At 39.7% G+C, this 288,358-nt stretch overlaps 1 protein-coding gene, 3 long non-coding RNA genes, 2 other non-coding genes and 4 pseudogenes across 7 annotated transcripts; 5 read left to right on the forward strand and 5 right to left on the reverse strand.

Moving 5' to 3' along the window:
• Nucleotides 1-97,398: 97,398 nt before the first annotated feature.
• On the reverse strand, nt 97,399-106,778 carry LOC119528612. 2 transcript variants are annotated; one of them, XR_005215758.1, is made up of 4 exons: nt 106,693-106,778; nt 99,138-99,244; nt 98,317-98,466; nt 97,399-97,451 (listed from the first exon to the last, which is right to left on the reverse strand). It is a non-coding gene; the product is annotated as an uncharacterized LOC119528612 (long non-coding RNA). The 2 variants fall into 2 exon arrangements; XR_005215757.1 differs by having other exon boundaries at nt 97,429-97,451; nt 97,842-98,466.
• Nucleotides 106,779-118,908: 12,130 nt separating this feature from the next.
• On the reverse strand, nt 118,909-204,367 carry USP46 (ubiquitin specific peptidase 46). Its single transcript, XM_037829791.1, has 9 exons — nt 204,159-204,367; nt 167,397-167,477; nt 165,306-165,519; nt 163,658-163,887; nt 149,113-149,189; nt 135,337-135,420; nt 131,477-131,674; nt 123,740-123,818; nt 118,909-122,187 (listed from the first exon to the last, which is right to left on the reverse strand). Exons 1-9 carry the CDS (start codon nt 204,192-204,194, stop codon nt 122,086-122,088), a joined length of 1,101 nt encoding a protein of 366 aa, XP_037685719.1. The 5' UTR covers nt 204,195-204,367; the 3' UTR covers nt 118,909-122,085.
• On the forward strand, nt 132,312-133,801 carry LOC119529042 (annotated as a pseudogene).
• Nucleotides 178,793-179,364, forward strand: LOC119529404 (annotated as a pseudogene).
• On the reverse strand, nt 192,102-193,278 carry LOC119529403 (annotated as a pseudogene).
• A 59-nt stretch (nt 204,368-204,426) lies between the features above and the next one.
• Nucleotides 204,427-217,314, forward strand: LOC119529405 (annotated as a pseudogene).
• A 16,201-nt stretch (nt 217,315-233,515) lies between these two features.
• Nucleotides 233,516-236,561, forward strand: LOC119529406. The gene is made up of 3 exons (XR_005215860.1): nt 233,516-233,695; nt 233,995-234,131; nt 234,908-236,561. It is a non-coding gene; the product is annotated as an uncharacterized LOC119529406 (long non-coding RNA).
• LOC119530714 lies at nt 234,424-234,545 on the forward strand. Its single transcript, XR_005216103.1, has one exon. It is a non-coding gene; the product is annotated as a small nucleolar RNA SNORA26 (small nucleolar RNA).
• Nucleotides 236,562-262,046: 25,485 nt separating the features above from the next.
• Nucleotides 262,047-266,858, reverse strand: LOC119529408. The gene is made up of 3 exons (XR_005215861.1): nt 266,758-266,858; nt 266,322-266,458; nt 262,047-265,754 (listed from the first exon to the last, which is right to left on the reverse strand). It is a non-coding gene; the product is annotated as an uncharacterized LOC119529408 (long non-coding RNA).
• Nucleotides 265,905-266,026, reverse strand: LOC119530715. Its single transcript, XR_005216104.1, has one exon. It is a non-coding gene; the product is annotated as a small nucleolar RNA SNORA26 (small nucleolar RNA).
• Nucleotides 266,859-288,358: the final 21,500 nt, after the last annotated feature.

Here is a 288,358-nt window from a genome sequence, read left to right on the forward strand (position 1 = left end):
CACTGGATGATTCAACATAAGAAAATTGATTTATGTAATACACTACATCAACAGAATGAAGGAAAAACAAAATGATCACCTCAATTGATGCAGAAAAGGCATTTGACAAAATCCAGAGCCCCTTCTTGACAAAACACTTGGAAAACTAGGAATAGAAGAAACTTCCTCATATTGAGAAAGGGCACATTTGAAAACCCCACAGCTAACATCCTATTTATTAATGAAAGACTGAAAGTTTTCCCTCTAAGTTCAGGAACAAAACAAGGATGCCCACAGTCACCACTATTACTCAACATTGTACTGTAATTTCTAGCCAGAGCAACTAGGCAAGAAATAAACAAATAAAAGGCATCTAGATTGGAAAGGAAGAAGTAATACTTTCCCAATTTGCAGATGGCATGATCCTATATACAGAAAATCCTGAAAAATCCATAACAAAGCTCCTAGAGCTAATAAATGTACTCAGCAAAGTGGCAGGATACAAGATCAGCACCCCAAAAAGGTAGTGTTTCTATATACTAGTAATGAACAATCTGAATAAGAAAGCAAGAAAAAAATTCCATATATAATAGCAACTAAAAGAATCAAGTATTGAGAATTAAATCTAAACATGGTTTAAAGAACTTATACACAGAAAATCATAAAACATTGTTAAGAGAAATCAAAGAGACCTAAATAAATGGAAAGACATTCTGTGTTAATGGAATCAAAGACTAAATATTGCTGAGATGTCAATTCTTTCTATCAATTTACAGATACAATGCAATCCCAATCAAATTTCCAACAGCCTTCTTTGCAGAAATGGAAAAGCCATTCATCAAATATATATGGAAGGTTAAAGAGCCCCAAATATCCAAAACCATCTTGAAAAACAGAACAAAGTTGGAGGACTCATACTTCCCTATCTTAAAACTTATTACAGAGCCACCGTACTCAGAACAGCATGGTACTGCCACAAGGACAGTTATATAAACCAATGGAATCAAATTGCGGCCCTTACTTTTGTGGCCAACTGATTTTTTACAAGGGGGCAAAGACCACTTAATGGGGAAAGAATAATTTCTTCAAGAAATGGTGCTGGACCCTTCTTAAGGCATCATCTGGCACCACCATTGAACACCCTCTTTGAATTTCTATAGAATCCATTATGGCCCTTCCTTCATCCAGGGTTTCCCCACCCCACACACTTTGCTCACTTAAGCTCATAAGGATCTTTTTGGCTTAGGTTCTCGTTTTTATCACCCTCTGATAATGTGACATTAGAACACCTTAACTTTCACCTCCGATGGACTTTGTTTTTTACTCTAGCCTCTAAGTTCTATTAGAACTTGGACCACATTGTCCCTCAGAATTTCTCCTTCTTTAAGATCTTGAATCCTAACACTCTCTTCTAAATTCACCTTCACTGTTACTGACACTGCCCTTTATTCTCAGACTTCAGTCCACTTCCTCCTTGCCTCACTTGTGTCGCTACCCAGGCTGGACCATAGAACAAGCATGTTAAAACAGTTTTCTTACTATCATTATAAGATCCTCATTTTCTGTTCTACTCATTTTGCCAATCCCCCAAACCCACTTTCTCTTCTCTCTTCCCCAAAGGTAGAGCATTTCTTGGAAAAAAAAAAACAACAAAAACTTGTAGTTTTCCTATTTGTCCCTGATATAAATTTGTGCAACCTGATGACATTTGGGCCCCCAGGGTGGCTCAGTTGTCTGAGGATCTCTGCTTCACTTCCTTGTGAGGGGTCCACAAAAAATATTTCAAACATTTTCCTCATTTATCAAGCTCACAATCACAACCTGGAATTCCTCAATCTTAGGAAGTGATTTATCACTGTAATTAAGGAAGTTTGAGTCATGAAAGACTGTGACCATCTGAAATCAATTCCCACAGCTTTCCTCCTCATTTCTTAAAAATGATTTGGGGAGGACTCGGGCAAGATGGCAGCATAGAGAGGAGTGGAAGCTAAGTAGTACCCCTGGAACAACTACAAAAAACCAGAAACAACTAATAAATAATCCAGAATAACTGCGGGGGGGACAAACAAGACCATCCATTCATCATACACCAACCTGAATTGGGAGGAATGCCTGAGAACACAGCATAAAATCTGTAAGTAAAACCTGCGGAACCAGGTCGGGAGACCCCCTCCCCCATAGCCCGAGCTGCGGAGCCGCGTGGTGCCACAGAGAAGCTCTCTCCCAGCAAGCGAATACAGCTCAGCTGAGCTCCAACTGGGGTTTTAAGTAGCGAGTGTGAACTGCTCACTACAGGTACGCAGCCCCAAAAAACAGACAGAGGCTTTGGGTGACGACTGACCTGGGAGAGCCGGAGGGTTGCCTTGGACTGGGTCTGAAGGGGACTATCTGTTTCTTTTTTGGCTCAGTGGAGAAAGCCCCAGTCATTTTCCGTTTCCAGGGCTGTGACTCTGGGAAGGGTGGAGACACCACAAGCAGAGAGCAAGACCATTGAAATGCTAATGACCTCCACCTGGGGGGTCTGTCTTCTCTAGGAGGAAAGGGGTGGGGCCCTTTCCATTCAGAACCAGACCCCAGAGCCTGGGTGAACACGGCCATACCTCCTCACACCAGTCGAGAATTATAGGCTAACAGGCATCACCTGCTGGGCAGAAAAGCGCAGTGACCCAAGGCATCAGATGGTGGAGCAATTTTCTAAGACACACCCGCAGGGAAACCAGATACTGAATATTTCTTCCCTCTGGGACCTGAGCCTGTTCTGGTCTGGGAAAACCTGATTTGGATAACCAAGGAAACCATGCCTAGACAACAGAAAATTACAACCTACACTAAGAAAAACAAAGTTATGGCCCAGTCAAAGGAACAAACGTACACTTCAACTGAGATACAGGAATTTAAACAACTAATGCTAAATCAAATCAAAAAGTTTAGAGAAGATATTGCAAAAGAGATAGAGGCTGTAAAGGAAGCACTGGATATGTATACGGCAGAAATCAAAAGTTCAAAAAAACAACTAGAAGAATCTATGGAAATGAAAAGCACAACACAAGAGATGAAAGACACAATGGAAACATACAACAGCAGATCTCAAGAGGCAGAAGAAAACACTCAGGAACTGGAGAACAAAACACCTGAAAGCCTACACACAAAGGAGCAGATGGAGAAAAGAATGAAAAAATATGAGCAACGTCTCCGGGAACTCAAGGATGAAACAAAGTACAATAATGTACGTATCATTGGTGTCCCAGAAGAAGAGAAGGGAAAGGGGGCAGAAGCAATAATAGAGGAAATAATTAATGAAAATTTCCCATCTCTTATGAAAAACATAAAATTACAGATCCAAGAAGCGCAGCATACTCCAAACAGAAGAGATCTGAATAGGCCTACGCCAAGACACTTAATAATCAGATTATCAAATGTCAAAGACAAAGAGAGAATCCTGAAAGCAGCAAGAGAAAAGCAATCCATTACATACAAAGGAAGCTTAATAAGACTATGTGTGGATCTCTCAGCAGAAACCATGGAGGCAAGAAGGAAGTGGTATGATATATTTAAGATACTGAAAGAGAAAAACCACCAACCAAGAATCCTGTATCCAGCAAAGCTGTCCTTCAAATATCAGGGAGAGCTCAAAATATTTTCTGACAAACAGATAATGAGAGACTTTGTGAACAAGACACCTGCCCTACAGGAAATACTAAAGGAAGCACTACAGGGTGATAGAAGACAGGAGTGTGTGGTTTGGAACACAATTTTGGGTGATGGTAGCACAACAATGTAAGTACACTGAACAAAGGTAACTATGACTACAGTTGAGAGAGGAAGATGGGGAGCATGTGAGACACCACAAGAAAGGAGGAAAGATAAGGACTGGGACTGTGTAACTTGGTGAAATCTAGAATATTCAACAATTGTGATAAAATGTACAAATATGTTCTTTTACGAGGGAGAACAAGCAAATGTCAACCTTGCAAGGTGTTAAAAATGGGGAGGCATTGGGGGAGGGATGCAATCAGCATAAACTAGAGACTGTAACTAATAGAATCACTGTATTATGCTTCCTTTAATGTAACAAAGGTGATATACCAAGGTGAATGCAGATAAGAGGGGGGGATAAGGGAGGCATGTTAGACACTTGACATTGGTGTTATTGTCTGATTCTTTATTCTACTTTGATTTACGGTTATTTTTCCTTTTGCTGCTTCCTAGCTGTCATTTTTTTTTTTCCTCTTTCTTTTGCCTCTCTACCGTCTTTGACTCTCCCTCCTGCCTTGTGGAAGAAATGTAGATGCTCTTATATAGATAGTGGTGAAGGTGGTGAACACATAAATGTATGACCATGCAGAAAACCATCTATTATTTACTTGGGATGGAATGTATGGTGAGTGAACAAAACCATATTAAAAAAAAAATGGGTTGATGACAAAACCTTGAGGGCAATATACTGAGTGAAATAAACCAGACACATTAGGACAATTATTGCAGGGTCTCACTGATAGGAACTAATTACAATATGTAAACTCATAGACATGAAATATAAGGTACCAAGATATAGGACGAGGCTTAAGAATGGGGAGTGGTTGCTTAGCATGAGCAGAATGTTCAAGTAGGATGAACTTAAATGTTTGGAAATGAACATGGGTGTTGGTAGCAAGATGTGAGAATAACTAACAGCGCCAGATGGTGTGTGAATGAGGTGGAAAGGGGAAGCTCAGAGTCATATATGTCACCAGAAGGAAAGTTGGAGGTCAAAAGATGGAAACGTATAAAACTGAATCCTATGGTGGGCAATGTCCATGATCAACTGTACAAATACTAGAAATCACTTCATGAACCAGAACAAATGTATGACAATACAATTAGAAGTTAATAATAGAGGGGCATATAGGGAAGAACTATATACCTATTACAAACTATATACTACAGTTAGTAGTATTTCAACATTTTTTCATAAACAGTAACAAACGTACTGTATCAATACTAGGAGTCAACAATTGAGGGGGGTTGGTTAGGGATAGGGGAGGATTAGAGTTTCCTTTTCTTTTTTTCTTTTTTCATCTTTCACTTTATTTCTTGTCTGGAGTAATGAAAAGTTTCTAAAAATTGAACAAACATTAAGTGTGATGGATGCACAGCTGTATGAGGGTACCCAGGGGCAAGTGATTGTACACTTTGGATCTTTGGATAATTGTATGGTATCTGAACAGTCTCAATAAAAATGAAAAAAAAATGATTTGAGCTCTTATCTTTCTTATTGAGTTACACAGTGTCCTCCTCTCTTTCTAATACAAGTGCCTCCTCTTTGAGCATAAGCCTTTCTCTCCCATTTTCTCCTTGACTTAATAATTTTTCTGCCCACTTCTGAACTCTCTGCCTCTCCCTCTCTGTTGCCTCATTTGTTTTCTGCCAAACTTTAATATGAGTAATCTCTTCTCATTACTCACTTATTATCTGGTATTTACTGAATGGAATCTGGTTTCTGTTCCTACAACTTGACTAAAAATATTTTCACAAATAATGTTCTAATCATCCATGTATAAGGCTCATAGTCTGTTGATAGACATGTTTCCTAAGCTTTCTGCCACTAAACTCTTTTAATCATCTCATGTAAAAAGATATTTTTAGTCTCTAGGGATACACTAATCTCCTCATTCTTTTAGCATTTGGATCTTCATTCACGCTTCTCTTTTGCAGTCTTTTCTCTTTCCTTCCAGCCTCTAAATCAGTGGTCTCTAAACTATTCTGATTGCATGTCCGTAAACAAGAAATTGAATCATAAAAAAAGAAATGGTTCTGGGAAAACTAGATCTGCATTTGCAAAAGAATGAAAATCTCCTACCTCATAACATATACATAAAATCAAACTAAAATAGATCAAAAAACTAACTATAAGAACTAAAATTACAAAAGTCCAAGAAAAAAACATAGGGAAACATCTTTATGACCTTGAATTAAGCAATAGTTTCTCAGATATTATACCCAAAGCACAAGCAGTGAAAGAAAAAATAGATAAATGGACATCATCAAATTAAAAAATTTTGTGCACCACAGGATTTTATCATGAAAGTGAAATGACACCCTACACAATGGAAGAAAATATTTGGGAACCACATATTTGGTAAAGTTTTAATATCCAGGATATATAAAGAAATCCTTCAACTCCACAATAAAGAGACAAAGAACCCAATTAAAAATGGGCAAAAGACTTGAATAGGCATTTATACAAAGAAGACAAATGGAAAAAAAAAAAAACACACATGAAAAGATGTTCAACACTATTAGCCATTAGGGAAATGCAAGCCATAACCACAATGAAATATCATTTCGCACCCACTAGAATGGCTACTATTTAAAAAAAAGAATTACAAGTGTTGGAGAGCATATGGAGAAACAGGAACACTCATTCATTGCTGGTGAGAGTGTAAAATAGTGCAGCTGCTGTGGAGATGGTTTGACAGTTCCTCATAAAGTTAAGTATAGAGAATGATTATAAGTCCAGGCACTCTTACTACTATGTACCCCAAAGAATCATAAGCAGGGACTTTTACAGATATTTGTACACCAATGTTCATAGCAGCATTATACACAATTGTCAAAAGAAGGAAGCAACCCAAATGCCCATAAACTGATGAATGGATAAGCAAAATATGATATATACACACAATAGAATTTACTCATCCCTAAAAAAGAATGAAGTTCTGCTACATGTGACAATATGGCTGACTCTTGAAGACATATCATGTTGAGTGAAATAAACTAGACACAAAAGGACAAAAATTGCATGATCTCTGTGATATGACATGTTAGAATATGTAAATTTATAGAGTCAGAAACTAGAACATAAGTTACCAGGGGATGGGGTATGGGTAAGGAATAGGGAATTACATTTTTAAATGTACAGAGTTTCTATATGGGACATGGAAAAATTTTCATAATGAATGGTGTGTGAGGTTGCTAAACATTGTGAATGTATTTAACAGGAATGAATTACAATATTTGATTGTGGTTAAAAGGGGAAATTTTTGTTCATATATATGTTACTAGGATAAAATGTTTTTAAAAATTCATGGAACTGGACAACCCAAACAGTGAACCCTAAGTTAAACCAAAAACACTTGTTAAGAGAACAATTATAAAATTGTGCTTTCATCAATTGTAACAAATCCACTGCACCAATGCAAGGCGTTTTTAATAGGGTGATATATGGGAACCCTGCATTTTTTTAAATTCAGTTTTATTGAGATACATTCACATATCATACAATCATCCATGGTGAACAATCAACAGTTCAGAGTACCATCATATAGTTGTGCATTCATCACCCCAATCTGTTTTTTTTTTTTTGAACATTTTCCTTATACCACAAAAAATAAAAGTAAAAAAGAACACCCAAATCATCACCCCCTCCCACACTATTTTTCATTTAGTTTTTGTCCCCATTTTCTATTCATCCATCCATACACTGGATAAAGGGAGTGTGATCCACAAGGTTTTCACAATCACACTGTCACCCCTTTAAGCTACATTGTTATACAATTGTCTTCAAGAGTCAAGGCTACTGGGTTGGAGTTTGATAGCTTCAGGTGTTTTCTTCTAGCTATTCCAATACATTAAAACCTAAAATGATTATCTATATAATGCATAAGAGTGCCCACCAGAGTGAGCTCTTGACTCCATTTGAAATCTCTCAGTTACTGAAATTTTATCTTGTTTCATTTCACATCCCCCTTTTGGTCAAGAAGATGTTCTCAACCCAATGATGCCAGATCCGGATTCATCCTCGGGAGTCATATCCTGCATTGCCAGGGAGATTTATACCCCTGGGAGTCAGATTCCACATGGGGGGAGGGCACTGAGTTCACCTGCTGAGTTGGCTTAGCTAGAGAGAGAGGCCACATCTGAGCAACAAAGAGGTGCTCAGGGGGAAACTCTTAGGCACAGTTATAAGCAGGTTTAGCCTCTCCTTTGCAGTAATGAGTTCCATAAGGGCAAGCACCATGATAGAGGGCTCGGCATACCAAACCACCAGTCCTCCATGTTTGTGAGAACATCAGCAACAATCCAGGTGGGGAAGTCCAACACTTCCACATTTTCCCCAGCTCCTCAGAGGGACCCTGAAAATATATTTTTATTCTCTGCCCAAATTACTTTGGGAAGTGTCACTATTTCACACTAACCTATACAAGCCTACCAGGTCTCACTTCCTATTCAAAGTTCCATGTAATTAAGATATTTGAACAAACTGTAAGAGGTAAATTGTTTGGGAAATATAGATCCTGCCCCAAACAAACATCTTTTCCCTTGGTCTCACTTGGAAGTTGAAGTTTTAAAACACAGTCAGTATCGTCCTTTACCCTTTGGCCAGATTTGCCCTAGCCCTAACCAGATCTGCTTCATTCATTTCTCTAATTGAAGTCTGGACTCTTTCAGCTTTTTTAACAGCTGTTGTATGTACTAATACTGATATTCATATCTGCTGAGCTCTAGCTCTGAGTTTCAGGTGTCACACAGGAATCCTGTAAGTTTGAATGAGTTTTTTAAAAGTCAACCCACAACTTCTCTAATAAAAAAGAAAAGAAGCACAAAAGAAAAAAGCAGGTAAATAGGACTTCATCAAAATTAAAAACTTCCATGCATGAAAGGATATTATCAAGAAAGTAAAAAGGCAACCAACAGAATGGGGGAAAATATTTGGAAACCATCTATTAAGAATATATAAAGAATTCCTACAACTCAACAACAAAAAGACAAACAACCCAGTTTTAAAATGGACAAAGGACTTAAATAGACATGTCTCCCAAAAGATATATAAATGACCAAAAGCTCATGAAAAGATGCTCAACAGCATTAGTCATTAGGGAAACACAAATGAAAACCACACTGAAATCTCCTTTCATACCCACTAGAATGTCTAAAAAAAATCATAGAAATTAGGATACAAGTTACCAAGATGAGGGTAGTGAGTAAGCCTTTAATTGGTACAGAGATTCTGTTTGGAGTGCTGGAAAAGTTTTGGTAATAGACAGTGGTGATGGTAACACAATATTGGGGATACAATTAATACTACTGAATTGCATACTCAAAAGGGAGTAAAATGGGAAATTTTAAGTTATATGTTACAAGAATAAATTTTTTAAAAACCATGGAACTGTACAACACAAAGAGGGAACCCTTCATGTAATCTATGGACTATAATTAATAATATAAATACAGTAATATTGTTTTATCAATTGTAGCAAAGTTATCACACTAATGCAAAATGTTAACTGTAGGGAAACTGTATGTGAGGTGGGGGTGTATATGGTAACTCTGTACTTTCTGGATGATTTTTCTGTAAGCCTACAAATACTCTAATAAGAAAAAAATTATCAGATTAAAACAAAGAATTAACAAAAGATGCTGAAAGTAACCTAATTATTCCTCAGAAAAGAATAGTTTGCAGTCATTAAAAAGTTAGATAGATTCAATGCGACCCCTATCAAAATCTCAACTCCCTTTTTTCAGAATGTAGCAAGTTGATCCTCAAATGCTTATAGAAATGTGAAGGATTCAGATTAGCCAAAATACTCTTGGAAAAAACAGAACAAAGTTGGAGGAGTAACATTTCAAACTTTCCTACTAAGTTATAGTAATCAAGACATTGTAGTACTGGTATAAGGAGAGAATTATATAGGTCAATGGTATAAAACTGAAAGACCAGAAATAAACCCTTGCCCTTATGGTCAACTGATTTTCTACAAGGTTGTCAAGATAATTCAATGGGGACAGAACAGTCTTTCTAATAAATGGTGCTGTGACAACTAGATATCCACACGGAAAATAGTGAAGTTGGACCTTTCTCTCGCGCCATTGCAAAAATTAACTCAAAATGCATTAGAGACCTAAACATAAGAGCTAAGATTATAAAACTCTTACAAGAAAACACAGGAGTAAATTTTCATGACCTTGGATTTGGAAGAGAAGGGTGACTGCTACACAATTTTTTGAATGTATTTTAAAACATTGAATTGTATACTTTAAATGAGTGAACTTTATTGCATGTTCTGATAAAAATCTGTTTTTTAAGGATAGTATAGTAATATAATAATTGCCACAAATTCTCAGAATGCATGTCATAATCAAGCCAGTTCCTTCTCAAAGCTATTCCTGACGTGACCTAATTTTTGGTACAGAAAATATTTTCATTGGATGCAAAAGAGCTATAATCCCTCCCAATATCTTTCCAGTGAGTCTAATAAATTCTCCTCTTCCACTGACACACAGGATGAATGGGACATGGTGGTACTTATATAAACTTTGCCACAGTAAGAGATTAATTTATTTTTGAGCTTTGAATAATCAAAAATGGATTCTAGGCTGCTTAATGCCAAGTACTTAACAATGTTTCTCTGTTCTAACACTTGCACTTTTACTTTGGTGATGTTGGCATTTGACTGTGGAATTCAATCACCAATTCAACTACCAGCCAGATTTTAAAGGATGTTCTATTCCAGTGCTGACCATTAAAATAACAAATGGTGTTTGTTTTCCACAACTTCCCATCATTTCAGCCTAGAAAAAAAACTTCATACAAAAGTGAACTTTTATTTGACTGTTTCTATGGAGACTGTATAAATAATAGGAAGTCTAAGATCAACTGTGCTTGAGAAGCAGTACACAAGTATGATTTTTGGTAAAACACAGTGTATTTTCATCTGTAATGAGAACTGAAAGACAAGGAAACATTCTGTGAAGAAAAGAACCTTCAGCTCATTCTTAGGAAACCTAGATTGGGTCCTGGATTTGGGGCTACGTAATCTGTGGGAGCCACTTACTGGCTCTTGCCCCAGTTTCCCCATCTGTTACATATAAGGAGTAAGTAAATGGCTTCCTACATATTTTTTCTAACTGTGGAACACTTTCTTCAAACAGTCTCTTTCAGAAGTCAAGTATGTGAAACAAATGAAGGAGACACTGCTCTTGATGACTGATTACGGGGCAAAAACATTCTGCCTGTCCCTCATGCCTGTGGTGAGACCAAGGTGAATGCGAAGTAAGGACACACCAACCTCTTGCCCTAGTGCCAGTCTCTAAGGGAACACTGAAAACATCATAGGAAAATACACAGTTGTAGCAGAGAATGCTAATTTTGCCCCAGTATCCATCTTCCCATCTTCCACAGTGATTTTTTTTATATTGAGCATGAGACCACTCTGAAAAAAGACTCTATTCCTTAGGCACCTTACAACTGGGTATGGCCAAGTGTCACCTAAAGGATAAGAATAAAGTGAGGTGTGTAACTCTAGGTTCTGCACTTAAAGGGAAAGGACACACCCACTCTTTCCTCTTTCCCCATTCCCAGTAGATGGAATTCAAACAAGGTGGTCTTGGAATTGTCTTGGACCATATGGATGAGAACAACACTGCACAGTTGTGGGAACATCAGGAGAGAAGGAGCTTAGGCCACCAGTGAACTTGTGGAACAAAGCTGTTATAACAACACAGACTTTAATGTGAGCAATACATTTATATTTCATTTATGCCATTGTTATTTTGTGTCTCCATTATGTGGAATTGAACTTACATCCTAACAGAAAATATTAATCCACTAGAATTTGTCTAAGGAAGAACAATCTGTATGTTTAGAAGGAATACTTCAGTAAGCCACTTGAAGGAGAGAAGTAAGGCTTTTAATAAAGGACATACTTAACAGAGAGATATTTGACATCCTGAGTGAGGTAGGCACATAGGGCCGGTGCTAGATTGTTTGATTCAAAAGAGAGAAGGCAGAAAATCATCATCAGTGGTTTTTCTTATTCACCCTCCAGCACACAGGTCAGGGCTCAGTCTCTTCTCCATATAAATTTGAAAAATGTTTTTAAAAATATCTGTTTGAAAAGGGACTGAAGAATTAGCATGCCCAGAGTGACCACATGTCCCCATCCAAACCTATCTTGAGGGGCACTTCTACAGACTTTTTTAGAGCCCCTGTCAAAAATCACTGAAGCATATAATTCTTAAGTCCCCTTTCAGCCTCATCATTTTCTTATCTGTTCTACCTAAATAACATTGTCCAAGACACACAAGCATTGGCAAACATAGGAAGCAGTTATGTCACTTCATCTAGTAACATAGAAACACAGCACCTGGAAAGAATTTTCTATATTCTTTGTTTCCACTTCCTTACCACATATATTCTCCTTAACCTACTCCAACTGGGCTTGCATTTTACCATTCTTGTGAATCTTTTCTTTTCAAAGTCACCAATGATTTTCTTCTTGGAAAAACTGATAGTTATTTGGCCTCATCTTATTTTATCTCTCAGCAGAATCTGGCATGATCATTCTGTCCTTTTTGAAACACTTTCTTAATTTGACTTTATACTCTCCTGGCTTTCCTCTATTCTTACTATTTATTATACTTAGTGTCCTTTGTTGTCTCCCCATTATTGTCCCAAATTCTAAGGGTTGAATGCCTCTTCAAGCCTTGGTCCTCAGATGTCATTTCTACTTTCAATACCCAAGTGATCTCATTCAGTTCTGTGGCTTTGTATACCACCGATATATTAAAAACTCTCAGATTTATAACTCCAGTCCCAACTTCTCCCTTAAGCTCCAGATTCACATATCCAACTTACATATCAGTTTGAAAGTCCACCCTGTTGTCTAATAGTGATCTCAGCAAAAACATGCTAAAACTAAATTTTTAAAATTTATGCTCAATTTCAATACTGAGTGAGTATATTTTATCTACAATAAAATACATAGATTTTAAGTGCAAACTTTTGATAGATATATATGTGTGTCTATCAAAAATAACAAGATATAAAATGTTTTCATCATTCCAGAAAGTTCTTTCATGCCTTTTTTCAGTCAACTTCCCTACCTCTGCACCTACAGAGGCAACCATTATTTTGATTACTATTATGAAAACTGGTATTTCCTGTTCTGGCAATATCTGAAAGACAAGTATTTAAAACTTCAGTTATAGTGTATGCATTTCTTCCTTTAATTCTGTCAGTTTGTGCTTCATGTATTTTGAGACATTATTGCTAAGACCATAAGACTTTTAGAAGAAAATGTAGGACAATATCTTAAAGATCTTGTGATAGGAGGTGGTTTCCTAGATTTTGCACCCAAAGTGTGAGCAATTAAGGAAGAAATAGATAAATGGGATTTCCTCAAAATTAAACACTTTAGTATATCAAAGGACTTTGTCAGAAAAATAAAAAGGCAGCCTATGCAATGGGATAAAATATTTGGAAACCACCTATCAGATAAGGGTTTAATATCCAGAATGTGTGTGTGTGTATAAAGAGATCCTACAACTCAACAACAGAAAGACAAACAGCCCAATTAAAAAATAGGCAAAAGCCATAAATACACATTTTTCTGAAGAAGAAATACAAATGGCTCAAAAACATATGAAAAGATGCTCAATTTCATTGGCTATCAGGGAAATGCAAATCAAAACCACACTGAGATATCATCTCACACTTACTAAAATGGTCATTATCAATACAACAGAAAATTACAAGTACTGGAGAGGATGTGGAGGAAGAGGCATACTTATTTTCTGTTCGTGGGAATGTAGAATGGTGCAGTCACTCTGGAAGGTAGTGTGGCAGTTCCTTAGGAAGCTACGTATAGAATTGCCATATGATCCAGCAATTCCAGTACTAGATATATACTCAGAGGCACTGAATGCTGACACTAACAGACATTTGTAAACCAATGTTTATAGCAGCATTATTCATGATTGCCAAGAGATGGAAACAGCCCAAATGTCCATCAATGGACAAGTGTATAAGCAAACTGTGGTATATACATACTATGGGATATTATGCAGCTGTAAGACAGAACAAAATCACAGCTCTGTGATTTAATGTGGATAAACCTTGAGGACGTTATATTGAATGAAGTTAGCCAGAAACAAAAAGACAAATACTGTATGGTCTCACTAATATGAACTAACATTAATGAGCAAACTTTAAGAGTCAAAAGCTGAGAACACAGGTTATCAGGAGATAGAAAGAGGGTAGAGATCGGGAGTTTGATGCTGAAGAAGTATAGAGTGTTCAACAGGATTGATTGCATGGATCCAGAAATCGATTGCATAATACTGTGTGATGGTGGCACAATATTGTAAGTACATTGAACAAAGATGTCTGTGAGTAAAGCTGAAAGAGGTGGGATAGCATGACACCCGAAGTAAAGATAGATGATGAAGACTGGGAGTGCATAACTTAGTGAAACCTAGAGTGGTCAATGATGGTGACTAAATGAACAAATACAAAAATGTTGTTACATGTGGAAGAACAAATGAATATCAGCCTTGCAAGGTGTTGAAAAAGGGATGGTATTTGGGAAAAATACAATCAAAGCAAACTGGAGTCTATGGTTAACAATAACATTGTAATATGCATCCATTAAATGTAACAAAGGCAATATACCAAAGCTAAATGTCTATTAAAGGGGGATTTAAGGGAGGTGTATGGGATTCTTGGTAGTGGTGTTGTTGTCTGACATTATTATATTGTATTGTATGGTATTTTAATTTTTTTATCTTTTTTATTATTCTTTTAAAAATTTTTTTGAAGTAACAAATATATTCAAGTACTCATTGTGGTGATGAAAGCACAACTATATGTTGATACTGTGAACAACTGATTGTACACTGTGGGTAATAGTATGGTATGTGAATATATCTCTATAAAATTGCAGGGGAAAATATAAACAGAGGGATACAAGTGCTGGAGAAAACATGGAGAGAGGGATGTGCCTATTTACTGTTGGTGGGGAAGTAGAATGGTGCAGTCTTTCTGGAGGATAGTGTAGTGGTTCCACAAGAAGCTAAGTATATGGTGCCATAAGGTCCAGCAACCTCATTATAGGGTATATACTTAGAATAATTGAGAGCAGGTACACGAATTGACATTTGCACACTGGTGTTTATGCTGGCAGTATTCACGATTTGCAAAGGATGGCGATGGCTTAAGGGTACATTGACTGATGAATGGAATGGTGAACTGTGGTCTAAACATTCAATGGAATATTGAGCAGCTGCAAGAAGAAATGAAACTGTGAGACACACGACTAGGTGAATAGATCTTGAAGACAGCATTTTGAGTGAAGTATGCCAGAAACAAAAAGACAAACATTATAATGCCTCACTAATATGGACTAACTATAATGTGTAAACTCTGAGAATTGAATCTCAGAGCACACCTTATCAGGGGAACGCTTATTATAAAGGTCCCTAGATTGTAAGCTCTTACAGCAGTCACATCTATTCCTGAATTGTAATGGTTATCTCTAAATTCTGAGATGCTGAGCTCTTTGTGTATAACCTGGTCAGTCTCTGGAACTTTGGGTATCTGTGTGACACCTGAAATTCAGAGCTAGAGCTTTGCAGCTATGAATGTCAGTGTTACCTCATACAGCAACTGTTAAAAAAGCTGAAAAAGAGTTCAGACCTCAATTAGAGATGTGAATGAAGCAGATCTGGTTAGAACTAAGGCAAATCAGGCCAAAGGTAAAGGACAATTTAACCGCGTCTTAAAACTTCAACTTCTGTATGAGACCAAGAGAAGAGATGTTTATTTGGTGCAGGAGCTATATTTTCTGCAGCACACTAAATTTAAGCTGTATGGTCAGTTTATTCAAAAACCATAATTACATGGAACTTTGAATAGAAAGTGAGATCTGGTAGGTTTGTACAGGTTCGTGTGAAATTCTGATACATCCCAAAGTAATTTGGACAGAGAATAAAACTACATTTTAGGCCCCCCTGAGGAACTAGGGGGAAATGCGGAAATGTTGGACTTCCCCACCTGGGTTATTACTGATAGTCTCACAAACATTGAGAACTAACAATTTAGTAGGCCAAGCCCTTGATCCTGGGGCTTCCCCTTATGAAGCTTGTTACTGCAAAGAAGAGCCTACTTATAATTGTGCCTAAGAGTCCCCCAGAGAACCTATTATTGCTCAGACATGGCCTCTCTCTCTATGCTCACTTGGCATGTAATCTTATTGCCCTCCTCCTTACACGGACATGATTCCCAGGGATGATGCTGAACCCAGCATCATGGAATTGAGAAAATCTTCTTGACCAAAAGGGGGAAGCAAAATAAAACAAAATAAAGTTTCATGGCTGAGAGATTTCAAATGGAGTCAAGAGGTCAAGAATGCCTGGAGGGCATTCTTATGCACTATACAGATATCCTTTTTAGTTTTTAGTGTATTGGAATAGCTAGAAGGAAATACCTGAAACTGTTGGACTGCAACCCAGTAGCCTTGATTCTTGAAGACAATTGCATAACTATGTAGCTTACATGGTGTGACTGTGTGATTGTGAAAACCTCATGGCTCATACTCCCTTTATCTAGTGTATGGACAGATAAGTTGAAAAACGGGGACAAAAACTAAATGAAAAATAGGGTGGGATGGAGGGATGGAATGTTTCAGATGTTCTTTTTTACTTTTTTTATTTTTTATTTTTTGGAGTAAGGAACACGTTGAAAAAATGATTCTGGTCGATGAATGCACAACTATATGATGGTACTGTGAATAAGTGATTGTACACTGTGGATGATTGTAGGATATGTGAATATATCACAATAAAACTGTATTTTAAAGAAAAGTAATATACAAAAAAAAAAAAAAGAACATGATCCTTTCTGGGGTATGTACAGCCTCCAAACTACCACACCTGCCTCCCTGATTCATCCATGAGACATGAATCTGCCACCATTCAGAGAGAGAGAGAGTAGGCTTTTCCAGGAGCTCCTGTAATCATGTCCAGAAGACTGGCCAGTTTGTAACTGCTGCCCTGATGCAGAGGGACAGCCTAAACAAAATGGGCTTCAAGATCAAATATGTCACTCAGTGAGAAACCCTGGTATAAATTCTCCATTCTCTTCCCTACTAAAAGAAAGAACTTTCGGATAACTGAAACTGGCTCAACTCAATACAACCTGAGAAACACATCTTGAGCAGCCACTATGTGGACTATGTCATAGAAGAGGAGGGAACAAATACGAATATGGTTCACATATAGATGGGTTAAAGTTGTAGGAGCAAGCCTAGCCAAGTTGAAATTTCTTTTAGATTATACCTCATGTTTCATTATTTTGGATAGGGAGTAGATGCCTCAATTTGGTGAAGTTTTACTACATTTCAAAACAAGCCTAAGTAAAATGCATCCCTTTTCGTATTGGCTTAATACTTCACAATAGCTTTCTTGGAGTTATAATGGTCTATTATCATCCTTTGCTTGCTTGTGAAAACCTATTATACTTTCAATGGGGCCATGCAGGAAAAGCCTACAGAAATTCAGCTGCACAGTTCTAATGTGGCTGCCAACTTCAATAGAGTTTGTTTGTTGTCCTAGTCACAGTAATTACAGAACAAAAGCTTTTACCATTCTCAGTGGAGGAGACCTCTTGCTTTGACCTTCTTGTAACTGCCTGTTTCTTTACTGACAAGAGAAAAGAATTAAGTTCATAGTTAAGCTGAAGCTCTGCTTCCTTTGGAAAGGTCACACATCTCAGCCAAACCAAGGCCTTGGTGTTTAATTACAGAGTTAAGAAGCCAAAGGACTAGCCATTATAGCTTATATCTCTGCAGTTTACAGGTAACCCTGGTGCAGTGCCAAAGTGAGCCTAACTCTAGAAATATGTTTTATTTTGTTGGGGCATTAACCCCTTTCCTGTTTATATTCTCCATTGTGTTTAAACCACAAATACATATAACATTTACTTATTTTGGTGGGTCAGTGAGTCAATGACTGAAATTAAATTTCCCAGCTGGAAACGGCTCAGCTTATGATCGGATTGGTTCCAGCTTCTTCCTCCTACTCTCACCCGGCTGCCACTCTTCCACTCCCAAAAATAAACCAAGTGTCATCAAAACGCTGAAACTTTGACCCTTCTCAAAACAGGGTCAGCTTACCAAGCAAGCACAGGCCTTCTCCTCTGGAAATTTACACAGTTGTTTGGAAACATCCTACGCACAGAAGCTCTAGTATTTGCTCTTCCAACCAAGTAAAGTTTCAACATTTATTTCAAATTAATAAATATCAAAGGAGGAGGAGGAAGGGAAGTAGGATGGAAATGGAAGAAGAGTAGGAAGGGAATGAGGGGAAATAGGAAAAGAGGAGGAAAGGGACAAAAAAGACCAAAAAGTCAGCCTCTGAGAGGCCAAATGGAGTCATGAAAACAGCCTATCAATAACTCCTTTTCTTCCCAGCTTCCCCAAGTCAAGGCCACCTCACCACCTCTCAGGTCTCAGTTTAATTCGTCTCTTCCACAGGGAGGCCTTCCCTGACTTCCCTGCTCAGTCAAACCTCCATTATAGGTTCTCCCTTTCCTTGAACCTGGCCCAGTTACAATTTTACCTTTTTTATGAATATTTGATTAATGTTTGCCTCTTCTGATAAACTGTAACTTCCTCCAGGGCAGAGACCATTCCCGGTTTTTTTCTCTGTTGAATCCCCTGTGCATAGCACAGCAAATGCCATAAGAAGAAATCAACTGCTATTTATTAAATAAATCTGTTAAATAATCAAAGAAGTTGTAAATGGGATTGGAGCAAAAGAAATTTCTTTGCTCTTCTCATCAGAAGTACTGGCCCTAGCTTAGTGGTTCTCCAATATTTTGATTGCAGGACCAGTTTGTTTTCCTAAAAACTATTGAAGATCTCCAAAGACATTTTGTTTACATAGGTTATTACTATCAATGTTTACTAAATTATAAAGTACAATGAGAAATTTTTAAATATTTATTTATTAATTCATCTTAAAATAGCAACAATAAATGCATTGCATGCTAACATAAATTAATGCTTTATTAAGTAGAGCTATATTATAGACTTTCACTTACAGCCAAGAGAGAATACAAAGATCAGATTTACCCTCCCACCTGGAACAACTGAAAAACAAGATAAAATGTTATGAAATAACAGCTCTAAAGACATTGAACATCAGGCAACAAAGAATAGTAATCCCTAGACATGGGAAACAAATGAGATGAACCCCACAATTGCATCATCTTACTGTCAGTGTCAGCTAACTTTCTTTTATAAAGAGCCAGATGATATATATTTGATCTTTTGGGGCAACATGCTGTCTCTATCATATATTCTTTTTGTTGCTTTTAAAAAAACCCTTTAGAAATGTAAAGGGAAAATCAAGAAATAGGCCAGATTTGACCAGGGCCCTGTAGTTTGTCAACTGCTAGTCTATAGAAAGTTTCTAGGCCACGGCACGAGAAGAAAGCTAAGTATAGGCTGGCAGTCTCTCTGAGTTGAGGAGGGGAACACAACAGCAGTAGGGGATAAAGACAGATGGCCATAAGACAGCAAGCTACCATCAGAACACTACAGACCTCAGAGAAAGCACAGCTTGCTGACACCTAGATTTGGGGGTTTGAGCCTCCAAAACTGTGAAATAATAAATTCCTGTTGTTTAAGCCAACTGGTCTGTGGAACTTTGTGACTTTGGAGTAGGCAAAGATTTCTTAGATATGGCAACAAAGCATGATCCATAAAGAAATAATGGATGAATCGGTTTTCTCCAAACTTAAGAACTTCTGTGTTTTCAAAGATACTATTAAAAGAATGAAAACACAAGCCACAGACTGGGAGAAAATATTTGCAAATCACATATCTGATAAAGGACTTTTACCTACAATATATTTTTTTAACTTTGAAATCTCAATAATAGAAAAACAACCCTGTTAGAAATAGGCAAAGGATCTGAATAAACATTTCTACAAAGAAGATATGCATAGGATCAATAAGCACATGAAAAAGTGCTCATTATTAGTTATTAGGGAAATGCAAATTAAAATATGAGATGTCAATACACACCTGTTAAAATGGTCGTATATTAAAAGCCTGACCATACCAAGTGTTGGTGAGGATATGGAAGAACTAGAACTCTCATTCACTGCTCGTGGGAATGTAAAATGGAACAACCAGTTTGGCAGTTTCTTAAAATGTTAGACATACACCTACCATACAATCCAGCTATTTCTGTCAAAGGTATTTTTTGAAGAGAAATGAAAGCATATGTCCATACAAAGACTTGTGCATGAATGTCCATAGTGAATTTATTTATAATAGCCAAAAATGAAAGTAATCCAAATGTCCATCAAGAGGTGAATGGATACATAAATTATACTATATCCATGCAATGAAGAGTACTCAGCAATAAAAATGAATAAACTATTGAAATAAAAACATGGGTAGATCTCAAAATAATTATGCTGAGATAATTTGTTCAAAATAAGCCAGAAAAAGGGGTATATATCCTATGATTCCATTTATATAAAATTCTAAAACACGCAAACTAAAAGAATATGAAAGAAAGAAGATCAGAAGTTGCCTGGAGATGGGGGAGGCATGAAGGAGAGAGAGATTAGGGATTATAAAGGAATATTAAGAAACTTTGGGCTGTGGGCTGTGAATAGTTTCATTATCTTGATAATACGATGGCTTCAAGATGTATTCATAAGTCAAAATTCATTAACTTGTACACTTTAAGCATGTGCAGTTTGTGTAAGTCAATTATACCTTAATAATGCAGTTTTTTAAAAGAACTATATTTTCCAAAACAAATTAGTGAGAAAAGCAGCATTGCTTGACATTTTACACATCTGTTTTATGTCATGTTTAATTAAAAACAGCTGGATTCTCATATCTGCTTGCTGCATTCAATATGTTGTATTATGTTTTGGTTTAAGGATATGAAGAAAATCCATTTTCACACAAACATGTAGTTGGAAAAGGAAGGTATATTTTAATAACCTTTTGAGATTATTGTGAATATTATTCTTTGATACCACATCAAAACTTGACAAATGATAGTTTCTGAAAGATTAGTTGCAGTGTGAAATCTGAAACCATATTAATGAATTTTTCATATTCTGTTATATTAAAATTCATTGGTCCATACATTGAATGGATCATTTATCCATATATAGTTCTATAACAGCATGCATTGATCATTTGGAAAACATTGATTCACCGAGTTATGCAAACCTTCCAAATGTTGGCACATTTCTTTATATTACATATATAAAATATTCAGTAATATCACCACTGACACTATCTAAAACAGTCTTCAAGTATTGAGAAGCTGTCAAGTTCACTGTGGTGGATGTAAGTTTTCCAAAATTCTAATTTTCACTTGAAAGCACAAATTTTATAATTGGCAACAAATGCTGTCAATTAATGAAGACAATTTTAAAATTAATTTTCCCTGTAATTACAAATACAGCAATAGAATGCATAAACAGGTATTTTGAATTATATACATATCATGAGATCACTTTCAGTTCCTTGTACCACCTCCACAAAGTACAAGAACTGTCAGAGAAAACATTAAAACGTCATTGTACAAATTTACATTTAAAATTAAAATCAGACTGACACAAAATGAATTGTATGAAGAGTTAGGTCTTTTTAATCAAATTGTTATATGAGAATCATCAGCTCTAAGTGTACTAAAATTTATATTTTGAAATAATTTATCAGAAATATATCCCAATGTTGTCACAACCAATAAAATATTAAAACCCCTGTAACAGTAGTATCAGCAGAAAGATCCTTCTCAAAATTAAAATTCATCAAAAACTATTTGCAATATTGCATTTGCCAAGAGCAACTAAGATCGCTTTCAATTAAAATTGAAAAGAGTTCCAAAAGCTTAAATTTTGATGACCTATTAAATGAATTTGCAGAAAAGTTTTGCAGAAAAGTTAGCCAGAAAAAATCTTATGATCAATCAAGACACAACATTAATAAAGCATTATATATTGTATCATTATGACAAATTTTGACACCAAATTTTTGCAATTGTATGTTGCTACTCATGTATCTCTATTACTCCTATTATACTTTATAAGTAATAAAATGTTTCCACTGAAAAAATTTTATATTTTAGTACCTTTAATGGCATGGTTTTTTCCTGCTTTTGGAACAAAGGGCCTCTGTCTGCCACTGTAGTAAAAAAAAAAAAAAAAAAACTGACAAAGATTTTGCTGGGTCTCAGAGAACTCGAACCAGGAGCATACATTAGACTTTTTGTATTTTCCACAAACCAACAGGGCAGTGACTGGATCAGGACTTTATCGTCAGGTTCCTGCCCAAACTAACAAGTGATGCACATTCACAGGGGTATCCTGGCTCCTTTTGCTAACTATGCCAAGACATTTAGCAACTCTTTCTTTAGTATTGATTTGAGTTGGAGACTAAAAGAAACAAACCAATTATCACATATAGTTTAGTTAACTATGATCATGACCATGTCAGGCTATGGTTCTCTTTTCCTTGCAAAAGTAGTTTTATTCAAGAGCAGTATTAAATGTCATTGACTGGGGGCAAGGTATAATGAAGAGACTCTTTCTTAAGACCTATAGGCTATAGCTGGAGTCTATATGAGAATCAGACCTGTCTGGGGGCACATCTGGAAAATTGGGGGATGGGTCTGCCAAAGCTGACCGACAGGGGGTCTGAGTGCCTCCTGGGGAATGCATCCTGGCAGAAGAATATACCAGATAAAATGAGGTGGGCTTGATAAAACATCTTTAGCAACTGGAGAGGAGGGGTGGTTCTGTTAAGAGCATGGTGAATGTAATTCAGTTCCCTCCCTTGTCCAGCTCAATAGCTGGGTTCCAAGGTTAAAGAGGGCTAAAAGGAAAAACTATAATACCTACTTGGCTAAAGTGTAATTGGAGCACAAACAGTGTGATTACATGGTGCCTCTAACAGTGTGACACAACAAAATGCAGACAACCATGCAATGAGATAGTGGAGGAGCATGGGTCTCCATGCACTTTCACCTACTTCAGTCCGTTTTCAGCCAATAGCCGGAGGAAGCTTAAAACAACATGAAACTCTAAGGACATTACTTCTCTGACTAAGATCTTGGGGTGGAAGATAAAACTTCAAGACCAAGCTTGAGTCAAAACCTTGCACACTAAATTACTATGGAGAAGACCTGGAGCAATTATTTTTACTCCTAGAAAAGAAGAAGAAGAGTAAAGAAACAGGTGCCCCATCCCAAATTGTTGAAAGGGTCCCTGATACCCATGGATGCTTGTTGTGAGGGCACAACCAGAGGAGCATGGGTGGCAGCTGTTGTCCAGGATGCAGAGGAGGCCAGTAGAGCCTGAATCCCCTGGCCTTTGGTGGAAGTCCTTTGGGAGAGTTTTGGACTTTCACACACCATGGAGTGGAAGAGTTCAAATAAATCTCATCTAGATCTTAAGGAACAAGAAGTTCCTAGCTGATGTTTGAGATATAGTTGAAGAATGGAAAGGATGAGGGAATGAATGAATGAATTGAAAGTTGAGGCATCAGGTTGTGTGAAGCTAGACTGGAGGATTTTAGCAATTTATACTTTAAGGACTCACAGAGTAGCCTAGGAGAATGACTGAGTATCAGATACTCTAAACTCTATCCATTTAACTGAAAATACTTTCTACTAACACATCTACTCACTTTAGCACTGGATTTCTAGTAATTATGGGCCTAAAATCTTCAGGTCAACCTTGTCTCCTCTCTTCCTCTCATACCCCACAAACAAGCTGTCAGCAGATCTTAATGATTCTGCCTTCAAAACGTATCAGGATCCAACCACTTCTCAGCACGTCCACTGCTACCATGTTGGTTCAAGCCACCAGCATCTCTTGTCTGGATTGTTGCAGTAACTGCCTACTGATCTCCCTGCTTCCACTCTTGTTCCCCCTTCAAAATACTCTCACCCCTTTTAAAAGTTATTAGATCATGTCACTCTTCTGCTCAAAACCCCCAACGGCTTCTCATTTCACTCTAAGTAAAAGCCAATCCTTACAATGACCTACAAAGCCTTATATAACTTGCCCACCCTTGTCCACTCACTTCTCTCACCTCATCTCACTGTTTTCCCATTGCTCTCTCCACTTCAGCCACATTGACTTCCTTGCTTCTCTTGCAATTACTTTTCTTCCACTTATCTTAGGGCATTTGCACTAGGTATTCCCTATGTCTGGAATACTCCAACCACAAATACATGCATAGTTTGATCTCTGAATCCTTTGCTCAAATGTCACTTTCTCAATGAAGCCTTCCTTGATAACCTTTTACAAATGCAATGCTGCCAACCACCTGGGACACTTTCTATTCCCATTTCCCTTCCCTGACTTATTTTTCTCCACAATATGCATCAGCATCTGACATAGATGTATTTCACGTAATCATTTTGTTTATTGTCTCTCTCTGCCCAACAGAGTGAAAGCCCCATGAGAGCAGGGATTATTGTCCATTTTAGCAGAAGCATATCTCTAGCTCCTTTAACAGGCCTGACTCCTATAGTGGGTGCTCAATAAATAAATCAGTAAATAAATTGTTCAATTTAATTCTAATTTGAGGCCATTGCTCCTTGCAAACTTCAATTTCTTACTATAATGTTTGCACAACCCTCTGAACATCAACCATGTCCTGGCAGCTGACAGTGGCATATGAACCAAACAGCAGCTGGAAAAATATAGTTAATCACCAGAAGCCCTAGAGGCATTGCTAGGGCAACAGAGATTCTGTTTCAGTCAATTCAAACTTGACTATTTCCTCTCATCATTCAAAAATTTGGAGCAGAGAGTGTCAGAGGACAAGTTGATTCTGGCTGCACAGCAGTTGGAAGGGGACCTGTGATATACCCTTCTGAAAGGTCCAGTGACCCTGTCTGAGAACCAACTGGACTATGGCTAAATCCCCAGAATTCTGGAAAGCTATGCATCAGCACAAGAAGCATCTCCTCTTCTGAGCATGCTGACTGGCCCTTATCCTCAGAAAAACCCATCTCCATCAACAACAGCCATTATGCCAACACCAAACTATATTTATGGCACAGGCCCTCATTGTTTGGGGTACTTACGTTTATCATCTATCCATTAATTTTGAGAATAAAACAATGACATCTTGGATTCTGCTGTCTCTTCTGTACATAGAACACAATAAGTATAAGTTGCATTTTCATAATACTTTCTGGGGTCATTCTGCAATAGGTAAGTTACCTTACTGTCCAGTCTGGGTGCTGAACATTGGGTGAGTCCACCCAACCCCCGGCAACTCTAGATAATTCTTTACCTCACCAAAACAATAAAACTATTGGTCTAGAAGATTTGCTACCTTGACAGTACAGATTGCATCAACTTTTTCTAGTGCTTTATTTCTATTCCTATTTTTTCTGTCACAAATGATAAATAGCAGACAATTCTGAAAATGAGTGCCTTACAATGCAAATGAATTTCTTAAGTCCCTGCTGCAAAGTTCTTATAAATACCTTTATAAATTACAGCCCACAGGATGATTCCTATGGCAATGATGAGAGGGTTTTAAAAATAAATTTTGCCAGTCCACCAAGATAGTAGCATAAGACTCTTGGGAGCTCCACTCCCTCACAGAAACTTAGAAAAACAAGCCAAAACAGGCAGGAAGAGCTTCCTCAAAATTTTGGAAACAGTTAAAGTGCAGTAACCTGGTGAGTGTCAAATCAAGGAAATGCAGGTTAAAACTCGTAGGTAAAGCTTGTGGCACTTTGTGGTGTCTACCCCACCCCCTTCATGGCTCAGTGTGGTGCCAGCATGCATTCTCATTGTGGGTCACTGCCCCTGTTCTACAGGAAGCAGAGTAAGCCCTATATGCCTACTGCAGTACCTGTACATTAGTGTCAATCTATCAGGTGGAAGCCTGAAAGACTGAACCAGGACACATATTTCTGGCTTGCCCTCCCAAAACTTGCCATGCAGACAGAAGCACCTCATACACACCTAAAGCAGTGAAAGAAAAAAATCAAACCAAAGCAGCCTGGGGCAGAGGATTATGATTACTAACTTTAAAATGCACAAATAGAACCTGGGAAGGGGAGAATATCTCATAGTGTATAGAGGGGGCATTCAGATTCTTGTAACCAGAGCAATATCTAAGGTCTCAAGCCAAGCCCATCACAAGATACAAGTCCAGAAAAGATGAAGAGGATCCTGCATTTTTGACTTAGGCTAATCTTGATAGGTGGGCTAAACTCTTAAGGAGCGTACCAGCCAACACAGAGGCAGTTTTAAAAGACTGTGTGCGATGGTTAGGTTCATGTGTCAACTTGGCCAGGTGATGGTACCCAGTTGTCTGGTCAAGCAAGCACTGGCCTATCTGTTGCTGTGAGGACACTTTGTGGACTTAAATCATTAGTATCTTGATTGTATCTATGGCTGATTACATCTGCAGTCAGCTAAGGGGAGTGTCTTCCACAATGAGAGATGTTTAATCTAATCAGTTGAAGGCTTTTAAGGGGGAGGTGATGACTTCAGCAGTAAAAAGAGAGAACTTTCATCTCTACTTCGGCCAGCCGGCCTCTCCTGGGGAATTCATTGAAGGTATTCATTGGAGTGCTAGCTTGCAGTTTGCCCTATGGAATTTGGACTCATCCATCCCCACAGTTGTGTAAGATACTTTTATAAAATCCCATACTATTTGCAGATATCTCCTGTAGATTCTGTTTTCCTAGAGAACACTGACTAATACACTATGAAAGGAGGTTTTTGCATTGACTTGTTTGATTTTGTTAGCTCCTGGCATTCAAGAAGATCTCTGTCATATCACTAGCTGAATACAAATTTAAGGAAGACACAGCCCAGGGACTAACTCCCAGGTTAATGCATTAAAATATTAAAATGAACAATGTGCAAGAAAAGATTACAAGACAAATAAACAGGAGATTATGACCCATCCACAGGAGCAAGATAAAAATCAGAAACCATCAAAGAAGAAAACTAGACTTTGGATATAGCATACAAAGACTTTTTTTTTTTTTTAAATGATCTTAAATATGCTCAAAGAGATCAAGGAAAACATGCAGAAAGAACCAAACAATATCAAGAAAATGATGAATGGATAATATGAGAATGTCAATAAAGAGAAATTTTAAAAAGAAAACAAACAGAAATACTGGAGTTGAAGTCCACAACAATTAAAATTAAAAAAAAAAAAATCCATAGAGAGTTTCAACAGCCGATGAGAGCTGATAGAAGAAAGAAACAGTGAAAACAAAGATAACACAATTTATATGATTCAGGGTGAGGAGCAAAAATTTTTTAAAAGATGAGAAGGGGGGGAGATACAAAGAGACCTATGGGACATAATCAAGCATACCAATATACAAATTGTTCTAGTTTGCTAATGCTGCTGGAATGCAAAACACCAGAGATGGATTGGCTTTTATAAAGGAGGTTTATTTGGTTATACAGTTACAGTCTTAAGGCCATAAAGTGTCCAAGGTAACACATCAGCAATTGGGTACCTTCACTGGAGGATGGCCAATGGTGTCCGGAAGACCTCTGTTAGATGGGAAGGCATGTGGCTGGCGTCTGCTCCAAAGTTCTGGTTTCAAAAGGCTTTCTCCCAGAATGTTCCTCTCTAGGCCACAGCTCCTCTTCAAAATGTCACTCTCAGTTGCTCTTGGGGCATTTGTCCTCTCTTAGCTTCTCTGGAGCAAGAGTCTGTTTTCAATGGCAGCCTTCAAACTGTCTCTCATCTGCAGTTCCTGTGCTTTCTTCAAAGTGTCCCTCTCAGCTGTAGCTCCTCTTCAAAAGTTCACTCTCAGCTGCAATGAGTTCCTTCTGTTATGTCAGCTCATTTACATGGCTCCACTGATCAACTTAGACCCACCCCGAATGGGCGGAGCAACACCTCCATGGAAATTGTCCAATCAGAGCCATCACCCACAGCTGGGTGGGATGCATTCCAAAGAAACACTCAAAGAATTACAATCTAATCAACACTGATAACGTCTGCCCACACAAGATTACATCAAAGATAATGGCGTTTGGGGGACATAAAACATTCAAACTGGTACACAAATTATGGGATACCCAGAAGGAGAAGAAAGAGAGAAAAAGACAGAAGGAAAATTCAAGCAAATAATGACAAAAATAACCCACATTTAATGAAAGACATGAATATGCACATTCAAGAAGCTCAATGAACCTCAGAGAGGACAAAGTCAAAGAGAGCCATATTCAGACATATTGCAGTCAAACTGGCTAGCGCCAAGGACAAGGAGAGAGTTTGGAAAGCTGCAAGAAAAAGGCAACATGTTATGTACAAGTAAACCCCAATTAGATTAAGTGTCAATTACTCATCAGAAAATAAAGAGACAGGAAAGAATTGGGCAACACCATCCTGAAAAAGAACAACATATTCAGAGGACTCACACTTGTAGATTTAAAAACTTATTACAAAGCCATAGCAATCAAAATAGCATCATGCTGGCACAAGGACAGACTTACACAACAATGGAATAGAACTGCAAGTTTGGAAGTAAACCTTCACATCTATGGCCAATTGATTTTTGACAAAGGGGCCAAGTCCACTCACTGGGGAAAGAAATGGTGCTAGGAAAACTGGATCTCCATTTGCAAAAAATGAAGGTGGACCTGTTCTGGTTTGCTAATGCTGTCATTATGCAAAATACCAGAAATGGATTGGCTTTTATATAGGGGGCTTATCTGGTTACAAAGTTACAGTCTTAAGGCCATAAAGTGTCTCAGGTAAGACATCAACAATAGGGTACCTTCACTGAAGTATGGCCGTTGGCATCCAGAAAACCTCTGTTAGCTCAGAAGGCTTCCGCTTGCTCCCAGGTTGTGTTTCAAAATGGATTCTCCAAAAATGTTGCTCTTGGAGTGTTTTGTCCTCTCTTAGCTGCAGCTGCTCTAAAATGTCACTCTCAGTTGCTCTCCAAAATGTCACTTTTAGCTGCTCCAAGTTCCTTCTGTTTGTCAGCTCTTATATATGGCTCCAGTGATGTAATTCAGCCCACCCTAAATGGGTGGGGTAACACCTCCATGGAAATTATCCAATCAAAGGTCTTGCTCACAGTTGACTGAGTCACATCTCCATGGAAACAATCAATAGGTTCCAACCTAATCAACACTAATACGTCTGTACCCACAAGATTGTATCAAAGAACACGGCATTTGGGGGACATAATACATCCAAACTGGCACAGACCCTCTACCTCACACCTATACAAAAATCAACTCAAAATGGATCAAAGACTAACTATAAGAACCCAAACTATAAAACTCCTAGAAGAAAACATAGCAGGATTTTATATTAGGTTTCTTATATTTTACACTAAAACACAAGAAACAAAAGAAAAAAATAGAGAAATAGGACCTCATCAAAAGTAAAACTTTTGTGTATCAATGGACTTAATCATGAAAGAAAACCTACAGAATGGGAAAAAATATTTGGAAACCACATATATGATAAAGGTTTAATATCCAGAATAAAAAAAAAAAGCCTTCAACTCAACAACAAAAAAGGCAAACAACCCAAATTCTAAAAAATGGGCAAAAGACTTGAGTAGACATTCTCCAAAGGAAATATAGAAATGGTCAAAAAGCATGTGAAAAGTTGCTCAACATCATTAGCTATAAGGGAAATGCAAATCAAAACCACAATGAGATACCCACTAGAGTGGCTACTATTTAAAAACAGAAAATAACAAGTCTTGGAGAGGATGTGGAGAAATAGGAATACTCATTCATTGTTGGTGGGTTATAAAATGGTGCAGCCACCATAGAAGCAGTTTGGCAGTCCCTCAGAAGGTTAAATGTAGAATGACCATATGACCTGTCAATCCACTTCTAGGTACACACTCAAAAGAACTGAAAGCAGGAAGTTGAACGGACATTTGTACACTGATGTTCATAGCAGCATTATTCACAATTGCCAAAAGATGAAGCAACCCAAGTGTCCATCAACTGATGAATAGATAAATAAAATGTGGTATATACATATTTATATTTAGCTGAAAAAAAGAATGAAGTTGTGATACAGGCTACAACATGGATGAACCTTGATGACATCATGTTGAGTGAAATAAGTTAGACACAGACAATTCTGCATGATCTCACTTATGTGAAATAATTAAAAGTAAATTCATAGGGTCAGAAATTAAAACACAGGTTACCAGGGACTGGGGTTGGGGTAGTGAATAGGAAGTTAATGCTTAATTGGTACAGAATTTCTATGTGGGTAATGGAAAAGTTTTGATAATGGATGGTGGTGATGGTAAAGCAACATTGTGAACATAATTAACAAGACTGAATTATATATTTGAATTTGGTTAAAAGGGGATACTTTAGATCTTATGTATGCTACTAGAATAAATTTTTGAAAAAACCATAGGACTTTACAACACAAAGATGAATCCTAATGTAAACTATGGACCATAGTTAATAGTATAATTATAATAATTTTATTCTATCTATTGTAACAAAGTACCACACTAATGCAAATTGTCAGTAATAGGGGGGATATGTGGTAGCTGTATTTTCTGCATGATTTTTCTGTAAACCTACAACTTCTCTAAAAAATAAATTTATCTTAAAAATAAATAAATTAATTAAAAGTTTAATCTAAATGCTAAAAAGAAAAAGGCACTGAGATGAAATGTTTAAAGTGCTGAAGGAAAATGGATATAAAGAATTTTATATCTGGTGAGACCATCTTTCAAAAATGAGGCAAAGATGGAGACATTCCCAGATAAACAAAAGCTGTTGGATTTCATCAAATATAGACCTGCCCTAAAGCAATGCTAAAGAGAGTTCTTTAGACTGAAAGGAAAGGACAACTAGATGGTGTATCAAAGCAACATAAAGAAATAAAGATCACCAGTAAAGGAAACCACAAGGTAACACCCGTATCATTGCATTGTACCTTTTGGTATGTAACTCCATTTTCTACTTCTTACTGGTTCTAAATTCAAAATGCATAAAAAAGTAATGCTAAATCTATTGTTTCTGACACACAATGTATAAAAATATCATTTGTAACAGTAAAAGGGCACTATGAGCAATTGTACACCCAGAAATTAGGTAACTGAGATGAAATGGACAAATTCCTAAAAACACACTAACTATATTCAGTGACTCAAAAGGAAATAGAAGATTTCAACAGACCAATAATGAGAAAAGCTAAGGATCAGATGGCTTCACGGGTAAATTTTAACAAATATTCCAAGAAGAATGAACACAAATCATGTTCAAACTCTTCCAAAATTTGGAAGAGAAGGGACCAATTTTAACACATTCTATGAGGCCAACATCTTTCTAACACTAAAGCCAAATAAAGACAACACAAGAAAAGAAAATTACAGATCAATATACCTTATAAAAATAGATGCAAAAATTCTTACCAAATATATAGCAAACTGAATCCAAAATCACATTATAAGAATTACAAACCAAGAGAAAGTGGGATTTATCCCAGGTATGGAAGGGTGGTAGAACAAAAGAAAATCAATTAATATCATTTTCCACATTAATAGAATGAAGGGAAACAAAAACACATGATCATCTCAATTGACACAGAAGAGGCATTTAACAAAATCCAGCACCTTTCCTGATTAAAAACACTAAGAAAACTAGGAATAGGAAGAAACTTCCTCAACATGATAAAGAACGCTTATGAAAACCCCACAGTTAACATCAAACTTGATGATGAAAGACGAAAATCATCCCCCTAAGATCAGGAACAAGAGAAAGATGCCCACCGTTACCACTGTTACTCAACGTTGTACTGGAAATTCTAGACAGAATAATTAAGCAAGAAAAAGAAATAAATTATATCCAAATTGGAAAGGGAGAAGTAAAACTTTCCCAATTTGCTGATGACATTATCCTATATGTAGAGAATGCTGAAAAATTCATTAAAAAAGCTACTAGAACTAATAAATGAATTCAGCAAAGAGGTGGGTATCAGATCAACATTTAAAAATCAGTAGGAAGGAACAATCTGATGAGGAAATCAAGAAAAATGTTCTATTTACAATAGCATCTAAAACTATTGGATGTCTAGGAATAAATTAACCCAAGGATGTATAGAATTTGCACATGGAAAACTGATAAACATTGCTTAAAGAAGTCAAAGAGGTAAATAAGTGGAAGTATATTCTGTTCATGGATTGGAAGACTAAATATTGTTGAGATGTCAATTCTATCTGAATCAATTTTCAGATTTAACACAATCCCTATCAAATTCCTAAAGCTTTCTTTGTAAAAATGGAAAGGACAATACTCAAATTTATGTGGAAAGGTAAGGGAACCCAAATAGCCATAACTTCTTGAAAAAAGAGGTTTTGAAAAAAAAGTACAAAGTTGTTGGACTCACACCTCCTGATTCTAAAACTTATTACAAAACTACAATAATCCAAACAGTGTGTTACTGACACAAGGACAGACATGATGCTAGAACAACTGGAGAGAAAATAAACCTTGACCCCCTCACCTCACATCACATCACACTCAAAAGCTAATTTGAAATATATCATCCATATAAATTGGAAAGATAAAATGATAAACCTTCTAGAAGACACATAGAAGAATATTTTCTTGAACTAGAGGTAGGCAAAGATTTCTTAAATAGTAGACAAAAAAGCACCAATCATAAGAGCAAAAAGGCAATTTTTTTCATAAATTGGATTTCAATAATTTTAAGAACTTCTGTTCTTCACAATCAAAATAATAGAAAAACCACAGAACTGGAGAAACTATTGGTGAAATATAATGTAACAAAAGATTTATTGAGATGTATTAAGAACTCCTACAAATCAATAAGAAAAGTAATTTAATTTGAAAATGGGAAAAGATAGAAACTTCACTCAAAAAAGTATCCACTTGCTCTATAAGCATATGAAAAGGTGGTCAATATCATTACTTCTCAAGGAAATGCAAATAAAAAACACAAAGCGATAAAACAACACACACACCAGAATGGCTAAAATTTAAAAGACTGAGACACCAAGCATTGTTAAGGATATGGGGCAGCTGAAACAGACATTGCTGGTGGCAATTTAGCCATTTTGGAAAACTGTTCAGTAATAGCCACTAAAGTTAAATACACACCTACCCTATGACCCAGGAGTTCCACTCCTGGGTAGATATCAAGAGAAATGAGTACTTATGCCAACGAAAAGACATGCCAGCGTGTTTTGGCGGCTTTGTTTATAAGAACCTAATATTGAAAACAACTCAGATATCCATCAACTGGAAAGTGGATATATTCAAATAAAGGAATTCCATACACCAATAAAATAGAAAAATCTGCTGACACAAGCAACAACATGAACAAGTCTCACATACATTATGTGGAGCAAAAGAAGCCATATGCAAAAGGGAAATACTGTCTGATTCCATTGCTATGAAATCCAAGGAAAGGGAAAACTAATGGAATGTGATTTTAAAAATCTGTTAGCTCTGGTGGAGACTGGGGAGTATTGACAGGGAAGGAGCATGGGGGAAATTTCTAAGGTGCTATAAATTTTTATATCAAGATCTGAGTGGTAGTTACATGAGTAAATAAATAGGTAACATTTCATTGACCTCCACACTTAAGATTATGCACTCTGTGAACTTCAGTGTGAACCTCAAGTTTGTACCTCAATAGAAAAGTAATAAAAAAATTCTTTCTAAGACACTAAATGGTGGAAGCATTTTTGTGCCTTTTCTGGACTGTATTTGAAACCATAATGAAATAAGGGAGTAGAAATTAATAGCACTGGCACAGTAGTGAATCATGAATAGTGTTCCAACCCAGTTCTTGAAGGACTTGGGTCAGCACAGCCCCAAGACCAAAGAACACACTCGGCACAGAGTCAGACATAAGTTGTATTAGGACTTACAAACAGGAGAGGATTTTCCCCGGTGGCAGCCATTTGGGAAGTCAGCACTCTGCAAAGGCGGGAGTGCAAGGGGCAGCTTATAAGGGTTTAGGACAAAACATTCCATAGGGTATGAGAACGGAGTTTCAGCAGGGTCTCATGACACAGGGGTCTGGAGATTTGTTACCAACAGTGATCAGAGGAGGGGAGTTTCAATGCTTTACAAGACAAGTAGTTTACAATACCATTTCTACATTCTTTCCTCCTTGAGGAGGTCTGTTGACCTTTATCTTCTGTCCCAGTCATGTAGGTAGCTACATGTAATGACTTACTCTCAATATGGAGGGGAAGCCCAGGCCCTAGGTCTCCACAAATAGCCTCTAACATAAACATAGCATAATAATATTGGGGTTCTTTAAAATCATTTTTAAAGAAATCCATGTATTCACTCATAGTATACATAGGTGATATGGAAAAAAAACATTAGTAGGTGTAGTATACTTTAGGAAGAAAGTCTTACATGCTACAATAATCTTATTAACAGATGGGAGGCTACTGGGAGAATTTTTTTAATTGAAAATATGATTCAAGTTTAAATGCTCTGGAGATCTTGAGTTTTCTCACAATCTACAACTTAGCTTTAACAATTAAACACACAACACAATCTCTACCCTTAAACCCTGCTTCAAATCTCTGTTAAGAAAAGTGAAGCAGGTAAACAGTTTGTATCTTCTCAAATCTGAATGAGAAAGACTGAATGGATTTCTGTAAAAATAGAACAGAAAGCACTTGATAATGCTGTCTAGCAATGTTTTTCTCTGGGTGGGCAATGCAGTCAATATAAGTGCTTCCCACACTTGGTCTCTTGCTTGTTAGTAAAACGAGAAACAAGATGATGGTTTGGGGAAGATAAATACTGAGCAGAACTCTGCTCCAGGCAAAAGAGGCCATAGAAGCAGCCACCTCACACAGGACTGAAAAGGAGGGGAGCCTATGTTGTATAAACTGAGTTAAAGTCTAGGAGATGTGGGGTTTTATCTGAAAGCAATGTCCAAAAAAGCAGAAATAAACATGAGCAGAGGGAAACAGCAGGATATGATATGACAGTTCACCTTCATCCTTAGTGCCCTTCATTCTGACCTCCTAGGAAATTAGATTTGCACTCAAGGGGAAAAGTATGAGTTTCCTTAGCCACATATATGTGTATGTATGTATGCATATATGTCTGTGTGTATGTATATGTATATGTATAAATAGAATTAGACAAGAAAATGAGATGTCAAGTATAGATTGGCATGATGTAGGAGAAAGAACTATCCAAATATTCCTTTGAGGACCTGGTTCAGTCATGAACATGTTATGTGGCCTGGTGGAAACCCCTCAATTTGGGGTGCCTCAGTTGCCTCCTTTGCAAAATGGAGGGATTGAATTAGATGATCTCTCTCTCTCTGCCCTCCCTGGTCTAACATTATATTGTATACCATATTATCTATTTAAAGAATTTGAAAAATACGTGGTAAAATTTTAGAAAGATTTTCATCAAATATTCTTTATAAAGAAAAGCTGAGGCTTAAAGGGGTGAGCTTCAGATAGTGAGACATTTCATTCACCCAAGCATCTTCTTGGGGCTAATTTCATTTTGGTATTTTTACCCTCTCAATAGGTATGTCTAGCTCTTCCAAATACCACTCTCTCGATTATCATCAGCCTTGACTCAGAACACTAACCATCCCTCTTCTATTTCTTTTCCTTGCCCTGTCTCAGGAACCTTAAAGAGAATAACACCAGGAGAGCACTGGGTTTTCTCTAATCACAGAAACAGTGAGAAAGGTTGTATTAGTTAGGGTCCTCTAGGGAAACAAAATCAATGAGAGATATCTATGAATATAAGATTTATTAAAGTGTCTCACACTACTGTGGGTATGCACAAGTCCAAATTCCATAGGGCAGGCAGCAAACTGGCAACTCCAATGAAGGTGTTCGATGAACTCCTCAGGAAACGAACGGGCAACTTTGATGAACTCCTCAGGAAGCGCTTTGCTGGTTAGCCAAAGAAGAACTGAAAGTCCTCCATCTGTCTCACTTGAAAGTCTTCAACTGGTTGATTGGATTACGTCCAGTCAACTGCGTTCTCTCATTGTGGAAGACACACCCTTCGTTGATATCATCAGTCACAGCTGCAGCCAATTGATGATTTAATAAACCAGCCGGTTGGTTTATCAACCAGCCACAAATGTCCTCACAGCCATGCTTAGGCCAGTGCTTGCTTGACCAGACAGCTGGGTACCATCACCTGACCAAGTTGACACATGAAGCTAACCATCACAAGGGTAAAGGCTGTAATCACAGCCCACTACCTCCCTTTGAGCCCTGGAACATGTAAATGTGCCACCTCCACAGGGGAGGGGCTCTCAGCTCTGCAGCCTTACCAGGATATCGCTACTGGGCTTCAAAGGCAGACCCCTGTGAAATCTGAAAACAGGTTAACATCACACCACACACAAAAAAGGAGTGGAGGCATTTTTCCGCATCTCTGTTATGAGCAAATCTGTAAAACATCCCTGAAACAGTTCACTGTTGTTATTAATTCAACGCTGAGTTTTTTGTTTTTGTTTTTTAAACTTTGGATCAATCCAAGGTCGTGATTTAAGATTCACCTTTTTAAAAAACATGGAATTGCCTTTTGTCCTAGGTAGCATGACTGAAGATAACTGTACTTTATCATTCAAGTTGGCCAGGAAGAAATTTGACCCATGTCTACTCAGCTGAGCAAGTTAAAAAATCCTCTCTTCATCATAAAATGTTTCTTTTAGTTGGGGGCCAGCAGGAAGGGATAGGGTAAAATGCTTTGAATACAGCTGACCTTGAAGATAATTCAGTTTCTGTGGCTAATGATCACAACCTTCAACAGAGCTCATAAATATGAAGCAGAATCACAGCATTAGACACCAGCACTCTTCTCTTTTGAAACTTTTCTTGCCTCAGACACCCTGGTCTTATCTTTTAAACATTTTCCTGCCTCTGGAATTTGCATTTTAAATCTCCAACCACAGTCACAAGATATCATTTTTTTTAATGTATTCCCAAAACATGATCCATGGACAATCAGCATCAAAAATCCAAAGGGGCAAGGGGAAAGGAGGAAAGGATGGAGAATGTGGCTCTCATTAAAATGAAGATTCCTGAGCCCAACCCTAGAAGTACTGACACCAGACAGAAGCAGTGGTTCTCTGCCCGAGGCACATAATAGCTAATCCATGAAACCAGGGTTTCAAAGAGAGCAAGAGTTTATTGCTAGGCATGAAGCTGGAGATCAGATGGCCTATCAGCCTAAAATTCTGTCTGTCCCAGTCTAAGAAGTTCAAGATTTTTATGGATTCAGACAAGGGGAGATGGAGTTGTTACCATCTCTATAACAAGTATAAGCAGAAACAATTACAAATGTAAAGGATGAAGCTACACTAGAACTAAGCTAACCATTACAAGAACAAGTAAATGGTTAGTTCTGAGCTGATTCATGTTCCTCCACTAACATTAGGGGGTTGCCTTTGTGATTATGAGACTCTAAAGTTAAAAAAAAAAAAGGATAACAGGGGTACAAGTGACAAGGTTTTTTTACAACCACAAGGGCACAAGATAAAGGTATGCAACCATTATCAGAGATCAGGGCACCTGGAGTACAGTTCAGAGATTTCAGGTATTTCCCTCTGTCTACTCTAACATACTAGAAAGTAAAAAAAAGAATATCTATATAATTATTCAGTAACTGTAATCATCCCTTAAATCCTAAGTTCTCGATAACAGTACTGAAGCAGAATCTCTGGAAATGGAGCCTTACAATGTGTGCTTTCAACAAATGTACCAAGTGATTCTTAAACATGGTGAAGTTGAGAACCATTTCTATAACCTCACTGGTCTGGACAAAACTGGGGTTTTATTGTTGAGTTTTAACAGCAGCTAAAGAAAAAGAGCCCTTTAAAGCATATGTTTAAATGACTATTATACCTGCAATCCTATAATGAGAGGGATAGTTTCCTCAGATCATTTTTGAAGGTGCTTTTCATATGCATTCATCTCATCTGGAGATCTTGTTAAATTGGAGATTCTAGTTCAGCGGATCTAGGGTGGATCCTGACAAGCCACTGGGTGCTGTTGGAGCTGCTGATCCATGGAACACACTTTGAGTAAGAAGGATGTAGAGCCTTTGAGATCCATTCTGGAGTTCTGCATCTGTCTCCTAACTGAGGGATCTGGTCTCTGGCATTCTGTTAACCAGTATATCTTCTTATACACAACCCACACCTGTAATATCACAGTAATTGACTTGGGAAACTGCCCTTTCAGAGGACTGGAGTTTGGGAGTAGAAGTCTTGGCTTTATGTCCCACTTTCATCACCTATTCCTGTGTATGGCCTTGGGCAGAACACTTAATAAGCAGTGTGTCTTGGTTTGCTATGACAAATACCACACAATGGGTTGGCTTAAACGAGAAGCATTTTGAAGTTTTGAAGGGTAGAAGTCCAAGAGCAAGGCATCAGCAAGGCCGTGCTTTCTCCCGGGGTAGGCAGCATCCTAGTGACAGCAGTCCTCCGTTCCATGGCCGTGGCCTTCATCTCCTCCCGGGGCTTTCTCTGACTTCTGGCTGCTGCATCTTCTGGCTTCTCTGACTACATCTGAGTTTCCTCTCTTGATAAGACCTCCAGTAAAATGGGTTAAGACCCACCCTGATTCGATTTAGCCTTACCTAATAATAACATCTCAAAATATCCTATTTACAAATGGTTCACACCCATAGGAACAGGGATTAAGATTAAGAACATGTATTTTTATGGGGTACACGATTCAGTCCCCAACACCTGTTCCTCAGTTTCTTCATCAATAAAGTGGATATACTGACAATGCCCAACCCTCCAGATTGTTGGGAGAATCTGGTGAGGACACGAAAGGTAAAAACACCCTTTGAACTACAAAGCACAGCGTAAATATGAACAATTGGTCATTGTGCAGTGGTGAGAATGCTGGCTCCGTTGTTTGACTGAGCTGCGCTCAAATCTCAGCCATCACTTAACAGCTGTGGAATGTTGGCTGAGTCCCATAATCTATCTGGCTTCAGTTTCCTCATGCACAGTAGACCTGTTCAATTAGTTAAGAGAATTAAATGAAATAGTATGCTAGTAAGTTTATTTTTTCAGAAACTTAAGGCCTCCAGATTATTCCTATGCAAGATAAGCCCTGAAACCCAGAGGTATCAGTCTTTCCAAGAACATCAACCCGTTTCATTCCTCTACCCATAAGGCTGACACCCCTTTCCAGCATGAAGAAACTAAAATGCCCAGATATCCCTGAGGATTAAGAGAATGATCAAATGAGAGGGAGGAGATGTAACTGAGAAATTAGGATTTAACAAATGATTTTGTCTACTGACTCATTATACAGATATTTCTTTTTAGTTTCAGAATAGCCACAAGGAAACATCTGAAATTGTTGAACTGTAATCCAGTAGCCTTGATCTTTGATAATGATTGTACAACTATTTAGCTTTTCTAATGTGACCATGTGTAAAACCTGTGTGACTGACACTCCCTTTATCAAGTGTATGGGTAGATGAGTAATAAAATAAAGACATGTTCTGGTTTGCTAATGCTGCCATTATGCAAAATACTAGAAATGGATTGGCTTTTATGAAGGAGATTTATTAGCTCACAAATGTCCCTAAAAGTGTCCAAACTAAGGTATCAACAAGAGGATACTTTCACTGAAGAAAGGCTGATGGCGTCCAGAAAACCTCTGTCAGCTGGGAAGGCACATGGCCAGCATCTACTGGTTCTTTGCTCCTGGGTTGCATTTCAAACTGGCTTTCTCCAAAATGTCTCTGGGCTTCTGTCTCTCTCAGCTTCCCTCTCTCAGCTCCTGTACATCATTGCTTGTTCTCCCAGGGCATTTCTCTCTAAGTGTCTGGGGTCCTCTCTTAGCTTTTCTGGGGCAAACTCTGGACTTCATGCTGTCCTAAGAGAAGAAGCCCAGAGTTTGCCCCAAAGAAGCTAAGAGAGGACTCTCAGACACTTAGAGAGTAATGCCCCAGGAGCACCAAGCAGAGTGCTGAGAGAAGCTTAGAGAGGTGTTCCGGACACCATCAGCCTTCCTTCAGTGAAGGTATCCTTTTATTGATAGCTTTATTTGGACACTTTTATGGCCTTAGAACTGTAAATTTGTAACCCATTAAATCCCCTTTGTAAAAGCCAATCCATTTCTGGTATTTTGCATAACATCAGCTTTAGCATACTGAACAGGTGGTGTATGGGAATCCTATATTTTATGCATGATTGTTCCGTAAACCCACACCGTCTCTAATAAATATTTTTTTTAAAAAAATTAAGAAGTATGCAATGCAAGGCATATCATTGATATTTGTTAAATGTCAGCTGGGACAATTTAAGTATTTTTATTTCACTGCTGTGAGAGTTTTAGTCCTCTCCAAATTTTTAGAGAAAATACGTACTACATTCATTTATCAGATTAACAATTCCCTATTCCTGATGTGTTGTCCTTCCCTGGGTTTACCTAATGTCTAAACATTGTTAAGATATGACTCTCCTGAAGAAGACCAGTAAGAGGGATCAATGGTAGAAATTTCGGGCTAAGAGGTAGAGAGAAAGAGAGAAACACTGGGGCAAAAGAAGCTTTTGTCATTGCCCGGACCACACTCCAGGAATACACTGGAATTCCCAAGAGTGCCCCAATTCTATTTAATTTTTAATATGTTCCATAATAATACTTTAATGCAGAGCCAACATGTGTTATCACTTTCATATGAACAATTTTTTGTATGAATAACTTTATAAATGTGGTTGGGGGGAGTCTTTGTCAGACTGGTATATGAATTTTGATTCATTCTCTGGTCTTCCTTCCCAAAGCTGATGGGCTGACCTGTATGTGAGGCTCCGAGCAGCCATACGCAGGGGTCACCTTGTCAGTGGGCTGGCCTGGGGACCTGGGCAGCATTAGGAGAGTGGGAGGCACAAGAACAGCCCCCCAAGATGTTCACACCCTAATCCCTTGAGCCCATGACTATGATAAAGAGGATTTTGCAGATGTGACTAAGTGAAAGATCTTGAGATGGGGAGATTATCATGGATTACCTGGATGAGCCTGATGCAATCACATGGGTCCTTATAAGAGGAAAGCAGGAAGATCACAGTGAGTAGTAGGAGATATGAAAAGGAACAAGGGGCTGGAGTGAGGTGAGAAAGATGCCACAAGCCAAAGGATGTATGTGGCCTCTAAAGCGGAAAAGGGCAAGGAAACAGAGTCTCCAGGAGGAACACAACTCCGCAGATACCCTGATTTTAGACTTCTGATCTCCAGAACAGTATGAGAACAAATTTGTGTTGTTTGAAACCACTACATTTGTGGTAAATTTTACAGCAGCAATGGGAAACCAATACAAGTCACTGTTCTGGTTTCTAGAGCTGATGATCCTTGAGGCGTGGGCTGTAGTGGGCCTTCTGGTGCAGATGTAGGGGCTGGAGCGTGTTTTGAAAAAGGGCATTTGTCTAAACCTAACCGTAGAGAATGTAGGCTCTGGATTCAAACTGGCTGGATTAAAATCTCAACTCCACTATTTAGCTACATGCCCAGAGGAAGTCAGACAGTATCCCAGTGCCTCAGGGAGTTTTTTTGCATATAAAGGGGATAATGATAGCTAACACTATCTAACTAATACAATGCTATAGGTCAGACCCCTTTCTAGGCACTCATTCAATCCTCTCACTAACCTTATAAGTCTACAGTTGTTATCCTTATTTTACAAAGGAAAAAACTAAAGCACAGAGAGGTTAAGTAACTTGCCCAAAATCACACAGGAATTAAGTGGTGGTGCTGGCTTTAAGCCCAAGCAAGGCAGTCAGGCTGCTTCTCCAGTGAGTGCTGCCCAAGGATAAAATCCTCGGTGAGGACCAGAGGACGAGGGGGCTGTGGAAGGGAGGGAGAAGGGATGACAGCTGAAGCAGTGTTGACAGCCACCCCTGCCAGCTCACAACTGGACAGTGCCATCCCCTCTGTCGTCTCAGGGCACCACCTGATCTGTAGCCAGCCTCAGCATCACAGCCTCCCCTGCCCTCTCCATGGGCACAAGCAACCAGATCTGTCCCTGCCAGGTATGGGAGCAGGATCTTGGAGGCCCCATATTGTACCTGTACTAGCCCCTTTGGTTGCTAGATCATGGGCATTCTGAGAGAGGAGCCTGGGAAACTGGGGACAGCAGAAGGACACCTAAGGGGCCCAGGGCAGTGTCTAGTACTAACTGCAATGGAACTATTTCAGCATCATTGGCAGATTTACCTACTGATGATTCAACCTGACCACAGTCCTCAAGGGTCTGCCAGAGATAAGTGGGGTCCCAGTAGGCAGGCTGGATATGGGGGCAGGGCAGATGGGAGTGCCCAGTACACAGTCACAGTCCAGCCACTGGCCCAGGGTCAGATTCCAGGCCCTGAGAGGGGAGGAAACAGGTCAAGAGACAGGTTGTTGGGGCTGGAACTCTGGAACAGGCAAGCAAGAGAGGCCCCAGTCACTGAAGGAACTTCACTGTCACCTGCCAGCTAGTGGCAGACCTGAAAACCCACAGCTCTCAACATGATGCAATCCTGCTCTTCTGCAATACCTTATTGCTCTCAGAAACAACAGCGATTGACAACCACAAGCAGGAGATCCACGTTCGCTGGCCCAGGAGCCCGGAAGAAGCGCCTGCATCAACTACATCTGCACAGGGGCCGGCAGCCTGCCTGGAGGTGACCCTTCCTCCTGCAGACCCTGGGGAGGGTGCGCTGGGGAGACTGTGTTGGGGGAGGGGTGGAACAGGAGGAAGGCTTTTAGCTAACAGAGCATTTAAGACACCATTTCTGGTTTTCAAAAAACAAATTTTTTTGGTATCTTCAAAAACAACGCATTAGTCTGATAAATGTCATTAGGAAAACAGCATTTAACAGGTAAACAGAGGGCCACACGTGCAGCCAGCAACTTGCAGGCTCACTGTCTGCTCCTCCCACCTCTGTCTTTCTGTCTGGCTTCCTCTGTGTTCTCTGATTTCTCTCTCTCCTCCTCCCATCTCTCTCCCTCCCCCTACTCTCCTTGTCTCAGTCTCTTTCACTGCAGTTTCTCTCATAGTCTTTTCCCTGTATGTCTGTCTGTCTCGCTGATCATCTATATCTGTCGTTCCCCATCTCTCTATGTCTCTCTATGTGTAGTTTGTCTCTTTCTCTTTCTCTCTCTCTCTCTCTCCCCCTCTCCCTCTCTCTCTCTTATGCATGGTTGGAACTATGTAAATCTATGGAACTCCGTATTTTTAAAGAGTCAGAACAATAATGCCACACACACATACATACACTGGCCCCCTGTGATCCACACCACCGCTCTGCCTTCTGTGACTGAGGGACTGGAGGACCAGATCTTCCACTGACTACCAAATCAGGAAGGCGTCAGCCTGCCAGGGCACGTCCCCTTCTGAAACCTACATGTACTGATGGCTGGAGAAGATTTAATCCTTCTATCAGTGCCAGTCCAGGGGCAGCACTAAAGGAATGCATCCTTCTCATTCATACCACAAAACGAAACGTAAAGACTGCTCAGATATTTGTGATTATTTCCAGATAGAACTTGGGTCTCAGAAGCTACCTGGACAGTGCAACTCCACACAAGGGAGCTCGCCCTGTGCCTGTAACCTGGAGGTTCTGGAAGCATTTTGCGTTATCATGATTAATGTTTGTGGAGCACTTACCTTTGGAGTCTTGGGGAGTCACTGAGTGATACTCTTTCCTGCCCTCTGCAGGGTGTGGAACCAACGGAGCAGTGAGGCGGGGAGGTGGGGGAGGGTGGGGGGTGGGGGATGGGAGGGGTTGAGACCAGGGTGTCAGCTCGGTTACTGATGAAATGGCCAGAGAACAAGACTATACATTGCAGACAAACGAGCGTAAATTTCATTCCTGTACTAGGCTAGATTCAAAAGGGAGTGACTGAGGTGTTGAGCTCAGTTTCTTCTCCCAGACTGCACATCAGCTAAATCAGTTCTCCTCCCCTAGGGAGAGAGGCCAGGAGTGTTGCCCTAAGTACAGTCCCTCTACCTAATAACACAAGGAGTGGGGAATACATGTCCCTCAACCCTTACTCAGCTTGGGGCACTAAGCTAACCAGCTTCTTACCAGACATTACAGCATATCATCCTCAAAATAACTCTATGAAAAAAGCACATCATTTAATCACATTTTGCAAATGTGGGGAGTTGCTCAGAGAGGGTAAGTAACTTGCCCAAGATCACACAGCTAGTGAGTGGTAGTACCTGGATTTGAACCCAGGTAGTCTGATGGAGAGCAGGCATAATACTCTCCACCATACTGGCTTGGTTCATCAATTCTCATACCATCCCTGAAGGTGGGAAAAACACAAAGATAACAGATTGAAAAGCAGCAGAGTTCTACCCAGCCATTCCACTCCTAGAGAAACTCATGCACCTGTGCACCAGGAGCTACTTAGCAGAATGTTGAAAGCACAACTCTCAGTCAGAGCAAAACCTGGAAACAGCCCAAATGTCCATCGATATAACAATGGATAAATAAAAATAGTACCATCTAACAGTGGCGTAGTGTATGGCAGCGAAAGGCAATGAGCCATGGCCACATGCAAAGAAATGGATAAATCTCAAGAACAAAATGGTCATACAAAGAAGCAAGCAAGTATAAATACAGCATGATTCCATTGAAGCTAAGTTCATATATATAACTTCATGCGTCTTGTTCAGGAATACAATCAATTACACGTGGTGAGGTGAGGCTGTAAAGAAAAGCAAAGGCTTAATTAACACAGAATTCAAGAGAGTGGTCATGTGGGGCAGGAGGCAGGGAAATAAAATTCGGAGGCCATACAGGAGGCTCCTGGGCTGCAGGGATGTGCTATCACCTGGCCCAGGCGGTGGATACACATGCGCACCTCTGTGTTACATCATCATTCTTCATTCTGGACAAACATGTTGTACACACTCTGGTTTATAAGATATATTTTACAGTAGCATTTTTTTTCCAGACCCAATATCGTGTTTATTTTGTGGACATGAAAACATGGGAGGAACCACATCTATAATCAGTGAAATTGTTTTCCCTAGGTTATTCTCAGCTCCTTATAAAAGAATAAGTTCTAAATATGAAAATAGGGTTTAAGTTGTGATAAATCATAGGATAGCTTCTTAATTTTGACCTTAGTTTATGTTTTCTTATTATTGTTCAGTGGGAATTGCTGTTTGCTACTTAACAATAGAAGCTGACTGTCCATGAAATTTCTTTTCCTGTCTTAACCTTCATGGAATTGTCTATGCAATTCTTTCATTTTATATCTAAAGTAGAGTGGTTCTTTTTACATTTTTATTGTGAAATATAATATATATACAGAACAGCGATAACTTTCAACATACAATTTAACAAGTAGTTAGAGAGCAAATTTCAAAGAAGTTTATGGGTTATGGTTCCACAATTTCAGTTATTTCCTTATTGTGAAATATAACATATATTACAGTAGCATTTTTTAATAAAGAGAAAAGAAGTCTGTTTTGATCCAAGATTGGTGAAAGGACTATGAAGAAAACTTAATCTTCTGATATGTGTTGATTACAATTGTTAGGACAAATTTTCCCTTCAGTATAGCCTGATGGGCATTAATTCATAAGCGAGACATCCAAGAGGATCCCTGAGCTTTGCAGAGCATCCAGCTCACTGCTGGGAAGAACTGCAGGCCCAGGGAAGGGCTGCTTCCTGAGGATGGCGGCCGAGAGACAGGCTTCAGATCTAGCCTGGCATCATCTGAGATATGGCCTAAAATGACACTTACCTTTTAGGGTTGCTGTGTAGCTTAAAAAATATAATACCTATAAAATTCTTTAAGTAGTTCCTAGTACAAAGTAAGGACTCAACAATTGTTCTTTGTTATTTTTTTACCTAGAGAAGAGTTGTTACAGAAAATTTAACATTCGGGGCACTTAACAGAGTACCTGTTTTACACCTTTTCATATTTTTGCATTGAGAGCAGGGAGGGACATACAATGGTGCAGCCACTTTGGAAGTCAGTTTGGCCATTTCTTACAAAGCTACACATAGGCTTACCAGATCATCCAGCAATCGTGCTCCCAGGTATTTACCCAAAGGAGTTGAAAACTTATGTAGACACAAAAGCCTGCATGCAAATTTTATAGCAGCTGTATTCATAATTGCCAAAAAATTCGGAAGCAACCAAGATGTCCTTTGATAGATGAATGGAAAAACAAACGGTGATAATCCATACAATGGAATATTATTCGGCCATAAAAATAAATGAGCTATCAAGCCTTGAAAAGACAAGGAGGAACCTTAAATGCATATTGCTAAGTGAAAGAAGGCTGTCTGAAAAAGGCTACATACTGCACGATCCCAACTATATGACATTTGGGAAAGGCACAACTATAGAGACAGAAAAAGATCAGTGGTTGCCATGGGTTCAGGGCAATGGAGTATGAGGGATTTTTAGGGCAGTGAAACTACTTTGTATGATATTGCAATGGTAGACACATGACATTATGCATTTGCCAAAACCCATCGAACTGTGCAAGACAAAGAGTGAAACTTAATGTAAACTATGGACTTTAGTTAATATAGCACATTAATATTGATTCATCACCTGTAATAAATGTACTACAGCAATGCAGATATTAATAATAGGGGAAAATGTGTGGAATGTGAGGGTAGGAGTGAGAATATGGAAATTTCTTCATAATCTCTCTGTAAACCTAAAACTGCTCTAAAAGTTTATTATTATAATTTTTTTAAATCAGAGGTAGGAGGGGTGATAGTGGAAGGATTCAGGCTGCTAAAAGATGGGACCCAGCAGATCACATCTTATCCCTTCCTTAGAACTGGAAGAAAGTGAGTCTCACCCCCTCATGAGGAAAAAGGGGAGCCCAGCATTTGAGTGGTCAGGCCAGCCTTGCTTTGAGTCTGTCAACCAAGAAATGACAAACTGAGCAGCAAGGCAACAAAGGCTTTTATTTGGGGTCTTAGAACTGCAATTCAGGGGGCACAGATTTAGGTAGCAACCCAAATTATGTCCCAATTTGGGGCTCCCAGGTAAAGATTTTTAAAGAAAAAGAATATTACATAAGCTATTTGTGATTGGTGAGTATTCGGGATGTTCCAAATTTCTCTTAAATTCGTTTATTGATTTATCTTGGAGTTTGTTTATGGTGCCCATGGTTTTGAGAACCTTCTTGCTGGAGGCTATGCCTACCTTTGCACTTTGTGGTATCTGGCTGAGATGAGTGCAAGAGAAACTTCCTGAATGGCCTCCCAACTCCATTTAATCTCTTAGTCATAGTAACTTTATTTTGTTTTATTTCTTTTCACAAGTCGAAATGTGACAATTTTCCCTTTGCAAATTTTAAATGGAGAGACACAGAAACTGAGAGTTGAGAGCTGAGTCTCATTAATGTCACAGCAAGAACTGGCTGTCTAGCCCCTCCTTGTGTGAAATCCACTGCATGGCCCCTGACACTGCTATTTGTTGTTATTGTTGGTTAAGGGAGCTTAATTTGGTCTCTCTATACACTTCCTTTAAGTCTGGTACATTCAAATAAGTAATAGAACAACTCCCTTTTAAGATAGTCCATTGATTCTAAAAATCTTCTCCCTGTTTGCCCAATTTAATGAAACTTCCCTTTATTTAGTTCGTACATGACCTATATATACTCCAAACAGCCATGTGTCTAAAACATAGCAATTGATAGGCAGTCCAACAGCCGTGGGGGCAGCTCTTAGTAAAGAGATTCAAGCCCAAGAAAGCAACTCTCCCTCCACACACGCTGGGCTAAACCCAGGAAGCTGCCACCATCAGCATGAATTAAATCTGAGGGGCCAATGTTTCTCAGGGCTCAGTATTCAGGAGCCAGCTAAATTTTTAAACATCTGTTTCGCCCCACGGGATAATTATATCTTGCAATCAAGCTACACACAAGGTGCCTTTATACACAATAAGTACTCAAACACGTGGGGAGTGAATTAAAATGTAAATTAAAGTGTAAAAAGGGAGGAAATAAATACGTTTTAATTTCTTTAAATGAGATAGCTTCTGGAATAGCTGTTGCGGTTTAACTCAACAAGCTACTTGTAAAAATCACTCAAGTGGCTGGCTCCCAGTGCCTGCCCATCCACCTCATGACCTAAGACCTATTTTTTCTATCTGCAGTTGGGTATGTAGCACTCCTACAAGAACCAGCTACTGCAGATGTTCTACCTGCAGGTGGCAGTGTCAAAGATCTCATTTGTGGCCTTTTGGCAAAAACACAGTATAATGAAAAGCGGGGTCTGGGCAGAATTCATAGAACCTAGAAGTTGTAGCAGTATGAGGTGAATGAGACGTTGGGGATGAAAAAGAGACTATTTATCAGGGTCAGTCTTATGATAGACTTTAATTTCTTCAGGACACGCCGCACATCACCCTATGATACTACTTTGTTTTTCCCTTCCATTTTTTTATTGAGATATATTCACATACCATACAATCATCCAAAATGCACAAACATTTGTTCACAGTACTATCATATAGTTGTGTATTCATCACCACAGTCAATGTATGAACACTTTCATTACTCCAAAAACAATAAAAATAATAAAAATCAAAGTAAAAAAGAACACCCAAAACATCTCATCCCTCCATTCCCTCTATTATTCATTTAATTTTTGTCCCCATTTTTCTACTCATCTGTCCATACACTGGATAATGGGAGTGTGAGCCACAAGGTTTTCACAATCACATGGTCATACCATGTAAGCTATATAGTTATACAATAATCTTCAAGAATCAAGGCTACTGGATTGCAGTTCAAAAGTTTCAGGTATTTCCTTCTATCTGTTCTATCTATCTACACTAAAAACTACAAAGGTATAGCTATATAACGCGTAAGAATAACCTTCAGAATGAACTCTTGACTCCATTTGAAATCTCTCAGCCACTGAAACTTTGTTTTATTTCTCTTACCCCTTTTGGTCCAGAAGGCTTTTCAATTCCATGATGCCAGGACCAGGCTCATCCTTGGGAGTCATGTCCCACATTGCCAGGGAGATATATACCCCTCGGAGTCATGTCCCATGTAGTGGGGAGGGCAGTGAGTTTACCTGCAGATGGCTCAGAAAGAAGCCACATCTGAGCAACAAAAGAGGTTCTTTGAGGGTGAATCTTAGGCACAATTATAAGTAGGTTTAGCCTCTCCTTTGCAGTAACAAGCTTCATAAGAGCAAGCCCCAAGATCGAGGACTCAGCCTTCTAAATTGGTAGTCCCCAGTACTTTTGAAAATATCAATAATTCCCCAGGTGGGGAAGTTTAATATTTCCACATTTCCCCCAGTCTTTCGTAGGGGCTTTGCAAATATATTTTTATTTTCTGCCCAAGTTACTCTGGGATGTGTTGGGGCTTGATACGAACCTGTACAAACCAACCAGATCTTACTCCCTTTTCAAAATTCCATGTAATTATGGTGCTTGAATAAACTGACCATTCAAGTCAAATTATATAGTGTGCTACAAAAAATATAGATTTGCACTGAATAAACATCTCTTCCTTTGGTCTCACACAGATTTAAAATATCATCAATATCATCCTTTACCCTTTGGTCTATTTACCTTAGTACTAACAGAGTCATTTCGTTCCTATCTCTAGTTGAAATCTGATTCCTTTTTGCAGACTCCTTAACATTTGAAGTATGGGGTAATGCTAACATTCATAGCTGCTGGACTCTAGCTCTGAATCTCAGGTGTCACACATATAATCAAATTTCCAGGGAACAACCAGGTCATTCACAAAGCGTTCGGCATCTCAGAATTTAGAAATAACCACTACAACTCAGGAATAGATACAACTGCTCTCTAAGAGCTTAAAATCCAAGAATCTTTACAATAAGCTTTCCCCTGATAACCTATACTCTCAAATTCAACTCTCAGAGTTTGCACATTACAGTTATTCCATATTAGTGAGGCATTATAATGTTTGGTTTTTTATTTCTGGTTTATTTCACCCACATATTATCTTCAAGGTCCATTCACCTAGTTGCATACCTCACAAGTTCTTTCCTTCTTGTAGCAGCTCATTATTACATTGTGCGTATACACCACGGTTCACCATTCTATTAATCAGCCGATGTACCTTTAGGCCACTTTCATCCATTGTAAATCGTGAATACTGCCACCACAAACACCAGTGTGCAAATGTCCATTTGTGTCCCTGCTCTCCAAGTATATACCCAATAAGAGGGTTGCAGGACATATGGCAACCCCGTACCTCACTTCCTGTGGAACCACCACACTGCCCTCCAGATGGGCTGCACCATTCTACTTCCGCACCAATGGTGACCAAATACATTCCTCTCTCCACATGTTCTCCGGCACTTGTATCCCTGTTTATTTTTTAAACACAGTTTTATTCACACATCATACAATCCATCTTAAGTAAACAATTGATGATTCCTAGTATAATCACATAGTTATGCATTCACCACCAGAATCTATATGAGGACATTTCCATTTCTTCCACAAAGAAAGAGGAAGAGGAGAAAAAAAGAAAAAAAGAAAAAGAAAAAAGAATAAAAAAGGAGAAAAAAAGAAAAAGAAAAAAGAATAAAAAAAGAAAAAAAGAAAAAGTAGGAATAAAATAAAATAAAATGAAATAATAAAATAAACAGTTCAGACAACAATATCACCAAGAATTCCACAACCCTCTCTTATAACCCCCTTATAACTTTGGTATATTGCCTTTGTTACAGTTAATGGAAAGCATATCACAATGTTACAGTGAACTATAGACTAGTTTGCATTGATTGTATTTTTCCCAATATCATCCCATTTTCAACACCTTGCAAAGTTGTCATTCATTTGTTCTCCCTCATGTAAAAATATCCCTATTTTTACATTTAATCACAATCATTGACCACTCTAGGTTTTGTTAAGTTATACAGTCCCAGTCTTTATCTTCTATTTTTCCTTTTGTTGTCATACATGCCCCAACCTTCCTTTTTCAACCATATTCACAGTTATCTTTGTTCAGTATACTTACAATAGTATGCTACCATCACACAGTATTGTGCTATCCATTTCTGGATCTATACATTCAGTCCTGTTGAATGTTCTATACTCCTGCAGCATCAAATGCCCAATCTCTATCCTCTTTCTAACTCTGATAATCTACATACCCTTTTAATTACCATTAGCACTCATCTTTATTTCTATGCCCTTCTCCAATCCTCTCTCTCCTGTTGTTCCAGTTTGCTAATGCTGCCAGAATGCAAAACACCAGAAGTGGACTGGCTTTTATAAAGGGGATTTATCTGGTTACACAGTTACAATCTTAAGGCCATAAAGTGTCCATCAACAAAGGGTACCTTCACTGCAGAAAGGCCACTGGCATCTGGAAAACGTCTGTTAGGTGGGAAGGCATGTTGCTGGAGTCTGCTTTCTCCCAGGTTGCGTTTCAAAATGGCATTCTCCAAAATGTCTGCATCAGCTTCCAATGGCCATCTTCCAAATGTCTGTCTCAGCTGCAGCTGCTCTCTCAGCTCCTGTGCATTCTTCCAAGTGTCCCTCTTGGCTGTAGCAAGCTGGCCCCTTCTGTCTGAGCTTACATAGTGCTCTAGTAAACTAATCAAGGCCCACATTGGAGGGGCAGGGCCACACCTCCATGGAAATTATCCAGAGTTATCACTTACAGTTGGGTGGGTCATATTTCCATGGAAACACTCAATCAAAGAATTACAATTTAATCAACACCAATATGTCTGCCCACACAAGACTGCATTAAAGAATATGGCTTTTTCTGGGGGGCATAATATATACAAACCAGCACACCTGTCTTTTCCTATCTGTCTGTAGCACTCCCTTTAGTATTTCTTGTAGAGGAGGTCTCCTGTTCACAAACTCCCTCAGTGTCTATCTGCAAATATTTTAAACTCTCTCATTTTTCAAGGACAGTTTTGCCAGATACAGGATTTTTGGTTGGCAGTTTTTCTCTTTCAGCATCTTGAATATATCATACCATTGTCTTCTCACTTCCATGGTTTCTGCTAAGAGATCCATACTTAGTCTTATCGAGCTTCCCTTGTGTGTGATGGATCGCTTTTCTCTTGCTACTTTCAGACTTCCCCCTTTGTCTTTGACATTTGACAATCTGATTAGTAAGTGTCTTGTAGTAGGTATACTTGCATCAATTCTGTTTGGGGTGTGCTGCACTTCTTGGGCTTGTAATTTTATATTTTTCATAAGACTTGGGAAATTTTCATTGATTATGTCCTATATTGTTCTTTCTGCCCCCTTTCCCTTCTCTTCTCCTTCTAGGACACCTATAACACATATATTTGTGCACTTCATGTTGTCATTCAGTTCCCTGAGCTCCTGCTCATATTTTTTCATTCTTTTCCCTAGCTGTTCTTTTGTGTGTAGGATTTCAGATGTCCTATTTTATAGTTCACTAATCCTTTCCTCTGCCTCTTCAAGTCTGCTGTTGTATATCTCCATTGTGTTTTTTTTGTCTCTTCTACTGTGCCTTTCATTTCCATAAGTTCTGCCATTTGTGTTTTCAAGCTTTCAAGTTCTTCCTTATGATCACCCAATGTCTTCTTTATATCCTTCATCTCTTTTGCCATATCTTCCCTCAACTCATTGATTTGATTTTTGAATTGATTTAGCATGTTTGTTTGAACATCTTTAATTAATTGTTTCAACTCCTGAATCTCAGTTGAGGTGTTAGTTTGTTCCTTTGACTGAGCCATATTGTCATGTTTCCTGGTGCAACTCATGACTTTTTGCTGTCTAGGCATCTGATTTTCTTGATTAGTTTATTCTGGAAGTCATTTTCTCTCTTTTGCCTAGGGTTTTCTTGTTGGTTGTCTTTGATCTCTATCTTTTCTTTGTTTCTCTTACTGGTCAGTGGTCAGATTGGCTCTGCTCCCCAGTCTTCCCCCAAAAATCAGGCACCCACAGCATCCTGCCACAGGGATGGGAGGTAGGCACTGGGAACCTCAGCAAGTTCACTGTGTGTGGTAAAACAAATCTGCAGGCTTCCATTGGTGCTCTGTTTTTCACTGGGAACAAGAGCTGGGTTTGTTTTAGAGTACTGCTTTAACGGTTGGGTTGTCCATATTTCTCAGTCAAAACAGGGCTGGGTTTCTGTGCAGGGTGTGTAGACCAGCTCCTGTGGTCCTGAGCAAGGGTCTGGAGCATCTTTTTAAAAGTGATTTAATTCCCTTGCTGTCCAGCAGACGGCACTGTTCAGTATCGTGCTCATCCTCAGAGGCTGCTTTGCCTCCGAGCACAGGCTGCATCTACACAGGTGAGCTAAAACTGCGGGAATCCTATGCCCTCACTTTGCTGGTCAAAATCTGGCTTGATGTGGAGCTACACCTGTGACAGAGGACTCCCTCAGAGGACCCAGTACTTAAGCCATCCCAAAGGCAAGGAAAGGGCCAATGGCTGCTGCTTCCCTCAAGGGTGGGAGAAAGATTTTCAGACCCAGGGCTGGAAAAGCAGTCTCTCTCCACATTTTCTCAGTCTCTTTGTCCTTCACTGACCTGTGCCTTGTCCTTCACTGACCTGTGCCTTGAAATGTCCTCCCATGTCTCCCAGGTCTTCAAACAGTGGGGTTATGTCTCACTGCTATGAGAGATTTTTAAATCTCTTTCTTTGGTGGGAGGGTTCCTGTCTGCTGATTTCTGTGCTATTCCCACATGGAGACCAAGAAAGGGGGAGGGAAGAGGACCGGTTGCTCTGGGACAGAAGATTCCTACCTGGTATTTCTTCTCTGTCTTCAATTCAGCATTTGCAGGGTCCTTCTCCAGTCTATATCCTCCTCCAGAGTTTCAAACCATTCAGAATTTTTCATTGAATCTCTGGGGAGAAGTTTTCAGTCACCATTTATGCTGCCATGTTGATGATGTCACCCGCTCTGATACTATCTTGTCCATTCGTTTGTTTATTCTTCATCTTCTCCTTCTGGAATGTATGCTCACCGACATCAGGTACTTTATCTGTCATATTCCCTTATATGTCTCTAATATCTAAAATAGTTCTTGGCACATGGTAGATGCTCAATATATTATATGTTGTGTAAGTGAATAAAAAAATGAAAAAGTTGAAGGTGACTTTGGGTTTCATATCATTCCCAGGGTTTTGTAGTCATTCATTTTAAGAACCCATCTAGAAATTACCTAAGAAAGCTTTTTCTATATAAACAGGGTGGGGTGGGGGTCATTGAAGGAGGAGCTGCCATCTGGAGTTCAGCTGAAAATTTTCTCTTACAATGTAAAGCTACAGCCCAATGTCAGCGGAGCTTGACTCAAAGTGTCTCCAATACTTTTTAGGTTTTCCCTAATGCTCTTATCAAAGTCCTTCTGCCCACTATCTGGTTCTAAAACCACACCTGTACTTTCAGAGTTTTGTTTTGGCAGCACGCTTTTCCAGCCACCAACATCTGGATTAGTTATTGATTACTGAGTAAACTACCTCAGAGTATAATGGTTCATAACAATAAACATTTATCATCTCACAGTTTCTGTGAGTTAGGAAGTTGGAAGTGGCTTATCTGGAGGGTTCTGGATTGGAGTCTTTCATGAGTTTGCAGCCAAGGTGTCAGCTGAGACTGCAGTCATCCAAAGGTTTGACTGGGTCCTGAACATCCACTTCCAAAGTGGCTCACTTCCATGACTGCCAGCTTGGTGCTGGCTGTTAGCAGGAAGGCTCAGTTCCTTGCCACTTGGATATTTCCATGGGACTGCTCAGGACATACTAGGTGGCATCCTCCATAGCAAGTGATCCTAGAGAGCAGGGTGGAAGCTGTGGTTCATTTTATGAGCTAGCCTTGTAAGTCACACCCTGTCATCTCTATAACATCCTAGTCATTTTAGAAGGTAACGCACAGGAGCACGAATAAGAGGATCCAAAAATCTTTAGGGGTCATCTTGAGACTGTCTACCACAATGCTGCAACATGAATGAATGATTTAATCAACTCCAAGTCCTCCAAACTCAGTCCATTTGGATCTGTTATTATCATGAGAGATTAAATTTCTGGCACATATAACTTTGTATTGGCCTTAGTGTTTTCACTCTGTAGGAGCGTGGAAAGATGATCTACTTTCATTGTGCCTCAAATCTTAAAATGGGATTCATATCATCACCATGAAATTAAATAATTCGGCAGACATGAAGAAGGTTCATTATTAAAATGCTCCTACAGGTTCTAGCCCCAGGCAAAATTGTGAACAAGGAAAGCTTGTCTTTTCTAACCCACCTCTGCAAATCTCCATGCCTCTTCCCACTGCCACAACCACAACCACTATCACCCTCATACGAAATATTCAGTTCAACAGACAGAGACACATATTATGCAGGATTTGCTTTTACATCCTTTGAGAAAGTACCAATTGGAGATAATCATACCACACAGATGCATTTTTCAGTAAATTCAATAAAGCCAATTTTTCCTCTGGCTCTGAAACACATCGTAAAATCTTCAGTGGAATTCCTGATGGACTTGTTGGCTTACAATGAGAAGCTGAGGTGTATGAAAATCCTTAACACTGGAAATATTGATTGTGGAGACAGACTCAGGTATCTAGCTCTCACTGCAGAGCAGAAGGTTCCCAGGCTCCATCTCAAGCTTACTCTGAAGTGCACAGGAAGTGAGAGGAAGGATAGGCAGAGCTTGTTTGTTAATTTAACAAATATTTTCTGAGCACTTACTTTGTGACAGACATTGTTCTAGGTGCTAAACCCCTTCACTTTGAGTCTTTGCTCAAATATCTTTCAGTGACCTCGCCAGACTACCATATTTAAAATTGCAAGCCACCTCCACCTTTCCACCCCCCTTACTCTGCTCTTTGTTTCTTGTTTACTCCTGCTCCATGTTATCTTGTTTTCTGTTTCTTGTTTTCATGTGCTACCTATGAACTCGGTATATTTTGTGTTTTTTATGCCTTGTTTGTTGTCTCCCACCATTCTCCTTCCATATCAGAATTTCAGCTTCATGAAGATAGGGAGCTTAGCCTATTTTGCTCATCGATGGTTTCCACGCACCAAAAATAGTCCCTGGTTCATAATAGTTAACGAATAGTTAGTGAATGACTTGAATGAGTGTTGGGGATACAAGAATGAACAAAATGGAAAAAACTCTCTTCTGGAAATTTACGTTCTTCCCTTTATTGAGTTCACATGGGTTAAACCCAGATAACTTGCGATTACCCTCTCCTGAGCTTCCAGTCTTTCCCTGCAGAAGCCACAGGCAATCCGCGACTTCCTTCCAGAGCAGCCAAAGTGACCTGTTGCAAAACTTTGACCCCCAGGTCACTCCAGGCCCTTGATTTTATGAAAATAAAGTTCACCCTTCAAATGTAAATTCTTCCCAGCCCCAGTCATGCTTCCCATACTCTAAGCACAGCAGTATCTCTGGGCTTCAGAAAGAAAACCCATTTGTTTTTACCCTGAAATTGGTCAAAACAGAGTTACAAAGCTGCACACTTTTGTCAATAAAGATCAAACTCTCTCAACCCTCACTTTCCAAATGACGAGAAAGACAAAGCTTGTTAAGCCACATGAAAAGCAAGTACATTCTGCTGACAGCTTAATAAAAAACAGGACATGTCAAACAGGAAGCATACAGGTTATGACAACTGGATTTAAACAAGAGGCTCAAGAGGGCAGATTAAAGATACTTAATAAGACAATCAGCAAGAATGTTTAAATGGGGTTTAATGTGCATGAAAATGATAAACAGCTTAAAGAGCATCAACAACCTTTCAACACAGATAATTACATTAGTGTATGTGATACAGATTAGACATAAGGAAGTATTTTTCCAGGTAGAAAACAAAATGGGAACAAAATGTATTACATGACAAGATTGACTGAGAAAAAGGAGAAATGAAGAAAGAACGTGAACAGAGGACAAGCTGCTGAAATCAGCAATTAAGAGCTGTCTCAAGAATTTGAAGGAGTGTTTTGGTGGAAGGTGGGAGCGGGTGAAGACACAAAAACTTTGTAGCTTTGTTTCTTTTGCCGAAGAAGGAAAGGCCAGTAATATTTGGCCCTGCAAAGTAGGACTACCAAACTGATCCTCTGGTGCTATGCAGTCCAATAAGGTAACCACTAGCCACATATACTCTTGAAAATTTAATTTAAATTAATTGACATTAAATAAAATTCACAATTCAGTTCTTCAGTCACACTAGCCACATTTCAAGTTCTTAATAGCCACAGGTGGACATATTAGACAATGCAAATATGGGGCATCTCCGTCATTGCAGAAGGTTCTAGAGGTTAGCATTGTTAAGGAACTTGATGGGTGAAGAAGCCAAATTAGTCAATATCTATACCAACATCACACGTTCTTCACTTATCTCCCTAAAGGCAGACAGACTTGCAATTATAGAGTTGGCAAAGACCTTGTCAACTTTTGTCAAAATTCTAACTGCTTCTGATGCTTTTTTTTTTTTCACAAATGAGATCCAGAGAAGTTAGTTTAAGCCATTTATCAAACATAAGTTTGTAAGGTGAATAAAACACAGTCCAAAACCTCCAGGTGCTCATATTTTAGTCAGAAGGACAGACATGAAAGAAACCAATAAAAGCCAGGTGGAAAATATTATAACAGATGTGTGTATAAGGCACTGAAGTAGTTTGGATTTTCCAAAAGTGGCCACAGCAATATTTCTAGTTCCCACATGCTTTCCACTCCTTATCAAGAGATGGGGTCCATCTCCCCTCCCCTTAAATCTGGGTAGGCTCATGACTTCTCTGACCAACACAGTATGGCAGAAATGATGCTACTTTTGAGACTAGGTCATACAAAGAATACAGCTTCTTTCCCCTCCCCTCCCCTCCCCTCCCCTCCCCTCCCCTCTCTCTCCCTCCTCCCTCCTCCATACTACTCCTCCTACTACTCCTCCTTCCCTCCTCCTCCTCCTCCTTCTTCTTCTTCTTCTTCTTCTCTCTCTCTCTCTCTCCCTTTCTCTCCCTCTCTCTCTCTCTCTCTCTCTCTCTCTCTCTCTCTCTCTCTCTGTCTCTCTCCACAACTTTGGAGCTCTGAACCACCTTGTAAGAAAATCCAACTGCCTGAAAGCTGCAAGACTGGAGAGATCATGTGGGAAAACAACAAAGATATAGAGATAAATATACATTGATACCATCATACCAGATACCCAGTTTGCACATCAGCTAGGATTGCTTTTGGCTGCAAATAATCCCCTCCCCAAAAGTGGCTTAAACACTAAGGACATAACATTTATTTAATGCAAATTTCAAAGGTGGGCAATCCCAGGAATGGTTTGCTGTCTCCACCCATTCTCTTGCCATCCTTCTATTCACCAGCCTTGGAATGCTGGCTTTTCATCATGATGCCTCATGATCAGAAGATGGCTGTAACTGCTCCAAGCATCACATCGTCTCACACGACATCCAAAGACAGGGAACAGACAGCAGGGGTCTCCCCTTGTACAACTTTTGTTTCTCTCTCCTTTTATCAGAGAGGAAAATATTTTCCAGTCATCCAGGATAGAATGAGTGACATAACTATCCCAGCTTGAAAGGTGGGATTGCCAATGGGGACGTGAACATCTGCTTTTTCATCTTCTGTAGTGGGAGACAAACAATGGAAAGGAGGATTAGAAAAAGTTTTGGGCAAACAGCCAACAGTACATGCTACAGCTAGGCTCAGCAAAGAAGCTGAGACATAATCCTGCCTTCAGGGTGAGGGATGAGGTTGCCAGTCCAGGCACTGCCAGGTTAGGCAATAGAGAGCCATGGAAAACCATGGAAAGATTGGAGACAGCACACAGATCTGGTCAGTAACGCAGAGGAGGGGGAAAGAAGGGGACCAGGAGTGATAGTAGTTCCCACACCACACCCTCACAGCCTGATTATCCGTGTGTGTGCACACACACATCACACCATCATGTAATTCACATAATGATGACATAATGCATTGAACAAGAAGACATAATAGCAAATTCTCGTGCGATGTGGGGGATGGATTGGATGGGGTTAGGTTAGGTGATGCAGGAAGACCAGACATTCCAAAATCCACCTTAGTTTCAAAATGGAAAATGGAAGCTAAGTTTGAAGAGCCTACTTCATCATATGATCTAATGAAATATGAAAATCACCTTCGCCAGAGTTCCTTTACATTTAAATTTTTTATTTAACCAGAGAAACAGGGTCAAAGGAGAAAATCAGACTTAAACTTCCCTAGAGTCAAAGAACTTTCCAGTGCATTAAAAAGGAACAAAGGAACTTTTTAGTACAAAAAAGAGTAACTGTGCCAAAAAGAACCCCCACCCCAGTGCCTGCCCCCAGCACAAGCAGTACGCCTTGCCCTAGTGCAGTTGGGAAAAATGCTACTAATTTTTCACTGAATTGTCAAACCACATTTTCTCTTCTCCAATCCAGGCCTGGGCTTGATAGATAGGGAGTGTTCAAATAAGGAATGGCTCCAAGAAATTCTAAAATAATAACTAAGCAGCATACACAATTGCTCTCACTGAAAAGGTCTCTAAGATTTTTTTCTGTGAATAAGAAATGCACATGATTTCCCAAAGGCTTCTGAGTGTTGGCATTCAACAGGCGTATTGAGTGTGATTCAACTGGAAAGATAGACTAAACATAAAAGCAAATTGGATTATTCCACTAGGAGAAGTTACCTTTCTGTGGAAAAATGAATCTAGCAGCTAGGTCTCGCTTTCCCCCCAAAATAGGTGTTCAGTCAGGAGGTCTGAAGAATCCACAGGGGTAGAAAGGGAAATGTGTGAATGCTGTGTAGATGCATTTTGGAATGGTGTTTGGGATTAGCTCATTTGTTGCAGGCAGGGAAGGGAGGTGGAACATTATATCAAAGATGCTTAAATCAGCCTTTGGGCCGCCCTTCGTATTGACTGGTCCCGCCAGGTGGGACGGCCTCCAGTGGGGCCTAAGTGAGATGGGCCAGTGAGGTTTAGTCAATGGCCTAAAGTCAGTTAGGGCTCCTCAGAGGCCTGATGGAGCCACACTCGGCTCCCTCTGCAAACTCCCCAGTCATTTGCTTGGTTCAAGCCATGCCCCTTAGAAGGCTGCACAGTCCTGGCAGGGGCATGGCACATGTGAGAGTGACACGTTTGATCAGGAAATAAGGGGGAGAGAGAGACTCAGGGACTGTGAAACTGCTTTCCCCACTCCCTATAGTCCAAGTGCCCTCATCCCAACTCTCTGTCTGTCTCTGTGTCTGTGTCTGTGTGTCTCTCTCTTACCACCCACCCTCCCCCTCTCTCTGTCTCTCTTTCACACAGCCTCCCCTATGTCTTCCTCTCTCTCTCTGTCTCTCTTTCTCTTTCTGTCTTTTTCTCTGTCTCTCTGACTCTGTCTCTCTCCCCTGCTCTTTCCCTCTCTCTCTCTCTCTCACATACACGCACCCACACTCCAAGGCATCAAATTCTTACTATTTAATTCAACAAGAACGACTTTGGTATTCTTAGACCTTAGAGAGAAAATGCCTGGAGACATTTTGGAGACAGACATTGAAACCAGAACCAGGAGAGAAGCTAAGAGATGAAATCCAGAGTTTGCCCCAGAGAAGCTAAGAGAGGACCCCAGACACTTAGAGAGAAATGCCCTGGGAGAAACAAGCAAGGATGCACAGGAGCTGAGAGAGAGAAACTAAGACAGAAGCCCAGAGACATTTTGGAGACAGCAATGGAAACCAGAAGCTAACCCCAGGAGAGGTCCAGCAGACTCCGGCCATGTGCCTTCCCATGCAACAGAGGAACCCATGTGCCTTTCTTCAGAGAAGGTATCATCCTATTGATGCCCTAATTAGGACATTTCCATGGCCTTAGAACTGGAAATTTGTGAACTAACAAGCCCCCGTTTTAAGAGGCAACCCATTCCTGATATTCTGCATTTCAGCAGTTTTAGCAAACTGCTTCTCTCAATTTCTTGCCACACGGGCCTCCCCAAAGGGCAGCTCACAACAGGGCAGTTGGCTTCTCTCTGAGCAAGACAGAAAGAGAGAGCAAGCAAGGCAAAGCCACAGTCTTTTTGTGACCTAATCTCAAAAGTGCCATCCATGGCTTTGCTGTATTGTTTGTTAGAAGCAAGTCACTGGGTACAGTCCACACTTAAGAGGGGGGAATTACCCAAGAGCATGAATATTGGGGGACACCTTGAAGGCTGTCTGTTTTGGATGTTTCATGAAAGGTCTTTGGGTGATGAAGGGTTAATACAGATAGCCAACCAGCCAAGATTGCATGAAAGGGCAGCTTTGTTGGATCACTGACCCTGGAGGGAGAGAGGGGAGAATGAGGGTGGCAGAGGAGCCTGCTGGGCTTACCTACCCTATGCTCCTGTGAGGGCCCATGGGGCAGGGGGAGAGGGAGAAGCACGTGTGGGTCCCAGGCTCTTGCCTTTCCTGTTACCCAGGGAGGAGGATAGGGCTTTTTCACCACTACTGGGGATTGGAAGTTTCAAACTATACGGCACAAAATGCAGAAGCAGCAAGGGCCATCTGGAGACACTGAGGGCAGCTTCTCATCAACCAAGCCACGTGCAGATGTAGGCCCTGCTGGTAAATTATGCAGTGTGAAAGGGCAGAAGCAGCAATGAGCTGTTCAGAAAAGTGGCAAGGGCTGTTCAGAGAAGCAGCAGGGGCCATTTGGAGAAGCTAAGGGCAGCTCTTATCATCCAAAACATATGGAGGTACAGGCCCTGCAAGTCACAGTTATGCTGAGGGCAGGGCTAACAGGGGTTTGCTCAAAGGGAAACTTACGATTAAGCTAGGCTGGATGACGAGGCACCAAATATAATTTTTTTATGCCATTACAATCCACTCTGTGGTGCCTCAGCAACATTTTTTAAGATGGCTATGGCCTGAGTAGTCAAGATATTTAAGGATATACTTAAGTTGTTAGTTATAGTTCAAATGATCAGCTTAAATGAGGACACCATAATCATAATTAAAACCAGTCCTATTTCTAGTAATTGGAAGGCCTGATGGAGCCAGTCTCCCCAGGGAGTGGGGCTTAGCCATGCACATAGTGTGGGCCTGATGATAATGAAGGCTTGGGAGGAATTGTGCATTTTAATAAAGGTGTTGGTGATATTACTAATAATGTATTATCTGTCATTGCACCTTTGTAGATTATGTTGAACTTGCCCTAAGTTGTTGATGTATTGCAACAGCCCGTGTCGGTTATATCACAGACTCCCCCCTCCGTAGCCAGCAGATAGTCCAATGCTCGTCTACTGTCAAAGACCATTTGAGCTAGGAAGATTCGCTGTTGTTGCATGAGGTCTGGGGTACCAGTTGCACCTGCTGGGCTGTGGTGACCGACAATTGTTGATCGACCTGGAGGAAGTCTATTTATTGTGGTAGGGGCGTGGCTTACACTTTTGCAGGCTTTAAGGTACCACATGGGCCCACTGCAGGCAGTTGGCCATCACTGCGAGGTAGAATTCCAAGTCTGAGGCCCAGGGCTGCAAGCAGCTCTATGGGTCCTGTACTCCACCTCCTGTGGTGGATTTGACCGGAGGTGAAGTCCTCTTCAGCAACGGGGTCTGAGGCAAGATCATCTCCAATGGTGAACTCATGGCTGAGGTGATGTCATTTGAGGCAGTGATCACAGGATGCCAACCCAACGGTGGATCTCCCTCCCAGGTAGCAATCTATAAAAGATGGGGACTTTTGTCACGGACTTTTAAGTATACTTGAGCAGCTCTACTTATGATATCTCTGTAGGTTTTGTAAAATGGTTATTGTCACACAGCTCCATGACTTTTCGGGGTCGTCTAGGACACACCTGGCAAAGGCTTTGGTTGCATGTTTCACCACAACCTCCTGCTCTTCCCTCCACAGGATGAATATGCTTTGTCCACACTTATATGCCAAGTGGTGTTAGTTTTTTTGGAGGCTCTCTTTGCAATCTAAGCTCCTGTCTTAGAATAGCACGTACAGCAGGCTGGGGTAGAGGCCATGCTGGTTTGCTTTGATTGTATTCATGAGGCCATTGGCTCGAGAGCTGCTACTTGTATCATGTCAGCTGGTCCTGGTGTTGTTTTTTATCCTTGCTGAGAGATTGCATAATGCTTTGTCCCAAGGTTTGCACTGTATCTGCTATTTGCCAGCCTGGATGCTGTGCCTTGTATGGATAACAGGCACTCATGGCTGGGTAAATGAGGTCATTTTTTGATGCCATTAGCATCCAACAGATGCAGCTTTTCTTCATCTCTATAGGTGACCAGACCATTCCACTACTTGTTTGGGAGCTATAAATCCACTTCATGGTGGCTCCTGCAGTGATGGGAAGTGGTCCCAAGTAGATAATATGGCAATGGGAGAAGGGTTGAGCTCTACCCTATGAAACGTGATACCATCTATGGGATGCCAGTGTTTGGTTTTGGAGCACAAACCATATCCTTCAGTAACTATTCTGGCTAGTGGTGAGCCTACAGCCAATCCCTTTTTACGTACCTAGAAGCGAGGTGCTATAGGCTCAGACTGCAGTTGGTAGGGGAAGCTTGAAGGCCCTGAACCTGCTGGATGTGCTGTGTAAGAATGAATTTTAGGTAGTTTATCAGCAGCGTACTCTGATGTGGTTAGTCAAGCATATGTGGAAATGGGTGAGGCTGTGAGCTGTTTTCAAATGTGGAGCCCTCCACAAAAGCCTTTCCTGATGAGAAAATTACATTATTTCCAGTGGCTTGATACCCCTGTCAGTCCTTTGGCCAAAACCCAAAACTCAGTGACTATTTAGATATTGGGCAACTGGCAGCTCAGAGCATCCTGGGGGCTAACTGGACGACTTCCAGCCCTGCCGGCTATGCAGATTGCAAACAGCCATCTTGGGTAGGTGGGGTGTTTGAGCCCAGGTAATATGCCATAGCTCTCCAGCAAGCTGTGCTGCGTACAATAGCATTGCCATCAGTGAGTTATCCTGACTCCCTTTCCATGCCAGACAGTTAGTCCCAAGGGGGTCCACACTCAGCTAGAGAAGGAGGCAATGGGGGTGTCTCAAGACCCCTGGGCAAGGGGCTGAGCATGGGGAAAGGTGCATCCTCCTGTAATTCGGAAAGGCCTTGTTCGTCAGGGTTAGCTCTCCCCTGTAGGTAACATTTCCATTTTGCCAGTGAGGCTTCAGTGGCTGTGCTGAGCTCCTACTGGGAATTAGCTCTCACCCATGGCATTATGGGAATCTGTGTGCCCAGGCTAGCCAGTTGTGGCCTTGTAAACACCTCTGTTCTTAAGAGCCCACGATTTGACATGCTTAGTCCAAGGATTGCAAGAGGCATATTCAGGGGTAGCCAAGGCCTCTAATTTAAAATCTGTCCCCAGTGGGACAAGGGAGTGGGAAATATTGTGCCAATTCTAAGGCACATGGTTGAGGCTCTCCTGAGTGGAAAGCAGCAGATTTCCGTGTGATTTTGTATATAGGCTGTAATGAGAATGACAGATGTGGGACGTTTTATTTCCAGAACATAAAAATAATCCAAATATGCATTGTGCATGTTTCAGTATCTGAGGTGGGGTTAGGTTTGCTGGTGGTGGGAATCTGTTTGCCCTTAAGTGCCAGATGATGCCCAGGAATTTGACAGAGTTTGGTGGCCCTTGTATTTCATGGGGTGCTATTACCCAGCTTCATTTATGTAAATTATGCATGAGTATGGCTAGGTCCTCTCAGAGGCCCTCTTTAGAGTCACCCCTTAACTGGATGTCAGCTATATAGTGCCAGGATTAAGCAATTTTTAAAGACTATTTGTTAAGGTCTGGCAAGAAAATTAGGGATTTTTTTTTCCTTTAGGTATTGGCACTGAGTAAAACATGTTGGCCAAGTCAGCTACAGAAAAGCAGTTGCTCATGCTCCTGTGGATATCTTTTATTAATTAGATGACTTTACGAATTGGAGCTTTGATGGGCAGGGCTTGTGCAGTAAGATTGATATAATTAATGGTTAATCTCCCTTTATTGGTGGAGGCTATAAGAACTAACCAAACAGGGCTACAGTATGGGGAGATGGCAAATATAATGACTCCCTCTTTTAGGAGATCTTGGATTATATGCTGGGGCCCTACAGTACCTTGTTTCAGAAGATACTGCAGCATTTACTACCTTGATTGGCAGAGGCAGTTCCACGGGGGTCCCGTTGGCATGGCCTACCCAGGGAGCCAAGGATTTTATCTTAATCCAGGCAGCATGTTCAAACACCAATACTTATAGTGGGGGAAAAACTAAAGTGCCACCACTCAGGGTATCTATTTAAAAAGAATTGTTCCAACAGCCACAACTTCCAGGAGGGAATGGGGGGAGACTGGGCCTTTGATACGCCTGAGGAGGAGGTGGCGGCCCCCTGTAGTGTGACCACAGAGGCCTGATAAACCAGGACTGTGACTCTGATGTGAGTTCCCCTCACTTCCTGCCAACAGCTCCACCCCCTCTAGATAGTATGAGCCCTGAAGATAAGGCTGAGCAAGGCTGCCAGGTAATTTGGGGGGAGGGAGCGCCCGATAAAATTTTCCACTACTATAAGTAAACTTTCCATAACTCAGTGTCAAAGGGGTCTCCCCAGGACTGAATACCAACTCTGGGTCTCTTGTCTGAATGCTCAAAGAAATGCTACATCCATTGCTTCATCTTAATATTTTTAAGTAACAGTGGGGCCCCATTAATTGCTTACCAGTGGGCATCTGCCTTGGCAGGGAGTGGGGACAGAGTCTTTTTATTTAAGCCAATAGGGGAGTTCCTCAGAGTCTGCAGTGACACCAGCCAATTGTCTCATTTTTCTTCCCTCTCTGGGGATGAGAGTGGCAACTTGGACCCCGTATTAAAACTCTCAGCAATTAATCTGCCATGATCCCTTGTCCCCTTGAATAAAAGCTTTATTGGGGTGGGCATCAAAATGATATACCCCCTGTACCATTCCTATTTTATGCAGAAGGTCCCTTTACCCCAGGTACAGGGATGGCTTCTTTCCCTTTTAAATATAGCGGAACCCTGGTGGTGGTGGAAAAATTTAGCATGGAGGCCAGGAGGGTCCTGGAGTTAATTATATAATTTGGATTCCTTGGCAATGCCTGCTAATTGTCTCCTCTCCTGGGTGGGGGTTATTAATAATTCAGACCCCAGGTTGAATACCTAAACAACCCACCAGCCACCATTTCATTTCTCCCGCCTGCTGAACAAAATCCTTAAGAGTGTTTGAATTTCTAGTCTGGTAAAATGTCAGGTTTGGGTTTCATTATCTTCCCCATCTGGGGTTTGTTTGATGTTGTAGGTTCCCTCCACTCTGTCTCATATCCTGGCACCTCTTTCTCCAGGGTGTCCCAGTTGACCTCAGAGGGGTTGGGGTCCACAACCAAGGAGTGGACTCTCTATAATCTGTGGGGTCAGAGGACAAAAGGCAATAGCAGTGAAGATAGCAGCAACATAAGGGTCACAGACCCTTGCGCCCCTTTGACCAGTGGGGTGCCATGTTATCCCAGTGGGGAGTATTCCCCCATTCTATATGTTCTGATAGGGGAAATATTCTCTACACCCAGGGATGGTTTAATAGTCTTGGACAATGACTGGCAGACACAGCACAGACAAGACAATCAACAGAGGCTCCCATCTTGATAGAACGCTGTCTTCGTGCCTCCAGATGATTTGGCAAATAGAGCCAATGGCAGGCCTTTGAGTCCTTACCCCCTGGAGACCTAAAAGACTTAGACCTTTAAGTCAGCCCCTCCTGTATTCCATGTGGGCCTCCGTATCTTCACAGGATAATACCCAATTAATACTTACCAAATTTGCACTCGTCTCACCAGTGCTGTACTCCCTTTCAAGGGAGCAATAAAGACTCATTTTCTTCCCTTTTGCCCTACTAAAGCAGGTGGCTAAATTAAGCAGTCTTCAGGGAGCCATCCCATGCCTCTCTACAGGTCCCCCAGCTTTTAATGGATCTACAATTTGGGGTGGTTAACCCAGGCGACACCCAACAGACACAAAGGGAGGCAGTGCAAAGTAGCATCAGTGGGCACCAGCAAGCAGTGAAGCCTTCCCAAATGGTGCCAGCCACTTGGGACAGCAGGTTAGGAAGTCAAGAGCAGTGTAAAGGCAGTTCCACGTGGCTGCCAATGACCAGCTCAGCATCAAATCACCCTGCTCCACAGTGCTTATTGTTTTGGATGTTATGTGAAAGTTCTTTGGGTGATGAGGTGATAATGCAGATAGCCAGCCTGCTTTGTTGGATGATGGCGCTGGGGGGTGGGGGGAGAGGAGAGAATGAGGGTGGCAGAGGGGCCCACTGGGTTTCCCTAACCTAGGCTCCTGCAAGGGTCCACGGAGGAAGGGTGAAGAAGCACATGTTGGTCCCAGGCTCTTGTCTTTATTGTAACCCAAAAGGGACAGGTAGGGCTTCCCTGTGTATACCGGGGATTGGAAGTTTCAAACTGTATGGCATGAAAAGCAGAAGTGGCAAGGACCATTTGGAAGAAGCTAAGGGCAGCTAGTTATCATCCAAGACATGTGGAAAAATAGGCCTTGCTAGTAAATCATATGGCATGAAAGGGCAAGGGCCATTCAGAGAAGAATCAGCAAGGGCTATTCAGAGAAAAAGCGACAGGGGCCATTTGGAGAAGCTAAGCGTGGCTCTTTTAATCCAAAACCCCTATGGAGGTATAGGCCCTGCCGGTCACAGTTACACCCAGGGCAGGGCTAACTGTGGTGGGTGCTCAAAGGGAAACTGACGATTAAGCCAGGCAGGATGACAAGGCACCAAATATAATTTCTTTTATGCCATTACCTTGTCTACTATACCACTTCATTAAATGACATCATTTACCTTGTAATGAAGCCAGAAACATCAGTCTACTCACTTTTTCCATTTGCACTACATCATACTTGTCTGAGTCAGAAATCACTCTCATCTGACTACTGTAAATAACTCTTAACTAATCCTTCCCCTTCCACACTTGTCCTTGCCAGTCCATTCTCCATAAAATGGCAATGTAAGAGATTTTCTCAAAACATAAATCACTCCCCTCTTAAACCACCCACCCCACCACTACACCCCATGGCTTTGCTGGTAGAGGAAACAGCATATACAAAGATTTGGAGATCAGAAAACAACCAGGCGTGACAGAAGGCACTTTTCCAGATACAGAGGTAGGAAACCTCCCATTCAGCATTCAACCCATAGCCAAACCAGAAATATGGCTTCAGACACAGGAATAAAGTTTCAATAGGAAGCACTGCTTGTGTTACAGCCACCTCTCACCAGCACCTGCTCAGTTTATGTCATTAATATTTAAAAATACATTAGTTTAAGGTATTTACATCTCTCCTTCAGATGCTTCCAAGAGAACCATACCCTCTCCTACTGCCTTCCAAGTAAATCTATTCCAGGATATTGGTTATAAATTCAATTTTTGCTCTTCTGTCAACTTCTGAAGGCACTCGGAGGTTTGACGTCTAGGTGGAGGAAGAGCCAGCCATTTCTGAGAGACAGTCTTTTTGATTCAAAGATACTGTTGACCTAGAAAGTGCGTCAGCCTAGAGCTCAGAGCTTTCAGAACACATATGACTATGTGTGTGCATATCTGAATGCCTGAAGGATTGCTTTTAGACTAATAGGTTCATCTTCACTTGCTGTATTCTAAGCATGAGGGTTTTATTTTTACTTTCTACTGGATTTTGCATGCTAATCTTATAGGTTGGGCAAAAGAAAAACCCAGTGTTTTTGAGTGATTTCTGTATTGATCACTCCTCTTTACTTCATCATCATCATCATCACCATCATCAGCATCAGCATCAGCAGCATCATCATTGTCATCATCATTAATAATGGCCAACATTGATTATTTACTTTGTACAGACACTGGACTAAAATATTTTTATGTCGTTTATTCTTCCAAACAGCCTTATGAGTTAGTTAGTTACTATTTTATCTCCACATATTAGAATTAAAAACCGTAACACAGAAGGGTTAAATAACTTACCCAATGTTATACAGCTTGCAAATGGTACTCAGGGATTTGAAGCCAGGTCGGATAGACTCCCAAGCCCAAGCTCTTATTTCACACAACTGTCCTCATGCTTGACTTAGTCTCACTTCTGAGTGTGGGCCTACGTTGTCTTCTCATTTGGAATGGCCTGCTCCTGGGAACCTATCCAAATTCTTCTCATCCTGTAACATTTAAATCCCCCTTTCTCCCAGAAGACTTTTCCAATGGAGGATACTTTAATCCCTTCTTTCTCTGAATTCCTTATAGTATTTTCCATCTATGCCTTTCAACTTAGCCCTTGCCCATATACTAAGTGTCTTTGATGGGGACACTGAGTGTCCTACTCCTAATTGGTGCTTATTCAACACTTTATTGGTTGCTTGATTGATGGACTGCTATATGTATAAGGACCGAGCCTGGCTACTCTCTATCATTTGATCCCTACAGTGGCCCTACCTATTGAGTACAACTAGACTCTTAGTAAAAGCAGGATGAAGTTCAACCAGTCACTATCAACCCTCCACTGGAGAAGAAAAAAATTCTCCACCTAACATTTTACTTGCTGCCACTGGAACACTGGAGAGGATGCAAGTCAGCACGGGTCATATAACAGATCACCTTCAGACACTCATGCTTCCCCTATGCAGTGGTTTAGGGGGTTTAGGGAGTTGGAGGGAAGGTTTGTGGGAGTAGGTGGTGGGTGGTGGGTGGTGGGTGGCAGGAAGAGTGTGAGGGCACAGCTCAGGCACATCCCGATCCTCTGTCAATTTGTATTTTCCATTTGCTTTATAGCTACCAGGCAACATGATTGGACTAAACACAATTTTAAAAGAATGCCTAATAAACATGATCTTATTAATCTCATGCTCTGTCTAAAACGTAATGCACAGATTATTTTTAAGTGTATTAGTCAATAAACTTGCATGGACTATTGGGGATCTCCTGCACTCTCCCTTCCCTGCGCCCACCACGACCTTGGTCTGGCCATATTTTTCTTGTCCTTCGGATCTCGGCTTAGAGGTGAGCTCCTCTAGGAAGCCTCCCACAACCCCTCCAGCATATTAATTCTACTGCCACGCCTCATACTGTTTGTAATTGCCTGTATACCTGTCTGTTTCCCCAAGAGCAGAATCTGTGACTTAACTCAGTATTAAATGCCTAGAGCCTAGCAAATAGTAAGCATATGACAGATAATGGTTGAATGAATGAATCTAGTTCAACCCTCTACAATGCCTGAATATCTTCTTATCATCTTTGCTGTACTCAATGGGAATAAGTCACTCACCACCCTTCAAGATAGCTTATTCCAGTTTTAGAGAGTTCCAGAGTCAGAAAAAGTTTTCCCTTAAAATGGGATCACATCAACCATCTTGTAATTTCCACCTATTGCCTCTAGCTCTGCCTTCCTGAGCCACACAGAATAAGTCCAATCCTTCCTCCATCAACCCTTCCTTGAGAGTTTTGAGTCACATCTTCCCCTCCTGAACTGGGAAGATTATCTACCCCTTAGTTTTTAGACCAACCATCTGGCTACTTATCAACACATATGAAGCATGTGTTTCTCTAGCCAACACTGTTTATAGGAAACCAAATAGATTTCAGACACAAAAGAAGGTATTTCTCAAGGCCTAGAACTGCATGTTATTTCTCTTTATATCCACTGCCTATCACTCAATAGATGATTGAAGTAAATGACTTTGGCAGTTCTTTTCCTTTTATTGTGTAAGTGTGAAAAGATGAGCATGACTCCATAAAGGCTTCCTTAACATCATCCTTCTCCCAGCCCTGTGGGAGAGAATCCATTGCTCCTTCATGTGCTTCCCCAGCACTTTGTACAAACCTACTTAAAAGTACTTATCACAGTTGCGTTTTACGAAGTTGTCTTTATGTGTCTGTTTCCCCACTAGCTCCTGAACCGCTCAGAGAGGATAGGGTCTTATTTATTATTCATCACCAATACTTAGCACAGTACCTGGCACATAATGGAAGTTCAATATATGTAGTGATTAAGAACAATAGAATATCCTAACTAAAAATATCTTATTTGTACACACAAATATCTTAGTTGTCCTGTCCATTTCCAATTAAGGGATAAAGTTCTGCTTTGATGGTCCATTTGGGGGCATGGAAAGATAACTTGACCCATTCTGTACTGTTTGGCTATTTTGGGGACATCAGAAAGGAGTCTTCCCAGGTTTTCAAGGGAAAAAAAAAGGTATATGCTTTGTACTTCCACACAGTAAATTTGAAGAGCACAGAGTGTGCCCTGAATTGAGTTTAATCACAGACCTGACTGCTGCAATGGGGGCACCCTGAAGTTCCAAACACGATGCCTGGAGCGTGCAAATAACTCTTGCTCCTTCATGTCAATCTCCATGGCAAAACAGACATCTAAGCCAATAGCCCCCCCATGGCGTGAAAGCTTTAGAAGTTAATGCTACAATGCATTTTTTTAAAACATTAATCTCCATCATCAGTTTAATCTTCTTTAAGGATCTAGTGCATTGGTAGGTTAGAAGTCAAAAAGCCATGGCAGAATTTACCCAAGAAGTATCTTCATCTTACGAAAATGGAAATGTGTGTGTGTGCCAGACTTGGTATTTACAGACACATCAGGGCAACTTCAGTTCAAATAGAGCCAGAGGTTACTGTCCCCCCATGTCCCCCAAGGACAGACATTGACTCTGCAGAAATAGATTCCAGAGGAAGACTCCATGGCAACCATCACCAGGGGATATGGGCATAGTCAGCGAGAAGAGAGCTGGGGCAACTGATTAGCTTTTATCTTGTAGATATTGAAAAACATCAAGTTGCCCTTACTTCCCTTTTGAAGTCAGATGATGAAAGAGTGAGCCAAATTTGTGGCCTATCCTTAGGAAGTGGGCACCATCTCTTTGCTGACACCATTTTAAGCCTCTATCCTATCTTTATAAACCCCCATAAATTAGTTTGGGGAAAAGTGGGAAATACAGGAAGCTCTGTGTGCACAAGGCTTATTGGCTGGTGGGCTTCTCTGGTGGGATATCCAGCTAGATATCACTAATTCTTCACATGATCAGATTAGATACCACTAATGTTTTTTTGTCTTAGGCCAATCAGTTTGGCCAGAGAGGAATCCTCCCACTTCCTGCCTGGGATAGAGAGGGCTACTGTGGTAGGGAACAGTCTAGTATGACCTGCCACCTTTCCCTGGGACCCACAAATATATCCTATGCTCAGGACCAGGTGCCTCAGCTCGGTGGGATAAAACACAATACCCTAGTAGATAAGGGGACTTCTGATACATTCCTTCCCCCATTGTCCAGTGTACATGTAAACATTCACTGCAGACAGTCTGACTCTGCTGGGCATGTTTGACAACATCCAGCTCATACCCCAGTGGTTATCTGTCCCTGGTAGGGAGGGAGTTGGGTTCCTCCACTACAGCACACAAACACAATAGAGGGGTGCTGTGCACAGAACATTCCCCTCCTTTGGTCACGGATGGAGACCCTCTGACTATGGAGAACCAGCACCCACTAGTGAGGCTGGTCTTTCCCTGTCTTTTCTCTATGTGAGTAAAATATTTATTCTCATGAGAATAAAATGGAACTTAAATTTAAATTTAAAGGCAGCAAGATCTACTTTAGGAAAAACTTATCCATTCATTTAAACTTGATAAGAAGAGGGAACACAAGTGATGCTGTGTGAGTCACCTGTATTGGAGTGGGCTGACATCACTTTAGGTGTCTCTCCTCCTGACCAACAGCTATAAAGTGTATTTCCCTATCTGCCTGTGTTTTTCAGAACCTAGTGAGGAGGGAGGGAGGGACCTAGGAAAGAGGGCATTCACTGTTCAGCTGGTGTCCTCTGAGATTGCGCCTTTAGTAAAGGGACTTGTCCATTTACTCTATTAGTGGATGGGGGAAACTGAGGTAGGCATGTGTTTCAACTTGCCAGGGAGGGGTGAGCCTCCGTAAGTGATTACCTGAACGAGAACGTCAAGTGACCCTATGACCTGGAGAACACTCAACTGAGCATTCTCTATTGGAAACGAAGCTGTTAGTCTTCAGTTCAGCTACATTCCCTTGGACCATAATAACCTCATGTTTTCCTAAGGGACTTAAAGGATCTACTGCTAAGAGTTCCAGGAAAGACCTTCCACTGTGTCTGCCATCTGGGCTCTGGAGCACCCCCAATCACTGGGGACTCCACAGTCTGTAGAACCACTGTTGGTGGAGGTATGGGTCTACACCAGGACAGAATTGATCCACTTTCTCTAAAGAGCAGTTCCAGATTAGATTACAGGCTAGGGTCCTGCTAGTGGGTCCCACATTCCTTCTCTGTGATTTTCATCTGTCACAGTGTCTTCACAGAGTGACTGGTCTCCAGGTGACCCCCAAGAACTTCAAACCAAGGAGCATTTGGGAGGTTGAAAGTGTTTGGGCTGCTGCCCATTTTATGCCACACACTGTTCTACGTACGAAGAGTACAACAAGGGGAAAAATAGAAAAATTGTGGAGCTTAAATTCTCGTGAGTATTTAAATAAAATTTAAATTTAAAGGCAGCAGTATCAACTTGAGGAAAAACTTACCCATTCATTCAAACTTGATAAGAAAAGGGAACGCAAGTGATACATCTAGGATTCTAAATCTTAGGAAACACAAGATCTTTATAAACTGAAAAAGAGTGAAAGCAATAGTCACATGAGAGCAAAATGGCAAGTGAGAGAGAGCAATGAGTGAGCAAATTTCTACACCATCCAATGCAGACTTGGCCAGATGTCCCTGCCCCATCCATCAATGACCTGATGATCAAACATTCTAATCTTTAAAATGTCTGCATTTTCTCTGTTGGCCATAAAAACACATGTAAAGTGCTGAACACAGTACTCAAAGGATAAATGCTGATATTATAGCTTCTTACTTAACAATCCTCCTTTGTACCTCTTCTTGCTCAAGACTGAGAATGTATCCTCCTCTCCAAAACACACCTCTTATGTGAAGCTTTGTTCCCCCCAGAGAACCTGGATTTATATGGTAGATAAAACTTCTCATGCACCTCTGAGCAAAATTGTTGGGAAAATTGAGGCCTCCTTTCAATATTTACTGGATTAAAACCGTCTTTTGCCATCTTAGTGTAGAACAAAAGGTTAGGCAGAACTGGTAATGGACATTTGTTATTTAGAGTCATCCAGTATCCATTCACCCTCCTTCCAATTAACCAGCCCTCAATTTTCTTTTAATGATTTACCCTTCCCCTATTCTTAAATCATGTGGTTCAGATACAGAACACCCCTCACCCTCCACTCACCCCCAAAGCAGAAAAGACAAAGCATGTGACCTCAGTCAATCAGCTCATTCAAACTCCCCAGCCAGGGCCTTGTCCAGGATACAAACACAGGATCTGATCAGAACCAGTGAAACACAATGAGCCCTTCTGTGGGAATCCTAGGATAGAAGTAGGTGCTCCTTCCTGGTGAATTTGAATCTGAGACATTGGAAGACCTGGGCCTACAGCTATCTTTGAACCAGATGGGCAGTGAGTTGACAAGACAAAAGATACAAAAGGAAAGAGGAAAGAGAGATTGGGTCCTAGTGATGTTATTTAAGTCCTGGATCAAACCATGCTTGAAGCTGGAGATAGCACCCTAGACTTTTCAATTACATGAAGCAATCATCTCTCACTTTTATCTAAGCCAGTCTGCTTTAAATTTACTGTCACTTGCAAAGAAAGAAGTCTAGATGATAAGCTAGTGAGGCTATCATTACAGAGTAGTAGAGTGGGAAAGGATGCATCACTAGTTTAACTGAAGAAAAATAGGCCCAGGACCACAGATTTGGTGGGGGAGATGTGCAAGCAACAGATACTTTTAATCTCCCTCCAGGAACTGTGACTGCAGAGAGCTTGGAAAGAGGATGCCACTGTTCATATCAGGAAATACTGTGCCTGTATGTTTATAAATTGGGGGAAGATATATGAGTGGAATGATTGCAATTAGGAGAATAACCAACTGGCTAATAGGGTAGATTTCCCAGCTCTCTCAGTTTCCGGAAAGGAATGTGATCCTCATAGGATTCTAACATATGGATTCATCAAAAGAATGATGAATCAAGTGAAGAGACCCAATCTCTGCATTTTAAACCCCAGAAACTCTTTTTAAACTGAAGTAACAAGTAAACCTCCTCAATGTTGCCGATACTCAAGGGACTCCTGACATGTCATGCTATTACAAACACCTTCTGGTTTTTCAGAGGCTGCTGTGACCATTTCCATCATGGAGATTCCTGACCTAAGTATTGGCCTAGCACCCAAAACACACGTTCCTCTGTTCTAATGGAGTGGGCACATATAATCTTGTGTTTTTCTTCCATTCCAAGTTTGAGTCTGATTTCTGAACTAGATATGTTACCCTTTGCTGCCAACCATCGCCGTGACCCCCTAAAGGGGCTTAGTAGCATTGCCAAGAGAGTAATCCTCCTTCCTATGAAAGACCCCTGCTGCAAGAGCTTAACTAAAACCACATTCCACAAATCACACACCCCAGGAGGAACGCCACCCTAAGTAGATGATTGCACTTTTGTGTTTTAAATAGAACTTAAGCTCCTGCAAATTTTATCAGGGATTCTCCATGGGATAATAAGATTTGGGAATCGGATTAATTCCAGGGTATGTATGCCTAAAGTTTCAAAGAATTACTGTTCTTTAAATCATGTTTTTCATTTTGTTAGAAAATGAGGTTAAAGGGACAGCAAATTATTTGCTTGCTTGTTTGTTATTGAAAACAATACGGAGCAAAAATTCATCTTTGGTCAGGTTTAACAGGGCATTTTCTACCCAACTGATGTATCCTTGAATTCCAGGGCATGATCTCTATCAGGCCTGAGCAAAGAGTAAAATAAAAGTGAACAAAACCAGGTAAATATTGTCATCTGCTCTATTAGGATAAATTATTTTAGCAATTTAGTGACTTCATATAAGAGAATTTTATTTCTCATTTAATTGGCTGTTCAGAGGGCAGTCTAGCGGGTAAACCAGCCTCTAGATGAGCTTTGGGGTTGTCTGCTAGCTCTTTTGGGTTGTCTGCATGTGGCCGGCAGATGAGGAAAGCGGGGAGAGCAAGGAGGCTCACGCAGGAGGATTTAAAAGCAGACTGGAAGTAGTGAGCATCACTGCACAGAACTTAATCAGAAGTCCCTGCAAACTGCAAATAAGGCTAGGAAACAGTCCAGCTCTGTTCCAGGAAGAGGAGGACATGGGTTTGGTGAGCCTCTAGCTGGTCCCTGCCACCTCTGCCCTCCCCATTGCTCCGTGTCAGCCCACTGGCTTCTCTTCCTTCTCTGTCTTCTGTGTAATCCTTATTGAACTTACAGGATTTGCATAATACTTTACAATTTATAAAGCCCTTACATTTTCATTTTTTCAATTAATCCTCCCAACCACTCTGAGAGACAGAGATCATTAATCCCCACTTTAAAGATGAGCAAACTGAGATGAGAGTAAACAAGCAGCAGAGCTGGGTCTTGAACCCAGGTCTTACAACTCCAGCTCTCTACTGTCCCAGAGAGGCAGAGTAGTGAGGTGGCTAAGGGACCAGCTGAGACACAGGCTGCCTGGGCTGAAACCCGAGCTCTGCCACTAGCTGACCACACAACTGGGGCATGTTTTTGACCTCTCCAGGCCCGAGCCTATGCACAGGGGCAATTCTAAGGGTATCCCTCTCCTAGGCTGTTGTGAAAACTAAGTGTGATGATGTGCAAGGTTCCAGCAAAGCACCTGGCATCTCATAAGCATGGTCAATGAACTAAATACATGAACTTGGCACCTCCAGCCTTAGGACAGATTCTGTCTTACATTGCTGCAGTGGTACTATACTTAATTAAAAGCAGGGCTGGAAACATTGGGGACTACCATTGTAGTAGGCCAAGCCCTTGATCTTGGGGCTTGCCCTTATGAAGCTTGTTACTGCAAAGGAGAGGCTAAGCCTACTTATAATTGTGCCTAAGGGTCACCCCCAGAGAACCTCTTTCATTGCTCAGATGCGGCCCTCTCTCTCTAAGCCAACTCAGCAGGTGAACTCACTGCCCTCTCTCCTACGTGGGACATGATTCCCAGGGATATAAATCTCCCTGGTAATGCGGGACATGGCTCCCAGCCTGGACCCAGCATTGTGGGATTGAGAAAGTCTTCTTGACCAAAAGGGGGAAGAAAAATGAAACAAAATAAACTTGCAGTGGCTGAGAGATTAAACGGAGTTGAGAGGTCATTCTGGAGGTTATCTTACGTGTTACACAGATATCCCATTTTAGTTTTTAGTCTGTTAGAATAGCTAGAAGGAAATACCTGAAACTGTTGAACTGCAATCCAGTATCCTTGATCCTTAAAGGTGGTTGTATAACTATATAGTTTATATGATGTGACTGGGTGATTGTGAAAACCTTGTGCTCTTACTCCCTTAATCCAGTGTATGGACAGATGAATAGAGAAAGGGGAGACAAAAAGTAAACGAATAATAGGGGGAGAAAAGGAGTATGAGCTGTTTTGGGTGTTCTTTTGTACTTTTATTTTTATTTTTATTCTTATTTTCATTTTTATTTCTTGGAGTAATGAAAATGTTCAAAAATAGATCATGGTGATTGTGCCGGTTTGAATGTATTATGTCTGCCAGAAAAAGCCATATTCTTTGATACAATCTTGTGGGGCAGACATATTAGTGGGGATTAAGTTGGAATGTTTGGATTAGGTTGTTTGCATGGAAATGTGCCCCACCCAACTGTGGATGATGACTCTAATTGGATAATTTCCATGGAGGTGTTACCCCACTCATTAAGGGTGGGTCTAAATTAAATCACTGGAGCCATATAAATGAGCTGACAAACAGAAGGAACTCAGTGCAGCTGAGAGTGACATTTTGAAGAGGAGCTACAGCCAAGAGGGACACTCTGAAGAATGCACAGAAGCTGAGAGAGTAGCTGCAGATGAGAGACAGTTTGAAGACAGCCATTGAAAGCAGACTCTTGCTCTGGAGAAGCTGAAAGAGGACAAACACCCCAAGAGCAACTAAGAGTGACATTTTTGAGGAACTGCAGCCTAGAGAGGAACGCCCTGGGAGAAAGCCATTTTGAACAGAACTTTGGCGCAGACGCCAGCCACATGCCTTCCCAGCTAACAGAGGTTTTCCAGCACCCTTGGCCATCCTCCAGTGAAGGTACCCAATTGCTGATGTGTTACCTTGGACACTTTATGGCCTTAAGACTGTAACTTTGTAACCAAATAAACCCCCTTTATAGAAGCCGATCCATTTCTGGTGTTTTGCATTCCAGCAGCATTAGCAAACTACAACAGCGATGAATGCACAACCATATGATGATACTGTGAACAACTGATTGCACACTTTGGATGATTGTATGGTATGTGAATATATCTCAATAAAATTACATTAAAAATAAAGCAGGGGAGAGGCGGGGCAAGATGGCAGACTGGTGAGCTGTATGTTTTAGTTACTCCTCCAGGAAAGTAGGTAAAAAGCCAGGAACTGCGTGGACTGGACACCACAGAGCAATCTGTCTTTGGGCATACTTCATACAACACTCATGAAAACGTGGAACTGCTGAGATCAGCGAAATCTGTAAGTTTTTGCGACCAGGGGACCCGCGCCCCTCCCTGCCAGGCTCAGTCCCGGGGGAGGAGGGGCTGTCAGCTCCAGGAAGGAGAAGGGAGAATTGCAGTGGCTGCTCTCATCGGAAACTCATTCTACTGATTCAAACTCCAACCATAGATAGACTGAGGCCAGACACCAGAGACTCTGAGAGCAGCCAGCCCAGCAGAGAGGAGACGGGCATAGAAGGAAAACAACACGAGAAGCTCCAAAGTAAAAGCAGAGGATTTTTGGAGTTCTGGTGAACACAGAAAGGGGAAGGGCGGAGATCAGGCCTTGAGGCGCATATGCAAATCCCGAAGCAAGGCTGATCTCTCTGCCCAGGGCACCTTTCCTTAATGGCCCTGGTTGCTTTGTCTATTAGCATTTCAATAACCCATTAGATCTCTGAGGAGGGCCGTTTTTTTTTTTGTTTTTTTTTTTTTTTTTTTTTTTTTAAATCCCTTTTGCTTTTTCTAAAACAATTACTCTAAGAAGCTCAATACAGAAAGCTTCAAAGAATTGAAATTTGGGCACGTCAAGTCAAGAGCAGAAATAAGAGAGCTCTGAGACAAAAGGCAATAATCTAGTGGCTGAGAAAATTCACTAAACAACACAACTTCCCAAGAAAAGGGGGGTGTCCGCTCACAGCCACCATCCTGGTGGACAGGAAACACTCCTGCCCATCGCCAGCCCCATAGCCCAGAGCTGCCCCAGACAACCCAGTGTGACGGAAGTGCTTCAAATAACAGGCACACACCACAAAACTGGGCGTGGACATTAGCCTTCCCTGCAACCTCAGCTGAATGTCCCAGAGCTGGGAAGGGGGAGCAGTGTGAATTAACAGAGCCCCATTCAGCCATCATTTGAGCAGACTGGGAGCCTCCCAACACAGCCCAGCAGCCCAGAACTGCCCTGGGGGGACGGCACTCACCTGTGACATAGCACAGTCATCCCTCAACAGAGGACCCGGGGTGCACAGCCTGGAAGAGGGGCCCACTTGCAAGTCTCAGGAGCCATATGCCAATACCAAAGACTTGTGGGTCAGTGGCAGAGACAAACTGTGGCAGGACTGAACTGAAGGATTAGACTATTGCAGTAGCTTTAAAACTCTAGGATCATCAGGGAGATTTGATTGTTAGGGCCACCCCCCCTCCCCGACTGCCCAGAAACACGCCCCACATACAGGGCAGGCAACACCAACTACACACGCAAGCTTGGGACACCAATTGGGCCCCACAAGACTCACTCCCCCACTCACCAAAAAGGCTAAGCAGGGGAGATCTGGCTTGTGGAGAACAGGTGGCTCGTGGACGCCACCTGCTGGTTAGTTAGAGAAAGTGTACTCCACGAAGCTGTAGATCTGATAAATTAGAGATAAGGACTTCAACTGGTCTACAAACCCTAAAAGAACCCTATCAAGGACAGCAAATGCCACGAGGCCAAAAACAACAGAAAATTATAAAGCATATGAAAAAACCAGACGATATGGATAACCCAAGCCCAAGCACCCAAATCAAAAGACCAGAAGAGACACACCTAGAGCAGCTACTCAAAGAACTAAAGATGAACAATGAGACCCTAGTACGGGATATGAAGGAAATCAAGAAGACCCTAGAAGAGCATAAACAAGACATTGCAAGACTAAATAAAAAAATGGATGATCTTATGGAAATTAAAGAAACTGTTGACCAAATTAAAAAGATTCTGGACACTCATAGTACAAGACTAGAGGAAGTTGAACAACGAATCAGTGACCTGGAAGATGACAGAATGGAAAATGAAAGCATAAAAGAAAGAATGGGGAAAAAAATTGAAAAACTCGAAATGGACCTCAGGGATATGATAGATAATATGAAGCGTCCGAATATAAGACTCATTGGTGTCCCAGAAGGGGAAGAAAAGGGTAAAGGTCTAGGAAGAGTATTCAAAGAAATTGTTGGGGAAAACTTCCCAAATCTTCTAAACAACATAAATACACAAATCATAAATGCTCAGCGAACTCCAAATAGAATAAATCCAAAAAAACCCACTCCGAGACATATACTGATCACACTGTCAAACATAGAAGAGAAGGAGCAAGTTCTGAAAGCAGCAAGAGAAAAGCAATTCACCACATACAAAGGAAACAGCATAAGACTAAGTAGTGACTACTCAGCAGCCACCATGGAGGCGAGAAGGCAATGGCACGATATATTTAAAATTCTGAGAGAGAGGAATTTCCAGCCAAGAATACTTTATCCAGCAAAGCTCTCCTTCAAATTTGAGGGAGAGCTTAAATTTTTCACAGACAAAGAAATGCTGAGAGAATTTGCTAACAAGAGACCTGCCCTACTGGAGATACTAAAGGGAGCCCTACAGACAGAGAAACAAAGACAGGACAGAGAGACTTGGAGAAAGGTTCAGTACTAAAGAGATTCGGTATGGGTACAATAAAGGATATTAATAGAGAGAGGGAAAAATATGGCAAACATAATCCAAAGGATAAGATGGCCGATTCAAGAAATGCCTTCACGGTTTTAACGTTGAATGTAAATGGATTAAACTCCCCAATTAAAAGATATAGATTCGCAGAATGGATCAAAAAAAATGAACCATCAATATGTTGCATACAAGAGACTCATCTTAGACACAGGGACACAAAGAAATTGAAAGTGAAAGGATGGAAAAAAATATTTCATGCAAGCTACAGCCAAAAGAAAGCAGGTGTAGCAATATTAATCTCAGATAAAATAGACTTCAAATGCAGGGATGTTTTGAGAGACAAAGAAGGCCACTACATACTAATAAAAGGGGCAATTCAGCAAGAAGAAATAACAATCGTAAATGTCTATGCACCCAATCAAGGTGCCACAAAATACATGAGAGAAACATTGGCAAAACTAAAGGAAGCAATTGATGTTTCCACAATAATTGTGGGAGACTTCAACACATCACTCTCTCCTATAGATAGATCAACCAGACAGAAGACCAATAAGGAAATTGAAAACCTAAACAATCTGATAAATGAATTAGATTTAACAGACATCTACAGGACATTACATCCCAAATCACCAGGATACACATACTTTTCTAGTGCTCACGGAACTTTCTCCAGAATAGATCATATGCTGGGACATAAAACAAGCCTCAATAAATTTAAAAAGATTGAAATTATTCAAAGCACATTCTCTGACCACAATGGAATACAATTAGAAGTCAATAACCATCAGAGACTTAGAAAATTCACAAATACCTGGAGGTTAAACAACACACTCCTAAACAATCAGTGGGTTAAAGAAGAAATAGCAAGAGAAATTGCTAAATATATAGAGACGAATGAAAATGAGAACACAACATACCAAAACCTATGGGATGCAGCAAAAGCAGTGCTAAGGGGGAAATTTATAGCACTAAACGCATATATTAAAAAGGAAGAAAGAGCCAAAATCAAAGAACTAATGGATCAACTGAAGAAGCTAGAAAATGAACAGCAAACCAATCCTAAACCAAGTACAAGAAAAGAAATAACAAGGATTAAAGCAGAAATAAATGACATAGAGAACAAAAAAACAATAGAAAGGATAAATATCACCAAAAGTTGGTTCTTTGAGAAGATCAACAAGATTGACAAGCCCCTAGCTAGACTGACAAAATCAAAAAGAGAGAAGACCCATATAAACAAAATAATGAATGAAAAAGGTGACATAACTGCAGATCCTGAAGAAATTAAAAAAATTATAAGAGGATACTATGAACAACTGTATGGCAACAAACTGGATAATGTAGAGGAAATGGACAATTTCCTGGAAACATATGAACAACCTAGACTGACCAGAGAAGAAATAGAAGACCTCAACCAACCCGTCACAAGCAAAGAGATCCAATCAGTCATCAAAAATCTTCCCACAAATAAATGCCCAGGGCCAGATGGCTTCACAGGGGAATTCTCAAACTCTTTCAAAACATTGAAAAAAATGGAACACTACCTAACTCATTTTATGAAGCTAACATCAATCTAATACCAAAACCAGGCAAAGATGCTACAAAAAAGGAAAACTACCGGCCAATCTCCCTAATGAATATAGATGCAAAAATCCTCAACAAAATACTTGCAAATCGAATCCAAAGACACATTAAAAAAATCATACACCATGACCAAGTGGGGTTCATTCCAGGCATGCAAGGATGGTTCAACATCAGAAAAACAATCAATGTATTACAACACATTAAAAACTCGAAAGGGAAAAATCAATTGATCATCTCAATAGATGCTGAAAAAGCATTTGACAAAATCCAACATCCCTTTTTGATAAAAACACTTCAAAAGGTAGGAATTGAAGGAAACTTCCTCAACATGATAAAGAGCATATATGAAAAACCCACAGCCAGCATAGTACTCAATGGTGAGAGACTGAAAGCCTTCCCTCTAAGATCAGGAACAAGACAAGGATGCCCGCTGTCACCACTGTTATTCAACATTGTGCTGGAAGTGCTAGCCAGGGCAATCCGGCAAGACAAAGAAATAAAAGGCATCCAAATTGGAAAAGAAGAAGTAAAACTGTCATTGTTTGCAGATGATATGATCTTATATCTAGAAAACCCTGAGAAATCAACGATACACCTACTAGAGCTAATAAACAAATTTAGCAAAGTAGCGGGATACAAGATTAATGCACATAAGTCAGTAATGTTTCTATATGCTAGAAATGAACAAACTGAAGAGACACTCAAGAAAAAGATACCATTTTCAATAGCAACTAAAAAAATCAAGTACCTAGGAATCAACTTAACCAAAGATGTAAAAGACCTATACAAAGAAAACTACATAACTCTACTAAAAGAAATAGAAGGGGACCTTAAAAGATGGAAAAATATTCCATGTTCATGGATAGGAAGGCTAAATGTCATTAAGATGTCAATTCTACCCAAACTCATCTACATATTCAATGCAATCCCAATCAAAATTCCAACAACCTACTTTGCAGACTTGGAAAAGCTAGTTATCAAATTTATTTGGAAAGGGAAGATGCCTCGAATTGCTAAAGACACTCTAAAAAAGAAAAACGAAGTGGGAGGACTTACACTCCCTGACTTTGAAGCTTATTATAAAGCCACAGTTGCCAAGACAGCATGGTACTGGCACAAAGATAGACATATAGATCAATGGAATCGAATTGAGAATTCAGAGATAGACCCTCAGATCTATGGCCGACTGATCTTTGATAAGGCCCCCAAAGTCACCGAACTGAGCCATAATGGTCTTTTCAACAAATGGGGCTGGGAGAGTTGGATATCCATATCCAAAAGAATGAAAGAGGACCCCTACCTCACCCCCTACACAAAAATTAACTCAAAATGGACCAAAGATCTCAATATAAAAGAAAGTACCATAAAACTCCTAGAAGATAATGTAGGAAAACATCTTCAAGACCTTGTATTAGGAGGCCACTTCCTAGACTTTACACCAAAAGCACAAGCAACAAAAGAGAAAATAGATAAATGGGAACTCCTCAAGCTTAGAAGTTTCTGCACCTCAAAGGAATTTCTCAAAAAGGTAAAGAGGCAGCCAACTCAATGGGAAAAAATTTTTGGAAACCATGTATCTGACAAAAGACTGATATCTTGCATATACAAAGAAATCCTACAACTCAATGACAATAGTACAGACAGCCCAATTATAAAATGGGCAAAAGATATGAAAAGACAGTTCTCTGAAGAGGAAATACAAATGACCAAGAAACACATGAAAAAATGTTCAGCTTCACTAGCTATTAGAGAGATGCAAATTAAGACCACAATGAGATACCATCTAACACCGGTTAGAATGGCTGCCATTAAACAAACAGGAAACTACAAATGCTGGAGGGGATGTGGAGAAATTGGAACTCTTATTCATTGTTGGTGGGACTGTATAATGGTTCAGCCACTCTGGAAGTCAGTCTGGCAGTTCCTTAGAAAACTAGATATAGAGCTACCATTCGATCCAGCGATTGCGCTCCTCGGTATATACCCGGAAGATCGGAAAGCAGTGACACGAACAGATATCTGCACGCCAATGTTCATAGCAGCATTATTCACAATTGCCAAGAGATGGAAACAACCCAAATGTCCTTCAACAGATGAGTGGATAAATAAAATGTGGTATATACACACGATGGAATACTACGCGGCAGTAAGAAGGAACGATCTGGTGAAACATATGACAACATGGATGAACCTTGAAGACATAATGCTGAGCGAAATAAGCCAGGCACAAAAAGAGAAATATTATATGCTACCACTAATGTGAACTTTGAAAAATGTAAAACAAATGGTTTATAATGTAGAATGTAGGGGAACTAGCAGTAGAGAGCAATTAAGGAAGGGGGAACAATAATCCAGGAAGAACAGATAAGCTATTTAACGTTCTGGGGATGCCCAGAAATGACTATGGTCTGTTAATTTCTGATGGTTGTAGTAGGAACAAGTTCACTGAAATGTTGCTATATTATGTAACTTTCTTGGGGTAAAGTAGGAACATGTTGGAAGTTAAGCAGTTATCTTAGGTTAGTTGTCTTTTTCTTACTCCCTTGCTATGGTCTCTTTGAAATGCTCTTTTATTGTATGTTTGTTTTCTTTTTAACTTTTTTTTTCATACAGGTGATTTGAAAAAAGAAGGGAAAGTTAAAAAAAAAAAAAAAAAAAAGAAAAAAGAAAAAAGACAAACAAGGGGAAAAAAAAAAAAAAAAAAATATGTAGTGCCCCCTTGAGGAGCCTGTGGAGAATGCAGGGGTATTCGCCTACCCCACCACCATGGTTGCTAACATGACCACAGACATAGGGGACTGGTGGTTTGATGGGTTGAGCCCTCTACCATAAGTTTTACCCTTGGGAAGACGGTTGCTGCAAAGGAGAGGCTAGGCCTCCCTGTATTTGTGCCTAAGAGTCTCCTCCTGAATGCCTCTTTGTTGCTCAGATGTGGCCCTCTCTCTCTGGCTAAGCCAACTTGAAAGGTGAAATCACTGCCCTCCCCCCTACGTGGGATCAGACACCCAGGGAAGTGAATCTCCCTGGCAACGTGGAATATGACTCCCAGGGAGGAATGTAGACCTGGCACCGTGGGACGGAGAACATCTTCTTGACCAAAAGGGGGATGTGAAAGGAAATGAAATAAGCTTCAGTGGCAGAGAGATTCCAAAAGGAGCCGAGAGGTCACTCTGGTGGGCACTCTTATGCACACTTTAGACAACCCTTTTTAGGTTCTTAAGAATTGGGGTAGCTGGTGGTGGATACCTGAAACTATCAAACTACAACCCAGAACCCATGAATCTCGAAGACAGTTGTATAAAAATGTAGCTTATGAGGGGTGACAATGGGATTGGGAAAGCCATAAGGACCAAACACCACTTTGTCTAGTTTATGGATGGATGTGTAGAAAAGTAGGGGAAGGAAACAAACAGACAAAGGTACCCAGTGTTCTTTTTTACTTCAATTGCTCTTTTTCACTCTAATTATTATTCTTGTTATTTTTGTGTGTGTGCTAATGAAGGTGTCAGGGATTGATTTAGGTGATGAATGTACAACTATGTAATGGTACTGTAAACAATCGAAAGTACAATTTGTTTGTATGACTGCGTGGTATGTGAATATATCTCAATAAAATGATGATTTAAAAAAAAAAAAAAAAAAAAAAAAAAAAAACTGTATGCTGAACCTGGATGAGCTTCCCTGGATGGCAAGACACATTGATGTGCTGCAGGGTTGGGAATTGCATTCTGACTCCATGTAGAGAGGATACCAGAAGCTTCACAACTGGGGACCCTCCCAGGCTTCACCCTAGGCGTCTCTTCTTTGGCTGGTTATTATTTGTATCCTTTTTACTATAATAAAACTGTAATCCTAAGAAAAAAATAAAAAAATAAAAAAAAAAAATAAAAAAAATAAAGCAGGGCAGGGCCTTCTCTTTTTCAGCACCCATTCTTTTCTAATGACTCTCACAGCCAACAGCCCATTAGGTGCTAAGCTCTGTACTTCACTGATGCTCTCAAGAACTCTGCCAGTTAGCTTGTATAGCTAGCAGTAACACAGCATAGTGGGTAAGAATGTGGGCTCTGAAGCCAGGCTACCTGGGTTCAAATTCAGCTCTGCCACTTATTAGCTATGGGCCTTGGGTAAATTACATGACTTATCCAATTCTTTATCTACACAGTTTCCCGATCTGTAAAATGGCATAATAATACCTAACTCATTATGTAAGTTAAATACATTGGCACATGTGACTGCACATAATAAGCATTCTATAAATATTTTCTATCATCATCATCAACTTCATAGTTTGCTTTAAAAACTGAAACTCAGAAAGGTTTAGTAATTTGCCTGGGATGAAAGCTCAGATTGTCTGTGCATTCTTCTCTATTCTGCCAAGTACCTCTCAATCACTTTTCATTCAAAGTTAAAGCTCCTCTGCTCAGAGCCTTCCCTGTCTGTTGAATAAGGGCTGATGATCATAATCTGGGCTGGCTGGACTCCAAGCTACACAAATGGGGTCCATTGTCCTTCCTGAATGGTTTCTTCTCACCTCAATGACAAGCCCATGAAACGTTCTAGTGTGCAGTCACACATTGTTTCAAGAATGACCATGACAATGATGGTGAACCTGCGAAGGGGCTGGATGTGCTTTTCCAAATGTAACGAAGTCCAAAGAAGCAGCTGAGTCAGGTAGAAGAAAGTGGATGGAATTAAGAGATCTGTTGCAACTCTGCCATCCCTGAGCTGTAAGACTCTGGCAAAAAGACACTAAAGTGGCCCCTAAGATCCCTGCCTTCTGGTTTTCACACCCTTGTGTGATCCCCTCCCCTTCAATGTGGACAGGTCCTGTGATTTGCTTCTACTATATAGAGCAGGCAAAGGTGATGGGATATATGCGGTTACGTGCATGTGATTAAGTTACATAAGATGAAGGAGACACTTGCACACTTGCTGGCTTGATGAGGTGAGCAACCATACTGGGAGGCCCACGTGGCAGGGAACTGAGAATGGCCGCCAGTCAACAGTTGGCAATCAGTGGGGCCCCCATTGCCACAGGAAATGAATGGTGCCAAGAACCTGAGTGAGCTTGGAAGCAGATCCTTCCCCAGGTGAGCATTTCAATGAGACCCCAACCCAGCTGACACTTTGATTGCAACTTTGTAGAAGATCTGGCTAAGTCATGCCCCCAGGCTCCTGAGCCTCACAAACTGTGAGAGAGTAAATGGGTATTGTTTTAAGTTGCTAAGTGTATGGCAATTTCTTTTGCAGCAACAGATAACTAATTCTGAAACATTGAACAAATTAGTGAACTTCTCTGGACCCATGTTTCTTATTTGTAAAATTAGAGGATCCTGTCAGATGTTTCAAACTGTGTTCCAGAGAATGCAAGGGTTCCATAGACATGCCCTGGGGATCACTCTGGTGGTGAGGAGAAGACTGTTTGAGCACAGTTCAAGGTCCCCCCACTCCCACTTTAAGGGATCTACTGCTTAAGAAAAGTTTCAAGAATATTGTATTCAGTGACTTTTTAAAATCCTTCTCTGTCTCAAGAAATGTTTCTCTGATCTATGAGAGGCACTCTAGATCCAGAAAGGAGACCCAGAAAGGATAATCTGTGGCAGAACTTCCCATTTCCTCATCACAGTCCCACAAGCTGCTCCATGAAAAGTCGTTCCAACCAGTTGATGTTGGATCACTAGTTCTCAGTCTGAGGTGTACACTGGAATCACTTGGGGAGTTTTAGAAAATCCTGATGTCTCCTAGAGATTCTGATTTCGTTGATCTGGGATGCAGCCTGGGCATCAGAAAAGCTCCCCAGTTAATTCTAACATAGAGCAAAACTCTAGAACTATAGTATTAGGTACAGTATGGTGTCACTATATAATAACAATAATAATTGTATTGTTATGTAGAAGAATATACTGTACTAAATGCACTGGTGTATTTAGGAGTGAAATGTCATGATATCAACAATTTACTTTTATGTTTTAGGGGAAAATGCATACTTAGAGTAAGATAAAGCCAATGTTTTACAATGTTAACAATTAATGAAACTGGGTATGCAGATGTGCATGATGCTATTTTTTTTTTAACTTCTCTTTAAGTTAGAAATTTTTCAAAATCCAAAGTGGGAGAAAAAATATTCTTAAGGCATCCTGTGGCCAAGTAATATGAGGAAAAGCTATTATCCCACATAGAGATTCACATGTCCACTAAATGTTCTGAGAAATTCTACAGCAATTTCTCTTACCTTTTTTTAACCCAGAATTTTCTCTACTGATCTGACCACAGATTCCTTTTTATTGTTTTTGCTTTGGGGTGCCTGTTATCTGATGAAACTGCTGTTCTGTGAAACACACCACTGGGAATGTGCTCCCTGGTCACCTAAAGAATCACAGACACCTCCCAGGACCAGTGAGATTGGCTCTGTACAGCCAAGTGCCTGATACCCTCCCCGGTTACCAGGTGCTCCAGACCCACTCTCAGCGTGGTCCTCATCCAACACCGCCTGATCCCTTTAAAAGCCCTCCCTTGATTCTTCTCCCCTCATCAAACCGTTTCCATCTTTCAAGGTCCAACTCAAAATCCACCACCTCCAGGAAGTCCTTTCTGACCCCTTGAACCCATGCTGATTTCCTACCTTTGAACTATTATAAATACCTGTAAGTAAAATAAAATGGCAGCCTGCACTGGGCGTTGCCAAGAGGGTCCCCTTGCCGAGAAAGGGTTTCCAGAAGACAAAAGCAATTGTCCTGCAGGGGCTTTCATAGAAAATGGAACCATGGGACATCCCATACGGAACTGCAGGCAAGCAGCACCTGCTAAGAAACCAGTTTCAGTCCAATAGAGAGAGCTTACTGGAATGGACAAGCATACCATAGTAATCAATGTATATCTGTTCCCCACTTGGTAAGAACTGGAAAATGAAAACTTAACGTCAGCCAATCAGAACATTTCCTCACTTGGTTCCATGTTCCTCCCCCTCAGTGGTGCTCCCTCCTACTTTCTGAATAGGATGCTGGCACATTTATGAATTGCTCAATAAAGTTGTGAGATTCCAAATTACATGAAAAGGTTTTCTTTTAACAGCTGCAGTAGCAAGTAACTTATTAAAAAATAGTTGCTGACTTAAGTTTGTTTCTTTTTCCTCCTCAAATATTGTAAACTTCCTGAGAGCAGAGACTCTACGTGATTCTTCTAAAGATGAGTCTCAATGAACACCTGCCTTATTTACTGAATGCCTTTGATATGCAAAACATGCATAATTATTACTATTCCCTATTTTACAGACAAAGAAACTCAGCAAGGTTAAGGGGCTTGCATAGCGCCACCACCCAACTGGAAAGTAACAGAGCTATGATTTGAACCAGTCTGGCTCCCAAGTGCTCTGTCTTCCCGTTCCCACCCTGCCCTCTCACAGCAACAGGCATCCAGAAGGTGCTTAGTAATCCTACATAGGTTCATTTGTCTTTCCATCTGGGGAGAGACTAAGTCCCACTGGCCATTCTGTACAAACTGCCCCTGGTAGAAGTTGCTACTGCCAAAATCCTCTGCAATGCAGAAACATCAGTTTACACTTTCTCCTGCAGCTGCCCCTTACCCTCATCCTGTACTTTGACCACTGACTTCTTTGAAGTGAGATTCTTAGTGGAGATTAAATGACTTGCCCATGAGCTTGCAGCAACATACCTCTGATATCTGTATATGTGGTGGGGAAGGAAAAAGGAGAAAGGGAAGACTGTCAGGAAAAAAAAAATGTGAAAGACTTTTATATGGGCAAAAAAGACTCCTAGGTGTCTTGCCTAGCTTTCCCTTTTGGAGCCTTTCGTTATCTTTGAGTTATTTTACAACTCTGTAGGTAGTAGAAAACTAACATTAAGGCAAGTGATTCTTGTCCAGAGAATTGCAAATGATTTTTCCCCAGGGAGATGAAATTGATCATTGCCCAGTGTGGATACTGACCAGTTTTGCATCTATTGGCAAATTCATTTCAGCATTCCTGATTGCTTATATAATATGTGTGTATTCTTTGAATTCTCCTTTGAACCACTTGTAATATCGTACTCGTTCCCTCATTAAGTAATGAGCTAAATAAAATCTTTGATGTGTGCTCATTTTATATCTGTACAAGAATCATAATTTTACCAGAACGGATACACCTGAGATCTGCAGCATGAAGTTGTTTGATTTGCTGATGGCCACTGTGGGTACAGGACAAAGAAAAGCATCCAGACCCTTACAGGGCCCATACTTACTGGAGAACATCTTAATGGATTTCACTTTAATGTCAAGAAATAGCATTTCTGGCTGCATTTTCATTTTTCAAAACCCAACTTGGCCCCATCACTACCAGTTGCTGGAGAGGTATGGGTGGGCGGAGAAGCATCCTCTCTCCAGAGCTCCAGTCGAGCCTGCCCTTCGCCAATTGCCAGAATATACTCAATCCAGGGAATGAAACTTCAAAATTGGAAACTGCTTCTGATGGCCCAGTGAAGGAGACACTTTCCCAGGGGCCCAAGACTGCCTCTGAACTGGGGACTCACAAATGCATCAACTTTTGCATTTCAACACTATGGGTGGTGCTTTGGTTTGCTAAAGCTGCTGGAATGCAATATACCAGAAATGGGTTGACTTTTACAATGGGAATTTATTAGGTTACAGATTTACAGTTCTAAGTCCATGGAAATGTCCCCATTAAGGCATCAACAGGACAATACCTTCTCTGAAGACCAGTTACCTGCAAGTGTGGGCTCCTCTGTCAGCAAGGTACATGGTGAGTCTGCTGGTCCTTCTGTCCCGGGGTTTTGCTGCTTCAGCTTCTGCCTTGAGTGGCTTCCTGTTTATCCTCTCCTAGCTTCTCCAGGGCTTTTCTCTGTGAGCTTCTCTGAGTTAAATCTTTTAGCTTTTGTATGTGTTTTATCCTCTTATAAAGGGCCCTAGTCAGAGGTTTAAGACACACCTTTAATGGGGGTGGGTTGCATCTCAATTGAAATAACCTAATCAAAAGGTCCCACCTACAATAGGTCTACACCCACAGGAATGGATTAAAGAAACATGGCCTTTTCTGGGGTGCATAACAGCTTCAAACTACCAAAGGTGGTTTCTAATTACACCAACACCATACCAACTTGTGAATTCTAAATATAAATATTTGGATTTTTAAAAAAATAAGGGCATTGGTGGGTGATATCATAATCAAAACTTGCCCTTTTCCCAACTACATTTAGTTTAGGGTAAATAAAAGAGGTGTGTGTGTGTGTGTGTGTGTGTGTGTGTGTGTGTGTGTGTGTGTATTTTTATGGCAAAATAGAATGTCCAGATCTACCTCTAATTTCTTATAAAAGAATTTCAGAATGTCTTAAATCATGAGTATAAACACCTATATTCAAAAATACATTTGCAAGAAACAGATCCACAGAGAGATTTCTAGATTTTAAGGATGTGCATAGAAACACAACAGTTTCCTCTTTGTTGCCAAATATTAATAACCATAGTCTTTCTTTTCTTCCTGAAATGCCCTAGAGAACAGCAGAGGTTTTCAGTAGTTACATCCCATAGTTTATGTATAAACAGAGGAAACAAAGGATTTGTTCCATTGTGCATGGCCTTGGAGATATATACAAATTATTTCAAGCTAGAACTAACTGTTTAGTTTAAAAGCTGATAAATTATGTAGCACGGAGTCAGAAAATAGCCAGAGATTAAAGAACAGCTGTGGGTAGATTAATTTTATCACATGTAAAATTGATCATTGAATGAGAGCTGGAAATTTACCAGGAGTTAAAGCAAATAAATTAATTGAAAATCCTAGTGTGCCCATTAGCCTTAAGCTGATCATTTTCCACCTACTCCCCATTGTAAAGAATAATAATAAGAGCTTTAGAAATTAAGCATTCACTCCGTGCTTGCCGACCACGGCTCGAAGCAATTTATGAATATTATCTTATTTGATCCTCCCAACAATTCTATGATAATTAATACCACCAAAAGGCTAAGTAATTTGTCCAAGGCCACCAAGTCACTGAGAAGTGGAGAAACCAGCATTTGAATCCAGACAGGTATCAGAGCCCCTACTTTTAACCAGCATGCTATTTTTAAAACCATCTTTATTTTTTATTTTATTTTTTCTGCTAAAGGCAAAACTATGTTGACTAAAATCCTGGGCAGGCACTACCGAGCGCCACACCTCTTTTCAGCCTTTATGATAACTTGACTGTATTTAATATGCCTTTGTCCCAAAAATTATAGGTGTACATATGTTTCTCAGGGCAGGCAGTGTCTACTTGTATATCTAGCCAGCATATAAGACACTCCAAGCACTGGGGACAAGGTCACATAGAAGACAAGATTAAAACCAAGAAAATCCAGACTGTGGATTTTAAAACGTAAAGATATATTGTAAGGAGAAGAAAGTGATGCAGAGGAAATCTGTCGATAAAAGGAGAATTAAAAGACAATTTTTTTTAAATGGACCAAAATAAAACCTTAGTGTCCAGGGATGCAAAATGGGTAATAAAACAATAACACACATGCAAACACAAACACACAAAGGCAATAGCTACTAAAAAAGGTAGGGTGGGGGGTGATTAGGACAGGGCATGCGGAGGGGCTTCTGGGGTATCTGGCAAAGATATGTTTCTTGGGCAATGATTGTGAAGGCATTCAGGTCACAATAACATGTTAAATCTTTCACTGGCTTTGTGTGTTTTTTTGAATCTGTGTTTTACCATACCTTAAACACATTAAAAATAAAATCTTAGTATTTTAAGCAAATTATTTACAAATATGGAGGTAAATGCCAGGAGAAATGTCTAGGAGAGGTGAGGACATTTCCTTATAGGGGATTGCACTAATTTTGGGTGATGAATATCTCTGTTTCATTGTAAGTCTTTTGGTGCTACTTGAGGTTTTAAACTTCATGCACAAATTCTTTTGATAACATGAAAATTAATTTTTTAATTCAATTTTATTGAGATATAGTCACATACCATGCAGTCACACAAAGCATACATTCAATTTGTCACAGTATCTGTTCTAGTTTCCTAATGCTGCCGGAATGCAAAACACCAGAAAAGGACTGGCTTTTATTAGAGGGGTTTATTTGGTTACCTGGTTACAGTCTTAAGGCCATAAAGTGTCCAAGTAACACATCAGCAATCGGGTACCTTTGCTGGAGGATGGCCAATGGTGTTTGGAAAACGTCTGTTAGCGGGAAGGCACGTGGCTAGTGTCTGCTCCAAAGTTCTGGTTTCAAAATGGCTTTCTCCCAGGACGTTCCTCTCTAGGCTGCAGTTCCTCAAAAATGTCACTCTTAGTTGCACTTGGGGTATTTGTCCTCTCTTAGCTTCTCCAGAGCAAGAGTCTGCTTTCAACGGCCTTCTTCAAACTGTCTTTCATCTGCAGCTCCTGTGCTTTCTTCAAAGTGTCCCTCTTGGTGTAGCCCCTCTTCAAAATGTCACTCACAGCTGCACTGAGTTCCTTCTGTTTCTCAGCTCATTTATACAGCTCCACTGATCAAGGCCCACCCTAAATGGGTGGGGCCATGCCTCCATGGAAATATCTCATCAGAGTTATCACCTACAGTTGGGTGGGGCGCATTTCCATGCAAACACACTAATCCAAAGGTTCCAACCTAATCCTCACTGATATGTCTGCTCCACAAGATTGCATCAAAGAATATGGCTTTTTCTGGGGGACATAATACATTCAAACCAGCACAGCACCATTATATAGTTGTGCGTTCATCACCAAAATTAATTTTTGAACATTTTCATTACCACACATACAAATAATAAGAATAAAAATTAAAGTGAAAAAGAACAATTAAAGTAAAAAAGATCACTGGTTACTTACCCCCCCCCTCATTTTTCTACTCATCCATCCATACACTGGACAAAGGGGAGTGTGGTCCACATGGCTTTCCCAATCACATTGTCACCCCTCATAAGGTACACTGTTATACAATTGACTTCAAGATTCAAGGTTCTGGATTGTAGTTTGATAGTTTCAGGTATTTACTGCTAGCTACTCCAATTCATTAGAAACTAAAAAGGGTTGTCTACATTGTGCGTAAAAGTGCCCACCAGAGTGACCTCTCAGCTCCTTTTGGAATCTCTCTGCCACTGAAGCTTATTTCATTTCCTTTCACATCCCCCTTTTGGTCAAGGAGACGCTCACCATCCCATGATGCCAAGCCTAGATTCTTCCCTGGGAGTCGTATTCCATGTTTCCAGGGAGATTTACTCTCCTGGTTGTCAGATGCCACATAGGCGGGAGGGCAGTGATTTCACCTGCCAAGTTGGTTTAGCTAGAGAGAGAGGGCCACATCTGAGCAACAGAGAGGCATTCAGGAGGAGACTCGTAGGCACAATTATAGGCAGGCCTAGCCTCTACTTTGCAGCAACAGTCCTCTCAAGGGCAAGTCCTGTGGTAGAGGGCTCAGCCCATCAAACCACCAGTCCCCTATGTCTGTGAGCACATCAGCAACCATGGAGGTGGGGAAGCCAATACCCCTGCATTCTCCACCAGCTCCTCAGCGGGACTCTGCATATTTTTTAACTTGTGTTTTTTTTTTTTTTTTTTTTTTTTTAATTAACTCTTTTTGTTATTTAATTAACTATTAACTATATAAAACAAAATTTAAAAAAAAAACAAAAACATTTCAAACAAACCATAACAAGGGAGTTAGGAAAAGACAACTAACCTAAAAAAACTACTTTACTTCCAACATGTTCCTACTCTACCCCAAGAAAATAACCTAATAGAGCAACATTTCTTTGAACTTGTTCCTACCATACCTACCAGAAATTAACAAAGCACAGTCATTCCTGAGCATTCCCAGAACATTAAATTTATCCACGATAGCTGTTCTTATTGGGTTATCATTCCCCCTTCATTAATTGCTCTCTATCGCTAGTTCCCCTACATTCTACATTATAAACCATTCGTTTTACATTTTTCAAAGTTCACATTAGTGGTAGCATATAATGTTTGTCTTTTTGTGCCTGGCTTATTTCGCTCAGCATTATGTCTTCAAGGTTCATCCATGTTGTCATATGTTTCACAACATTTTTCCTTCTTACTGCCGCGTAGTATTCCATCGTGTGTATATAACACATTTTATTTATCCAGTCATCTGCTGAAGGACATTTGGGTTGTTTCCATCTCTTGGCAATTGTGAATAATGCTGCTATGAAGATTGACATGCAGACATCTGTTCGTGTCACTGCTTTCAGATCTTCCAGGTATATATTGAGAAGTGCAATCGTTGGATCGAAGGGTAACTCTGTATCTGGTTTTCTAAGGAACTGACTTCCAGAGTGGCTGAACCATTATACAGTCCCACCAACAATGAATAAGAGTTCCAATTTCTCCACATCCCCTCCAGCATTTGTAGTTTCCTGTTTGTTTAATGGCAGCCATTCTAACCGATGTTAGATGGTATCCCATTGTGGTCTTAATTTGCATCTCTCTAATAGCTAGTGAAGCTGAACATTTTTTCATGTGTTTCTTGGCCATTTGTATTTCCTCTTCAGAGAACTGTCTTTTCATATCTTTTGCCCATTTTATAATTGGGCTGTCTGTATTATTGTCATTGAGTTGTAGGATTTCTTTATATATGCAAGATATCAGTCTTTTGTCAGATACATGGTTTCCAAACATTTTTTCCCATTGAGTTGGCTGCCTCTTCACCTTTTTGACAAATTCTTTTGAGGTACAGAAACTTCTAAGCTTGAGGAGTTCCCATTTATCTATTTTTTCTTTTGTTGCTTGTGCTTTGGGTGTAAGGTCTAGGAAGTAGCCACCTAATACAAGGTCTTGAAGATGTTTCCCTACATTAACAACATGTAAATTAATTTTTAAAACAAAATAAGCTAGGGATAGTACGAAGTAACTTGCCGGATTGTCAGAGGATTAGACAATGGATATAGAGTGGCAGCCCAGTGTCCAGCAACTAGTAAATCCTCAATTATATTTATTCTTATATATAATATATATTGTATACAATTATATTTATACTCCCACACCAATCTAGAGGGTAGAGAAATGTCCCTATGGGTACCAGCACTTCCTGGCACAGAGTATGCCCTCAATCGATATCTATTTATTAAGTGTATGACTGTAGGGTTTCATTTATAAAATTCAAAATATTTTCAACACAAAGAAACTTCCTTTCAAATCCTTGTCAGTTCTGGCTATGTACCAGCTAGGAAATGCCACATCATACTAAGGCATTTGCAGTTAGTATTAGGGAGGTATTGACGCAAAGTCTGATTAAGACATTTGAAAAGAATATAGCCTCTCCCCCCACCAAGGAAGTGACAAGGAAGACAATGCTAAATTATAGATCACCAAACTAACAGAGATACTAAAAGTTTTAAAGTTGCCTTTGCCTCCTAACTCCCCACCCAAATATGAACTGCACTTAGGGACTTTCTTCCAAAGAAGAGAGTGTGGAATGGGAAAAACAACTCTTACAAATGAGAACCTAGCAGACACTATCTTAATCAAGTGATACAGATTAACATCACCCGTGATAAGTCATGTTGATATTATATACCCCTGACTTGATGCAATGAAAGGGCACCTCACCTTTGTAGTATTTTTTCCATTAATTCATAACCCTAGTCTAGTGATGACTGTTTAAATGCATTCTACAAAATACCTGACCAATACTCCCCAAAATTGTAAAGGAGAGATTTAAAAACTGTCATAACCAGAAGAGACTAAGGAGACATGACAACTCAAGATAATGTGGTATCCTGTGCCTTAGCTTGCCCCACTGCTATGACAAACACCACACAATGGATTGGCTTAAACAACAAGCATTTATTAGCTCTCAGTTTTGAAGGCTCAAAGTCCAAAATCAAAGCATTGGCAAAGCCATGCTTTGTCTCCAAAGTCTGTAGCGTTCTGGCACTGGCTTGCCACAATCCTTGGGTTTTGGGGCTTGTATCTCTTCCTCCCATCACAGAGCAATCTCTCTCTCCTCATGTCTGCTCTTCTGGTTTCCCTTGACTCTCAGCTTCTGGCTTCTCTTTATAAGGCCTCCAGCAATAGGGATTGAGACCCACCCTGATCCAGTTGGCCACACCTTAAGTAATAACATCTTCAAAGGTCCTGTTTACAAATAAGTTCAAACCTATAGGAACACAGATTAAGATTAAAGACATGCCTTTTGTTGGAGTACATAATTCAATCTACAACATCCTGGATGGGATTACAGAACAGAGAGAGAACATTAGTGGAAAAACTGGTAAAATCTGAACAAAGTCTGGAGTTTAGTTAATAATAATGTGCCAATATTGGTGACTTGGTTCTGACAATGTTCCAAGACCGTATACTTAACATTAAGGAATATAGAGGTACTCTTTGTATTGTCTTTGCAATTTTCTGCAAATCTAAATTATTCTAAATTTAAAGATTAAAAAAAAAAAGCTGCCTTGTAGATTCTCTGATTGCAAATTTAAAAAAAAACAAAACAAAACAACAACAACAACAACAAAAAAAACACCAAAACGGAATCTGTCACCTGGGGTAAAAGTCATACTTCATTGTCCCAAGAACGAATTTATGGCTTATTCAGCCTTTGGGTAATCCAGAATTAAACTAAAGGAATAAAGCAAAGAAACCAGACAACATGTAGCCTAAAGAGGGTAAAATTTATTTAACAAACATCACTTGCAGTTACTTCCTTTTTAAGATAATGGCAATTCTTTACTGTCTCTCTCTTCCATAGCACAACTCCTGGAACATAGCAACTGATCAATTTCAAGCAGAACAGATTGGGTAATCTTTCCAGGAAAAGAGCTTGACCTGCTCAAGGAACTGAAAGAAGCCCATTGTGGCCAGAGCACAGTGAGGGGAAGCAGAGGTGCAGCAGGAAAGTTGGAGAGAAAAACAGAGGCCAGACCAGGCAAGGCCCTGTCGGCTGTGGGAGGGCAAGGTTCATTCAGCGAGATGCCTCTGGAGGATGGTAAATCGAGGGGAAGCATGACCTGACTTACACATTTAAAAGGTCCATCTGCCCCCTATTGTGACGCTCTGGGAAGGACCCTGGCAGATATGAATCACCTGGACTTATTCATGAGGAAACCTCAGACGAACCCAAATGGAGGCGTGTTCTATACGTCACTGGCATGCACTCTTCAAAATCCCTAATGTCAAGAAAGACAAAGAAAGTTGAGATTAAAGAAGGCTAAAGACATGGGACAACTAAATGCAATGCCCATCTGGGATTGGATCCTGGAAGGAAACAAAAATGCTATAAAGAGCATTTTGGGAACAAGTGGAGAAATTTGAATATGGACTGTAAATTAGTTAAGGGTATTGTATAGATGTCAAATTTCCTGAATTTGATCATTGCACTGTGGTTATATAAGAGAATGCCCTTGCTCTTAGGCGATATACTTAAGTATTTAGAAGTGAAGGGTCATGATGTCTCCAGTATACTCGCAGCAAAAAAATAAAATAAAAATTAAATAATAAGAAGAAAGAGCAGCACCTATGGAGAAAGAGATAAAGCAGATATGGCAAAATAGGTAAAATCAGTAAATATAGGTGAAAGATATTGAAATGTACCGGAATTGCCAGAGAGGAGAGACAGCTGAGGAGTTCTGGCAAAGGCGTTTATTCTGCGAGTGGAAAGGAGCCCGCCTGGGCAGCGCATGCACCCGCCGTGGCAGGGAGAATGCATTATATGGGCAGGTTTGCACGCGTGGAAACCTGGGGAGGGGAGGAGGAGGAGGGAGAAAAGTTTGTAGCAAAAAGCTTTTTAGTTGCCATCAGCCCTGGACAGGGGGTTAATCTTTTATTGCCGCAGGCTGACCTCCGTCAAGGCCTGGGAGGCTGCTGTTATCTTTCTGCTGCGGGCTGGTTTTCTTCAAGGCCTCAGAGGCTGCTGTTATCTCTCTGCATTTCTTGAGGAGGCTGGACCTATCAGATATATAGATACTTATTCTATTCTTGAAAGTTTTCTGTAGGTTTGCAATTTTTCAAAATAAAAAGATAAAGAAATCTTTTAGGCCACTGTGCCACAAATGGATTGGAAGACGCAAGAGAGAAGGTTAGTCCAGGAAAGACAGAAAGTTGGCTTGGACTAGGGACTGGCAATGGATGGGAAGAGATGCCAATACGGCTGATGAATGTCTCAGAGCTGAAGGAATGGGTGTGGGAAATGAGGGAAAGGAGTATTTTATTTACACTTGTCATTGTAACAAATCCATATTGGCTTATTTCTGATTGTCTGTTAATAAAATATTATCTTTCAACATATTATAATAATCATTAAAATCACCATAAGCCTAAATATAATCAGTATTATCACTAATGTGATAATTACAAACAGACTAATGACTTGTTTCCATGGATATAATTAATGCTTATGGATGAATTAAACTACACACAAGAATCATGATTCAGTAGATCTCGGGTGAGACCCAGAAAATTATGTTGTTGTTGTCATTTAAACTCCTCAGTAGTTCTGATGCACAGTTTTGAGAAGCACTGCACTTTAGATTCCGAACTGCCTCCTGTTGCATTCTGCCTCCCTGAGGGTTTCAGGGCAAACCCACCCACAGGCTAAAGCATATTTATTAATCATTGAAACATGGACTGTCTGAGCAACAAACAAGATTATTCAAGAGACATGAACATCACCACAGGAGTGATGTCATCCCCTTTATTAAGAGCTTTGCTTGAAACAGTAACTTCTTAAGTTCTCTTTCCAAGTCCTACCTTTCAACTTTCAGATTTCTATATTTTATCTCAAGAATAAGATAATAAGAACAAATTTTGTGGCATTTACAATTTATATCATGTGATTTTGGTACCCGTTATGAAACAACCCCAAGTCAAGAAAAAACATTTCTGCAAAAATAGAAATTTCACTATTAGACCAGTTAGAAATTCTGACCCTGCTGACAGGGTAACAATGAAAAAACACACTATCAGCTTTCAAGCCTCTCTTGGCTCTAGGATACTCCAGAGGAAAGGATTTCAAACACCAGCTGAGGACGGACATCAAGCCCATTACAGTGTCTTCCAGCAATCTTAAAATTATGCCTCAAATTATTATCCTTAGATTATGTTCCCAGTGTCTGTGTATGTTAAACAAATGTGAAACTAAAAAATCTCTTTTAGCATCAATATAACCAAGTAGTTTCAGGGTTCAGTGTTAGTTCTTGGTCCAAAAGATTTAATGAATCTCTCTCATTTCCCCAAGCACTTTCCCTGGACCAATTCAAGATTTGCAAATGGATACAGTTAAATCTCCTAAGACTACCAGTATAATTCCATCCTGTCCTATGGGGAAAATGTTTTAAGTTTAAGGATACTGTTTGCACAAAGATATATGTGCAAAGATATTCATGGCAAAGTTGCTTGTAATAGCAAGCACAAAAAAAAAAAAAAAAAAAAGAAAGAACCTGAATGTTCTTCAGATAAAGTACGGTATATCCATACTATGGAATTATATGCAGAAACTTTTTTTTAAAAAAAAGGAAGTAGCTCTAATATAGAAAGATCTTCAAGGATATTAAGTAAAATAAAAAAGTCACAGGATAACATTTAATATTTGTTTAAAAACACAAACCTAAATACATGTGCACATAATTATATATGTATGTGTATTTACACATTCATTAATCCAAAGAAAAAGGTCTGGAAGGGCCTTCTACAAACCTTCATGAGGAAGGAAGTAGAATTGGGAGAGGCTGAAGGGGAACTTTCAGTTTTTGGCTTTATTTAACTTGGTATTTTTGAAGTTTTAACTACAATCATGACTTGTGTATCATGTCTGTAATTTTCAAAAAATTGTGTATGACAGTAAAATATACAAAAAATAAATGGCAAAAGAAACATTGTGAAGATTTCTATTTTTAAATTATATTTTCCAAAGCATGGACAATGAGCATTTACTGTTTATTTAAAAAAATAATAAAGAAGTATTTTCAAAAAGGAAAGATGAGCATGTTATTTGACTGGAATTACGGATACCCCTAATGTTTCTCTATGAAATAGCCCAGTATGGGATACAGAAATGGTTCAGGGAAGGGGTTGCCAAATTGCTAGAGATTTGGGGAAGTTGGAGCTGTCGGGGCAAGCTTCAGGGATGGGCATCGTGCTGGTTTGGATGTATTATGTCCCCCAAACGCCATTATCTTTGATGCAGTCTTGTGTGGACGGGAAATGTATTGGTGTTGATTGGGTTGGAGACTTCTGATTGGATGTTTCCGTGGAGATGTGCTCACTCAACTGTGAGCGAGATCTTTCATTCGATAATTTCCATGGAGGTGTGGCCCCGCCCATTCAGCATGGGCCTTGATTAGTTCACTGGAGCACTATATAAGCTCAGACAGAAGGAGCAGGCTTGCTACAGCTAGGAGGGACACTTTGAAGAATGCACGGAAGCTAAGAGAGGAGCTGCAGATGAGAGACAGTTTGAAGATGGCCGTTGAAAGCAGACTTTTGCTCTGGAGAAGCTAAGAAGGAAAAACACCCCAAGAGCAACTAAGAGTGACATTTTTGAGGAACTGAAGCCTAGAGAGGAACATCCTGGGAGAAAGCCATTTTGAAACCAGAACTCTGGAGCAGACGCCAGCCATGTGTCTTCCCAGCTAACAGAGGTTTTCCGGACACCATTGGTCATCTTCCAGTGAAGGTACCAGATTGTTGATGTGTTACCTTGGACACTTTATGGCCTTAAGACTGTAACTGTGTAACAAAATAAACCCCCTTTTATAGAAGTCAATCCATTTCTCGTGTTTTGCATTCTGACAGCATTAGCAAACTAGAACAGGCATGAACAGAGAAGGCCACCTTCAGGTCTGTCCTGCTCACTGTCCCTTTCGGCCCTGCAGAGGTTCCAGGATCTCTGCAAGCACAGAACCCCACCCTATATGTGCAGGGAGGCCTGCCTCAGGCAAGGTCCTACATCCTTTGGGAAGTGCAGATACAGTACTCATGGAGGAAATGCTGACTTAATTAGATACCAGTAGCATCACCAGCTCCAGGGGCAAAACTTCTCTCAAAGCTAGCTATAGAATAAATTTGCCCCAAGAGCATGAATTCTGACTGGATGATGTCAGCTCTTTCTGCTGTCTTTTTTTTTTTTTATTGGCTGACCAAAACAGTGTTCATCTATGCTTGAGAACCAAATTTGCAGACTTCATTGTCCTAAAGGAAAAGAAAATATTAAATAGCTAACTTCAGAACCAGCCCACAGCAGAGAAAGCATACTATTTGGTGTCTCTCAGAGAAACAATTCATACCTCCAAGGAATAAAAGAATTAAGCTTAATGGTGTTAGCACAATCTCATCTTTTTTTTTTTTCCTTAAATTAATTCAGGTGACTTGACTTATTTCTATTTTAAACATGTGCTTACATGGAAGACATGACTGATACTATTGTGTTCAGCCAATTCAGGCCTAATAATGAATTAGTAATAAAAAGAAAATAACCAATACTTTTGAAAACTTACTATGTATCAGGCGTTGTGTTATGCGCTTTACATACTTTATCTCATTTAGACCTCATCATCGTTTGCACTTGCAATTTACATCAGGGAACCTGAGTGGTCACCAGAACAAAGGAGTTCCAGTTTGCTAAAGCTGCAGGACATGCAATCTACCAGAAATGGGGATTTATTAGGTTGCAAATTTACAGTTCTAAGGCCATGAAAATGTCCCAATTAAAGCATTAAAAGATAGATACTCTCTCAGAGGAAAGGCCGATGGCATCTGGGGTTCCTCTGTCACATGGAAGGCACATGGCCGGAGTCTGCTGGTTCTCTCCTGGGGTTAGCTTCTGGTTTCCGAGGCTTCTCTCTCTCAGCTCCTGTGCGTCCTTGCTTGTTTCTCCCAGGGCATTTCTCTCTAAGTGTCTGGGGGTCCTCTCTTAGCTTCTCTGGGGCAAACTCTGAATTTCACCTCTTAGCTTCTCTCCTCGTTCTAGCTTCAACAGCTGTCTCCAAAATGTCTCTGGGAGTTTTCTCTCTCAGCATCTCTGAGCTCTCTTCAAAATGTCTCTGCCTTTTTTCCTCTCATAAAGGACACCAGTTAACTAACTAAGACCCATCTTGAACCAGGTCCATGCAAACAACCTAATCAAAAGATTTCACCCACAACAAGTCTGCACCCAAAGATTTAAAAGAACATGGCTTTCCCATGATACATAATAGTTTCAAACCGGCACAAAAGGGTTCCAAAGGACTCTCAGCAGATGACTGAAATCCCAGCCTCAATTTTCTCATCTCTAAATGGATTGATAATAATAGAACCTATTTCACAGGGTTGTCATGAGATCCCAATAAGACAACTCCTGTAAAGTGCTTAGCTTGGTATCTGTCACAGAGTAGTTGCTCAATAAATGTGGGATAAAAATAACCAATGTTAGTAAAGGAAGAACAATAAACACATCAGCAGCATTGGTTTACCAGTATAGCCTACAAACACCTAACAGAAAGCAGGTCAAGACATGGAACACTGAATGGGAGAGTCTTGATGGAAGGTAATACTGCTGAAAAAGTCTGAATCATGACTCCTTGGGAGCTGGAAGGGGTGGGGCAGGATGGAAGATGTGCAAATAAGAGCAGCTTTAGTACTATGGGTTCCTAAAGGGAGGGGTGCCAGAAACCTGACTCCTTGAGAATGGAAGTCCACCTACTTGATTTTGCTCAGGGCTGGCTCTGAACCCACCATCTTTCCTCCAAGGGGGGGGGGGGGGAGAGCAAGGGAGGGAGGTGGAAATCCAGCATCTGAGATGAAACAGGCTGGGTACTTTACCCTCCTGCCCAGTCTTCTCACCCACCATGCTATCACAGTGGAATCAAGTTAAAAATGAGCTCAACAGCATGGAAGGGGGAGATGCGCCATGAAAGGGCAAGTCGAAAGGCTGAAGGATGTTCAGGTAAGGAAGTAAGGGCAGCCTTATCTTTTCAACAACAGGTTGGTGGTTTTCAAATTGTGTTATATGGAACACTGCTTTAGGGGTTCCCCAAAGGTTTTCATTAGAGTTTCACTTTTTTTAAATATAAATCTTGGTTTAACAATCAGCAGACATACCCAAGTGTGTTATAAATCAAAGTTTAACTCACTGGAGACCTCAAATGAGGTACCTTGGGAGGTTAGCTTATTATTATGAAGACCTAAAGATAAAAGTTATCCCACTATCGGCTTTATTGAAAAGAATCCTGAATTACAAAACAGCTTAAAACAAAAACAAAGAAAACCACCGTTCTCATTTGCAACATATCTGTGTGAACTTCGATTTTCTTAATCCTATGTAAGCAAAACAAAATTCAGGTACAAACTGGGTGCTGAGACCAATAAAAAGACTGCTACTCTCATTAACAATCCTTAATTTCGATGTAATGTTCATCAAATGGCCTCGTTCTCATTAACTTTATAAAAACAACTTATACGTGAATACTAATAAAATGCTACAAAATACCATATACTCACTCATTAAAGTTCTACAGAAGATTGTATTTTTTTTAAAAAGGTTGTGCTACTAAAATAAAAGTTGGAAAACCTCAGCCCCTACACAACTTGGAAAATGGGGTGGGGAGGGGAAGGGGAGGGCTGGTTTTACGATCAGGTTTTATAAATAAGACCCTCTGGTCTCTGCTCCAGCCCCACCAACTGCTAGGACCACCTCTTTCCCCTTCCCAGCCCAGACTCCCTGCATCTCGGGCCCCCGCATGCTTCTCCCACAGACACCGGGTAAAGATGGAGCCTCAGCAAGCTGAAACGCAACGTGCATCCCTCCCTGCTGGGGTCACCACACAGAGTACCGCCAGGGTGACCGCTACCAGTCCCTCCTTTCCTGCTCAAGGTAACGCTGACTCAGAAACTAATGCAATCGAGGCTTGATAAGATCTCAGGGCTTCAGTTTCCTTAGCTCAGCTTTGGAAAGTGTGAGCTATTATCTAAGCACAGTCCGGCTCAGGCATTCTTTGATTTAATCCATTGATCAGAGAAAGGTGCTAGTGGCATGCCATGAGGGAAAACACCAACAGGAACGGGTTGAGACAAATAGAAACACTGAGCCTGGCTCCCTTCCCTTTGGGAAAATTCCGGAAAAGTAAAGGGTAAATGGAAAGGTGAAAACCTGGAAGAGAAGGCATATGGAACAGCCTTGAACTGATAGGGCTCTTCCTGTAGAGGTTTTTGCTCCTGCATAAATTTACATCCCATGTTAGTTATATTTTATGTAACATTGTTATAAAGTGCTATTGCTTTCATTACAGTTTTCCAAATAAATGTGGTCACCACCACCCCCTAAACACTGCAACTTCAGTTTCATTATATTTCATATTATTTAGCCATTGTACAAGTTAAACCCTTTCAACAACAATAAAATCTCTGCATCACACAAAATATTTCCACCTTCAGGCTAGCTATATTATTTCAAGTTAGAGGAATGACAAAATAAGTGGATAACCCCTTAGAGCTGGTTGTCAATTTGTACTGAACCAACACCTCATATATTTTTCCTGTATCTATTTAGAGATCCTGAATAACTAGGAGTTTGTTAGTTTGGTAACTTTCCAGTTACTACCTGAAAATTCTATCAGTCTGAAACAAGATCAGCCAGAGTTAGTAACTGTTGAAACTGAGTCATGAGTTCATGGAGGTTCAGTATTCTATTCTAATTTTGTACACGTTTGAAATTTTCCATAATAAAAAGTTTTAAAATAGATAGACTCCCCTAAATCTATTTTAAAATAAATTCTATCAGACAGCCTCATCCAAATCTTAATGTGACAGAAATGACTCACTAACTTTCCAGGCCTATGGCAAAGAATGCATCATTCCTTCCTTGTTCCCTTCTGCTTTGATTTGGAATTTTTCTTCATTGAATATCCTTTTCACACTACCATCATTCACTTACTCAAACCTCCTGTTCTTAGAATGCCATGTCAATACAGACCTTTCTTTCTCTTTCCCTCTCTCTCTCTCTTTCTTTCCTTTCTCCCTCCCTCCCTCTCACTCTCTCTCTTAGAACAGCTCAATGATGGGGGTTGGTTAGTACAATACAGAGAACCTAAAGAGAAAAGTACAAAATGGCACTTAACACCAGTGCCAGTACTCATTTCTTATGGTTACAACTAGGAATAAATTAATTTTTGTGTTACTTTTCTTTACAATGCAAATCAAAGCCATTAACTTGAACTTGAGGTGTACATGCAATACAAATACAACCTTATGCAAAACACTTTTCCTAAGTAACATTACACTTTAAAATATTGGAAACTGAATATCTGTGCTGATTTGTATTTTGAATTAATAGAAAAAGAAGAGGACAACATTGAACTAGGGAGGTTTATACTGAAAATAAAGCTCTTAAAATTAACAATGTCTTCCTTTCCTTTTATACTTACCACAGGCTACATGATGTCCGGAGAGGGTTCATGATGAAAAAAATGTCAGTCACAGCTTTAAGACCTTACTTCAGAAGGAACTAATGAGAAAGCAAATTGGAAGGTGAGACTTCATCTTTGTTTTCAAATAAGTTGTCTTAATTTTTCTTCTTATAGAAAAAGTTTAAATCAATTTTTTATCAAACTATCTAACCCACCAATTTTTGCAGCTTTCAGGTAAAGTCTAGCACTTCGTTTACACAAAGTCTATGAGAGGAGGTCATTGGAGATCATCTAATCTTAAGTCCTGACATCACCCATTCAAGTCCTTGGCACAGTCCCTCACCTGTAAGAGCACAGCATGCCTGGATATGCCCCTGGTGATCCTTTAACAGAATTTCATTTCAAAAACAGGGGGATTTCTACAACAGTCATACATTCTTTAACATCTTATTAGCAAAACTGAGCAATCCAGCTTTCTTAGGTCATCATGCGCTAACATTTTATACAGTTCTCTAGATACGGAAATCCTTTCTCGATCCATACTGTTCACAACAACTAATACAAACTCGGTGTTAGTAGAGTAAATGCTCCAGGAAGAACAAAGAGATTCTTGGCCACCAATATCTCACATCAGGAAATGTGCATTATTAACAATTATCTCTTCTATGCTACTTCCTATTGTAGGGGATGTGTGTACAACTTCATTCATAGAGAATGGGTAAAGGATGGTAGTTTCCCTACATTATCCAGGCCAACAATGATAACTTTGTGCTCCTGGTGATTGAACAGTCTCCATAACCTGGTGAAGAGAATTCTTGGGCAGCAGACGCCCCTCCAGTCCCCCGGGACGCCTGGCCTCCCCCGAGGCTCAGGCTGAGAGAGGAGAGGGATCTCCTCTGCCTCAGTTCCCGGGTGCCCACGCTGGCTGGAACCACACGGAGGCTGGAGCCCAGGCTGCCCCGTCCTGCACCGGGCCCCTCGCTGCTGTGGCCAAACTCACCCGGCGTGCGGCCATCGCCACCGACTTCTCTATAGATGTTTTATCCAACATGTCACTCCCCCAAATGTTCAAATGGAAAATAGAAAAATCCTGAGCCTCTTGTAATCAAAGTCCTATCGTATATTTTATTGTTTGAAATCAGCAGACTCATGATTGCAAATAAATGCCTCTAGCAAAAATAATATAGGTCTGCTCCAAAATTGCAAAGCAATTCTTGGGAAATTCTAAAACAATAAATGAGTACCTCTCCCTATCAGTTTTGAGGGGGTCTTGCATTGTTTGGCCATAAAAACCAATCGTTACATAAAGAATTTTAACCAAAACTTGAATAGCAGAAACATAACAGTGTATCTGCCCTCGGATATGACTGTAACGATTAATATTGTGTCTTGTCACCTTAGCTGGCTTGCTGTGGGAGTGCTCTCTCTGTACCTCTCAAAATTAAGAAAATGGCTCTGAGATCTTTGATTTAATCCCTCATATCAGTCTCTCAAGGATACCATGTGTCTCTCCATCCTTCTTTTTCTTTTTTCCTTCCCCACTTTACAACAATAAGAAGCTAAACAGAACAGGAATCAACTATTTTTCTATCTTAGGCTTTACCACTTATGCATTTGTTTTCACTCAACAGCCAATTTCAGGCAAGAAGCTTCAGCAGTGAACAGAACATTCTGTCCTCTTGGAGCTCATTTTCTTTTCTTTTGATCCTGGTCATTCTTTGTTCCATATATTGTCTAATTTTGCAGAAAGCTGAGAGCCTGTCTGACTTAAGCCTTGGTTTAGACTCAAAATAACAGTTGTCAGTTTTTGGGGGGAAAAAAAAAACATGGACAACTAATGTATGTAAAATAAAAGCAAGACACAGCCAGCTGTCTGATCTTTTAAGCTCTGGGAACTTTCGAGAAAATGGGTATTTTTAGGCCATGCCCACTAGAGGGCACCAGACCTGCACTTGCGTTCTCCCTCACCTCTAACACAGATCTGCCTTTTCCCCATCTCACTACCCCCCACCCCCACCCCCAACCTTATGATTCTAGAAAGCTCTTGGGCATATACAGCACGATCCAGACAGAACTGGGACCTTCCCTGTTGGGATTCCTGAAATAAACTCTATGCTCTCCATCTCTACCAACCTTGAGGTCAAGCCCGATCTTATAGTTTCAGACGCTGCCTCAAACAGGGGTTCTGACACCTCAGTAAGCTCACGAGTTCTGGAGATAGCCACACCTGAGCCTGAGGGGCTCTAGGGGCATGGCTTGGAGGTGTCAGGAATCCATATACAATGAAAAAAGCTAGTTAGTCTTACCATGCCACACTCAGTGCTTTCCAGCAGTTTCTGTACATTATCTCAAATAATTTCACAATCCTCAGTCTCTAACCTCATTTTCCAGATTAGGAAAAACTGAAGTCCAGATTTACCCAAAGTTAGTTGTAAGAAGCTTCTCTTGACATCAGCATCCCACCCCAACCCCAACATTCCCTCTGGTAGGAGTTGTTACAGATCAATTAGATTATCAGGGCACTAACAGCTACTCACAATGAATGTGGCGATTTCTGCCCCCCTTTAGCCCATGAGAACAGAAAGGTAGAGAAACCCAGGCAGACGCTGGGTAGAGGCCCTCCAGTCAAAGCCCACAAGGAACACAACTGCAGTCAACAAATTGGATTTAATGCTTGTTGCAACGAGAGAGACCGTAGACCATGGGGAACCATGGGGCCTCTCAGTAAGATGGTGCCAGAAAGTACTTATTATAGGATTTCGGCTTTGGGTAGGTGATGCTGGGGAGGGCTCAAGGAAGTGGGGGTTTGTTCTGAATGGGGTGCCATTAGGAAGTGGGGATAATTCTTTGGGTATCTTGATAAATCTCATCTAGAAAGCAGATTGACTAGCCCAAAGGTAAAGCGGTAATTGGTAAAGCAGCAGCAGTCACTCACACTAGGCATGAGGGGGATGTCTGTTATTGTGTGGTTCACACAGTGACCTTCTTTTTGTTTGTGCTTGAAAGAATTATGAAATGGTCTTGTTTTTCGTCTCACTCCATCATGGTCACAGCATGACCTCACCTGATGTTGGTGTCTTGGGAGATTGTTTATGTCCAACAACAGAACACCAAGGCCTAGATGTGAGTGCAAGGCCAGGCCCTGAGAACATCCTGAGCGTAGTTGTGTCAAGCTAGTTCCTGACAGTCGGGGCTGCTTTTCTCATCCTCATCTCTCTTCAGTCCTATCTGAAGAGATATGCATGGGGGACACTGTGAGGATTAGAGTAAATGCAAATAGTATAAGATAACACTTGGAGCTTCCTAAGTGTTTAAGACTTCAGCTATTATTATATATTCTTTACTTTGACAATTGTGTCTACAACTCCTTTAGTTGTAGGGAAGACCTTGACCGAATAACACTTAATAGCAACCTTTAATAGCACCCCAACCCCAACAGTATGTCCCACATCTGACTTAGGCCACAAACTTCTTGTATCACTCAATCAGGAAGCAACATCAGGACTTGAATGCTGATCTTGTGCCTCCAGATCCTTTGCACCCCAAATATGCCATGATGGTGGCACCAGCCAGTGGCTGATCTGAACCACAATCCAGGCTTGTGGTTCCAAGTCCAGGGCTTGTGCACACTACTGTTCCACTGAGTATAAAATTCTCATCAGAGAGCAACAGAAAGGGCATAGAATCTGCAAGTCACAAATCAGCTAGGGTTCTTGTGGGCCCTACTGGGGTTCATCCAACCCAATGGGGCAAACACAGATTGGGGCAGGTGGTACAGGAGACTCAAGACTGTAAGCTAAGCAGTAACGCTGCAAAGACCTTACACTTGTTCATCCTTGTTCCCCTCCTCCAACCTCTCTGAGATTCACACCTCCTTATTCTTCCATGTTCTGTATAAATACCCAACTGAGTGTAGGTTCTGCCTTGAGTTCATTCTTCACATACCTTTACACAGACTCCTCAGACTGCACCCTAGTTTAAAGACCAAGTTCAATTAATGAACACCCAGGAGAGTGCTTCCTCTGCATCCTACAGCCTTCAGCCCTACTTCTGCTGGAGCCTCTTAAATGTAAGTTGGCACATCAACAAACCCAGGCTAGCAATTTATACTTATCATTTTGTTCTATGGGTTTTGGGGTTGCAGAGATGATTAAAAAAAAAAATTTAGGGACAACTGGAATCTCTTTAGGTTTAGTAACACCTGCTAATTAGGTTATCTACCACTTCTTTGTAAACTATGGTTTTCAAGCAATTTATTCTACAGTGAAAACAAAAGAAGACCAATAAGACGAATCTCTTCTTCACACATTTCATAACCCATTACAATATATATTTTTTCCTAATCCCTTCAGATTGGAAAACAGGCAATTTTCAGCCTAGCTAGACATGAGCTCTGAAGTGAAAAGATTTGGCTTGCGATAAAAAGTCTGAAGTCTCAACTTAAAATTTTCTTGTGTTTATTTTTAATTGTCTCAGCACAGAATGTTCTTCCAGGTAAGGTGAGTTAAAGAAACTCTGAAGTACAAATACAGTTGAGTCAGATCACAGGAGGAGTTGGTTGAATATATATAGAAACGGTGCCTTCAACTATCAAATTATTTTGCTTCCAGAAAAGTAAGATCTAAGTCTCAGTTTTCCCTCTAAGCCCCCTACAATGAGAAAGTGAAAACAAAACTGGATTTCAATCTATAACACAAGTGCCCAGCCCTCCCATGAACTTCTGAGGAATTCCACACTGCCTGTCATATAACCTTGAGGGGGAAAAATGTGAAAGATGCACACCTGTAACTTACTCCTTCAATATGATGCTCTAAGGTTGCTAGTGAACACTTCAGTGTGAATAAACATGTGGGAAATGAGAACAAAATTAGAAATCCTTTTTACAAACTCTAATGTCATTTCTGACTCTGTTGTCTCATAACCAAAATGGTGTCTCCATTTATTTGTGAGCTTCTAATGTGTTTTTTTTTTAGGGAACCTAAAAAGAGGAACACAGTTGGTAAACCAAGAAAATCACTTGTCACACAACTTAAAAATTCTCATGTCCTTTTATTATTTTGCTAAATTTGGACAGTCTGTAATTACTTGTAATAATAGGATCAGATTACCTAGAAATGACAGATACTTGATTCATAAAACCCACTGTTAGGATTTTTCGATATTCTGGCTCTTTCAGTCTGAGAATTAAGAGGCAAAATGCTCAAGTCCACTGCTGCAATGAACTGATTTACTACCCTGTTTTAGAAACTGTGTCACCCCTAGAAGGAGCTAAAGAAAGGCTTAAATTTGTCGCTAAGGCAACACCAAAAGCAGGCAGGGAGGAAAGCTGGTCTTCCAGAAGTGGATCCAAGAGAAAGAAAGGAACTGGCCTGCTTTATCTAACAGTACCATCTGCACCCTAAGACTCGGGCCCGAACACTAAACTGTGTGGAACTGTGATGAACTTCCCATGTGATCTCCATAATTTAAATTTCTTTTCCACAAACTTCTCTTCTGAGGCAACCAAGTAGGAAAGAGATCCTCTCTGGTATATCTTCTCATCCACCAACTTTTGTCACAATGCTAGCATGAAATAGGTGCTAAATTATTACCTAATTAAAAATCTCCCACATGGGGCATCTCTAGGAAAAGTCTAAGTAGTTTGTCTTTAGAATTATCAGTGGCCTTTTCCCCTACTTTCTCTACCATCAAAATTGCCCCTGAGCAGATGAGTAATAAAACAATGACAAAAAAATATGTATAAATAACAGGGGGGATAAGGGGTATGCGATGGTTTGGGTTCTTATTAATTTTTTAATATACATTTTTTCCTTTATTTTGGAGTAATGAAAACATTCTAAAATTGATTGTGGTGACGAATGCACAACTATATGATACTGTGGGCCACTGACTGTATACTCTGGATGGATTATATGTGTGCGAGTATATCTCAATAAAATCGCATTTAAAAAAATCGCTCCTGAGGTGATGTGAGGGGGACATTTAGCAAATATTTTTATCTTCATGCCAATAAAAGACAATGGAAATGGAAGGCTTCATTCCCTAAAAAGGTATTTAAGTATCAATGAACAGAGAGGGAAGGAAATTTGGGAGAAATGAGGAAGATGTCTCATTCCCCAGAAATTGTGTCACATTGGTGACAGGCCTTCCCTATATAAACTCCATGGAATAGATGGAGAAAACAAGGTTTAGAAAAATTAAAAACATTCTCAAGAAAATCTTCCACTCCTTTGGCCTTCACGGCAGAGAGGGGACCTTCCCAACAGGTTGCAGTCAGGTCCAACCTTCTTGACCCAAGAGAAGACGGATGGGAACTGGGAAATTCACTAATTCACCTACTCTTGGCCTGAGGGTTTTTATTCCCATAACCGAGACCAGCAAACCAATTCAAATGACAATCTCACACCCATACTCAGACTCCTTGATGTGACTGGGTGGGAAAAGACGCCCAAAACTATGTTAAGAGCAACCCTGAGTCTTGGTTCTTGTAGAAGCACTCTGAGATCTACAGGGCAGGGACCCACAGCTGCCCCCTTCAAGCAGGCCAGCATAGTGGGCACCCTGCTGCTGCTTCCTGAGGCTGGGTTTCCCCATAGCTCATGGAAAGGCCCAGAAGCCAGAGGCTGGCAGTTAGGACAGCGGGGTCAGGTCTCCACTCTCTGCTCCTTCCCAGAAGCCAGGTGCTGATGGGATCTGCTATGGACTGAATCATGCCCCCCACTGTGGTGCTCTGGAGCTGTATGTACCCCTGGAAAAAACATGTTCTTAAATTTAATCCATTCCTGTGGCTGTGAACACACTGTAAGTAGGACCTTTTGATGAAGCTACTTCAGTTAAGGTGTGACCCAACTCAATCAGGATGGGTCTTAATCCTATTCCTGGAATAGTCCTTTATAAGTGGAATAAAATTCAGAGAGAGGAGAAAGCCACAGGAAGCAGCCAGAAGCTGAACATCAACAGAACCTGGAAGAGAAGGAAGAGACCAGGAGATGCCGCCACGTACCTTCCCACGTGACACACTAAGAACAAAGGATCACCAGCAGCCAGCACCAAAACATCACAGTTTTGGGGGAGAAAGTGTTGCCTTGGTGATGCCTTGATTTGGACTCTTTTTCCTAACCTCAAAATTGTGAGCCATTAAATTCCCATTGTTACCAGAGAAGAAATAGAAGACCTCAATCAACCCATGACAAGCAAAGAGATCCAATCAGTCATCAAAAATCTTCCCACAAATAAATGCCCAGGGCCAGATGGCTTCACAGGGGAATTCTACCAAACTTTCCAGAAAGAACTGACACCAATCTTACTCAAACTCTTTCAAAACATTGAAGAAAATGGAACACGACCTAACTCATTTTATGAAGCTAACATCAATCTAATACCAAAACCAGGCAAAGATGCTACAAAAAAGGAAAACTACCAGCCAATCTCCCTAATGAATATAGATGCAAAAATCCTCAACAAAATACTTGCAAATCGAATCCAAAGACACATTAAAAAAATCATACACCATGACCAAGTGGGGTTCATTCCAGGCATGCAAGGATGGTTCAACATAAGAAAATCAATCATTGTATTACAACACATTAACAAGTCAAAAGGGAAAAATCAAATGATCATCTCAGTAGATGCTGAAAAAGCATTTGACAAAATCCAACATCCGTTTTTGATAAAAACACTTCAAAAGGTAGAAATTGAAGGAAACTTCCTCAATATGATAAAGAGCATATATGAAAAACCCACAGCCAGCATAGCACTCAATGGTGAGAGACTGAAAGCCTTCCCTCTAAGATCAGGAACAAGACAAGGATGCCCGCTGTCACCACTGTTATTCAACATTGTGCTGGAAGTGCTAGCCAGGGCAATCCGGCAAGACAAAGAAATAAAAGGCATCCAAATTGGAAAAGAAGAAATAAAACTGTCATTGTTTGCAGATGATATGATCTTATATCTGGAAAACCCTGAGAAATCGACGATACAGCTACTAGAGCTAATAAACAAATTTAGCAAAGTAGCGGGATACAAGATTAATGCACCTAAGTCAGTAATGTTTCCATATGCTAGAAATGAACAAACTGAAGAGACACTCAAGAAAAAGATACCATTTTCAATAGCAACTAAAAAAATCAAGTACCTAGGAATAAACTTAACCAAAGATGTAAAAGACCTATACAAAGAAAACTACATAACTCTACTAAAAGAAATAGAAGGGGACCTTAAAAGATGGAAAAATATTCCATGTTCATGGATAGGAAGGCTAAATGTCATTAAGATGTCAATTCTACCCAAACTCATCTACATATTCAATGCAATCCCAATCAAAATTCCAACAACCTACTTTGCAGACTTGGAAAAGCTAGTTATCAAATTTATTTGGAAAGGGAAGATGCCTCGAATTGCTAAAGACACTCTAAAAAAGAAAAACGAAGTGGGAGGACTTACACTCCCTGACTTTGAAGCTTATTATAAAGCCACAGTTGTCAAAACAGCATGATACTGGCACAAAGATAGACATATAGATCAATGGAATCGAATTGAGAATTCAGAGATAGACCCTCAGATCTATGGCCGGCTGATCTTTGATAAGGCCCCCAAAGTCACTGAACTGAGTCATAATGGTCTTTTCAACAAATGGGGCTGGGAGACTTGGATATCCATTTCCAAAAGAATGAAAGAGGACCCCTACCTCACACCCTACACAAAAATTAACTCAAAATGGACCAAAGATCTCAATATAAAAGAAAGTACCATAAAACTCCTAGAAGATAATGTAGGAAAACATCTTCAAGACCTTGTATTAGGCGGCCACTTCCTAGACTTTACACCCAAAGCACAAGCAACAAAAGAAAAAATAGATAAATGGGAACTCCTCAAGCCTAGAAGTTTCTGTACCTCAAAGGATTTGTCAAAAAGGTAAAGAGGCAGCCAACTCAATGGGAAAAATTTTTTGGAAACCATGTATCTGACAAAAGAGTGATATCTTGCATATAAAAAGAAATCCTACAACTCAATGACAATAGTACAGACAGCCCAATTATAAAATGGGCAAAAGATATGAAAAGAGTTCTCTGAAGAGGAAATACAAATGGCCAAGAAACACATGAAAAAATGTTCAGCTTCACTAGCTGTTAGAGAGATGCAAATTAAGACCACAATGAGATACCATCTAACACCGATTAGAGTGGCTGCCATTAAACAAACAGGAAACTACAAATGCTGGAGGGGATGTGGAGAAATTGGAACTCTTATTCATTGTTGGTGGGACTGTCTAATGGTTCAGCCACTCTGGAAGTCAGTCTGGCAGTTCCTTAGAAAACTAGATATAGAGTTACCATTCGATCCAGCGATTGCACTTCTCGGTATATACCTGGAAGGTCGGAAAGCAGGGACACGAACAGATATCTGCACGCCAATGTTCATAGCAGCATTATTCACAATTGCCGAGAGATGGAAACAGCCCAAATGTCCTTCAACAGATGAGTGGATAAATAAAATGTGGTATATACACACGATGGAATACTACCCGGCAGTAAGAAGGAACGATCTCGTGAAACATATGACAATATGGATGAACCTTGAAGACATAATGCTGAGCGAAATAAGCCAGGCAGAAAAAGAGAAATATTATATGCTACCACTAATGTGAACTTTGAAAAATGTAAAACAAATGGTTTATAATGTAGAATGTAGGGGAACTAGCAATAGGGAGCAATTAAGGAAGGGGGAACAATAATCCAAGAAGAACAGATAAGCTATTTAACGTTCTGGGGATGCCCAGCAATGACTATGGTCTGTTAATTTCTGATGGATATAGTAGGAACAAGTTCACAGAAATGTTGCTATATTAGGTAACTTTCTTGGGGTAAAGTAGGAACAGGTTGGAAGTAAAGCAGTTATCTTAGGTTACTTGTCTTTTTCTTACTCCCTTGTTACGGTCTCTTTGAAATGTTCTTTTATTGTATGTTTTGTTTTGTTTTGTTTTTAATTTTTTTTTTCATACAGCTGATTTAAGAAAGAAAAAAAAGTTAAAAAAAAAACCCAAGGAAAAAAAGATGTAGTGCCCCCTTGAGGAGCCTGTGGAGAATGCAGGGGTATTGGCCTACCCCACCTCCATGGTTGCTAACATGACCACAGACATAGGGGACTAGTGGTTTGATGGGTTGAGCCCTCTACCATAGGTTTTACCCTTGGGAAGACGGTTGCTGCAAAGGAGAGGCTAGGCCTCCCTATAATTGTGCCTAAGAGCCTCCTCCCGAATGCCTCTTTGTTGCTCAGATGTGGCCCTCTCTCTCTAGCTAAGCCAACTTGAAAGGTGAAATCACTGCCCTCCCCTCTACGTGGGATCAGATACCCAGGGGAGTGAATCTCCCTGGCAATGTGGAATATGACTCCCGGGGAGGAATGTAGACCTGGCATCGTGGGATGGAGAACATCTTCTTGACCAAAAGGGGGATGTGAAAGGAAATGAAATAAGCTTCAGTGGCAGAGAGATTCCAAAAGGAGCCGAGAGGTCACTCTGGTGGGCACTCTAACGCACAATTTAGGCAACCCTTTTTAGGTTCTAAAGAACTGGGGTAGCTGGTGGTGGATACCTGAAACTATCAAACGACAACCCAGAACCCATGAATCTCGAAGACAATTGTATAAAAATGGAGCTTATGAGGGGTGACAATGGGATTGGGAAAGCCATAAGGAGCACACTCCACTTTGTCTAGTTTATGGATGGATGAGTAGAAAAATAGGGGAAGGAAACAAACAGACAAAGGTACCCAGTGTTCTTTTTTACTTCAATTGCTCTTTTTCACTTTAATTATTATTCTTGTTATTTTTGTGTGTGTGCTAATGAAGGTGTCAGGGATTGATTTAGGTGATGAATGTACAATTATGTAATGGTACTGTGAACAATCGAATGTACGATTTGTTTTGTATGACTGCGTGGTATGTGAATATATCTCAATAAAATGAAGATTGAAAAAAAAAAAAAAAAATTCCCATTGTTTAACCCGGCCCATCTCATGGTATTTGCCTGAGCAGCCAGGAAACGAAAACACCCACAAAGATGTGTTCCAGTCCTAATCCCTGGACCTGTGAGTATGAACACATTTGTAACTAGGATCTTTGAAGATGTTATTAGTTTAGATGAAGCCAAAGTGAATCAGAGTGGGCCTTAAACCAATATGACTGCTTAATCCAATAAAGCAGACGAAATCTGGACACAGTTAGGAGGAGACAGGCAGAGGGAAATGGGCATGTGACGAGGCAGAGGTTGAGTTATGGACTGCCAGCAAGCCAACACCAGAATGCTAGACTCTGGAGAAAGCGTGATCCTGCCAACACCTTGAGTTTAGACTTCCAGCCTCCAAAACTGTGAGACAAATTCCTGCTGTTGAAGCCAACCAGTTTGTGGTATTTGTCACAGCAGGCCTGGCAAACCAAGGCTCACAGAGCTGGAAGGTCTCCTTACCTTGGGACTGGATCTTTTATTTTATAACTAACAGGTAAAGGGTATTTAAATGCCAAGTCCCAGCCAGGCAACTCATTTTGATGCCTAGTTACGGACCTTTAATATTCTTAACTGACTATGCCCCAAACACTGATTTCTGTGTTAATTCTGCTGATCTTTTTCACGTGGAAAAGTGGTGAGTTATCTCTAGAACTCTGACCTTATCAACCTTCACAGTAGCTCTGCCTCTAAGTATTACAATGACAAGAATGTTTTTTCACATGTCCACTGTTTCAAAATTTATATCTGAGCAATTACCTGAACACACCACTTACCATTGACTTGCATGTCATAAAAAGCATTTTAAGTCCATGTGTGTAAGACTACCCGGATATAATTCTCTTGGAAGAGAATTCCTATTTATTATTATTTTTTTTTTTGCAAACAGTTTTAGAGGCAGGGGATTAAACTGATTGAAATTTCACAAGATTGACATTATTGCTTAAAGTGCTTGAATTGGTTACATTAAAAAAAAAGGTACAGATTATTTTAAATAAAAACTATAAACTTTTTTTTAGCAACAAAATCAAATGAATGCCACACAAATACAGCAACTCTTTTGACTATACAGAAATGGAAGCCAAAAATAAATTAATGTAGTACTGGAAAACCAAAAATTAATTAGGCAGAAAAATAGGAAATAATTTTCCCTGACTCATGCCATTTACATGAGTTAATCACAATAGTGCTGATAAACGCCTTGACCATATGTAGCAAACAAGGGCAAAACATTTAGTGTACAATGTTTTAATACACATGAATATACAAAGTTGATCAAAATGCAATGTTTAAAGATAAAATCCATCTGTAATAAAGCTACAATCCAATATCTAAAATAAGCCCCAGACTCCAGTTAGAATATAGTTCATTGTTCGACATGCCCATGAAATTAAGGGTATCTATGAAAATAAATGCATAGGGACCATTGCTGTGATTTTTTTCCCCATTTCATCTTAAGTCCAAAATATACCAGGCCATAAAACCAAATATAACTGGCCTCCTATTCAAACCAATGTCCAACTGGTGCTATTCTTGGCTCTCTTCAAACCAGCCCACTTCACATAGGCTTGGAATGGAAAAATGTATTAAAACATAATAGAACTGGATGTCAGCATTTTACCACAATTTCTTTTTTAAACAAATAACTTTTTTTAACATACTGTATCATAATCTTGATGCTAAACCAATACAGCAAATATTTATTTCCTCTCTTTTGAAAATGTAAAACACTGTAACTTATTTCAAAATACCCAGCAGTTAAAAGAAATACAGCAGGCCTACTCACTCCTGCCAGGAAATGGCACACAGAAGCCCTGGCTCAGCCCTTGGAGAGAAAATTGCTGAGCCTTTGTGCTATTGTTGACCTCAGGATGCTCTCACAGATCCCACACCAGTTGCTGATTTACACTAAAAATGAGGGTTTAAAACTAGGGGGAAAAAAAAACCAAAACTGTTTGCATGCTATTATTATCTTTACACAAAGTGAAATGACTGGGGAACAAATGTAGCTGCCTAGTGTTTGTTTCATTTATATAAGAGGAAGAGGGCAGAAATTACCAAAGTTTAAAAAAGTTTAAAGTTTAAAAAAACTAAAGGAGTGTTGGTGGATAAATGTATTTTGATCTCTTTCCAATCTTTTCCTGCATCATACAACCATTTTAATGTCTCTGCAATATCTTCCATACTTATCTTTTTCATTTTAAAAATTTATCCATGAATACTGAATTTTAACTGACCCTATCTTACTAAAAGGAATAAATGCAGTTAAGTTACTGGGAAAAACTATTCATACCCCCAAAGAAAAAAGAAATGCATTGAACCTTTTAGCATCTAACCATTATATGAGTTTCCAACTGAAACTTTTTTCCTAACAAATTAGTTCCAAGAGTCATTTCAAAGACAATTTTAATAGTTTTTCTTATGAATCAGTTCCAAATATATTAGAGATCAGCTATCATTTTTAAAATACTTTGCAACCTGTAGTCAATGGTTATATATTGTACAAATATGTCCCTGTATCGATCAGCTTCAATTGGGAAGTGTTCCTCCTTTAAAACAGAATAAAGGATTACCTTTGAGGTAAGTGATTACTGCATATGTTTAGTGGAGGAAAAAAAGACAAATATTTATAGATATGAATTAGCCTCTAAACAAGGCAAGGTATATTTCTGTCACTTGTATAAAACAATAACACAAAGATCACCATGTTTTTGTCTTCTCCAGTGAAAATATTTCACCTCAAGCATGAACAAATGAAGTGTTGGCATGCTTATTTAAGTTATGAGCAATAAGCAGTTCAAGGTATTTCAAAGATAAGAAATCCAGTTTTCATCTAAAGTGCTATCCTTTTACTTGTTGCAAAATGGCCACTAACATTTTCAATTTCAATTTTAGTTCACATTTGCCAAAAGTTTGCATGTTTATTCACTGATTCATTAGGTAACAAAATAATACGTTCACAGTATATTATAGTGTATGGAAGTTCATTGACTTCCCATAGAGAAGCCAATAAACTTTACTCATAATATTTGTAGGAAACCGAAAACCAGCTTAACAGCAAAACACCAAATTGACCCTTTTAATAAAAGGTACCAATACTCAAATGCTCTAATAAATACAGATACAACAAAAAAGAAAACAAGTCAAAGTAATTATAGTGAGATGAGGTTATTCCAAAAGCTCCGCCTTGTCAAGCTTCCTAGGAGTCTGAGCCAAAGAAACAACCACCATTTTGTTCATTTTGTTCATTCCCCCACCTGCTCACTGACACTTCCTATGACTACCTTCATACCAGCTAATTCCAGTATTTCCTCTAGGAAAGGTTCTGTATTAGCCCTGGGACTTGCCAGTGCCTCAGGAAACAGACTGAAAATATTAAGAAGTTAACAGTTGTACGGTGGATGGCTGGAAAGGTGCAGTGCTTTCATTATTCCTGATACAAGAATAATGTCGGTATTTTCTGGCTAAGGAGAGTTGCGCCAGATGAAGTCAATGTGGTGTCTCAGCTCTGCAACCACAGACTGTGAAACATCAGAAGGATTGGAAAGATACTTTGAAAAGCCTAGCGGTATCAGAAAAAGGATAACTACTACTCACAGGACCTTACAGAAGAAAAGGTTTTAAGGGTTTCGCTAAAAACAAACAGCATATAGCTATTTTCCTGAAACTTCGTTTGGTAGAAAGGTAAGAAAAGTTAACTTTTTCACGGTCCACAAAAGCTTCCTCTTCTTGGCTTTGCCTGCCCTGAGCTCCACACCTTTGTAGCCCCTGAAATTCTAATGGCTAGTTATGCACAACGAGTGCGGGTGCTAACCACTGTGAACAGCCACTCTTCACTCTGGTTCCACATGGAGGATGGTTTTAATATCAAGGTTACTGACTCTTAAGCTTTTTCACTTGCACAAACTTAAAGCTATAGCTGCAGCCCAAGAAGGTAAACAACTACCCAGTTCTTCTGTCAGAAAAGAGGCGGAGAAGCTAAAAATGGGTAGCACTCCTTCCAAGGACGAGTCAAAAGGAATGCATTGGAAGGATCCCCTGGAAGGCATTTATGAAGTTTAGCAAAGACCCAAAATAGAAATGTAGACGTTTCATTGACAATGTTCTAATTCAGCCAGACACGGTGAGTGGCACAGCATATATACCCAATCCTAAAATCGGCAACTGTTATTCATATAAATCTTACTACAATCTGACTGCAGTTAACTCTACCTCACACTAAAATAAAGCCAAGAGTAGTGCGGCATGTAAAAAAAAAAAAAATGGGAGAGAGTCTAACACATCCAGACCATTGCGACTCGGAGTGATGCCACTGGTGGGCCACTGGGAAAGGAGAAAATCTGCAGAGAAACCAGGTAATGGTGCTTTGAACATTTTTCCCCACTTGAATTAGTTCCAAGTTCTTTAAGTTATTCTCTTGACTGATAGAATAAAATATATCCAGATTCTGAATTTTTTGATATATCCGATGTCAGGCCATAGAATTCTTCAATAGCTTGAGCATCTATTTTCTACAATAAAAGAGACAGAAAACAATACAACTGTTTATCATGATTACTGGGAGAAGGAAAGAAAAAACTAATGGATTATACAACAAAATGGAGCACATGATATTTACTGTGATCACATCACAAATAGGAACTTTCAATAGCAAATGGATAATTCAATAGACTTGACAGAGTGACAACACTATATAAACTGCAAATAGCTGGGGAAGGATGTCACCCTTTCATCTTTCAGCAAGCCTAGGTAGGCACTCTTTGAAGAAGCCAGGACTTCCATTTTTCAAATGGCAAACTATCTTGGGGATAACTAATTCCTTCAGACTACCAGACTTTAGTATTATTCTTCTAAAACGGTTACCTTAGTGAGCTAAAACAGAGCATGTCTTTGAGTCTAGAATTCATTCCAGCTAGCGTTCCTTTACAACAAAATCAGTACATTGAATAGTTCTATATAAGATGAAGATTTCCAGACCCAACAGACTGAAAAAGAAATATTTTTTAAAACTACAATCAATGCATTGTGCAGAAAAATCTGGTACAGTGAAAGAATTTTAATAGAACTCTGAAGTCTCTTACTTGGTCTGTACCAGAGAGAGCTTCAGACGGGGTAGGCAAGAGAACTTACATATAAATATGATTTATGGTAGCAGAGCGACCCCACATCTATGGCTGATTGGGCAACTTAGCAAGAACACAGTCTGAAGGAATCCATGCCCACAAACACCCCTTCTCCATTGCCCATGGAGAAGGGAGAGCGGTAGTGTGCCAGTCTGAATGTAGTATGTTCCCTCAAATGCCAGTATCTTTCATGTAATCTTGTGTGGGCAGACGTATCAGTGTTAATTAGATTGTAATTCTTTGAGTGTTTCCATGGAGATGCGCCCCACCCAACTGTGGGTGATGACTCTGATTGGATAACTTCCATGGAGGTGTTGGGCCACCCATTCAGGGTGGGTCTGAATTAAATTACTAGAACACTATATAAGATCAGACAGAAGGAGCAAGCTGCTATAGCCAAGAGGGACACTTTGAAGAAAGCACAGAAGCTGCAGATAAGAGACAGTTTGAAGGCAGCCATTGAAAGCAGACTCTTGCTCCGGAGAAGCTAAGAGAGGACAAATACCCCAAGTGCAACTAAGAGTGACATTTTTGAGGAACTGCAGCCTAGAGAGGAACGTCCTGGGAGAAAGCCATTTTGAAACCAGAACTTTGGAGCAGACACCAGCCACGTGCCTTCCCAGCTAAAAGAGGTTTTCCAGACACCACTGGCCATCCTCCAGTGAAGGTACCCAATTGCTGATGTGCTACCTTGGACACTTTATGGACTTAAGACTGTAACTGTGCAACCAATAAACCCCTTTTATAAAAGCCAATCCATCTCTGGTGTTTTGCATTCCGGCAGCATTAGCAAATTAGAACAGGTAGAATTTAGTTCTGATAGCAATTTAAGTTGTTTTCAAGTCAGATTATGAGGTTTAGACCTATTTTTAAAAGCTTCCACATGCCCTAAAATACCATCTAAGCCCTACCCCTACCAGAGAACAATCTGCATACCAACCTCTACAATGTCATCATCAAACAAAAGCCAGAAACCATGACTTTTCACAATAGTGATATAGTGCCCACGATTCGGACCACTGGAAAAGAACAAAAACAAAGGAAAGTTAGCCACTTAACATTTATTTCTTTATAAATCTTGATTTAGCTCCTCATAAGCAATGATTCACCAGAAAGAACTATATCATTGGCAAAAAGAACTTGATATATCTCGTAGCAGTCTCTACATTTGTTTGACCACAATTTATGGAGGTGCACTCACGTGCCGGCTTCGTGTAGGACACAGGGGAAAACAGAGACACATATAACATCTGCTTTCTAAGGACTCACAGGTCAGTGGGGAAAACACCCATTCAAATTCAACAACCGTGAACAAATAATTACTGATGGTTGGGGAGAAAAGCAGTGAACAAAACAAAAGCTTGGGGTGGGGGTTGGATAGACAACAAACAAATTAAACATATATAGAAGTCAAGTGGTGGGAAGTGCTCAAAGAAGACAGCAGGGTAATGGAATAGTGAGTGATCAGAAGAGGGGGCTATGTTTGATATAAAGTGGTGAGAGAAGGCTTCTCTGATGACATGAGATTTGAGAGAAGGAAAATTCCCTAAAGGAAATGGGTGAGGGAAGGGAACAAGCCATGTGACTGGATGATGGAAGTTTCAGGATGTAGAGAACAGTAAGTACAAGTGCAAAGGCCTGGGGCAGGCGGGAGGGTGGTGTGTTCCTAGAACAGCAGGTGGCCAGAGTGGCTGTGGCGGAGTGTGGGGGGGATCATATGGGGGATCAGTGAGGGGCAGATCACATGGGGCAGAACGGGTAGGAATTTGGACTTTACTATGAGTGAGCAGAGAAGACATTGGGATATTTGGAGGAGTCATGTGATGTAAGTTTTAGAAAGCTGTTAACAATCCATAACGCTAGTAACAGGTGCTAAAACAAAAAAGATACACCCTATACAATTTGGAAAAAAGAAGAAAGAAAAACTACATAGTTGTTACTCTGTAGTTATATTAGATATGCCCAACTGAGGGGATTTTAATCCTAAATCTAGATTTTTTTTTTTTTTTTAAGCACCACTGAAGTTGAAAAGCTGAATTTCCCCTTAGTTTGCTTTCTTTATATAACAAAATGGCCTCAAGGATCTGTTCCTGCCTTCCTCTAAACTCATCTTGGCTTCTAGTTCCCCCTCCCTGGTGCCCCAGCCCACTGGTCTCCTCTTTGCTTTCACACACATCACGCCTTCATGTTCCACCTTCACACTTGCTGCTTGATCTGCCTGAAATAATCCTCCTTCCCCATTTCATCCTTGAGGCCTCAGCTCAGAGGTCACCTCCAGATAAATCTTCCCTGGCAACCCTTCTCTCTCTGTCTCTCATCACCCCATTCATTCCTCATAGCACTAATCAAAATTGTAAATGATCTTGCAGTGGTTTGTTTTTTAAAACTTTTAATTTTGAAATACTTTCAAACTCACAGGACCATTATAAAAATAAAACAAATTCCATACTGAGAACTTCAACACGCCCCCAAAACCCTAGATTCCCAGATCCATCAAGTTTAACATTTTGCCACACATGCCATCAATCTATCAATCTATCTGTTATCTATTTATCAATCCATTTTCTGAACACTTGAATGATGTATACATCCTGCTCCCTGAACACTTCATACTGCTGTGAATATTTCCTAAGAACAAGGATATTCACTTAGGTAACCACCTTCAGTGAAGTTATCAATTTCAGGAAAATTAATATTGATATAAAGCTTACAGTCTAGATTTTTTTCATATGCCCCAATTACATCCTTTTGAGACTTTTTCTCTTTCCTTGTTAGATCCCATTCAGGGATGGTAAATAAATGTACCCCATTTAATTGTCACTGTCTCTGTAGTTGCCCTTGTTTTGTTGTTTTAACTGTGGGAACATATATACCAAAAACTTTCCCATCTCAACCACTGCCAAGCATCAGCAGTTTGTTTCTGGTGGTGGCTAGTAGGTCTGTTTACCTGTCAGTTATCTATTTTCCCCACAATACTGTAAGTTTCATGACGGTAGGGCCCCACATGACATGTTCACTACTGTATCTTCAGATCCTGGTAGGGAACCTGGGAAACAAGGTTTCAAAAACTCCTTTCTGCAGAAACCAACAAATGAGCCTGTGCACCCACTGGAACATGGCCCAGGAGCTCCTGGCATGGAAGCAGAAGAACAGGTTCAGCTCCATAACCTCAGAGTTTTCAGGTGCCCATACCTGAAAGCCACCTGATCCTCATGCACAGGCCAGCCCTGGGGTATGAAAATTTAAGGAAACTTCGTTCAGGGCCATGTGTGACACTTGCCGCCAGGGCCGTTCTGACCTCGTGCTCCCATTACTGAAACTGACTACTCCAGAGCCTGACCACCGCTGGACCCCAGTTCTCCTAAATGGGTGTCTGCCCTGCAGTTCCCAGTCCTCCCAGGGATGAGAGTCCTGCCCCCAAACCTCTCGGGCTCCCGCAGAGGTCCATGTGAAAGCCCATGTCTCTTTAGTGCACATCCGAGCACCGTGGCGCCCTCACCAAGCCTCCCTGCACATCTTACCTGTCTGCACCACTATCACCCACCTCGGCCACAATACCCTCCACCATGCCCACTTTGTGTCCCCAAGATTTCCTCCCCAGCCTGCCATGGGGCTGCACACAGTGTATACAGCTAGTTTCCAGACCTGGCCCCTGTGTTCTTTGAAAGAATGTCTGTTAGAACTATTCTTCAAGGGAAACACAAAGTTGGCTCATGACTAGCCAATAAATCTCTGTCAGTGAGAATGTTAGAAAATAGCCAACGATTTAAATGTAATGGCACGAGACAAATTGTAGGGTGTTCAAATGTGAAGTTACAGGTTCTGGCACCAGTCTACCCAAGCACAGAATGAAAAATAAGTCATTTGGGGGAGAACCTAAGATAGTGGCTAGGAGAGACAGGGCAAAAAAACACCTCCATGAAAAATACTAGATAAAAGCCAGAAAGTGACCCAGAACACCAGTTTCAGTGATGCACCAGCTGGACAAGGTCTGTTAAATCCACAGAGAACGTGCACTTGGTGAAACCAGGAGTCTGCGTTTTGAAACGAGCGAGTAAGCCGCTGAATATCCGGCAGCCACGCTGCGATGTGGGAAAACTGAGGGTTGGTGTTTGGAGGTGGACTCGTTCTTTTTTAAAAAAACCCAAAAGCAGCTGCAGATACGGCAGTGAGAACTGCACAGTGAAGCGCAGCAGGAACAGGCTGTGCGAACGCCCCAATTATCTGGCGTGGAAGATAGGCTTTCGCACACCCGCTGCTAATTGTCTTGGATAGGGGAAGGCAGAGGTTAGCCAAAAGGGGAAAAAACCATGCCCTTTGCAGCCATCTTCCTGGCAGGCTGGGAACGCTCCTGCCTAGCGCCAGAACCACAGCCCAGAGCCATGCCAAAAAACCCAGTGTAACAGGAAGTGTTTCCAGCAACACGCGTACATGCCACAATATCAGGCATGGACAACAGCCTTTTGTGCACCCGCAGCTAATTGTCCAGGAGCTGGGAAGGCAGAGCTGTGCGAAAAGGGGGAAATTAACACACCCCATTCAGCCATCCTTTCAGTAGGGTGGGAGCACTCCTGCATGGCCCAGCAGTCCAGAACTTCCCTTGAGGGATAGCATGCATTTGTGATGTAGCACAACCTTCCCTCAGCAGAGGCCCTAGAAAGGCATGGCTTGGAAGAGGGACCCACTCGGAAATCCCAGGGACCATACGCTAATACCGAAGATGTGTGGGTCAGCGGCAGAGACAATCGGTGGAAAGACTGAAATGAAGGTTTAGACTCTTGCAACAGCCTTAAATCTCCAAGAACACCTGGGAGGTTTGACTGTTAAAGCTGCCCTCCTTCCCTAACCACTCAGAAACACGCCCCACATTCAGGGCAGACAGCACTAACAGCACACCCAAACTTGGTGCACCAATTGGACCCCACAAGAATCAGACCCCCACACAGCACAAAGACAAAGTTGGGGAAAACTGACTTGAGGGGAATAGATGACTCGTGGATGCCATCTGCTGGTTAGTTAGAGAAAGTGTATGCCACCAAGCCGTAGATCTGACAAATTAGAGATTCATCTTTGAATAATCCTACATATCCTAAAAGAACCCTATCAAGTAAAGCAAATGCCAAGAGGCCAAAAACAACAGAAAATTTTAAAGCATATGAAAAAAACAGACAATATGGATAACCCAAACCCAAACACCCAAATCAAAAGATCAGAGGAGACACAGTGCTTGGAGCAATTAATCAAAGAACTAAAGAAAAACAATGAGAGCATGGCACAGGCTATAAAGGACATGAAGAAGAGCATGGCACAGGATATAAAGGAAATGAAGAAGACCCTAGAAGAGCATAGAGAAGAAATTGCAAAAGTAAATTAAAAAAAATAGATGATCTTAGGGAAATAAAACAAACTGTTGACCAAATTAAAAAGATTCTGGATACTCACAGTACAAGACTAGTGGAAGCTGAACAACAAATCAGCGACCTCGAGGACCACAGAATCGAAAATGAAAGAACAAAAGAAAGAATGGGGAAAAAATCGAAAAACTCGAAATGGACCTCAGGGATATGACAGATAAAATAAAACATCCAAATATAAGACTCATTGGTGTCCCAGAAGGGGAAGAGAAGGGTAAAGGTCTAGAAAGAGTATTCAAAGAAACTGTTGGGGAAAACTTCCCAAACATTCTACACAATAGAAATACACAAAGCATAAATGCCCAGTGAACTCCAAATAGAATAAATCCAAATAAACACACTCCAAGACATATTCTGATCAGATTCTCAAATACTGAAGAGAAGGAGCAAGTTCTGAAAGCAGCAAGAGAAAAGCAATTCACCACATACACAGGACACAACATAAGACTAAGTAATGACTACTCAGGGGCCACCATGGAGGCGAGAAGGCAGTGGCATGACATATTTAAAATTCTGAGAGAGAAAAATTTCTAACCAAGAATACTTTATCCAGCAAAACTCTCCTTCAAATTTGAGGGAGAGCTTAAATTTTTCACAAACAAATGCTGAGAAATTTTGCTAATAAAAGTCCTGCCCTACTTCAGATACTAAAGGGAGCCCTACTGACAGAGGAACAAAGAAAGGAGAGAGAGAGAGATGGAGAAAGGTTCAGTACTAAAGAGATTCAATATTGGTTCATTAAAGGACATTAAGAGAGAAAGGGAAAAAATATATCTGACAAACATAAACCAAAGGATAGGATGGCTGATTCAAGAAATGCCTTCACAGTAATAACATTGAATGTAAATGGATTAAACTCCCCAATTAAAAGATACAATTTGGCAAAATGAATCAAAAAATATGAACCATGAATATGTTGCATATAAGAGACTCATCTTAGACACAGGGACAAAAGAAACTGAAAGTGAAAGGATGGGAAAAATATTTCATGCAAGCTACAGCCAAAAGAAAGCAGGAGTAGCAATATTAATCTCAGATAAAATAGACTTTGAATCCAAGGATGTTATGAGAGACAAAGAAGGACACTACATACTAATAAAAAGGGCAATTCAACAAGAAGAAATAACAATCATAAATGTTTATGCACCCAATCAAGGTGCCACAAAATACATGAGACAAACACTGGCAAAACTAAAGGATGCAATGGATGTTTCCACAATAATTGTGGGAGACTTCAACACATCACTCTCTCCTATAGATAGATCAACCAGACAGAAGACCAATAAGGAAACTGAAAACCTAAACAATCTGATAAATGAATTTGATATATATAGAACATCACATCCCAAATCACCAGGATACACATTCTTCTCTAGTGATCACAGAACTTTCTCCAGAATAGACCATATGGTGGGACATAAAACAAGCCTCAATAAATTTAAAAAAATTGAAATTATTCAAAACACATTCTCTGACCACAATGGAATACAATTAGAAGTCAATAACTATCAAAGACTTAGAAAATTCACAAACACTTGGAGCTTAAACAACACACTCCTAAAATAAATGGTTTATAATGTAGAATGGAGAGGAACTAGCAACAGAGAGCAATTAATGAAGAGGGAATGATAACTCAATAAGAACAGATAAGCTATTCTGGGTAAATTTAATGTTCTGGGAATGCCCAGGAATGACTATGGTTTGTTAATTTCTGATGGCTATGGTAGGAACAAGTTCACAGAAATGTTGCTCTATTAGGTTATTTTCTTGAGGTAGAGTAGGAACATGTGGGAAATAAAGTAGTTATTTTAGGTTAGTTGTCTTTTTCTTACTGCCCTGTTATGGTTTGTTTGAAATTTTTTTTATTGTATAGTGTTTTTTTTAAAAAATTTTTTTATATAGTTAATTAAAAAAAGAGTTAATTAAGAATTAATGACAATCAATGCAATATATGATACTGGAGTGGATCTGAGAATGGAGGAGAAAAGCTCAAAGGGGGCATAAGGAAAAATTGGAATATAGAATTTAAACTTTATATCCATACTAATTTTCTTGAATTAACTGCAGTTAAGTTAATGACATAAGTGAATATTTGTTCATAGGAAAGGTACATGGAAGTGTTATGAGTTCAAGAAGTACTATACATGCAACCTGCTCTCAAATGTTCAGAAGATGCTATATGGGTAGACAGATAATTGATAGAAAGATAATTGATAGAAAGATAATAGATATAGTTGAAAGAGAGAGGGGTAGGGAGAGAGGGAGGGAGATGGAAGGAAGGAAGGAAAGAGAAAGAAAGGTACCGCAAAGGTAGCAAAATGTAAAATTGGTAGATACACTGGGGGTGGGGGGTGTTGGAGTTCTCTGTATGGGGTTTGTATTGTATTTGCAACTGTCCTATATGTTTGAAATTATTTCAAAATAAAAATTAAAAAAAATAAAATAAGTCAATCCACTCCTCCATAGAGAACCAGCATCCTGAAGGAGGATGTTCACAGAGCACCTCTCAGTAATGGTATGTTCACTGCAATCCGATCCAACAGATGGAGAGGAAAAGAGGCTTGCTCCACAACAAGCCCCAATCTCAATTCCAGGAGGGCAAGGAGAAAAGCTGTGCCTAACCCTGGGAGAGAATATAAGCCTGCCCCAAGTGAGCAAAGGATAACAAACAGGTGAATTTTCAATATACTTTTCCATGTTTATATCAAATTGTAGAATAAGAAATATTTGCTCACAGGCTTTTCTCTCCCCTATACTTTCTTTTTTCTGATTATGTACTTATTACAGAATATTGGGGAAAGACTGGAAAAAGTATAAAGAATCAATTTTTTAATTACTCAAAGACTACTAAATTTGAACTCTTGCTTCCAGTCTATTCATACATTTTAAAATTCATTTGCAATCATACTACACATACATAATCTGACCTTCTGAAAATTGAAAACATCGCGTAAGTATTTATTTCTCCATGTCATTTGAAACTCCTCTTAAACATCATTTCTATCATGGAGGTTTATAAAAATTATTTTCCTTACAATAGAACATTTAGATTATTATCCTTATTATAATATTATTTTATGTTGTGTATGTAGGTAGGTAAGTTTATATATTTATTTTGAGATTATAAATAAATAAGAGCTTGGAAGAGATTTAAAAAGTACTCTCACTGTGCCTCACAGCTCAGTAAGGGTACAGCCAGTCTGCTGCAGCCAAAGGAGACTCTTCCACTGAGAGTACTCCGCCCGCTTCCCACCCCGCCTCACCTGCCACAGTGAACCACCACGGCCACCAGGTCATACATGCGGTCCAGGTTCACCGCGTCACTGGAGGTGTTGAAGAGCCGGAGCTCCAGAGGGAAGACGACCCGGTAAGACAGCTTGGTGTACCTGTGGAGCTGCTCCATGTACTTGAACCGCTTGAGGTGGAGGGCCAAAATCATGGGCAGCTTTTTAACTCGCATCCTAAGAAAGCAGGAAATGGGAAAATCAATTGTGCCCAACACCTGTTGGGGGAACACAATACACCATCACCTGCACGAAGGGAGAACAGAAGGGGTCCAGCAAACTTCACACCAGCATGTTACTATAACAGCTCACAAGAACCGTATGCTCGCTCATCTAGAGCTGGCACACCTTACCTACCTCCTCTGCTACCTGCAACTCCAGCGAGGGACAAGCCCAACATTGTCCCTCTGTTTGGTCAAAGGAGACACTCCAGAATTCGTGTACCAATAAAAATATGATGTACAATTGCTCTGTCACTGCCCTCTGCCTCCCAGAGAGGAACAACAACACGTGGATAATCCACCCCCTGAGATAACGGAGAGGAGGGATGACAGCTATTGGGAAAAGGAAGCTGGGAAGAGGACAGGAAGAAGGAGGCAGACTGAACTCACAGGTCCTGAGGACTGGCAGAAGGATGTTTTGGAAACTACATTCTCCTGGTCTTCAGGATGCCCAACGCATTAGGCTCACTCACTCTTTACTTATGTGAGCTCGCTAAGTCGGAAAACTTCCGTTCTCTGGTTCCCAGTTTCCTCATTTATAGAATGCAGGGGTTGGCCTAAGGTCATCAGAGCACTGTCCACCATCCCTGGCGATGTTAACAGAGGTGGGTTTTCTGTGGCCAAGTACATTTGGACACTGCTATCTTCCATTTTGAAGATCCTCCGTGCACATGCACATACTAAAGGTTTTGAGAAATCCTGCAGTAAAAGGAACTGTTTGGGCTTTTTTGACACACCTCCCAAACAAAGAAAGCAAAGAAAGTTTTTTCTCACTAGATGACCACTAATACTCTTCGGTAAAAAGTCACATAGATAACAGTTTGCTAGGACAGAGGACTTTCCCATTACCTTCCAGTTCCACTATTGTACGAATTTACTGATTTGGTGTAAAAACTGTTTAGCTTATTTACATTTTGAAAAGAAAACATTTTAAGAAAGTATTGATTAAGGAATCTATTGTGTAAAATAAACAAAATTAAAATAGCAGAAAGATAAAAATTATAGGAAAACCTATTTTATAGGAACACCTGACATTTTAATGGATAAAACTTCCAGGTATGAACACAAAAGGCCTTAATGACACACAGGAAGGCCCTGGGCTGGCCTTGGGCAGACTTAAGGTTGTAGGATAGAGAAAAGATGAGCTCCCCTGTCCACTCCCTCCACCTCTGCCTACCACAATGACTAACCTTTTGTTAAGTTTTGACACATTAAAGAAAGTGTGCATCTGCTGGGGAGGAGGGCTGGGGAGGCTGGGCAGAGAAATGATCTCAATCTGAGATCTCTAGACCCGTGAGGGTTTTTAAGGCATTAATGAGCATTTGTGATTTACTGTGAATATTCCAGAACCACTGGCAGGGTAAATTTAACTCACAGTACAGCTTCACGGACTGATTAAAATGTCAGCTTCCTTGGCTTCTGGGTGCAGACAATGGGGAAGTCCACTAGTTATCTGGATTCTCCAAGGTCTGCAACTGGCAAGTGCTAGTGAAAAGATGGGGATCCTTGGGTACTATATCAATCCATAATGTGATGATTTTCTCACAAACGTATCTATACATCTGATGTGCAACTGACTTCTTCATGTTTCCTTATTAAATGATTAGTTTTAAAAAAAATCTCTTAACAGCCTTACAGTCTGACGAATTTAAACCATCTCTCAGAAGTGTATGGGAGAACTAAAGAAGACAACCAAGGGTCAGCTGAAATTGTGATTGGCTCTTTAACAATCCCAGGACAAAATCAGGGATCATAACTCAAGCATAAGTTTTCCTAAGATCACTACAAAGATATTTGATACAAAGGCTTGGGCTGAGTTTGTCATGGAATGGGCTGCAGAGGACACATATGGCTTACTTACAACGGTGATTTTGGCCCTTACTCCCTTGTTCCTAGCAAGTGCTGCTCTGTCCTGGACATTGGCCAAGATGATTGAGGCCAGGGGAAAGGAGCAGAAAAAGACACAAAATGTCAAGAAAGTAGTGCAAAAGCCAAACGACTAAAAAAAAGACTGAAGAAAAAAGGCTCTGAAACCGGAGGAAAATCATTTGGGAAGTTATACAGCTTTGGAGGGACTCACTAAGGTTTCTTCTTTGGATTTTAGGACAGTTTTATACAGTAAATGAAGTCTGACCATATGGGAGAATCGTTTGTTAGTCACGACCTCGGTACTGTAGTAACTCCTAGACTTGGTTATAGAATTTGTTGGTATCTATGACAGTTATTGAGTAAATTAGCATTTATTAAGCTACAAAATCTTTATAACTGACTTAGTCATTTGCCATTTTGTAGCCTATTGACTGAAATAAAAACATCCTATGGAGAAAAAAATGACATTAGATTATGCACTCTGTTCAAATAATAGCTTAAATTGCATTCCTCCTCTGGACAAAGAATGTAAAAGTCAGAATTGTCTTCTTTCAGATGAAAAGTATGTTTGGACTTAAAAAAGATACAGGTTTTTAACTGTGTAAGTTTGGACATATAAAAAGATACAGATACTGCTTATTTCTTGGAATATAATCATTTCTGGCTTTCTCAAAGCAAAATAATATTAATCATTTAATACTTTATCTTCTGTATAGTTTTCCTGATTTTTAGCCTTTATATTGGTAATATAATTATCAGACATTCTGCACTTTTTAAACCTAATTTTAAAAAGAGTTCTCTTCTCTTGACTAGTAGACTACCATCTGCTGGATGTAACAATTTTTGTATTTATGAGCACTGCCATTTTCTTAGAGATGACTTGTTGAGGAGAATAAAATTATAATTTAAAGCTTACAGTACAAATGCCAGTTGCCAATGTAGTACCTTGAACCTGTTTATTTTTGCTTGTGCTAAGAAGAAATGTGAAACAGTTAAAATTCTTATCAGGTAATTTGCTTATTATATAGACACAATTTTTTTTTCTACTCCATTTTTTTTTGTTTAACTCATATGGCAGCAATGCCCTATACTTTTTGATCAAACAGTTTTAAGGTGAAAATTAAAATTTCATGTTTCTTTGAAGGAATGCTTAAGATGAACAGTTAAGTCTAATTCATAAGTGGTAAGGAAAGCTTGGAAAACTTGTTAGGCATGGTAGCAACTGGAGTGAAAATAGTTAAATTATGTCAAAATGAGAATGTTACATTTAGAAGTAAAGAACTAAAGAACATTTCTCAGTATATAGCACAACTGGAATTTTTACTATTAAACATGGCTTTTGTAAAAAAGAAACCAAAAAACTTATACATCTCTAAATAATGTAAAACTAACAATATTGGGTATCTACTATTGCTACATGCTATGCTAAGTATGTTATATGATTTATCTCTAATCCCAAGAGGAGAGGGATAATGTCTGATTGCTTGTTTACCTAGCACAGTATCTGGTATGCAGCAGCACTCAATATTTATTGAATAAATGAACAACTGGATGTATAGATGTTTCCACAAGGTAGACATTCTTATCCCAGTTTTACCAGTGAAGAGCTAAGTGCCAGGGAAGCGACTTTGCCAGAGCTCCACGGCTCTGAGTTCATGGAGCTGGGATTCCAAACCTGACCTGCTGGGCTCCACGTCTGGGTCCCTGACACTACCCAAAACCACCTCCTGAGTCAAATCCTTCACGTACCTTTTCTGAGCCTCCTGTTTGCTGCAGCATGTTTCACAATAATATTTCTGTTCACTACACAGTGTTTCTGTGTTGCTGAAGTCTCTGCAGAGAAACAATATTTTCATCTTCAAAAACAGTCCAAAATGCATTTCATATACCAAGTTTTAAACCCCTCTACCACCTACAGGATAATTTCTAACTGACTGTGGGGAAAGAAGTCATCAGGAAAGATGCTTCCTTCTAAAGACTAGGTGCTGCCATGCCATGAAAACACACTATCAGTAAGCACTATGGGGTTCCTATTTCACCATTAGAGATTTTCAAATCCCAGTGTACTCTGGGATAGGTACTGGGGATTCAAATTGCGTAATAGCTTTATTTAATGGGACACAGAAATAAAGTGGGCTTTCCAGCTGATTCAGGAAGAATCTCAGGGTTTAGAATACCTCTAAATTAAAATTAAATAATCATAATAGAGCAGTACTATCTATAGTAAAAGCCTACCATCACATTATAAGTCAGGTCCAAAAAATTCAATCACATAAAATCCAAGGGGACATTGCCCTGTAGAGTTAAGAAAAACTATTATTTTTCAGGTAGTCCATATTGTCAAAGAGCACAAAAGTAAAGACACTAAATCTTAAATGAGACACAACTGACCTTATGTTGAACTAATAAAGTCCCAAAGTATCAGGAGATGACTGCCTCCTACAAACTCCATTTGCCCTCCCAGAAGGCAAGAGTTTGTGCCCACCTCCTTTTAAGAACAAACACCACTGTGTTTGTTATATATGAATGCATTTTATCATGAAATAATTTTCGTTTTTAAAATGTCATGCCTTCCATTCCTTTCTGGTCACCAAGAGTCTACTTAACATTCTTGTGGTGCTGTGTCAAAGGCTGAAAAGAACATCCGGAATATAGTAACACCCTAGAGTCTGGAAAAAGGCTATGGCATTTCTTTATTCATAGGGAAGTGTCCTAGCACCAAATGATGAGATTTTATTCAATAGAAAATGTTATTTAAGTGGTGTTAATGATTTAACTACTTAAATAGTAAAAAGTAAAAACAAAAAACAAAATAAAACTAAGGAAAAAACATAAATTGCTCATTGATTACACCCCCAAATGTTTACTGGCAGTACTCTGGGATAGGTACTGGGGATTCAAATTGAGTAACAGCCTTCAGATTGCTCACAGCCTAAAAGAAATCCACAAATGAACCATTATAACAAGAGGTGTTCCGTGTGGCTGAAACGTGAGTCATTTCACTGGATTCCTCTGCCTAACAGTTTCTCACTGCACTTAGGAATAAAATCTAAACCCCTACCATGGCTTCTGTCATCAGACCCCTGCCTACTCTTCTGATCTCATTCTACCCCTCCCCACCTCCTTCAACTTCCGTCCCTCTGGAGTGCCAAGCTTTTCCTGCCCTGGGCATTTGCAGGTGCTGTTTTCTCTGCACTGAGAGCTCTACCCCAGATGCTTCCATGGCTGGCTCTGCTCATTGTTCAGAGATCAACCTAAATGCCCCCTCTTCGGAGAGAACTTCCTGGCTACGCTATCCAAAGTTGTCTCCCTCACCACGTCACCCATCCCCATCACACTGCCGTTTTATTTTCTTCTGAGTATATGTTGCTATCTGAAACCATCCTCCTATGCATGTGATCACTTGTTTCCCCTCTGTGTGGGCAGCCCTTGTCTGTCTCATTCATTGCTGAATCCCTAGCATTGTGAACAAGTCTAAGACATAATGGTGTTCAAAACAACATTTACTGGCTCAATGAATGAACAAATAAAGAGAGAAGCATGGATAAAGTGAGGGAAGCAGAGGAAGGAGAAGTGAGCTTGAACTGGGATAACTCAGGACATTTCCCCAAAAGGTGATGGCCAAGTGGACAAGAGTGAAGGATTCCGGTAGAGGGGATGCTGCAGTGCAGAGGCATGGAGGGGAAGTCTGGGCCACCAGGCACGGAGGAGAGACTGCAGCTGAGTGTGTGGTGCAGCCTCCTGTACTAGGCTGAGAAGCAGGCATGGATGCTGTGGCTCTAGAGTGCCACAAAAGGGTTTCAAAAAGGAAAAGACATAATCAGATAGACCATTTTAGAAATACCACTGTGGCATCACTGTAAAGGAAGAATTAAAGGGGGTTGAAAGGAAAAGGTACAATATAAAAAGCATTTATATTTAACCTTCAGATTTCAAGTGCTTAGTGCATGATACAGACTCAAAGTTAGCTGAATGAACACTGGCTGATTCTTCAGCTGAATAACTGTTGTGAAGTACTTTCTCTCCACACAGGATTTACTGGGGTAAAAGAGGGTATGCCAGTTTAGATGTATTATGTCCCCCAAAATGCCATGTTCTTTGATGCCATCTTGTAGGGGCAGATGTATTTAGTCTTGATTATGTTGAAACCTTTGGATTGGGTTGTTTGCATGGAAATGGGACCCACCCAACTGTAGGTGATAATTCTGATTGGATTATTTCCATGGAGATGTAGCCCTGCCCATTCAGTGTGGGTGTTAATTAAATCACTGGGGACCTGTAAGAGTTCAGACAGAAAAGAGCTTGGTGCTGCAGCCAAGAGAGACATTTTGGAGACAGCCATTGAAAGCAGATTTTTGCTGACACTTTGCTCCGGAGAAGTTAAAAGAGGACAAAACACCCCAAGAGCAACTTTTTGAAGAACTCACAGGAGCTGAGAGTGGAGCTGGAACACAACCCAGGATCAGCAGACACCAGCCACGTGCCTTCCCAGCTAACACAGATTTTCTTGATGTCATTGGCCATCCTTCGGTGAAGGTATACTTGTAATGCCTTAATTTGGACATTTTCATGACCTTCAGACTGTAAATTTGTAACCAAAAAAACCCCCTTTAGAAAAGCCAATCCATTTCTGGTATTTTGCATAATGGCAGCATTAGCAAACCGAAATAGAGGGTATGCCGGCAGAAAGGGGGAAGTGAGTACGGAAGATGTTGGAAGTTTACATTTTCAGAATGTCTACCACAGACAAATTTCTTCACCCAGCTAAAAATCAGAATTAACTAAGGGAAGGCACAGTAATGAAATAAGGAATTAAATACTTTCTAGCCACTCTGATTTCTCAAAAAAAAAATTTTTTTTAAGTATTTGTGGATCCAGGTCAGTGGAAGTATAGCAGAAATTAGTCCCCAATTTAAAGACCCAATTTACAAATAACCACCATCCTGCCCAGCCCCAACCAGCTGGAAGCTCTTTGCCATGAGAGACAGAGTAAACATCCGAAAGCATCTATGGGTTGGGAATTGGAAAATGAGGGTAAGTTAGAAAAAGGAAATGCTGACCCTAGTGGTAAATGCTGAGGCAGAGCCACCCCCAAATTTCTACCTGAAGACTGGCTTAAATTTAAGTTGCTAATAGTGCCTAAAATTCTACCAACTGGAGATTCACTTAGATTTTTAAAACATTTCTTTTTTTAAGGGTAAGGGATGGGGAATAAGGAAAAACTTGTGAAAAGACAGCAGAGCCAATGGATGGAAGCCTCTGGAACCACCTCTTAAAACTGTCCGAAGAGGTAAAAACCACGCTACTCCCACAAGATGGCACAAATCAAGGATACCTCAACTGATATGCTGTCAACTTTAAGTCACATGCAGTTGCTGAAACAAAAGTAGGCAATAAAAGTTGAGGAAACTTTTCAGTGAGAAAGTCAAAGGGGAGGGTGAGAGTAAAGAGGGCTTTCCCACACTTGAGATTAGGAAAGCACACAGAAGAGGGTTAAGAGGAAAACACAAAACCCTTTGTATTTCTTTAAAAAGAGTTATAGTAGCAACAAACATTATTTAAAAATATACATTGGGAACAAATCTAGTAAGAAATGCATGCCTTTATAAAGAAACTTTAAAACCTTATGGAAACGCATACAAGACAACTTGAAAACATGGCAAAAGATTATGTTCCTGGATGGGAAGGCCATTTATTATAAGGTGGCTATCATATCTGAGTTCATTTCTATGCTTAATACATTTTCAATTAAAATTAATTTTTTCACTCAACACAATAGTTCAAAATTTTATTTGAAAAAAAAATAAAAGATTCTCAATGCTTCCCAGTAATTTTCAGGTAATGACCCAAACAGAAAATGATACAGTTTGTGCAGCACGCTGGGGTAAACTCACACAGCTGCCCCTGTAGGGCGGCTCTGGTGGTTCTAGGCGCTGCCTAGCCTCCAAGGAGCTAAGGGGATAAGTCCACACCTATAACCCATTTCCCCTGGCACCCAGTTGGGAAGCCATGTTCCAGGATCTCGAGCAGTTGTTTCTCTTCCAGGCTGCTCATTAGAATTCCCTAGAGAGTTTTAAAAAAATAATCAGTGTGGAGGCGGGGCAAGATGGCGGAGTGGTGAGGAGCAGAATTTCGTCTCTCCCCTAGAGCAGCTGGCAATTACCCAAGAACTATATGAAACAGTGTTTTTGGGGTCTCCAGTAACCAGTCACACATTGGACACAAGTTTGGAATTGAAGGAAAAGCTGAGATCGCAGCGAACATTGCTTCAGTCAGCCATGCCCCCGACAGGATCAGAGTCACCAGGAGAACTAAAGGCTCCACACCTCCTTACACTGGTGGGGGAACTGCGGGCTGGCCAGCGCCACCTGCTGGACAGGAGAGGAAAAGCACCAATTCTAAAGGCCTCATAGGAGGGTCTCATTCTCAGGAAAACTCCATACCCTCCAAATGAGACCTGGGCCTCACTAGACTGGGAAAATCTGACTAGGGTCAACCATATCTGAGGAGACCCACTCACAAAAAGGTTACATAGAGGCAGAGCAAGAAACAGAAAAAACAAGAGGGGAAAAATTCTGATCAACTAAATAGAACCTAAGTTAGAGGTCTAGAATAAGCTGAACTGAATAACAGAGGCCAGAGAACAAAGCCAACCAACAAGAAAACCATGGTAAAAGACAGAAAACAAGCTCCAAAATAAACTAATCAAGAGAATCAGATGCCTAGACAACTTAAGATAACAAGCCATACCAGGAAACACGAAAACATGGACCAGCCAAAGGAACAAACTAATAGCTCAGCTGAGACACAGGAGTGGAGGCAACTAATGCTAAATAAATTTGATGAAATGAAGGAAGATATAGCAAAAGAGCTGAAAGATATAAAGAAGACACTGGCTGACCATAAAGAAGAATTCATAAACTTAAAAAAACAAATGGCAGAACTCATGGGAATGAAGGCCACAATGGAGGAGATGAAAAACACAATGAAGGGACACAACAGTAGATTTGAACAGGCAGAAGAAAGGATCAGTGAACCGGAAGACAGGTCATTCGAATTCATACACACAAAACAACAGATGGTGAAAAAAATGGAAAAATATGAGCAGGGTCTTAGGGAGCTGAGTGACAACATGAAACGCACAAATATACGTGTTATGGGTATCCCAGAAGGAGAAGAGAGGGGAAAAGGGGCAGAAAGAGTAATAGAAGACATATTCACTGAAAATTTCCCAACTCTTATAAAAGACAGAAAATTAGAGATTCAAGAAGTACAACATACCCCAAATAGAATAGATCCCAATAGACCTACTCCAAGACACTTACTGGTAAGATTGTCCAATGTCAAAGACAAAGAGAGGATTCTGAAATCAGCAAGAGAAAAGCAATCCATCACATACAAGGGAAAGTCAATAAGACTATGTACAGATTTCTCTGCAGAAACCATGGAGGCAAGAAGACAGTGGCATGATATATTTAAGATACTGAAAGAGAAAAACTGCCAACCAAGAATTCTATACCCAGCAAACTTTCCTTCAAAAATGAGGGAGAGATTAAAACATTTTCAGACAAACAGACACTGAGAGAGTTTGTGAATAAGAGACCGGCACTACAAGAAATACTAAAGGGAGCGCTACAGGCTGATAGGAAAAGACAGGAGAGAGAGAGTTGGAGAAGAGTGCAGAAATGAAGATTATCAGGAAAGGTAAAAGGAGCGGAAAAAATAAGATATGACATATAAATTCCAAAAAATAAAATGGTAGTAGAAAGTACTGCCCTTACAGTAATAACACTAAATGTAAATGGATTAAATTCCCCAATAAAAAGACACAGACTGGCAGAATGGATTAAAAAACAGGACCCATCTATATGCTGTCTACAAGAAACTCACTTTAGACACAAGGACAAACATAGACTGAAAGTGAAAGGTTGGAAAAAGATATTTCATGCAAACAACAACCAGAAAAAAGCGGGAGTAGCTATATTAATATCAGACAAGTTAGACTTCAAAAGCGAAACAATTAAAAGAGACAAAGAAGGACACTACATATTAATAAAAGGGTCAATTCATCAAGAAAACATAACAGTCATAAATATTTATGCACCAAACCAGAATGCCCCAAAATTCATGAGGCAAACACTGCGATCACTGAAAGGAGAAATAGATACCTCTACAATAGTAGTTGGAGACTTCAATACACCACTCTCATCAATGGATAGAACATCTAGACAGAGGATCACTAAAGAAACAGAGATGTTGAATTGTATGATAAATGAACTAGACTTGACAGACATTTATAGAACACTACATCCAACAACAGCAGGATACACTTTTTTCTCAAGTGCTCATGGAACATTCTCTAGGATAGACCACATGTTGGGTCACAAAGCAAGTCTCAACAAATTTAAAAATATTGATATTATACAAAACACTTTCTCAGACCACAATGGAATGAAGTTGGAAATAAATAAAAGGCAGAAGGCCATAAAATTCACAAACATATGGAGGCTAAACAACACCCTCTTAGAAAACCAGTGGGTAAAGGAAGAAATTACAAGAGAAATTAGTAAATACCTCGAGGCAAATGACAATGAAAACACAACTTATCAAAACTTATAGGATGCAGCAAAGGCGGTGCTGAGAGGGAAATTTATTGCCCTAAATGCCTATATTAAAAGAGAAGAGAGAGCAAAAATTGAAGAGTTAACTGCTCACCTGGAGGAATTAGAGAAAGAACAGCAAACTAACCCCAAAGCAAGCAGAAGGGAAGAAATAACAAAGATTAGAGCAGAAATAAATGCAATTGAGAACAGGAAAACAATAGAGAGAATCAACAAAACCAGAAGTTGGTTCTTTGAGAAAATCAATAAAATTGATGGACCACTGGCTAGGCTAACAAAAAAAAAGAGAGAGCAGATGCAAATAAATGCAATCAGAAATGGGAAAGGAAATATAACTACCGACCCTGCAGAAATTAAGGAGATAATGAGAAGATACTATGAGCAACTATATGCTAATAAACTAGACAACTTAGATGAAATGGACAACTTCCTAGAAAAGCATAAACAACCAACATTAACTCAAGAAGAAATAGATGACCTCAACAAACCAATCACAAGTAAAGAGATTGAGTCAGTCATCAAAAAGCTCCCAAAAAGGAAAAGCCCAGGACCAGATGGTTTCACATGTGAATTCTACCAAGCATTCAAGAACGAATTAGTACCAATACTGCTCAATCTCTTCAAAAAAATTGAAGAAGAGGGAAAGCTACCTAACTCTTTCTATGAAGCCATCATCACCCTAATACCAAAACCAGGCAAAGATACAACAAAAAAAGAAAATTATAGACCAATTTCTTTAATGAATATAGACGCAAAAATCCTCAACAAAATACTCACAAATCGAATCCAGCAGCACGTTAAAAGAATTATACACCACGACCAGGTGGGATTTATTCCAGGTATGCAAGGCTGGTTCAACACAAGAAAATCAATTAATGTAATACACCACATCAATAAATCAAAGCAGAAGAACCACATGATCATCTCGATTGATGCAGAAAAGGCATTTGACAAAATTCAACATCCTTTCCTGATGAAAACACTTCAAAGGATAGGAATAGAAGGGAACTTTTTCAATATGATAAAGGCAATATATGAAAAACCCACAGCTAACATCACACTCAATGGGGAGAGACTGAAAGCTTTTCCTCTAAGATCAGGAACAAGACAGGGATGCCCACTATCACCATTGCTATTCAACATTGTGCTGGAAGTTCTAGCTAGAGCAATTAGGCAAGAAAAAGAAATAAAAGGCATCCAAATTGGAGAGGAAGAAGTAAAACTTTCACTATTTGCAGATGACATGATTCTACATGTAGGAAATCCAGAAAAATCTACAGCGAAGCTACTAGAACTAGTCAATGAATACAGCAAAGTAGCAGGCTACAAGATCAACACGCAAAAATCTGTAGTGTTCCTATATACAAGTAATGTGCAACAAGAGGAGGAAATCAAGAAAAAAATCCCATTTACAATAGCAACCAAAAGAATCAAGTATTTAGGAATAAACTTAACCAAAGACACAAAAGACCTTTACATAGAAAACTATAAGAAACTGCAAAAAGAAATTGAACAAGACCTGAAAAAATGGAAGAACATACCATGTTCATGGATTGGAAGACTAAATATAGTTAAGATGGCAATTTTACCTAAACTGATTTACAGATTCAATGCAATACCAATTCAAATCCCAACAACTTACTTTACAGAAATAGAAAAACCAATAACTAAATTTATTTGGAAGGGTAAGGTGCCCCGAATAGCCAAAAATGCCTTGAGAAAGAGGAGTGAAGTGGGAAGTCTCACACTACCTGACTTTGAAGCATATTACAAAGCTACAGTGCTCAAAACAGCATGGTACTGGCATAAGGACAGATATACTGATCAATGGAATCGAATTGAGTGTTCAGAAGTAGACCCTCACATCTATGGACAACTGATCTTTGATAAGGCAGTGAAGCCGAAGCAACTGGGAAAGAGCAGCCTGTTCAATAAATGGTGTTTGGAAAACTGGATATCCATTTCCAAAAGAATGAAAGAGGATGTCCATCTCACACCCTATACCAAAATTAACTCAAAGTGGATCAAAGCCCTGAACATTAGCACCAAGACCATAAAACTCTTAGAAGAAAATGTAGGGCAATATCTTAAAGATCTTGTGAAAGGAGGTGGTTTCTTAGACCTCACACCCAAGGCACGAGCAACCAAAGAACAAATAGACAAATGGGATCTCCTCAAAATTAAACACTTTTGTACATCAAAGGACTTTGTCAGAAAAGTAAAAAGGCAACCTACACAATGGGAGATGATATTTGGAAACCACATATCAGATAAGGGTTTAATATCCCGAATATATAAAGGAATCCTGCATCTCAATAACAGAAAGACAAACAATCTAATTAAAAAATGGGCAAAAGACATGAACAGACATTTTTCTGAAGAGGAAATACAAATGGCTCAAAAGCATATGAAAAAATGCTCAACTTCACTGGCTATTAAGGAAATGCAAATCAAAACCACAATGAGATATCATCTCACACCTACCAGAATGGCCATTATCCAAAAAACAGAAAATGACAAGTGCTGGAGAGGATGTGGAGAAAGAGGCACACTTATTCATTGTTGGTGGGAATGTAGAATGGTGCAACCACTCTGGAAGACAGTATGGAGGTTCCTCAGGAAGCTAAATATAGATTTGCCATATGACCCAGCTATTCCATTGCTGGGTATATACTCAGAGGAACTGAAACTTAAGACACAAACAGACATTTGTAAATCAATGTTTATTGCAGCATTATTCACAATTGCCAAGAGATGGAAACAGCCCAAATGTCCATCAAAGGACGAGTGGATAAACAAACTGTGGTATATACACATGATGGAATATTATGCAGCTGTAAGACAGAACAAAGACATGGATCATGTAATAATGTGGATGAACCTTGAGGACATTATGTTGAGTGAAGTTAGCCAGAAACAAAAGGACAGATTCTGTATGGTCTCACTAATATGAACAGACATTAATGAACAAACTTTGGGAGTTAAAAGCTGACAACACAGGCGACCAGGAGATAGAAAGAGGGCAGAGATCAGCCATTTGATGCTGAAGGACTACAGAATGTTTAGGATTGATTGCATAGATCCAGAAATAGACAGGATAATACTGTGTGATGGTAGCACGGTATTTTAAGTACACTGAACAAAGATGTCTGTGAGTAAAGCTGAAAGAGGTGGGATAGGAGAATGTATGACACCAGAGGTAAAGATAGATGATAAAGACTGGGACTGTATAACGTGGCAAAAACTGGAGTGGCCAATGACTGTTACTAAATATACAAATATAAAAATGTTTTTGCATGCGGGAAAGCAAATGAATGTCAACCATGTAGAAATTTGAAAAAGGGATGGTATTCAGGAAAAAACATAATCAAAGCGAACTGGAGTCTATGGTCAACAGTAACATTGTAATATACCTCCATTAAATGTAACAAAGGCAATACGCCAATGCTAAATGTATATGAGAAGGGGATATAGGGGAGTAATATGGGATTCTTGGTAGTGGTGTTATTTGCTGTCCTTAGTAGTATATTGTATTGTATGACATGTTATTTTTCTTTTTATCATTTTTTCTTATTGCTAAAAAAAAAAAAAAACAAAAAAAAACAAAAAACAAAAACAAAAACAAAAAATAATCAGTGTGTTGTGAGGATGTACTGAGTACACATAAAAGAAGTTTCTCAAAATAAGTAGCGAAAGAAGATTCTTTTAAAATATTAATTTTTCAAATAGAAAGAGCTTTGAGAGAACTAAAAGGCTGCTTTTCTTCTCACACCCCAGCTGATCTCTCCAGCACTGAGAGAATGGGAATTTTAAATGAGAGTTAGGATAGAAGAAAGGGAAGGTGGTTTTAGAACACTGAGCACTTCAGAGAACTCTGAGGAGAAAGGTTAGCTTCCCTATGAGGGTATTTTGTGGATTTAAATCATGAGTCAGTTGATTGCATCTATGGCTGATTACATCTACAATCAATGAAGGAGACTGCTTTCAGCAGTGAGAGAAATCCAATCCAATCATTTGAAGGCCTTAAAGAGAGAACTGATGATGTCAGCAGTCAGAAACAAGAATTTCTATCTACTTCATAGATAAAATTCCCCTTTACTGAACTTGCAAACTTGGGGCCTGCCCTACAGAATTCAGACTTGCTAATTGCCACAGCTGCATGGGCCAATTCCTATAAGTATCATAATTTTTACATATATACATATCCTACTATATATATATATATACATATACACATACACGTACATATACACTTAGCTATACATATACATCCTGTTGGTTTCATTTCTCTGGCGAACCTTGATTAATACAGGAGCCAAGAAAGATCATGTAATTATTCCATCTATCTGTCTTACAGCCAGGAAAAGCTGATGGCTCATCGGCATCATCCATTCCCTGGGTCTTTCTCCTGTACATCCTTCCTTTGGGGTAAGCTGGGCAGCTGCTGTCAGAGTGCTCAACAATGAACAGCAGCGCCTGGCAGCTTTTCTTTATGTTGTGGAGGTGACAGCTTAAGCTCACGTGAGGGCAGGTATGGGTAAGTCACTCAAGGTCTAGTTTAGGGGTGATATAAAAATGGGGTGATGGCAGGCATTTCAGGAATATCAGCCTGGACAATCCAATCAGATGGGAATGGGATGTAGTTTAAAAGCCATTCAGAGGTAATTTTGTACTCACCTATCCCAGCTTTAACATTTCCAAGTGCCTCTTGCCTACTTTGGTCAGGTTTACATGACCAATGTACACATTTCTCCAGGGGAAAAAAAAAACAAATATGGAAACATAAATTTGGGTCACATTTCTTTATAGCCCTGTTCCTCAAAGGTTGAAATTTAGCTAACCAGTTAGCCCTTTACCTGGTGTTTCTCAAAGCTCTGACCACTGTCACTGCCTCCTTTTGAACTGCCCAAGAATTTCCTAGGAGGAAGAGGAAGCAGTCAACTTCCCTAACTCCAAACTCTCACCCAGAAGGGGGATGGGGAGATAATACCTTTCTGCCATTTCCTCATCAGACCAACTGCTGCAACCTTAACTTTCCCTCCTCCCCATGATCATAAAACCTCAGGGAAATGTAAAAATGGCTTATTTGTGAAGGCACATCAGGAACCCCTGCCATGAGCAAAAGTACCCAGAAGGAAAAAGAGACCATCCTGGTCTACAAAACACTTCTCAAACAAAGAGATAACAAACTTGTCTTAGAGATGTGGAACTAAGGTCTTTGGAGACAAGGACTTAACTACCAAACGAACAGGAAACGCTGAGGTAACTGTCAGGGCATGGAGGTGGGGGGTGGATTTTAGGCCCGTGGGGAAGCAGTCAATCCTCCAGCTCCACACAGTTCATTACATGCAGGGGAACCAAGAAGCGCTCCCCAGCTGGGGGTGGTGCCTAGGCCCTGAAAGATGACTCTTCAACAGTAAATCATCACAGAAAGTCCCTTTAGTCTCTTCTTCTAAGAGGTTCCAAGTAACCTGAACTCCTGAAAGAACAGCTGCCATCTGATTCTCACTGATAAAAATCAACAGTGCTTTGAATGACAGCACTGTAAAATGCCCCCAGGCTGTGTGATACACTAAGCAATGGAGAGGACTGCACTAACCATTCGGTCTACACCGGCACCCCACTACCAGCCATGCACTAGACCTGTTTTATTTATTGAAGCTCTCATTATTGTCTACATTCCCATTAGAGTGAAAGCATTTTAAGAACAGAGACCTTGTCTGATGTTCACTTCTCTATCCTCAATGTCAAGAACGGAGCAGGACAAATTGTAAGCACTCATGACCTCTTGTTGAAAGGAAAAGAGAGGAGGAGGGAGTGAAATGGGGAAAAAAGAATTGAGTCTTTATTATCAACTTTGAGCCCATTTTCAATACCCAAGTCAATACACAATTTCTACAGTAATCCTGGGCAAGTATTGTGACACTCTGGGCTCCTACTTTCTCTCAACCCTAATAAAGAGGAATTTCTTTCCATGAATGATCCCCACAGAATGCTAAAAGGCAATTCCCTGATTGGGTCTCAGCTCAAAGTATTTAATGTTTAAAATAATAGGACAGAATGCCTTAGGGAAAGAAAGAGTATGGGTAGGTAGGCATCCGTAGCATTAAATACCTTAACTGTGTGATTGTGTGTTTGTGTGTGTGTGTACTGGGTTGAATACTGCTCCCACCCCACTCCCAAAATTCAAATCTAACTGGAACCCCAGAATGTGACTTAATTTAAAAATGGATCTTTGTGGATGTAATTAGTTAAGCTGAGGTCATATTGGGTTAGTGTGGGCCCTACATCCAATACGCCTGGTGTCCTAATAAGAAGAGAAAAATGTGGGTGCAGAGGGAAGCCAGCCATGTGAAGTTGGAGGCAGAGACTGGAGCTGTGCTGCCGCAAGTCAAGGAACACCTGGGGCCACCAGAAGCTGGAGGAGAAAGAAAGGATCCTCCTCTAGAGCTCACGGGAGGGAGCCTGGCCCTGCTGACAGCTTGATTTAGGACCTCTGGCTTCTAGCAACTGTGAGAGAACAAATTCCGGTTGTTTTAGGTCACCCAGTTTGTAGTGTTTTGTTAAGAGGCCCTAAGAAATGAATACAGCTCACGAGACTAATGAAAGCCAAAAGCATGCATCTTGTCTTCAAGATGAAACACTTATTTTTAAATATAATGTCTAATGAGCTTCCACTTACTCTCTCTCTCTGAGTGGGACTCTTCTCCAGACCATGTACAGTTATTTTTAATCTCAATTAAGAAATAATATTAAATCATAAGATTAGATTGGTTTAAGAGAAAGGAAGATTAACTCCTAAAGAAATTTAGGATTCCCCCCCACCCCATCCACCCCACCCCACCCCCTATTATTTACTAGCCTGATCAAAAGCCAGAAGCATGGTCAGAATCCATTTTGTTACCTTAGGCAGTGGGTAATAGACGTATTCTGCTCCACATCAACAGAAAGATCAAGAAAATCTTCATCTTTGCTACTAACCTGAAGCAAAAAAATTAAAAAAAAAAAAAAAAAGTCAGGCAGAAAATACATAGTGAATAAATTTTGGAAGAAAGATACCTATAGGTAACCAAAAACTGTATCTGCAGTAAATCTTATGTGTGGCTATGTATACCCAATGGCAACCACAGCGCTAACTCAAAAACAACCAAATCTAGAGAAAACCCCAAATTCTCAATTTATACCTCATCCTGATCCCAGTTCCCATTCAGAACTTTTAATAATTAAAAATCAACCAGATTTCTCATCCTCTCCATTCATTTCTCCCATTGTTTCATAGTAGGAGGTATCAGATGAACATCCATATAGCCCAACTGGCAGAATGATAAAAATGGAAATGGAAAAAAGACAAGAGACTTAGAAACTCTACTATCCAGGTGATCACTCTTCATTAAATCATGTTTGCTTTCTAAAAATCCCTTGAAATCACTCCTTTCATTCAGTGCCTTGTCATTCACATTGTGTGCACATGGAGAGCAGGGAGCCCAATGTTAAATGGGCCAGAGGTTCACACCAACTACCCATAAAGCTGTGCTTTGGCCCAGGAAGTGGGCATCGTTTGCTGAACTCTGTGCTGTTAGAAGTAACAATCAGACCCAGAGTTGGCCCTCAGCCTTGGCTCATTCAGGACGGCCACAGTTTGGACCATCCCTAGCTGAGCTGGTCCACTGACTCCAGCTGTCTCTCAGTACTATGCAGTTCACACCACACCAATTCAGGAACCTCACCAGGAAGTGCTTACACTCCACAATGCACTGACAAGCCTGGCATTTTACTGCCTTGCTCTTGGAGTGGGAAGGACAAATAGGGCCAGCAGTAATTTGGAAATGCTCAACAAGTGGTAGCAAAAGGACAATAACACTCCTTTAAAGAGGTCTGAATACTACCTTTTGACCCAAGATTTCACAATTAGAAAATTATCTACAGAAATATTCACAGATGTGGACACAGATTTACACACAAGAATGTACACTCAGACAAACTTCCAAGGTGCATATCCTATCTCTGCCACGTAGAAGGTGGGTGATTTGGGGTCAGTCACTTAGCCTCTTTGTGTCCCAGCTTCCTCATCTGTAAAGTGAGGTCAGTAAGAATTTTTCTTTCATAAGGCTGTGTGAGGGTGAAATAAGATAATACATGTAAAGTGCTCTAAAAGTACATAGTACATGTAGCTTACAAGGGGTGACAGTGTGATTGTGAAAACCTTGTGGCTCACACTCCCTTTATCCAGTGTATGGATGGAGGAGTAGAAAAATGGGGACAAAAACTAAATGAAAAAAAGGGTGGGATGATTTGGGTGTTCTTTCTTACTTTCATTCTTTATTCTTATTTTTATTCTTTCTGGTGTAAGGAAAATGTTCAACAATAGATTGGGGTAATGAATGCACAACTATATGATAGTACTATGAACAGTTAATTATACACCATGGATGACTGTATAGTATGTGAATATATCTCAGTAAAGCTGAATTTTTAAAAAAAGTACATAGTACATAATAAGCACTCAATAAATCAGGGAGGGGTAAAAAAGAAAAATGGACTAAAACATTCAAAAAGTTGGGAATGGTTTACTACATTGTAGTTATCATATTAAATGAAAAAGTAGGCTATATAGCCACAAATAGGCTAATTCTAATTTTGCATTTAAAAGAAGGTGTGCATATATTTACACACATGTGCTTATCATTCTTTACCATTTGCTTTAATTTTTTTATGGCACTAATTAATGCTGAAGTGAAATGCACTAATGGCTCAAATTCTTCACCATTTCCTATATTATTTATTTTCTGTATGACTTTACAGATCTTCTCAACAAGAGGTAAGTATATTTCCCACCCTTGGTTCTGAGTTTAGCCATGTGACTTGCTTTGACCTCTGGAATTTTAGAAGGCATGTCAAAAGCAGAGGATTGAAAAAGCACTTGTGCAATTGCTTTCTTGCACTTCTGTCATCACTGTGAGGCTGGCCCATTGTTCCCAGGAAGAAGACAGGCACATGGAGGAGAGCCACCCCAATTAAATGGCCCCAGCTGAGCCCAGTCTAAAGCAAAACCCACAGCCAACCTGCAGACACACGTGAGCCAGCTAAACGACAAACACATGAGTTAAGCGAAATCCAGCCCAGTTCAGTCAAGCCTAGCCTAGACCAGCTGACTCTCAGCCAACCCAAGTTGCATGAGCTATAATAATAAATAATAGATGAGTTAAGCCACAGAGTTTTGGATTAGCTTGTTACAAAGCAAAATTAAAATGGAATTCTAAAAAATAATATATTCAAATAATCCAAAAGGGGGGTGAGTTGAAAAGGAGGAACAGAGGAACAAAAAAACTGAGAGAATAAAAAGAAAACAAACAATAAAATGGTAACCCAAACTCAACCATATAAAAAATTAAATGTTAATGGACTAAACAATCCAAGTAGAATATAGAATTGCACAATGGATAGAAAAAACAAGATCAATTATGTGCTGTCTGCAAATGCTACACTTTAAATATAAAGACTGTGCTGGTTTGAATCAGCTATGTACCCCATAAAATGCCATGTTCTTTTAAGCCACTCTTGTGGGGGCAGACTTATTGTGGGTGGGATATTTTGATTAGGTTGTTTCTATGGAGATGTGACCCAACCAATTGTAGGTGGGACCTTTTGATTAGATTATTTCATGGAGCTGTGACCCCAACCATTCAAGGTGGGTCTTAATTAGTTTACTGGAGTCCTTAAGAGCTCAGGGAGAGAAAGAGTGCTCAGAGCCAACACAGACCAAAACACTTTAAGATGCAAACAGAAAGACGTTTGGAGATGCTAAGCTAAGAGATGAAGCCTGGAGCCTACCCTGGAGAAGTTAAGTGAGAACCCACAGATGCTTAAAGAGAAAGCCACTGGAATGAGAAGCTGAAAGCAATGCAACCCAGGAGCAAAGGACCAGCAGACACCAGCCAGGTGCCTTCCCAGCTGACAGAGGTGTTCCGGCTGCCATAGGCCTCTCTTCAGTGAAGGTATCCTCTTGTTGATGCCTTAGGCTGGACACTTTTATGGACTTAGAACTGTAAATTTGTGAACTAATTAACTCCCATTGTAAGAGCCAATCCATTTCTGGTATTTTACATTCTGGCAGCTTTAGCAAACTGAAACCAAGACACAGATAGGTTGAAAGTAAATGGGTAGTAAAAGATATACTATGCAAAGGGTTAATTTAAGTATGTAGAAGGTTATATTATTATCAGATAAAATAAATTTTAAGACAAAAAAATAATTATGAGAAGTAAAAGAGGGCATTTCCTAATAATGAAAAGGTCAATTTATCAGGAAAACATAACGCTCATAAACATGGAGCGGTCTTATAACAGAGCCTCAAGAATACATTACACTGGAACACTATTCACCAATAAAAAAGGAATTAACTTCTGACACATGCTACACCATGAATGAACTCTAAAAACATCATGTAAATGAAATAAGTCAGACAAAATGTCTAATGAGATTTATATAAAATGGCATAAAAAGACAAATCTATAACAGAAAGTAAATTTGTGGTTGCATGGGGTGGGAACAGGGATTAACTGCCAGATACAAGGGATCTTATTGACATGATGGAAATACTCAAAAACTAGATTATAACGGTAGTTGCACAGCTCAGTATTTTTTTAAAAATCACTGAATGAATGGATTTTATGGTATGTAAATTATGTCTCAACAAAGTTATTTCTAAAAAATTAAAAAGAATCTCATGAAGTAAACATTGACAGAATTAGAGAAAAAAGACAATTCTACAATCATAGAGATTTTAACAACCCCCTCTCAACAACTGATAGAAAAAGTAAATTTAGAAAATCAGCCAAAACATAGATCTGAATAATGCTATCAACCAGCTTCACATAACTAACAATTACAGAACCAAAACCAAAAGCTGCAAACTATACATTTTTTTTCAAGTCAGTGACTGTTACCAAGAGGAAATTTAACCTTCCAGGCGACATCCGGAAATGTCTGGACATATTTCTGGTTGTCACAACGGGGTGGACGCTCCTGGCATTTGGTAAGTAGAAGCAAAGGATGCTGCTAAGCATCCTACAAAGAACAGACAGCACTTCTCAACAAAGAATTACCTAATTCAAAAGGCAATAGTTCCAAGGTTGAAAGACCTGGTTTTCTAGTACACATAGTACATTTACCAGGATACATTTAACAGTTACATTTAACAGGATGTTAAGACATTAAAAAAAAAAAAGTCAATAAAGTTAAAAAGATTGAAATCATACAGGTATATTTCCTAACCACAAAGAAATAAATTAGAAATCAACAACATTAAGATATCTAGGAAAACGCCCAATATTTAGAAAACAATGAGCATATATCTACGTAATGCATGAGTCAAGAAAGAAATCACCTAAGAAATTAGAAAATATTTTGAACTACTGACAAAGAAAACATAACACATCAAAGTTTGTGGGATGCAGCTAAGACAGTGCTTAGAGGGAAATTTATAGCTTTAAATGCATATATCGTGTCCTTTTGGTTTCCACTACTAAATTCCTGGCACTTAAACTAATTCCCAGCACTTAGTATGTACCCACTAAATATTTACTAAATAAATGAACAAATAACTAAACAAAAGACTGAACAAATGGAAAGGTATTTAAATACCAACGAGGGTGTCTTGATGGCAGAATTATGAATGATTTCTTTTCTTTTTTATACATTCCTGTTTCAGAAATTTGTGTTAGGTTTTTTAATTAGTAAAATGCTTATTAGCCTAAATGGTCCTTATCCGGAAGAAAATAAAAGGATTATAGCCAATTGAATGGTATATAATTTAGATATATATATATAATTTAGATATATATAGAAGGGGATCAGTTAGGATCCCCTTCTATTTAAGCTCTTGAACTTGAGAGGAGGGGGAGAACAAAGTTTCTTCTTTTGTATGCAAATCTCTTTCACTACTTCAGGAAGACAGGGAGAAAAGATACAAATGTATTAACTAACTGAAGAAAGCTATAGAAACTTTCTCAATTTCAAATGCAAATTACTGCCAGAATTAGAATGTGAGAAATCTTGCTCAGGTATATCAACCCTGCTAGGGGATACCAAAACATGGCACTAAAGCTTTCTATTTTGGTTTTTACCCCCTGCTCCAGAATGACATAGTCAAAAATGCAAACACTGACAGATTTGAAGGAGAAATACACAGTTCTATATTAATAATAGGAGACAAAGAACATCTAGACAGAAGATCAATAAGGAAAAAGAAGACTTGAACAACACTAGAAATCATCGAGACCTAACATGAGTCATTCTCCAGGTTAGACCACATGTTAGGTCACAAAACAAGTCTCAATGAACTTAAAAGATTGATGACACAATGTAGCTTCTCTGACTACAATGGAATGAAGCTAGAAATCAATAAAAGAGGGAGAACTAGAAAATCCACAAATATGAGGAAATTAAACAACACACAATTAAATAGCCAAGGGTCAAAGAAGAAATCACAAAGGAAATTAGGAAAGAAGTTGAGTCCAATGAAAATGAAAATAAAACATACCAAAATTTATTGGATTCAGTAAAGGCAGTGCTGAGGGAATTTTATAGCTGTCCATGCTTACAATAAAAAAAGAAGAAAAATCTCAAAGCAGACACCTAATCTCATAAATGGAGGAACTAGAAAAAGAAGAGCAAGCTAAACCCAAAGCAAGCAGAAAGAAAGAAATAAAGATTACAGTAGAGACAAATGAAATAGACAATTAGAAAACAATAGAGAATAAACAGAACAAAAAGTTTGTTCCTTGAAGAGATTAATCGACAAAACTTTAGCTAAACTGACAAAGAAAAAAATGAAACAGGATGCAAGTAACTAAAATCAGAAATGAAAGGGAAGGACATTACTGTTGACCCCACAGAAATAAAAAGGATTATAAGAGGATAGTATGAACAACTGTTCATCAACAAATTGAATAACCTAGAGGAAATGACACATTCCTAAAAACACACAAACTACCCACACTGACTCAAGAAGAAATACAAGATCTCAGCAGAACAATAACAAGTAAAGAGATTGAATCTAGTCAACAAAAACCTCCGAACAAAGAAAAGCCCAGGACCAAACAGCTTCACTGGTGAATTTGACTAAACATTCCAAGAAGAATAAACACCAGTGCCGCTCAAACTCTTCCAAAATATTGAAGAGGAGGGAACACTTCTTAACTTATACTACAAGGCCAACATCGCGCTAATACCAAAACTAGATAAAGATACCACAAGAAGAGAAAATTACAAACCAATATCTCCTTATGATATAGATGCAAAAATCCTCCGCAATATACTAGCAAAATGAATCCAACAGCATATTAAAAGAATTATACATCATGATCAAATGGGATGTATCACAGGTATGCAAAGGTGGTTCAACATAAAATCTATTAATATAATACTCCACATTAATAGAACAAAGAAAAAAATCACATGTACACCTCAACTGACACAGTAACTGAAAGTTTTTACTTTAAGATAGGAACAAGACAAGTTATTTATTCCACACTATACTTGAAATTCTTGCTAAAGTAATTAGACAAGAAAAGAAATAAAAGGTATCCAAATTGGAAAAGAAGTAAAACTTCCCCTATTTTAGACAACATTATCCAATATATTGAAAATCCTGAAAAATCCCCAACAAAAGATACTAGAGCAAATAAATTCAGTAAAGTGGTGAGATCCAAGATCAACATGCAAAAATCAGTAGTATTTCTATACACTAGTAATGAACGATCTGAAGAGGAAATCAAGAAAAATTCCATCTCTAAAAGCAACTAAAAGTTTCAAACATCTAAAAAATAAATTAAACCAAGGATATAAAGAACTTGTATACAGAAAACTACAAAATATTGTTGAAAGTAATCAAAGAAGACCTAAGTAAATGGAAGGACAGTCCATGTTCATGGATTACAACAGTAGATAGTGCTAAGATGTCAATTCTGTCCAAAGTGATTTACAGATTCAGTGCAATCCCAATCAAAATTTCAACAACTTTCTTTGCAGAAATGGAAAAACTGATTATCAAACGTGTATGGTAGGGTAGGAAGCCCCGAATAGCCAAAGCCACCTTGAAAAAAAAAAAAGAATGACATTCAAGGACTACTACTTGCCCCTATTTTAAAACTTACTACAATGCTATAGTAATCAAAACAGCATGGCACTGGCACAAAGACAGACATATAGATCAATGGACCCAAATTTAGAATTTAGAAATAAACCCTCACATCTGTGGACAATAGATATTTGACAAAGGTGCCAAATCTACACAATGGGAAAATACTTTCTTTAAAACATGGCCTCAGAAAACTGGATTTCCATTTGCAAAACAATGAAGGTGGACCCCTACCTCATGCCATATACAAAAAATAACTCAGAATGAATCTAAGACTGAAATATAAGAAACAAAACTATAAAATTCCTAGAAGAGAATAGGAATGCATCCTCAGAACATTGTGTTAGGCAATGGTTTGTTAGACTTCATAGCAAAAGCACAAGCAACAAAAGAAAAAACAGGTAATCAGGACTTCTCCAAAATTAAAAACTTTTGTGCATTAAAGATTTCATCTTGAAAGTAAAAAGACAATCTTCAGAATGGGAGAAAATATTTGGAAACCACGTATCAATGAGGAGTTAACATCCAGAATATAAAAAGAAATCCTACAACTCAACAGCAAAAAAGGCAAACAACTACACTTAAGAATAGGCTGGATATTTGAACAGACATTTCTCCAAAGAAGATACACGAATGGCCAATAAGCACATGAAAAGATGCTCAACAGCATGAGCCATTAGGGAAACACAAATCAAAACCACAAGATACAATTTCACACTCACTAAAATGCCTACTATGTAAAAAATGGAAAATAATGAGTACTGCAGAAGATGTGGAGAAACAGAAACACTCATTCAATATTGGTAGGAATGTAAAATGGTTGCAGCCCATTTGGCAGTTCCTCAAAAAATTAAGTATAGAATTACCATATGACCCAGAACTCCCACCTCTAGGTATATCCCCAAAAGAATCTAAAGCGGGGCCTCAAATAGACCTTTGCACACCGGGATGTTCAAAGCAGCATTATTCACATTTGCCAAAAAGATGGAAGCTTCCCAAGTGTCCATCAAAAGATGAATGGATAAACAAATGTGGTACATACATACAGTGAAATATTATTCAGCTGGAAAAAGGAATGAAGTTCTGATACACATGACATGGATGAAACTTGAAGACATGTTACTTAAAATAAGCCAAACACAAAAGGACTAATACTGTATGATACCACTGATATGAAACAATTAGAAGAAAATTCAGAGAGTCAGAAAACTAGAATACAGGTTTCCAGGAGCTGGGGTGGGGGTAGGGCATGGGGAGTTAATGTTTAGTTGGTACATAGTTTCTGTTTGAGGTGATGGAAAACATTTTTGTAATGGGTGGTGGTGATGGTAGCACAACACTGTGAGTGTAATTAACACCAATGAATTGTATATCTGAATGTGATTAAAAGGGAAAATTTGGGTTGTAATATTTTACTAGAATAAAATCTTTAAAAACCATGGGACTCACTGCCCTCCCCACTACATGGGATCTGACACCCAGGGGAGTGAATCTCCCTGGCAACGTGGAATATGATTCCCGGGGAGGAATCTGGACCCGGCATCTTGGGATGGAAAACATCTTCTTGACCAAAAGGGGGATGTGAAAGGAAATGAAATAAGTTTCAGTGGCTGAGAGATTCCAAAAGGAGCCGAGAGGTCACTCTGTGGGCACTCTTACGCACAATATAGATAACCCTTTTTAGGTTATGGTGAATTGGAATAGCTAGCAGTAAATACCTGAAACTATCAAATTACAACCCAGAACCCCTGAATCTTGAAGACAATTGTATAAAAATGTAGCTTATGAGGGGTGACAATGTGACTGGGAAAGCCATGTGGATCACACTCCCCTTTGTCCACTGTATGGATGGATGAGTAGAAAAACAGGGGCAAAAAAAAAGCACCCAGTGTTCTTTTTCATTTTAATTGTTCTTTTTCACTTTAATTTTTATTCTTATTACTTTTGTATGTGTGATAGTGAAAATGTTCAAAAATTAATTTTGGTGATGGACACACAACTATATAATGGCACTGTGAACAATTGACTGTACACTTTGTATGACTGCATGGTATGTAAATACATCTCAACAAAATTGAATTCTTAAAAAAAAAACAAACATGGGACTGTACAGCACTTGGACCCTAACATAAACTATGGACTATAATTAAAAATTATAATAATACTGTTTCATCAATTGAAACAAAAGGCCACACTAATGCCAAGTGGTCATAATTCATAAGTGGGTAATTGTATGTATGAGGGGGGTATCTGGGAACTCTATTTTCTGCATAATTCTTCTATAAACCTGCAACTTCTCTGTTAAAATTTTTAAAAAGTAACAAGCTATCAACAAATGTGTGTGGGGTTTTTGTTTTTGTTTTTTTTTGCCTCTTTCTCTTCCAAGAATGCTGCCAGAAAATAAAACCTTTTTCTTCCCACACATAGGGATCTCATTCTGGTCTAAGTGAAAATACAGCTTGTCTCCAAGGAAACATATATATATCACTAAGACACTCCAATATGCTCAGTAAATACAGGCTACGTTTTATCCTCCTTTCTTCTCCTTCATATTCTGGGCATGGAGTCCCCTAAAACTCTAGTTTAGGAAGGGCAGAAGAGGCTCCACTTGCTCTTTTTATAAATAAATAATTAACAGAACAAATTAATGTATAGACATGCATATAATCATGAGTTTGGCTAAGTTCTTGAATAATTATTTAAAGTCATATTCAAATGCGCTTTTAAATGCCCAGATTCCTTTCCTGGGTTTTGCAGAAAAGGTGACTAGGCAGCAGTTCTACACTGCTCAGCCACGAACTGACACTGGGCTGGCTGAAGGCCAAATGGTGGGCTTGGGGGAAAGCGCAACATCAGTCACTCTGAATCCCTGGAATTCAGAATCTCTGCAGTAACTGAAATGCGAATCACACTTCCCACACCACCCATCGCCTCCCCCCTTTCTGTGAAGGCCTTGGAAGCTCTACTGTATCCATTTTAACCTCTGCAAACAAAGCAATAAGGAGCTGTAAAATTGGTACTTAGTACAATTCTTAAAACAACCTTCTGGCTGCAGGAACATATAAATATATCTCAAAGCCGCTGGGAAGCACTGAAAACCAGACTTTGCAGAGCAAAAACTCAGCTTAATTGGAAAGGGGGAAAATTAAAACAATGACAACAAAATTAAGCTCCCAACTGGCCTAGCAAATGTTATGAACCAAGCAAAGGAAGAATCAAGGGAGAGCTTGGAATAGAGTGGAAAATCCCCAGGCCCCAATTCTGAAGCGCCTTTATCAAGGTTATCTGGAAAAGTCAGCACTGAATTATCCCCTTAGAACCGTCTCTCCAAGTCTACTGCAGAATGAAACTGTTTGCCTCCATAAATCTCTCAGCTGACATTTGCACTGCAATCACCAGCAACATTTACAAAGGGTGAGACCCAGAAAAATAAAATTATTGTTTTCTGAAAGCATGAAGGCTGGCACAAAGGGTTTCCCACAACTGGAGAAACTCATGGCCGAGGCGGCTACAATGGTAAGCCCCCCCCCCCCCCCAGGGCTAATTTGCTGCTCAGGATCTAGTGCAATTTAATCCCATGGAAGATTTCACAAAGGAAGGTCTTGGCAATTCCTTCCAACAGACTGCAGAGGGGCTGTCTGCTCTGGGCAGAGGAGTGATGCTCAAAAGGGATCTCATGTTTCTCATCCTATAACTGAAAAATTTTAATACTAAGTCTTGTTTTACATTAAATATTAAACACTTTACGATAACAAAAAAGCCCACAGACTGCGTTTCCTTAGAAAGCAGAGGGCTTTCTAACAATCAGAGCTTACTTAAAATGGAATGAATTGCCTTGGGAGATTGAGTTCCCTGTCTCTGCTCAGGTTCCAGGAGACGCTAGTGACCAACTGGCCAGAATGTCATAGAAGGGACTTGGGTAGCAGTAGAGAAAGGATTAGATGACTCCCTGGATCCGGTCTAGGTTATAGATCTAAGAAAACAGAGGTGATTATCCAGTAACTCCAAAGAGAAAACACTCTTGACATAAATGAACTAATCATTTCTGGGGGAAAAAATAAAAAAAAGTAGGTTTTTCAGACCACCCTATCCTCCAGAAAGACAACCCAGACAATCTCACTTCCACTAAGCAGGTGTAAATGGGTGGAATCCCATTATAACAAACTTCACATATCATCCAAAAATTTGTGGAGGATTATTTCGAACTTCCTGGATTTCTTTCAGCAATGTTTCAAAGTATTTGGTGCACCTGATTTGCACATTTTTGTCATGTTTATAACTAATATATTAAATTATTTGATATTAAAAATAATTGTGGAGGAATATTTGAACACAGACTTCCCATCCATAATAACCCCCCAAGAAATAAAAGGAAAAACAAAAACTTTTGCAAAATAAATATTTGATGATGCAATATTTGCATTTGTTGAGATCAGCTGACCAGTTTGTAGACAATAAAGAAACTACAAATGTGACTGAGCCTTCTGGAAAATCCACACAGAGTACTGCAAGATGGATTTAGTAATAGTGTTAATTTCAAAGATAACCAAAAGGATTAGATCAGCTGTGCAGTCTGGTGCAGGTTTCCCGACTACAAGTAATATAGAAATGTGATGCCCCATTGTTCTGATTCCTGTACCATAAGCTGATAGAGTACTCTGTCCTTCTCCTTCAAAGCATTCATTGAAATTTTAATTACATGATTAATTATTCATTTTGTTGCTAGTATCTGTCTTCCATGCTGGAAGTTTCGTAAAGGCAAAGCCCTCACTGTATCCTCAGTGCCTGGTACTTTTACATAGCAGATCTACAAAAACCATATTCACTCAATAAAAGAATACTTGTCTACATATCCACCAAGCTAGCAAAGGTGAACATGTCTGAGAGTAGCAGGTACAGACAAGGATGTGGAGTAATGAGACTGTTCATACACCAGGTACACTGGATAAACTAGTACAACCACTTTGGAAATTTGATACTATCTAATGAGGTTAATGATAAGCATACCTTATGACCTAATAAACCTACTTCTACATATATATCCTAGAGAAACTGGGTTTATGTGCACCAGATTATAGGTATTTGAATGTTCATAACAGCTTTGTTCATAATGGCCTCAAATTAGAAACAAAACAACCCAAATATCCAACCCAAGTAAAATGGATAAGTGAACTGTGATATATTCATATAATGGAATACTATATAGCAATGAAAATGAATGAACTACATTGTAATCTCCATGGTAACCTCTAAAGGAATCTATAACTAACAACATAATAGATGGGAAAAAATTAAAAATATATGATTGATCCTAAAGAAGGTAAGAGAGATAAAGGAACATAAAATAAGTAGGTTGAATACAAACAAAGAGTAGAATGGTAAAAGCATATCACTATTTTGCTATATATGTTGAGTAACACCACAGGACATTTCCAAATATGGGAAATTATATAGGAAAAACAGCCTAAGTTTTTCAACAAATAAATTGCAAAAAAGAAAAAAGAGTGGGGCAACCTAAAGAGTAAGACATATCATACTGACCAAATGCAGTGTGTGGACCGTGTTTGGATCCTCATCTGAATTAATCAACTGTTAAAAAAATATGACATAAACAGAGAAACTTGAACACTGAATGAGCAATGACTTAAAGGGATTATTTGTAGATATGCTGATGGTATTGGACTTGGGTTTAAAAAAAAAAAAAAAGACCTGCTTTTTAAAGATATATAACAAAGTAATGAAGAAATTATGAATGAAAAATGATATGTTATCTGGGATTTGCTGACAAATAAACCAGTTTGGTAGTTGGGGGTGGGAGGTGGGATATGGAGACAGATGATGAAGATGGGCCAATGTGTTAACCATTATCCCATGAATAATACACACATGGGATTTATTATACTCTTCCCTCTACTTTTTTCTTCTTTTGAATCTTACTGGAATACAAAGTGGAATGGGAGAGAAGAGAAGAGAGAGAGAAGGAGCGAGGGAGGGAGGAAGGGAACATGGATCTCTAGATAGATTAGTACGTGTAGAAAAGGTTTTGGCAGGCTATATTTCAGAATGCTCAAGTTATTATCTCTTGGCTAATGTGATCACAATTTTTAGAAAATGTTACAAATATATTATCTCTGGGTGGGGAGGTTATTGGTCTTTTTGCTTAGCTATATTTTCTGATTGTTTCTACAAGGAGCAAATCAGAATGTTGATTCAGCAACTATTTCAAAGGACAGAAGAAAGACTGCCAAAAAACAAAAGCCTCCCACCTCATGTAGACGTTGATGAGTAAATCTGTATTTCTTAACCATTTCTAGATCAGAGACGCTTTGCAGAATCTAATGAAAGCTACTGTACTGTCTCTCTCCCTAGAAAAACGCACAATCCTGCAGAACTGTGTGTACAATGTCAAGAGACTGAGACCCCGATGAACCCACAGAGATTCTAGGTTGTCAGTAGTCATAATAAATAATAATACCTGACATTTATTGCATACTTAGTATGTACCACTAAGTGCTTTACAAGTGTTAACTCATTTAACCATCCCAGCAATCCTATGAGATAGATGCTCTCATCATCCCCATTTTACAGATGAGGAAAGTGAGGGCAGAGAAGATGAGTAACTTGCCCAGGGACTCACAGCTATTGATAGGCAGAGCTAGCAAACAACTCGGGTAGCCTGTCCAGAGAGCTGGGCTCTTCACCACCACATTATGGGGCCACTCATACAGTTTAAATTAAATACACCAAGCAAGCATGACATCCTGAATCATGCTCTGGAGAACATGTCTTCAAATTCAACTAATGTTAAGTGTCTACCAGATTTAGCCAAACACTTTACCTCATCCAACCCTCACACAACAGCACCATAAGTGACTCACCCAACTAACTGCTGTAGAAACAGAGTGGAGCCTTCAAGCCCACCAAACCACAGCTGATTCTCTTTAAATTGGGGCAATGGACTGGGCTAAGTCACACACAGCCTCTTGTGGACCAAATTTTTGCAAGATAAGTAATTGAGGTCCAATTCAATTGTTCAATTTATGGGTCCTAAAAATTGCCCGTGGTGCAAAGCAAATCAACCTCTGAGGAGGTTTGCCCCCACCAGCACTCTGCCTTAACTAGCTGAGACATCTTGGATGGATACAAGCTTCCAAAAGTTTGCATCAGAGCTCCCTATTCATATAAATAGAATTGTCCAAATATATTAAGGTCAATTGCTAAGTGCTATAAAACCACATTGCACTCACATACAACACAGTTCATACAGATATACAAAAGCAATTTAAATGAAAGGCCTCCTAATGCTTACAGTTTCACAGTTCAAGCATCGAGTTTCATTGGTGAGCGTTCCCTGAAAAATCTCATGGACCCAGGTGAGTTCTGGTTTATTATTTTCCGCAGGTTCATTCATGTTGCCATTTTTTAATTTTCCATTTTGTTTTTCCTGTTTCTTCTCTTCCTGCAGGATGTCTGCAATAGTGTTTAGCAAATAATTTAGAAATTCGTGGGCATCCTGCTGCATGTAGTTATCAAAGAGATCTGGAAAGGAGAAGGTCATTATTTCAGTATCTGCTTCTCAGAAAGCAAAAGGACATGCTTAAATTTACTTCCATTTTTATATTGAAAGGGTGGAAAGGTAATTGAACATAAATATGATCATCTCTATTATGCAACTTCAGTGGGTTTTAAAAGAATTTTTGCTTGTTTCCATTTTCTGCCACCCACCAAGAACTAAATTTTTCATATCTCCTAAATCATGACATATATAAAAAGCTACCAAAATTTTTATTTGTTCTACAAAGAAAGAACAGAAATTACTTGATAAATTTTCTGAAAAATATCAAACTTTAATATGATATGAATGACTGCTCAATTATTCATTCTGTAGCCTATCCAGAGCAACTGGGGGTCTCTTCCACAAAGATTGTATTAACCCTGGACCAGCCTGGAAGCAGCTTAAGTGAAACACCTATGGCAGATGAGGGATATGCACGAGAATGTATCTGACAGCGTTCTGAAACCAAATACAAATGATTCCCGAAGCTTACTGCTCTTCCCTGCCATAAGGACAAACAATCAAGAGTTGAACACAGCTGTGAAATTTCATTATTAATCATGCTCACAACTAGATTGGAAATGCTTTGCTTCCTTCTCTACTCAAATTATTTTTATTCTGGTGTATAAACTATAACGACTTCAAAAGACAGCAATCAAATTAAACGAGATTTTATAAAACAAACATTTGATTAACCATACAACTGTGCTGGAATAAGCCTGAATCTAAAATAAACACAAGTTGCTATATCATGTATTTCTATAGTCATAAAAATTACTAACGCAAAACTGCTGGAATGCACACCTAGTTTCTACCTCTCCCACTCCCACCCCTCTCCTCACACCCACAAAGAAGAAGATAGGAAAACAAGAAAAATCAGAGCATAGCAGGACATTTTTATCATATAAAGACATCAACTTGACATCCTTCAACTGTTTTATGCTAATTAAAACTAGAGATATTATTTTTAAAACAGCAGAGGCTCTGATTAGATAATGTGCCTTTACTTTAATCATGTATAACAAGTTTATGATATAGTACTATTTGATTCAATTATTCCATCAACCTATTTATTCTGATCAGTGTTTCACATAGAAGGTTACCTTGGGCAATTTTTCCTCTTACCACAATCCTATCCAGAAAAGTCTCCTTCGGAAGTGCGGCAAATAAAAAGATCATTCTAAAATAGGATGATATATCTTAATTTTTAAATGCAGTTCTAATCTACTGTTGTTTTGTGTATACTGGGTGGGGAAGGAAAAATATATTTTCTTTAAAAAATGATGTTTAAGTAGTTAACCACAATTATTTTCCCTTTAAAAAAAAAACTTCTCATTTTGAGGATACACAGAACTGCCCATTCTCCTTATTTCTGAGCTATATTACACTCCATACTACTCACCATTCTCTTTTCTCAGCCTTGAAATGAACTTCTTTGGTGGAATCACACCAACCTTCTTCTTCTGCGTGGCAATGCTGTGGAAAAGGTCTGCCAGGCATGTCAGCAAGTTTTCCTTCTTTTTTTGCTGGGCCTTGTATGCCAACACATTCTCACGGAACGGCCGGCAGAAGTACAGCGCTTGGAGCACGGAGTTGCAGTAGCATGTGTTTCCAAACTGCCAAAGGACAACAGGGATGGTTCAAATCAAGTCCAGGATGCACCACCTCTGGAATGGGTGGGAAAGGAGAATGCCACCCTCTGAACCAGCCCAGGTTTCACTTTATCTGAGTCCAGCTCTCCATATCAGAAAACTAGTAAACCACTCTGAGCACGATTGAGTATCTGATCTAGATCGACTGGGAAATGAACAAAAGTTTACTTAAGTCTTAGAACCTTTTCTTTCTAAAAGAAAGACATTCAGTTGCTTCTCTTGCACATAAACATCTCTGAAATAAAAATAAGCACTCTGCATCAGAAAAAAGAGAGAGGGAAAGATGAAAAATCTACATAATACAGAAACCAAGAAAGGCAGCTGGCTAAAAAAAAAGATGCTGCATTGCAACACATCAAAACGCCCATGACAGTGAAAATAAAAATCCAAATCAAAAAGACATCCAGGAACTAGGAACTACTTGCTCAGCTGAAACAGCCTTGACTGAATGGGAACTTGTTTTAGCATTTCTCGTTCAGATTCCAGCATCCCTGCCCACTGGCTTCAGAACACATTTCCTCATGCATTCCAGAGGCAGTCCTCCCCACCAGCTCCCACCATCCTAACTTCTAAACTGCCCTCGATTTTGTTTCAACCAAGGTGGCAACTCTACCAATATAATACCACCCATGCTTCTTCCGGTCTCCTACAGTCAGATTAGGACCCACCCAGTAATATTTTATACCTCTAGAAAATCATGGAGACCCAGATTATGTAAAGGTAGAGGGGAAAAAATCATTACCTTAAGGGGTTTTTAACTGACTGTAAGAACAGCTCTGGTGGAGAATACAGCTGAGGCTATCACTTCACTTTTCATATGCAGTAAAATGTAAAGAAACAAAATCTGAGGGAATGGCAAGATTACTAATACAGATTAGTAGGATTAAAATAGAACATGAACCCCTTCTCAAAAAGGGTTGCTGGCTTATGCGTCATTTACCCAAGAGCGAGACAGATGCTCTGCCATGCTTAATGTGACATTTCTACATATGCTAAAATAGAACATTTCCTATTTTTATATATTCTGAATCTACTCTGACACAATTAGGCATTAAGACATTCTCTTTTTACAGAGAAGCCGGGACTTTCATAAATTACATTAAAGAGAACAAAAATGGGGCAATTAATAAACCTAGACCTCTCAATTCTTCCACAAACTAGGAAATAGATCCTTTCTGCAAACAGGAAGGATGGGTGAGGAAGAAACCTCATGAGGTGGTGGGTAATAAATACTGCCTTACTACTAGGTTATAATTAACTTATTAAGGAAGCTGAGCCTGATGAGACTAGCCATATAAAAAGGGACACTGCTGAGTGCAAGTACATAGAGGTAAATTGGTCCAAGTTTTAGCCCCCACACACTATTCCTGCTTCAGATACTACCACCTAGTTATGTAGTTCGATAGTTACTGGTGATGAGCCCGTGACATTTTTAAAATTCTGGTTATACTGATGCCAATTAAAACACAAACTGCCTGAAGAATTCATCTAGATGATAAAGGGGAAATATATAAAAGTAGATTGCATTAAAAGCTAATAAAATAGGTGTGAAACTTATATGTGCAAAGGAGATCCCTTAAAGCACAGGGGAAAAAAAGGAATCTGACCCAACAGTTCAATTAGTAAACCGTTTTTTTTGTTTGTTTGCTTGTTTACTTCTGGGATACCTTATACTTTCAAAATGGATTCAATTTCCCCCTCCCCAACATTTGCTACTTCTAGTAACTGAAAAGGATAAACCATTCTATGAAACTTGGAAATGCTAAAAATGCCAGTGACGTTGCTTCAAGTACTCTAAACTATTTGATAAAAAGTAATATATTTTTTAAAAAAATACTCACATTGACCAATCCGAAGTAGTGTTCATTGATTGGAAACTGCTCTGGACCAATGTCTTTTTCCAGAGCAGAGGCATTGGTGCCCTAAAGAAGAAAAATAACAAAAGTTCTGTTTCGTGTAAAATAGACAAGAAAGTAAAAATGATACTTAAGAGAGTCAACTCTTGATATAAGCGTCTCCAGGATGTTTGGTGATGCTCGTGTGGAAAGAAAAGGTTTCGGAAATAAACCGGTAAATTAGTTAATAATGTCACCTCTTTTCCTCTCCTCATCCCATTCATTCATCCCCTCAAACCTGTTTTACTGGCTTTCATGATCTTCTCTTAGGACAGACAGGCAGAGGAGCAAGCCATCACCAAGAACTGCTGAATAAAACATATTAAGCTCACACAGCTGCAGCAGCTTTTATAATATTTGATGGTATATAAAATCATATTACTACTTCCAAAGTCATTCATTCTGATAAAGATTTACTATGTACCCACTATGTGGCAGGCACTATTCCAGAACAGTGAACAAAACAGACATGGATCCCTTCATGGGGTTTATATTCTAGTAAATGAAGATAACCTGAAACAAAAAAATACTGGTCCACCAGGCAGTATATTAGGTGATCTGTGCAGTGGACAAAAATAAAGTAGGAAATGGGGGTGGAAAATACATGGAGTGGGGATAGTGGAGAAGGACAGCAGGAAGCAGCTTTAAATACATGGTCGGGGAAGGCCTTACTATGTAGGTGAAATGCCCAAGAAATATTATGAACAATGGAGAAATACAATTTAAAACCTCACAATTACCAAATGCATAAAACTAATAAGCCTCATGAACCCAAGTTTTATACTCCAACAAGACAGTGGTAACAGGTACTGTGTACCTTTACTGTGTGCCAGGGACTGTGCTAAGCAATTCTGACAACAATCTTCTAAAGTAAGTACTATTAATATCCCCCATTTAATAGACAAGGAATTTAAGGCTCAGAAGGGTTAAAGAATCTGCCCAAGGTCCGTGGTAAGTGTTTGCTTACCCCAGCTGAGTGGTGGAGCTAGGATTTGCACCAGGGAGGTGCCTCGGGAGCATGATCTTAAATGCAAATACTGTACAGAGCGATCGTATCGGTCAGAACCATTTACTGAGCCCCCATTGAGGGCCAGTCTCTGGCAATATCAAATTGATTATCATTCTTCCCCAGGATTTGGATGACACTGCTGGGATAAGGAAAAGTGACCAAAGTTCAGTCCAGTATGGTAAGTAGTTGGGGGCGGATAAAGCTCTATTTGCACCCATGGCCCTATTATCGACACACAGCCTTCTGACATTCTCAGTCTGTCATGAAAGACTCAGTTCACAGAATCTCAAAGATTTGGGATATAGGTAATTTAAAAAGAAAAAAGAGATAATTATGTTTTATTAAAAAACAAGTCTGCTACTACCTATTCTTGACTCAAATAATTAGCATCACTTCTACAGGTAGAAGTTGCCAAAAAAGTAGGGGTGAGAACTGGCCAAAACAGCCACTTGTCATTAAATGAAAAAAAAAAAAACAAAAAACAAAAAAAAACCCAACCAAACAAACAAAACAATTCTAAGCAAACAGAACAACCGCAAAAATGGCAATTCCAATTCCTTATCATAACATCCTTAGTTTCTATTTATTTGCTAGATCCTATATACTGTTTCAACAATCTAAATTCCTTTACCCGTCATCTGAGACTTTGAGTTTAGTGGTCACTTGTGTGTAGAATTGTTTTACTATCTTTTCTTTAGAATGTGTATATGGTTTCCATTGCCTTCATAATAACAAGGCCCCATTACAAGTCTGAATTTTTTAAATGACACATCCAATTATGGCAGAATTTAATGCTATAGACAAATACCACTAAAAATTTTCAATTAAAAATTGTATCTCACCCATAAATCAGTGTAAATAATAGATATTAAATACATCCATAGTCATTTTTGAAGCAAAATTAGATTATATGACTTAGATCCCAGAAAGTGTCAGATATAAAAGTATTAGCACATAAAGATACAGCTCATCAAATCTTTCTTCATGAGGTATCAGCAATATATTTATGTTAATCCATGATTTTTGCTATTTGACCATTCTCGGATAGAGTCTACTTTTTTCTACCTGTCTTAGCATTTTCCCATTGGAGGGAGAGGGCAAGGTGGGGGTGACAACATACTAAGGACAGTTACCCAGGGGGGCGGTACTTAAGAGAAATACCCTGGAGGCAAAAGGCAGGCCCTCTCAGGAAATATGGCGGGAGCACTCACACCACAGCACAGGAGAGAAGAAAGTGAGTCAACAGCGTCTGCAGTGAAGCCTGGCTCTTCCCTGCTTTCCATTGTACACCACATGCACACACAAGGGTCTGGAAGCATCAGCAGGTGATGATGGCAGGGCTCTGACATTCAGTGCTGCTTCCAGACCACGACACCCTCACCGTCTTGTCAAAACATCTGCCTTCTGAGGTCTATGCCTCCTAGCGGTGTACAAACCCCTTCCTTTCTCCTCTTCCTGGCTGACCCCCTATGCATGGAAGACCTACCTTTATACCCCAATTCCTACCATCATGTGGTTTCAACATCGTGTGGGGATAAGCCTCTCAATATTCTACACTCTCAGCTCCTCAATGTCCTCTTTTCCAATGGTCTCTTATCCCACTCCACTTCAAGCTACCCATCCCCTAAAGATATACCCTGCTAGCTTTTTAGGGAATCCCCACCCCAGCAACACATAAACTTCACTAGAAACCTTTCACTCTATTTTCTCATTCAACTTAGATCCAATGGATGATGATTTCAACTGCACTTATAAATACCCCTTATCCCGACCTTTGGTCACAACAACTTGGGAAAAAAAAAGTCCAGTATAAACCAAATTATCCACCTTCTCTAAATGTACACCTAGACAGATGGGCAATGCTAGGGGAAAAAAAAATTCATACAACCAATGTTCCAGTTTCCTAAAGCTGCTATTATGCAAAACACCAGAAAGGGATGGCTTTTTTTAAAGGGGATTTATTAGGTTACAAATTTACAGTTTTGAGGCCATAAAAGTGTCCAACCCAAGGCATCAACAAGAGGATACCTTCACTGAAGAATGGCCAGTGGTGTCTGGAACACCTCTGTCATCTGGGAAGGCACATGGCTGGTGTCTGTTTGTCCTTTGCTCCCGGGCTGTGCTTCAAAATGGCTTTTTCCACAATGCCTCTGGGTGTCTGTCTTAGCTCCTCTCTCTCAGCTTCTCTATGTCCTTGCTTCTCTCTCCCAGGATGTTTCTCTCTAAGCATCTGGGGGTCCTCTCTTAGCTTCTCCAGGGCAAACTCTGGGTTTCATCTCTCAGCTTAGCATCTCCAGATGTCATTCTGTCTGCATCTCCAAGCATCTCTATCGGCTCCAGCTCCTCTCTTCCTGAGCCTCTTGAAAGACTCCAGTGACCTAATTAAGACCTCCCCTGAATGGGTGGGGCCACACCTCCATGGAAATGATCTAATCAAAATGTCTCATCGACAGTGGTTGAGTCACATCTCCATGGAAACAACCTAAAAGTCACACCCTAATCAAAAGGATTAAGTCTGCCCCCACAAGTTTGCATTAAAGAACAAGGCTTTTCTGGGAGACATAATAGATCCAAACTGGCACAACCAAGATGACTGGATCCACTAGGAGCTCAAGGACACAAAATTCAAGTGGTCCTCTTTATGCATCCCGCATTCCAACAACATCCCACATTCCAACAACATTTCTCCAATGCATCCAATCTCCCACTCCAAAATTACTATTTCCAACTTTCTCCAATCTCCTCAAAATGTCAACATGCCCTGTGCCCCTCTCATTTGCTTCCTACTGAACAGAAAACAAATTTAAACCAGCAGACAGGAACTCCCTTAACTTCCCATCCACAAACCTATAAACCTATATAACTTCCTATTGTTCAATAACAAAGATGTTTGTCTCTTGTCCAAGGTCAATCTCTCCTCTACTGGATCCTTCCCATGAGAATTTAAATACGCTTAAGTCTCTCCCATATCAAAAATACATACGTGCACATTCTCCTGCATACCCCCCATCCCAATTACCACCCTCTTTCTTACCTCTCCTTCAAAGCTAAACTTTTTAAAACAACTGACTATTCTGAAGGATTTACAGATGAAATCAGATGGTTTCTAGGATTCATTTCAAATAAACCAGTGGTGAGGTGGTGAGGTGGGGAGTTGTGGGGAGAGATAAAGCTGTGTAGGTGGAAGCTGAGTGACAGGTATGGGGCAGTTCATTATACTATTCTCTTTACATTTATATATATATATACACACACACACATACACATTATATACATATATATACACACACACACATATATATGTGTGTGTGTATATATATATATGTTTGGCAGGCAGAATAATGATTCCCCAAAGATGTCCTCCCAGAACCTGTGACTATGTTACCTTACATGGCAAAGGGAAATTTAGGTTGCAGATGGAATTAAGGTTGCTAATCAGCTGACCTTAAAATAGGGAGATTATCCTGGATTATCTAGGTGGGACCAATGTAATCATAAGGGTCGTTAAAAGAAAACTAAAGCGAAAAGAGTAGATCAGAGCAATGCAATGAGAGAAGGATTCAACTTGACTCTGCTAGCTTGGAATATGGAGGAAAGGTCCACAAGCCAAGAAATGCGGACAGCCCCCAAAACTGGAAAAGGCAAGGAAACAGACTTCCCTAGAGGCTCCAGAAGGGACACTGCCCTGCTCACACCGTGGTTTCAGCCCAGTGGGGTGGTTGGATGCTGCATGTACCCCCCCCAAAAATATTCTTACATTTAATCCATCCCTGTGAGTGTGAACTGATTTTAAGTAGGGTCTTTTGATGAAGTTACTTCAGTTAAGGTATAGCCCACGTCAGTCAGGATGGGTATTAATCCTATTACTGGAGTCCTTTATAAACAGAGTGAAATTCAGAGAAGGAGAGAGAAGTCCACAGGAAGCAAGAGTCTGGAATCAATGAAACCCAGAAGAGAAGGGAGAGACCAGGGGATGCCACCACATGCCTTGCCATGTGACAGAGCAGTCAAGGATTGCCGAAGATACCACCGTCTTTGGGAAGAAAGCATTGCCTGGACGATGCCTTGATTTGGACTTTCTTTTAGCTGCAAAACCATAAGCTAATAAATTCCCACTGCTGAAGCTCACTCATTTCATGGAATTTGCTTGAGTGGAATAGGAAACTAAAATACCCAGTGAAACCCATTTTGAACTTCTGACTTCTGGAATAAATTCATATTGTTCAAGCTATTATGGCAATTTGTTACAGCAGCACTAAGATACTATTACAATATGAAGCTTTCCATAATTAAAATTCTTTAAGTCATGTCTCTTATTTCCTCATCTCCAAATATCTTCTCAAAACAGCCCATTCTGGATTCTGCCTCTATTACTTCGCTGATGACCTCCAAACACTGCAAACTCCAAGGGGCATTTTTAGACTGTTAGCTTTCTCAGGACACTGTCCTAGGGCCTCCTCCTCCTTTCTCAGCCTCTCTCTACGACCCAGGCAATACCACTTACATGGCTTCAATTAGCTGCTCCATGCCAGACATTTCCAACTCTTTATCTTCATCCCAGACACCTCACTATTTACCTCCACTGTTTACTTCCTACAGGATCTAAAATACATAAACTGTAATGATAAATCAGTGGTTTTGGACTCAATGTAAAATATGTAATTTTTGACAAGAACTACATAAAAGTGGGGGAATGATGGAGTATAGGAACATAGTTTATGTGTCATATTGAAGTTAAGTTGGTATCAAAGAAAAACAAGATTGTTATAGATTTAAGAGGTTAAATTTAACCCCCACAGTAAACACAAAGAAAGTATCAGAGAATATGACCATAGAGATGAAAAGTAGAGTAGGGGTTCCGAGAAGTGAGGGAACGGGCAATGGGGAGTTAAGAAATGAGTGTAGGGTTTCTGTTTGGGGTGAAGGGAAACTTCTAGAAAGGAATGGTGGGAAGGTGATAGCATTGCAACATTCTAAATGTGATTAATCCCACTAATGGAATGATAGGGAGGGGGTGGAATGGGAAGATTTAGTCTGTATATATGTTTCCACAATTTTAAAAAAAAAAAAAAAAAAAAAAAGACAGTCTAAATAGGTGACAATTGAATGCCAAGGATGATCCTGGATGGGATCTGAGGATGGAGGACAGGAGGCTCAAAGGGACACAGATGGGACATAAGGAAAAAAAAAAAAGAAGGAACTATAGAATGTAAGCTTTCTATCAAGATTGAATTTCTTGAACTTCTTAGCTGCATTTAATGGGATTGCATAAAAGAATATTCTTGTTCTTGGGAAATGTATATGTGAATTATATTGTTTTTTCAAGGATGTGTGCAGCTTGCTCTCATATGTTCAGAAGACACAGCAATAGATGATGGATGATAGGGAGGGAGGGAGGAAGGGAGGAAAAGAAAGAAAGAAATGGTGGTGTGACAGGATGTTAAAGGTGGTGGATTGGGGTATCGGGGGAGGGGGGTTGGGGTATGCTGGAATTCTGTGTATGGGGTTTGTACTGTTTTTGCAACTGTTCCTATAAGTTTGAATTTATCTCAAAATAAAATTTCTTACTAAAAAAAAAAAAAAAAAAACAACTATCACCTAGGTTAAGGCAGGATAATGGCCTTCCAGTGGTGCCCATATCCTAACCCCCAGAACCTGTATGTTACCTTATATGGCAAAAGGGACTTTGTGAGTGTCATTACATTAGGGAACTTGAAATGGAAGATGATGCAGGATTATACAGGTGGGCCAATGTAATCACAAGGGTCGTTATATGAGGGACACAAGTTTCAGAGACAGGGAGGAGATGTGATGATGGAAGAGGTTAAAGAGAAAGAAAGCAATTAGAAGATGCTGCTTTGAAGATGAAGTAATGGGCCACAAGCCAAGGAATGTGGACAGCCTCTAGAAAGGGAAAAGGCAAGGAAATAGATTGTCTCCTGGAAACTTCAGGTGAAATGTAAACCTGCCAACACCTCAATTTTAGAACTCTGGACTTCCAGAACTATAAGATAATAAGTTTGTATTGTTTTAAGCCACAGAGATTGTGGTGATTTGTTACAGCAGCAATAGGAAATTAATGTACCCCACCCCCCAACTAATAGTGTCCTGTATGTCTGTCTCCCTTATAGTAGTTACTCCAACTGTTATTTATGTAATTCTTTATCTGTCCTATCTCCTAAAACTCATAACTCATGAGAACAAAGACTGTATCTGATCTGCTCAAATCTGTATTCTCAGTGGCTAGTATATAGTTGGCCTGCATTATCTGTTAGAAGAAAGGATGGATGGTTGGTTGGATGAATGGGTGGATGGTTGGTTAGATGGGTGGATGGTTGGTTGCATGGATACATAGATGGACAGGGATGGTTATTAGGACTGTCTAAAGCTTCCATGTGCATAATAATTTGAACACAGTTGTATGTGCTCTCCCTATCAACTGGAAAATGAGGCAAAAGTGGTACCCTCCACCACTTCCCAACCCCCTTCCCTTTTATAAACATAAACCCTAGGAAATATTTCTTGTGGATACAGAAAGTGGAGGTTTTGTCACTGATGTTGACACATGAAACCAAACTCTTGCTTAACATGCTAGTGTTTTCCATCCATAACATGCATTTGTGTGAATCTTTCACAGATTTCGGAATTAAACATGTTAAAAGGAACTCTCTCCACAATAAAAAGACATAGACATGATAAGTGAGTGCTTACTATATACCAGGCACTGTTCTAATTGTAGGTCAATAAGACAGTATCAATCAAAATTTTAAATAAGCATATCCTTCAGCCCTGCAATTCTACTTTAAGCAATTTATTCTACATATATACTCACACAGGTGCAAAAAGATAAGACCCAAATAACATAAGCATGGCATAAACAAGTTGGAAGTTGATTTCTCTCCTTCGTGCAGACGTTCAGAGGAAGCAGTGCAGGACTGATACAGAGGCTCCACAGTGGACGGGACTCGGGCTGCTTTTATCTCGCACTGCCATTCTCAAAAGCCAGTGTCTATCTCTGAAACCAAGATGGCTACTCCAGCTCCTGCCATCAAATAACGTCTGCCCCCAGCAGGGAAGAGAAAAGAAGGGGAGAGACTGCTCCTCCCCTTTTAAAGATCTAATCCAGTCACACAGCCACACTCAGCTGTCAGGGAGCTTGGCAAAACGTGGTTGTTACTTGTGCAGCCATGTCCAGCTAAAACTTCTCTTAGAGAAATGGAAATGATTAGCAGTCAGTGGCTCAAAGGGCCCTCACAGCAAGATTTGTAACAAAAAAATCAGAAATATCCTGAACTGGCTAAATAATTGTAATAATCCATATGTTGGAATACCATGTGCCTATTTTAAAAATAATCAAGTTATTCTATAGATACTGCTATGGAAAAGTGTTCACAATGCAGTCATAGAGTAAAAGTAGGTTATAGATTAGCAATGTGTATAAGCCAATACGAAATGTCATTCATGCAGTCAACAGACACCGGGCCCCTGTTTTGTGCCCGGCACCATTCTACACCTTGAGACAAATGGTAAACAGAACAGAGCAGGCCACTACATTCAAGCACCTATATTCTACTGGAAATTCCTGAAGGAATACTTAAGAAATTATTAACAGAGGTCATTAGTATCCGGGGAGAAGGGTTGGCAAATGGGGAGATCACAAAGGAGGGCTTTTCTTTTTATTTTCTCAATTGTTTGAAATTTTTTACTATGAGCATATGTTATTTATGTCATTAAAATTTTAATAAAAATTTGTAAACTAAAACCCTGCAGACCAGTTATCTAAGGCCCTCAGCACACACCTCAGAGTTGTACATAGCCATTCTTTTTTCTCACCAATATAAATTTGCCTTTGATTTCAGTCACTTCACCCCTCTTGGCCTTAGTTTCCTGGCAGAGAGGTGGGACTGCTAATATGCATGCTGCCTGTTCCTCAGGGTGGTGGAGAGAATCAAGCAAAACTAGGAATGTTACCAGCACAGTGTAAATTGTAAAGTACATTTCAAACCCAAGAGACTGTACTTGTATTGCTAGCACCTAGCACAAAGGAATAAAAGGAAAATGGGAGGCACTGAAAAATAATTGTTATATGACCAGATGCTGAACAAAGAACTTGTCTATAGGGGTAAATCACAAGGTCCAGAAGTATAAGAAACATAGAATTCTTATTTCCATCAGTAAAAATAATGGGACTCTGAAAAACAATGAATCCAACTTTATTAAAAATAGAATACGGGCTGGGCCCAGTTCCAACAAGAAGACTGTAATGTTAGCTCTTCAAAGCACCTCTGAAAGCAATTCTGTGACTACTGAGGAGTGCTATAAAAACACAAAACAAACAACAACAATAACAAAAACCCAGGAAGGATGAATCATAGATGCATAATATGGGTATAGAATGGAATTTCTTTTTAAAGCAACTGTAAGGAAAACAAGTTAAAATTTCTTCCTTCAGCAGGGAAAAAAGAGAGATAGACCCATGCCCAGAAGGAGAAAATAAGAAGAATAATGGCATTACAAGGTCTGTAAAAACCAAAGAGAAAAAAATTAATATAAAAATAAGATAAAATGAAAACCAATGAGAACAATGCCATAACATGGGGGAAAGGGAGCCTAAAACCAAAACACAGAAGCCAGAAAAGGTCTTTTAGGAAATGCTGCCTCTCTTTCAAGTTTGAAGAAGGGAGAGAAGGAACACAAGAACTGCCAAAAATAATATATAAGGAGCTCTAAGTATCGAGGGAATAAGTCATTAATAACAAGTGAATTAAAATATATAACGGGTGGTGAAGGTTCTTGCTAAACCACATTTTTAGGTCTATGTTCAAAAGTCTACTTCACTTAAGTATGTTTTCAAAGTACACAAAGGACTGATCTTCAAGAGGACTAGTCTTCCCAGATTTCTGATGACAAAGGTCATCCCTATTGCCTTATGGAGCAAGTCGGGCAAAAATGAAGTGATGCAGCCCGAGGTCTGAAGATGAGTCAGGAGCTGCCTGCCAGATCTCAAGATTTCAAGTTCCTCAGATATAACTAATAGTAGTAATAGAAAACAGATAAAGAGCATTTACTGTGTTCAGTCATTTTTCACTTTAAGTGCATTGTACTCATTTTAATCCTCACACTAACCCTATGAGGTGGATACCCTTATTGTCCTCATTTTACAGATTATAACTCTGAGGCACAGACAGGGTAACATCTTTCAAGTTGGCTCTGCAGTGTGTGCCCCCAATCACTACACAGTATTGCCTCCTATGGAGGCAGAACCTCCTTGGAACCAAAGAACTGCAGATGTTGAAGGGCTGAAGTAACTGGAGGGATCATACCAGCAAACTCCAACTTCTGAGAAACCCCTCAAAACATTCTAGACTGAAAACACACATGTCCTTTTCTTTGAAATTTCCACAGGGTATTGCAATCTAAGGATTTAAACAGCATAAACAAAATAAGGAAACTTAAAATTGAAGTTATGAATCAAGGTTAGTCAAAAAGAAAATAGATAGTTTTCCAAATGGTTTCAGGGCTGTGACTCTTCATCTAGCCAAATATGAAAAGAAAATAGTATTAATTTTTAAGACATAAAAAGGAAACAGCATAAATGCAAAAAATAAGTTACAAAGAGTGAACCACTTTACAGCTAACAATGGAATCATGTGCAATCTTATTCCCTAACCTCTAAATTTTTGGATAGATGCTGACAATAACATAACAAAAGTAACGAAACAAGAGAGAGACAGGACTTCCAGGTGACCACAATGCTGGCATGTAAGACACCCCATGGTCCATTCCCCCAAAGAATCTTTGAGCTACTAGCAAAAACTGGCAGACCCATTCTTCCTCAAAATTCTGGAAAAAGTTAGTTGCAGTAACTGAGCAAGTGCCAAATCAATAAAATGCAGCTTTAAAAATGGTAGGAGAAGCTCATGGCACCCTTGTTGCCCCCTCCCCACCCCACCCAGGCATGTGCGGAGCCAATCTCTGCCCCCACTGTGGGCCCCTGGCCCTGTCCTGGGGTGCCAACCCATCAGGTGGCAGCCTGAAAGACTGAACCAGGAAACTCATCTCAGGCTTTCCCTCCCAGAACTTGCCCTCCAAACAGAAGCAGCTTGCAGACAGCTAAAGTAGTATAAAAAACAATTAAGTCAAAGTAGCCTGGGGGATAGGATTACTGGTTTTACAACATATAACAGAGCAGCCTGGAGCAGGCAGGAAGAATATACTTCATAGGGAGTAGAGGGGAAATTCTGTTTCCTTGAAGTAGGAACTCCTATGGCCACAAAGAGCACAATCCCAGGACAAGACTCAGGCTCAGCTCTCTGCTGTATCTACTGTGAGAATGAACACCATTCTCAGCAACCAGACTGTCGACATTCCAGAAAATGTCAACATCATGCTGAAGGGACACACAGTTACTGTAAAGGGCCCCTGAGGAACCCTGCAGAGGGACTTCAATCATATCAATGTAGAAATCAGTTTACTTGGGAAGAAGAAGAGGCTTCGGGATGATAAATGGTGGGGAGACAGAAAGGAGGTGGCTAAGTTCTCACTATCTGTGGTCATGTTCAGAACATGATCGAGGGTGTTACCCTGGACTTCCGTTACAAGATAAGGTCCATGTCTGTTCACTTCCCCATCAATGTTGCTATTCAGGAGAGTGGATCTCTGGTTAAAATCCAAAACTTGAGTGAAAAATACATCCGCAGGGTTCAGATGAGGCCAGGTGTTGCTTGTTCAGTATCTCAGGCCCAGAAAGATGAGTTAATTCATGAAGGAAATGACAGTGAACTTGTATCAAATTCAGCTGCTTTGATTTAGCAAGCCACAGCAATTGAAAACAAGGATATAAGGAAATTTGGGGATAGGATCTATGTCTCTGAAAAAGGAACAGTTCAGCAGGCTAGTGAATAAGATCTAAGAGTTGTGCAGCAATGCAAACAACAAGATGCCAGACCTACTGTGATTTTAAAGATGCAGTAAAATTAATCTATTAAAAAAAAGAAAGACTCAGGCTCAGAAAAGATGGAAAAAACCCTGTACTTCACTGTCACCTCAGGCTAATCTTGGAGGGCTAAACTCTGAAAGAGAACACCAGTCAACACAGATCCAATGTGTAAAGACTGTAAAAGGTGTTTTTTTGTATTGGCTTGTTTTTTTTGTTAGTTCCTGGCACTCAAGGAAATCTCTGTCTTATCACTAGCTGGATATGAATTTAAGAAACACACAGCTTAGGGACTAAATCCCTGAATCAAAACATTAAACTATTAAAATGTACAGTGTGCAACAAAAGGTTACAAGACAAACAAAGAAACAGGAAATGATGGTCCATCCAAAAAATAAGATTAAAATTCAGAAACCATCAATGAAGAAAACCAGACTTTGGACATACCAGACAAAGACTTTTAAAAAATGATCTTCATGTGCTCACGGAGATAGAGGAAAACATGAAGAAAGGACTAAAGGATATCAGGAAAGTGATGCATGAACACTATGAGAATCTCAGTAAAGAAAGAGGCAGAAATTTTTAAAAAGAACCAAACAGAAATACAGGAGGTGAAGACCACAATAACAGAAATGAAAAATTCCCTAGAGGGCTTCAACAGCCAATTGAGGCAGAAGAGTCAATGAACTAAAGAGAAACTATAGAAAGGATACAGGTGGAGTAACAGAAAGAAAAAAGAATGATAAAAGGTGAACAGAGCCTAAGAGACCTGTGGGACAACATCAGGCATACCAATATCCACATAATGGGAGTCCCTGCAGGAGAACAAAGAGTGAAAGGGACAGAAGGAATATTCAAATAAATAATGGCAGAAAATTTCCCAAATTTAGCAAAAGACATGAATATGCACATTCAAAAAGCCCAACAAATCTCAATAAACTCAAAGAAAACCACGCACGGACACATACTAATCAAATTGTCACATGCCAAGGATAAAGAAGAGCTCTGAATAATGCATGAGAAAAGCGACATGTTATGTACAAGGGAATCTCAATAATATTAAGTGCTGATTTCTCATCAGAAACCATAGAGGTGAGAAAACAATGGAATTATTTATTTAAAGTGCTGAAAGAAAACAACTGCCAACCAAGAATTTTATAGCCAGTAAGGCTGTATTTCAAAAACAAGGAAGAGATTAAGACATTCCCAGATAAACAAAACCTGAGGGAGGTCGTCACCACTAGAACTACTCTACAAGCAATGCTAAAGGGAGTTTTCCAAGTGAAAAAGAAGGACACTCGGCAGTGGATCAAAGCAGCATAAAGTAATAAAGACCTCCAGTAAAGGTAACGTATGGATAACTATAAAATGCCAGTACTACTGTATTTATTTCTTGGTATGTAACACCACTTTTTACTTCTTTCAGGTTCTCAAATGCAAATGCATAAAAAGTAATGATAAATTTGGGGTATGGACATACAACATATAAAGATCTATCTGTAAAAAGCACAACAAAAAGAGGGGGACAGAAGGATAAAGTAACAGTGTTTGTGTATGCTATTGAAGTTAAGTTGGGATCAAATCAAGGGTGACTGGTATAGATTCTGGATGTTAAATTTAAATCCCATGGTAACCACAAAAAAATTTCTGAAAAATGTATAAAGAATATGAGAAGGGAATTCCAAATGTTACGCTATGAAAACATCAAATAAATATGAAAGTAGGCATTAATGGAAAAATTGGTACAAAAATATATAAGACTTACAAAGACAAAATAGAAAAACTGCAGAAGAAAGTTCGCATTATCAGTAGTTACTTTAAATGTAAATGGAGAAAACTCTCTGGCCAAAAGAAAGAGATTGGCAGAATGAATTTAAGAAAAAAAAAAAAAAAAGTATGACCCAATTATATGCTGTTTACAAAAGACTCACCTTAAATTCAAAGGCACAAATAGATTTAAAGTGAAAGGATGGATAAAATATTTCATGTAGTAGTAAACAAAAGAAAGCTGGGGTAGCTGTACTAATATCAGATAAAATACATTTTATGTCAAAAACTGTTATAAAGGACAAAGAAAGACACTATATACTGATAAAGGGGCAAATTCAACAAGGAGACATAGCAATTATAAAGATATCTGCACCTAACAGCAAAGACCTAAAATATATGAGGCAAATATTCACAGATGTGAAGGGAGAATTAGACAGTTCTACATTAATAGCAGGAGACTTCAAGTAAAAAGACAACCTATAGAATTGAAGAAAATATTTGGAAACCACATATCCAATAAAGATTTCATTTCTGGAATATAAAAAGAAATCCTACAACTCAGCAACAAAAAAGACAACCAATTTTAAAATGGGGATAAGACTTGAACAGACATCTCTCCAAAAAATATATACAAATGGCCGAAAAGCACAGGAAAAGATGCTCAACATCTGAGCCATTAGGAAAATGCAAATCAAAACCACAATGAGATACCATTTTATATCCACTAGAATGGTTACTATTTAAAAAAAAAAAAAATAGAAGCACTGGAAAGGATGTGGAGAAACAGAAGCATTGCAGAGGACGCTGGTGGGAGTGTAAAATGGTGCAGGCACTATGGAAAACAGTGTGGCAGTTCCTCAGAAAGTTAAGTGTAGAATTACCATATGAACTGGCAATCCCCCTTCTAGATATATACTCAAAAGAACTGAAAGCAGGGACTCAAGCAGATATTTGCATAATGATGTTCATAATGGCATTATTCACAATTACTAAAAGATAGAGCAATCGAAGTGTCCATTAATGGATGGAATATTATTCAACTTTAAAAAGGGTTGAAGTTCTGATACCTGCAACATAGATGAACCTTGGAGACCTTATGTTGAGTAAAATAAGCCAGACTCAAAAAGACAAATATTGTATTATCTCACTGACACAAATTAATTAGAAGAAGCAAATTTGTAGAGCTGGGAACTAGAATACAGGTTTCCACAGACCGGGTTGGAGTAGGGAATGGGGAGTTAATGCTTAATTGGTGCCAAGTTTCTGTTTGGGATGATGGAAAAGTTTCGGTAATAGATGGTGTGATGGTTGCACAAAATTGTGAATACAATTAACATCACTGAATTATAAATCTGAATGTGATTAAAAGGGGAAATTTTAGGTTGTATATATGTTTTTGAATAAATTTTAAAAACAAACACAAGAGTGTACAACACAGTGAACCCTACTGTAATCTATGGATTATAGTAATAACATAATTATAATAACATTGTTTCATCAGTTGTAATAAAGTTACCACACGAATGCAAAGAGTTAACATTAGGGAAAACTGGGTGAGGGGGGTTTTATGAGAACTATATTTATTTTCTGTATGACTTTTTGGTAAACTTTTAACTTCTCTAATAAAAATTCCACCACACCAAAAAAAAAAAAAAAAAAAAAAAAAAACCTTAAAAAAAAAGAGAGAGAGAGAGAACCTACTAGAACTATACAAGACCAAAATGTGTTAATATAGCTCACGTCTCAGTTTTGGGATTGTTGGGGAAAGGGGATGGAGGGTAGGGAGAACTGGCATGAATTACATACACATATATAGGGAATTTTTTTTTTTTAATCCAAAGAAAGCTGCAGGGTATCTGTTGTGCCTGTAAAAGATAGAAATGCATATGGAGATTATTTAAGAGGCTCAGTCTCCTGCCCCTTAGAGCTATCCCCTCTGCCTGGAAAACTCTTTCCCTCTCTCCTCCTCTGGCTACCTCCTACTCACCATTTGTCTTGAATGTCACTTCTTCAAAGGAGCCTTTCCTGACCTCTCTCACTGAATCCTTTATATTTCCTTCACAGCAGTGTTTGCAATTTGTAGTGACATATTTATTTATTATTATTTAATCTCTGTCTTCGCACTAGACCACAGGGCCAAATCCAGCCTGCCAATTCCTTTTTTAAATAAAGTTTTATTGTGACACAGCCACAATCCTTACATAGTGTAACCACCTTCATGCTACAACAGCAGAGGTGAGTAGTTGTGACAGTGAACTTATAGTCTACAAAACCTAAAATATTTACTATCTAGCCCTTTACAGGAAAGCTTGGCGACCCCTACCCTGGATCATTAGCTCCATGAGGGCAGGGACTATGTCCAAAAGACTAGCTAGCACTTAGTAGAGTGTCTGAAATACAAAAGACACTCCATAAATGTGTTAATTGAATAAATGTAGGAAACAGGAAGGGGAAGTAGTATGTGCACTCATTGTTCAGAGAACTTTACACCTATCTATTCATTTAATCTCGCCCACCAACCTGAGGCAGAGTATTCTTATCATCTTCATTCTACACATGAAGAAACTGAAGGTAGAAAGAAACTGGACAAGCTTCTCCAGCCAGGACTCAAGCCTTGGCCACTCACGTCTGGAGTACGAGCTCTTGACCCACAAGTCACAGCAATAAACTTTTCATTCACATTTTTAGTAATTTCTTAGCTGCAGATGTAGGAACCGGGAAGATATCCAGGACTGTTTCTGAACATGACTGTGGTGGTTTAGAACCATATGTACCCTAGGAAAAAACATGTTCTTAACCTAATCCATTCCTGTAAGTAGGATCATTTGATGAGGTTACTTCAATTAGGATGGGTCTTAATCTTATTACTGGAATCCTTTATAGTAGAATGAAATTCAGGCACAAAGAGAGAAAAGCCACAGGAAGGAAGAAGCTGAAGGTCAACAGAACCTGGAGAAGGGAGAGGTCAGGAGAGGCCGCCACGTGCATTGCCATGTGACAGAGGAGCCCAGGATCACCAGCAGCCAGCCCCAGAACGCCAATCTCCAGGAAGAAAACATCACCTTGATGACACCTTGATTTGGACTTGTCCTCAAAGCCATGAGCTAATAAATTCCCACTGTTAAGCCAACCCATTCATGGTTATTTATTTGCTTTGGCAGCCAGAACTAAAACAATGACCACTTGGGGTGCTGGCTGTCATGTGTTAGCTGACCTCCAAGTGCACAGCACTCAGATGGCTACTGATGCCCGTCCCGCATAGTTGGCAGGCAAGTCACAATGTAGCTTCTATCCCACACAAAACACTGGGTATAACTCTCCCTCCCGGATAAATCACTAACACAGAATCACTGCTCCCATTTTACAGGTGAGGAAGATGAGGTTTATGGAGGTTAAGCACTTGCCAGGGTCAAGAGTTAGCACAGATGGGGCAGACACCAGGGTAGAGATCAGTCTTGAATAGCAATCTTAGTACTGTTATGCTACAACCCCATCTCCTGGTCCAAAAAGCTTTTGTCCAGCATGCCCTGACTCTCCAGGCTTCCCTGGGGTGCCAGCCACCAACAAGATAGCAGGTAAAGGCATCCTCATGTCATTTCCATGCCTAGTATGATACTGGATAGGAAAAAAGAACTCTGAAACACACACTCCCACACAACATCTTTTAAATAACCTCTAGTTCATAACATACAGAAACAAAAAGCATCTCCTACTCAAGAAAGATGACCCAGGGATATGTGACTTTATAATGATGCCAACTCATCATAGAAGAAACATTAAAGAATAGCCAGAGGCTTTAGTTTGTAAAACAACTCACAATACATTTAGAGAGAGCCCAATGAATTCCTCACAGGCAAAGGTAAAACTTCAGTTCAAAAGCAAAAGAACAAAGAACATTGGGCCAGGCCTGTTTCCTGGCCGATGGTGGAGAAGGATAAAATGTTCACCCACAGTCACTGGACCCAGTGAGGCAGAAGCAGGAACCCCATTCCCAGTCCCATGTTCCACAAAGTCACCAAGATTCCTCCTCAGGGATCCGCCCCCTACCTCACCCAGAAGCACACGTCCTATGGATTCCCAAAGGCGGCACGGCTGACACGGAATCCGGGCAAAGCACCAAAGTAGGGCCCAATTGTTACTAATAGGATGATTTTATAGGTGATTAACAGGTTTCTCCCTCTCTCTCAAACTCAAGCTCAAGTGCAGGGACTTCATCAGTGAAAACAGCGACACCAGGATCCCCACCTAATAGCGTGCTGGGGACTGCAGGGGCTAACGTGCCTGAATGTGACTGCCTGGCACTCCTGCCCTGGGGAGCAGGACTGCACCATAAGGGATATTTTAATCTAATACAACCAAAACATCCCGAAATGGACTTACTGTGAAACAAATACTTTAAAAGTCTGTGATCCTTCCTCCCAACCCAAAATCGGGTAGCAATGGGAGAAAAGAGATGAGTAAGGGGTCCTTGATAGCACCATTATTCAAAGTGTGAACAGTCTGCCATGAGCTAAGTGCAGAAACTGAAACACATGTAACAAATGGATAGAGTAATTTTATAGCTATTAAGTTTAGTAATAAAAAAAGGGGGTGTTGCAGTAGACTTGACTCTTGAAGACTACTGTATAACAATGTAGCTTCTAAAAGGTGACAGTGTGATTGTGAAAATCTTGTGGATCACATCCCTTTGTCCAGTGTATGAATGGATGAGTAGAAGAAGGGGGACGGAACCTAAATGAAAATTTGGGTGGGATGTGGGGGGTGATTTGGGTGTTCTTTTTTACTTTTATTTTTTATTATTCTTCTTTCTGGTATAAGGAAAATGTTCAAAAACAGATTGGTACTGTTGGTTCTACGAACAGCTGATTTACACCATCGATGATTGCATAGTATGGGAATATATCTCAATAAAACTGAATTTAATTTCAAAAAATTTGGGTTTGTATTATAATATCTTTGGGTTTTTAAAATTTTGTTTTCCTAGTAATTCTTTTTTTTTAACTTGAAACTTTTATTTTGAAATGATTGCAAACTTACAAGACAGTTACAAAAATAATGCAAACCCCAGAGAACTATACACCATCTCACCCCAGACACCCCAAATTCACCAATTTAAACATTTTGCCACATTTGCCATATCATTATAACTATCCATCAATCTATCAATTCATCTATCCATTCATCAATCCATTTTCTTAACACTTGAATGTAGGTTGTATGGTTGTATGCATCATGTTCCTTGAATACTTAATACTGCCATGTACATTTCCTAAGAACAAGAATTTTCACTTATGTATCCATCTTCAGTGCAGTCATCAGTTCAAGATATTTACCACTGATATAAAGCTTACATGTTATATTCTATTTTTTTTTTTGTTTGTTTTATGCAGCGATACTGTCCTTTTGAACCTCTTCTCCTACCTGTTAGATCCTGTCTAAGATCATGTATTGCCTTTATTTGCCATTGACTCCTTAGTTGATCTTTTTTTTTTTTTTTTAAATTGTGGGAACATATATATCACATAAACTTTCCCATCTCAACCACTCCCAAGCATACCATTCAATGGGATTAATCACCTTCACAATGTTGTGGTACCTCACTACCTTCCATTACTAAAAACTCCCCAAACAGAAACCCTACACTCATTTTGCATTAATTCTCCAGTCCCCCTTCCCCACCCCCCACCCACAATCCTGGCAACCTATACTATTAACTTCTGCCTCTATAAGTTTGCATACTCTTTGGTATTTTCTTTGCAGTTAACATGGGCTTAAATTTAACACCCTAAATCTATAACAATCTCATTTGCTCTGATACTGACTTAATTTCAATAGAATACACAAACTATGTTCCTATACCCTTTTGTCCCCCCAACTTTATGTAGTTCTGGTCACATACATATTATGAATCCAAAATCACTGATTTATCATTACATTTTACGCATTTGCCTTTTAGATCCTGTAGGAAGTAAAAAGTGGAGGTACAAACCCAAAATACAGTAGACCTAGCATTTATATTTCCCTCTATGGTTACCCTTCTGGAGATTGTTATTTCTTCAGGTGGCTTCAATCTGTTGTCTATTGTCCTTTCCTCTCACCTGCAGAACTCCCTTTAGCATCTCTTATAGGGCTGATCTAGTAGTGACAAACTCTGTCATCTTTTGTTTATCTGGGAATGTCTTAAACTGTCCCTCATTTTTGAAAAGCAGTTTTACCAGATTCAAAATTCTTGGTTAGCAATTTTTTGCTTTCAGAACTTTAAATATTTCAACCCACTGCTTTCTTGCCTCCATGGTTTCCAATGAGAAAGTGGAGCTTAATCTTACCAAGGCTCCCTTGTACATGACATGTTGCTTCTCTCTTGTGGCTTTCAGAATTCTCTCTTTATCTTTGGCATTTGACAGTTTGAGTATAATATGCCGTGGTATGTGTCTATTTGGTTCATCCTATTGGAGCTCACTGAGTATTTTGGGTATGTATATTCATGTCTTTTTGTTACATTTGGGGATTTTTCAGCCATTATTTCTCTGAATATTTTTTATGCTGCTTTCTCTTTCTTCTCCTTCTGGATCCCCCGAAATGCTTGACTGGCATGCTAGATTTGTGTCCCATGGGTTCCCAGGCTCTATTCACTTTTCTTCATTCTTTCTTCTCCTCAGACTGAATGATTTCAATTGTTTATATTCAAGTTCTCTGATTCTTTCTTCTGCCAGCTTCAATTTACTGTCGAAACCCCCTAGGGAATTTAAATTTTTTGTTACTGTGGACTTCAGCTCTGTTTGGTGTCTTTGCATAATTTCCATCTCTGTATTGATATTCTCTTTGTGTTCATCTGTCATTTTCCTGATTTCCTTTAGTTCTCTGTCCATGTTTTTCTTTAGCTCTTCGAGCAAATTTAGGACCATGTTTTTAAAGTCTGTTATGTCCCAGGTCTGGTCCTCCTCACCAATGGTTTCTAATGCTTTAATTTTCTCCTTCGCCTGGGCCATCACTTCCTGTGTTTTTGTATATTTTATAACCTTTTGTTGAAACCTTGACATTTTGATATTTTAATGTATCATCCTATAATTTAGACTCTGAGACATCTATTCCTTAAGCTTGTGTCCAATTAGTGTTATAACAAAGTTTTCCTTGAATGCTAGTAACTAGCATTAAAAAAAAGAAGAAAGAAACACCTTCCCTCACACCTTTCCCCATGTTTTTAGATTGACCTGTGCCAGTGCTGTCCTTCAAGACTTATCCATACAATGAGTTTCAAGGCCAAAACTTTGGGGCCCACCTTGATCCTTTCTGTGCATGCTTCTTGTCTTGTGTCGGACATGTGTGTCTGTCCCTAGGAATTCCTCCATTCTACATGGTTCTGAATGTATGCTCTTCCCAGGATATAGTTTCTTCAAGGTCCCAGGCACTGCACTGTACATTCTTAAGCCAGCAATCCCTTGCCCCAGGCAGCCATTGACTGTTTGCCCACAGTGTTCTGTAGGAGAGCCCTGTGAACCACCTACAGGCAGGGTGGCTTTAGGAATGGCACCACCCAACAGACTGGCCCAGACATATACACTCACCGCATATACATGAGGGTTACTCTGTGACTTCCAGAACCAGGACTAGGAATCTGCACTGCAAGTGCAAGTCAGCTGCACACTGGGCCGGTGAGGGTGGGGAAGTGGCCAGCCAGGGCACCATAAGACCCTACCACTTTTAAGTAGACTTTTTCTTGATTTGGTGCTCACCCTGGTACTACATTCCTTTAACTATTTTCTGGACTTTTGTGAAAGGGGATGTTTCTGCCAGTTCTTGCTGTTTGTAAAAGCTTCTGTAGGAGGATGGAGCACTAAAACGTTTAATTCCACTATCTTGATTAGGGCAGGGCCTAGTAATATTTTTGTGAAATACAAGAAAAAAATTAATCTGTGACAGTTTGAAAATATAAATAAAACTGGCCCTTTCCCACCTGCTTTGAAAATAATTTGCCAACAGCAAAACACTTAAATGAAGTTGAGCTTGTTTTACTAAACATGGGAATAGCTGCTCAAGCGCACTTCTAATAGGAGAAATGGAAACTAAAAATATACCAAGCACCACTTTTCCCCTGACTGGCAAAGATCAAAAGGTTTTTGGATAGCACACTGCTTTGGCAAGGGTGCAGTAAACAAGAGTTGCACATATTACTGATAGGGAGCAGTTTGGCAAAATCCATCAAAGTTATATACATGGAATTCCATTACCAGGAAGTTAGCAGACAGATATACTCCCACATAAAAACAAAATGATATATAGCTAAAGTTGTTATAGCCTTGTTTGTAAAAACCAAAGACTGGAAGACTATCTCCAAGAGTGGGGGCCTGCTTAAGTGAATGCAATACATTCAAGAAATTGAATACTCTCTAGCCATAAAAAAGGAATGAGGATGCTCTTTACATACTAGCTCACACTCATCTGCAAGACTTAGTGAGATTAAAAAATGAAAAAAGCAAAGTGCTGATCACAACAGATCAGTATATACTATAAGTACTATTTGTGGGTTTAAAAGAAAATGTGAGAACTTGAAGTTATCCACCTCCTTAAAGAACCCGCTTCTTATCCACAACATGAGAACAAAGAGAGAATTTACTTCCCTGGTTGTTGTGAGCCTCACAGGGAATCACGTAAGTCTAGTGCTTAACCCGGTGCCTGTCCATTTTTATTACCTGTTTTCTTCAAGTGCCTCTTTTTTTTTCCCATTAGCAAAAGAGCTCAGGCAATGTACATATATTTGCTTGTACAGGAATAAGACACCACTGGATGAAACCATATAAACTGCAAATATTGGTAGATCCCACAAAAAAGAACTGTATAGTAGATGTATTTTCAACATACACCCTTTTGTATATTTTTAAATTTCTATGGTGGGAACTCTCACTATATATTCAAAAACTTTCTTTGAAACTAAAAAAAGAAACTGTGTTTAGCTGCTTCATGTACTTCTCAATTAGGAACACAACATTCTACACAAAATAACACAAAGGGGTATTTCATAAGCTTATTAGATGACTAAATGTCTTTCACTACATGATGTGCTCTCATTATCAAGAAAAGGAAAAACACTTTATCTTGACTGATGGTTAAAAGAGCTTTGCCAGGCATCATCAGTGCTGTATCTTCCAATGACATTCCAGTCCAAAATCGTGGCTTCTTCTTCCCCTTGACCATTTCCCTTCCCTACTCTTCTCTCTGATTGGAAGCCATGGCTAGTTGACAAGAAGCTTGCACAGACATCATCTCGTCCTCATGAGTAGGGATAGTTCTGACCATTTTATAGAACCTGCGAAGCCTAAGTGACCTGCCCAAAGTCACTTAGTGGCAAGGTCAGGATTGCCACCCAGGACTTTATATCCCTAACTTGGTGCTCTTTCCCCTATATTGTCTGGGCTCTTTTACTAACGGGAAAAAAAAAAAAAAAAAAGCTAGAGAGAGAGAGAGAGACACTGGAAGAAAACAAGTAATAAAAATGGACAGGCACCAGGTTAAGTACTCGACTTACGTGATTCCATATAAGGCTCACAACAGCCAGGGAAGTAAATTCTCTCTTTGTTCTCATGTTGTGGATAAAAAGTGGATTCTTTGAGGGGGTAGATAACTTCAAGCTCTCGCATCCAACCAAGTATGGTGTGGAAACTCCAACCAGATCTCATCCACATACATCCTGCCTCCCAGGGAAGGTCACCGACCCATAATCTAGAAACCAGTTAAACTGCATTCCTCCAACAGGCAGTTGTTGTTGTTTTTAAACAAAGCTTTACTATTTTCCAGCAGGTGTTAAATGTTTGCTAAATTATTTAATGCTTTAAAAAGTCTGTGGTATCAATTGATTAGAATACTAATAAGGCAAGTGTCACAATTTCACCAACCAAAAAACTGTCCCATCACCAATCATGTAAAAAATGCCTGGAATTGGTTGCGAGAAAGCCTGAGTAATCATGGATGGCTCCTGCCAAATCAGACAGTAATTAAAAGCTCAAAGCAACCTCCTAGTGTGGCCACATAAATGCCTCTTCATATGTAAAAGACAGCAAGTTATTACTGCTTAGAAATCAATGAAAAGTGACCTTATCCCATACTCCAAAATGGGAATTAGTATTTTTCTTAGATTAGGAAAGGAGTAAGTATTATGACTCTCATAACTCATTGGCAATCATATTAGTACCCAAAAAATGCAATAAATCAATCAGAGTAAGCCTACTAGTAAAACTAACAGGAGAAGAAAAAAGGGAGGTTACCCTTAATTTTCCACATTTCTGCAGAGAAAAACTCTGGATGACAAGACCATGTGCTGATCTGAGCATAAGAATAAGACTGTTAGCAGTAAATTAATAATTAAAAAGGAACAACCTATTTTAAAATCAGCCATTTTACTCTGTTTATATCATAGTCACATTTAAATTGGCAGAACTCTCATGACAGACAAGGATAGAGACCTGTCATGAAAGGAAAAATAAGTGAAGGTGTTCAGGAAGCTTGAGGAGAGAAGTACAACGGTAATACAAGAGAAACTGCAGCAAAGTCAGCCAACAGCATCAATGTTTGCAAGTGAGTAGCCACAAAGGGTACAAATGCGGTTGCTGACCTGAGACCACTGATGTTTCCTAAGGATTATTTCATAACATGCTTGTTAAGCAGACCATCTGTAACATGGATGTAAACTGAGTACAGTGACACTTCTGCTTAGTAAATTCTATAAGTTCTGGGCAGGTTCTACAAACCTCTCTTATCTGTGATAAATGTTTGCTGAAATGTGATTCTGCAAAAGTAATCCCATAAATTGATGCCCAGGGAAATTTTACCACCAGTGAAACTCTTAAGCCAAAAAATACATAGCCACACATACCACATTTACACAACTGTGAATTAAAATGGAGCCAATATTAGGGCTTCAGAAAGGACCAGAGCAGGAAGTTTATTCAAACAGAAGATTGTCATCCTTTTCTTCAGCCAGATTAGCTGGCTCCATCCCTTCCCCAGCTGCTCTCCGCTGCTCCAAGTCCTTCTTGGATTTTCCCTTGGGAATCTCTTTCTTCTCCTGTATTTTCTCTAACCTACAGAACTCTTCTTGCTGCCTGTCATCCAGTTCTGTGACAATATAAGGGGACATTCAATCCAAGGAATGATGACATGTTCAATGGTATTTACATGACTGTTGGTTATCTTAATAGCTTCATCCAGAGTAACAAAGGAAGTCTGCAGCGAAGCTAGTTCCACCAGTAGTTCCACTGCTTGGGCATAATTTCTCTTTTGACTTAGTCAGCTGTTCCCTACCTCTGGCTAAACCAGTCAGTTCATAACTGTCAGTTCCTTCATGGTAATGTTCAAACACTGGCCAGGTAACTCCTGCTACATTATCTTCCTTTGCATAAATCAATCTTCACTTGGGCTTTATTCACATTTTGGATAACTGTGGTGCTGAAGTCCCCAGCTGTGAACTTGGCCTTAGCAAGTAAAAAGTCAGCTTCTCTCATCACTTCACCCATCAACATTTTAGTCTCTATTATCTTCTTTAGGATCTCTGGAAACTGAAGAGTCAAGGCATCAGATTTTTTCTTCAGCAGGTTTTGACCTCTCTGTGCTCCTTTTAATCGAGCCTTCGTGATGCTCTGTGCCATCTGCAAATGAAAGACCTCAATTCGGTCTTTGCCAGATATTGACCATGACTGTTTGGCTTGAGTCCCAGCTGGGCAATCATGGCTACCAAAGTCAACAGTCAGTTTTCTGAACAACCATAAAGAATACCTTACCAGGACCAGTGTCATCCAAACTATGGGCCGTGAATGCTGGATGGATGTGAGATAATCTTAGGTGACTCAAGTAGGAACACATTTAATTTTAGCAATTACGTATTTGACCTGTATTAAAAAAACATAGAACCAGCTCATCAAAACCATTATTTCACAGAGGTCTTAGTATAGAATGAGGCCAAATTAAAAAAAAATTAAAAAGGTGAATAGACTTAAAGAGAATTATTAAGTAAGTAAGTTCAGGTGGCACACAAACATAATGAAAACCATGAAGGACAAAAAACTGATGGTTGAGAAATCACTGATGTGAGAAACTGGGTCCATTCTACAGCTTTTCTCCACAGGAAGGGAAACTTAAGAAAAACAGATACCCCACCCCCACCCCACCTCACCCCAGCATACAATACATACCAATTCTGAATTTCACTTAATTGATTGCTTATACTTATTGAATGCTAAGTAAGTAAAGTTATTGCACAAAGTGCTTGATGCATACAATTCCAATTTATCCAATAATTCTATGAGACAGGTACTATGATTAGTTCCTTTTTAAGTGAGGAAACCAAGACACAGAGGGTTTGCGTAACTTGCCAAATGCAGGCAGCTGTGTCCAGGGCCTGCCCTCACTGCCTCTTTCAGACTGATGAGGCAGGATCCCCAGTCACCAAAACATCCTGAAACCTTGTGTTGAAATGACAGTGTCTCATTATGGCTTAACCGTAGGGTGACCAGAGGTCCCAGTTTGCCCTCAACAGCTCCAATTCTACCTAGAGCAGATCAATTAATACTTGTTATTTATTTTTAGCACACACTCGCCCCCCTTCATTTTCAAAAGTGTCTGATTTGGAGACTATGTTAGAGGGTCTTCCTAATATCCCGTCATCTCCCACGGTGCAGAGCTGAGTTAGGAGGGAGCTTTGGGCCTCCCTCTAGCCCTCTTCCTCCCAATATAATAGAAAGAGTAAAAAGGAAGCATCTGGCATAGTCAGAACCAAGCTATGCAGTGAATTCTGCCTCTGCCTCCAATCTCACTCCTCCCAAAACCCCCTCTAACGTCAATGGCCAGTAGGAGGAAAGTAGAATTTCATACTGTGTTTTGTTCCTGTAATAGTAATAGGAACATGGCTCAATAGCTTTGAGCAAACTGCAAGGAAATATTAATTCACTCAGAGAATAATTATGAGAAGTAATGTGTGAAGGAATCACAGCCTAAAATGTGCTTCCATGGGCAGAATCTCCTTTGATTCTCCATAAAAACAAAACAAAACAAAAAAACCCTGTGAGGAAGGTTTTTCAAACAGGCTCTGGATTGACCAAGCAGGAGTTCAAATCCCACCCTCCTCTGAAATTGTTTTATTTCTTCCCTGGGAACTTGCTTATCTGAGTGTGCTCCCCAAATGAGCAGCATCTGTATCACCAGAGGTTGTTGCAAATGCAACCTCTTAACCTTTTTGTTGCTCAGATGCAGTCTCTCTCTCTCTCTCTCTAAGCCCACTCTGCAGGTAAACTCACTGCCCTCCCCCTACATGGGACATGACACCCAGGGGTGTAAATCCCCCTGGCAACGTGAGATATGACTCCCGGGGATGAGCCTGGACCACCCAGCACCGTGGGACTGAGAAAGCCTTCTTGACTAAAGTTTCAGTGGCTGAGAGATTTCAAATGGAGTCCAGAGGTCATTCTGGAGGTTATTCTTATGTGTTATATAGCTATCCCTTTTAAGTTTTAAGTGTATTGGAATAGCAAGAAGGAAATACCTGAAACTGCTGAACTGCAACCCAGTAGCCTTGATTCTTGAAGACGACTGTATGTATAGCTATGCAGCTTACATGGTGTGACTGTGTGATTGTGAAAACCTTGTGGCTCACACTCCCTTTATGCAGTATATGGACAGATGGGTAGAAAAATGGAAACAAAAATTAAATGAATAATAAGGGGGCTGGGATGTTTTGAGTGTTCTTCTTTACTTGTACTTTTCTTTTTATTTTTCTTTTTATTCTTGGAGTAATGAAAATGTTCAAAAATTGATTTTGGTGATAAATACACAACTATATGATGGTACTGTGAACAATTTATCGTACCCTGTGGATAACCGTATGGTACGTGAATATATCTTAATAAAACTGAATTTAAAAAAAAAAAAGAAATGCAATCTCTTGAGCCCCACATCAGACCAACTGAATCAGAATCTGCATTTTGACAAGATCTCTGGGGAATTCCAATTAAAATTTGGGGAGCACTGCTTCACTGCATTCAAAGCAATTCTTCCATTCTCTCAAACTACTTCTCTCCATTCAATTATCCACTATTTATTTATTGAGCAGCCACCGCATGCACTAGGCACTGTGCTAAAAGCTGGGAAGTAAATAGTGAATAAGATAAACATAGCTCCTGCCCCTAAGAAGTTTGCTGCCTAACTGGTTTCTTAAACCAGAATGTTTATCAGAATCAGCTGTGGCACTTAAAAAAGAGAACGTGCACACCAGCAGGTGCCTAAAACTCACTCTAGACTTACCTACACTTATCCACAGTTCAAAACTCTGGGACTGTGCTCTAGAAAGCTATGTATCAAAAAAGCTCTATTTGGAGGCCAATTTGATATTACCTAGTAAAGTTGTACACACACATATCCTATGAGAGGCATACTTCCACACCCAGGACTATCCCCTGGAGAAATGAAGTCCCACATGCAAAGAAGACAGGAACAAGAATATTTAATGAAGCACTATTTCCAGAGAGAACATTTTGAAAACCATCCCAGTGAAAATATTTTGGAAACGATTTTTTGGGAAATAAGGAAATAGATAAGAAACCCATGCTTATTTAAGTCAAAGAATACTGTTACAGAACAGTTCAAATGGATAAACTAGTATCTATATGAGTGTCCCTGGTTTCCTAATGCTGCCATTTTGCAAAACACAAGAAATGGATTGGATTTTATAAAGGGGGTTTATTTGGTTACAAAGTTACAGTCTTAAGGCCATAAGGTGTCCAAGGTAAGGCGTCAACAACAGGGTACCTTCACCGACGGAAGGCCATTGGCATCCGGAAAACCTCTGTTAGATGGGAAGGCACATGGCTGGCGTCTGCTTGCTCCCAGGTTGCATTTCAAAATGGCATTCTCTAAAATGTCAGCGTCAGCTTTCAACAGCTGTCTTCAAAATGTCTCTCTAGGCCGCAGCAAGCATCAGGGTTCCACAACTCCATGCATGTCTAAGCATCAGCATCAGCAAGCATCTGGGCCTATGTGGCTTTCTTTTAAAGTACTCCAGTGTTAAATCAACACCCATGTTGAATGGGCGGGGCCACACTTCCATGGAAATAATCTAATCAAAGGTATTATTCCAGTTGGGTGGGTAACATCTCCATGGAAACATCCAATCAAGAGATCACACCCTAATCAAAAAGATTAATCTGCCCCTACAAGATTGCTTCAAAGAACATGGCTTTTTCTGGGGGACATAATATATACAAACCAGCACAATGAGTCAACACAGATAATCTCAAATGTAACTGTTGAGTGAAAAAAGAAAGTTGCAAAATGCTATCTATTTTTACATGCACAAACTTTAATACATTGCTTATGGAATCATCAATATGAACTAAAAGTATAAAGACATGCATGGAAAACACTATACCAGCTTCAAGAAAACGGTTAGATTTAGAAGGGAAGAGGAAAGAGATGGGGGTGATTAGCTGTATCTTTAAAACATTAGTCTAAAAAAAAGATCTTAACCAAATATGGTTAAATTTTAATATCTGTTAAATCAGGGGAGTGGGTATGTGATATATGTTATATATTATTTTGCATACTTTTCCCCATATTTTTCTGTATGTTAATGTTTCATGATTTAATTTCTAGCTTTGGAAGTTAAACTACTACTTTAAATAACTGTAAGGAGATTTGAGAAAAACTTTCACCTGGCAGGTGATTTCTATAAGCAATCTATATTAGGAGGCCAAGGATTATAACTGAAGTATAGCAATATTTCTCAAAGTGTGGTCCTCAGTTCACTTGCATCAGAATTACGGTGGTGGGTAGCAGGGGGATACTCATTTAAGATGCAGATTTCAAGGCTCCAACTTAGATCTACTTAAAATCTCTGGGGGTAGAATCCCAGAGTTTGAATTTTTAATACAAGACTCTACCTATGGGCACAATTTTTTTTGGTACACCAAAGAACCACTAAGGGATAACATTTTTAAAGCTGACATATTTGTGTTCAACAAGGAGACATTCATCATACTACAAAAAGTAAAATGAAGTGGAGGGAATGTTTTCCAAATGTTTCCGATAGTAATCCCACAAATACATTCAAGCAGATCCTGATCAAAAACTAGTTTCCTGCTCAATGTACTTAACCTGATGGACAAAGAAATGTATTTCTGGAGGAAGACCATAATCTCACATTGCCTTTCTAAAAGAACTTCAAAAAGCAACTGGGTAAACAGGAAAACTCCCCAAGTACAGCCTGCTGTTATTCTCACCCAGAAGAGGCCGCAGACACACTAAAGCCCATTTTGATTAAATAAAGCTACTCTCCAGCATGAAAGAGGTGACTTGAGCTGAGGTCTGGCTAGCACAGCAAGGTTTCTCCAATTTACTCTCAACACTCAAGCTATCTCATAGACTCTAGTCTAAAATCCTTTTGCTACAAGTTTTCACCCTGGATGGCAGTGACCATCTCAACATTATTCCCTCAAGCTATAAACTCCATTCCATCCCTACCTTCCTTGCCTTTTTCTTTGATCTCCCCAGTGTTGCCCTTCATCACCCCTTTCCCTGTTTTCAGACAAAACCAACACTGCAACCCTGACTTTCCAGCCTTGGAAAAATGCTCCCAAGCCCCTGGATTCAAAACAACCCAGCACAAGAAATACATGGAAACATGTTCAACCACCCTAGAAAACAGGGAAATACAAATTTTAAACCACAAAGACACCATTTCATACCCATCAGATTGGTTAAACAACAAGGCTAAGAATACCAAGTGTCTACAAGCATGTGGTGCAACTGGAACTGCGATCCGCTGCTTTGGAGAACAATCTGGCAATATATTAAAGTTGAAGGATGCCTGCTTTGTTCCACCCAGCTATTTCCCTTCTAGGTATATATCCTAGAGATATCTTCAAACATATACACAGGGAGACAAGTTCAAGGCTGTTCATAGTACTATAACAGCACACAGACAAAACTATAAACCTAAGTGTTTTCCAATGGTAAAATGAAATATGTTATAACATATTCATATGATGGAATATTATAAAGTAGTTAAAAGAAACCAGAATTACAGGTATCTAAATGTATAAATCTCAAAAAAAATCATAATTTAAACAATAAAAGCAAACTGAGAAGGATTTATTCAGTATTACAGAACATTTTAAAACATGAGGAAACAATACTGTACTGGTTTATGAATATGTATATATTTAGTAAGTATAAAAACATGTGATAAACACCAAATTCAGAATAGTGGTTAAAATAGCTGGGGAGAAGGGGAATGAAATGGGGAAGGGTACACAGGGTCTTCAGTTACATTTGTAATATTTTACTTCTTCACTAGATCTGTGAGTGTTCACTGTATTATTTTCCATACTTTTCTGGATGCCTGCAAATTCATCACCACCCAGAAAAAAAGAGTCCCAAGTCTGAGTTGCACTAAAACATTTGCGGGTCTGAAAGTAGCATCAGAACGTGGGTGATATATAGCCACAAGCGACAGGATGGTAGGACCTGGGACTAGAAAGTGAAGTCCTGGGAACCAACAGGGTCTCCCCTCACCCATGCTGTTAAAACTATCCACAGCAAATAATCGTGCTCCAAACTGTGGTAAAATTCCATGTAGAAGACTTCTGACAGCCATAATCCCAGAATAGAAACATATTCTAAAATGCTTTTACTGCTGATATAAAATTTACTTGTCCCAAGATAATTATTGCTGGCTCATTTTGGGGTGGCCTGTCTCTTAAAATACCAGCAAGTCCTTTCAAATCCTTAGACTAGCATTTGTTTTAGCCATAACTGAAGGCTTATCGTAGGAAGTTGCTTTAAAGTATTCAGACAGAAAAGTTAACTGGACTAAAAGATACCATTTTTTACAACTGTTCCAGTCAGTTTGCTTTGGGCTGGCTTCACCAACAGGCTGGAGATAAAACCACCAAGAGATACTGTTCTGAGGATACCACAGAATTAAATACAATCATAAAACCTTAACCCATTCAAACTAACTGGAAAGACCAGCCTGGGACAAAGAGACATGTGAATTAGAGCGATTTCTCTTAAATGCTAAGAGAATCAAAATTGAAACTTGTTTTCAAGTACAATATGAACATACCAAAATTCCACATTAGTGAAATCCAAATAAATAAGGTTTTATTACATGGGTGAACACATAAACTTGATATCCAGAAAAATGGTAAAACAATCTTCAATTCTAATTAAAGATTAACATTCGACTTTGTTTTTCCCTGAGATTCCAAGAAAAACAGAGAAAAATCAGCAGACCTAAATGTCAGGTCCTGACCTAACACACATTCTTGAATATTAGACTTGTGGTGGCAGAACAGAAAGTTCTTTAAACATTAACCCACCCCATCTTAGGCTGCAATTTCTAAAATCTGACAACTGTAACAGTAGAACCTCTTAGGTGATTTTACCCACTCCTGGTTGATACATTAAACTTAGTTTTCATTTATCTTTGAGAATGGGTAGCATGAATAACAGTAACAGAGGAAGATGCAAGTTATCTCTTCCCCCAAATTATGAGGTTTGCATACTTTTCAATAATTTAAAAATTTTTCCCAACTATTGTCAAATACTTGTCTAAAGGAAGTTAGTGACTTACCAAGACGAAACTATCTTTATAAGGGACCCAGCAGGGCAGAAACAAAAATTCGTAGTAAACCCGTAGTTTGTGTTCCAAATTTTTATTCATTTTACTTTCCCTTCATTTCAAGGTGACTGCATTTATTTAAAAGAATTCAGGCATTAAACTGGTGTCAAATAATATACTGGGGTTGTTCAACATATGCTGAAGTGTCAGTATCTGGGAAGTGACACAGTTTTAAGCAAGGTAGTCAGGCACTCAAGTGGTTGCTAACCAATTAAGACATGCAGATTTTTATAAAAAGCCTTTATCTAAGAAACATACTTACCAAAAAGCTTTTGATGACCAAAAAAAAAATCACTTTTACAAGTTGAGAAAAACTAAAAGTCCCCCAAAAATAAAACAATTTGCCCAAGGGCACCATAAGACTCATCCTTAACTGAAGAGATGCTACAAATTACAGTTCTAAATTACATTGACTATAATCATGTCTTCACATAAAATGAAAGCCACAAACAGAAAGTGAATCAAATTTTGTTCGAACAAAACTATCTTGAAGATAAGTCCTGTTATGTTAATCAGTCTCTCCATTGCACATCTTTTAGGATTTTACTCAACCTTTATCTGTGTGAATATTACACTGTATTGAAATGGACATTCTTACTAATGTCATGCCCACATGTTAAGGAACCAGTGAGCTCCCTGGGGAAAGGGACTCACTTCATTCATTTACTGAGCACCTGCACGTACTGTACATAGCATGTGCCAACACAAGCAAAGCAGGTCCTCAACAAATGGCCATTTACCGGAACATTTGTAATCTATTTGATACGCATTTCCTCTGCAGTACATCTTACAGTACCATTAACAAACAAAATGAAGATTACATGATTTAGACCAATTTGCACTGGTACATGTCACATTTCTGGAGGGCACACTTAGTCTCTCCTAACAAATGCTTCCTTTTTAGAAAATTCCTCAAGCTCTTCAACTTCAAATAGAAAACTTAGAAGGAAAGAAAGAGAAAAAAAAAACCCTCCCTTTGTAAAATACGTAGGAAGTTAAATGTTTTGGTCTGGACAAAAAAATCAGTGGATTATCAACAGGGACATTTTCTCATGCTTGGTAGCAACTAGTGCATTTCAGAAATTACAACACACCAGCCAAACAAGCTTTACTATCTCAGAACCAGACACTGCTGTGCAGCCAAGATGACATGCCCTAAGCAAGCTGATCAAGAATCACTGTGGCAGAAACTCTCATGGAAGAAAAATTAAAACAAATGGGAACTAGCATTAAACTTCCAATGAACAATAAAACTTCAGCAGGGAAGGGAGAGGTGGAGGGATATGGATATTTTCCTAGTACCCTATATCTAAAAACTGGCACAAGAGGACATTACGGAAAGAGAAGGTGTATCTTTCTCAATCACATGAAAGAATCTGCAACAAGTTTTTGTTTCTGTTCTGCGGGGTCTTTCCTTGTCTGGTGGAGGAAACAAATCTGCTTTTCAGTATTAGGTCTTGGTTTCTTCAAGTCTCATGCAGAAGGATAGGGTCTTTTAATGCCCTTCCTGGATGCACATCAGCATGTTAAAAATATTCCAAATGGCCTGCTAAAAAGAAAATGCAATCTCCACTTGCTCTTACTACAACTACTCAAATCAGCTGGGACCAAATGGAGTAAGGAGTGGGAAGGAGCATTAAGAGCCTTAAAGAGGTGCTAAAGAGTAAGGAGAGACCCATAAACGTCCTACCTGGAAACAATTCATCATGGAGTGAAGAACCTAAATGGGGTCCAATGAATATTTACATCAGGTCAGGTGAAGGCAGCAGTCTCCTCATCACCCAGCATCTTCCTCTGGGAAGTGAGACTGGGAGGGGCAGGAGTGACCTGAGCAGCGCTTGAAAAGAGGCGGGGTTAAGGAGTCTCACCCCAGAGCTTTCTTCACAGGCCCTTTCAGCTTGGTTTGCATAAATGAACATGTGGGTTGTTTGTATTCATAGCTGCTTCCCTCAGACAGAGAAGGCATAATCACTGTCCCTTAGATGCTTGAAAGGTGAGGTAATAATGAGGAAAATGACTTTGACAATGACAGCTAACACCTACTAAGCTCTTGCTATGTGCTAGGCCCTGTACCCCACCCCTCAACTTATTTAATACACAGCCCTCTGAGATAGGAATCATTATCACCCCCATTTTACAGATAAGAAAACTGAGACAGAGGATAACTTGTTCCAGGACACAAAGCTATTAAGTGTAGAACCAGAACTCGAACACATGAAGTCTGACTTCAGAACCCAAATTCTTCATCACTTGGTGATGATCCTAAATTTGGTAACTTTTTAAGTCTCCACGTTAGAGGTCAACTCTCCAGACAAATGCTGGGCCTATGGCAGGACTGACCTGCCGTTCCTCTTGTGTCCTTCCACTGCTTTCTCCCAGGCTGGGGCTGTCAGCCTCAAGCTTTACCGGAAACAGGTTGTGACCTTCAGCCCAGGTGTGCCAAGAAGCCCCAGGTGCACCGAGGACAAAAAGAAAAGAGCTGGAGGCTGCTTTTCTCTTGGGACATGTTAGCTTTCCAGTTTCCATCCTGCTTCAGGGCAGAGGTGTCACCTCAGAACAGAAAGCATGCCAAGGGCTGGGACTGTGCCTGACACCTCTCACCCCCCTCCCCCCCACCCCACCCCCACCCCCCGAGGCCTGAGGCCACCCCAGCAGGCGTGAAAGAGAGTATTCAACTGCTCTGGTTTCAGAGTTCCTCAGGACCAGGTTGTAGCAGAGACAGAATTTGAGAAGAAAGGCATCACCTTTCCACTGCACCAAGTAACATTAATGCCACTCAAGAAGGAGCAGGAGAGCTGTCACCCCACCAAGAAGGAAGAGAGAGCACAAGGAAAGGCTCCAGGGGCCACCACCACATCTAACTCTCCCTGCATCAACACCTTTGCAGCTATCAACTCTGGGAAGCCCAGCATTTGCTTCTGAGAGTGGCCATGTCCAACAGTGCTGAAAACTGAAGCCACACCAGTGGGTCTCAACTCCACCCTTGAGCTAACACATTTCCTTAATGCTCCTTAGCCATGTGTTGATCTTGCAACAGAATGTGGGACAGAAGATTAAAATGCTGTGTGATGGGGGAAGGGCAGCCAGCTCACTTTACCCCAAGGCTTCTCAACCAAGCTCCTCAGATTTCCTTTAGGGGCCTGGATTACTAGCTTCAAGGGAGGTTTTCCCAAAACTGATTTTAAAAGAGCATGTGTCCCAGCTCTGGGGGAGGGTAGGGGGAGAGGATTGGGGTCAGGATTGGGTAGGGAAGCCTCCAGAGTGAAGGCAAAAGCACACACCTTCCCATCCTGCACAGGGCAGCCATGCCTTACTCCTAGGGGCAAGCCCAGTTCCCCAAGGCTCCAACAAGTAGGGGCACCAGCAGAACGCACTCTGGGAACTGAAGGGCAGGAAGCTGTTCCTGCAAAAACTGAAAAGGAAGGGAAAGCAATGGGAGAAACAAGTTGAAGTGACCACTGCATCGCGGACCCTAACCCCATCAAAGACCAAATGATGTCCCCTTGCTGCGCCCATGCCCACACACCTCCACCACTGTGGTGCAAGCACGAAGACGCTGGAGAACTCCTCCATGCCCACCGCCAGCCCCACCCTGAGGGCCTCTGAATATGACTGCCCGATAACCTTGCGCCTGTTTCACAGACGGGGAAACTGGGATATCCAGAGCAAACTACCTGGCTTTCCCCAACCAGGTAGAACTTCATTCCTCTAACCACAATTTTGCACTTTTTTGCTTTTTTACAGCTTTATGACATTTCAAATTTTTCCAGACACATGGATTGCCCCTGCAAAGTGAATTTTGAATACAGTCTAACGTCTGCACTCAAAATGAGATGGGGGAGGCCAGGGAGCCCTGCAGGGCTTTATTTATCTCAAGGAAGGGATGGGTGAACCCCCGCACCCACCCACCCCCAAGTTATCCCCCAATCCCCACCTCCGGGACGTCCAGGGTTCGGCCTCCCCTTTCCCCCCAAGCCGCATCCACCGCAACCCGAGGGCGGGGGAGCAGCGGCGCCGGCCGGGAACACGCGGGCCCGCTCCCGGGTCGCGGGTTTGAGAGAGGCGCGGGATGCGGCGGGGCTGGGGGGGCCTCGCGCCCCTCCCACGGCTGCTCCACGGGGCCGCAGCCGGCCCGCCCAGCTCCGGGGCCGCCAACTTCTTGCGGCACCGCGGGCGAACCCCACCCGAGGCGGCCTGCGCCGCCACCCCCTCGTACCCCAACCCCGCCGCCCACCCCTCCCCTCGGCGCAGGGCGGGTGTGCGGCTCCGGTTTCCCTTTCTTCGCCTCCCCGCGCGTCGGGCGCGACCCCCGAGGCGGCGGCCACTCACCATATTACAGATGGAGGCGATGTTTCGGACAGTCATTAGTCTAAAGGTTGCAGCGATCCCGCACCGCCATCTTTATGAGGTGAAAACGGGAATGTCCATGGTGGAGCGATCGCAGGGAGGACGGCGCGGGGTGGGGGGGCGGCGGCGGGGAGGCGGCCTGGGGCCCGGCTTTCAGTTTGGCTGGGAGAGGGCGGCCGGGAGGGAGGAGGAGGCGGCGGCAGGGAGGGCGGGGAAGGCGGGGAGGGCGGGGAGGGAGAGGAGAGGGGGAGCGGAGGGGCGGGGAGTGGCGGAGCTGGGGAACCTGGGCCGCGGCCGGCGGCGCGGAGCGGAGAGGAGGGGCGGCCCGAGCGCGCCGCGTGGAGTCGGTGCCGGCTGCTCGAGCGCTCCAGCCGCGCGCCCGGCCCCGGCGCCTTCGCTCCGCTCCTCCCTGCTCCGCCCGCCCGTGCCCCGGACCGCCAGGACTCGCTCTTTAACCTTTTATTTCCTGCTTCAGTATTGGGGCCGTAAGGCAGGACCAGGCCCTTCTCCCCCGGAGCGGACCCCGGCACGGCGCAGCTGGCCCCTCGGTCCTCCGCGGAGCCTTTGGCGACACTGAACGGTCCACTTCGGTCCCCGCCGCCGTGGGGCAAGGGACAGCGCCCGGCGCTCAGCGCGGGCGGGCGGAAGGGGCCGAGCCTGCCGCCGACCGCGCACGGGTAGGCGGGCGCCCGCTCCAGCCGCGGCGGAGAGGGCCGGCAGGGACAGGGGGTGATTTTTCGTCTTAGATTTTTCTGCTTTTTCTTTTCCTTATTGCGCCCTCCCCATTTCTCGGCGCCGACAGCCCTGAGGTTTTATTTTTGGCTAGGGGTAGGGGTGACTGTATCTAACTTTCCGTTTCTTTCCATGGTTCCGCCACATGGCACCGGTGTGGGCCCTAAAAGTAAAATGAGGTCAGGACAAGGGAGTGGTCAGAAAACCTTGGCCAGCAGCGAACCGGCATCCTGGTAAAGGGCGCCAGGAGGGGACAGGAAAAGTGGATCTGGGCAGAGGCCAGAAACGGCGAACTCAGCCAAGTTGTGACATTAGCAGGTACAAAGGAGAAGTCCCAGTTCTGGGCAAGGACTAGGGACTGTCAAAGGGGCTATCTGAACCCGGAAAGTATGAGAACAAAACTTTTCCGCATTTCCTGAAAAACATACTTCTCTCAGAGGCACCCATTCTCTTTAGTTTTTGAGAGGGATGCTGTATCAGTTTCTTATACCCATTTCCTACATAAAAGGTCGTACTTCTGGCTCAAAGCACGAATCTGTACACCACTTAGCAGATATGTTCACGTGAACTGAAGGAGCCCATTTCCGAAGGTGTGAAATGATTCTACATACAAGGTTGCAGTTCAGTGCTTTAAAAGAGAAGTGGTACACGGTGAACCCGTGATGAATTCTTAAACCAATATATTTAATAACAAGTTGAGTTAGAAGAGAAATTAATATGACTGAAGATAGCTTTTTATCTAACCAAGGGTACTAGGAAAATACCACCCTTATCTTCTATTGTCTATTTAGTGTTATGCACTTAAGATTTGAAAGAAGTTGATTTCTAATACCCCTAGGAACTGGGGTGGAAATAAAAGAAGAGAAATTCATCTGCTTACTGAAATTTTGAGGGAACATATTGGCTCTATATTTTTCAACAGATTTAAGGAATATGTTTCCTGCTTATTTTAAGTCATTCTTCCTTACTCTTGTTTCCTGAAAGCAATGATGGTGACAGCTAACTTATTTCTTAACCATCGTCACACTGTGCCACTTCATTGGCACAATAACTGTATCAGATGTCGATGCTATTACCTCCTTTTTGTAGGTGAGTGACAGAAGACTTAGAGGATCAAGTATCCTACCCAGAGCTTGTTACCCAAGTATTCCAGATGAATCAGGTGTGTTGATTTGGCTGAACAAATTGGGGAAGGAAGAGAAGACAGCAAGACACTCAGACTATGACCAACTGGGTAACTGATGCCCAGAAAAGTTTAAAGATTTGACGAAAGTCATAAAACAAGTTCAGGAGCAACTTCAGGCTGAAATTCAGGCCTCAATAGTCAATTGAACAGATGTTCTACTGTAAAGATGTTAATCCAAAGCCTTAAATGATACAGAAATTTTATACCATCTTATAGTTCAGTATTCCTGCCAACATTGTCATGATAGATTTACAAAGTCCACAGGATTGAAAGCACTCATTACTGAGTGCTGTATCAACAAGTTAAAAGGCTCTTTTTCATGCCTTTTAACAGCCTGAGACTGAGGTGTTCAAATATAGACAAACATCCAGATTGAGACTCAGGCAGTGAATTACATACACAATGAATCAATTGAACACAGCATATCTTGTCAGACTCATAAATAATTAAATACATTTTTACACTACTGCAAGGTTGGTGTTCACAGGTCTAAATGTGAAGAGGCTTGGGTTGAAAAAAATAATCAAAGCCTCCGCTTTACTCAGTTGAGGAAACATTATTTGGGGTGATAAGAGGTAAAATCTTGAAATGGTAACAAGCTAATGAGAGAAATTTGAGGAAAGTGTTCCACTTATAGGGACCAGCTGGTATGCAGGTATAGCGAGTTAGGATTGGGAAAAGTAGACAAACGGAAGGATGAGATACAGGCTGGCACAAAAGGGCCTAAATGGGTTAGAGGGAGGAAGTCTCTCCAGCTGGCAGGCTCTAACCCCTTTGTGCACAAAGTGTGGTCCATGAACCAACACAGCACCTGGGAGCTTTTTAGAAATACAGACCCTGAAGTCCCATCCCAAACCTAATGAATCGGACTCTGCATAAACTTTGAGAAGCACTGCCCGAGCCACTCACTTTGTGATAGAATTCTCTTTTCGCTTGCTCAATTCCATCCCACCTTCTTCTGGTAACAGCTTCTGGAGTCTCCTCTCCCACTTTCAGACCCTAGGGTTTGGTGTGATTGATCCCAACCCCTGGCTCCAGTGGAAGACACAAATTCAAGGCCTGGCCAATGAGAACACATCCTGAACCCAGACACAGTGATTGGTTCAAGGAAAAGGTGGCCATGTGAGCTGAGCCAGTGAGAGCCAGCCCCGGAACTTTGGGGAAAGAAGCCCTTTCTTTCCTGAGTTTGTTGAGCTGATAGCATATAAATCTAAAGCTGCCATCTTTTCACTCCTGGAGAATGAAGTCCACACAAGAAAATAGAGTTGAGGAATGGAAGAGAGCTCCTAACAATATAATTTATCCCCTTGCTGCGCAACTGAAAGAATTGTAATGCACCAGGGTCTCCCTGTTCCGGATACTCACTGGGCTCATTTTGAATTCTCACGTTTCCCTTTCCTGTCTTCTCTGCCTACTAAATGTATCTTTCAGGGCCTGCCTCCCCCATGAGGCCTTCCCACTCACTGATCTCCCCACCACCACCCCTGAACTCCTGCACCTGTGTGACCACGATTCCACGCTTTCCCTTGTTTTCCTCATTTTGTGTATCTCCCTCCTCTTCCATCTCTTTCCCAAGTTAATACCCAGTAGGCCTGCAGATGCCCCGTCAAACAAGGTGAGATGCCCTTGTTATGTGTTCATAGAGTGCCATCCATCTTCTCTTCATGGCACTCATATTGGTAGATGTATGTTTATGTCACACCACACAGCATGGAGGCAGTAGAGTGGTTAAAAAATGGACTCTGAAGCCAGACTGCTGAACTCACTACACAACTTAGAGAAGTTTCTTAACCCTTCTATGCCTTAATTTCTGTGTATGTCAATATTCTTATTTATTACTCCTCAGAGTATGATTTTGTACAAAGTACTAAGAACATGCCTGGCACATACTAACTACTATACATGATAGCAATTACTATTGTCCTTGTGATTTTTTTTTACTTATGTCTTTTTCCTACCCTCCATTAGAAATGAAGAGACAGTGTCTGTTTTTGCTCACTTTTTTACAGCAATAAAATGTACAGTGTCTTGTACTTAGGAGGATTCAATAAATCAAATATTGAATATTTGGACAATTGCTTCTCTCCAAGTGGTCTAGAAATTCCTGGAGGGAAGAAACCTTGTCTTGTGCATTTTTAAAAATCTCTCTCTTTTGTTTTAGGCAAATGGGGTCTTAAGCACTGTGCCTGGCACGTGAATTCCTTTCCCTTTTTTCTCATTGGCAATAGACTATTGCAGCTCATTTGATGTACGAATGACTAGTGAATGTTTGTCTGTCTAGGGGGGGAAAAACATTTTGCTGGCTGTAGCCTGAGTTTGATTATCAAACTTTTTTCTGTGGATTATATTTCAATTCTGTGAGGAACTTTATGACAACCTTTTTCTTTATTCATCATGTATTCAACAAATATATTTTTAAAGACATACTTTGTGCCAGACTCTGTATGAGACACTGGCATTGTTTAGGAATGTCTTTGCTACTTTTTGTGTGCTATTAGTATAAAATAAGGATAACTTTGGCGTGAGCAAATTAGAATTCCTCTAAGAAGGAAACTACATCTAAAATTATTAATGTATTTATGTATGGTTAAGATTTCCTAAGCCTTTGGACTGAAACACCATTGAAGGAATTTTAAGCTAGTTTGGAACATGATTAGATTCTTATTCAATAATACATTTTGATTAACTGAACAGATTGCTCTTGCCACAGTGTGAGGAAGGGGGATTGGAGGAGGGCAAGAGTGCTCTAGTGAGGTTAGAAATCTGCAGTGAGAGTCCCAGCAAGAGTTATTAGCAGCCTGTTTAGGAGAGTAGCAATGGAGAAAGAGAGGGGTGGATGGATTGAAGATTTATTTGGGAGGTAGTCAGCTGAACTTGGTGATTGACTGGGATGAGGGAGAAGGATGAGTCCCAGGTTTCTGGATTGAATGAAGAGTAATGTTATTTTTTGAGTGAATGCAGAAGGAGGAGGTTTCAGGTGTGAGTGTTTGAGAAATGAGTTCAGTTTCAGATGCATTGAGTTTGAGATAATCATGAAGCATCCAAATAGTTATATCAAGTATGCCTTTGACTATACAAGTCAGAGACTCAGAAGAAAAGTCTGGAATGGAGCTCAAAATCCAAGGGTAATTATATAGGGAATATAATGGAGGACATACGATTATGGACAGAATTGCCTCCAGAGAGAGTATAGAGTGGGAATAGGCAAAGTGCTAGGAGAATCTTGAAAAGTTCCACCATGCAAGGATCAGGTAAAGGAAGAGGAGCCAAAGGAAACTAAGACAGAGCTTCCAAAGTGGTAGGAGGAAAGCAAACAACCATACAAAGTCTCAAAAGGCAAGCCAAGCAGATTTCAAGGTAGAGAGAGTGGTCAAATGTATCAAATGTTGCTAAGAGATCAAAGAAAAGAAAGAATAATAGTAACAACAGTCACTTCTTGAACAAGTCTTTAACTTGCATTAATACATTTATCCTTCCAACAATGCTATGAGGGCTGAAATATAATCCCCATTTTTGAGAAGAGAAAACTGAGGCTCAGAGGGTTTAAGTAAATTTGCCCAGAGTCATTCTCTCACCTGTTACCAGAGTCTTTTGTACTGCATCAAGAGCAGTTTGGATGGAATGGTTGGGATAGAATACATACCGCAGTGGGTTGGTGAGCAAAAGGGAAGTAAGAAAACCAACAAGCAAGCAGGTAACTCTAAAGATATTTGGCTTTGATGGGAAGGATAGAGATAAAATTAATAGACCATTAGGGAGTTCAAAATACCTTGAGCAAGTGGCTCTCTGCCTGGTTTGCAGGAACCTCCCTAATCTGGCTCTTCCCCACCTTTTCCAGCTTCTAAGTAAAACAAACTCATCACACTATCTTCATGATCCCAGGTCTGCAGGTGCTCAGCATCCCCCATCCTCAGCCGATTCTTCTTCTAAGTCCATGCATTTCTCAAAACACCCCTCACTTCTGCAGGAAGTCTTCTCGATCTCATCTTCCTTAGTGAGGTTGAATCAAAGGTTACTCTATATTTTTTGAAACCTAAAATGCCCAGCTCCATGTCACGCACCTACACAGGAGATGCTCAGATACTTAGCTGGTAATTATTTAACCTGAAACATATTTGATTGGTACCAATTCTACTCACCATCCCGGTTTCCTGGTGGTCTTCTCTCTCCCCCAAGTTCTGGTGTGGATTATATAGAACTGCTGGCCCGACTGGGTTTCGGAAGTGGGATGTAGAAGTTAAGTGAGTGATGAGGAAGTTGAAGCAAATGAGCTTCCCGAGAAATGAGACTACTAGGGAGATTTGGCCATAAAATAAGGAGAGAGTTCAGACAGCAGCTTGAGGGAGGCAAGGGAAACAATTGTCATTTTGTTTCTTTTATTTTCTTTCAGGAGATCATGAGTATGTTTGTCATCAAAAGGGAGGGACTGGGGAACCTAGAAGTGAGGCTTGATGTGGCTGGTTTTTAGGAAATGGGAGTAGAGATTCAAGGGCACAGGAGATTTGGAAAGGGGGGAAGTCTGTCCATAGTTGAGGAAATTAACATGAGATGGACTCAGTCTTCTCAGTGAAAAGTAGGAAGGAATATAAATTCCAAGAACCTAGGAAGTTTTGGCTGTTTTATTCACTGCTGTATCCTTCAAAACAGTCGGCACAGAGTAGCTGCTCGGAAAGTATTTGTTGGAGGAGAGGAGGGGAAAAGATAAGGTTGGAAGAACTGTTATTATAGACTGTGTAGGGTTAGGTGAATAGCTGTTCTATAGCCTGATCAAATTCAGAACAGGCTTGCTTTGGGGCATTTACATTCCTTCCATGCCTGTTCCTGTTTGCTGATGCTGCAGTTAGGCAAAATACCATAAATGGATTGGCATTTATAAAGGGGGTTTATTTGGTTACAAATTTACATTTTTAAGGCCATAAAAGTGTCCAGACTAAGGCATCAACAAGATGATCCCCTCACTGGAGAATGGCCAGTGACATCTGGAACACCTCTGTCAGCTGGGAAGGCACATGGCTGGTATCTGCAGTTTCTTTGCTCCCAGGTTTGTTTCAAAATGGCTTTCTCCAAAATGTCTCTGTGTCTCTCTTAGCTTCTTCAGCTCCTGTGCATCTAAGCGTCAGGGTCCTCTTTTAGCTTCTCGGGAGCAAACTCTGGGCTAGCATCTCCAAATGTCTCCAAGCATCTCCATGTGTCAGTGTCAGTGTCAGCTCTTAGCTTCTCTCCAAAATGTCCCTCTCAGCTACTCTGAGCTCCTTCTGTTTGTGAGGTCTTTTATAGAACTCTAGTGAGTAAATCAAGACCCACCCTAAATGGGTGGGGTCCATATCTCTATGGAAATAATTCAATCAAACATGGCCCACAGTTGATTGAGTCACATCTCCATGGAAACAATCAAAAGATCCAACCTAATCAACACTAATACATCTGCCCCAACAAGATTGCATTAAAGAATGTGGCTTTTGGGGGAATATAATATATCCAAACCGGCACAATGCCCATAAACACTATTTTACAATAAAGGAAACATTATTTATTTTAGACATGGTAAACCCCACCACCCTGCCCAGCCTACATGTGATCACACTCATAGCTTTACCAACACTTGGTGGGAGGGCATAGGATTCAGAATCGACACCTGGAATGAGACATAAAGTTCTCTGTGGTCCTGCCCTTCAGGAAAGCTGGAAAGCATGTAGTCCATTGAAAACAAGGCAACACCATTCTGAACTCTCTCACTGTAGTTTGTCTCCAGCCAGGGACCAGGGCTCCACCCTTCCATTTCTAATTGGAAAATTGTGTCAGTCAGATTCCGGTTTACCCTGAAAGGCCCGCCTAAGGAGCTACCTCTTGGGGTGCAGTGCTCTGTAAAGCACGGTACAAATGCTGGTCATTGCTTCTGTCACCCATGGCCAACAAGAGGTAAGCGGCAGGGAAACTGACTTGCTCAGTATGCTATACTTATTCCTTAATCCTTTCAAGATCTACTGAACCAGGTAAGTGGATTCAAAAGTTTCAAGAGTACTGACTGAGTCAAACAATTACAAATGTTTTATGCTCTGCTGATAGAATTCTGGTTGAATTGGAGTCATTGAAAAAGTGATGCTCTAGACATTTCTGTCTTAAGCCCACTATACTTGTCACTGTTTCAACCTTTTCTAAATAAAAAGGGCAATTCTAGGATAGCTTACTTGTCTTTTTTGGAGAGGTAATTACGCACCATTTGGATGAAGACAATGTTTTAAAATAATGAGTTTCAACTTATAGAGTAGAAAACAACCACTACTGATTCTTATAGGTTACTACAACTTTTTAAAGAATCCTTGTTATTATGTCCAAACAAAAAGCATCATAGTTTTTCTGTTATGTTTTTAAATATTTTTAATTGAAACATAACATGCATACAGAAAAGCATATAAATCTTAAGTGCACAGCTCCAGAATTGTCACCAAGTAGACACACCCAGGTCAAGAGCTAAGGCATCACCATCATCCCTGAAGGTTCCTCCTGCTCCTTCCAGCCACTATCCTGCTCTTCCCAAGGGTAACCTCCATCCTGACTTCTAACGCCATAGCTCAGTTTTGCCTGCATTTTTTGTTTACTTTATATAAATAAAATTATGCAATGTGTCCTCTTTTGTATCTGGCTTCTCATTCAATTTTATGCTTGTAAAAATTCATCCGTGTTTTTCCAAAAAGCTGGATTTGATTGGTTTTCATTGCTGAAAGATATCCCATTATAATATTCCATTATAAGACAATGCCACAATTTATTTACAGATTCAACATTAATGAACATTTGGGCTGTTTCTACATTGAGGTTATTACCAAAAATGCTACTGTGAACATTCTTGTATTCCCACATCTCTGCTGGGGACAGGGATGTGGGAATACAAGACGTAAAGCTTAGACATTAAGTTGCTGGGTCATATAGGGTACATGTATGTTCAACTTTGGCAGATACTGTTAAGCAGGTTTTTTAAATGATAACACTAGTTTACACTCCCACCAGCAGAGTGTCAGAGTTCTAGTTGCTCCACATTCTCTCCACACTTGGTATTGTCAGGCTTTTTAACTTTAGCCTTTTTGGTGAATATATAGCCATATTGCACTATGGTATTAAAGTGCTGTATTTTAATAAAGCGCCAATTGTATTTCCTTTTATAGCAGAGCAGAAATAACCATATATCAGTTCACAGTGCTCGTAAAAATATTTTTGGTAATATGTCTACATCATCCTTTTTCCTTTTTAGGTCCATCTTGATGATCCATCCATGTCACAACTAATACAAAAACAGCAACATAGACATGGGACAGGTCCATCAGAACCATCTCGCAAACAGAAGGATTTGTCTAATATTTCCTCAAACAAAACAAGATAGGGAAATGGATATTCAAAGACTATAAGCAATAACAGAGAAACTACCAGCTTTTTTAAAAATGAAAAGTAAACTGTAGAACAATTGAATATCTAATTCAACCAATTTGGAGCCAAAAGAGATTAAATGATTAAGATCCACAACGATTTGCAGGCAAAGCAAAAACTAAAATGATAGAATATATTCCATACACCCATAGCCTTTTATAGCATACCAAGATTTTATTATTAGACTTACTTTCTTAAGCCTAAAATTTCTTTTTTTAGACTCAATCCTAATTTCCCAAAGTTCAGATTAATTTTGTAAATGCACTTAGCTAACCATAAAAAAGATCAATACGTCCATATGTTGTAATTGTATAGCCATGCTTTTTCTCCCTGACTAATTAGAAGACAATTCAACACTGAAATCCAATCCCAAAGAAACATACTATCTGATTATCGCTCTTCAGAAGGACAAAGGCACTCTGTCTAAATTCCGACTACCTTCTTTGCCAGCATGTCAAGGCTTAGAGTTTTATAAAGCAATCCATGTAAATGTTCAGCTCTGTTTTCCTCTGAAGACTCAAGATGGGACTCGCTTGGTAATGCGATAGCTTTCTTGTAGGGAAGATGTCCTGGCTGGCCTACGATCAATAGAGCATGGTCTTTGAGTTATAGCTCCTCACTGATCCATAGACATTCATCTGGAGCTCCTAGGTAACAAATAGCACACAACCGTCTAGCCTCTGTCTACTGACCAGGATAAAGCTAATTTATCCCTGTAAGACTTAGGGTTTGAGTCTCTACTAATGGCATCAGCAAACCAGCTGTAGACTCAAACTTGCACTCATCTTCATCTGGGAAATAGGAGTTCTCTTATATTTCATTGTGGTGTTAAAGTACCGCATCCCCTGAGTCAAGAGCCCTGAAACTGTGGCCCACAGACAGGTTTAGTTTAACCGTCATGGTGTTTAAAAACCATTTGGAGGGGTCAAAATGGCGAGCCACCTGCTGTTGCAGCATCAGGCCGGTGGCTGGATGGTATTGGAAAATGGTATTACAGTGCTGCAGGGTTCAATAAACTGGGCTTAATGAGGAATGATACAATAGCTGAGAATGAAGATGTAAAAGAAGCCATAAGAAGGCTTCCTGAGAACCTTTATGATGACAAGGTGTTTCCTATTAAGAGAGCACTGGACCTGAGCATGAGATAGCAGATCTTGCCTAAAGAGCAGTGGACAAAATATGAGGAGGATAAATTCTATCTTGAACCATATCTGAAAGAAGTTATTCAGGAAAGAAAAGAGAGAGAAGAATGGGCAAAGAAATAATCATGAAATTGAAATGTGAATGCAGCTGTCCCCAAAGTATTTTTATGAAGTTGTTAAAATCTGAGAACTATTTGGGCTACAAATGTATTGCTTTAAACAAGTATCAATTGTAATAATTGTTGGAGTTTTTGAATTTAAACTTTATAAAAATCTTAACTACTGATTTCAATTATCTTTATAACTTTCCAAACTTCTAAGCTAACATTTAGTTCGTGTATAATTGTTTCCTGGGCGTAAGAGAGAACAATTTAATCAGTTCTCACTGGTTGGATTACCTCAATTTACTAAAGGATATAATGTTATACCAAGTAGAATAGTCACCTTTGTATTGCCTTTGTAGGTTAGCAAAGTGCTTGGAAGCCAGCCCCATAAGGGCCTAACTTGCAGGTATGAAATGGAGCCAGAAGCAAGTGCCAGTACTTGATTTCAACTGAAATAAATAGAGCAGTCCAGTAGACTGGCTTTCTTACTTCATGAGTCTTCAGTAGAATGAAAAGAGAAAGGATTCACTTCCCAATTTGCTGAGATTGGGAACCAGCCCCAATTCAGCCCTCTTCAACCACAGGCCTTCCAAATATTTGATTTTGCATCCTACCAAAACATAAATCATGTACACAGCCCCAATATGAAGTTGTATAAATCATATGTGTGTACTCCTGTGCTAATATGTATATTAGAAAATGAAAAGTAGACATTAGAAAAATAGATAAAAATATAAAGCTAACTTATACTTTTCCCCCATATTTCAGTGACTTGTTCACTCTTAAAACTATTTTACTTTAAAAAACAAAACAACTGTTGTTATAAAGTATATTGTTAGGACTCAATATGAGTAGTAGGTAAAAGTTTTAAGGTTTTACGTTGATTACCTTGAATATAAACTAGAACTATTCGATAATATCCTTCCCACTCCTAAATTCTGAAGTGCTTGCTTTAGTGGGAGTGAAAGGGGTAGAAGCACAGCAAACAGGGAGGGAATCGTGTGGAACCCACAGTGGTCCATAGCAAGTCTTTGCTGTGTGGAGAAGAAATATCTGATTGGGATCTTACCTTAAGAGACAAAACAGACTAAGAAAAACAAGCTTTAGATTATATTTTAAATTCTTAAAGAATCAAAAGTGTGTATGTGTATTTAGCAGGTGTGTATATGTGTGTGTATAAAACACCCCCCTCCAAAGATGTGATACGATGTTCCACTTTTGTTTCCTTTGAGTTATGACATAATCATAAAGGGGGGTCTTTTAAAATTTTTGCGGAAGTATTAGAAAACCTCATTAAATTCCTTAAGGGCCTCTCTTCTAGTTGATAACTCAGATTATTTTCTGTAACACCTCTCCTGAAATAATTCTTGAAGATTCTCTGTTACTTGTCAGATCCAAATCTGTCAGATCCTCATTTGATAATGGTTTTGCTCTTGGTAAAAGCAGTTCTACCTTAGCACATAATATAAATAAGATTTGCCATTTTACTTTGCAATCAACTTGCATTATGTTTTTGGAACCATATGTGAAATCAGAGAATCTGATAAGGGTGTTTATAGATGCTAGTGTTAAGGGATGTTTTAGTGAAAGACTATTTGCTTGAGGGTCAGTTGATTAGTAAATATTTTTGTGTTATGAGTTGTCTGTACTGAATTTCATTGTAGGTCCTAAGATGATAACTTCTTGAACAACCAAGGACCCCCAATGTTTAAATGCTGGCTAGTCATGCTCCAATTCCATTTCTCTGTCACCCACTTCAAATGAATTTGAATCTCATAACCGTTGAGGGATGTAAGATTCACTTAATCTGTTTGGCAAACATTTTGGTAATATGTATTAAGAACCTCAAAATTGTTCTACATAATTCCAATACCAGTCACCGTTTATTGAGTGATCGTTTTGATTCTGTATTTAGCACTTGACAATCATTTAATCTCATAACAATACAGTGACATAGGTACCATTACCTCTCCTTTACCAATGACGAAAATAAAGTTTAAAGAATTAAAAACAACAACAGCAAAAAAAAAACATTTGGAGTAAGCCAACATTGGAAAACTAGAGATTGCTCATAAAAATCCAAATTATCAGCTTCTTTTGAAATGTCAAATGCTTTAGTCATTCAGGGCCCACATTCCTGGTAACAGCTGGGAGGACCTGAGTGGGAGTACCATCTTCCCTGGGGACTTGTCACCTTAATCCACCAGTCTCCCATCCAGGCCCCCCTCACTCCTTCCTGACCCCCATAGGCATACAAGTTTATACCTCCTGCCCTAATCCATTAGCGTCAAGGCCAGGTTTATGCCTGGGAGTGACAATGTCAGGGCAATGGCAGCAGCTAGAAAAATCTCAAAACAGGCAACACATAATTCTGGATTCCTGCTGGATTGCCGAGTGCCGTCTTTTTCCTTGCCCTTTCTATGAGCTTGGCTGTTGGCAGAGTGATCTGGGAATTCCCATACCTTTTTCCCAAGTACATGGGCAGAAAAATGCTGAGGAATGTAGTTTGAGCTCTCTAATTAACAGGAAATCCAATGGACAGGGAGAGCTGCAAGTTGGCTCATCTTTTAAGCATCTGTGTTGTTGCTTTTTTTTTTTTTCCTGAGTCAGTGCATTCAGTCATACTATTTAAAATTCAATAAATAAAGGAAATGAAATTACAAAAACGGATCATCACTTTTTTGGAAAACCAACCACACGAATGTTTTGTTCAAAATGTCAAGCATTAGGAGATTTTAATAAGATACTGAAAGTATGTTCCCTAGAGGAGATGAGCAATTCAAAAATAGAACTTAGGGGAACAATGATAAATTGATACTTAAGAGGGAATGGTAATCCATGTTCTAATGGACGAAGGGCAGTGTCACCTGATGAGATAACACAGATCATGCTGTGGGAGTCTCTTGGGTTCAGTGAGTGGCAGCTGTGCAGGATCTGAAGCTATAGATGTGAGCCACAGTGCGTCCATGGGAAACCTCAGGGGAATTTAGTTAAATGCCATATAGAACCATGCTGTGCAGGATTTACTATGGCAAAAGTTTCCCAGAGTTGTAATAACGATGGGAGAGCAGAACCCAGATTATTTCAATCAAGATGCAGCATTGCAAATCTATCTGCATAGAACCACTCTTGTTTGTTGGAGTTGTCTTAAAAGAGCCAGACACTCTCTCCTCTTGAATCATCACTGGTGGATCTTGTGACCTTACTTTGCAGTGATTGCTCATTGCTAAGGCCATCCATTCCATTTTTGAAGTCCCTAGGGGAATTTGTTAGAGACATAGATTTCAGAGACTCTGACCCAACAGGTCCTAGTGGGGCCCGGGAATTTACATATTAATGAACCCCAGGGGACACTGATATATGTGGTCTGTGGCCATACTTTGAGAAACACTATCTCAGAAGGAAAGAGGCTGATGCCAGCATTTCGTGATTGTCCCCAGCATCAATTTCAAAACTATGCTTTTGATAAAATGTCATATTTATAAAATCCTTGAATTCATGATACAAAACCTCCTCCACCATTACTGGAGGTTGTAGTACTCTGAAATTTGATAAAGTGAAAGAAAAAAGAATTTCTCCTGCCTTTCCTGTATTAATTGTTTTTCAGGGTAACCAAATAGTTTATGAGGGAAGAGTCTCCCTTATACTAATCCAGCTAAGGAATGATAGAATTTTTTTCTAATCACTATTTTACAACTAACAGAGTAAAGGGTGTGAGCAACGAAGATAAATGGAAGTTAAAGTCAATCAGTGAAAGGGTGATGACCAACTTCACAATGTAGAGATCAGACTGATGGCACCTGAATCCACTGATGAAGTCTAGCGTCCCTAAAAATGGGGGAAAATGGACATTATGTGCCTTGTGATGTGGTGACCTCAAAACTTCACCGTGACTCTCCTCAAGCCAGTTTATAGGAAGTACAGGGGACAAAGAAGCAAGTTACATGAAACTAATAGGAAGCAATAAGACAAATCCAAAAAGTGAATCATTCTACAGGACAAACCACCCAAACTCTACAACAAATAGTCATTGGATGAAGGAAGGAGGATTGCTGTAGAATTCTTTTATTCTATGTTACCAAATGCTATTGGAAGGTCTTGCTTGGATCCTGATTAGAAGAAACCAACTGTTAAAAGACAATCAGGGATTTTCCATAATGTCAGTACACCTTTTCAACATGAACAAATTAGGGTGGTCACTGCCTAGACATCCCTGAAGATTGGGAAAGTGATTAAACTAAAGGAAGGGGTAGCAACAGACAAGATAGAATTTAACAAAGGATTATGAATACTGAATCTCTATATAATTTTCTTTTTCTTAGTTGCTAAGGTATTAGAATAGCTAGAAGGAAAGAACTGAACAGGTGGAACTGTAACCCATAACATTCTTTGAAATTTGCTCGATAGCTACTTGTTAAATTGTAATTTGAAAGTTGTCACGTTTTTGTATATATATTTCACAATAAGGAAATAACTGAAACTATGGTACTGTAACCCATAACATTCTTGAAAATTTCCTATATTACTACTTGTTAAATTGTACTTTGAAAATTATCACCTTTGGCATATGTGTTATATTTCAAAATATGGAAATAACTGAAACTGTGGAACTGTAACCCATAACATTCTTTGAAATTTGCTCCTTAACTACTCGTTAAATTGCACTTGGAAAGTTATCACTTCTATGTAAATATGTTGTATTCCACAATAAAAAAAAGAAAAGAAGACAATCAGGGAAATCTGAATATGGATCTGATAATAGATGATAATGAGGGATTATTGTGAGATGTGATAATAACATGGTGGTTATGTTAAAAAAAAAGTCTTTATCAATTAGAGCTGCATACTAAAATATTTATGGATGAAATGATACATCTGGAATTTGCTTGAAAATACTGTAGCACAAATGAGGGTGGGTGGAGAGATGAAACAAGATTAGCAAAATATCGCTAATTGCTGAAGCTTGGTGCTGAGTCCATGAAGGTTCACTACACTATACTCTCCTTACTTTGGGGTGATTACTGTTAGGTTTAAGTCCTGGGCCCTCACCCCACCCTGCCCTTAGGAATTTTGTGGTAGAGCCACCACCCCTTCCTGCCCTAGGAGCCCTGCAGCTCTGCAATAGCCCCCACCCCACCCTTAGAAATCCTGAAGTTAAAATTTTAAACTCTCCTGCTCCCAAGCCCCTGCTTTCAAACTGGCCAATAGATACTTGCCAGCTACCCCTTTCCCTCTGTAGCCACTGAGAAACTGCATACCTAGACCTGCCAGCCCCTCCTTCCCTGGACAAAGAACTTCCCACCAACCATCCTTTATAAGCCCTACTGTTCCCTTGGCTCGAGGCTGTCACCTTTTTCTTAGGCTTCAGCCCACCTGCGCATGGCCAGACAATAAAATGCCTTTTGATTGAGTTTTTGTTTCTTCTCTTCCCGATTGAAAAACCTAAGTTACTTTTGCTGTAGTTACCAACCCCTTCCAAATCAGGCTAACGAGGCCAGGAAGACTGAGCAAGAAGTCGGTTATTGTTAGTCAGAAATTAAACCATTCCTTTCCACTGTTACATCCCCTATAAATGTCCTTCCAGAAAGTCAAAACCCAGTTTTCATACCTTGAGATCCATTTTTTTCTCTCAAAGTTCTAAAAAGCACCAGTGATTTTTCCTTCAGCCACATAACCCTCAACTGTAATAGCTTAATGAGATGCAGAGAGTAAATGGAACTCCATTTGCAGCGTTGGCTACTCAAGAACCATTAAAATACTCTTAAAAGCATCGCTCATCTCATCTACTAAGTGAGAGAAAACGCTTTTCATTAAATTAAGAGAAAACAACTCTCCATACTCGGGAGTTTTTGGTGTTATGAAATACATTATTTGGGTAATGAAAATGTGTTGAAAGCAACAGCGGTAGTACTTTGTTGTAGCATATTTCTAAAGTAAAAGGCTAGCTATCTTAGAATACCTACAAATTACTTTCTTCTTGGTCACCTTAAAGAAACTGGCTCCAGACTAAAAATTGAAGATTCCTGAATTACAAAGTACTCTAATTAATTAATCTTAGTGGATTTGTAAGTTTTGAGGTCAATACTATAAAGATCTGTACTGTGGTTTAATTCTTAAAGGCCATTTTACTTTCATTGTCTACAAAGCTAAACTTGACTACTTCACTCATTCCAGGGTGGCTAATAAACATCCACAGCACAATTCTCTGAACTATCATTCTTTCAAGTGTTTATTTCCAACCCAGAAGATAACAACCAGGATAGTAACTTGAGCCCTTTAAAATAATACTGTGAGTGATATTTCAAACTTTAAAAGGCATAGCCAATGACCTATCAATTGCTTTGATGACTTTCCTGTGAAATACCAAGTGCCATGAAAATCAAGATTTTCTCAAATTGTGTTCTTGGAATGCTTGCATCAGGATCAGCTGGTATCCTAAAAATGAAGGTTCCTGGGCCCCTTGGGCACCTACCAAATCAGAATCTCCAGGTGGGGCCTAGAACTGTGCCTTTAGCATGTTTTCAAGAACAAAGAGTCTCTCAAGTCTATGAGAAAAATGCAGACTCTTAGAGAAACAAGTTGAACATCAAGAGTTAGCAATCAAGGTGACCTCTCGATAGACAGCAAATGGTGAAGAGGGAACGATAATCTAATAAGAACAGATAAGTTATGGAGGGTAAACTTAATGTATGGGAATGCTCAGAAAGGACTATGGTTTGTTAATTTCTGGGGGGTATGGTAGGAACAAGTTGGCAACAATGTAGTTATTTCAGGTTAATTGTTTATCTTATTCCTTTGGCTACAGTTTGTTCATTTTCTTGGAGTATGGTAGGAACATGTTGGAAGCAATGTAGTTATTTCAGGTTATTTGTTTTTTCTTATTCCTTTGTTTTGGTTTTGTCTGAAATACTGTCTTTATTGTTTGTTTTTTAATTTTTTGATAAAGTTTTAAAGAAACAATGAATGAGTTAAAAAAAGTAAATAAGTAAATGAACAATGTGGGAAGGAGGGGAATGGAATGTTTTGGATGTTCTTTCTTATTTTAATTTTAATTTTATTTTTGGAGTAATGAAAATGTTCAAAGATCGATTGTAGTGATGAATGCACAACTATATGGTGATACTATGAACAACTGATTGTACACTTTGGATGATTGTATGTTATGTGAATACATGTCAATAAAATTGCATTTTAAAGAACACACAGTGAGATATCCTTACACACCTACTAGAATGGCTACTATTAAAGAAAAACAGAAAACTACAAGTTTTGTAGAGGATGTGGAGAAATAGGAACACATTCACTGGTGTGAATGCAAAGTGGTGCAGCCGCTGTGGAACACAGTCTGGCGGTTCCTCAGGAAACTGAGTATAGAGTTGTCATATGATGTGCAATCCTGCTGCTAGGTTTATAACCAGAAGAACCGAAAGCAGAGACTCAAACAGACATTTGCACACCAATGTTTATAGTGGCATTATTCACAATTGCCAAAAGATGGAAGCATCCCAAGTGTCCATAAACTGATGAATGAATAGACAAAACGTGGTATGTACATACAATGGAATATTATTCAGCTAGAAGAAGGAATTCCTGATGCATGCGACAACATGGATGAATCTTGACATTATCTTGCGTGAAACAAGCATGACACGAAAGGACAAATATTGTATGATCTCACTGATATGAACTAATTATATAAGCAAACTTATAGAGTTAGAATCTAGAAAGGGGAACTGATGCTTAAATTGTGCAGAATTTCCATCTAGGTTTATTGTTGATGTTTGGAAATGGATGGTGGTGATAGCATATTATTGTGAGTGTGTCTAACAGTGCTGAATTATGTTGGTCAATGTGGTTGATGGGAATTTTGGGTCAGGTATGTTACTAGAAGGAAAGTTAGAAGATAAAACATTGGACCATATAACATAGTGAATCCTGTTGTGAATGATGGACTGTGGTTAATAGTACAAATATAAGAATGTTCTTTCATGCAGACATAGTTTATTTAAAACACTAGATTGTGAACCTAGAAACAGAATTCCAAAAATTCTAAAGTATTACATGAAGTATTACAAATGTTCAACACTATTACAAGGTGTTAATAATAGGTTGTATATGGGGAAAAATACACCTAATGTAAATGAAGGAGAAGGGGAAGGGGAAAGGGAAGGTATCAAAGAGTTTAAAGCCAAAAAATGAGGGAAAATTAAATTGATAGAGGTGGTCAGGCAGTTAATTAGAAAAAAAAAAAAAAAGAGTTAGCAATCAGCCAAATCCAGCATGTAGAACAAGCTCCAGGACAACTGACTTGGTTTCTTCAAAAAAGACATGCCCATCAACAGATAGTTAACCAAAATGATGTGTCCATGCAATGGAATATTATTCCATCATTAAAAGGAATGGAGTACTATATTAGTCTCCTAGGGCTGCTATAACAAGTTAACACAAACTTGGTAGTTTAAACTACGGACATTCATTCTGTCAGTTCTGGAGGCCAGATGTCCTAAATCAAGGTGCCAGCAGGGCCATGGTCTCTCCAATGGCTCTGGGGAAGAATCTTTCCTTGCTTCCTCCCAGCCTCCCATGGCGACCAGCAATCCTTGGTGCTGCATGGCATACAGCTGCTTAACTGCAGGCTCTGCCTCTGTCTTCACATGGCTTCTCCTCTCTGTGTGTCCCTCTGTCTCTTCTCCTCTTCTTATTGGACACCAGTCATAATTGTATTCAGGGCCCATCCTACTCCGGTATGACCTCATCTTAACTAATCCCATCTGCAGTGACCTTATATCCAACTAAGGTCACATTCTTGAGGTACTCGGGGTGAGAAATTCAATAAGTCTTTGTTGGTGGGGGGGGGGGCACAATTCAACCCATAACAAGTACTGATACATTCTACAACAGGATGAACCATGAAAACATTGTGCTAAGTGAAAATACCATGTTATATGATTTTGTTTCTATGTGAAAATACCACAAATTATATGAGTTTTCATTTTCATGAAATGTCCAAAATAGACAGAAAATGGATTAGTGGTTTCCATAGGGTGAGGGGAGCAAGGAATGGGGAGTGACTGCTAATGGGTACGGGATTGCTTCTGGGGATGGTGAAAGTGTTCTGGAATTAGATAGTGGTAATGATGGCACAACTCTGTGAATTTACTAAAAACCACCCGATGGTTTAAAAGGATGAATTTTATGGCATGTGAATTATATTTCAAAAAAAAAAATTATAAAAAAGGTCAAAGGCATTGGGGAAAAAAATACAAATGTGTAGACCTTAGTTGAATCCTGATTCAACCTGATTAAAAAAAACAGTTGTAAAAATGACATTTTTAGACAGTTGGGGGATTTGAATATGGACTTGGAAATATTGTATATTTTCTTAGTAATCACACTGGCATTTTGTCATAACATATAGGATTATTTCTTTTCTTTGAGATGCATACTGAAATATTTAGGGGTGAAATAACATATCTACAATTCGCTCTGAAATGCTTTGACCAAAAAGGGAGATAGATGGAACAAGTATGCAACATAAATGTTTTGTTTTTGCTTTGTGGTTTTTAACTGGAAGATTGGTACACAGAGGCTTGCTGACCCTATTTTTGTATATGTTTTGAAATTTTCAAATATAAACTTAAGAATAGAGGAACTCAGGGTTTCTTCATTATCTTTATTTGTTTTGATTCCAAAAATTGCAATTGCAGCATTGAGGTGTTAAGGTGAAGTTGAAGTGGCAAATATTAAAGGTGGGTACTTACTTGTGAGCTTTTCAGGAGAAAAAGGCAAGAAGGGAAAATTTCAAATGCCTCCATGATCTTGGGAAAATTAATGGACAGAATGAGAAGGCATTGAACACAAATTTCCTCATTAATTTTTTTAAAAAAGAGAAAGACCATTCAAATTCTTTCCTCAAAGGCCACTTAAAGTTTTAGAGGATAAAATTATTGCTAACTAAACATTCAGTTGATCCTTACTCCAAGCAAGAAATTAATTTCAGGTCAAAATGGACTTGTATTTTAATGCATTGGATTTAACATTTTATTGTGGATGGCTTCCTGTGGTAGTATATTGCTTCTAGAACCTAATATTACTCTTATAATCTTGTAAGAGAGGGTTACTTACCTTAAAGATCTGATATACATCTAAGTAGGTACACACACACAATTTAATGCTGAATCTTTGGTCAGGGAATTAACTCAAATTATCACATCTTTCTTACGGAAACATACCATCTGTTTTCAGTCACTGATTTAAAGAAGGTATTACAGTACAGAGTATGGCCTAACTGCTTCATAATCAGAATCCAATTCTCTTCCCAAATGTGACCTACCCTGACTGATTCACTCTTGCCACATGATGCTCAGGAACTGAAAAAAAAATTGTTTTAATGTAGTTAAGCGCGATAAATCATCTTGACCAGGAAATATTCTTCTTGGGCATCAAAAATCTTGGACACTTGAAAGTTTGAGAGATTAAAAATATTCTTTTCAGGTCATTGATATTGAGGAGGTTATGGCGATCCATGGAAGAAATTTCTCACAGGAATATTTATGTTTCTCTTGAGCAAATGATTTGTTTCTATATTTTTTATTTTTTTTCATTGGCTAGGGAGTTCAGAGAAAAAAACTTTTGGCTTTCTTTTAGCAAGCATACAGAGCCTCATGGGTTATATTTTGTGTACTAGCTCCTGACTTTATCTTATTTTCTCCACACTCTAATTTCCTGTTTTTTAAAAATCTCATTGTAATGTGTATATTTTTGTAAACTGTATTCAGATCTTCTTTCAGCTAAAATGGGGTATAAACAATAATAAACAAATGAACAAATGAATGAACAATAAATGGCAAATAATTACAAATAAATTCAAAACAAAAGAAGTAATTAAAAAACAACAAAACTTACAAATAAACAAAAAATTCCAAGTGGTTTTTAAGTTCTTGGTTAACTCTATTTCATTTTTGACATGTACTAGTTCCCTTTTCCTTAAACATGGATGTCTCTAGCTCCCTTCTGACACTTAACTATGCACGAGCTGGGTCTTTACCACACAAATGGACTGATGGAAGAGAGGGAAAGACTGAAGACAGCATAGCTTTATCATTAGGACTTTCCTAAGTTGGAAAACAGAGTAAAAGTGGCTTTAAAGAAGGTCTAAGCTCCCAGGGATGTAAATCTCCCTGGCAACGTGGGACATGACTCCTGGGGATGAGCCTGGACCTGGCATTGTGGGATTGAGAAAGCCTTCTTAGACCAAAAGGAGGAAGGGAAATGAAACAAAATGAAGTTTCTCTGAGATGCTGATCCCTTTATGTATAATCTGATTGGTCTCTGGAACTTTGGGTATCTGTGTGACACCTGAAACTTAGAGGTGGAGCTCGGCAGATATGAATGTCAGTATTATCGCATACAGTAACTGTTTAAAAAGCTGAAAAAGAGTCCAGACTTCAACTAGCGATATGAAAGAAGCAGATCTGGTTAGGACTAGGGCAAATCAGGCCAAAGGGTAAAGGACGATACTGACTGTGTTTTAAAACTTCAACTTCCATGTGAGACCAAAGGAAGAGATGGTTATCCAGGGCAGGATCTATATTTTCTCAACAATTTAAGTTGTACAGGCAGTTTGTTCAAACATCATAATTACATGGAACTTTGAATAGGAAGTGAGATCTGGTAGGTTTGTACAGGTTAGTTTGAAACAGTGATACATCCCAAAGTAATTTGGGCAGAGAATAAAAATATATATGCAGGGCCCCCCTGAGGAGCTGGGGGAAATGCAGACGTGTTGGGCTTCCTCACCTGGATTGTTGCTAATGTTCTCACAAACACTGAGGATTGATGGTTTGGTATGCTGAGCCCTGTATCTTGGGGCTTGCCCTTATGAATCTCATTACTTCAAAGGAGAGGCTAAACCTGCTTATAATTGTGCCTAGGAGTCTGCCCCTGAGAACCTCTTTGATGTTCAGATGTGGCCCTCTCTCTCTAACTAAGCCACCTTGGCAGGTGAACTCACTGCCCTCTCCCCTATGTGGGACCTGACTTCCAGGGGTGTAAATCTCCCTGGCAACACAAGATATGACTCCCGAGGATGAATCTGGACCCGGCATTGTGGGATTGAGAACATCTTCTTGATCAAAAGGGGGATGCAAAATGAAACAAAGTTTCAGTGGCTGAGAGATTTCAAATGGAGTCAAGAGCTCACTCTGGTGGGCACTCTTACGCACTATATAGATAACCCATTTTAGGTTTTAATGTATTGGAATAGCTAGAAGTAAATACCTGAAACTATCAAATTATCAAACTGCAACAATGTAGCTTACAAGGGGTGACAGTGTGATTGTGAAAACCTTGTGGATCACACTCCTTTTATCTAGTGTATGGATGGATGAGTATGAAAATAAAGACAAAAATAAATAAGTAATAGGGGGGAATACAGGTTTTGGGTGCTCTTTTTTATTTTTATTTTTGTTCTTATATTTATTTGTTTGTTTATTGGAGTAATGAAAATGTTCAAACTTGATTGTGGTGATGAATCTGAAAGTATATGATGATACCATGAACCACTGATTATATACTTTGGATGATTATCTGATATGTGAATATATCTAAAAAAAATTGCATTTAAAAAAAAAGGTCTGCGGAAGATACTGGAATTAAATGTGTTGTATGCAAGACAGTAAAAGAAGAGGAACATAACGTGCATCCAATGAGAGTGGAGCAAGGCAGTGTTAGACTGTTTCCAGATAATTTCCCAGCACCCTTTTTGTCCAGAGAGCTTGGTGGCTACTAAGACAGTAGGGGCAACTGGCCGTTTTTATTTTGGGCTTTGTGTGGGATGTCAGGGACCCGTTCTGCAGGTTGACCCACCACTTCTGAGTCTCTACAACCCATCTCAATTTTTGGGCAGGAGATTCCTGGGGCTCAGAATGAAGCTTCTCCACCACCACACCACAAGTGTCACTGAGACTTTCTGCCCAATTTTGATAACTGGATCACTCTCCTAGAGACTGATCAGGTTCCCCACATCTCTAATGACTTCAGTCCTGTGTCTACTTGTGCCAAGCTCTCTCTGCAGCAGGATCATGTTCTGGAATTCCAGCTTGGTGACCCAGGCTCTGCTCTTTGTTCAAGGCAGAAAGAGCGCTTTCCTCAAAGGCCACTTAAAGTTCTAGAGGATAAAATTATTGCTAACTAAACCTCCAGTTGATACTTACTCTAAGCAATAAATTAATTTCAGGTCAAAATGAAAATTGAAATTTTGGCCTTTGAAAGGAATTTGAAAGCCGGAAACCAATTCTCACTTCTGCCTTGGTTTCAGTACTCAGTTGCTATATCTGCTTGGGCAGTTATGTAATTCTCTCTGGGTTTCAGTTTCCTCATCAGTAAAATGGAGATCATAATGGTACAAATGTCAGAATTAGTATGAGGAGTCAACAAGACAATTCATGTCAAGCACAGTGCCTGGCATACAGTAAATGTGCAATAAAAGCTGGTCATTATGATAATGATTAAGGAAGAAATCCTTATGTACAAATACAGAGTTTCCTCCTTAGCTATATTATGGTAAGAATCTTATTAAAGGATAGCCACTTTTTCCCTTTCTAAAGCATAGGAGGTGAGTGGATTTTCCCTGAAACTAATGAAGTAAAGTTTAAGTTTCAGGTTCTTAATTTGCATGGGTCCCATTCAGAGTCTGGGAGGGGCTCCAGCAATGCATTCACCTAGTTGTATATTTTTGTAAAATGCACAAAAGTAGGATATTTTTGCATCTTCTCTGCTTAAAAAGGACCACCCAAAACATATATGCTTCAAGACTTACAAAATCTAGCTCCAGCTTGGTATTCGAGTCATACTGGACCCACCATTACATGGTGAGGTGGGAGGTGACAGTAGTTATGTAGGATGGATATAGATTTATGTATATAAATATTTATCACACCCTTACAAAAGGCTGATTTACAGCATTGGCTTCATCTTTCACTTAAATGAGCCACTTTGGCTCTAAAATAAAGAAAATAAATCATCTCCTGCTCTATCTTTAGAATTGAATTAATGCTTGCACAATACCCTTAGTAGGTAGCTGTGCCAGTTTGAATGTACTGTGTCCCCCAAATGCCATTATCTTTGATGTAGTCTTGTGGGGCAGATGTTTTGGTGCTGATTAGATTTGCTTGGAATGTGCCCCACCCAGCTGTGGGTGATGACTCTGATGAGATATTCCCATGGAGGCGTGGCCCCACCCATTCAGGGTGGGCCTTGATCAGTGGAGCCATATAAATGAGCTGACTCAAAGAGAAGGAACTCAGTGCAGCTGTGAGTGAAGTTTTGAAAAGGAGCAAGCTTGCTAGAGAGGAACATCCTGGGAGAAAGCCATTTTGTAACCAGAACTTTGGAGCAGATGCCAGCCACATGCCTTCCCAGCTAACAGAGGTTTTCCAGATGCCATTGGCCATCCTCTAGTGAAGGTACCCGATTACTGATGTGTTACCTTGGACACTTTATGGCCTTAAGACTGTAACTGTATAGCCAAATAAACCCCCTTTTTATAAAAGCCAATCCACCTCTGGTGTTTTGCATTCCACAGCATTAGCAAACTAGAACAGTAGCTAACCCAAATATGCCTCCTTTGCTTTGCAATTTAATTAAATTTTGCAATATCCTGTTATTTTTGCAGATTCATTGCGGTGTAGAAGCCAAACCTTGTTTAGCCCCAGGCTGTGTTGCCTCCTCCATTTGCCCAGTGGCATTGTGAGGTCTTACCCTATAACCAGAGTCTGGGCCAAGACTTCACAGCTGAGCCTGCTAAACTCTGCAGAAACTGCATTTCGCAGCTCAGCAAACCAAATTTTGCCATGAATTTAAAATAAACTTTACAGGTAATTGTCATATTTTTTTTGGCAAAGAAAAAATTACCTAAGCTTAGAAAAGAAGTCTAATAACCAATTTCCAAGAACACTGTTCTTAATAGAGCATTTGATGGAGCAGCTCACTCGATGCTTATAGCCAAGTAAGATGCCACCATGTCACATTGCCTCTGCGGTCATCCCTAATAATTTCAGGCAACTTGCTGTCTCTAACCCACCTTCAGTCCCTGACACAGAGAGGAACTCAGGCAGGGGATGGAGAGGAGGTTATTATCAATGTGTTGCAATCCTGTCTTGGTGTAGGAGGGCAGGCAACAGGAGAGAACAATGAAGACATCACAAAGATCATTCTGTTTTCTTTTTCTGATTTCAATCAGTGGTTGTCAATGCCAAGGATGTTGCCAGTCTTGATGAAATGAGAATATTAAAGACAAGCTTATGTCTCTAACTCTGGGAGGTGTCAGTGCTCCTTTCTTGTAAAGGAGATATTACTCCGATATTATGTTCTTGCAACTACTTACAGAGAGAGAATATAGCCTGTATTTTATTTTTGCCTTTATTTTGTTTTCTATGATAAAAATAACTCTGTGTTTTATTTTCTGATTAAATAAATCATACATGCTCATTGTAAAGAATTTGAATGATACCGCAGAACTATATATAAACAAAGTAAAAGACATCTGAAATCCTACCATCTTGAGAGAACCAATAAAATTTTAGTAAGCAACTTTTTATATATACACACACACATATAAAATGCAGATACTTGGGATTACAAGATACAAGTGGTTTTCTCACAGAAACTTTTCTCTCCCTTTCATTCCTTCCCACCCTCCTCCTTCATCTCCAGCCCTCCAGATAATCATAATAACATGTCATGATTATTTATACTAGGCTTTGAGGGATTAGTAGGTGTAACAAAGCAAAGGAGAGACACAAGGCAATTCAGACAAAGAGAACATGTGCAAAGGCAAGGAAGCAAGAGACATCTTAGAGCAGTGCTTCTTGAAACTTTAATGTGCATACAAATCATCTGGGATTTTGCTGAAATGCAGATTCTGGGCAGATTTATGATGGAGCCTGAGATTCTGCATTTCTAGCAAACTTCCATGTGGTGCCCATACCACCAGAACACAGTTTGAGAAGAAAGGGGATAAACTGCTGTGCTGTCTAAAAGGGTATCCACCAGCCACATGTGACTATTTAAATTTAAATTAATTAAAGGTAAAAATAAATAAAAAATTATTCAGTTCCTCCATTGTACTAGTCACGTTGAAGTGCTCAATAGCCACATGTAGCTACTATATCGGACAGCACAGATATAGAGCATTCTTATTGCTGCAGAAGGTCATAATGACAGTTCTGGATAGAGCATTCAGGGAACTGCCATTAGATCAGCATGGTAGGATCATAATGGAGGAGGAGGGGGTGATTAGGAAGTGGTGAAAAGATAGGAAGGCTGATGGACCAGGTCCTAGTGGCAGTGAAGGTTGATTTAAGGATTGAGGATTGAACAGGGATGAGGCAATGGAGCCACTCAGACAAAGTCTTTTCTGAAGGTTAGGTAGGAAGATGGCAAATGTTGGGGTATCTGGGGCCTGGGAGGCATATGATGGAGGCAAAGTTTATTCTGGTTCAGAGATAGAGTACGCATACACAGAGGAGCTGTAAGTCAGAGAGAGGAAGTGAAGGAAGTGGCAGAAGAGGAAGAAGAAAAATGGATAGCCTGAGGGGGTGGGGAGACCAGGAGGGATGGAGCCCTGAGCCCAGGGTGGGGATTGAGGGAGGTCAAGGGGATACATACCTGCCTGTTGAGCTGGAACATCAGGGGAATCCAAAGACAGAACATCCCCTATCAGGACGTGTTTCCTGTGCCTTTCCACTGGATCTCTGTCCCTTCATGTCCCTTTGTTCATTTTGTGACAGATTAAATTCCTCTCAAACAATCAACCTGGGTAATAAATCCAGCATTTTAAATAACCAAATACAATTTATCCTGAATTTAACAGCAGTAACACAATGGGTTTATTTGGCTTCATCATCTCTATATTTAACTTTAACCTACCCAAAATTAGGCAAACATTTCTCCACTAAGCCAAGGGAATGGTTTTACCATTTCAAATGAACTGAGGTTGTCATCTACATTGAAATGAGGTACCTGGCCAGAGATGTGAAGCCAGCTCTCAGGATTTGGGGCCTTTATTACTTCCCTAAGACAAAGGGGGCACCAAGCCTATATGTTCCCTTCAGATTGAGGTAGACATCCCACAAATTCAAATGAAACCCTAATATAGTCCTCTCATCACCTTATTCAATTTTTATCACTTGATTTGGGGGAAGAATATTTTGCATACTCTCCATGTGCCCCCTTTATTGCCACTGAATTCCTTCATTTATCCCTTTTCTGAGATTTACTTCTGTGCTCTCATATTCTTCTTTGTGGCTGAGCCACCTTCTTTGCCATGATTAAAGGAAGGATATTATCTCCCCACTATATTAAGGGACTATAAAAAGAACAGACTCAAGGCTGTAGACATATTCTGAAGACTCTGAGATAAGGAAGGTGAAAGGGCAGTAAACTGGTGCTCCCTCTCCCATGTAACACATTTAAACTTAACCCATTTTAACATGATCCTATGAGAATCAACAAATGGTGGCTGGCTGCTAGGATTTATTGCTAAATTTGCACCTGAAAACATTTATTACAGTGCTAATGCCCAGCGACCTAACATCCAGTATTTAATTCCTTCCCCCCACCAAAATCACTTAATCATATCTTAAATCACACTCTACAACAGATCCCATCATTTTTCTGCTACAAAAAATAAAATTGCTTCAACATCCTTCCATTGTTATTAGCATAAAATACAAACTCTACCGGGGTCTCCTGCATGATCTGGCCCCAGGCCACCCTCATCTCAAGCCCCTCTGCTCCTATATCCTTAAGTTCCATTACAACTTCTGGGTCCTTGTTGTATATGCCAAGCACTTTCCTGTTCAACCTCCTACTCTGCACAAGCTGATCTTTCTGCTAACTCCACTCCAAATGTCCACTTTGGTTATCCAATCAAATGTAGGCTTTTTTTCTTTTTTTGGTCACCCTCCTTGCCCGACCCCACACAAATGGGGACAAGTATACTGGATAGTGTTTGAAAGGCTCTGCCTGCAGACTGCTTGGATTCAAATCCCAGATCCACCTCTAGCCTGTTGCTCTGTACCTTGGGCAAGTTTATTCAATGTGTTTCCACACCTAAAATTTGGAGTTGATACTAAGAGGATTAGTTAACAAATGATAAGCACTTTGAACAATAATGGAAATTCTTACTTTTTAAAGTATACACTGCAATTTTACTTCACTGATTTGTTTGCTAAGTTTGAGTCTGTCACCTAGGGTGTGCCCCTCCCCCACCTCTGGCTGAGCCGGGTCTCCTCATTAAACACTGTAAATGAATGAAGAGGGAGCAAGAAGTGACTCCCTCCCGGGTTTAGGAGGGGCCATGGGTGTGAGCTTGGTGAATAAGACATGGACCCTGCTTCTAAGCTTCAGGTTTAGCGGGAGAAACAAAATTGGTTAGTGTGGTTTTTAGGAAAGGGAATCTTAAGGTCGTGGCCCAGCCCTGGGGTAACTGTGAAGGCCTCCCCAGGAAAGTCTTCGAGGAAGGCACATTGACCACATACACGAGGGTCAACGCCTGGGAAGCGCCTGATGGATCCCGCTCCCTCCCCCAGCTTCCCTGATGCTCCAAAAAGGATGATCTGCACAAGGTCAGAAGACATCGCAGAAGCCAGAAGGAAATCGGCGGGCAAAGGACAGCGGGTAACCCACGGCAGGGCGCGTCCGTACCCCATCCCAAGCCTTCCCGACGATTGGCTGACCCCTTCCGAGACCTCCTCTCTAGCTCCGAGCCCTTCTCTCCGGCTGCGGCCCCGCCCCGAGCCTCCCCGCGATTGGCTGCCCGGCCCGCGGCCTCCTCCCGCCTCCTGCGCCCTGCACCATCCCGGCACCGCGCCGCCCTCCGGGTCTCTGTGTCGCGCACCCGCCGGCCTGTTTTTCCTGCGGAGCTGGGCGGTGAGTGTGGCTCGGGACTCGGGGTCTCGCGCGGTGGGGAGGGCGCCCGGCTGGCTTGCGGGCCCGGGGTGGGGCTGGGTGCGCCCCGCGTCCCGCGTCCCCTCGAGCTTTGCCCGCCCGGAGCTGCGCTGCTCCCGGCGGCCAGAACGGAGGGGTAGAGCAGCCCTCGGCGGCCCAGGGGGCGGGCGGCCGTGGCCGTCCCGGGGCCGCGCGAGGCACAGACGCCGCGCGGAGCTGCCGGCAGGGCTCCCCGCGGGCCAGCCCGGGCGCGGTAACAAGTTTGCGCTTTGCTTCCCCAGGGCGCACTCGCAGCTACTTTGTGGTAGGCTCGGGGCCCGGCCCTGCCCGCGACAAGAGCCGGTCGGGAGCCGACTTTGGGCCTCGGGCGTCTCCCGGAGCGTCTGCGGCGGTGCAGCGGCCTTAGTTCGGAGCGCAGGTGAGTCCCGGTCCTTGAGCCTCAGTAGTGAAATCAACCAGGCCCCGACACGTGGTCAATGGCGGCGGGAGGGTTCCCAGGCGCGTGGTTGGTGCAAAGGCCCGAATCCTGCTCTTCTTTAACGAAAAGGAAAGTGCTACATGGCTCCACCCAGCGAAAAACTGTTTCTGATGCGTTTTCGCACTTGTTAACAGGACCTCAGAGATCCATATAGTGAGTGATGAGAGGCGAATGTGGGAAATAATGTAAACGAGAGGACCCTATAAGAAAACATCCCAAACCGCCCTTTCCTGTGCCCTTTTAAGGTTGATTCAGTGCTTTAAGAGGCTAACACAGAAGGGTAAAGTAAGTCTCCATAAAACCCAGAGAGGAGGTTGTAAAACTCGTCTTTGGATCCTGTCTGGAGACACAGGTGAACCAAAAAAAGATTTTGTTACAAGCGAAGCACTTGCCTTGTGACATTTTTATACAGCAGGGAGCACAAATGAGGAATTCAAATCTAACCTTGGGACTTTGATTGCACTCAGAAAAAAGCAGTGGTATAGGACACTTTCTCGATTTTTCTGGTGATACCAGATAGTGTTTTCAAATAGATTAGGGAATGTGGATACTTTGGTTTTGTTGGAAGATAGAACCATCCAGATGATTAGAACATACCTGTATGCAGGGAGGCTTTTTCTGGAAATCCTTTGAGAAAAACTGAAGAGAATATACCTGAAGTGTCCTTCTGTTTGAAAAGGTCATTTAAAAACTTTTTTTTTTTTTTTTTTTAATAGGTCAAAGACTGCAGGTAAGAGCCATTCAAGCTGGGATGACCAGAAGCTGGTATTTTTAACTGATGTAAACCAACTATCACTCTACAATTACAAATAGGAAAGTGCCTCTAATGAGGTTCCATATTCTGACATAACTTGTAGCATCTGTGTGCCTGTGAAACCACAATAGGAGGTAAGCAGTAGGATAGTGCTGATGGTGACAGGATAGTGCAGTGGGTGCTTTGTGTGCACCTTTTTAATTTTCACAACTTGTAACTTCTTGACTGTTTGACTTCCAGAAAGTCACTTATTATCTCTTAAGACTTGCTATCATGGTGTAACTAAAAAAAAAAAATGTAAACAGATTGAGCAAAGTTGGGGAGAGCACCATAATGCTAAGAATGTATGCTCCTTATATATTCAATTGCATTAGGCCTAGAGAAGTTTTACAAACCTTGTTACAAAGGAAATATCTCTGACAGCATGTTAGGTGTTTTTGATGTGTACAGCATGATGAAGTGTAAAATAAGGATAATAAAGGACACAATAGATTCTTAGAATATGGAAGTTTTAGAGGTATTTGGGAAAGTTTTCATAGGGGAAGGAACTTTGCATTCTAGCAATATGCAGTAGCTCAATAAATGCTAGAACAAGCTTATTCCTGTCAATCAGCTCTGAATGTCTGGCAACTGGAACTTTGACATTGGCCTGTAATAGCCTGACAATTAACCTCATCTTCCATATGTGTTAAATAAAGGTATTTAATAAACACACCTTGTAGTCATTCTTAATACTTACAACTTTTGCACTAACCTTTCTATACTTGATTTCTTTCTATGCCTCATTACTTTACAGTCCAGCCACAAAGGAATTTGTTTAGTTAATTTAGTCAAGTATTTGAGACACTCCTGACTCAGACACTGCTAGATGCCAGATGAGGTAGTAAAAAAAGACAGTTTAACATTCTATTAGGGAAAAATGACCATAACATAAGTAAAATGTTGGGTGGCCATGACTGTTAGAGAAAATAAAGGGGAGACAGGAAGTATATGTGTATGCATTGAGAGTAGAAGACATTTATAATTTTAGATAGGGCTGGTGTGAAAAGGACTTAAGAAGTCCTGGAGGAACTGAGGGAGAGGTCATACCTATATATATTGGGAAGAGCACTGGAAAAGCAAGTGCAAAGGCCCTGAGGTACAGATGTGTTTAAAGGTTTACGGGAAAAGCAAAAGAGCCCAGTGAAGCAGCAGAGACCTGAGCTTAGGGGGAAGAAGAGTCTGCATATGCAGGGGTGGGGCAGATGTTTTATTAGACCATTGTAAAATGGCAACTTGCTTTCTGGCCCTCCCAGGCCTCTGAATGCAGTAACACTACCTGGAACACTCCCTACCCATACACTTTCCAATTCTTCCCTAATTTCTCTGAACTTTTTGACCTCTCCCCATCCCCATGTAAGTGCTCTTGATCCTGGATTTTTGTAGAATGCTCTAATGACATTAGCATCTACAACTTCACATTTTGCGTTTGCATGTATTGCTCATTGCCCCTGGCCTAACATTCTCCAAGCTCTGCAATATTAGAGATAAAGTCCATTTTGTATCCCACCATATTCCTAAGGTCTAGCAAGTGCCTGGTAGCTTCTCAATTATTTGAGTCCTAAAGCCATCATGACTATAATACAAGAGACAGCATCATTACAATTAAATTTTTATATCCATAATTGTTCTGTTGAGTTGAATTACATAATGTATGCTGTTCAAGTAAGTGGCCTCAACTTGCTCCAGCAAGCATATTATTGGAGCCTAGGTTCCAATTCCCTTAATAGTTAAGATTAAAATTGAATTCATACGTGATACATCTAACTGGTGAGTAGTAAGCACTCAGTTTATGTTAGCTTACTGGTAGTGCAGTGATGATAGTACTGCTTGACCAGTGCAAAACTAGAATGACAGTGCTGGTAGTCCATTTTTTTCCCCCAGTTTTATTGAGATATATTCACACACCACACACACTGTCCAAAGTATACAATCACTGGCTCACACTATCATCATATAGTACATACATCCCTATGATCAATTTTGGAACATTTTCATTACTCCAGAACAGAAAACAAATCCTCCCATACCCCTTGTCTTCCCCTATTGTTGACCCATAATACTGGTGTAGTAAACTTGTTACTATTGATGAAAGAATATTAAAATATGACTTAATTATAGTCCATAGTTTGCAGTAGCTGTTTTTTCCCATTTACCCCTCTTATTATTTTTTTCATTTGTGGTAGTTCATGCAAGAACTTATTTATATTTGTAGTGTTGATCGGTGACATACATGACTTTACTTTCAATCAAATTCACCTATAATACAGCACTATTAAGTATAATCCCAATTATGAGCTACCATCACCTCTATCCATTCTCAAACATGTAAATTCAACCACATTAACAATTCTGTACATATCAGGTAACTGCTCCCCTTTCTCTAGCTTCTCTCTCTCTCTAGGTACCCTATATTCTATGTTCTAGTTAGTTCATATAAATGAAATCATACAGTATCTGTCCTTTTTTGTCTGGCTTATTTCACTCAGCATTATGTCCTCAAGGTTCACCCATGTTGTCACGTGTGTATTTTGTATAGTACCAAAATACTGGCCTTAGTGTTTATTCAACATGTAATTGAGCACCTACTATGGACCAAGTATTCCAGGCATGGTGAACAGCCTGGGTCAAAAACAATGAATGACACACCCTTTTTAGGGTTTATTCCAAATGAAATGATAATCAGAGTCTACCACCTCTGGCTAGGCCCTCCTTTATTGCACTCTACTTACCCTAAGGATTCACACGGAACATCAGACTTTTATTTTGTTCACCTCAGGACCTGAGGAGTTCCCTGAAGAATTTAAAAACATGATTTTCAAATGACTCATACAATAATAATAGGAGAAGTATGCCAGAATAAATATGTATTTAATCCATTCCCCCCCAAAAGTAAAATATTGTATTATGAAACACTGAAATTACAGAATGCTGAGAAGCTGGCATTGAATTTTCTTGTTCTATGCAGGTTTTGTTTAACAATACTGAGGACATTAATTAAGTTGATGGCTGAATAATACCTGTATCCCCAAAGCTGATACTTAAGTGTGCCACCAGGGAAAAGAGGTGGGACAACTGAATTAGGTTATTTGGCTCCCATTAGCAATGGGTAGAAGGAGGGAACCTAGCTCTGAATGGAAGCTAGAAAATTTAGTAAGCTTCCAAGCCTAACAGTAAACGATTTAAGTGTAGCCATTCACATAATTATAACAGTATCACATGGCATACTTATGTTGGTTAAATAGCACATCTAGAGGGTACAAAATTAGCTTCTGAAAAAGCTGTCTGGATCAGATTCAAAATGTGCCTGTGCTGATTTGAATTTGTTATGAACCCCATAAAAAGCCATGTTCTTTAATGCAATCTTGTGGGGGCAGGCCTATTGTGGGTCAGATGTTTTGATTAGATTGCCATTCAGAATGTCTCGATTAGTTTACTGGAGTCCTTAAGGGAGCTAAGAGCCGACACAGACCCAGACGCTTGGAGATGCAGACAGAAAGATGTTTGGAGATGCTAAACTAAGAGATGAAGCCCAGAGTTTGCCCTGGAGAAGATAAGAGAGGACCCCAAGATGTTTAGAGAGAAACACCCTGGGACAACAAGCAAGGATGCACAGGAGATGAGAGAGAGAAGCCAAGGGAGACAGCAGCCTAGAGACATTTTGGAGAAAGCCATTTTGAAACTAGAACCTGGGAGCAAAGGACCAGCAGATGCCAGCCACATGCCTTCCCAGAGGACAGAGTTGTTCCAGATGCCATTGGCCTTTCTTCAGCGAAGATATCCTCTCACTGATACCGTAGTTTGGACACTTGTTTGGCCTTAGAACTGTAAATCTGTAACCTAATAAATCCCCTTTATGAAAGCCAATTGATTTCTGGTATTTTGCATAATGACAGCTTTAGCAAACTGGAACAGTACCCCTCCCCATTTAAAAGAAACTGCCCAACTGAGGAGACGTTTCCATTTTCGCAGAATATATGAAAATGCAGGAAAATTAATGGGCATTATTTTTTCAGTTACTCAGTTTTACTACCTTGATCAAAAAAAAAAAAAAAACTATAAAAAAACTATAGAGCAGTTTTAGGTTTAAAGAAAACTTGTATAGCAAGTACAGAGTTCACAAATATACCTCCCCCACACAGTGTTTCCCCTATATTAATGTGGTACATTTGTTACAATTGATGAACCAATATTGATACAGCCTATAGTTCACATTAGCATTCACTTTGTCACATAGTTCTGTGTAATGCAATCCACCATTAAGGTTCTGTTCTAGTTTGCTAATGCTGCTTGAATGCAAAATACCAGAAATGGATTGGCTTTTATAAAGGGGGTTTATTTGGTTACAAAGTTACAGTCTTAAGGCCATAAAGTGTCCAAGTAAGTCATCAGCAATCAGGTACCTTCACTGGAGGATGGCCAGTGATGTCTGGAAAACCTCTGTTAGCTGGGAAGGCATGTGGCTGTCGTTTGCTCCAGAGTTCTGGTTTCAAAATGGCTTTCTCCCAGGATGTTAGTCTCTAGGCTGCAGTTTCTCAAAAATGTCACTCTTAGTTGTTCTTGGGTGTTGTCCTCTCAGCTTCTCTGGAGCAAAAGTGTGCTTTCAATGGTCATCTTCAAACTCTCTCATCTGTAGCTATTCTCTCAGCTTCTGTGCATTCCTCCAAGTGTCCCTCTTGGCTGTAGCTCTTCAAAATGTCACTCTCAGCTGCACTGAGATCCCTCTGTTTTGTCAGCTCATTTATATGGCTCCAGTGACTCAATTTAGACCCACCCTGAAAGGGTGGTGTGACACCTCCATGGACATTATCCAGTCAGTCATTACCCACAGTTGCATCTCCATGGAAACACTCAAAGAATTACAATCTAATCAACACTGATACGTCTGCCCACACAAGATTACATCAAAGATAATGGCGTTTGGGGGGACATAATACATTCAAACTGGCGCAGGTACCATACAGAATAGTTTCACTGCCCTAAAAATTTTTACTGCCTCTATAGTTTTGTCTTTTCCAGAATGTCATATAGTTGGAAGCATACAGTATATAGCCTTTCCAAACTGACTTCTTTCACTTAGCAATATGTATTTAAGACTCCCCCATGTCTTTTCATGACTTGATTTAGCTCGTTTCTTTTTATTACTGAATACTACTCTATTGTATGGTTGCACCGATTTGTTTATCCATTCACCTGCTGAGGAGTATCTTGGTTGCCTCCAATTGTTGGCAATTATGAAGAAAGCTGCAATCAATATGTGCAGATTTTTTGTGTGTGGATGTAGGTTTCAACTCATTTGAGTAAATATCTAGCAGCACTGATTGCTGAACTACATACGGTAAGCAATGTTTAGCTTTGCAAGACACTGACAAATTGTCTTCCAAAGAGGCTATACCATTTTGTATTTGCACAACAATGAATGAATTCCTGTTGCTTCAAATACTTGCTAGCATTTGGTGTTGGTGTTTTGGATTTTAGTCATTCTAATAGTGTATAAAGCATTACCTTTTAAAATTTTTCAGGCTCTCATGGAAATTAGAGAATGTGCCCCAGACGTATAAAAGGATGGTGCCTCCACATTATCTTTCATTTACCTTGACACAGGTGGTCACTCCCTAATCCTTGATATATTTTCTTTACTTGGCTTCTGTATGTTATCTATTGCTGCTTCACTAATTAATCCAAAACCTGACAGCTTAAAGACTAAACATTTATTATCTTACATAGCTTTTCAGGATCAGGCATATGGGAGCACTTTAGCTTGGTGGTTCTGGCTTGGGGTCTCAGGAAGTTTCAATTGAGGCTGACAGGGGCTGAAGGATCTGCTTCCAAGCTCACTCACCTGGTCATTGGTATGAGGCTTCAGTTTCTTGCCACTGGGCCTCTCCTCAGAGCTGCTCACAACATGACAGATTACTTTCCCCAGAGTGAGAGATCTGAGAGAGTGGGCACCAAAGATCTAATTTGGGAAGTGGCATCCCAGCACTTCTGCTCTACAGGACATCATGCCATTAGATTTTCTCTTACTTTTTTGGTCACTTTTCAGATTTCTTTGCTTCTTCCTCCAGTCAGGAAGATACTGGTTAATCCAAGAGAGAGATGAGGTCAGATTGACTAGAATGGTAGTAAAATTTTATCTTTTTATATTAGTGCTTTTAGTGGCATTAATAAAAAAGAATCTGATACGTAGTCAAGATGAATGCATCTTAAGTGAAGTTTCTCACTTAACTGGGCAAGATAGCCCTTTCTATGCACTTTCACATTTTTTGCAAATTGCATAAGAATGAAGAACTATGGCTAATATATGAACTTATTCATTAGTTGTATTAGCCAGGGTTCTCCAGAGAAACAGGTTATGTCTCTGTGTCTGTATGTATAAACCTCTACAAATATAAGGAGGTTTATTATAGGAATGGGCTCATGTGTCTGTGGGGATTGGCAAGTCCAGATTCCATAGGGCAAGACTTCAAGTTGGAAATTCAATACAGGTGAGGTTGAATTCCCCACGGGAAGCTAGCTTGCTGAACTACAGGCAGGAATTATTCTAACTGCTCAAATCCTCAGTTCTGGCTTGAAGGCCTTCAACCGTTAGATGAGCAGACTCCCCTCATTGCTGAAAGAAATCTCTTTGTTTGTAGATGTAATGAGCCATAGGTGCAATCAACTGACTAACAATTTAAATCCATCTATGAAATACCCTCTCAGTAACAATCAGGCTAGTACGTGCTTGACCAAACAACTGGACACCATAACCTAGCCAAGTTGGCACATGAAATTGCCATGAATTCACTTAAAATGCATTCATCTTGACTACGTATCAGATTTCAGAGGTATGGCAATGAGTTGAAAATTATATTTGGACTTTAATCATGAGAGACATGAATATATAGCTAAAAAGCAAGAATAGCAAAGACCTCATATTAAGACAGATGGTCAAAACCAATATTAAAAATCAATTTATTGTTAATAAATCTATTTATTAAAATGTATACTAATAAACATATATAATTTTAATAAATTTCATTTGTACAGTACAGAAACACCACCCAAAGCATCAAATTATAGTAACAGACTTCAGTAACTGAAACAAATTAAGACAATAGGAAAAACATTATTCCAATTATCACATTTTTGCACTGTGGACCATACAACTTTGGCCAGTAGTGTCCCAGAGGTAATAATAAAATGAGACCACATTTTCATAAACAACTTCAATTATTTCTGGCTCATGTTCCACAAAATTTAAACTTGAATCCTAGGAGACATTTAAAAAAAAAATAGTATAAATAGTGCAATATAACAGGTCTTCTCAGGGTCAACTAAACAGGGCTCTGACTATAAGTCCTTTATACTGCAATTTTGGTCTATCCAAGTTACAACAGTACCAATACTGAATGAAAGGAGGCCACATTTAAATAGTAACATTCTGGAGACTGGAAAGGACATTGGAGCAAAGAACTTTCTGAATGAAAAGTTCATACTTGTTCAATTGAAAATTTATTCTTATGGGAAGCAACAGCAGATGATTTAACTGGTTCTTTGAACTAAATGAACTAAACTAATGGACAAAAGACTTGAAAATTATTTTCCTTGCTTTATTTTCTAGGTTTATCAAAATTCCTTTTATGTGAAAAATTTTCCACATATTACTATTTCTCTATAAAAACACCTTATCTATATCAACTCTTAGATGAATTGCTTATACTTTTATTAGTTTCAGAGCAAAACTACTAATTGAATGGACCATAATGTGTTTGAAATTATTTGTGGTCTTCTGAATATTCAAGGTAATGTCTTGATGAATGCTATCAGAGCTGAAGCTTAGGCTATGACGAGCCTCACCAAGTCAGTAGTGCACATGGAAAACGTGAAGGACAAAATTAAGTTCCAGGTTGCTTCTGGACTGGAAGCAACTGGAAGGCAGAGGCAGATTTCATACTCCACCTTCTGCCAGTGGACAATAACTCCTCAGATGTAAGCCCCACGTGGGCAGGGACTGTCAGTTTTGCTCCCCATGCACAATAACGTCAGCTTTCATTATATATCCAGACACACAGTACAGGCTCAGTAAATATCTGTAAATCAATAACAACAAAAACTCAATCCTTTGTTGATGAAAAGATTGCATGTATGTTGTTGTTTATGTGTCGCTAATTGCAGTAGTACATTTTGAATCTCTTCTTCACCTATGGAAATCTCATTCTTCTTATGAAAGAAATTAGGATCAAAACTGAGCCCTATTTTTCTACCCTTCATACCACATCCCAGACATTCACAGTTTATATATAAAAATCTGTTTAAAGTTGGAAGTTAGATCATTTAAAGAAAAGAAAGTATTATTAGCTTTTGACTAAAATCAGGTCCTAATTTTTGTGGGCAGTGGAAGGGGAAAGGCTGAGTGTATTTTTACTTGAACTGCCTCCATTCTTTACAGCCTCTTCTATTTCTCTCTTGCTGACAGACTTGAACATCTGTTTCCAACATCTGAGTTCAAACTCCCAATACAAAAAGAAGTTTCATTATAACAATCTGAATACTTCTGCTTAAAAATGGCCACTCTCTTATTCCTTTTTGAGATATTTCCTTCTGGAGTAACATTAATCTCTTAGCTCTCTTTTGAAGGCTTAACTGCTCAGGTAACCTACTGATTATCCAGATGAGTTCGCTTTGGAGAAATAAGGTAGAAATATTCCTTTGTTTAGCTCCTTACTCTGAAATAAGTTGCCTAAGTTCCTAATTAACTTTTAGCTCCATGCTCTCTACATTGTCACATCCAAATCTACAGATTTCAGAACTCTGCTTAAATCACATACCTATAAAGCCAATAAAAGATGTCTGAAAAAGTTTAGCTTAATTTAGTTTTAGCCTGAAATTCCTCCCAGACCAATGAGACAAAACAAAACATTAGGATTATGTGATTATACATGCAAGTTGCACGTTCCTCTCTAGCTCTAGTTTGATTTGGCCTCCACAGAATCACTGACCACAATCCCATGAGATATAATCTTCCCAGAAACTTTCCTCATGTGCAAGTTTTCCTTCAGCATGAGTCTGTTTCTTTGTCTAAATTTAACTCTTCAGCCATTTTTCTCACAGTTAACTGGCTATTTGAGCAAACCAAACTTCTGACACTCTCGATGTTTTCATGGGTTCTGTGGGTGAGTGGACTTTGGGCATCATCATGCATATCATCCCTACCTTCTTTAAACCTTTTGTACCAGTCAAAAACTATTGCTCTTGACATTATGTCATCACCATAAACTACTTTTAACATTTCCAGTGTCTCACAGATTTACCTTTATACAAAGTTTAATATGAATTCTTTGCTCTAAATAACGGTCACTGATTTTTATCGTGACAAAAAGAATAATTCTGTTCACATCTACTAATAAATTTAACTAGTCAACGTTGGAAGCACTGCTGTGGCAAACTACAACATGTTTTAACATATCCCCACAAAAATCACTCCTCTTCTGATTTCACAAGCCACCCATGAAAGATTAGCTCTGGATACACCTTGATAATTACAACAGAAGACTGCAAATAATCTTTGCAGAAGTTGACGGAGGTTTCAGTATCATATCATCTCAGTTTGAATGCCTTCTATTTTCCAGCCAACAAAAGGGGAGAAAATGAATCAGCATTTTCTCACTTGTCAAACTGATACTTGAAATGAATTAACTATGTGCAGGCAGCAATTACTCCTAAAAAAAGAACCTGAGATTTAAAAAAAAAAAAAAAAACAAACCCTAATAACATTATGTAAGCTGCCAATTTTCTTGGCTGTGTATTTAGAATGAGCTGATTTGAAATTATGGTTCTTTTGCTGATGCTGACTGCAAGAGTATGAAATGTGTTGCACTCTAACTCACGATATCAAAAAAGTCCATTTCCAAATAGAACACAGGAGAATAGATGTTGGCTTCACAGTCTGTATAATACAATATGTGTGGCTGGGTCCCTAGGAATTCTAACGCCTAAGTATTGGTTTCTCCAAATTCATCCTGCATACACTAAGTGCATTTAGAGTTTAAAACAAACACGCATATTGAAAAATAACATCTTGAACGCTTTGAATACGAATTTCTTTCACTTAGTTTTCAGATCTGTGCTGAAAAGATGTTCACAAATTATGATTTACAATGCAGAAATTGGACATAAGGTTTTCTAATGACTACTTGTACCTATTGATGAGTTTTCAAATCTCAGCTCTATCCTTTCCGTTTGAGCCTCTCATAGCACCACCAAACTTAACAACGGTACATGAAAAATTCAAATTTCTAGAGTTAAGTATTCTCTTCCCAATCCCACAGTAGTTTGCAATTTAGGGGTAAGAGTGGGGGAAACAGTGCTTTCCTTTTAATGAAAATACAGACCCAGACTCAAAACGTATGCTATTATGGTAATTTAAGATAATTTTGCGTTGTCAGGTGCAAGAATTCAACACATAATGACATGTTCCTTTGCTGGAGAATCTGCACTACATTTTCGGGTACTGAATAAAGCGGATTTAAGCGTTTGCATTAGAATCGAACTTCAAAATACAAATGTGACCTTATCCAAATGAATTATCTATAAATTTGGAGAAAAAGCACGATCTGGGAAAACAGGAACCGACCATCTACTAAGGGCGGTTAATCTCCATAAACATAGTATCCTACTACACGCACGGAAAGGTGTGTAACTCTGACCACACATTCACTCACCCACTATTTTTAATTAAAATATTCCTTTCAATTTTGCAAACTCTTCAACACAGATGGAGTGAGCGTGAGTACTGACGCAGGTTCCTCCTGCCAAGAGGCAGCAGGGCGGCTCTGAGGCCGAATCTCCGCACTTGCGGAGGCGAAGGCAGATGAACCGAACGTAGAGCCCCCGCTCGGTCCGCGCCTCACCTCGGCCAGGGCCACCGCGGGTCGGAGTTCGAGAAGAGGAGGCTGCCTGCCTGCGGCTCCTCAGACTCGCGGTCCGCGCCCACATCTCCTTGGCTCAAGACCAGGAGCCACGGAAGCCGTCAGGTATCGTGGACACCGGAAATGGGGAAACAGCTAACAAAAGGTTTCCACTCGAGGACCGGATGGAGACCCCCACTGCCGCGAGAATTCTGACGCGTCCCCACAGGCCGCGAGAACCTTGGGAGACGCGGTCCGCCAATTACCGTACGGGGGCGAGCCTGGACGTACGCAATTGGCTAGCCGCGGGGAAGCTCGCCTGCCATTGGTACTTTTTCCGGTTCCTATCCCGCCCTTTTGGCCTGAATCTCCGCCCCACTCAGTGTCCGCTCTCTCAACTGAGGCCGCGGAGAGGGTAAGAAATGCCAATTACGCCTCGGCTTCCCCTCCTGGTACGCGAGCCGTCTGAATAGTCCCGACCCTTCATCCGTGGCACCTAGACTCACTTCACTCCCAGATTCTGACACATTTTGTCTCATTCCTGACCCTGCCCTTCCACCTGTGCACCTCCGTTAACCAGTCTCGTGGGCAGGGAGGTAGTTTTTGTTTTGGTTTTGTTTTTTAAACCAGTGATTGGGAAAAGGGCCTTAGCAAATTAAGAAATGTCTTAAAGCTTTCTATTCTCATACCATATATCTTGCTCCGACTGGTATACAATGAGCATTTTGTTCTTTTGGACCGATCACTAAACCCCGTGCCTTAACTCATTTAATCAGCAAAATAGCCCAGTGACTTAGGTATTCTTATTATTCCCATTTTTTTTTTTTTTCAGGTGAGGAAACAGGCAGAGGGGGTTTGGTGGCCTGCGAAGTTTTGTCAAGCTTGTCATCTATATGTCATCTATAGCATGTCCTTTACAATCCTATGGCCCTTACCTTAGTTCAAGCCTTTATAATTGCTTCCCTGGATTACGCCCATAAACAGCTTCAAAACTCCTCTCTTTACCTTCCTCCTGCAGTTTATCCTCTACAAAGCCAGGGATTAATCTTCCTAATGCAAATCTGTTCATGTCTCTCAAATCCTTCTCAAGTCTCTCAAATATTGAATCCTCTTGCCCCTTATTGCCTGTAGGTTGTCGCAGAGATTGCTTTTTACGGAAATATAACATGCCTACTAGTACACCTATCATAAATGCCCAGCCTGCTAAATTTTCACAAACTGATGAAACTTGTGCAAATCAAGAAACAGAACATAGCCAGCACCCCATAAATGTTTCCTTTCAGCCACTAACTCCATTTGCCTCCTCCCTCCCACCCTTAGGTTAAACACTATCCTGACTTCTAAAAGCATAGTTTGTACATTATATCAATGGAATCGTTATGGTGTGTACTCTTTTGTATCTTGTTTCTTTAACTCACTATTATGTTCGTAAGGTCATCCATGTTTTTACTGTAGTTACAGTTCACTCATGAGAATGCTGTATTGTGTTCCATTATGTGAATATATCACAGTTTATTTATCCAGTTAACTGTTAATAGGCATTGGGGTAGTCTCCATTTTAAAGCTATTAAAACTATTGCTGCTATGAACATTCTAATATATGTCTTGATTAACATAATAAATCATGAATGCATTTTTTTTTTTTTTTTTTGGTGAATGCATTTTTGTTGGGTATACACCTAGAAGTAAGAATTCTTGGATCATAGGTTATTTCATAGTCAACTTTAGTGGAAATTTATAAACTGTTTCCCAAGTTTTTGCACCAATTCACACTCCTGTCAGCAATGGATGGGAGTTCTGGTTGTTCCACATCCTTGCCAACCTTTGACATTCCATCTTCTTATAATTTCAGCCATTTTGGTGGGTGATAGTTACATTCCATGTGGTTTTAATTTACAGCTCTGTGATGATTAATGGAGTTGAGCACTTTTTCATATGCATTGGCTATTTAGAAACAACTTTATGAAATGTCAAAGTTTTTGCCCATTTTTCTGAATGTGTCTTGATTGCTTTGCTTTTCCCCAAACATTTATAAAATTTCTGAAATATTTAGCAAAGCTTAAAGAGTACAGTAAACACCCACAAACCCACAATATAGATTCTGCCATTAACATTTTATAAACTTGGCTTTATTACATTTCTATCCTTCCCTTTATCCATCTTAATTTTGTTGCATTTCAAAGTAAATTACAGACAGCAGTACATGCCCTCTAAATACTTAAGTATGTATATCAACTGGAATTCAATACCTAAGGTTTCTTTTGATGTAAAATTTACATAAAGTGAAATACACGAATCTTAAGTGTACTTTAGCAGAGTTTTAACAAAGGCATTCACTTATGTAATCCAAACCTCTATGAAGATACAGAACATTACCATTATCCCAGAAGGTCCCTCATGCTACCTCCCAGTCAATCTCCATTCCCACTTTCCCAGAAGTAAACACTGCTGATTTTTTTCCTCCACTATAGCCTGTTTCAAAATTTCATATACTATGCAATCCTTTGTGTAAGGCTTCACTCAGTAAAAATACTCTATTTGAGATTTATCCATATTGTTGCATGTATCAATTATTCATTTTTTTTTATTGCCAAGTGTATTCCATTGGATGAATATACAACAGTTTGTTTATCCATTGTAGGAGGGTTTTCTTTTGTTTTTGTTTTTTAGTATTCTGAAAATTAATGCTTTTCAAACATCTCTCATTCAGGGTTTCCTTTTCATTCTCTTATTAGTGTCTTTTGATGAACAAAAGTTCTCAATTTCAAAATAGTCTAATTTATCAATTTTTATGGTGGTTGTTTTTTGGGGAATTTATTTAAGAAATCTCTGCCCATTCCCAATTATGAAGATTTTCCTATGCTTTCCTTTAAACGCTTTACTGTATTAGCTTTACTATTAAATATGTGCAGTCCATCTGGAATTGATTGCTGTGGATGGTGGGATATAGATGTGGGCCCAGATACCTCTTTTTCCTATATGAATAAAGAGCATGTTAATTTAAAAGCTCACTTTCCCTGGTAGTAGATGTCTTAAATTAGGTGATGATGTATTTCTTGACTCTATTCTCTTCATTTGGTCAGTTTGTCTATTTTTGTCCTAGTATCACACTCTATTAAATTCTCTAGCTTTATAAGTCTTGATAGTGTATCATAGGTTGGGTTCCCCAGGAAGCCAACTCTGAGATGAAGATTAATGTGCAGGAAGTTTATTAGTGACTGATCTTGGGACCAACACACCTGGGTAAGGAAGGGAGGAGAAGGAAACAGAGTTGAGTAGAGGGAAAAGTTAAGCTATGGTACAGTCTCAATGAAGGTCTCAGCTGACTCTGCAGAAAGCTCTGAAGCTAGGATGGTCCTTCAGAGTTGAATTGAGTGGGGTAAGTGAGTTAGGCCTTGTTTTGGTTTGAAGCTGTTATGTACTCCAGAAAAGGTTATGTTCTTTTAATCCATTCCTGTGGGTACAGACCTAGTGTGGGTGGGACCTTTTGATCAGGTTATTTCAATTGGGATGTGACCCACCTCATTTAAGGTAGGTCTTAATTCTCTTGCTGGAGTCCTTTATAAAAGGATATAAGAGACACAGAAATAAAGAGATGAAATTAAGAGAAGTTTACAGAAAAGCCCTGGAACAACTAAGAGAGGGCCCACAGAGAAGCTAAGAGGAAGCCAGAAGCTGAAAGCAATGAAACCCAGGAAAGAAGGACAAGCAGGCGCCAGACATGTGCCTTCCCATGTGATAGAGAACTCTGGATTGCCAGCAGCCTTCAGAGAACGTACCTTCCTGTTGATGCCTTACTCTGGACACTTCCATGGCCTTAGAACTGGTAAAGCCAACCCACTTCTAGTATACTGCATTTGGGCAGCTTTAGGAAACCAAAACAGGACTCTGTGCCCCATGTCAAGAAGTCATCAGTTACTGGCTGTCGTGGGAAGGAAATATACCTTAGGTGAGGAAGCTCTGTAGCTGAGGCAATTCCGTTAGAGGCTGATGGGCAAAAGATGTCTCCTGGCAGCATTCCCAATAGCTCATGGATTAAACTCTTCAGTCCTAAAAGGGGGCTCTAGGCAGCACATCACAGCATCCCCTACCCAGTGTCAGTCCTCCAGCTTTGTCCTTCAAGACTGTCTTGGCTATTCTTGGCCCTTTGCATCATCTCCAAATTAATTTTAGAATGAGCTGGTCATTTTGTGAGGGGGAACAAAAACCCTGCTAGTATTTTGATTGTGATTACATTGAGATTGTGGACTTTGATGCTCAGCGAGAAACTCATCATAAATACTTATTAAAACTTTGCTCAGTGGTTGAAAGAACACTATGACTTCTCCTTGGCCCGTGGACTCATCAGGATCTCCTTAAAGAGCTCATCATTGAGAATCCTTCTTCCATGTTAACTCAGATGTTATCCCTGTCTGAAAGAAGCCAAGCACTAACATATTTTGGTTCTGTGATGGTTGTAGGAGAATTGTACTCCTAAAGAGGGCATTGACCACTCATGAGTAATGCCTGCACTTCAGAAGTCGGGCAGAGACAAGTGCGGCTGAAGAATGAGAACAGATGGGAGGATACTGGTATGTTAGTACACAGAGATGTAACGGGGCCAGGTAGGCTGGGGGAGAGCTGAATCTCTACAGGAGAAGATTATTGCTTCTTCTCAGATCATTGCAGGCCTTCATGGAGGAAAAGGGATTTCAGAAGATATTTGCAAGACCAAGTTGCTGGGCAATCTTATTTCCCCACAGGCTCAAATATTACACCCTACAGACCTGCAGGTAGGGTTCATTACCACTTTCATTTGTTGTGTACTTTCTTTCCCTCTCTTTGGAAATGTCTGATCTGCTGTGGGTTATGGTTGTTGTGTATTGTATTTGCTTCCTCTACTAGATGGTAAGTTCCTTGAGAGAAAACAAAGCCCCTTTTAAGTCCAATAAGTCTGATTTGGGTGGGGGGACTCATAGCTTAAATCTCAGCTCTAGCACTCATAGCTTTAGGATCTTGACCATGAAAACCTTAGTTTTAGCTTCTAAAAATGAGGTAACAATATTCACCTAGCAGTGTTATGAACTTAAAAAGAACAAATGCATGAGCTTGAGCCATATTAGATGCTCAATGGTAACTATTATTATCCTTATTTATCATGGTATTTCTGCATACCTGGCATGAAGTAAGTACTCAACAAATACTTGTTGCATCAATGGAGATTTAGATCTTGTGCCCTTTTCATGACTAAAGCCCTATGCTGTACTCAAGTCTGGAAACTAATGATAAAATTGGCATTACAGTACCACAAAATACAAAATATTTGAGAACAATGAAATAGTTATCAAATTAAAAGCATTGTGGGGAGAAATAAATACAGCTAACTTAAAAAGTAACACCTGAAAGACACAGTAAATACTTAGGAATGAGATACACTATTTGACTGGCACAAGACTTCAATGTCACTGATAGAATAAACAGGATAACATGGTTTGGTAAGTCCCTTACACACAGAAGCCATAGCTGACTGAGACCTCTGATTGCATCTCTGGGGGCAAAATCTTTTAAACACAGCTAGTGACTAACCAGCAAACCTTCTAAAAGAGAATCATTGAGTATGACTTTGGATGAGCGTAGATAATAAACTACAGGTGATGGTACTACAGCTGAAATCTTTTCCTATGATTTGGGAATGCCTATTTCCTGAGCAAAGAAAATGTTTCTTAACTTGACACTGACCTCCCGTCCCCATCATCCCCCTCCCCTGCCAATAATGTTTTCATTGCCAAAAGCACAAGGTCAAAAGAATTGGGTGTCTTACCTATCTGTTAGTAGATGTGTTCTGAATTTCTAAAAAAAATTTGCATAAATACTTTTGGAGACCAGCCAACAATAAACTCCAGATGGCCAGTTGCTATGAAAAAAGGTATCTGGTATTGGCTTCTAGATGTCTTCCAGAGTGGTGGTATCCACAGAACTTTCTATGAGATGGAAATATTCTTTATTTGTGCTGTTCAATAGATAGGCACTAGCTACATGGCTATTAAAACTTAAATTAATTAAAATGAAATAAAGTTAAAAAGTCAGTTCCTCAGTTGCACTAGCCACATTTCAAGAGCTCACTTCTAGACAGCATAGTTCGGAGTCATCTGCTGTGGAGGAAGCATATATGCTAGATCTCTGATGGTCAAGTGAAAAGGTCAGATCTCAGCAATGAGGAGGTATTCCTTACATCTTTCAGACTTTAAAATTGTGAATATTAGTAATTTGCTACATGCCCCCAATATGAATTTATGATACAATTGTTTTGCATAGGAAAACCAAGCCAAAAACCCTTACCCATTGTTATAGTTTGCTAATGCTGCCAGAATGCAAAACACCAGAAATGGATTGACTTTTAAAAAAGGGGGTTTATTTGGTTACACAGCAGTCTTAAGGCCTAAAGTGTCCATCAACAAAGGGTACCTTCACTGGAAAAAGGCCATTGGTGTCCAGAACACCTCTGTTAGCTGGGAAGGCACGTAGCTGGCGTCTGCTTGCTCCTAGGTTGCGTTTCAAAATGGCATTCTCCAAAATGTCTGCATCAGCTTTTATAAGGCTCAACTAAACCAATCAAGGCCCACGCTGAATGGGCATGGCCATACCTCCATGAAAATACTGAACCAATACGTTCCAGCCTAATCCACATTAATACATCTGCTCCTACAAGAATGCATTAAAGAATATGGCTTTTTCTGGGGGACATAAATATACAAGTCGGCACACCCGTCTTCTGCTAAAGCGGAACATCAGGACTCAGATAAATCAAGGCCTTTCTTTGACATTGTGATCCATTTCTTTTCATGGTTAAAATGATTTATAAACAGCCTCATTTTTTTTTTTTCCATGAAAATTGATGCCAAAGAGTGATGTTTCAGTTCAATTCATCTTTCTCTTTGGGACACCAGAACATTATCAAGTCAGACACAAATTATACTTCTCTTGATAAATGTCTCACTTAGGAAACAAGTGATTACGATGTGTTAGTTATGTTTGGTGTATACATGTTCTGCTCCACAAGAGGACATCAAAGGTGTGCAGGTGAAAGAGACTGATCTTTGCTTCAAAGGGCTCCACGCCCAGTGGCCTTCACAGCAATGCTTGCAGATTTAAGCTGTTACCTGTCTGCACAAATGTTAAGGTTTTTTCCTGGCTAACAATTGTTAGAAAGGTCTAAGTGCTGCCTTCCTTGAAAATGATATGAGGAAAAAACAACCACTAAACAAAATCTTTTAAGGCAGTTATTAAAATGCCCTGTATTGTATTCTATTCCTTAGCATTAACACTTTAAAACTAGTTGGGAAAGACGGTTCCCAACCCACTGGCATAGTTTAGTAGGCCTATAAACTAGAAATTGTATGCTACAAAGAAAGAAAGTCTGCTCTAAATTAGCAGTTCTAAAACTTTAAAACTTGGCCAAATATTAGAAACACTTGGAGAGTTTTAAAACATTTCCCAATATCCAAGCTGCACCCTTGACCAATTAAACCAGAGTAGCTGGGGGTACAACCTAGGTATAACCTCTTTGGAGGTTATTTCAATGTGCAGCTGTGTCTGAGAATTAGTGCTTTAAACAATTGACCAGTAAATAACTGTTTCATCCAAAATTCTTTTTCCTTTCCCTACAATTGCTAAGTCACGCTTAGGTTTCTACTTCTCTCAAATCCAAGTTAGCCAAATTAAATTCATTTTCTGTGTTTTTGAGTACTTCCAGGCAAAGCACTTGTATTTACAACTTAACCTTGCATGGGAGTGGATCTCTGATCTTCTCACCATTATTAAGGAAATATTTGCTCCTATCAGAGACAAGAATAATATATTCAAATATGTAAAAACAAACTTATGCAATTAGAGGTAATAATGAAACTCTAGACACACTTTCTTTAATTTCAGGACTGAAAAAGCAACTGCCACTAACACAATTATTATTTAGTGTTGCTTTGGAAATTCATGCTAATGTCATTATACATGAAAAAGAGAAAAGCACCATTATTTGCAGGTGATGCACTTGATATGCTAAGAAAATCCAATGGAATTAAAAAAAAAAATTCTGGAAGTATAAAACCAAATTAGTGGCAAGAAAAATTGATAAAAGTGAATAGGATCCTTGTATGATCAACAGTAAGTAGCTGAAAAATAAAAAGAGATCCAATTTATAGCAGCCACAAAAATGTAAAATACTTAAAGGACAAAAGACCTAGTGTGTATTTGACCATATTAGACAGTGTGGTACGATGCTTCAGAGACCTCTAAGCTTCCACCACTTAGTTGCTGTGGGACTGTGGGAAGTTACTTAACCTCTCTGTGTTTATCCATGTGTAAAATGGCAATAATAACAATCTACCTCAAAGGGTTTGGAGAATTACATGAGTTAAAAATAAAAAGCACCTTTAACATAGCAAATGCTATTTAAGTTCTAGCTTTTAGTGTTAATACTGGGAGATTCATTGAAAAAGGAATTGAATACATGGAGGGCTGTAACATGTTCTCAGATAGAATGAGTTTTCAGGCATAAAGGTTAAAGGGAGATAGGAAATAATAAATATTGGATGTAATGAAAATGTTAAAGTTTGATTGTGGTGATGAATGCACAGTCATTCCTGGGTAAGAAATTAGTTCTGAAGCTTGAGACTAAATATTTGTATATGTCTGCTTTTCCTATTGAATTTATAGTTCCATAAATGCATATATTGTATGATTTTTTATTTTAATGCAATCTTAATTACAGAGAATTCTAAATATAAAGAGAAAATAACTTTTTTAAAATTCACCTGGAAAAACAAATGGATTAGAATGTAAAATAACGTCTGAAAAAGAAGGGCTATTATCAGCTTTTACAGCCTATTATACAGCAATCACAGTATAGTAGTGACATAGAATTTGACTTCAATAATAATGAATCCAGAAACAGAACACCAGGTTTAAAAAAGAAAAGGAAGGAGAAAACCTGGCTGTATGAAATAAGACTTGTCAAAACATATAAGGGACACAGGACATTAGTAAATATGTTTTGAAAAATGAAGAGATTTTTTTGGGGGGGGTGGGGGGACTGGGTAACTTGACATTTCCCAAAATAAATAGTCCATAGATAATAAACTTTTTTGAACTTGGTGCTTTTTTAATGCAATTTTATTGAGATATAATCACATAACATACAATCATTCAAAGTGTACAGTTGTTCACAGTATCATGATATAGTTGTGCATTCATCACCACAAACTTTAACATTCTCATTACTCCAAAAAATAAAATAAAAATTAAAAAGAACATCCACAACATCCCATTTCCCTCCTACCCCCATTGTTCATTTACTTTTTTTTAACTTTATAGATAATAAATTAAACATAAAAGTTTAAATTAATGGAGAACTAATAGAAATAGAATATTTTAAAAATATGTACAGAAGAAAAGGAAATATCTTTCTGCTATGAAAAACTCAATTAGAAAAAGACTGGAATATCTGTACATATGTGACTATTTTAAATATCTGTATAATAGAAAACAAAAGCATGATAACAGAAAAGGAAATTAAAAAAAATCAAGTATGACATAAAGTTAATACATCTACTTTTCAGCATCTCCACTTCTACTATTCTGGACATAGCATCTCTTGCCTTGACTTCTGAAATAGTCCCTACCCTAACTGAACTCTCTGATTCCACTCTTGCCTTCTTAAAAATCCATTCTTCATGTGGTAGGCAGAGTGATCTTTCTTAGAGACCTTAATAAGACCGGGTTAGCTCTTCCACTTAACACTCTCCATTGCCTTCCCATTGCACTTAATAAAATCCAATTCCTAGTCACAGTTTATAGAATCCCACATGACCTGGTAACAGCGACTTCTGCAGCCACTCACTTCCTCCAACCCAGCTTCAGTCACTTGAAATGCCCCTTGCTGGCTCCCATCTGAGTCTTTGTACCAGCTGTTTCCTCTGCCTGGAATGGTATTCCCTACCCCCATCTCCACTAAAGGTGGGATCCTTCTTGTCCCCTAAATCTCATTTTAAGTGTTTCTTCTGAGAAGCCTTATCTGAGTCCCCAGTTTAAAGTAAAATAATAAACACATCTATGAAATATTTTTTTCTGTATGTCAGGCACTTTCTGCTACTTTACATGCAAAACTCATACAGTCTCACAATCCAAAGGGATTCTATTATTATTGTTGTTGTTATTATGATTATTCCCATTCCCATCTTACAGCAAGGAAATGGAATTCCAGCACAGTTATGTAATGGTCCCAACATACAGCAAGAAAGAGCTTATAAGGGATTTAAGCCCTGGGTGGCTAACTCTAAAGCCTTCACTTATTCACACTGTTTTGTGGCTTATAAGTTAGCCTACCAGCCACTTTCAATCACATCACTCTGTTTTCATTTTCCATTTTCATCATAGCACTTAACATATATTCTTGTTCGTTTTGTCTGTGTGTTTGTATTGTTTCCACCTGCTAGAATGTCTTGTCCAACACCTAGAACAATGTTGGCACACAATAAGAAGCCAAGTAATGTCTATTGAGTGCTGAACGAATGAATAAGTGAAAATAGAGAAATCATTCCATTTGATAAAAACAAGCAAGATCACAAAAGGACAGCACGATCACTTGTTTTAGAAAGTTCCTATTTACTTTAATGCCTGTCCTCTCTGATGGCCCTAGCACCCATCATCCTTCATGCATACTAAATGGGAACGAGAAAACACTGGGTGCTATGAAGTGAGGGACTGCAGTGCTTCTTTAGATTGAGGGTTCAGATAAGGGAAGCCACGCAAAGGTAACATATAAGCTGAGACCTGAGGGACAAGAAGGATCCAGCCATACGAAGATGGAGACAGGGTGAGCATTGCAGGCAGAGGAAGCAGTAGAGCAAAGATTCCAAGGCAGGAACAAATCTGGGGATTAAAGCATCTGATCACTTAGGGCCTAATATGTCTCCTAAGCAGTTTGGATTTTATTCTAACTGTGATTGGAGACCATTAGAGACTTCTAAGCAAGGGAATTATGAGATACTATTTGTATTTTTAAAAGTCCCCCTTTTCTGACACATACACAAAAAACAGATTTTAGGGGGGCAAAATTAGAAGTAGGTAGATGAATTAGGAGGTGATTGCAGCAGTCCAGGCCAGAAGTGGTGGTTCAAACTAGGTGATGCTGATAAATATTTCGGTTGTGTCGTAGCAAGTGAGTTGACAGAACTTGCTGTTGGGCTGATAGATTGGATGTGTTGAGCAGGGGGAAAAGGGAAAGAAAGGATTCTGATTCTTGACATGAGCAACTGTATGGGTAGTATCACTGTTTATTGAGATGAGGAAAACCAAAAGAAGGAGCAGATTTAGGGAAGCAAATTAAAAGTCAAGTTTTGACCATGCTAAAGTTGAGATGCCTATGAAACATCCAAGTGGAAATGACATATTGGTAGGAATACACAACTTTGGAGTTCAGTGGGGAAATCAGAGTTGGAGACACAGATTTGGAAGTCATTGACACATGGCTACTCTTTTACATGGATATTCTTTAAAACCATAGAACGTGGATAAGGTCACTAGTGGAGGTTATTACATAGAAGCATGGCAACATTTAGAGATAGAACAGAAGAGAAGGAACTGGGAAAAGGGACAGAAAAGGAGTAACGGGTAGCGCAAGAGAAAAATCAGGAGACTATGCTTCAGGGAAGAAAGTGTTTGGAAAGAGGCAGTAGTAAACTATTATAAATGGCACTTAGATCTGTTAAGAACTTTGTAGGACTATTTATTCAGCAAGATTTAGAAATCAGTGTCCTTGACGAGCAATCTCACTAAATGGAGAGGTAAGAATGCAAAGTGCACACATTGATAGGTTCAAGGGCACTTCATCAAATGAAACTGAAGGGAAGGCAGAGAGTGTGGGTACTGACAAAGGTAAATTGGTAGACTTGGTGGTGGGAAGATGAAAGACTGACTATCTCTTGCTTCTATTTCTCAAAGAAGTATGGCGTAAGATAATCAGATGAGAATGTGTGAGGGGAGAAGGATATTCTGAAGAGATGTTCTGAAGAGAAAAAAGAAGAAAAGGCATGAAACAGCCATTTGTTAAGTGCCAATTTGGAAATTGTGATCATGAACTTAAAATGAGCCCAGACAGCATATTTAGGTAATCATTTTCCAGCAATGCTCAGGTGCAAGTGCAGGCCAGGAGTAGATGGATGGTTGGGATTAACCAGGATTGGTGCTTTCCCAGGCGAGTTCAATGGAGGGAAAGATATGAAAGAGATGTACAAGAGCCTTAGCAAGGAGTGACTATAATGATGAATCATGGAATCCAAGTCGTGTAAAAGTAGGTAATAGGAGATAATGGATAGCTTGAAAGCGGTAGGGTCAGTGAGGTGGAGATCACAGTGAGATTTAAGAATACCTGACGTGAGATTATAAGAGCAATAAGCTTGAAGGATGGGTAGAGATGGTGGTCAGAAAGTGGGATTAATGGTGATGACAAGGTCAGGGGTATGGTCATGGAAGCAGGTGACTATTACGGATTGAATTGTATCCTCCCAAAAAGAAATGTTCAAATCCTAATACCTAGTCCCATGAATGTGAAATTACTTTCAAATAGGAACTTTGAATATGTTATTAGTTACGAGGCCAAACTGTATTAGGGTGAGGTTTTAAACAATGAGACTGGTGTCCTTATAAGGAGAAGACATTAGGACAGACAGAAAGATAGAGACAGCCATGTGATGGAGGCAGAGATTGAGTTATGCCACCACAAACTAAGGAAAGAGGCAGTCATGCCCTGCTGGCCACCCACAGGAAGCCAGGGGAGAGACGTGGAACTGATTCTCCCCTTTAAGAGGAAACATGGCCCTGCCAACACCTTGATTTTGGACTTCTACCTTCTAGTACCATGAGACAATAAATTTCTGTTACTTAAGCCAACTAGTCTGTGGTACTTTGTTACAGCTGTGATGGCAAAGTAAGATAGTGACTAAAGTAGAATGGAGCAGATCATTAGACCTTAGCTGGTCAAGGAACAGGAAGGCCAAAATGTTGGATAGATTCATCAACCATTTGGACATCTAAGATACCCAGAAAAGTCACAGAAGTAGGAATGGAAAGGAAGACTCTGAGGCAAGTGCTAAAGTTATTAGTGAATGAGAAATATCATCCATTGGCCTCACTTTCTCTAGGATTCTAGATTTATATTTCTCCTTTGCCTCTTGTACAGTTATCCAACTTTGGGGCAGGAAAAATGGAGAGCAATGTGTACCCCTGGAAAAAAAGAGAGATGATAAAAAGTCTTAGCAACTAAGGGTCCAGATATTGAACATGCTTTGACTTAACATAAATGAGGTATCAGAAAATATGCTTTCCTAGTCACAAGATTAAACTTACCTAAATTTATCAGTCAAGCAGTGTCAACTTAGAGTCATTATGGCCCCAAGCCCAAACCCTCTGTGTCTTAAGAGGAATTGAATCAGTTAGAAATAACCATCTCTCCACCTTCCTCTCCTAATTTGAAATATCAAAGGGAGGAGGAGCCAGTGAAATTTTGTTCTCTAAAAGGTAGTGGGGATGGAGTGGAAGCAGGGAGAAGTGAAAGAAAAAGTACTTTGAAATTTGCTCTATAGCTACTCATTGAATTGTGCTTTCAAAATCCTCACCTTTCTATATATACCTTATATTGCATAATGGGGAAAGAACTGAGACTGTGGAACTGTAACCCATAACAATTTTTGAAATTACCTATATAACTGCTTGTTGAGCTGTACATCGAAAGTTAACCTTTTTATATGTATGATAATATTTTACAATAATGGAAATAGCTGAAGTTGTGGAACTGTGACCCTTACTTGATATTCTTTGAAATTTGCTCAACTACTTGTTAAATCTTACTTTGAAAGTTATCACCATTATGTATATATGGTAAAGTGGCTCTGATTCTAATTCTGACCTAATTCTATAGTGGGATACAGTTCTATCCCTTTTGGGAGATGCTGACACAAGAACCAGTCCTGCTTTGTAGACTTAGCCTTTCACTCATTTACTAAGCAAACATTACAGTCTTCTGTGCACGAACAGCACACATCTGGAGGAAGAATGCCTTAACTCTATTAAGTAGCCACATAAGAACTTTACTTTTTTTCAGTCAATATTTAGTTTATATCTTCCTCAAGAAGCACTACACCATAGTTTTTATTTCTATAAATTGTGTTTCAAAATCTTCCAGTTTACATACAAACTTTTTATCTGTATTTGGTGTTGTGTATTTAACTTGTATTCTATATGAACTTTTCTATGTATCAGTTTAGTCCAAATGCTGTTCATTTTTTCATGGTTATATACTAGTTAGTTTGTTATATCATCATTTATTTAGTTGTTTCCTTACCATTAGGCATTTGAGTTATTTAATTTTATTATCAGCTAAGATTCTTTGGACGTCTTTGTAGAAAGTACTTTATTAAGAAGGCAGAGGATATGAAAGGGGCAGAGTATTTCCTTAGATACACTTCCAGTGAAATTATTCAGCCAAAGAGAATGAAGTTTTAAATATCCTTTTATACAGGGTCCAATTGTTCCAATCTTTCTGAAGAACGGTTTAATATCACAACAATACAGAAGAAACTTTTTTTTAAAAAAAGGCAATTATATACAGGTTTGAGTATGTATATATTGCATTCACATACTAATAGTAAGTATGCATATTAGTTTAAGTCTAATTTGAAGTTTTAAAATGTATGTTAGTTTTTTAAAAAACTTTGACTTTGAAATAATTAATTATAGATTCACAGAAAGTTGCAAAGACAGTACATAGAGCCTTCATCCAGTTTCCTACAGCGGAAGTAGCTATTGCAAAATACTGAAACCAGGAAATTGACCATGGTACACATGTGTGTCAGTGTTCCAAAGATCTGTCATTTTGTCATCTGTGTAGATTCAAGTAACCACTGCCATAATCAAGAATCAGAATTATTCTGTCACTACAAAGATTTCCCTCAAAAATTAATTTTTAAATCCTAAAGCACTCAGTTTGGGAAACAGAAAATCATCTATATTTTCCTCGCTGTAACAAATGTTTTTATTATACTCTTTTCCACAGTTGTAATTACTATATACCATAATTTTGAACCTTGAACAAGCATCATTCTACTTTTGATTTTGCAGGTCTCTGGGTTTAAAAGTCACATGCTGCAGAATTGTTTCAAGGTAATAATGTGAAAATTGTTCCTTCTACAATATTCCTCTGCATGTGATACTAATGGTTGGTTAACTTTAAAACTGTTACATTCAAATAATCTATAAAGCTACAGTGTAATGACCAGAAAAGAAAAAGTATTTTGTTCCCCAATAGTCCATCTATAGAAGAATTGAATAGGAGCCAATTCCAATTCCTTCCCAAACTTTAAACTTTATGGAAGGACTCCTGATTTACATCATGTAATTCCTACTCATAATTGTATCAAAACAGAAAGGTTGCTGCTTTTGTCCTTTGTAGAATATACAGGCTGAGCCAGTGGCCTTATCTACCTATTCTAAAAGGCCACAAAAAACATTTATTAGGGCTTTTGAATATTAAAAAAAAAGAAGTGATTTTCCTTCTTCCTTCCATTTTGTACCTAAATTACACAGATTCCAATAGCAGATCAACTTTTAAAGAGATGCACATTTAAATCATTGTTTTTTTCTGAAAAGATCACAGAATTTAAATTTAACTTAATTTAAATTAAATTAAAATGTCAGTTCTTAGAGGATGTTTCTGACAATTAATGCATAAATTATCTTTTATAAAGTAAATCTGGGAGCCAATCCAACTAACTTTTGAAACAGTTTTGATTTGATACTATAAGGTACAGACAGAAAAATAACACTGTATTCTAGTTGGTCAATTTGTTTCTCATAGGACACAGGTTAGCAATTCTGTAACTATTTTGCACATATACTAGGGTTCAACAAATAAATTAATAGTTGTAGATAAATTAATTATAGATTAATTATAAATAAATTGTAGATTACAAGAAACAGATTTTTTACTCTTGGAGAAAGAAGCTACAAATAAACAAGAAGTAGAGGGAGGCCAGAATGAACACTGCTGCTGGATTAGAATTATGGATCAGTATGAACTCCTGTTTTATATTTAGTTGTAGAAATCTATATGTGTGTATTCATGGATTAGTATTTGTTCATTGTGAGGGCCTAGGAGCAGTGACACCCCAGTAGCAACAAGCACATTTCACGGCCAGATCTTGGTTACTAAATACTATTTTCCAATAAAAAGAACCAGGGCTCCTTAGAAAAATGTCTGATTCTAGGGCTAGGGCATGGAAAACACAAGATGAACCTGAGGTATGTTGAAGCACCAGAAACTAGGTAGTAAAGTAAAAAAAGGAAAAAAAATGTCATAATAAGGGCCAATTTGCAAAGAGCTCCCAATGGCCAAAGCTGGAACAACATGAGCAACAATATAAATGACAGTACTGGATTACAATCCAAATACATTCCTGAGTCCATACTGATATAAATTATCAAAGAACAAATCTTCCTTGCAGTAGAATTCCAAGGCAATAGGTCATCACCATTAAAACAGCACAGTAATAGCTGCTGCAAGATCCACTGCTGAATACTGACATTTCTGGGTAAAACTTTAAGAAGGAGGAAGTCTGCATAGACAAAGTATCTCCCCCAAAATGTATTAGTTACTATGGTGGTTTTAACATATGACTGCAAATTCTTTGAAATTCCTTAATCCAGGAAATGGAGTTTAATTCCTCACTCCTTGAGTGGCTTCGACTAGTGACTTGCTTCTAGAGTATGGCAAAATATTAACATTACCACCCAGAAATTCGGTAAGCAACACCTTAACCAAGCAATCCCAGGTTATCACTAGTAGGAAGTCATACGGCTATCATTGCCCTCTGATATGATGGAATAAAAGCACATAACCTCTGTATTCATGAGAAAACAGCAGACAAACCCAAATTGAGGGTCATTCTTTGAAATATCTTGACCACTGTGCTTCACTATGCTTCAAAGTCTGTATTTGTTTAAAATTTATAAATAAAATATGCAGAAGAGCAACAGTTTCCCTTGGCTCAATTTTAGAAACATTTCTTCATTAAAAATGCTGAAAATGCCATTGTGGTATCATCGTTACTTAATGTACTTTCTTCTGTCACCCCAATGAAAGAGGTCAAAAGCAGTCTTCATTTTACAACAGATGAAAGTAAGTGATTAAGCTCTTTCTTGACTGATACATACCATGTAGCAAAGTCAGGGAATAGGGCCTGGAATGGATTCTCAAGGTTGTATTTATTTTCATTTAGAACTTAATTCAATAGAAGGAGTCTCCTAATCCACCTAAGATCATCTATCTCCTTATACAGTTCTCTTTAGCTGAATTGATTTAGAAGCATTAAGCAGTAATTTCAATTGACTGTCTTATCTAATTGTATTTAATTTTTAAGTAAAATAAATGAGCTCATTTTGTTTTCAAAATCAATCTTGTTTTTAAAGTGTCACACCATATATGTTTTTATCTTTTTTTTCTTTTTTACTATTTTTAAAGTTCAATTTAGTACTTCTATATCAGTGCATACAGATCTCATTCACTCCTTTTAATGGCTGCAAGGCATTTCTCAGCATGGTTGTACAATTTTTTTCTGAAATCCTATTGTTGGGCATCTTGGTGATCTCCCAGTTTTTCAGTTATAATTCCCACAAATTCTTCAGCAGTACACTTAAGTCACTGGATTCAATGTACAATAATTTTTTAGTCATTTCACTCTGGAATGTAGGGTAATTTAAATGCCTAACTTTAATTTCAATATACAAGAAAAGCTATTAAGTAACGGGCAATTAGATACCCTTGTTTAACATAATTTACTTAATGAATTAAGACCCATAGTTCTTAGGACATAAGAGTCAATCAGATGGACTTTAAGACCTGGGTTCAGATCCCAAATATGCCACTTGCCTGGCCTATGGGGAAGCCTTGAACTCCGTAGGGAATGGACAGGCAAGCCCCACCTAAGTCAGTCTCTTCCCTTGAACACTTACTCAATAAAAACAGACCACAAAAACAGTTTATGACTTATTACAACTTTGGTGGTTATTGTGATGAGAGTAATGTAGAATCTGCCATACTCTAGAAGCAAGTCCAAGCCACTCGAGGTGAGGAATTAAACTCCATCTCCTGGAGTAAGAATCTCAAAGAATTTGCAGTCATGTTAAAACCACCAGCATTTTTCATTAGGCATCTTGGTAAATGAATTGCTAAAACATCTGGTGAGCTTTTTGAGCTAATAATCTTTTGCCCATCATGTACTCCATCTGTTTCAGATGGTGATGGAAAGAGTCTCAAATATCAAAAAAGCCCAAGACCATACTAACTAATTTTGAAAATTTCTATGACTTCATTTCCTTCAAATTTTACATATGGGAGCTATAAAGCTTCATATCAAAACTACTTGTACTATTTGACAAGAAATGAGACCTTATCCTTCCTGTAGACATTTTCTAACTCTCCAGTGACTCAATTCTAGTTTCACAACTTTACTTCTCAATTTTGTTAGTAGTTGAAAAGTGAAATAAGGGTTAAATAAGTATATCTGCATATTTATGTATGGGCGTTTAATGAACCTGAAAAGTTCGAAAAGGGAAACATAAAGAAAGCCATAAGGACACCAAATGGTACAATTGGCTTTATTTTTTAAAAATTTACATCTGGCAAGAGTTAATGCCAAAGTTCAAAACCTGCTAGATACTCTAATGGGCTATGTGAGAGCTCAAGTCTTAACACTCAGTTGAGCAATGTCCCTGGCCAACTCTGAGGCCTTTACATGTTCCTTAATCCTCACCACAACCCTCTTCACTGTCATTCAATATGCCTGTCCTTGGAAGCTTACATTCTAGTAGGGAACAGAATGGACAAACAAATAATCAGGGATAGCCATAAAGGCCCTTAAAGGGGCAGTATTGGGCCTACCCACTCCTTATTGCTTCTCCCCATTTTACATTTGAAAATTGAGATTGTGTCAGGAATCTGAAAAATAAAGATTTCTTTTCCAATTGCTCTTAGCATTTCCACCACTTAAATAACATAGAATTGTATGTCTCTCATCTATCTCTTTGTACCTAATTATGACCCACATACCACAAACACCCAGAACTAAAAGCTGGATGCTCACCTTTTAATGGCTTCTCTCAAACTTTTCTAGTTCCTAACACATAGCTAGTGTGGGGACCCCAGGCCCCGGCCCCCTCTCCTCCACAGTGATTCCAGGAAGCTGCCAATTTGACCAGCACAGATGTTAAGTTATCAGACCTCCCCAGGGTAGGAAAAAATGTATTGTAAACAAAGCATTGAAATTCCCCTCCCTTGATCATGTTGACAACAAATCCCCACACCTTTGTGTCACAAGACCTTGCCTAAACTCTGTTCTCACAACCCCCTTGTGTGCCGGGCGTGTTCTGTTCAGGAACCTTTCCATTAGAACTGAACCACTGGAACAGTTTTTTCCTAAGGATATACTCAGAGGAGCTTTTTTAAAATAATTATCTTCTCTGTGTAAATTAGCTGTCAACTTGCCATGTTAACTGATTTATATTCAACTTTAGAGTTTGCTTTTTCCCTTTCAATTAAACTATTTTTTGGAAAATATAAAACATTTACATAGACCAGAATTCAAAGATATTAATAGTAAGATCCACATCAGGTACCCACTAGAGGACCCAGCACCCAGTGAAGTGTATAAGACAATACCCCCTACCCTGTCCCTACAGTCCTACCACCGCTGCTACAACTCACACCAGACAAACTGGCTCCATTATACTGTAGACTACAAGGTCCTTGGGAAGTTCAGATTATCCTGGCTTACATGGTTTGTAGGTTTCTACCTAAAGGAAATAAAGAGAAAGTTTTCAGTTAGATACATGATGACTAACGAAAGACTATTGTTGGAGACAAACTGAAACGGATTGTACATTGGATTCGTCTATCTTCAAGCAAAATCAAGGTTTCCAAATTCCCAAATCCTATTCTGGCTCAACTGTGTCTCCAGACAGGATCCAAAGACGAGTTTTACAACCTCCTCTCTGAGTTTTATGGAGACTTACTTTACCCTTCTGTGTTAGCCTCTTAAAGCACTGAATCAACCTTAAAAGGGCACAGGAAAGGGCGGTTTGGGATGTTTTCTTATAGGGTCCTCTCGTTTACATTATTTCCCACATTCGCCTCTCATCACTCACTACATGGATCTCTGAGGTCTCGTTAACAAGTGCGAAAACGCATCAGAAACAGCTTTTTCGCTGGGTGGAGCCGTGTAGCAGAATTTCCTTTTCGTTAAAGAAGAGCAGGATTCGGGCCTTCGCACCAACCACGCGCCTGGGAACCCTCCCGCCGCCACTGACCACGTGTCGGGGCCTGGTTGATTTCACTACTGAGGCTCAAGGACCGGGACTCACCTGCGCTCCGCACTAAGGCCGCTGCACCGCCGCAGACGCTCCGGGAAACGCCCGGGGCCCAAAGTCGGCTTCCGACCGGCTCTTGTCGCGGGCAGGGCCGGGCCCCGAGCATGCCACAAAGTAGCTGCGAGTGCGCCCTGGGGAAGCAAAGCGCAAACTTGTTACCGCGCCCGGGCTGGCCCGCGGGGAGCCCTGCCGGCAGCTCCGCGCGGCGTCTGTGCCTCGCGCGGCCCCGGGACGGCCACGGCCGCCCGCCCCCTGGGCCGCCGAGGGCTGCTCTACCCCTCCGTTCTGGCCGCCGGAAGCAGCGCAGCTCCGGGCGGGCAAAGCTCGAGGGGACGCGGGACGCGGGGCGCACCCAGCCCCACCCCGGGCCCGCAAGCCAGCCGGGCGCCCTCCCCACCGCGCGAGACCCCGAGTCCCGAGCCACACTCACCGCCCAGCTCCGCAGGAAAAACAGGCCGGCGGGTGCGCGACACAGAGACCCGGAGGGCGGCGCGGTGCCGAGATGGTGCAGGGCGCAGGAGGCGGGAGGAGGCCGCGGGCCGGGCAGCCAATCGCGGGGAGGCTCGGGGCGGGGACGGAGCCCGAGAGAAGGGCTCGGAGCTAGAGAGGAGGGCTCGGAAGGGGTCAGCCAATACCTGGGAACGCCCGGGATGGGGGCGACAGACGGCCAGGGTCATAGGCTACCCGCTGTCCTTTGCCTGCCGGGTTCCTTCTGGCTCCTCTGTGAGTAGAGGGCGAGCGGACCCTAGCCGAGCATCCTTTTACCACCCTCAGGGAGCATCGGCCTGGGCGCGAGACTCGTCAGGCCCCTCGCTAGATCTTTGCCCTCGTGCATGTGGTTCTCCCAGGCCAACGTGCCTTCCTCGGGCACTTTCCTGGGGTAGCCTTCGCGATTACCCCACCCCGCTCCAGCCCCTGAGCCATGGTCCTGAGTTCCACGTCCTCCCAGAATCCTGAGTACTTCTTTCCTATGCCATATTTTGATTCACTTATGTATTCAGCACAGATTTGAGTGCCTACCATATCACGCACACTTCTAATCCTTAAATGGACTAAACACTGACATTCTAGTAAAGAACAAAAAACAAAGGAATGAAAACTAAAAATAGCAAATTGTCTTCTCTGTGAGCAGAGGACCCTGTGACACTAAGAAGCAAGGAAACAAATCTCTTCCTGACTGGTGTTACCGTAGAAATGACTCAATACCGTGAAAGGCCCTTTATTAGGAGTGATGGCTGGTTGGTGCCCTGCACACCTGAGTAGGTCCTTTTGGTCCGTATTTGATGAGACAGAAGAAGAGACCCAGATGGGTAAGAGTCACCTCCTGGGATGCAGGGCACATAGACCACGGTCTTGGTGGTGGTCTAGTGAGAGAACACTGGTTGGGGATGGGATGGCACCTTCAAACTCTTTAGCTTGCTGGTCCCTCCTCTCCCAACCCGGGAATGAGTCTACAGCTTGCTTTGTCCTTCACACTCTTCTGCCAGCTGGAGGGACAGGCACCACCCCTGGACAAGCACCTCTCTCACCCTCAGGTCTGAAATCCACCCCCATTGGCCTCAGCACCTCATGCATTCTTTATTTTTTTCTTCCCTACCTTCTCTCTGACTTCCTCTCTCTGACTTTTGCTCTTCTGCACATCAAGTACATACATTTCTCTCATCTTGAAAAAATCCTGTTTACCTTCTCCTCCTCTCATTCTTGCTAACCAGCTTTCAGACCAGCTATGTCTACACTTGCTTCAATGCCTCACTCCACTTACTACTCAGCCTCTCCATTTCACTGCATTTGCTCTACCCAAGGTCAATAGTGATGCCAAATTCACTGGGCCTTATCTTACCTGCCTCATGTTTCCTAGCACTGACCACTCCCTCCTTCTGGAATGTTCTCTTCTCTGGGTTTCTGGGTCCTTACTCTTTCCTAGTTTTCCTCCCACTCCTCTTACCCTTCCTTCTTAGTCTCTTAGGGCTTCTCTTCTCCTTCCTATTCTTTGAATGTTGAACTTGTCTCCTTTCCTCCTTAACTTTCTTCCCTATATCTTCTCATTTGCTGTCTCATTTCCCATCAAGGTGATAAGAGCTAAGAAGAAAAAAATGTAAGCATTTATTACAACCTGAAAAACTAAAAATAGCAAATAGTACTGAACAAGTACCCAATAAATATCCCAATAAATGTAGTTATTTGAGGGCCAAATACTTTACACATTCCTAATTCTTAAAGCAACTTTGTAAGGTAGGTAAAAAAAATATTAACTAACATTTATTTTACTTATGAGCCAGGTAGACTGCTGAGTGCCTTATACAAATGTACTTATTACATTTTAAAGATGATAAAACCAAGGATAGAAAAGTCTGAGTGATTTGCCCAAACTGCACAGCTAGTGGCAGAAACAAGATTCTAATCCTGGACCCCGGCCTGCCTCCTTTTCTACCACCTCATATCACCTCCCCATGTGGAGGTGACCTCCTAGCCAAGACCACTCTCCTGAACTTTAGGCCACATACACCCACCAGCCTTTCATAAATCCCTGTCTGGATGTCCCAGAGATTCTACAAAACCGGCTTATCCCAGAGATCGTTCTCTTCCCCCAAACCCCTCTTCCTTTAAGTTCTGTCCAGCTGTCCAGGACCCAGTTTCCAACTCCCAGCTTCCTCCTTCTCTGCTCCCAAGCATTCAGTTGATTTTTCCTCTGGACATCCCATGAGTCTCTCTTCTCCATCCCCCTTGCCTGGACTTTAATTATGACCCTCATCATCTCCTGCCTGGACCTCGCCTATGCTGGAATCCTAAAATGTTATCTCGTTGCTCTTAGGATCAAGGCCAAGCTCCTTGGCATGGCACTCAATGTCTTTTTTCTTTTCTTTTCTTTTCTTTTCTTTTCTTTTCTTTTTTTAACTTTATCAAAAAATTAAAAAAAAAAAAAAAGAATAAGAAAAACAAATATCCTAAAATAACTACAGTGCTTCCAATATGCTCCTACCATATTTTCTTGGGGTATGACACCCAATGTCTTTACAGTCTTCTTTCGCCTGCATTTCTACCCTCCACCACCCACTCTTGTGATCCACCATGCTTGCATTTCCCAGTATGTTTAGTGCTGTCTCTCATTTTCGTGCCTACGCCTCCAGGTTCTCTCTGCCTTGATTGCCTGTCTCCCTTCACTGCCTGGGTTAACTTTTAGTCTTTTTAAAGTACATTGCTCAAGAATTTTCTTCCAGGTCCTCCACTAGGTTGTTAATATGGTTTCCTGAAGAGCAAAGGGTTAGGGAGGGGAGGCAAGGAGAATGGAAAGAAAGTGCATTAAAAACATACTCTGGCACTCATGCGATGTAATACCATTGATGAAAAATTGTGTGTGCACATGTGTGTGCATGCATGTACCTCACGAGTGCTTACCAAAATAACAATCTCAGTTATCTCAGGTATATAGGATTCCAGGTAACTTTTATTTTCTTCTTTTTATCTCCATGTATCATCCAAATACTCTAAAATGGGCAGATATTATTTTTATATAATGTAAAAATAAAATAATAAAGCTGTTTCACTGTGAATGAAAAAAAAGAAATAGAATGCTCATTATACCCCCCACCCCCCTACCCCCCCAAAAAAGTAGTTGGAGGAACATAATATCAGAATAAAGCATGGCCCTTTGCAGGAATGCACAGCTGGTAGCTGCCCAGATAGAGATCCTGTGTAGTACTCAATTCTTCCCTCCCTTCAAAGGCCAGTATTGGTGACTGACCAGCACTGGGCACCACTGACTGGGAACTAGAAAATGGCATGATCTCCCTCGTGAAGCTTTCTCTATGCTCTCCTTGTGAACCCTCTCACTCCCAATTGCCAAGATGCTAAACCAATGATGAGAAGCTCCTCTCCATCTCCTGCCTGGGTACCTATCTATTGGAGTTGGAGAGTGAAGGGAGGTGGGGAGTGGTTCTGAGTACTGTGGGGACACCTGGAGTGGATTAGGGACAGCAGCAGAGGCCTGTGACTCGGGTGGTCTATTACTTATCCCTGAGCTCCAGGTGGCCTGCTCCATCAAGCACTCTATTATGAAATGCTCCAGTATTCTAGCAAATTGGTTATCATGTTTCTTCTTTTGTAAGCTTTGAACTTTTTTTCTTCTGAAAAATGTGACAATTACCTACTATAAAAAGGTCACTTAAAATTCATGACATATTGTGGTGGGCTGAGCTATCTGTTTTGCTTTCTTAGCTTAGCTAGGAAGCAAGTTGGGCTCAGTAATTGGGTAAAGCCTTTGAAGAGAAAGAGCTGAAGGTGACAATGGAGAAGGCTTTCGTTCTGTGAATGCTAATGGTGGTTCACTACCCCAACTCTAACCAAGTCCACTTTATTGATTTCTCTTTTACTCCCTCTCTTTCCCTAGCACTTAAATTCACATTTTATTTCTCCCCAAACTATTTTTACCTAGTAAAATTTTTATGTTTTTCACAGCCTGGTTGAGTAAGGATAGGGTTAAGGGGAGTGGTGATTGTGAGATAAAGTAAAAGAGAGAAATACTTAACCTTTGGGAGCCACAGCCTTGTGTTGAGATGTCACTTATCCAACAAATATTTATTGAGAACCTCCCATATGTCAAGCATTGTGCTAGGGCTGGGGGTAAGTAGATAGTAATGGAAAAAAAAACAAAACATGGAACTTGCCCTTGTGGAACTTTTAGTCTAGTGGGTGAGACAGACACTAATACAAAATTGCATTTTAAAAATCTAAAATTATCACTAACAAGAGCTAAATGGAGGTCAGGGACCCAGCTGTGAGATTGAGGAAGGGATGATTAAGCAGAAAACTGAAGATGAATTTATGAGGAAAAGGAGAGGAGCATGGAGTGTAGTTCAGGTCTAGGGAAGCACGTATGCAGAGTGAGAGTGAGTGTGGTGAGAAGGAGTTCGGTACTACATTCATGGAAACGTGGGGAGGCCACTGTGACTTCAGCATTGTCAAAGGGCATATTTGTGTACACATGACACATGTGTGTACAGGATAAGGCATGATGTAAGCTGGGCTGCAGGAAGATGTGGCTGGAGGCACTAGTTGTAGCCAGACCATGCTGGACCTTGTAGGTCATGTTTAAAATGCCCATTAAAAATATTTTATATAAACACACATCAACAAAAAGTTGATGTTTTCAAAAAGTTAAACATAGAATCACCTCACGCCCTGACAGTTTCACGCCTAGGTATATAGAAAGCAGGGACTCAAACAGATACTTATACAGCAATGTTCATAGCAGTATTATTCACAGTAGTCAGATGATGGAATAACTCAAGTGTCCACTGACTGAAAAATGGAGAAACAGAGTGTGGTATATACATACAATGGAATTTTATTCAACCTTAAGAATGAATGATCTCCTGATGCATGTTACAACACGGATGAACCTTGAAAACATTGCGCTACGTGAAATAAGCCAGGTGCAAAAGGACAAATTTTGAGTGATTCCACTTCAATGAAAAATCTAGAATAAGCAAATTCACAGAGGCAAAAAGTAGACCATAGGTTACCAGATGCTTGGAGAAGAATGGGGAATTATTGCTTAATGGGTATGGAATTTCTGGGGTGATGAAAAAGTTTTGGTGATGGATGGTGGTGAGGGTAGCTCAGCATTACACATGTAATTAATGCTACTGAATTGTATGCTTAAAATGGAAAATTTTATGATACATATATTTATATATGATGTCACCACAATAAAAGCAATTTTTGAAAAGGCAATATTTGCAATACCAGCATGTGTTCAGGCCAGCATGTTTCCAGATAACAATAGCTAACCTTTATTGAGTAGTTACTATATGCTCTGCTCTCCTTCAACTGCTCTACATAGATCATATCATTTAATCTTGACAACTAGTCTACCTAGTGGGCATATTAAATTCCTCATTGGGCACCTGAGGATCCACATATTGCCAAAATCTTGTGAGGGCTGTTCTATTCCCAATCTAATAGTGTAGATGATTGATGGCTGATGAATTCTAAGCACATCCAAACAGTGTAGCAGCCATTGGCTCAAGTTGTCCCTGAACATTTGTCCACTCTTGTGCACAAACACACAAACTTAGGGACTCTCAAGGAAACTGAAATTATAGCTGAAATGGCAATATGGTGAACACAAGATGGCAGCATGAAGTTCCCAATTTCTGTAATTTTGAAGGTGCTTTTCCTTATCATGATTGTGGGATTTAATTTAGAATCTTTTAAAGATTTATATTAAGGCAGCTGTATTAGAAGTTGCATGTTGACTTGCAGAGCCTAAAGAATAATGTTTCCTGCCCTGTGGCATTTGATTATATTGCATTTTAAGTATTGCTTTTTCTTTAAAAAAAAACATTCCTTAAAATGATTATATGTTATCTGTTATGCTTAGCATTCAAAGTATTCTATGAGATTACTGTTTAAATTATATTTGATCAGTCAAAGGTCTTCAATTGAAATTACATCCTAAATGAACTATTTAATTCTATTAAAATTGAATGAAGAGATAGATCTGCTTCTGTAGCATAATTTTAATGAGACTGTGTTGTGTCCTGTTCTACATCAAACAAGGAAAACAAATCCCTTGAGGTTCTATTTCTGACTCTACCAGAGGGTTTGCTATTATACCCAGAGCAAGATGAAACCTGTTACTTTTTTCCTTGCAAATTGCAGGCAATGCTTTTAGCCTTTTTCACAGGAGTGGCAGGATTAATGAGCACCACAAATGATCTTGACCTACTTTGTAACTGCAAATGCATTTTAATTGTTATATTGTCATGAAAAAAAATAGAAATCTATTAGTTTTTTTTTCTGATTAGTTAGTATTAGGCTAAAATATTACAATCTGGAATATATAGCTTATCAGCTGCTCTTTAAAATTCCAGTTTCCAAATTTAAATAAAGGAGAATAGGATAAATATTTCAAGTGATCATCAAAACAGTAGGAAGGAAATGAAGGAATTGCCTTAAGAACCGAGATCTATTTATTTTTTCAAAAATGTACTCTTTATTGTCAGTAAGATTAGTAAGAGTGCCTGAAAAACATTATTAAAGCCTTTGTTGAATGAAGCTGGATTGCTGGAAGAAATGTAAAAGCAAATTGTTGTGTCAGGAGGTTTAATCCATGAGAGTATATATGTCAAAGCCAGCTGAGAAGTTTGTGTCAATGTCCTTTAGAGTGGCTCCTGATCACTCTGAAATCTTTTCATCATTCCCGACACTGATGCTGAGGGCCTGGGATGGATGGTACAAGAAGGAGGAAAATACTCTTAAACTTGGTGATTTTGCAGGGCTCCAGAGATTCTCTTATCCACCCCAGGTGACTGTTACTGATCGGCTTTGCTATGGAAGACTGCAGTCCTTATTTCAGCGGTAAAGTCAGATACACATTGTGATTCAGTTGTTCTTGAAAGGCAGTGGGGTCAGAATCACAAGGTATGAAACAGAGGACTTCAAATATTGAGGAATTTCCAGCAGAATAACATGTCTGGCTTCTCTCTGCTCCCTCCCTCGCTCCTCTTCAGGGCAGGAGAGACATCCTCTTTGATAGGTGAGTTTCAGAGAAGGAACTGAACAGGAAGCGTCAGCCTCTCCCTACCTCCAGGGCTCTGGGATCTGCTGACCTGCAGAGCTAGGTGGATTCTGGTCTCCACAATTGAGCCCATCAGACACATTTGCTTGGTGCTTCTGGCCTGTTCTAGTTTGCTAATGCTGCCAGAATGCAAAACACCATAAATGGATTGGATTTTATAAAGGGGGTTTATTTGGTTACACAGTTACAGTCTTAAGGCCATAAAGTGTCCAAAGTAACACATCAGCAACTGGGTACTGTTCTAGTTTGCTAATGCTGTGGAATGCAAAACACCAGAGATGGATTGGCTTTTATAAAAAGGGGGTTTATCTGGCTATACAGTTACAGTCTTAAGGCCATAAAGTGTCCAAGGTAACACATCAGTAATCAGGTACCTTCACTGGAGGATGGCAAATGGTGTCCGGAAAACCTCTGTTAGCTGGGAAGGCATGTGGCTGGCATCTGCTCCAAAGTTCTGGTTTCATAATGGCTTTCTCCCAGGACATTCCTCTCTAGCAAGCTTGCTCCTCTTCTAAAGGTCACTCTCTTCAAAACGTCACTCACAGCTGCACTCCGTCCAGTCTCTTTGAGTCAGCACGTTTATATGGCTTCACTGATCAAGGCCCACCCTGAATGGGTGGGGCCACACCTCCATGGAAATATCCCATCAGTTATCATCTACAGTTGGGTGGGGCGCATCTCCATGCAAACAATCTAATCCAAACATTCCAACTTAATCCCCACTATTATGTCTGCCCCACAAGATTGCATCAAAGAATATGGCTTTTTCTGGCGGACATAATACATTCAAACCAGCACAGGTACCTTCACTGGAGGATGGCCAATGGTGTCCGGAAAACCACTGTTAGCTGGGAAGGCATGTGGCTGGCGTCTGCTCCAAAGTTCTGGTTTCAAAACAGCTTTCTCCCAGGATGTTCCTCTCTAGGCTGCAGTTCCTCAAAAATGTCACTCTTCGTTGCACTTGGGGTATTTGTCCTCTCTTAGCTTCTCCAGAGCAAGAGTCTGCTTTCAATGGCTGTCTTCAAACTGTCTCTCATCTGCAGCTCCTGTGCTTTCTTCAGAGTGTCCCTCTTGACTGTGGCTCCTCTTCAGAAGTTCACTCTCATCTGCACTGAGTTCCTTCTGTTATGTCAGCTCATTTATATGGCTCCACTGATCAACTTAGACCCACCCCAAATGGGCGGAGCAACACCTCCATGGAAATTATCCAATCAGAGTCATCACCCACAGCTGCGTGGGGCACATCTCCAAAGAAACACTCAAAGAAATCTAATCAACACTGATAACGTCTGCCCACACAAGATTACATCAAAGTTAATGGCGTTTGGGGGACACGATATTTCAAACTGGCACATGGCCCATGCTGTTGTTAGTGTTCATTATTTGGGGACTGGAATGGATTTTGCATAACAAATGATGACAATCGCTATTCATAAAATCCCCCCAACAGTCACTCCATTTCAGTAACTCAAAGAAGAAATCATCACCCTCTTCATACATGCAGGTATCTAGATGAAATTGGAAATAATGAATATTTTGTCTTTTGCTCTTGTTCGCATTCTTCCATACACTGGATGGCAGTAGCTGTAGAAGTGCAGAGTGAATGGGAAAAGTCTAACATTCTTACATTTGATCTTTCCTATTATTATTTGTACTAAGCCTGTGAGCTGTATGAGACCATGTCCTTAGATCTAGCATGGTTGCTACCATATATATATATATTTGAAATGCAACAAACATTTGTGGATTGAATGAATTATTAAATTCAGGGTTTTTCAACTGAAAGTGTTTGAAATCATTTTAAGGTATTTTGCAATGGTATAAATCAAAATCCAGGAGCAAAGTAAGTTACTTACAGGTGATCTGATCCAGCCTGGGGGGCTTGCCCCACTTACCCTGGAGCACATTCTTTAGACCTACTATGGAGATCACAGGTGTACAGCACTGAGAAAGATTTTAAGCATTTAGCACACAAATGAGGGCACCACCACATTAGCCTGGACCCCATAAATACACAGTAAATAAATACAGAATCCCAACCAACTCTTCTGGATAGGAAGAGTTAGAAAGTTTAGAGTCCATTCGGGACACTGATTACAATGAAAATAATATCATCTTTCTATGGCTGAAACTCTACCCTGTCCCCTGTAATGGCTGTCATATCACCATTTCCCTCTCCTTTCCCAGACTCCTCCTGGGAACTTCCGTTTTCAGCTACATGGCAGAGGTTGGGTTTGTACTTCCATTCATGCAGTCAACCAGAGAACAGCATTTAATGAGCACCAGCTATGTGCTGGACATGACTGTGTGCCTGGGATGCAAAGATAATCAAATGGTCTTGGTTCTGAAAGACGTCATGGATGATGACCATAAGGTAAGAGATGTGGTAGAGGTAGCATCAGGCAATTTGGGAGGCAGAAATGAGGCATCAGACCGGCCTGGGAAGGGTTCCAGGAGCAAGGGTGTCTTCTGCAGGTTGCAGTGTCCCAACAAAGCACCTATTGATGAAAGTGGTATTGAGACCAAAAGGCTTTGGGAAGCTGAGTGTGTGCCCGGGAAAAGGTTAGGCATGGTCTCTGGGGAGGGAGGAAAGGAAAGTTCTGCAGGCATTTAGAAAATGTTGTCAAGTATTTAGATTTTTGGGCTTAGAAACAGGACTTATCTCTCTTTGTGATGGAGCTTTATTGGCTTCCTTTCTTAAATGATGTTAGGGAATCAGTTAAAGAGAAAATGGGTCCATTTACTAAAATTTTCTATCATCCATCAGAAAAATGTGTGTGTGTGCTGTGGGTGTTTTTACTGCCATTTTAGAGGAGGTTTACAGTTTCCTAACAAGTTTCACTCATTATAGCATACATATTTGTATAGACAAGTTGAGGGAAAGCCTGATTGACATTAATCTCAAAGGTGTTGCTGGAAAGGCTTTTCTGTTTGATTGTCTTTGAAGTGAAGATCAGAGGGGATTCTTTTTCACCCACAGAACTTTGATGTTTTCCTGCTCTACTGCTCACAAGTAGGATGTAAACACCAACATGTACTTGCAACATCTACAATCATTTTGTGATTAGATGAGAAATTTGTTAAGGAAAACATAATTTGTTGTTACTCTGTGACTCGAATGTTCCCAGGCATTCCAAAGAAAAACTAGTCCTAGAATAGAAGCATTATCATCCATTAAAAAACAAAGTCTGAAAAGCAGTTTGACTACAAATGAATGCCTCAAAGTGGCAAGGAAGGCCTTGGTTTCCTACAGTTGGAGTAGGCGGAAATCAGGGTGTGAATTCCACCTGGTGAAGTAGAATAAGACTGGAGTATTGGAGCTAGATGGGCTCAGCTTTGAATTCTGGCTCTGTCATTTACTAGCTGTGTGTCTTCAAGCAAATCACATCCCCTGAGTTTCCTCATAAATAAAATGGGATAATAATATCTACTTTACAAATATTTTTGTCAAGATTAAGTTCAATTACATAGTTAAGGTGCCTAATGTAAGTAGATGCTCAAAATGGTAGATGTATTGATCTTGAGCAAAATAGTCATTTCACAAAATTTTCTGGTTTAGAAACTCTGAAGTCTCAAAGGATATGGCATGGGTTTTAAATGTGCTAAGTGACACAAATGTCCTACCTCATCCAGCCTTTCCTGTTATGATATTGACTTCTGTCTTCTCACTGCCATAGAGGGCTGAGGGCACCAGAATCTCTGACTCCTCGAAAGGTATGGATGAGATCTGGTAGAGATCTGAGGACCAACCCCAGGTGTGGTAGATTGAATTGTGTATCCCAGAAACAAAACAAAACAAAACATGTTCTTAATATAATCCCTTCCCTGTGGAAGTAAACCCATTGTAAATGGGACCTTTTGATTATGTTATTTTTAGGTAAGATGTGGCCAGCTGGATCAGAATTACTGGAGTCTTTATAGAGAGAAAGGCACTGGGAGGAGCCAGTAGTCAAAAGTCAGCAGAATCCAGAAGAGGAAAGGAGAGAACATTGCTGTGTGATGGGAAAGCCAAGGAACCCAAGGATTACTGGCCAGCCAGAAAGCTATCGACCCCAGGAGGAAGCAAGACTGCTGGCCCCTGAAACCATAAGCCAATAAATTCCTGTTCTTTAGCACAAATCAGTTGGTAGTATTCACCATAGCAGAATGGAAATCTAAGACACTATCTATTCAAATACATGCTTACTACTATCCCATATGTTGTATTAATAAATGCATTGATGATTTCCAGTTGTTTCTGGCTCTCCCTTACAAATACTATCATCTCCTTAATTTATAACCTGATATATATAGAAGGAAGTGAAAGTAGTACTTATACTGTGATCAACAGAATGGTGCTTCTGAGAGTCCTACTATGCCTCAAAGCTTCAGGAGAAAATAGGGAGATTGATGAAGGAAGGAAACCCCTGCCAAACCCAACAGATCAACCAAATCCAGCCAGCTAGCCTGTCAGCCACATCATGTACTAAGCAGTTGGGAACACAATGTTAAACAGATGCCTGCCCTCAGAGAGTTTACAGTCTATGGGTCCCTGGGGTGACTGATTTGCCAGCCCAATTGCCCTCACATCAGGCGATCAAAAGAGGAACATTTCATCCAAAATATATGCCCATTCTAGAAAATTTGGAAAATACACAAATAAAGAAAGAAAATGATAGCCACCTTTAATCTACCTCCTAGAGCTAATCACCATTAACATTTTGGTATATTTCCTTAAGGTCTTCTAATGGTGTTTGTATGTGTGTCTAATGACAGTAAAATCATATAGTACATAATTTTCTCTTATTATTCATGTAACATTGTGTCATGAGCAATTTCCTATGCTATTAAAAATCTTTAAAATTGTGCTTTGGGGTGGTTGATGTTCTATTATATGGCTCTATAAAATTAATTTTTGCTAGATGTTTACACTTCTTTTTTCCTCCTTTTTTGCTATTATAATTAATACTGAAATAACATTTGTAAACTAAAACTTTTGTTCAACTCTCTTTTTCCTTAGGATAGATTTCTAGAAGTGTAATTTCTGTATCAATGGATATGAAAGCTTTGTGGCTTTTGCAAATTCCTTCCCAGAAGGGAAAATGATTCCCTCTAGAACATTCATTTTATAATAGGCTCTGATATTTGGTAAGGCTAGCCTCCCCTCCCCCCTTTTCTCTTTCTTTTTAAGCCCCCACACCCACCCCTTGAGGGTTACTTTTAAAAAAATATCATGTCACATTGTTTGAAAAGCCAAATAGTATAAAAAAAGCCTATATCTGAAAACAGGAGACCCTAGTCAGCCCCCAGTGGTATACTGGTAAATGTTTGACAACTGAAACTCTGAAAAGAAAGGAAGAAAGGAAGGAAGGGAGGGAGGGAGGGAGGGAAGGAGGAAGGAAGGAAGGAAGGAAAGAAGGAAGGAAGGAAGGAAGGAAAGGAAGGAAGGAAGGGAGGGAGAGAGGGAGGGAAGGAGGAAGGTAGGAAGGAAGGAAGGAAGGAAGGGCCCTGATTTAGTGTTTTCTGTTTCCATAGTGACATCACCTTGGCTGAATTCAAGCTACCATTGCGATGTCACTGCAGAGGGAGTTGGGAAGAGATGTTCCCAGTTGGCTCTCCCAAGTGGTACAAGCCAGTTTCAGCATACCACTGCCCATCACTGAGAGCATCTCCTCAAATGTTTTAGTTATGTTTTTGGTACTTACATCCATACATCTAAATTGTATACTTACCCTACTATTTCTTGATGTATAAATTTTCAGCATTATCTATTGATACCTTTGATGGATAACAGGATATTGTCAAATGCCTCTTCTATCCCCATATTCTGACTCCCTCTCCCAGTAAAGTTGTATCACAATTTTTGTTTAAATGAATATTCAGTGTTTATTATAGTCACCTAATTTATATATCTAAATACATACCAAATTATAATGTGATTGTTATAATTATCTGCATCTTGCTGAGCCAAGTAATTTACAATGATGGAATTTCCTTTACTTAGAATTTTTAAACATTTTTTTTCCTGATGGCTAAGTTTCCTATCCTGTTTCTCCTGAACTCTCCGAGAATAAAACCCCATGTAAAGCTAGGACCCCTAAAGGCTGCAATTCAGTGAAAATGTGGGCTAATCCACTTGTTGTTGTCATTTGAGGCCACAAGGAAAACTCTTTCCACCACTATTCTGGGTAGGAAAAAAATTAGATTAATATGGAGATTTATAATACCCCAACACATGGGTCTAAAATGTAAATCTGTATTACTAGTGCAGTCAGGAAAAGCCCCAAGCTCAGATCTTATATTTCAGTGGGCCCAGTTTGCAAATACTTCCTGGCATGTAGCCAAGGCAATTGCTACAACTGTCTACTGTGAAGAAAGCTTCTATGAACATACATGTTCTTTGCAGTCAGTTGCAGTGACAAACAGATACCCGGGCTCTAATCCTGGCTCCATTAGGTACCAGTTGTATGACATAGGACAAGCTCTTCCATCCCTCTGGACTCTGTTTCCTCACCTATAAAATGGGGAAAATAACAGTACTGCCTCATAAATTTGCTATAAGGGATTATATGTGTAAAAACACTTGCTTAGTGTTTGGTCCATAATTAGGATTGAGTAAATATTGGTTGTCACTAATATGTTTGCCAGAAGGACTTCCTCTTGATATGTTAGGTCAAGTTCTTGGAAAATTATTATCCACACAAATGTTTTAAAAATCTAATTTGAACAGCGAAGCAGAGAAATGTCTCTTCTGTTCTAGACTGGGTTCTGCCCTTGCCATGAGACAATGAATTCCACTCACCTAATTGGGGGAGGTGAGCTGTGGGACAAATAAGAACTAAGGGGTATTGGGAATAAGATTATGTAAGTTTAATATCTCAAAAATATCCTCATAACAACAGCATTTGCTAATTTTTGGATACACCCATCTTTGTTGGTTTTGTTTTTTAGCAATGAGTAATTTAGTAAAATATTATTTTAGAAAGATCAAAATAGCAAGGTGTAAGAAAGGACAACTAAGTTCTATAATGAGATTGGGGTATGATAAAAAGGGAAGGATTTTTGCTATAGTACCTATTGAGTTAAAAAATATATAACAAGTATCAAAATTGAGTAAAACCATTTTTGTTCTAAGTTGTTCCCTTCTCTTCTCTCTTTTACTGAATAGCTTCCAAAGTCAAAGCCAATATTTCCTTTAACAAGGGTTTACATGGATCACTAGATGTGTTTCTGATGCAATCAGAACTCTGAATCTGTGTTCCTTTTCTATGTTTTAAGAGCTTGGCGAATAAATAAGATCAGACATTAAATCTTAAAAAAAAAAAAAAAAAAAAAAAGAAAGAAAGAAGATCAGACATTAAATCTTCAGAAAAAAAGAGTAACAAATAAATAAGATCAGACATTAAATCTTCAAAAAAAAAAAGAGTAACAAATAAATAAGATCAGACATTAAGTCTTCAAAAAAGAGAAAAAAAAGAGTAATGAGCTTGGCCTGCATATTCTCTTAAGTTTCCTTGTTTTATGTGTAGTATCTAGTCCTCTGTACTCTAAAATGCTACCAATGTCCCCAAGTAGTTAGTGTGTTCTGATGAGATCATAAAGCAGTGTTTCTTTTACTTCTAACAAGGATTTCATTTGGTCATTATTTATTTTTGCTTAGGTACTTTGAGAGTCATAATATGATATTTAAATATATTCTTTAGTTTCTCACACAGCATAAAACTTTAGTTATTTAAAGGCAATAAGATCAAAGAGTCATTATTTTAAAAATTAGATTCAAAGGAAAAAATTTGCTCTAACAATTTAAGGAAAACTTCATGGTGTAGGTGATTTTTGAACTGGGCATTGTAGAAAATGTGTTCTGCTTCTTTGTAACTTTTAATCTCCCACAATTACCAAATATCCCTTGAAATCTTTCACTTGCAGTTTTATCAGGGTTCCCCAGAGTGATCATTGTAGGACTGATGGCCTCCTATCATATTCCAAGTTCCTATCAAAGCATGGCTCTCTTGAGGAACTTTCTTCTTTTTCCATTGATGGCCAGTACTATACTGTTCTAACTATTATAGGTTTATAATACATCCTCATGTCTCAAGGAAAATCCTCCCAACTATTTCAGAGTTGACTTGTCTCTTCCATCTGAATATTAGAATCAGTTTGTCAAGTTCCCTAACAAATCTTACTGGGACATGGATTGGATGATATTGAAAGTACAGATTCATTGGGGAAGAATTGATTCTTTGGAACAATTTTATAAAATAGTGATTATCTTTTCCTTGATGATTAGCAAATTTGCCTGTGCAAACTATTTGAACATGGTATTTTAGTATTTCAATTTTTGTTTTTTTTAGGAAAGTAGCCCATTCCATGCAAGCTTTCAATTTTATTGGCATAACTTTGTTCATAGTGTACTCTCTTTTTACCTTTCTAGTGTATCTGTAGTTATGATTTTCTTTCTTGCCATAATGTTGCTTTTTTGTGCTTTTTAAAAAAGTCAGTGCTACTAGAGGTTCATTTCTTTTATTGGTCTTTTCAAAGAGCAAGCGTTGGGTTTTGTTGATCATCTCTACTGTTTGTCTTCTATTTTGTAAATTTCTTGGCATGGGAAGGGTGCCTTCTTCCTCCTATAACCCTGAAATAGGGTCCAGACCTTTCCTGGTATCTGTTTATGAACAAAGAGGTTAGTGATTTTCTATCCCCTGGATTTAGGCAGGAATCCCAATTTCAGCTGTCTGTTCTACATGGGATCCACTTACTCTCAGTGGCATTATATGATTGTAGGGTCCTTAAAAGCTCAGCCCCCAAGCCACTAAGCCAGTCTCTCTCTCTGTAGGCTGCATGGCTTCAATCACTTTTTATCCCTGTGGCTATGAGTTACCTCTTCATTTTCAGTTTCTGCAGATACACACAAAAATATTTTTCCCAAAGTGTTTTTGCCCAGCATTTCTTTATGTTTAAAGTAGGATCAGGGTTCTGTTTCTTTCCCATCTGTCACCTTAACTAGAAAGTTACACTTTTGTTTGTGTATTTGTGTGTGTGTTACTAACACACCAATTTTCCACATTTGCTCTTATTTTTCACAATTAACCTGAAAAACAAATTATTCTTGACTTAGTTCCAAATAGTAGGTAGGTATTAAGAGATGGTTAGCACTGCCTTTAGCAGTCCCCATGTACCCCACAGTTACCTCCCCAATGGAAGTCCTCATATCAGAGGTGAGAAAGTGCTCAAGCCCTCTAGAAGATTCTGAGCAGTGTCTCCATTAACTCTGAGAAAGGACTTCAGGGATCTGTCCCTGGCAGAGACTATCAGGTTTCTGGACAGAAGAATGGACTTGATGATCGTGTGACACAAGAGAGGTTGTCACTGTGATGGTTGGGTTCATGTGTCAACTTGGCCAGGTAATGGTGCCCAGGTGTCTGGTCAAGCAAGTGCTGGCCTAACCATTACTGCAAGGACATTTCATGGCTGTTCAATAAACCAGAAGGCTGGTTTATTAAATCATCACTCAATTGATTGCATCTGTGGCTGATTACATCTACAATCAAATAAGGGAGTGTCTTCCACAATGAAAGAATCCAGTCAGCTGGGTTCAATCCAATCAGTTGAAGACTTTCAAGGGAGAAGAGAGAATTTGCATCCCTCCCTCAGCCAGCCAGCTTCTCCTGGGGAGATCATCAAAGACCTTCATTGGAGTTGCCAGCTTGTGGCCTGCCCTGTGGAATTTGGATAGGTGCATCCTGACTTACAGAATTTGGACTTGTGCATCTCCACAGTTGTGTGAGGCACTTATCATGAAGAGGCACTAGTTTTTGTCAAATGTCTTTTCTGTATCAATTGAGATGATCATGTGGTTTCTTCCTTCATTCTGTTAATATGGTGTATTACATTAATTGATTTTCTTATGTTGAACCAACCTTGCATACCAAAGATAAATACCATTTGATTATGGTTTATAATTATTTTAATAAACTTTAGGATTTGGTTGGCTAGTATGTTGTTGAGCATTTTTGTATCTATATTCATAAAATATTGGTGTGTAGTTTTCTTTTCTTGTATCTTTATCTGCCTTTGGAATGAGGGTGATATTGGCCTTCCAGAATGATTTAGAGAATTTTCCCTCGTCTTCAATTTTTTTTCGAAAAGTTTGAGCAGAATTGGAGTTAAATCTTCTTGGAATGTTTGCCAGAATTCCTCTGAGAGGGTATCTGGTCCTGAGCTTTTCTTTTTTTCTCTGTGTGTGTTTCTTAGAATTTCTCCATTTCACCTAGGTTATCAAATTATTGGCATACAGTAGGTTAGAGTATCTTCTTAGAGTCCTTTTTATTTCCTTGGGGTTGGTAGTAATGTCCTCCTTTTATTTGTATCCTTGTTATTTGTATCCTCTCTTTTTTACTTTGTCAGTCTAGCTAAAGGTTTGTCAATTTTATCGATCTTTTCAAAGAACCAACTTGTAGTTTTGTTGAAGCTGTGTGTACCTCAGGAAAACATGTTGTTAAAGTTAATCCATTCCCATAGATGTGAACCCACTGTAAGTATACTTTTTTTAATATTAGTGATCTGTTTATTTTCAAGTTTCTCTAACTTTGCTGCATTGTCCCTTTGCTTAATATGAACTTGCCCCACCACTCTTTTTTTTTTTTTTTTGCAATTTTATTGAGATATATTCACATACCAGATAATCAACCAAAGTGTACCATCAGTGGTTCATGGTATCATCATATAGTTGTGTATCTATCACCACAATCAATTTTTGAACAATTTTCATTACTCCAAAAAATAAAAAATAAATAAAAGAATAAAAATAAAGAAGAATATGTAAAACATCCAATACCCCTTATCATTCCATGTTATTTATTTATCTATTGTCTTTGTTTTCTTACTTATCTGTCCATACACTAGATTAAAGGAGTGTCAGTCACAAGGTTTTCACAATTACACAGTCACACTGTAAAAGCTATATAGTTATAAAATCATCTTCAAGAATCAAGGCTACTGGATTACAGTTCAACAGTTCCAGATATTTCCTTCTAGCTATTCCAATACACTAAAACTAAAAAGGGATATATATGTAGCACATAAGAATAAACTCCAGAATGATCTCTCAACTCTATTTGAAATTTCTCAGCCACTGAAACTCAACTTTGTTTCATTTCTCTTCCCCCTTTTGGTCCAAGAAAGCTTTTTCAATCCCACAGATCCAGGGCCAGGCTCATCCCTGGGAGTTATGTCCCACATTGCCGGGGAGATTTACACCTCTGGGAGTCATGTCCCACGTAGGAGGGAGAGCAGTGAGTTTTCCTGCCAAGTTGGCTTAGAGAGAGAGGCCACATATGAGCAACAAAAGAGGTTCTCTGGGGGTGACTCTTAGGCATAATGATAAGTAGGCATAGCTTCTCCTCTGCAGGAATAAGTTTCATAAGGGCAAGATCCAAGACTGAGGGCTTGGCCTATTAAATTTGTAGTCCCTGGTGCTTGTGAGAATGTCAGGAATTCCCCAGGTGGGTAAGTTTAATATTTCCACATTTTCCCCCAGTCCCTCAAGGGGGCTTTGCAAATACTTTTTTATTCTCTGCCCAATTACTCTAGGATGTATTGGGGCTTCACACTAACCTGTATGAACCAAGCAGATTTCACTCCCTATTCAAGGTTCCATGTAACTATGGTGTTTGAATAAATTGATCATACAAATTAAATTAGATAGTGTGCTACAGAAAATACAAATTTTGCACCAAATAGACATCTCTTCCTCTGGTCTCACACAGAAGTTGAAATTTTAAAACACAGTCAATATCATCCCTTACCTTTTAATCTGATTTGCCTTAGTCCTCACCAGATCAGCTTCATTCATATCTTTAATTGACATCTGATTTCTTTTTCAGCTTTTTAAGCGGTTGCTGTATGGGATAATGCTGACTTTCATACCTGCTGACTTTCATAGCCGCAGAACTTAGCTCTGAGTCTCAGGTGTCACTCAGATACCTGAAGTTCCAGGTAACAACCCAGTTATACACAAACAACTCAGCATCTCAGAATTTAGAAATAACCGTATCGTCTCAGGAATATATATAACTGATGTAAGAGCTTACAATCTAGGAAACTTTATAATAAGCCTCCCCTGATAACCTATGCTCTCAAATTCAATTCTCAGAGTTGGTACATTATATTTAGTCCATATTGGTGAGGTGTTACAATATTAATCTTTTTGTTTCTGGCTTATTTCACTCAACATAATGCCTTCAAGGTTCACACACCTAGTTGCATGCCTCACAATTTCATTCCTTCTTGCAGCTGCTCAGTATTCCATTGTATGCATACACCAGAGTTCACCCTTCTGTTCATCAGTCAATGTACCTTTGGGCTACCTCCATCCATTGCAAATTGTGAATACCGCTGCCATAAACACCAGTGTGCAAATGTCCATTCATGTCCCTGCTTTCAAGCATAACCTAATAATGGGTTTGCAGGATCATGTGGCAACCCAATATTTGGCCTCCTGTGGAACCACCACACTGCCCTACGGAAGGGCTGCACCATTCTACTTCCTTACCAATAGTGAATAGGCATATCTCTCTCTCCCCACATTTTCTCAAGCACTTGTTTCTTTCTGTTTATTTTTTAAACAATTTTACTCACACACCACAGAATCCATCCTAAGTAAATAATCAGATGTTCCTGGTATAATCACATAGTTATGCATTTAACACCACATTCTATATGAGGACATCTCCATTTCTTCTGCAGAGAAAGAAGAGGGAAAAAATGAAGAATAAAAAATAAATAAAATAAAATAAAAAGGAAACAACAACAATAACATCAAGAATCCCTTACCTCTCCCTTATATCCCCCCTCACTGACATTTAACTTTTGTATATTGCCTTTGTTACAGTTCATGGAAGTATATTACAATGTTACTGTTAACTATAGACTCTAATTTGCATTGATTGTACTTTTCCATATACCATCCCATTTTCAACACCTTGCAATGTTGACATTCCTTTGTTCTCTTGTATGTAAAAACATTCTTACATTTGTACATTTAATCACCATCATTGTCCACTCTAGGGATTGCTAAGTTATACAGTCCCAGACCTTATCTTCTATCTTTCCTTCTGGTGTCATACATTCCCCTAACCTTCCTCTTCCAACCATACACTTGGCTTTGTTCAGTGTACTTACAATATTGTGCTACTATCAGGTAGTATTATGCTATTCATTTCTGGATCTCTATGATCGATCCTGTTGAACATTCTGGGTCCTTCAGCATCAAATGCCCAATCTCTGCCCTCTTTCTATCTCCTGATAACCTGTGTTCTCCACTTTAACTCTCAAAGTCCACTCATTAATGTTAATTCATTTTAGTGAGACCATACAGTATCTGCCATCTTGTTTTTGGTTAATTTTGCTCAACATAATGTCCTCAAGGTTCATCCATGTTGTTATATGCTTCATGACTTTATTCTGTCTTACAGATTCTATCTCTTTTTACCTTACTGATAGTCTTCATTTCTACACTTTTCTCCAAATCTCTGTTCTCTCTTTTCCTATATGCCTGTAGCACTCCCTTCAGTATATTTTGTAGAGCAGATCTCTTGTTTGCAAACTCTCTCAGTGTCTGTCTGAAAATATTTTAAACTCTCCCTCATGTTTGAAGGACAGTTTTGCCAGATATAGAATTCTTTGTTAGCAGTTTTTCTCTTTCAGTATCTTAAATATATCATACCATTGCCTTCTTGGCTCTGTGGTTTCTGCTGAGAAGGCCACACAAAATCTTATTGAGCTTCCCTTGTATTTGATGGGTTGCTTTTCTCTTGCTGCTTTCAGAATTCTCTCTTTGTCTTTGACATTTGACAATCTGATAGTAAGTTTCTTGGTCTATTAAGATCTATTCTGTTTGAGGTATGGTGCGCTTCTTGGATCTGTAATTTTATGTCTTTCATAAGAGATAGGAAATTTTCAGTGATTACTTCCTCCATCATTCTTTCTGCCCCTTTACCCTTCTTTTCTCTTTCTGGGACACCCATGACATGTATATTTGTGTCTTCATGTTGTCATTAAATTCCCTGAGATCCTGCTCATATTTTTCCATTCTTTTCCCTGTCTGTTCTTTTGTGTGTAGGATTTCTGATGTTATATCCTCTCATTCACTAATCCATCCTTGTGGGCCTCTTCAAATCAGCTGTTGTAAGTCTCCATGTGTTTTTCATCTCTTTTATTGTGCCTCTCATTCCCATAAGTTCTGCCATTTGTTTTTTCAAATTTTGAGTTCTTCCTCATGTTCATGCAATGTAATGTCTTCTTTATATCCTTCATCTCTTTTGCCATATCTTCACTCAACTCATTGATTTGATTCTTAAATTGATTTAGCATGTTTGTTTAAACGTCTGTAATTAGTTGTTTCAGCTCCTGTATCTTGCTAAAATGTTAGTTTTTTCCTTTGTCTGTGCCATATCTTCATTTTTCCTAGTAA

The sequence above is a fragment of the Choloepus didactylus genome, chromosome 3 (assembly GCF_015220235.1).
Source record: "Choloepus didactylus isolate mChoDid1 chromosome 3, mChoDid1.pri, whole genome shotgun sequence".
In the NCBI taxonomy this organism is placed as follows: domain Eukaryota; kingdom Metazoa; phylum Chordata; class Mammalia; order Pilosa; family Megalonychidae; genus Choloepus; species Choloepus didactylus.

Coding starts and splice junctions, on each gene's coding strand:
- USP46 (XM_037829791.1), bottom strand. CDS start 204,194: ATGACTGTCCGAAACATCGCCTCCATCTGTAATATG. Junction 167,478..204,158: donor TCGCCTCCATCTGTAATATG/GTGAGTGGCCGC, acceptor TTTCTTCTTTAG/GGCACCAATGCCTCTGCTCT. Junction 135,421..149,112: donor TCTATTACCCACTGCCTAAG/GTAACAAAATGG, acceptor GTTTCTCTGCAG/AGACTTCAGCAACACAGAAA.